The 243,409-nt window shown below is 55.2% G+C and overlaps 3 protein-coding genes and 3 long non-coding RNA genes across 20 annotated transcripts; 3 read left to right on the top strand and 3 right to left on the bottom strand.

Annotated features, from left to right (window-relative positions):
• The first annotated feature begins 54,213 nt into the window (after window positions 1–54,213).
• Window positions 54,214–74,477, top strand: ZBTB21 (zinc finger and BTB domain containing 21). Of its 6 annotated transcripts, none has more exons than XM_025914017.2 (3): window positions 54,266–54,421; window positions 66,899–68,499; window positions 69,100–74,477. In XM_025914017.2, the coding sequence occupies exons 2-3, from the start codon at window positions 66,912–66,914 to the stop codon at window positions 70,092–70,094; spliced, it is 2,583 nt and encodes an 860-aa protein (XP_025769802.1). In that variant the 5' UTR covers window positions 54,266–54,421; window positions 66,899–66,911; the 3' UTR covers window positions 70,095–74,477. The 6 variants fall into 6 exon arrangements, with proteins under 6 accessions (XP_086532157.1, XP_025769802.1, XP_086532153.1 ...); XM_086676028.1 differs by adding an exon at window positions 60,408–60,475 and having other exon boundaries at window positions 54,364–54,421; window positions 66,899–74,477; XM_086676031.1 differs by having other exon boundaries at window positions 54,214–54,425; window positions 66,904–74,477.
• Window positions 74,478–92,599: 18,122 nt separating this feature from the next.
• Window positions 92,600–94,326, bottom strand: LOC147577641 (uncharacterized). Its single transcript, XR_015255884.1, has 2 exons — window positions 93,480–94,326; window positions 92,600–93,406 (listed from the first exon to the last, which is right to left on the bottom strand). It is a non-coding gene; the product is annotated as an uncharacterized LOC147577641 (long non-coding RNA).
• Window positions 94,327–100,852: 6,526 nt separating this feature from the next.
• On the top strand, window positions 100,853–150,264 carry C2CD2 (C2 calcium dependent domain containing 2). The gene is made up of 14 exons (XM_086676025.1): window positions 100,853–101,480; window positions 110,836–110,934; window positions 122,489–122,608; window positions 126,521–126,625; window positions 128,431–128,553; window positions 130,225–130,348; window positions 132,033–132,138; window positions 134,143–134,207; window positions 135,959–136,083; window positions 136,576–136,750; window positions 137,675–137,788; window positions 139,995–140,122; window positions 141,710–142,013; window positions 149,438–150,264. The coding sequence occupies exons 1-14, from the start codon at window positions 101,208–101,210 to the stop codon at window positions 149,698–149,700; spliced, it is 2,124 nt and encodes a 707-aa protein (XP_086532151.1). The 5' UTR covers window positions 100,853–101,207; the 3' UTR covers window positions 149,701–150,264.
• Window positions 146,834–159,235, bottom strand: LOC147577640 (uncharacterized). 6 transcript variants are annotated; one of them, XR_015240474.1, is made up of 3 exons: window positions 158,436–159,029; window positions 154,156–157,740; window positions 146,834–153,991 (listed from the first exon to the last, which is right to left on the bottom strand). It is a non-coding gene; the product is annotated as an uncharacterized LOC147577640 (long non-coding RNA). The 6 variants fall into 6 exon arrangements; XR_015240475.1 differs by having other exon boundaries at window positions 146,834–148,872; XR_015240473.1 differs by having other exon boundaries at window positions 146,834–154,293; window positions 155,590–157,740.
• PRDM15 (PR/SET domain 15) lies at window positions 159,198–227,112 on the top strand. Of its 5 annotated transcripts, XM_086676017.1 has the most exons (25): window positions 159,751–160,338; window positions 179,745–180,024; window positions 180,914–180,959; window positions 181,503–181,596; window positions 183,541–183,694; window positions 186,167–186,419; window positions 192,745–192,846; window positions 194,106–194,330; window positions 195,862–195,991; window positions 197,294–197,475; window positions 197,626–197,720; window positions 198,180–198,267; window positions 201,190–201,357; window positions 203,871–203,965; window positions 204,786–204,917; window positions 206,187–206,321; window positions 206,911–207,074; window positions 207,914–207,993; window positions 208,371–208,490; window positions 212,587–212,718; window positions 214,163–214,246; window positions 214,573–214,748; window positions 221,268–221,348; window positions 222,929–223,138; window positions 224,552–227,112. In XM_086676017.1, the coding sequence occupies exons 2-25, from the start codon at window positions 180,019–180,021 to the stop codon at window positions 225,029–225,031; spliced, it is 3,432 nt and encodes a 1,143-aa protein (XP_086532143.1). In that variant the 5' UTR covers window positions 159,751–160,338; window positions 179,745–180,018; the 3' UTR covers window positions 225,032–227,112. The 5 variants fall into 5 exon arrangements, with proteins under 5 accessions (XP_086532147.1, XP_086532143.1, XP_086532145.1 ...); XM_086676021.1 differs by lacking the exons at window positions 159,751–160,338; window positions 179,745–180,024 and adding an exon at window positions 159,198–159,261; XM_086676019.1 differs by lacking the exon at window positions 179,745–180,024.
• On the bottom strand, window positions 163,864–170,579 carry LOC147577639 (uncharacterized). The gene is made up of 3 exons (XR_015240481.1): window positions 170,036–170,579; window positions 165,282–165,937; window positions 163,864–164,822 (listed from the first exon to the last, which is right to left on the bottom strand). It is a non-coding gene; the product is annotated as an uncharacterized LOC147577639 (long non-coding RNA).
• Window positions 227,113–243,409: the final 16,297 nt, after the last annotated feature.

Below are 243,409 nucleotides of genomic sequence, written 5' to 3'. Positions count from 1 at the left end.
CAGAACTACTACTCTATGGAGTGGATCCCTTGCTCCCATTGCACAGATACGGAAACTGAGGGTCAGAGAGGCCACACAGCCAGTGACCGGAAGATTCGATCCTGAAGCCCGAGTTCTTCGCACATCACTCCCTGTCTGGCCAGGGTTCCAACCGGGAGAACGCCCAGCCGGAGGCCCCAAGAGAGCCGAGCGAGGTCAAGACATCTCTCCGGCTGAGCACTTCGTGCTGATTTGGAATTGTCCACGGAACCTTGTCACAACGTGCTTTCCCTTTGTATCAAAACTCACGTGATCCTAAGAAACTCTCAAAAGTGACCATCTGTTTCGAGCTGGGTCCTCCCTCACCCTCCTTTTCTTACAAGCACAAAAAGAAAACCATGGGCGTCCTTTTCACTTCATCCACAGTAAGGTATTTCCTTCCAGCTACTATTTATGCATGTTTTTCTGCATGACGGCCGCAGGGTTTTTCCACGTTCTTCTTTTCCATGTAAACGCTCTGAGGAGAAAATAACCACGCACCGTAACGTGGCGGGGAGAGGGGAGTCTCTCCAGGACGTCACGCCCACGACTTCAAGAAGGGTCTGGTCACGTGTCCACCCGGCAAAGAGCCCCCGCCCCCAGGCCCCTTGTCCCCAGGCGGGTCCCCTGCGAGGAAACCCCAGCATCTTGCCCAACACGGTGCCCAAGAACTAGGGATCTCAGGGGGGTTGCTGGTGCACTGTGACACTCGTTCACACACACACACACACACACGCACGCACGCATCCATGTGTGTGGACAGGCACGTTCACACTCACGTGCGCTCACGCGCGTGCACACCCGTGCACACTCGCTCGCACTCGCGTGTGCGCGTACGGTGCAGGTGCTTGCACGCTCACCCTGTTGCCTGTGCGCACGCACACACTCCCAGGTGCTTGCACACTCACACTCTAACGTGAGCGGGTGCAGACGTGCCCCCTGCTTGCACGCTCTCACGCTTGTGTGTGCATGCGCACGTGCCGACACACACGCCTGCTCACTCATACACGGGCACACACACCCACGGGATGCCGATGTGCTTCCTGTCCCTGGAACGTGTCTCCAAGGACGTGAGCGGCGCCCGAGCTGGGCCCCCGCCTGCCCTCTCCAGCTGCAGGAAGAGGGTGAACGGACCTCACCGGCACCTTCTCATCTCAGCCTCTGAGGTCCCTCCTCCTGTGAACGACAGACCCCACCATAAAATCACCACTGTCGTTACCCTGCGGGCCAAAACGTATGTGCCCCCAGCGCTGTCCTAGGACGCGGCAATCTCGTCCCAAGGGATGGTGTGAGCGGCCCCGGGGAGAGGGGCTCGCCACAGTGGTCTAGGGCAGGGGTGACACGAGGGGTGACATTGCTTACAGCCCCCTTTCCGGAATCCTGCTCAACACGCAGCCTTGACAACGACCATCTATCTGGTGGAACGTGCCTCCCTGCCTCACCCGGCCTCGGGCTGGGGGGACGATAGTGCGGGGGGACACGCAGGTGGCAGGCGTCCTGCGGGCGTGGGGGCTCGCCGTGGGACCTCCCCCCGGGGTCCCGGCTGCAGGGTCAGGTCCCTGTGGGAACTGGGGGCTCTGGGCAGGGGCGGCGTGGGGTCTGCTCTGTTCCCTGCCAATTGGCGGGGACCACGCTGGGGGTGGGGGGAGGCGCCTTCGGCTCTAAGGGGAGCTGGGCGGGGCTACCTCCAGGGTCAAGGGCTGGAGAGGAGCCCAGTGAGGCTGTAAGAAGGTCAGGTTCAGAGGTTCGGATCCAACACAGGCTGTGTTACCCAGAATGGTGTTTCCTGGGGGCGTGGTGTCCCCAGGAGGGGCCTTTTGAAAACGCAGGTACCTTCTCGGCCGGGGGGACTCAGGTGAGAGCTTGAGGACCCCAACGACATCCTTGCAAACACCCGAGGACCCTCCGGTGGGGGCGGCTCGGCCAGAAAATCGCTCCGGACAGGGCAGGGAAGCTGGCCTCCCCGGGACCCAGCCCTCCGGAGAACCAACAACAAAATGACACCACCCACCGCGTGACAGCCCCCAAAGCCTTCTGAAGAGTTCTCAGGGCCTCCCTCGTTTTCGCTGTGGCCGTGTTCTTCCTCGTCCCACGGGCATCTACACGCAAACACACACGCATTTTTTATCCTTGCCTTACGTTTTCCTTTTGTGTTTAGCATTGCAGATCTTGTAGATGCTGCTGCTCAGAACCCCAGTCCTGTCGATCAGGATGCACACTTTCTGTCCAAGCCTGAATGAAGCCATGCTCTCCTTACGGCGGGAAGATCCCCATGGCCCAGGGAGTAAGGCTGCCCCACAGAGCTCCGGTGCCACGGAGGCACACAGGGGAGGTAGGTGAGGACGCTGCTTCTGCAGAGGGCATCCCAGCAGAGCGACCCCCTCCGCGAGAAGTGCCAGCCTTCACTGCCCTTGTGACGACCCTCCAGAGTGCTCTTGGGGGTTTGGGGTCAGTGCTGGGAGAGTGGGATCCGGAAACTGTGGCTTTGGCCACAATCGACCTCGCTGCGGGGCCCAGCTTGATTGTGAGGCTGTGGCTGGTCACTGCCCTGGGCCGTGCTCTAAAGATGTTCCATGAGGAAGGGTCTGAAGGAAGGAAGACAGGTGCAGAATAAGAACGAGCCGCCCAGAAACTCGGGGATGCCGGATAGAGGGCGGGCGGCCCAGGGAGCAGGTGTCCTGTGGCCTGTGGTCCGCACTGCGGCCCACCAGCCTGCTTCCGGAAAGATTTCGGCTTTAATTACGGCTCTGAGAGGCCTTGTGCGCAGGCACCTCCTACTTGGGGCGAAGCCACCCCTGGGGGCGGAGGGGAGGATTCTCAGAAGCAGAGGGGCCCCACCAGGGGGCGGGTCAAGTCTGTGGCTTTCACCCTTTAGCCTTCACAGCCCTAAGGACAGTGTCACCCAGGTGCCCGGCCTGCCTGGGACCGAGGCATCTCTCGGGATGTGGGACTTTCGCTACGAACACCGCGGAGTCCCCGTGAAAACCAGAATGAGTGTGTCGACTATTGGGAAGCTCTTTAAGAAATTCCAGCCCCCACCTCCCAACCCAGGAAAGGGGCCCAGCATCTCTGGGGGGGGAGGGGAGAGGACCCCTTTCTTTAAGGCACCTGGGGGAATTTCAAGGGGCAGCAAGGTTGACAGCCGGTGACCCAGTCCAGACCCTGGACGGTTTGCCAATAAGGAAATAAAAGTGGGGTGTTTCCCGGTGTGGTTGACTGCCCAGCTCGCATTTCTTCCCTGCCGACCACAGCAGGAAAAATCCCTCCCTTTGATCTCCTGGGTCTGTAACGACTTCGCCCCACCGGAAAGGCGCCTTTACCCTCCTCTGGCAGGAATGTGTTATCTCAGCCACATCTGGGCGGCTCCCCACGGGGTCACGGGCACTGGGCCTGCCCCACAAGGCTTCTCTGCAAACCTCACCACTTTCACTTACAAAATCTCTCCCGTCCTCTCATTCATGTACCATCTGCTGTGAGTGGTTTCAGAGTTTTGTCCCGAGGCCTTCATCCCGCCTGGAGGGTCCTGGGTTCAGCACGGCTTGGGAGCAGGGCCTGGGGGGAAAGTGCCAGAAGGGCCAGCATCGGGGCATTCAGGCCCCAACCTGGCCCCAGCACCCCCCCCGCCCCCCGCCTCTCTGCCAGCTGTGTGTGACAGCATTTCTTTCTGTGCACGATCGGTCCCGATAAAACTTTCGTGTACGTTGAGGCCTGGATGTCTGTGCCCCTCAAATGCCATCGGTCTTGCTGGTTCTGTGAGAAGTGGCCAGAGATGCGCTCAGAGCCTCTGGGCTGGAGGAGAAAGTGCCCGAGGTCAACGCCAAAGCCAGCCTCAGAGGCACCATGAGCGCACTCTGCCAGCCTCTGTGGGTCCATCTCACTCCCCTGTCCCTGTGAGCAGCTGGGGGCCTGGTTCCCCAGCAGCCCCAGGGGACACCGGAAGCTGCTGGGGACACGTGTGGGGCCGGGGCGAGGTCACTGTTTCTTACGTGGGCAGACGCATGCCTTCTCTCTCGGACACGTCCAGCCCTGCCGGCTTCAGCTTCTGACACTGCTCAGCCAGAGGCCGGAAACAGGAAGTGAGAATGGGGGAGGGGGTGCTGTCGATACAGAGAGTTCGCGGATGAGAACAATCAAAGCTACAAGAAAGGAGAGGACACGAGACGCAAATCGGCAGCACGAAACACTGGATGTCCTGGGTGGTGGGTCTTTTCACCGACAACCTGTTTGCAGAGTCAGCTCCTCACCTGTTCACGCATTCACGCCCCAGCCGTCCCCACGCCCTTCTGGGACACCCCGGGAGCTCAGGACCCAGACCCAGAAAGCCTTCTGGTCTGTTGTGTCCCCCAGGAAGCAACGGTCAAGCCTACCCGGGTACCTGTGAAATGGGGCCTTTGCAGATGCAACTGAGCTAAGAGGAGGTTATGCTGGCTTAGGGTGGACCTAAGTCCAACTGGACTGTGTCCTTGTAGAGGGAAAGGCCGTGTGACACAGAGGCGGGGATGGCCGTGAGAAGAGCCTAGCCCCACAGAAGCGATCGCGGCCCTGCGACGCCTGGGTTCGGGGCTTCCGGCCTCCAGACTGGGAAAGAACACATTTGCCCTGGTTTGTGGTGCTTTCCTGGCGGGAGTGATCCTGCAGAAAGTGTGATGCCCAAGGCGGACATTGAACAGGTTCCCAAGCAGTCATTTGCCACGGTGGGTATGTCGCCACGGATGAACGCCGAGACCTGCGGGGAGTGGACACGGCCCGTGAAGGCTGTGGGCCAGGACCTCGGTTCCTGTTAGGAACCTGTCGGGGGGGACGGTCCCTGGGCTCAGAGGGCACGGGGCGAGACCCCGCCCCAACCCGGAGTCCCCGTCCTTCCAGCCGTCACCTGGGGTAGCGTGGCATCGGAGGCCCGCGCCTCTCCTGGAGTAGGCATCACCCCTGCACCTGTGCACAAGGTGCTGACCCCTCAGGGGCATGAGACAGGGCCTCCGTGTCCCTCGGGGCCGGGTCAGAAGAGGTAGTCTTTAATTTCAGGAGGTATTTGGGTCAGATAACGAGGCCTGTTAAGCCCTGGAATGCCTTATCTGGAGCGCTGTCGTGAAAAAAAGGCCGGCTCTGGGTGAACCCGCCAGAGGAGGTGGGGCTCCCGCCACCCCCACCCCTGCGCCCCACCAGGGCCACAATCCCGCACACCTCCAGCCTCTGCATCTGAGGGCATGGCTCAGCAGCGGGCGGCTTCAGTCCCGGGCAGTGGGGTACAACACGGCAAGGGGGGCCCAGCTCCCGATCCAGCTCCGACCCTAACCCTGCACTCACGTGCTGGCAGCTTTGGGAGGCCCTTGGGCTGCGTCCTCGTCTGCAAACGGACAGCAGGCCACCCCTCATCGCTGCGTCACCGAGGCCGGCGTCCCCCCTCCCTCCTTAAGAAGGCTAAGTACGCGAGTGACCGTGAGGTGACCTTGGACACGGAAAGGGCTGTGCAATGTCAGCTGCAGTCACTGTCTGGGGGGGGGGGGGAGGCCCGAGGGCCAAACGGACTCCTTCCCCCAGGTCACCTGGGGACAGACCGGCAGGCAGCAAGGGCCTAGCCATGCTGGACCCAGAGGGGAGCTGGCCGGTCCCCACGAGGGGTATGGGCAGGGAACGCTCAGCCCGGGCGGGGCCAGGGGGTCGGGCAGCAGCTGGTCAGGGTGGAGGCAACCCGTGACGGTGCGGCCGCCAGGACAGGGTGAGTCGTGAGCACCCGGACGACACAGACAGGGAACCAGGGCCGGGGCTCGGGTGGCTGGCCTCAGGGAGGTCCACCAGGAGTGGCAGGGCTGGCCCTGGGCCCAGACACTGCTGCCCCTAGAAGGGAAACGGCCAGGGCTGTCGTGGGGTGGGGGAGCCCTGAGCAGATCGTCACAACCTGAACACTAACAGGCATAGAGCCGAGCGCCAGGCCCGGGTCCGGGGTCCAAGCCGGCCTGAGGTGGGAGGCCAAGGTCAGGATTCACAACAGGGCCGGGCCTGGGGGGCTAACGCTTGTGAGGACAGCGGGGCCATCGGGTCAGGGGTGGGCCAACGAGGAGACAAATAAAATACTGGTCCAACTGGCCCCAGCTCAAATACTGAGTTTGTCTGCACTTTCCTGCCCCCATCCCGGCCCCATCCCTCCTCCCCCTGGGTTGTTGGCCCCTTTATACTTTATTTGGGGGGGGGGGTTCTTTTTTTTTTAACTTTTTAATAAATATTTACTTTTGAGAAAGAGAGACAGAGTGTGAGTGGGGAGGGGCAGAGCGAGAGGGAGACACGGAGTCCGAAGCAGGCTCCAGGCTCTGAGCTGTCGGCATAGAGCCCGACGCGGGGCTCGAACCCCTGAAACCGCGAGATCACGACCTGAGCCGAAGTCGGATGCTTAACCGATGGAGCCACCCAGGCGCCCCACGTGAGTATTCTTTATATCTACCCTGATAGATGGTGGGGACCACCATGGGCGAGATCATGGCCAGGACTGCCTCTTCCTGGTACTCAGACCCTTGTCTAGCATACAGTAGGTACTCAATAAATGCTTGTCAGCTGAATGGCCTTGGGTCAGCCGTCAGGCACATTAGGGGGGTCACCAAAAGGGAGGTGGCCTTCCCTACCCTATGTTCCAAGAGCAACTTATGCTAGATACACAGACAGCCTATGCTTCCCAGGACAAACACAACCGCTCTGGCATGCGGGCCATCAGGAAAATGCTTTGCTCTGGTGGTTAGGGCTCAGGCCCCTTCGCCCTCGCCTCATCCTGGGAGATCACAGAGTGGAAAGTTCCTCTCTCGGCAGTTATCTGCACCTGCTTCCTGGCGAGGGAATCCAAGAGTAAGGGGAAGTCACTCCCAGGTGAGAGAGACTGATGCTCAGAGGTGCACCGGTCTTAGAAATCTACTGAAATCTAATATTGTTAGGTATCTCAGGTTCTTCCAGGGGCGGCCGCTCCCTCCACACTACCTTGCCCGTCTTTCTACCACTGTACAATCACTGACCAAGGACAGACGGAGTGCCGCACCCCAGGACAGGGTGAAGTCTGCACCCCAGACTTCATCGTCCTGGCTGCTCTGGTTTTCCAAGCGAGCGGACAGGCCATCCTGGGGAGAACCTGACTCAGGGCCGGCCCCGCAAGGCGGTTCTTTCTGGCAGGCAAGAATATCCGCTGGAAAGCCTCAGGCGGACATTTAGACCAACAGCAACAACATCATAACAGTGTGGAACCTTCCACTGGAGACTCAGGCCCGAGGCAGGGGGATGCCTTCCAACGGGCAGGAAAGTAAGGTGGCCACAGTCACCCTGAAGGTTTGGTGACGGGTTCTTAAAACCGGGTACTTCCTTCCTGATGACCAAGCCCTCTTCTATTTTCCGAAGGCTACGGGGTTTTTGGAAGCGGGGTTAGGAGGAACGGTCTCTCGGCAAACCTCAAACATGCACGAAGCAAGTCCACTGGCGCTCCGTGACTTTGCTGAGGCTTTTCGGGGGGAAGGGAGGGCCTGGGGTTGCAAGCCCAGCATTGGCAGAGCAAATAACTGAGTGTTTACCAAGCAGCGTTCCGTGGTTTGGGGCTTGTATAAATAAAAGATAGACCGATGAGAAAGTCCAAACGGAAAGACCGGCTTGGAATGCCTCCCTTGCGGGGGGGTGGGTGCGGGCCGTGGCCGACATTTTTCCATCCCAGAAGGAAAAAGATAGCACTGTGTTTCCAGCATCTCTGAGGCATGAGTCGCGGAGAAACGCTACACGCAGCGTGGGCCTCGTCTAAGTGTCTCGGCAGAGGGTTTGCACAGGTCGGGGCTGCCCTGACAAGGAAGGGATAACCCAGGATAGCAGATGCAGAGGGTTGACTAGTATCCCCCTGCCCCCGCCAAATTCAGGTCCACTCAGAAGCTCAGAACGTGACTTGCTGGAAAGAGGGTCTTTGCAGATGTGATTAAGGTTAAGGCTCCAGAATGAGACCCTCGTGGATCAGGACGAGCCCTGAGTCCAATGCCACACCCCCCCCCAACACACAGAGATTGAACAGATGTGTCTACGAGCCAAAGACCCCCAGTGCCAGCCCCCGACACCAGCAGCGGGAAGGGGCAGGGGCAGGACGGACACACACACACACACACACACACACACACACACACACACCCCAGGACCTCAGAGAGAGACAGCCCTGCCCCATCCTGGATTTCAGACTTCTGGCCTCCGGAACCACGAGACCATACATTTCTGTTGTTTCAGGCCGACAGATTTTATGGTGATTTCCTGCAGCAGCCACAGGACGCTGCGACAAATGGAAAGGAAAGGGTCGCGCGGGGCTCAGGCAGGATCCTTGCCCGGGTCTGCTTACTCTGGGGTCTGGAGACGTCTTCGCGTAGACACTTGGTTAAGTGCGCGCCCGCGGGCAAACCACAACGCTGGGAGTCCCTCTCCTGCCGAGATCTGTTGGTTCCGGAAAGATCGTGCCTCCGGGCGTGAGAAACAACCAGTGCAGATCATTTCAGTGATTTGCCCCCAAGGTTTCCGAACTGAGAAGAAGGATGGACGCTGACAATGGAGCAGAGGCTGGGGCAAGGCGGCGCCTGTCCCTCTGGCCTCGCGCTGCACGCCTCGGTCAGAGAATGGCGGTGTGGCCTGGGGGGTAGGGCCATCCCAGGCGAGGCCCCGCCGTGCCACAGCGACACCACCACACGGGGCCTGCCGGTCCACCCGGCAACCCAGGGATTTGGCCACAGCCTCCCGCCCTTCCTTCCAGAGCTGAGACCCAGAGATGCACAATAATTTGAAATCCTCCTTCTCTCAGTGTTTATAGAGTAGCAATAAAATGGCCTTTGGATCCTTCGATTGATCCTCTTGGAAATGCCGTCTCTTGCACGGATGGAGGGGAAGAAGGAAGGGAAGGAGGGAGGAAGGGCCTCAGTCGGCCCAGCTCTGGCCTGGAGCCTGCAGACCTGTCACAGCCTCGCATGGAGCTTGGCGGAGAAGGTTGGCGGGCGGAACCGGAAGGAGACCTCCCACCACCTGCCCCTCCCCGCCCTCCCCCCTCGGGGAACCCTAGAGACAAGGGAGAGGCGAGGAGGGGCAAGGCCTTTGCAGGGCTGCATCTGGCCTCTCGACCCTGGGTTCCCCACACACAGAAAGTCCCGAGTGACGGGGGCGCACCTGGGGGGCTCAGTCGGTTAAGCATTGACTTCAGCTCAGGTCATGATCCCGTGGTTCATGAGTTCGAGCCCCCCATGGAGCTCTCTGTTGTCAGCCCTGAGCCTGCTTTGGATCCTCTGTCCTCTTCTCTCTGCCTCTCTCTCTCTCTCAAAAATAAATAAACATTAAAAAAGAAAGGAGGAAGGAAGGAAGGAAGGAAGGAAGGAAGGAAGGAAGGAAGGAAGGAAGGAAGGAAGGAAGGAAGGAAGTCCGAGTGATGGGACTTCCTGTCCGGTGGTATTCTGGGTGGTTTCACCTGTGCCTGTGGGCCATCCAGGGTGGTGCCGGGATGCCCAGGCAGGGCTGTGAGGCAGGAACTAGGGTTTCACTTGACCTTTCTTGGGGGTCCTCTCCCCTGATCCCGAACTCCCCAGTGTGCTCCTGCCTGCCTGGACGCACAACCCCCACTGCCCCTCACCACTCGCTCCCCACCCCCACCCCCGACGCCAGCAGCCCTGGCCACCTTCTGCTGCCTGCCACACGGTCCCCCCTCCACCCTGGATGCCCACTGCACTCTGGCTGGCACCAGCTAGAGTTCGGATCCTCCCTGTGGACCCACCACTCATTAGCTGACAGCGATACAAACGGGTAAAAGCCGGTGGGATGTGGACGTGCTCGGGAGGGGTGGGCAGGGCAGGCCTGGAGCCCGCGTTTGGGAAGGGCTCCCCCAGGGAGGACGGAAGCAGGCGTGGTGGCCGATGGCAGGAGTCTGAAAGTCTGTCACGGGGAAGAAGCACAGATTTATGTGAGAGAAAGTCGAAAATTAGAACTAGGGATGCCGGCTAGAGGTTTTCCCCACGTCCTACCATGCTGGCCTCTGAGGAGGTGACCTCTGGGATGGCGACCTCCGAGGCGGCCTCTGAAACAGCCTGGCTCCGGTCCCCTCACCAGCCGGGTCACCTCAGCTGACTTCTTCCACACGGTGAGCTTCGCCTTCTTGTCCTTCTTGTCTTGCGGGAATGTTTGTTTTCATTACCACTCTCAAAGCACACTTAGGAAGGTGGGACCACCTGTAAGGCGAAAAATCGAGTGGGTGGGTGACCCAAGCCAGGCTTACTTAATTCGCTAGTGTCTCCTAGTTACCTACAAGGCACCTGGGGCATTTTACTGGGAGGTAAAAAGTGTAATAAGCATTTTAAAAGGGTTTTTTTTTCAATTTTTTTAATGTTTATTTATTTTTGAGAGAGAGAGAGAGAGACAGAGCGCGAGCGGGGGAGGGGCAGAGAGAGAGGGAGACACAGAATCCAAAGCGGGCTCCAGGCTCTGAGCCATCAGCACAGAGCCCGATGCGGGGCTCGAACTCACAGACCATGAGATGATGACCTGAGCCGAAGTCGGATGTTCAACCGACGGAGTCACCCAGGCGCCCCTAAAAAAATTTTTTTTTTTTCCTCAGATAAAAGGCAGGCTAAAAACACGTCTCCATCTTGCTTGTGATCCTGAGCCGGAGGACCACGACACGGGAGCTCTTAGCCTGAGGTCAAGCAGGAGGCTCTGGTCTAAATCCCGCCCTGGCTCAGGGCCCAGAGTGTAGCCGGGCCATCGTTGGCTCACGGGCCCTATCTGCCCCACACTGGTCTGCAGAGATGAAGCCCCACAAAGGGCTCTGAGGTTGGGGTGACCGGAATCACTCTGGACAAAGAATTTCTATTCAGTTGTGGGTAGACAGGCTGACCCAGTCGAAACCTGACTTTAATTTAGCTGGGAGGCTTTCCTTCCTTCACAGCTAGGGCAAATTTTATAATTAAACTCACAGTCAAAGAGCATGGCCAGAACTCTGCCTTTTACCACACGAGCAGAGTCTGAAACCAGATTCAGGAGCAGAGAACCGGGCGCTATGGAATACCAGATTCCGGGCAGGCTGGGGTCAGGGGTGGCAGTGCTTGGTCACTGCAGACCTGGAAACAGCCCCTCGCAGCCCTGCTCCCAGCCAGCCATGTGCCGTTGGCCCAGGTCAGGTGGTTTGGGGTTTGGTTTGCTGACTGATGGAAAGGAGCCGGGGACTCCACGTCTGTAGATGTTCATGCCAGCGGCTGGTTCTAGTTTTATGCTTTACCGAAGACAGTTAAAAGAATGCCCCCTCTATATCATTGTGGTCATGACAAGTGAATGCCACGTTCCTGGAAAGGATCCTGGACTGGAAAACACGGTAACCATAAAGGGCATTCTTTTATAAACTACAAGAAAGTTCTGCTCACTTGTAGGACTGTATTTTTACATTTATTTTTACTGTATTTTATTTTTACAGTGGCTACAGCTTCCCCCAAAAAGCGTCCTTCTGTTCCCCAAAGGAAGTAATCTCTGGACGAGTAATTACTTCCGAGCTTTTCAAACCTTCCAGATCTTTTCAATGGGGGAGACACATGCAAAGAGCCTCCCGTATTTGTCCCGAGAAGGATACTCCCGAGGGCAGTGACCAGGGACCAAATATCCAGCTGCACTGATGCACGGGGGGAAGGGCCACAGAGAACCTGGCCCCTTCATGTCCTCTTGGTCATGTGACTACCCACCACCATTTTTATTTGAGCAAGTTCATCGATGGTTGAAGTGGTCACTCAACTGTGTCAGGGAGTCATGCTAAATATTAACCACATTTAGCTTTAAAAAGGGGCGTTAAATTTGAATATGGACAGAGGATTAGAGAGTAGGTTGCAGTAAAGTCTCCCAATTTTCATGAATGTACGATGGTGATGTAAGGGAATGAAAACAGATACTACACAGACATATTACACACATATGTGAAGATGTATACAGAGACAGAGACATACATATACATATACACACATATACAGTGATATACAGAGACATACGTACATATACATACATATAGAGAGATATAGAGACATATATAACATAAACATATAGAGATACACAGAGATAGATATATATATATACATATACATACATAGAGAGAGACAGAGACATATATACATATGCATACATATAGAGAGATATGCAGAGACATATATAACATATACATAGAGATACACAGAGATAGAGACACATATATACATATAGAGAGAGATATACAGATATATATATATATATATATATATATATACAGACACATACATATAGAGAGATATACAGAGACAGAAACATAAATATACACATACACACAAAGAGATATACAGAGACAGAGATATACACATACACACATATATGGAGATATACAGAGACAGAGACATATATGCACATATATATACATATATAGAGATATATAGATAAAGAGACACGTATATACATATACATACAGAGAGATATACAGAGACATATATATACATATACAAATGTATATACAGAGACAGAAACATATATACATATACATACATATATAGAGATATACAGAGACATATATATACATATGCATATAGAGAGAAATACAGAGACAGAGACATATGTATACATATACACACATAGAGATATACAGAGACGGAGACAGATATATACATATACATACGTATATAGAGATATACAGAGACATACACACATATGTATGTGTGTGTGTATATATATATACACACACACACACACAGAGATATACAGAGATATACAGAGACGGAGACAGATATATACATATGTATATATATAGAGACAAAGTGTCTTGGTCCATTCAGGCTGACGTAACAGAGTACCACAGACTGGCTTACAAACAATAGAAATGTAGGGGTGCCTGGGTGGCTCAGTCCGTTGAGCGTCCAACTCTGGATTTTGGCTCAGATCACGATCTCATGGTCATGGGCTCGGGCCCCACTTCGGGCTCTGAACTGACAGCCCGGAGCCTGCTTGGGATTCTCTCTCTTCCTCTCCAAATAAATAAACATTAAAAAAAAAAAAACAATAGAAATGTATCTCCCACTGTTTTGGAGGCTGGGAGACCAGATTAAGGTAACCGCAGGTCGGCAGGTCGGCCTGGTGAGAACCTGCTTCCTGGTCCACAGGCAGCAGGGACACCCTCTTACTGTGTCCCCACAGGGGGCGACAGGGCTCTGTGAGATCCCTTTCATTAGGGCACTAATCCCACTCGGGGGGGCTCCACCCTTCTGACCTACTCACCTCCCAACAGCCCCACCTCCAGACGCCATCACACGGGACATCAGGTTTCAACATAGGAGTCTGGGGAGGACAGAAACATTCAGCCCATAGCACAGAGGTCATATTATGCACGTGGAAAGATAAACACATATATTATTCTCTCTTTTTCCCTCTCCCTCTCTCTCTCTCTCTCTCTCTATATATATATATATGGATATATGCATAGAGATTATACTGTATATGTATAATATAGAGAGAAATATATAGAGACAGATTATATAACATCTAAGAAAAGGCATACTGGATATGCATAGATATACTGTATATAGTATATAGATTACACTATATATATATGAACAGACGTGTAAAGAGCCAAAGGTTATTCCACATCTCTAAGATACATACAAAGATGAAACATGTATGAAAAAATATACGTAGAGATTATGTATAGAGAGATTCTGCCAGAGAGAAAAGATGTCAAGCAAATAGGACAAAGTTCTAACAACTGTTGACTCACTCAAAGGGTGCAGGAATTTCTCTGTGCTATTCTCTGCACTTTTCCTGAAGGCTGGAATTAGACCCCACAATACAAGCTTTCTCCGTCCTCACGATGGTGCTCCAGTTTATGAAGGCCCCAGGGGAGGCTGCAGGTGCCCCGGGCCATCCCAGCAGCAGCTCCGACCACGTATCTGGACTCGCACACCCAGGAGGGGCCAGCCGCCTGGTTCGAAGCCCAGTACCGTCCAACCCCCCAAAGCTGGGGTACGTTGCCTGGGCTCCACAGCCGATAGCCCCCAGCGTCTGCACCAAGCCCCCTACCACGATTGCTCACCCAGAGACCCAGACACTGAGCCCAATCGCCACACGCCTTCTCTCCACCAGGCGTCCTACGATCACCCTGCTTGGGAGCAGAACTCCGGCATGAGGAGAACCAGTCACGAAGTCCCCCTCTAATGACGGGCACCCGCTCGCCGCCCAGCTGGTCCGAGCTTCACACGCTGATCGGGTCTGCTCGTGTCATATTCCTGCTCCGGCTGCCCTGCATCTGTTCAAGACGTTCTTGGCTAAGAATCTGCCATGTGCCGCCAGCCCCTGGGTACAGTGGTGACAGATTGGGACCCCCGGGGGCCCCCAAGGAAGCAAGGTCTTCTCGGCCTGGTCCTCCCCACGCAGCTCCCCTTCCTGGGTGGAACCTGCTGTTCTCCACCTTCTATGCACAGAGCTCCTCACTCTGTCTTCTGAGTCTCAGCTTCCCCTCTGTGGCTTCCTGCCTCCGGATGTCACAGTCCCCTATCCTGCCTTCCTAGCTGACGGGTCAGTCGATCTTTCCTTCCCTCCTTCCAAATAGGACCCTGCCCTCCATCCGGGGTTCTACTGAGATAGGGAAACTGAGGACTCCATAACAATCTTTTGTCTCCTTTTCCTCCTTCTATCCTTCTGGGACCTGCAGCCCCATTTCACACATGCCTCAGAAGGCAAATCATGTACATCCTCCTCGTGAGGGATGAGGAGTTAATGACTCCTTTAGAGTCTTCTAACACAAGAGACATGTAAGGAAGGGCGGGCGAGGAGGACCGGACGAAGCCATCATATGCCCATTCCAGACCACGGGCGTTAGACATCTCTATGCCAAGACCCCTGGCCCCGAGGAATAGGTGACTTATGAAGGACACCTGGACTCCTGTCCCTGTTCTAACCAGTCCCTGGATGCCTAAGAGGACACACACCAGGCCACATCCTCAGTAAAAACCCCAGACCCCAAACAAAGCGGAGACTCTCTCTCCTCTTCCTTTCTGGAGTCTCCCAGACCATCTGTTTCTAGCTGCTCGCGCGCGCTCTCTCTCCCTCTCTCTCTCTGTATCTTCAATAACCTCTGCTCTCATTCCCTCCCAGGTCGCATTTGATTTCTGTCCTACACATAGCGAAGGACCCTCTTGGCTGGTCGTACGGGGTCCCCTCTGGGTCCTCAGACCTGGCCTGCCTACGTCGCCACGATCATCTGGGCCAGGACGGTTATGTCTATATGCTGACCTGTCAGAGCACAGAGAAGTGTCTCCCAGCACCCAATGTGGGTATAGCACTGTGTCACCGAGGAAACGGTATCAGGAGCCAGTTCTAGAAGTCTCCTGGAGTCCAAGGGGTTTAGGGCCTGGCGGCTCAGAGTGAGGTCCCCGGACCAGCAATTGTGGTATCGCAGGGAGCTCGTCGGTCGCTCGGACTTCTGGAACTGTTGGGGTTTTTCCAAGGCGTCTCCAGGTGTCTCCTGTGCACAGAGTGTTTGAGAAGCGAGGGGCTTACGGCACGCTTGCTCTGGGGACGCGAGGCCATGGAAGTGCTAACCAAGGACGTCAGCCTGGGAGCAAGGAGACGGTCAATTGCAAGTCTGAATGCCGAGATTCCTCCGCAAAACCCCTCCGCCTCCCTTCGGACATCGGGCATCCGAGAAGTAGCTGACAGGTGTGTTGGACGCCCTCAAGCAAGTTGTCAGAGCAGCCGATGCCCCCCAATGTCACCGAGGAGGAAAGAAAACAAGTGAGGTCGTTTTCCTGAACCCCCAGCCTAGAGCGGCCGCTATCTGGCCACAGCGTTCACGGCTCCATTTCCCTGGACCTCACCCAGCACCCTGTGCGCTGAAAACATCAGCGTGAGATCAGTGAGTGTGCTCATGCAGCCGGGTGACAGATCTGAATGAAGCGGTCCCCACGTGGGCTATAAATCTGCCCCTGGGAGCAGCCAGCCGGTGACCTCACGGCTGGCTTTCGTCGTCGGGGCTTTGGAGCCAGGCAGCGAGGCGTCTCTGTCTCCAAGACAGGGCACGCTGGTCAGGAAAGAGAGGACGATGCTGATGAATTCAGAGTCTTCAAATAGATTCCAGTCGACCACCATAAATTCCCCAAAGTCTGGTATTACATCTCGACAATTGCTTTCCCTACCTTCTAAATTCTAAGATGTGCAATGGGTGTCTTCCCTCCGGGTAAAGAAATAGCGAGGATTCCTCGCCCAAGGAACAAAGCATCCGGCTGTGTGGTCACACCGCATCCAACACAGTGAGGTCACGCAGTCCCCGACAGACGCCGAAACCAGTGGTTCCCCAACTGTTTGGACTAGAGATGTCGAAATGCAGTTTTGGTTTCCTGGAATTCTCCCTCCCCCAGCACGGCCCCCGGTAAACCAAATATTTTTTTTTTCCGCCGAGACAGGTTTTGAATAAATGCTGCATTCAAGATTCCACCACGCTTCGAATAAACGCGGGATGGTCAGCCGCCAATCCCCAAATCGTGCCTTATTGTTTGAAAAACAAATGTTCATGACGATGATTTCCACCCCCCACCCCCACCCCCGGCCTTTGCCCAGAATCTGCCGAAATGGCCGGTGGCTTTTCCTTTGCACTTGGTGACACAGAGAGAGAGGAAGAGTCACAGTTGCAGGGAACTGACCCCGTCCGCCTACAAGTCGGCTTGCGCTGTCCTGTCTCCATGTCACGAGCTGAACTGACAACCTCCCCGCCCCCCCTCACCCCCATCACGCCTCCGTCTTCTGACTGTGTCCCCTTGGACGTGTTCCGGAGGACAGACAGGGCCATCCTCGCCCGGGTCAGATACCGTCGGGAATGTGGCGCCACTGGGCATAAAGGCTGCATTCAAAACAGATCATTATTTTACCTGTGCCCTGCTCTCTGCCACGAGTCCCCACTACCGAGAAGAGCGGGCTGCATGTGGATTCCATTTTCAACTCCAGCGAAGCTGGCTTTGCGTTCCCAGCCCTGCCACCTCTCCAGGGCCGTGCTCCTGCCAGGCCCCGGGGCTCACGCTGCTTCCCGACGGACGCCAGCACCCGTCAGCGGGCCTCGGGGACCACGGGGGGGGGGGGGATTTCACTGTTCTGAAGCAGACGTGCAGGAAGGAGGAATTTCCCAAGGAGGACACCGGGGTTGGAGAGGGCAGGGTGGTCAAAGCACGGATACTTAGGCCGCATGGTCTCAAAAGTCTTAAGGTGGGAAATTCCACGACGTCGCCCTGTGTCTGCAGACGCATCATTTAGGGTCCTCTCCTTCTCGAGAAGCTACGGGAACTTCAGTGGTGGGTGTGTGTCTGGCTGGCCTGGAAGCCTGAGGATTTAAGACTGAAGTTCTGCTTCCTAGGGCGTTTCCTTTACTCCGTCCATAGCCCCTCCTGCGGCCCCTGCCCGGCCAGCCCCTGAGGGTCCCCCTGCACCCACACCCACCCCAAAACAGGCAGGACCAAGACCTCAGAGGGCCCAGTGAAACCTGGAAACGGCCCGAGGTAGACAGGAGAAGGTCCCGTGGCTCAGACCCCAGCCCCCCGGCGTCCCCGGTGGTCCCCCGCCGATGAGACAGAGATGGGAACAGAGCGGAACAGAGGAAGAGGGGTGGGGCTGAGCCGGGAAGGTGGCTCAGGCAGACGAGGGCAGAGAGAGGCTGGCCCTGTGTGTATTTGCATAAATCCCAGGCCTTGTAACCAAGAAGAGGCCCTCAAAGTTCCAGAGGGGGAAATAGTCCCATTTTTTGCCATGGTTTATCAACTCGTGAGGTCAATTTCTTTGTCCCTCCCACCAAGCGGGGCCCCAGGCTGAAGATATAAACAGGTACTATCTTGGTCTGTTCGAGCTGCTCTAACAAAACACTGCAGACCAGAGAGCGATAAACAACAGACACGCATTTCTCACGGTTCTGGAGGCCAGGAGTCCAAGATCAAGGCGCCGGCAGATTCGGTGTCTGGGGAGAGCCCGCTTCCTGGCTCATAGTGGCCACTTCTCGAGGGGTCCTCAGGTGGCAGAGGGCCCAAGGGTGCTCTGGGGGCTCTGGTCTTGTGACCTTATCATCTCCCAGAGGCCCCCGCCCCCCACACCACCACATCAGGCATTAAGATTTCAACATACGAATGGGAGTGGGGGTTGGACACACCAACATTGCGACCATAGCAGGTGCACAGAATCTGTGTGATGGCAGAATCTGGGAGATCCAGCTTCCTTATGAACACCTCCAATGCTGGGGAACGCCAGCTCCCAAAGAAACCTATTCCGGGGGTCGAAGCCACAGCACAGGTGTACCCAGGGGGGCAGCCAAGGCTGGAAGAAGATGCCCAGAAGACCCCTGAGGTGAGGGGGGCTGCCTGGGAAGGCAAATGGAATGGGGCGCACAAGGCGGGCTGCAAGTCCCCTGCTGGGGGTTTGTGTGAGCCTCTGATGAAATGGCGGAGGGACCCCAAGGCTGCACGTCGGCCACCTGATGCTGGGTTCTCGGGGACCAGCCGAGGACTGGGGGGGGGGGGTTGGGGCCCCAGCCCAGCTCCCACGCCTACTGTTCCCTGCACGCACAGTGAGAGGGAGAAGAGCCACTGTCGCCAAAGTGGGCTCCGAACCAGGACTTGAGGCAGAGCCCAGCCTCCTCGTCTACCTTCACGTCCACAGACCTCAGCTGCATCGTGGGCAAACCGAGGACAAAGATACCCAGCCAGTCATTCCCGGCATCACATGAACCACGGATGTTAGGAGGCCTTACAAAACGTGAGTGCTTCTCGTTATTACTTTCGTTCTCAATGTTGTCGGAAATACTAATAACGTTGTCACGAGATACCCTGGTGGCAGCCAAGCCGGTTGCCAGGAAATCAGAGCACCTCTGAGGCCGATCCCTCAATGGCTCGTGTCCTGCAGAGACCACACAGCACACAGTCTCCAGCACAAGCTGGTTTCTACCCTGTTCTTCAGACTCGGGGGACCACACAGGTTAAGAGCACCTGAGCGGAGGCACTTGGGTGGCTCAGTCTGGTTAAGCATCCGACTCTTGATTTCGGCTCAGGTCGTGACCTCATGGCTCGTGGTTCGAGCCCCACATCAGGCTCTGCGACGGCAGCACACTGTCTTAAAATACACAAATAATTTTATTGTTTATTAATAAATAATATTCATCGGGGGGTGGGGCCATCAGCCCTTAACAAAAGGACAAACGGATGATCTGGGATTCTCTGTCGCCTTGTACGACCTGCTGTCCCCTGCCTCTCCCGCCGCCCTCCCGCCCACCTGGGACCCCACAAGGGGTGAGCTGCTGTCCCGTCGCCAGGGAAGGTGAGCAGCGGGGCCGCCAGCAGGCGCCCACGTGCTGCCTACCAGACCAGCCACCATCAGTCAATGGCCACTTCAGGCAAAATGCAATCAACGATGTTCTGTCCAGCTACCTGCGGTGGATTCTGCGTCGGGTGGCAATTACATCACGAGCTGAAGCGTCAACAGGAAGGCTAAGACTAGAGCTCTGCCCGCCCTTGGCTCTGAGCGGGGCTGCGGCAAAAGCACCCACCTTCTTACTTCACCCCCGCTGCGGATTAGAAATGTTTTGGGCCCAACACGTGTGGATTGCCAGCCTCGGGCTCCAGGGTAGAGGGCCTTTGGAGGCACCTGCTTTCCTCACAGCAGCTGCTCCCTACGTGTTGGAACCCGCTTCAGATCTCACCCTGCGGGAGAGACCAGCGGGGGCGTAACAGAGAGAAGGGTTGTGTTCACGCCCCAGACGAGAGCTGCCTCTGGGTGCAGGCTCAGCCGAGCCGACGGCCTCTCCATGCGGTGACCGAACGTGTGGGAAGGTCACCCCACCTCAAACAGATCCGGGCTGGGTTGACCCCCTCCTCCCCCCAAGCTCCATCAGCGCCGGATGGGCATACGGAGCTTTGCACCAACTTCAGAGGGCAAATTCATTCAGGAACAAGTTTCTAAGTGTCCGCAAAACCTAACTCCAGACGCGTTGTTATCATCCAACGACCACGGTGAATAAATTGGACTCTTTATAGCGGAATGAAATGCATCGCACAGCATTACTGCCGGGATAACATTTCCCATTTTTTTTAAATTTTTTTTCAACGTTTTTTATTTATTTTTGGGACAGAGAGAGACAGAGCATGAACGGGGGAGGGGCAGAGAGAGAGGGAAACACGGAATCGGAAACAGGCTCCAGGCTCCGAGCCATCGGCCCAGAGCCTGACGCAGGGCTCGAACTCACGGACCGCGAGATCGTGACCTGGCTGAAGTCGGACGCTTAACCGACTGCGCCACCCAGGCGCCCCTAACATTTCCCATTTTAAAAAATCACATGCCCTCATTAATTTTTCAGTGAAATGGACATAACACACCCTTATCAATTTCCCCAGTGGACATAACTGACCCTCGTGTGCAAGGGGAACTTTCACGAATGCCGAGGTTGGCTTTCCTCACAACAGACCCTCAGGCAAGGATCTGCATGCAAACAGGTGATTTGGGTCATGGTCCCTGGAAGCACGGGAGAGGAGGGAAGACAGGGACTTTTATGGCAGGTCCGTCCTCCCGGGCCCCACTGAGAGACCAAAGAGGACACACCGCAGGGTTGTCCCAAGCAGGCAAGAGGGGCCTGAGGCATTTCTCCACCGACCACGGTCCCCACTGGTTGGGGGTCACTCCAACTCACCGTCCTCAGCCCATCCCGTGGGCGGGACAGGCTCACACCTGAGACCAGAGAACGTCCTTGTCAGCACACAGACATAAGCAGGACCCTGCTGGTATGTTCATGAGTTCCCCCATCCCCCACGCCACCACCAGCAGGCAGGCACCTCGGGGGGAGGGGCCCCAGGATGTGGCTGGGCACCCACAGCCGCCAAGGGAGGAGCATGCGTGCTTCTGTCCCCTGCATTTGTGTGTGGGTTTAAAGAACTTTGCTGCTGCCTGACGACCCCACCAGGGTTCTCCAGAAAGGCTCGCCGTCCCCCTGCCGCACCCCACAAACCCTCGTCCCACCTCTGGGGCCACGTGCACGGACAGGTGTGCACCATCCAAGGAGGAACCGCATTTCTCTGCCCCCTACAACTCGCCTCCCCCCTGTGCCCTCTGCTCTCCTTCGAGGACCCCACAATCCACGGGTGGCTCATGCCCCAAAAAAAAAAGGGGTCACCATGACCCTCCCCAGGCCCTCATCCCGCACTTTCCATCAGCCTCCAGTCCTGGGAATGTGGCCTCCCGAGTCTTCTTCTGATGGGCCTCTGTTCCCGCTGCCACGCTGGCCCGCACAATACCGTGCCTCCGCTCTGGACACGAGCCACCACCGCCAGCGCGTCCACGCGGCACGTGGCGGGCCTGATGCCTGGGAGCTCTGTAAGCATTTCCCAAGTGAATAAACGAAGGCGTGAGTGAACACCACTCCTTCAGACACACTTGGGATCCACCGTCACGCACACACAGCCTTTTGCCGCCACTCGCCTCGCAACCCTCAGCCTAAACGTCACTTGCTCCCAGACGCTTCCTCTGGCTCTGACAGCACTGGGCGTCTCACTGAAACAGCCTGACTCTTTCATCAGACCCCCGGTCACGGCAGAATCAGAGATCTGTGTAATTGCGCATCTGGTGGTCATCTGTCTTCTCCATGACACCGCCAACTCCCTGAAGGCCAAGATACCCAGACTCCCCAGCTCCTGGTACCGAGCGGTAGGCAACATAGTATCTGGGGAAAGGTACAAGAACACGTTGGATTTGAGGAGTTCGGTCTGCCACCCCCCACCTCCCCAGAGCTGGGGGGACCTCGTCCAGCTCTCGTGGGACCCGGGTGCTCCCGGGAGCTGAGAACTCAGAGCCACCGGCAGGGGTGAGACACGCTCTTAGACATGTGGGCTCCGAGCGAGAAGGGACAGGAGCCTGTGGGGCTGGCTGGAGGGGCTTCCAGGCAGCTGGACAGGGAGTTCGGCTCTTGCCCTGTCACCCACAGACCAGGGAGGGTGGCTCTGCCCAGACATCAGTTTAGGACCGATGACAGAGCGGAGCCTTGGCTGAGGAGACAGCAGGCCTCCTTATGCAGCTGATAAGCAAACTCCAAACATACTGAGGCATATGGAGGAAGGGACCCAGAGCCACAGGTCACGGCAGAGCCCGAAAGCAACAGAGGAGGAAATCCAGAGGGCCAGGTGGGCCGCCGGGGGGCCGGACCCACGACACCCTGGGAAGGCGTGCGGGAAACCCAGCAGGGTCTCAGGACAGGGCTTGGGGGTCGCGGTTGGGACGGGTCACTGCACGTGTGAGAATCCCATCAGAGGAAGCAGTGAGGCCACCCCCAGCTCGGGCTTCACGAGGTCAGGTCAAGGTCACCGGGCCCAAGCTCCAAACTGGGCAGGGTTTGGCAAGGCTGGCCCCTCGGTGAGCACTGGGGACTCCTGGATAAGCTGGAACACAGGGGCCGAGAACGAGCCGGGGAAAACAGACCGGGGCAGGCGCCTACTGGGGAGGCCGGCGTCCATAGGAACCGGTAACTTAGGATTTGCTACGGCTCTCCTTCAGTTCAGCCTTGCCCGCGTCCTGCTTGGCCAGTAGTAAAACAAGGCATCCGTTTCCTGTTGCTTCTACAACACTTACCACAAACTTCGTGGATTAAAACAGCACCCACCGAGTACCACAAAGCTCTGGAGGTCAGAAGTCTAAAATCAGAGCGTGGGTGGGGCCGCATTCCTTCCAGAAGCTCTCGGGGGCAACCTGTTTCTTTGTCTTCTCCGGCAGTTAGAGGCACCTGGCGTCCTTGGCTCGCGGCCCCTTCATCTTCAAGGCCCGAAGCACAGCACGTCTTCTCCTTCCCTCACCCTCCTCCCTCCCTCTTTCCTTGCAAGGACCCCCGTGATCGCATTTAGGGCCCATCTGGATAATCCAGGACAGTCTTCTCCTCTGGAGACCCTCAACTTAATCACATAACGCAAAGTCCTTCTTGCCATGTAAGGGAACATATTCCCCGGCTCCAGGGAATAGGATGTGGGCCTCTTTGGGGAGAGCGGAACAGAGAAAGCAGGGAGAGTGTCCCTCAGCTCCAATACTGGGGACCTGAGAGCGGGCTTGGCAGGAAAATCCAAGGGGCCTCCGTCATCACAGCCAGAGCACAGCCCCGAGGACAGGGAAGCCTGATACCAAAGTCATGGAAGGGGACAGCAGGCGGGGAGCTGTATAGAACTGACAGATGGCTCGTGGTTTAGCCAAGACATAGCCTCTGTTTTCCAACCTGGAAAACATTCTGGAAGGGTGTCTCAACCCACTGGGCCATCATCTCTCCAGACATCATGGTGACGGGAGTAATATCCCGTGTGAGGAAGGGGCTAGAATCCTCCCAGCATTTAGAGCCATGACACCCGTTTGCATGCTCTGAGGTCCAGAATATGTGGCTCCAAACGTAAAGAATGAGATTCAGGGGCGCCTGGGTGGCGCAGTCGGTTAAGCGTCCGACTTCAGCCAGGTCACGATCTCGTGCTCTGTGAGTTCGAGCCCCGCATCGGGCTCTGGGCTGATGGCTCAGAGCCTGGAGCCTGTTTCCAATTCTGTGTCTCCCTCTCTCTCTGCCCCTCCCCCGTTCATGCTCTGTCTCTCTCTGTCCCAAAAATAAATAAATGTTGAAAAAAAAATAAAAAATAAAAAAGAATGAGATTCATGCCAAGAGTTGACGTGATCGGCCAAGCTGCACGTCAGTTCGGGATAAACCCGTTGGCATGTGGATCCGCGCTCCTGAGTAGCCTCGATGCTGAGATGTTGTGCCTGTCTACACTCCTGTTGCTGGTTTGTTCAGTTGCAAGGACCTGGCCGTAGCTCCATGCAGACCTTTGACCTGCCCCTCCCCCTCCTCCCCCGCCATCATCCGGGGCCTCTTTTTCCACCCAGTTCTGCCAGAAAGAGCTGTCGCCAAAGGGCATCACAACGGACTGTCCCAGGACCGCAGGGCAGCATGAGAATCTAACCAGTAGGGCTGACATGTTCTGAAATACAACAGCGGCACGAAGAGGGGGCCGAGCCGGCAGGTCCAGGAAGCAAGAGGGCTTCCAAGTCAGCCTTGGGCAATCCACCCGAGCCATTCCCATGCCTGGGATCTCATTTGAAGTGTAAAGTTCAATCCTTTCCAGCACATCCGCAGAGTTGTGCAACCCTCACCACGGCCGTTTCCAGAACATTTTCGTCACGCCCAGAGACAGCCCTTCCGCCATCCACTCCCCTGTCTCCCTGTCTCCCCCATGACCCCCCCCCTCCGCCCCCCAGCCCTGGGCCACCACTAATCTACTTTCTGTCCCTGTGGGTTTGCCCATTCTGGACGTTTCGTCTAGCCGGGATCTCACAGTATGGGGGGCCTTTTGCGTCCGGCTTCTTTTACTTAACAGAATGTTTTCAAGGCTCATCTGCGTCGCTGCAGGTATCGCTGTTCATTCCTTTTCCAGCTGAATGATATTCCACAGTACGAGAGACCACACTGTGTCTCCCGCTCACGCGTTGAGGGGCGCGTACCCGTCTCTACCTTTTGGCTGTTGACAAGAGCGCCACAGCCCCTCCTTCCGGAGTTCTGCTTTCTCACAAAGGGATGGGGTCCCTTCCACATGGACGCAGTGCTCAGGCGGTGCCATCGGTGACCCCTTCTCTGTCTCCCTAGGCAGGAGCTGCAGGGAGCACCCCAGCTCCGCATGGAGCACCCCAAGGCTCGCAGCTCTTGGAAACTGTGGCCAGCATTGCCCTGCTTAGTGTATGATCGGAGGACACACGGGGCCCTGTTCCCGCCACCGACAGCCTGGGCATCAGTCCAGATCGCCTGTAGACCCACCCAGTCTTCTCAGGAGACCTGACCGTGACCCCCGGTGTCACTGGCCCTGAGGGCCCGCAGGACAGAGTATTAAAGTCTGCAAACTCGAGAACTGGTTTTGTAACCCCCCCCCCCCCCCCCGATCAAAACATCATGATTTATGCTCCCGGGTGCAGTGCCCACACCCAAACACTATCATTATAAGATTCTTGGAGCAAATCTTTCCCTCCCTTGGAGCAGAGTAATGTAAAATTCTCACTTGTGCTTTCTTTTCCTGGGCCAAATCCACTGAAATCAATTACTTCCTCTGCTCCCTTGCTGGGAGATCGGTGTTCGTCTTGCCGAAAACTGCCTTACCCAGCCCACTGGGAATGAGCGCTGGCAGGTGAAAGGGGAGAAACAGCTCGCGGTGTGCAAAGTACAGACTGCAACACGCACACACGCACGCACAGACACGCACACACGTCCACGGGCGTGCACGCACACACACACACGCACGTGTGTGGCACGGACTTGTCCGTCTGGCCCCCCAGAGACCCTTGGGCAGTGGGTCCTGAGGACCATCGATGAAGTGACCCACCAGGTCATAGCCACTAGGGTATTTTAGCCCCACGGATGGAACCACACAGGGAGAAAAACCAAAGTCACGTGGGCCGGAGATTCGCAAGTGGGGAGTGCGGAACAGTCTGGAAGGAAATCAGTGGAAAAGTAGGGTAGTTAAAACGGGCTGGCCGCTGCAGCAGGACAGGGGCGCAGACTGGGGAAAGACCTTGCAAGGAAATCTCAGTGCCGGGGAATGTGAAATGTCAGCGGGGGTGGTAAAGCAGACACCAGAGACAACCGCCAAGGCGCCTTGGGCGTGCGCTGGGAGGTGGCCACACCCGCCGGAAGGAGCACGGCCACAGGGAGGGAGACCCGAGAGAGGCAAGGGGCACTCCTGCAAGAAACCAGTGCTGCCAGGAGCCAGGGGGTCCATGCAAAGACTGGAACATAAGAGGGGGAGGGGGCCTTGGGACCCCACCGTCCGAGGGCACCTGCTATTCACCCAGAAGCCAGAGCAGGCCTCACGACGGAAGTGGTCTGCACGTCCACGTGCACCGGCTGCTGTCCTGTAAGCCTGGGGCACAGGAGAGGACCGGGCTCAGACAAGGACTTGCCTGTGGGAGGGACCCTGTCCCCCGGGGCGCAGGTGGGGACCCTGGCTCAGACAGGGACTTACCTAGGCTTACTCATGACTGCAGACCCCGGATGGGCCTGGGGCTCCTGGCTGCAGACCCCAGCCCACAGGCTGGGCAGCTGGAAGGGGCGGGCCGGGAACCGCAAGGGGGACCGCTCCCCAATACCCACCTGCCCCAGCCGTGCTCTGTGCCGCTGTCCAGCAGAGGCCCCGGCCCTGGGGTCGCCAGGAGCCGCAGCCCACGGGGAAGACTAGTCTCGGGCGAGGCCAGGGCATCAGGTTTTGGGAAAGCTCCTGGGCGATTCTAATCACTGCCAGGGCGAGGCCCAGAACTGCGGCCCCGAGGCCTCCACTCCCACTGGCTTGGGCAGGGCCGCTTCTGGAGGTGTTCGGCAGGCTCCTGGCCGGCTGTGCACTCGTTTTTTTAAAAGTGTGAACTCCACAAATCAGTGACATCTGGTCATTCTGTAGGGCTCTGTGTTTTAAAATGAGCTCCCAAACTGAAGGCCGGGTGGTTAGCCTGAAGCAGGGCAGGTGAGGACGAGGAAGCAAGGATGATGAGGCCAGAGGCCCACGCCAGCGGCCCTCCAGGGGAGAGGAAGGCAGGTTCAGGGCGAGCCACTCCCACGAAGGCACGGCACCTACCTGTCAGGTTATGCCGGTCCCGGGAACGCCCAAGAGCAGAGAGCTTCTCCCCTGCATCCATGCTGGGCAAGCTGTGAGGTCTAATTTGTTCCGGGCAGGATGGGATGGCTGGACATAGAGGCAGCCCCCAGTGCTCACCCGCCACCAAGACAGGGGTCCCCGGTGGAGAACCTGAGGCCGGGGGCTACCTCTCTGGACCTCACCTCTCAAATCCCCACCCCTGGGGCATGGCCCGACCAGAGCATCCCCTGGAAAACTCTGGATCAACTTGGCCTCTAGGTCCCTGAAGCCCTGGAAGAGTGTTAACCCCCAGAGACTGGGAAGGAGAGCCTCTCTGAGGATGAAAAGCCCAGCTGTGCCTGGTCCGGCTGCACTTTGAAAGAAGCCATCCAATTTGCCCACAAACAGCGTAAGTGAGTCAACAACACTTCAGTGAGTGCCCACGGGGCTCACGGCTCTGGCCCTGCCCTTCTTTGAAGCCAAGGGGCCCCTCCCACTTGGAACGGGGCCAGATTTTCCTTTTTTTTCCTTTTTTTAAAAAATTGTTTAACACATATTTGTTTTTTTTTTTTTAATTTTTTTTTCAACGTTTATTTATTTTTGGGACAGAGAGAGACAGCATGAACGGGGGAGGGGCAGAGAGAGAGGGAGACACAGAATCTGAAACAGGCTCCAGGCTCTGAGCCATCAGCCCAGAGCCTGACGCGGGGCTCAAACTCACGGACCGCGAGATCGTGACCTGGCTGAAGTCGGACGCTTAACCGACTGCGCCACCCTGTTTTTGAGAGACAGAGAGACAGAGCACAAGTGGGGAGGGGCAGAGAGAGAAGGAGACAGAATCCGAAGCAGGCTTCAGGCTTCGAGCTCTCAGCAGAGCCCAATGCGGGGCTCGAACTCACAAACCGTGAGATCGTGACCTGAGCCGAAGTTGGACACTCAACCAACTGAGCCACTCAGGCACCCCTCTTTTTTTTTTTTTCCTTAATGTTGATGCATTTATTTTTGGGGGGGGGAGGGGGAGGGACAGGGAGAGAATCCCAAGTAGACTTCTCACCAGCAGCCCAGAGCCCAATGCAGGGCTCGAACTCACAAACCGTGAGATCATGACCTGAGCAGAAATCAAGAGCCCCCACCAGCCTCCCCCAGATTTTCCATTGTTATACGCAGTGAGCCTCTGCGACGCCACGGGGAATAGTACAGCCAACCCTCTGGATGCCTTTGGGCTCTCCTTGGCCCCGCACCCCATCCGGGGCTTGCACGTGCTGGGGGTGGGGTGGGTGGGGAGTCAGCGCCTGGACCACCCGCAGGGGTGGTGTGAGCCCTGCTCGCCTCTCCTCCTTCTCCCCACTCGCTTCTCCAAACCGCCAAACTCCAACTGACTTCCAAAGTTACTCATTTTATAGAGAAATATGTGGAAATGCCGACAAGGATTAAAGTGGAGAGAAGGCCAAGAAACCAGAACGCGAGGAAAGGAAAAGCTACCTCTCGTTCCTGGCCACAGCTCTCTCACTGCTTCGCGGGACGCAGGGCTGCCTGGGTGTCAAAGGCTCCTCTGTGGGGCAACTGAGGCTGCTCACCAGGGCTTCCCTTTCCCTCAGGGACCGTGAAAAAGTCATGTCGTGAATGTGGGAAAGGAGGGGTGCCCCACCAATCTGAGCTCACCGAACCCGTATAATTCAACGGTTCTGTGATCCCACAGGGCTAGCAGAAAAGGTGTTTGTAGTCACCAAGTGTATACTCATGTACTTTTTTTAGCCTCTGTATTAAGAAGTCTTCATCCGATCTTGAACCGCAGAAAAGGTTAGGATTAGGTACCACCGAATATAGTAAAGATCTGACAACAGAGAAGTTGGATTCTCGCCCATGGAAGAAGTCTGAAAGCCAGCATTCCAGGGCACATGCGGCAACCTCATGAGGTCATCAGAACACCATGCTTCTTTTTTTCCGTTCTGCTTCTCTCCTCCAAGTCCCCTCTTGAAACAAGATGGCTGCCGGAGCTCCAGCCATGACACCCCCATTCCAGGCAAGGGAAAGAAAGAAGCGGGGGGATGGAGAGCAGTTCCCCCTCCCTTTGAAGGAGACTTCCCAGAACTCCTGAAACATATTTCCACGGATATCTCTTGGGAGAACATCACAAGAGAGTCAAGAGTCTGGAAGGGGCAGTCCTTTAACTGGTACCTTGCCACTCCGAGTACCATCAGACTCCCGTTACTGAGAAGGAAGGGGAGGGTGGGTGTCGGGTGGGTTCCAGCAGTCTCACACGGGCACTTAGTCCCCTGTCGAAAAGCAAGTCTTTATAGGCGGCCGTCGTGGCATTTCTCTTCCTCTACTTCCATGGCTAACCTAGGGAGGGAGTCAGTCATAGTTGGTGATGATGGCACTGTCCCCAAGGTAGATGGGGGGGGGTGGTAAATGCCAGAGCAGGTGGGGAGAAGCATCGCAGGGTGTGACTTTCTTTTTCGCTTTTCACTTTCTGCATCCACGGCCCCATCCGTTGACTGGTCAGTGGTGACCAGGCGTGTACCAGCACTCCGTGCAGGTAGCCCTGACCTTGAAGCTTCCAGCATCCGTAGGACCTTTCATTGATGCCAAATGCTTGGGGCCAGGTGGCACCAGGACCAGTGTCTGCAAAGACATCAGAGTGGAGGAGGGAGAAGCCAAGTGCTGGACGGGGTTGGCCCACGCCCCGAGACCTGGCCTCGTGACCTCTCCCTCTGAATCACCTTCCCACGAGAAGGTCCCTGCTTCAAACCTGTCACCAACGGCCTCACCGCAGGGCAGAGAGGGCTTTGCCCAGAAGACCGGAGGCAGGCAGCACTCTCCCCAGCCTTTCCTATCCTTGGGGCAGAGAGTCCTGGAGGCAAAGGCCTAACTTCTGACTCTGACGCTGTCCAGACCCGCATGCACTGGGCTCCCCGTCTGAAACCTGAGCAAACGTAGAAGGGCTCAAGCTCTCTCCATCTCCAAAGGCCTCTGACTTGTTCTTGAGAACCCAGAGGACCTGATTGGCTAACCAGCCTTGCGGGGTACAACCGTGCCCTTGGAACCCAGGAGGCCCACAGCTGGCGCGTCCCACTGGGGCCCTGTCCCCGCCGCGCCCACAGCAAAGGCCCAGACGTGCCGCTCACAGCACGTCGGTCTTCCTCAGCCATGTGCAGACAGTTATTCAGCAAAACGTGAGCTACAGGGAGAGTATTATTGAGAGAGGACTCTTTTCTTGCCTCTTCTTAAAATGTTTATAAATTCGTACGCTTTAAAAAAAACCATAAACACTATCTCACTTTGGAAGAGGCTAAGAAACACGCGTGTCCTGCAATTTCTGGCTGATTAAAGAACAGCTTGACCCGATACATGGAAATCTTAAGGCGCTTACAGGGCCTGGAAAGAGGCACAGAAACCAATCTGAGCACAGAATAAAAATACCTCCCGGGTTTCGGTGGCAATGAGTAACACCACTGGCTCGTCTGAGCTCAGACAATTATTATATGAAAAAGGATTTAAGTCTGCACAGTTAAAATGGTAAAAAGATGTTTAACAATGAATAAGGAGACAAAAATAACCCAAGGAGTCATGCCCCACACACCCTTGCGCACAGGACGTCCGTCACGTCTGGAAACAGAGGTTGAGAACAGAGAGTGTCGCCAAGGACACCCTCAGCCGCGAGACGTATGAGCGACACCACCTGTGTGCCCAGAGTTTATGGTCACCCCGCAGGCCCAGTAAGTGAAGGGGGGTGTGGAGGCGGAGGCATGGAAGAAGTCCAAGTTCTACAGACTACGGGCATTTTCTCAAAACGTTTCAACTCTCGGGGCGCCTGGGTGGCGCAGTCGGTTGAGCGTCCGACTTCAGCCAGGTCACGATCTCGCGGTCCGTGAGTTCGAGCCCCGCGTCGGGCTCTGGGCTGATGGCTCGGAGCCTGGAGCCTGTTTCCGATTCTGTGTCTCCCTCTCTCTCTGCCCCTCCCCTGTTCATGCTCTGTCTCTCTCTGTCCCAAAAATAAATAAATGTTGAAAAAAAAAAAAAAAGTTTCAACTCTCAACTCAAACCACCACGCGGTACTGGGGGAGGGGGGCGCCCACGTCTCTCGGGCCCCCTGGCTTAGTCTTCCGGGAAGACCCCTTTCTGTCCTTAACCCAGCAGGACTAGAATTCTCTTCAGATGGCCCCGGTGCTCAGACCTCTGCTCCTTCAACCCTACCTCGGAGGCTCTTGAAGAACAAAGGCTTCTCTCCTCCAGGCTAAAAGCCACATGCCATGGCCGTGGGCCAAAGGAAAGATTCCCTGCTGGCCACCAGCCGTGCCACCCGCTGTTAATGAGCAAGAGAGGGGAAGCCTGGGGGCGGGGGGGGGGGGGGGGGATGCCCCTCTGATCTCTGCTGCGTGTCGGCAAGAAGGAGCTGCCAACATTTCTGCTGGTGTGGTTGTAACAATAGCAACTCACATTCACTCAGCCTCTCCGTGGGCCAAGCGCAGCGCGAAGTGCTTTTTCATGTGTTGTCAAAATATTAAAAATAATCACCCAACGGTTAGGCTCTTTCCCCTATGTAAACCGCAAAACCCTTGACGCTCACATCACATACCGTCTGGATACGATCCTGCCTTCTCTGTTCCCCAAACACGCGCACACGCACGCACACAGTCTTGCTGTCCTAATTTCTTTCCTTAAATTCTTGAGCCGATTTTAATGAGGATGCCACCCCCCATCAGTCCCCGAAAACAAATCTCAAGGTCACCAGTGACAACCCCATTCCTCCATGCAGTGCTCAGTTCTTAGCTGGCCTCTTTCTTTCTTTCTTTCTTTCTTTCTTTCTTTCTTTCTTTCTTTCAGGATTTTATTTATTTGTTTGTTTTCATGGTTTTATTAATTTTTGAGAGAGAGAGGGACAGGGTGCAAGCGGGGGAGAGGCAGAGGAAGAGGGAGACAGAAGAGGAAGCAGCTCCAGGCTCTGAGCTGTCAGCACAGAGCCAGACGCGGGGCTGGAACCCACGAACTTCGAGATCATGACCCGAGCCAAAGTTGGAGGCTTAACCGACGGAGCCACACCCAACGTGGGGCTTGAACTTACAGCCCTGAGATCAAGAGTCACATGCTCTACTGACTGAACCAGACGCCCCAGTTGGCCTCTTGCTTGACTCTGCGGCACTGGACGTTGTGGATCACTCCCACCTTCTAGAACAATTTGTTACTGACCGCATCTGGCCCATAGGATGACTTACTAGGGATTAGGAAAACCCAACACTCTGGGCAGAGGCAGTTCCGTGAGCATCTAGCCCACGAGCAGAACGAGGCAGCCCCCTTCACCTGGAGCCTTTATGCAGTATGCAGACTGCACAACAGTACAGGGCAGTTCCGCAGGGCTACAGGCTGAAGAGCCATCCGACTGTGAGAAGTCAGAGGCACAGAACAGGGAACCGGAACAGACCCCGGAAGAGGCAGTTGGGAATGGAACGAGGTTCCTAGAGGAAAGAAGCAGAAAGGAGGAGAGACGCATGTCCTCCAATGGGGTAGGAGCCTTCCACTGATCCCCCACCAAGAATCCGAGCCAGGGCTTATGTGAGGGCATATTCTGATTTTTAGGAAATACGCACTGAGGTATTTTGGAGCAAGGCTCATGACGTATGCAATGTACTCTCGAATAATTCAGATCCATATGTGGACCCATGCAGAGCAGTGTAGCAGAAGTTCTAGCAGACAGGGCAGGGGGTCTGGGGTCTCGGGCACATGGGAAACCCCGTACTCTTCCTGTAACTTCCAGCTTCCCTGCGAGGTTCAAGTGACTTCCATCTAAAACACTATTTTAGAAGAGAAACTAAGGGCAAAACCATGGAGACGGTAAAAAGATCAATGGTTGCTAGGGTTTGGGGAGACCAGCGAGATGAACAGGCAGAGCACAGAGGAGTTTTCGGGCCGTGAAGCTGGTCTGTACCATTTTTTTTTTTTTTTTAACTTTTTTTTTTTTTTTTTTCAATGTTTATTTATTTTTGGGACAGAGAGAGACAGAGCATGAACGGGGGAGGGGCAGAGAGAGAGGGAGACACAGAATCGGAAACAGGCTCCAGGCTCTGAGCCATCAGCCCAGAGCCCGACGCGGGGCTCGAACTCACGAAGCGCGAGATCGTGACCTGGCTGAAGTCGGACGCTTAACCGACTGCGCCACCCAGGCGCCCCTGTACCATTTTTTTAAATGTTTATTTATTTTTGAGAGAGAGAGAGAGAGAGAGAGAGAGAGGCAGAGCACGAGCAGGGGAGGGGCAGAGAGAGCGGGAGCACAGAGTCCGACGTGGGGCTCGAACTCGGGAACTTCGAGATCATGACCTGAGCTGAAGTTGGCCGCTTAACCACCCCCCGCCCAGCACCCCTGATCTGTACCATTTATAATGGCGGATGCGCGATGTCACGCCCTCATCCAGACCCACAGAACGAGCAACACCGAGCGAGCCCCGCTGTCAGCCGTGGGCTCTGGGTGCCGAGGGTGCGTCAGTGGGGGCTCAAGTACCATAGCAGGTGCACCTCTCTGGTGGGGAGGGGTGACCCCGATGGGCCTTTCTTCCCACATGTGGCTGGGGCTGGGCAGTGTCGAGGAGCGTGGGCAAAGACTCAAACCCACGGGGAGACTCAGCAGGCAAAGCACCCTCCCCACCCCACCCCCACACACAATCACAGCCACCTTGCTCCCCCCCCCCCACCGCGGGGGGCTCCGTGGTGGGGCCCGTGGGGGACCTCAAGATGGAGGTAGCATCCCAAGTAACGTTTTGTTTCAAGGGGTATGAATATCGCAGCATCGGTCAAAGTTTTGACTCTTCGCTTCAGAACTACTCTCCCGAACCAGCGACTGATCTCACCATTCACATTTCTGCTCAGAGAAATATTCCGGAGAAAACAAGTCTCCGTAAGCAAGCCTCGCCAAAAATACCGTTTCCTAATATCTTTGTGGATAGAAAAAGAAAGAGTCCTGTACTAAAGGTTCAGCAGAGAGTCTTAAGAATGATCCTTGCGTGAAGGAAGACGGAGAGGCATGAAGAGATTTGTCACCTCTTAGTTTTAAAGAAAGCCTGTAGGGGCGCCTGGGTGGCTCAGTCGGTTAAGCGTCCGACTTGGGCTCAGGTCGTGATCTCGTGGTTCGTGAGTTCGAGCCCCGCGTCGGCTCTGCGCTGACGGCTCGGAGCCTGGAGCCTGCTTTGGATTCTGTGTCTCCCTCTCTCTCTGCCCAGCCCCTGCTTGTGCTCTTTCTCTCTCTCTCAAGAATAAATAAAAGACTAAAAAAAAAAAAATTAAAGAGAGCCTGTGGGTTATGCCCCAAGCCTAAAACCCAGAACTAAAATGATCCAGAAAGGATCGCTCTGAAATTCTGCCCTCCTCTCAGCTTTCCGGGGGGAGCACAGCGAGGTTTCAAAGATTCAGGTCTGCGAACTTAAGCTTTCAACCCCTTTTGAAGAAGAGCTTGTTTTTTGCATTGTTTCTTTTTCTCTTGAAGACGTATTTATTTAGAGGGGCACCTGGGTGGCTCGGTCCGTGAAGCGTTTGACTCTTGATTTTGACTCAGGTCATGATCTCACGGTTCATGAGTTCAAGCCCCGCGCCAGGTTCTGCTCTGACAGTGCAGAGCCTGCTTGGGATCCTCTCTCTCTCCCTGCCCCTCCCCCAGTGGTGCACGCTCTCTCTCTCTCTCTCTCTCTTAAAAATAAACATTTAAAAATTTTAAATAATGAAAAATGTTTAAAAATAAAAAAGATGGATTTATTGAGATAAAATGAACATATGATGAATTCGTTCTCATCTCACGATAAAAGCATGTCTGTTTATAACCAAATTATCATGTTGTACACCTTCAACTAATAGAGGGTGACGCGTCAATTACGCCTCAAAAAAACGGCACCCTTTTCAGGTGTGCAGCCCCCCCCTTGTCGGCAATGTGGGAGCCACATTACCATGACCACCATCGAGACCCGGGGCACACCATCTCCTCAAAATCTCCTCCGTGCCCCTTTGCTGTCAGTCACCTCCGCCCACCCTCAGCACCCGATTTGTGTCCCTGTCGTTTTGCCCTTTCCAGAATGTCGTAAGGGCAGCATCGCACAGTGGGTAGCATTAGGCCCTTGGCTTCTTCCGCTTAGCATAATGCTTTCGAGCTCAGACACCGTTCGTTTGCCGAACGGTGTTCCAGTGCGTGGACGTGACCCTCCTTCATCCAAGTGCCAGCTGACCATGTGGGTCGTCTCCGGTTTGGGTGATAAGGCTGCTAGAGGTTTTCTTCCGTCTCGGGTAAAGAGCCGGGAGGGGTGCTGCTGGGGCTCAGAGGAAAGCCTCCGTGTGACTGCACGAGAAACGGCCGCCTGTTTGCCACGTGGCTGCACCGCTTCCCGCCAGCTGTGGATGAGCCTTCCAGGCGCTCCACACCCTTGCCGGCCTTTGATATCGTTGGTACTTCTCACGTTAGCCGTTCTAACAGGAATGTGGCAGTATCTCGTTATCGTTTTAATGTCCGTTTTCCCTAATGACTAACGATGTCGAGCATCTTTTCATGTGTTTATTTGGGGTCCGTGTCTCTCGTTTGGTGAAGCGTCGGCTCAGCACACTTTCAGAAATGGAGGTTCTGCATTTTCTTGCCCCAGCTGCTAATGTGAGGTGCGAGGGGGCACGCGGGAGGCATCTCAACGTGCTGGTCTCCATCATCTTCTTCCACGGGACCGCTAATGACGCCCTGGAGGGCCCTGAGGTCCTGTAGGACACACGCGGCACCCTGAGAAGCTTCCTCACGTGAGAGATCCTGGTACTCAGAGCACGTTGGTCACATGGGAGGTACGTGCTGTCTTCTGATCCACACCGTAGGGAAGGTTCCATATAGGGCCTCTCCAATTCTATATTTGCAAGCTGTCCTGAGTGGGAGACAAAGCATGGTGGCTGTGCAGCTGACACATGCAGTGCCCCCCAGAATCTGAAGCCTGCCTGATGCTGGACCCTTGGGGGTGGCTGGATTTTGTCTGTCTTAACCAAGTTCTCGCACCCACGAGGGCAACTGGGGCCGTGCGGCCAGGTCACCCTTCGGCACTGGATGGGAAGAGAAGAGCTGGACCCAGAACAGATCGCAGCGGGGCTCTGGGACCATACGTAGGCTCCTGGCATGAGAGCGACATGCCTCGCGGCTCCTGAGCCGCCATCTGCATTGGCTACGGCCGCTACCCTACGCCGAGGTGCTTGTCTTTTCTCTGTGCACCGTCTGTGTGGCCTCCTAGCGGCAGCCTGTCGTCACCCCGGGCTCCCCCTGCCCCCCATGCAGCTGGTGCCCACGCCCGATGCTCTGAGCTAGTGCTTTGCAGCCAGATCAACCCTGCCACCCTTCGGCCAGGGGACGGGGGGCAATGTCTGGTCATGTCTTTGGTTCGGCATCTGAGAAACACACGGACAGCCCCCCACATGCAGGAAGGATCCAGTCCCCAGGGTCAACAGCACGGACACTTTCTGCTTCAGATCCACGGGCATTCTGCTCAATGACGGACGTGTCTCATGCTTGGGTGTCACTAACACCGTGGCATTCTGGGTCACTGCAGGGCTCAGGAACTACAGGGTTATCATTAGTTCCATTCTATTTTTATCCTCACCGGGAAAAAAGGAAAACGACAAAGACAAATGAAGAAGGCATGAATAATGGATGTGCCCAATGATTTGACATAAATGGGACTGCAGACTTAAGCGTGCCTCTGACAGATTTACAACTGTCACATCAAAGGCTAGCAAGCCCCTGCACAGTGGCCGGCTCTCCAGGCGTCGAGTCTGAGAAACCCACACATTAGCTCGCATGGTGAGGTCTTATTTTTTCTCATTTTCACACCGTTTTAATTTGGAGGCTTAGAAAAACGGATTTGTTTAAATAAAAGTAAATCGGAAACTGGATTGGCCATATGCGATAGTTAATTTTCCATGTGATGCATCATCACATATAAATTTTGTATGTGGTCATCACCTTGGCTGGGCTATGGCACCCGCTTCGGGTCAAACGTTATTCTAGATGTTTCTATGAAGGCATGTTTGAGATGACATTAACAATGAATCAGGGGACGCTGAGTGGGGCGGATTGCTCTCCGTGACGTGGGTGGGCCTCGTTCAATCAGTTGAAGGCCTCAGAGACACAGACTGACTTCTCCCAAAGAAGAGGGAATTCTGCCAAAAGACGAAATGGAGGCTCGAACTGCAACTCTTTCCTGGGTCCCCAGCCTGTCGGCCCACCCTGAACTTTCTGGACTTGCCGGCCCCCATTATTGCATACGATAATTCCTTAAAACAATTATCTCTCTCTCTCTCCCTTGTAAATGCATATGAATATTCATAGATGTGTATGTGTGTGCACGGGCACACACACGCATCCTGTTGATTCTGCTTCCCTGGAGAACCCTAAAATGGCACTCATCTGAGATTTTTGAATGGCTGATGAAACTCAGGTTAATTAACGGCTGATTCTTCAACTCTGCATTATTCACATGACTTTGGTTACTTTTCCTTCGCGAAGACTCTAGATTTCATCGATACCTGCGTCACCCGCGGGCATGGGTAGCTTGTGTAACCAGCACTGGTGAGTGTGTCCAGAGAACGATGGTGAGAATGGCTGTGCTGTCCTCCCAGACCAGGGCTCGATAACCATGGGGTCTGGTCCGCTGCTTCCACGAAGTAAACAGAAGCTCAGATCGTGTGCAGCCCCCTCCTGGGTACAGGGACAAGGGGGTGGAAAGCCACCCTGATGTGGAGCAAAAGATGGGAGGTTTTGAGGAGGAAAAAGCTCAGGACAAGTTCATGCCAGAGCTGAGCTGGACCAGCACCAGGTGAAAAGCGTGGCGAGCGCGGGGCAAAGAGCACCCCATCGTGTGATGTGACCGGCAGTCCTAGGAGGTGCTGCTGGGGTGAGGCCCAGCTCCTTACCCCCTACGTGGTCCTGCGCGGGTCCCAGGATGCAAAAGAACGTCACAAGTATCTGTTGAAGGAACAGACGGGTGAGTGAATCCCTGTAGGTCAAATAAAGGGAGTCCCTCCACACACACGCACGGCTGTAACCTTTCACTCTCCCGAGCGACTCATGGGACCTCACGAGGCGGCCGGCCCTCAGCACCCATTCTAACACGTGCTTCCGTGGCTACTCTGTGCTCCTTTCTGAAACACAGGTTTTAAAAACCTGTCATCCCAAGTGTCTGAAATGAAAATGGCTCCCCGCAATGTTTAGAAGTTTTCGTAAGAGACCTTGTCACGGCTTGGATTGCGTTCCCCCAAAACGTACATCGAAGTCCGAAGCCAGATGCCTGGGGGACGGGACCTTATCTGGAAACAGGGTCTTTGCAGACGTGATCGAGCTAAGACGGGGTCATGCTGGAGTAGGATGTGCCCATAGTCCAGTGACTGGTGTCCCTATGACAAGAGGACACAGACACAGGGGAGGGGAGGCCAGGAGACGCCAAGGGCAGAGACTGGAGCGGGACGGCCATGAGCCAAGGGTTGCTGGCCCCGGGGGGGGGTGGGAGAGGCAGGAAGGCCCCTCCCCTCAAGGCTTCAGAGGAAGCACAGCCCCACCGACAGCTGGGTTGTGGGCTTTCTCGCCTGGACACTGTGAGGAAGTAAACTGCTGCTGGCTAAGCCGCCTGCTCTGAGGTCCTACAGATGTGAGTACAGGTGTCATAATGACAAGAACAAGTCTGTGCCCCAGGAGCAAGCACTGGGGCTGAACACAACGGAAACTTCCATCCTGAAACGTGACCCCTTCCATCACTGGTACGCCTAGAGTGCTTCCATCATGCTGGCACCTGTCCACCGTCTGATATGTCAGACTCATTAACTCGGCCCTTCAACAACCCAGGGGGAGAGCAAGGCACAGAGAGGCTAAGTGAGTCACTCCTGGCCACACACACAGCTCATCCCTGGTGGGGTCGAGATAGAACTCAATTTGGACCAGAACCTTCTTCTTAAGCACTGAGTGATACAGCCTGCATCAATGTCCTGGCACCACTGTAAAAAGTGACCACAAATCAGGTGGCTTAAAACCACAGAGATGTCCCGTCTCACAGTCCTGGAGGCCAGAAGTCCAAAATCGAGGTGGCCGCAGGACCGTGCTCCCTCTGAGGACTCGAGGAGAATCTTCTGGGTCTTTCTCAGCTTCTGCTGGCTGCTGGCAATCCTTGGCTTTCCTTGGCTTGGGGCCACCTCACTCCAGTCTCACCCCTGTTGCTACAAGGCCTTCTGTCCCCTGTGTCTCTGTTCTCCCCCTTACAGGGACACCGGTCCCTGGATTTAGGGCCCGCCCTACTCCAGCATGGCCTCATCTTGATTACATCTGCAAAGATCCCATTTCCAAATCGGGTCTCATTCCCAAGTTCAGAGGGTTAGGAAGTCGACACATTTGGGGACACAATTCAACCCACTAAGGGCTCAACTGTCCCTGGGAATGCTGCGTCCTAGGGAGTGCTACGGGCCAGTGAGCAGGAAGCAGAGCAGTCTCCCCAGGGCTCCCCGAGGGCCAGGCTGGGGTCCGCTCACCGGGGCACCTGACAAAGCCACCCGCAAGCACGGGCAATGGAAGCAGAGATGGCCGGTGACCCGGGACCTCGGGGAAACGAGCCTCACGCCTCTGTGCTTGCTCCGGGCGCAGCTTCTCCGTGCCCGCATCTGAGCCTCTGCTTCCAGAAGCATCCTCTAGGCAGCACTGGTCTCTGCAGGAGGCGTTATTCCTGGTGAGTCTGCCGCCCGGCACAGTGTGAGGACTAGGGAGAGACGGCAGCTCACTCCCCCGACGGCCGGTCAGTGAGAGCACCGAGCACGGGTCAGTCACCACGCGGGACCACGAACCATCAGTCCCGAGCTCACGGTACCACTCCCGGCCATTCCCTCCTCCCGGCCCAGCCTCTCGCGCCTCCCAGCCCCGACAGCTCCCCACTCTGTCCAGTCCCACCCGCTCTCGGCTGCCCTGCACCCGTGGCCGAACGCCCCGTCCCCTCCACATCTCTGACCACGCAGCCACCACAGCTCGCGATGGCCTCCCGGGCGGAATTCGGACCCATGCCGCCCCCGCCCGTCTTCCCCCCACCCCCACGTCCCACCCCTCCTCCTTGTTCTTCGTGCCCCGCCTGCCCGCTCAGCCAGCATGAAGCCCCACTGTGTGCAGGCGCGAGGCTAATCCCTGGGGCTGCGAGCAGGACGAAGCGTGCGACGGGTGAGAAGGCACCTGCCATTGCACCCGACTCTAGGGGCTGTGCTGGGAATGCACGGGAATCCCAAAGGAACAGCAAGGAAAAACTCCCTAGCTCTGTCCGCAGAGGTCAAGGAGGGCTCCCCAGAGGCCCCAGAGGCGGTGACGCCCTGGCTGTATTGAGGGATGAGGAGGGCGCTCCCGGAAGAAGGAGGTGAGGACAGGGGACACGAGCTACCTGGCTGCAGGTCAGCTCTACCTGGAGGCTACACGGCCTGTAGGCCCTGAGGCCGCACCAGCCCAGCCCTGCACGTCCTACTAAGGTCGGAGTGATGTCACCAACACCCACTGCCACAATTCCACACGCCCCGCCTACGTTCCACCCCCAGGCTGCTTGTTCCGGATGGTTCCCGGGTGCTTCCCCACCTCTGCTTCCCACCCACCCCCCACCCAGACGGCTCTTCTGCGCTCCTGCAAGGTAGACCGCGATCTGAGGCCAGCGGGGCCGTGCCCGGTGGCAGCGCTGGACCTCACGTGCCAGCCAGTCCCAGCTTGGGGATGGGGAGGCAGGGGCACAGGGACAGGTTGCCCGGCAACACCGGGCCCTCCCCCTGCCAGGCACAGTGTCCCCCCAGCACAGGTCACCCCCAGCACAGAGTCCCCCCAGCACAGTGTCCGCCCCAGCCCAGGTCCCCCCCCCAGCACAGTGTCCCTCCCAGCACAGGTCACCCCCAGCACAGGTCACCCCCAGCACAGTGTCCCCCCAGCACAGTGTCCGCCCCAGCCCAGGTCCCCCCCCCCCAGCACAGTGTCCCTCCCAGCACAGGTCACCCCCAGCACAGGTCACCCCCAGCACAGTGTCCCCCCCAGCACAGGTCCCCCCCCAGCACAGGTCCCCCACCAGCACAGTGTCCCCCCAGCACAGGTCCCCCCCAGCACAGGTCCCCCGCCGGCACAGTGTACCCCCAGCACAGTGTCCCCCCCAGCACAGGTCCCCCCCCAGCACAGGTCCCCCGCCAGCACAGGTCCCCCGCCAGCACAGTGTCCCCCCAGCACAGTGTCCCCCCCAGCACAGGTCCCCCCCCAGCACAGGTCCCCCGCCAGCACAGTGTCCCCCCAGCACAGGTCACCCCCAGCACAGTGTCTCCCCAGCACAGTGTCCCCCCAGCACAGGTCCCCCGCCAGCACAGTGTCTCCCCAGCACAGTGTCCCCCCCAGCACAGGTCCCCCCCAGCACAGGTCCCCCGCCAGCACAGGTCACCCCCAGCACAGTGTCTCCCCAGCACAGTGTCCCCCCAGCACAGGTCACCCCCATCACAGTGTCTCCCCAGCACAGTGTCCCCCCAGCACAGGTCCCCCCCAGCACAGGTCCCCCCCAGCACAGTGTCCCCCCAGCACAGGTCCCCCCAGCACAGTGTCTCCCCAGCACAGTGTCCCCCCAGCACAGTCCCCCCCCAGCACAGGTCCCCCGCCAGCACAGTGTCCCCCCCAGCACAGGTCCCCCCAGCACACGGCCCACCAGCACAGCTCCCCCCCCTACAATGTTCCCCTACACTTGGCACATGTACAATAAATGTTCGTTGAACTACTGAATAAAATTGTTGCCCAAGCAGGAGGTGACAAACGTCACTTTTGCTCATAACCCAGCAGCTAGAACAAGTCACATGGTCTTAGCTAATCAAAGGGCATTGGGGGTGGGGCAGGCAAGACCTATAGTTCTTCTGAGTGCCTGGGGGTGCGGGGGCCCAGGGCACGCAGCCCCAAGAAGGGCCACTTTGACCTGAAGACTATTTTGAGTTGAAAGCAATCGAAGCCCGGCAGATTCGGGAACGTTCCTCACCTCGCCCACAACTGCCTACATTCGCGCTGGAAGGCAGAGCCCGAGCAGGAAACGAGCTCTCCCAGACGCTCCTCTGCACCTAAGGGACTGGTCTGCACAGCGGGGCGGACGCTGTCTCCAAACACCTCCTCTCCCCTTCCTGCTAGCGTCCTCCCCCTTCGGGACCCCCAGAGCCCACCCCCTCCCGGGCTCAGGACGTCCTACTGGCTTCCTGTTGCCTGACCGTCTCTGGAATGTCCACGTCTTTGTGGATTCCCCGTAGGCACCAAACTCCATTTGATTTCCTCCTGCTCATGTGTCTCGTATCAGTTTGACTCTCAGCCCAGCCACAAGGACCTTGAAGGGCAGAGAAAGATCTTCCTCCCACAACAGGTGGAAGGGAAGGAGGCTCAGAAGGAAGCCCAGAGTCTGCTGGGTTGAAAGATTGAAAGGAGAACCCCATTCAATCCACAAATATTAGCAGAGCCCCGACCTGAGGCCAGGTCCCCACCTGCCTGGTGTTTGGGAATTGAGAAATGAGGTGAGTGAGTGACAGAGATGTGCGAGTCCACACCCCCAGGGTGGAAATGGGGGTGGAAACCAACACTCCCACACAACCCTTAGGAGATGCCTGTCCCGGGCCCCAGGGGTTGTTCCACTGAAATGACCAGAAAGGCTGAAAAGGGGCTTGGTTGCTTCCATTCTGACCTCAAACTTTCTGGTTGGATTCTTCTCTCTAGTGGGTCTCTGGGCTCAGGCAGAAGACCCTGAGGGCGAAGTGTCCCTTGGTGGGAGCCCCAACTACCCCCTCAGGCAACAAGCACCGGGAGCTGGGGAGACCCAGCATGATTGACCCCAAGACAGTGACAGACCTGACCCACCTGCACGGACTTACTACCTTTGCCTCACTTTTCCTGACCCAAACCTGGAGTATTTCCCACACTTTGGGGACGGTCTTTGAAACCCTCGTCCACCGTCTTCCACATGCTGGCCCCCCTGAAATAACTTCCTTTCTTCGTTCACTGTCTCTGGGTTTTGTCAGCAACAAGTGACCCAGGCTGGTCTGCTTAGGACCCCTGCTCCCCGGCTACAAAGCAACACTCAACCTGGCCTTTGAAAAATGGGCTCCAGGGGCGCCTGGGTGGCTCAGTCTGTTAAGCATCCAACTCTTGGTTTCAGCTAGGGTCAGGATCTCACGGTTCATGAGTTCGAGCCCCACATCTGGCTCTGTGCTGACAGTGCAGAGCCTGCTTAGGATTCTCTCTCTCCCTCTCTCTCTCCAAATAAAAAACAAAGAAACAACAACAAAAAAGCATTTGGGTCATTAGTGTATTGCAAAACTCTTGAAAGCTAATCTAGAATTCACTTTGTTTTCAAATCTGTGTTTCCCCCATGGTCGATTTTATAATTCCTACAACTCGGTAAGGTTTTCACTACCAAAAATAAGGTGGAGGTGTTTGGTGAGCCAGTGACAGGGTTCACTGGGTGATGCCTTAGAGGAGTGTTTCCTGCGGGCACCGCTGACCCACAAAACCTGCTGCTGGGCCTTCCCCGGGATGCCACCGGCAGCCGGGCGGCTGGCCTCTTGTCACGGCTGGCCCCGCGCCCTCACCGCCAACCTCCTGTTCCGTCGATCCTGCAACCGGCTCCCTAACACAGCTTTGCTCAGAACACGTTTTTCAACTTTCCATCTTGCCCAAATTTAGTAGCTCTTTAATTAGCAACCTTTGCCAACATTCTATTTTTAAACTATTATAAATGTGCGCAGAATTGCTTCGCATCTTTCTGTTTGCACAGTGTTCACGGTCCCTGGCTTTCATACCGCCATAATTAGTTTCAAATGGGAACATAGGAGAGTTTTGAGCAAGTTATTTCTATCAGTGTATCATCACGTGGGTCACATCACAGGAGGGACTCTGTCTTAACTTTATAACCTTTTCTTTCCATCTGCGGGATTATTTTTTCGGCTCAGACTCAGTCTCGTCCCAGACAGCATCTTCCCAGACTGATGGCGTGTCATCCCGTGCATCTCGGTAAGTCCCCGAGGCTGGCCGCTCCAGGACCACTCCTGGCTGCACTTACTCCAGACCCAATTATGTTTCTCTGGAACGGCTTTCAATTTGCCACGCAGTTATTTGAGCAAGGAGTGGAAATAGCTATAACCTCTAAGTCTTGTTGAATCTCTATCATATGCCATGTGGCGCTAAGCACTTGAACTTTATCTCACTTGCTATTCACACTTGACCTGCAGGAGCTCAGGAGGTGGAAATTCCCGAGGCGACCGTGAGTGGGGAGGAGGAAGCGGCAGGTTTCGGAGGTGATGTGACTTGGCCGAGGTCACCCAGTCACTAAGTTGAAAAGCTGGCACTGGTCCCCGCCCCCCTGCTCTCAGCTTCGAATCGTCTGCCTCCCGGCGCCCACCTTTATAAAAATGAATCAAAAATCAAATTGAAAATAAACACCACGTGTGTATTTTGTGGCTGTGGCTCAGCTACACCAGTCGTGGCCAGCAGAACCACCACGGCTCAAGTTTGCCCTCACACTCCCTGTCCCTCGTGGAACTTTCTCTGTGTATCTTTCCTAACTTCAGAATTAAACCATGGTTTCTCAGTCATTGAGGGAAGCTTCTTCCTCTACTGTATGATTAATATCAACCCTCAGACTTGAAGGCGTTTTGGTTTCAATTAACATTCTCCAGCAAAAGCTCAGCTTTGCTCTGTGGCTTTCTGTTCTTCCATTTGATGACGGGTCACGGGCACAAGTTTTACTGTCTCTTTACGTTGTTGTACATCTTTGGGCCTGTTTAAAACATTATCTGAGCAATGCTATCCTGAAGGCTAGTTTATACTGAAGCAATAGGTTTTTCCTAAAACATTGTTGTCTTGGGGGCCACTTAGGTTTTTTGTCTGGTGCCTGAGCCTAAGGTAGGCTGCTCACCTACTGACCAGTAAAAGACAGGGGAAGCAGTGAGGGTACCTGTAGAGAGCAAGATGGAGTCAGTCACGTCAAGCAGGGGCCTGGGTCAAGCAATGACGCAAGCAGTTCGGGGTACGGTAGCAAGACCAGCACCGGCTGGAGACACCCCGGAACTGATAACCGGCAGGAGCAGGGGAGGCCTGCAGGGGCCCAAGGCTGATGACACCCCTTTAAAAAGGGAGGGTTTTTGCAGCAAACTGTCAGACTCCTCGGACGTGACCCCTCTGTGTCTGACCACCTCAGAAAGGCAGCTGCGGCCAAAGACTCTGCCCGGTTCATCTCCAACAGGAACAGAGACCCTCCGCTGCTTGGACATAATAAACAGTGAGCTCCGAGCGCCGACCCAGACCTGACGGAGGCCTTATCTCAACTGCTCGCCCACAGGCTGATTTCGCATTGGGTTCGTTAACTTCCTACACCCTCTCACCCTCTGTTATCTTGTTTGTTGTGTGGCTTGTCTTCTGTTCTGCTCTGTCGGTCGTGTAAGAAGCCAAGTTTAACCACATGGTGAAATGCCACTGAGTTTGAAATCTTGAAGCTGCTTTATAATTACGATTGACTTTTCTTTATGACTGACTGGAGCCAGCCTCGGGACAGACACACCTTTTTTTTTTTTTTTAATGTTTATTTATTTATTTATTTACTTACTTACTTAGAGGGTGTGCATGAGTGTGAGAAGGGCAGAGAGAGAAAGAGGGGGAGAGAGAATCCCAAGCAGGCTCTACGTCGGCAGCGCAGAGCCTGACATGGGGCTCGATCCCACGAACCGAGAGATCACGACCTGAGCTGAAATCAAAAGTCAGACATTCAACTGACTGAGCCACCCAGGAGCCCCACCTGCTTCCCTTTAATACAGAATTCTGATGAGCTAACTTCAATCCCAGGAGAAAGAGCACACCAGTGAGTTTCAGAATAACTATTACCTTGCTGACAATACAGTGGCACTATAATATCACCCTGATAGCCTTGCCATCGTGATGAAACCAATCACTCCAGCCTACTGGTCACAAGGGGAGAGAACTACATCTGAAAAGGAAATCAGATTTCCGAGGGACAGCCAAACAATTTTTCACCTTTGCCTCCCTATCACATACTCCAAACGTCTTATTTTCTAAATTTAGTTGATTTTCGTAAGTCAAAACTCTTGGGAATAGTCTCAAGCAATGTTCGAAAAGCATAGGCTTATTATAGCCAATGATATGTCACATGGGTTAAATATGCAGTCTTGGCCACACTTCAGATGACATCATGATGGTTCTTGGTCACTGATCATCACCACCCATCCATTTTCAAAGTGTTAGAACACTGACAATAATTTGCCTACCTTAGAAAGAAAGAAAGCTTACAAAGAACAGGACATCTATGTTTAGAAGTAGTAATTTCACAGATATCAGGGAACCAGGCGGTGTCCCAAATCAACTGAGTCACATTTAAGAGGGGAGGGGGGACTGCTTTCTAATGGAGCTGACAGATTAAAACGCTTGACCCAGTTTTTACCAGAGTGCTTCGTAAGTAAACCTCTAGTTCTGTAACGTTTTACCAAGTCTAGTTCTAATCTCGATATTTTAACATAAATTTGGGGGGAAATATTTATTAAGATGTTGACAGGTGTCAAGTTTCTAGCACAGAACACGCCAAGCATCCAAATGAATCTCGGAGATGATTTAGTACAGTAAGTACTTTTCCAATCAAGTTTAAATGCACGTTCATATTTCTTTTCCAGTAGAGTGACTCATGTTCTGAACCAGGGTCAACAAGACTGACTTTTACCCAAAGAGAAGGGATGAATCTCTAAAGTCTCCAAGATTTAAAAAACAAAAGACAAAAAAAAGGTCAATCATATCTCTACTCTTTTTTTTTTTTTTTTTTTTTTTTAACATTTGTATATGTTTTTAGAGAGAGAGAGAGCACCAGCAGGGGAGGGGCAGAGAAGGAGACACAGAATCCGGAGCAGGCTCCAGGCTCCGAGCGGTCAGCACAGAGCCCGACGCGGGCTCGAACCTACGAACCATGAGGTCATGACCTGGGCTGAAGTCAGACACGCAACTAACTGAGCCACCCAGGCGCCCCTCATCTCTACTCTTTTAAGAATAGCTTCAGGGTCAGATAGATGGAGTCCACGTTTTAGCCGCCTATTCACGACATGCACAGAACCTCGTGAAGCTTGATGTCACGTTGGACAAATGTGCCCGGCTGTCTTGAAATGTCGTGGTGGGAAACGATGCCAGTGTGCTTACAGACACACAGAATAAGCTGCTGTGTGGGAAGGGCGGCCCAGCCTATAACACCCTTTGGTGAGCTCATTGTTTGCTCTCCCAAGGCGGCGTCTCCACCTACAAATCCAGAATGACGGTCAGCTCCCTCTTGCCTGTCCCGGAATCAGCACAGTCAATGTCAGGGGTAAAGCTGGGTCCTCTTGCTGTGTGGCTCTTGTAGGGCAAGGCGGTTATTGCTTGATTCCAGGTTCATCTTCGTGGCTCTTAGGAGGCCTCCTAAGAGCCGTGGGCCCACGGAGGTGGGCTGCCTCCACCATCAGGCCCATCCGACAGCTGGGTCCCCAGGAGAGGCGGAACCGCCTTCCCTCACCGTCCTGAGCACACACGAGTCTCCAGTCTCGTAGCATTCACCACTTGGTTCCCATCTCTTTCCCCAGAGAGGATGACGGTTCCTTGAGGGCAGGGGCCATCGAGTGTTCATCTTTGCAGTCCTAATGCCTGGGCCATGGCAGGCACAGACATCAGAATGCTGGAGGCAGGGTGGGAGAAAAGGAGGCCGTCCAAGATTCAGATCTGATCCACACCCCACATACCTCACTGTTTATGCAATAAGTAGCTCACCGAACACAGGCCACGGGGTATGAATCCCTCCGCCTCCTGCTGCCCGCCAGATTATTCCCCATCTGCACACCCCTTTCTCCCCTCCCAAATCATCTAACAGAAGCTCTGTGCTCCTGATTCACCCCTTCCCATTAGGAGAAAAAGAAGATAAAGGGCCGAACAGCTAAGGAGTTCTACCCTAAACATGTGGAACATTTTCAGAGCTGTCGGACGTGATTCCAAACCCCCTCCTGCACCTCCTGGCCCTATGAGCCTCACTTTCCTGGTGTGGACGGCTTTATCATCCCTGGAGAGCAGGGTTGGCTGTGCAGGTCAGATCACGGCGGAGGGCAGACACTTGTTCAACAAAAGCTGTCATTCTTCACCCCAGTGTGACGCTTTGGGGATGTAGATCCATTTTTATTCACCCCAAGAATCCCATGGTGCAGATTTTAAGGGACCTGTATTCCTCACCACCTTTCATGACGGCCACTTACAGAAAGGCACAAAAGGAATCCCTTCTGGGGGTGCCTGCGTGGTTCAGTCAAGCGTCCGACTCCTGATTTCGGCTCGGGTCACGATCTCATGGTTTGTGAGTTTGAGCCCCACTTCGGGCTCTGTGCTGATGGTGCACAGAGCCTGCTTGGGACACTGCTTCTCCCTTTCACTCTGCCCCTCTCTCGCTCGTGCGCGCGCGCTCTCTCTCTCTCAAAACAAATAAAGAAACTTAAAAAAAGAAAAAGACAGAAACCCCACGCAAATCCGTTTCCTTATTGTATGCAGTCCATAATCCAATATCCAGAATTACTACTGCTGTTAGGCGCACGCGCACTCACGCATCCTTCCCCAATCCCGCCTAAGGCAAAGGGCTGCTTGAAACTGTGTGGATGCAATCCACTTCCTAGCCGGAACAGTTGTCTGCGCACCTGGAGGACCCTGAGGTGTCTCAGGTCTTCAAGGACCGGTGTGGTGAGGAGAGAGGCGAGGAGGCAAGCGGACCCTTCTGAGAAAAGACGAGCACACGGCAGACTGATGCTTCGGGTCGGGGAGGAATCTCGGCTCAGCGTCCCTGCCCCCTTCGTGATAATGTTTAAAGACTAGGCTCCTCCACTGTGAGCACCCGATGGGAGTGATACTTAACCTGGCCCAATTTCCACCCCGTCAACAAGACGGCTATGGCTCGCTCCAGTTCTGGGCCTACTTGAGGCTTGGACGTAGCGTTCGCTGGGCAGGGGCCGTCATAAAGCGTGGTGTATGCAGCATCCTGATTACTTTACCACTTCCCAGCCACGTTCCCTTTGGTTCTTCTTTCTCGGTCATGGGCTTTTCAAAGAACTTCCCCTGTTGCCAGCAGGTATCCGGGACCCCTCCCCTGTAGCAGATTGAACGGCAGCCTCCAGAGATACCAGTTCAGGTCCTCATCCCTGAAGCCTGCAATTCGAGCTTCTCTGGAAAAGGGGTCTCTGCAGACGTGATTAAGTTAAAGACCCCGAGACACGGAGAGAATTCTTGATTACCCCAATGGGCCCTAGATGCCATTGCAAGTGTCCCTGTAAGAGGGAATCAAGACGGGTGACACACACGGAAGGCAACGTGACCATAGAGGGTGAAGGGACGTGGCCCCAGTCGAGGAGCACCAGTCGCCACCAGAAGCTGGAAGAGGTGAGGCAAGGGTTCTCCCCTAGACCCTCCAGAGAGAGCATATGATTTCAGCCCAGCCATACAGATTTGGGACTTCTGGCCTCCAGAACCGTGAAACAGTAAATGTCTGCTGCTTTAGGCCACCAAGATTGTGGTAATTTGTTACAGCAACAATAGGAAATGAATACGTCACCCTCTACCCCAACCTAATTTTTCTTTTAAGTGTATTTATTTATTTATTTATTTATTTAAGTAATCTCCACACCCAACGTGGGGCTTGAACCCATGACCCTGAGACCAAGACTCCTATGCTCTTCCAACCGAGCCAGCCAGGCGCCCCTCCAACCTAATTTTTTAAACTACAGTTTGGGCAGATTTGGACCTCTAGATGCATGCTCAAAATGCAACAGATGGTTAAGAGAATTGCGGCTGATTGAAACTTCCCACTTCCAAATGTGTAGAGGCTAATGCTTTTAAAAAACATTTTTTTAATGTTTACTTATTTTTGAGAGAGAGAGACAGAGCATGAGCGGGGGAGGGGCAGAGAGAGAAGGAGACACAGAATCCGAAGCAGGCTCCAGGCTCCAAGCGGTCAGCACAGAGCCCGATGCGGAGCTGGAACCCACAAACCGTGACATCGTGACCTGAGCCGAAGTCGGATGCTTCACCGACCGAGCCACCCAGGCGCCCCCATCGTAACACAGTTTCTAAGGGAAACCTGGCCGTGGGAAGCAGACGGCCCAGGACACAGGCCCCAAACTTTGAGAATACGCGGGTTAACAGACACGGTTTTGGCATCAGAGGAGCCCATGGCCTGCCAGCAGGCCACAAACAGAATAGATAGATGTTCCAGTGGCGTGGCTGAAGCACAGAGGCAGGAGGGTGGCTCTTGAAGGACAGACAGGGATCTGCCAGCAGCTGGAGAAAGAAAAGGGAATCCCTGCCAGTACGTGAGCCAGCTGTGTGTGGCTGAGCAGTTGGCCAAGTGGAGGAACATACAGAAGCCACCCGTGTGCCACGTGGTAAGCCATGCCCACACCGAGGCTGCACCCATCCGATCTGCGTTTAGAGACATAAATGTGACTCACCTGGACTGGCCTGGGGAGGGAGGGCGCAAACCTGAAGACGTTGGTGCAGCGCCTACAACAATCGGCCAGGAGCACAGCAAGAGGGCAGGTGAGGACAGACCAAAGGGGCGCCCGTGAGATAGACTGGCAGGACTCTGTCATGGCTGGTAGCTGTGGCCTCTCCGGACGGTGATGTCTGATAGGAGCCTGGTCATATACATATATATTAGTTACCTATATATTTTAGTTACAGATATATTTAAGTTATATATATATTTGTTATATATTTTTAGTTATATGCATGTTTTAGTTATATATATTTTAGTTATATATATTAATCATACGCATATTTTAGTTATATTAGTTATACATATATTTTAGTTATATATATATTTTTAGTTATATATAGCTGTATATATTTTAGTTGATATATATTTTGGTTTATATTTTAGTTTAGACATGTATTTTAGTTATATATATTTTAGTTATATAGTCATACGTGTATTTTAGTTGTATATATTAGTTACACATATATTTTAGTTATATATTTTTAGTGATATATATTTTAGTTGATATATATTTTAGTTGACATATATGTTTTAGTTATACGTATATATCCATATTTTAGTTGTGTGTGTGTAAACACACACACACACACACACACACACACACACACACACACGTTGGGCTCCGACTATAGGCCAGCGCTAGGCTCTGGACAGGCAGAGGTGAGGAGGCCCACTGGGGGCTAAGAGGGTCCCAGCAGGCAGAGCCACTAGAATATACACAGGTGGCATGTAACAACCACCAGAGGTGCTGTGGGAGCACCGGAGGGAGCCGCAGACCCAGAGGGAGGCTGAGGAGGTGAGGGCGGAGGTGGTGGAATCCCGGGCGGGGGAGGAAGTGGGAAGTAATCTGAGCCAACGGGATGAAAAGCTCAAGGTTAGAGGTGCCCGGGGGTGGTGTGGAAAGGGGGAGATGACACACACACACAAGATGCCCAGAGGCGAGAGACGGAGCCTGATTTGTTTAGAGGTGGGGGTGGGGGGGTGGGGAGGGGGAGATGGGATTATAGGAGGGCCAGGTCGTCGCTCCGGTGGGTCACGTTATGGAGTTTGAAAGTTAGCCTCCGAGGAGTTGAGGGCCGTCAAAAATTTAAGGGAGTGGCGCAATACCTTTTGTTGTTTAAAAACGTCGCTTGGATTGCAAATCGAGGGTGGATTGAAAGGGAGAAATCTGGAAGCTGGGAGAGCCATCTAGAAGTGATTGGGGGTGGGAGGCCATTATGTGATCAGACAAATGTTCAGGAGGTGGACGGATCAGATCTGGTGATAGGCTGCACCCTGGACCTGAGGAAAGAGAGGACACGGTGCCCCACTTCCCGGCTCAGGCACCTGGGTTAATTGTCCCAGGGACAGACGTGAGGAGTCGACAGAGGGTGAGCGTTAACCACGGGGTCAGGTTCAGGGCCACAAACCTAGGAGGTCAACTGACAGACTGAGGTTTCTGCTGGACGTGTCCGTCAAGCCCGGGGTCAGTGAAGCAGTGAGGGCAAGAGCCTGACCACACGGCTTAGGGTGCAGGCACCAAAACATGTCCTCCCGAGGCAGCTAGAGTGGAAGGTAATCTGAGGGAGGTCGCTTTCGGTATTTGGAATAGAACAGTAACCAAAGAACTTGGCTTCTAGCTCTGGCTCTTGCTACCTAGCACGGTGTTGGTTTTCTCACCGCCAAACGGGGTAGCTACGTGTGCTCGCTCACACTAATCCCAGGGGACCCTAAAACTCAAGACCCTTTGAAAGCCCTACAATCGCTGTTGTATTCTGCCTTCTTTTAAGTCCAAAACCACTCTTTGCTACCCATTCAGTTCAAAATACAGACACTTCTTAAAGGTTTGAAATAGCTGTAGGAGAAAATTTTCAGGTGCAACATTCTTTGAGACAGGGCATCCTCTTAAAACTAGTGAAAACTAAGATAACTGGCAATAAAGCTGTTACAATGGAACAAATTTTTAATTTTTATCACGCTAAGGCAAGATTATTTGTTACACATGCTCCTCAAACATTTCATAAGTGATTTCAGCCAGGGTCATGTGCATCAACTCAAGCTTAAAAAATGAAATTAGGGGTGCCTGGCTGGCTTAGTCAGTTGAGCGTGTAACTTGCTCTCCGGGTTGTAAATTCTAGTTGGGTGTAGAGATTACTTAAAAATAAAATCTTAAAAAAACTAAAGATTGAAAATAAAAAATTACAGGGGTGCCTGAGTGGCTCTGTCATTAAGCATCTGACTTCGGCTCAGGTCATGATCTCACTGTTTGTGGGTTCAAGCCCCAAGTCTGGCTCTGGGCTGACAGCATGGAGCCTGGAGCCTGCTTTGGATTCTGTGTCTCCCTCTCTCTCTGCCCCTCCGCTGCTCACACTCTTGTCTCTCTCTCTCAAAAATAAATATTAAAAATTTTTTAATAAAAAAATGAAAAATTACATTAAAAGATTAATAGACATTTTAAAAGTATAGGGGCGCCTGGGTGGCGCAGTCGGTTAAGCGTCCGACTTCAGCCAGGTCACGATCTCGTGGTCCGTGAGTTCGAGCCCCGCGTCGGGCTCTGGGCTGATGGCTCGGAGCCTGGAGCCTGTTTCCGATTCTGTGTCTCCCTCTCTCTCTGCCCCTCCCCCGTTCATGCTTTGTCTCTCTCTGTCCCAAAAATAAATAAAAAACTTTGAAAAAAAAAAATTAAAAAAAAATAAATAAAAATAAAAGTATTAACCATGATTTTTTTTTTTTTTATTTAAAAATATTATTTTAGGGGCGCCTGGATGGCTCAGTCGGTTGAGTGTCCGACTTCAGCTCAGGTCATGATCTCATGGTTCTGGGTTCCAGGCCGGCATCAGGCTCTGTGCTGACAGCTCGGAGCCTGGAGCCTGCTGCAGATTTTGTCTCCAGCTCTCTCTGCCCCTCCCACTTGTGCTGTCTGTCTCTAAAATAAACATTTAAAAAAATTAAAAAAAAAAACAAAAATATTATTTTAATGTTTATGTTTGAGTGAGAGAGTGAGAGAGAGAGAGATAGGGTGCTAGCAGGGGAGGGGCAGGGAGAGAGACACAGAATCCCAAGCAGGATCTAGACTGAGCTATCAGCACAGAACCTACCCCAGGGCTCAAACTCATGAACCATGAGATCATGACCTGAGCCGAAAGTCGGAGGCGTAATAAGCCACCCAGGTGCCCTGGTATTAACCACGACTTAAATTCCAGAATTTAAGTCTGCCCTAACATTACCGCTTTAGAAGGCAACCGTCCCCCACCTTGCAATCTCCTCCCCTCTGGCTTTGGGGAATACACCAGACTGATCTTGAGCTTGTCTAACAGAACATTTCTTTAGAGCTAGTGTTTAGAGTTGGGCAATTGTCGTAACAAATTTCTGGTCCAGACTGCGAGTGAAGTGAGCTTCCCAATTACAACATTCGTGCAAGAAAATGAACTGACATGGGCACTGACGTGGGAGGAACAGAGTTAGGTGCAGAGCGATCACTTAATACCGACTGGGGCTGCAGGCGGTCTGTGGCCACGCAATGACAAGCAGAAGCCACGTGAAGCTGGCGACCAGGGCAGCATCCTCCTCCGCTAGCGCAGGACCGACCGGGAGCCCCGTCCCCCGCTCACTCCCGGGCGGTCCCTGCAGCGCAGCCCGGGCGGCGGCTGGGGCACAGGTGGGCGATCAAGGTCAGCTCTGCAAACCCCGCACCCCGCGCACCTCCGCGCAGGCCGCCGAGCGCGGGCGCGGCGGAAGCCCCGACGGAGACGCCGCGCGCCGAGCGTCCCCAGCCTGAGGACCTGCCCCCGAGGGTCGTGCGGCGGCGCCGCGGCGCCGCGCGGGCCGAAAGAGGCGAACGACCGCGGCGAGTCGCCTCCCGCTCCCTCCGCAGCCTCAGAGCGGCCCGCAGTGGAACGGCGCCCCGAGCCGAGGAAGCCGCGGGGCCGGCGCGAAGCAGGCGCTCGAAGGGCGCGGGCGGACGCGGAACGCCAGACGGAAGGCGCGCGCGGGGCGCGGAAGGACGCGGACGCCCGCGGCGCTCCCGTCAGGCCCGCCCTCGCCCGCCCCCGGCGCGGCGCACCTCCCTCGCCCCGCCCCCCGGGGCCAGCCGCCCAATCACAGCGCCGCGCACGTGACGAGCGCTGCCTGCGATGACCTCATCCCTGGTGTGGGATGACGTCAAATTCAAGATGGATGGAATCACAGCGGCAGCGGCGGCTGCGGCGCGCGCGAGCCGAGTGTGAGCGGAAAGGGGCCCGGCGTCTGCCTCGGGGCTGGAGACCGGTGAGTAACTGTCACGCCCCTCGCCCTAGAAGAACTGCGGGGCCCCGCGGGAGGCCATAGCCTCCTCGCAAAACGCGGCCTTTCCTGACGTAACTCTGAGGTGATTTCTCTCCTCTTTTTTCTCTCCACCAGCGGGTTGCGGGTTCCGAGCGCTTCTGCGCGTGCGCCGGGTCCGGGCTCTCACCGAGCATGCCCCAGGCTCCCACGTAGCCGAGTGTGCCTTCACACTGCGCATGCTCCTTGCCCGCACTTGGCCTCGCCCTCGCCACTGCGCACGCTCCGTCCCCGGCTGGTCTTCCCTCGCCCGGCCAGGTGCCCCCTGGGCCGGACGTGCCCGGCCCTGGCCCGCGCACCTGCGCGGAGCGGTTGGGACGCCTTCCGGGCTGAGGGCACGTGCTCGCAGTCCCGTGCAGGCGTGGGGACGGGCGGGGGGCGCGAGTGTGCGCGGGAGCTGGGGGCAGTGGGACCCCGCACCTGCCGTGGCCAGCGCCCTGTGGCCCCTGGGTCCCTCCCGGCGACCGCAGGCGAAACCAGCCAGTAGCCCGGGTGGACTTTGCTGGCCCCGCCCCAGCCCGCCTCCTTGGCCGGCCCTCTGCCGGACGCGTGGACCCCGGAGCGCCCTCGTTTCCCTCCAGAGCCCCTGGAGGACCTGTTTCTGCTCCGTTGCGGGTGGTTTCCCACTCGAGACAGGCCCCGGCCGAAATCTGCGGCCGGAGGCGGTGGGGAGGAGGGGGGTGGGCTGGGACCAGCGGTTCTGGAGAGCCCGGCCCAGAGACCTCCGCTGGCGGGAATCCCCGTGATCTTTTCGTGTGTTCTCGCCCGGACCGCTTAGGTCGACCAAGTTCAGTAGCGCCCTGTAGACGCCTGGAGCGTGGGGGAGCCCCTCGGTACGAGCCCTTCACAGGGCTGCGTGGTTCTGGAGAATGCCACTTGAGCGGCACGTTTGGAGGTGGGGTGTTTTCAGAGACTGGTTCTCCTTCGGGATTGCCAGACGGGGGTCGATGAGGGCAGAGGTTAATCAGACCCCCCGCGTAGTACAGCCTCCTGGGGTCTTGTAGTGCAGGAGCTCCCCTGTGGCATCTGAGGGCCTCACTGTATTACAACATAGTCCAGCGATTGCCATGATGATGACCCCGAGTCATCAGTAAGGGGCCTGCATTGTGGTCTGTGCATCTCGTTTAAAAAGACAAAGCGGGTTGATCCGTTTTGGATTTTCCATTGGCAGCTCTTCTCCCCTCTGATGCTTGGAGTAAATAACCTCTTCCACCTCTAACGTCTAATTGTCATTACTGTTTAATTTAAGTATTCCTAGATGTGAAAGAACAGAAAGAAAGTGGACATGGGAGCACTGGTCTGCGTGAAAGTAACGTCATGTTTCATTCATTTCATTCAACGCTCTTGAAGGTGGCATGCACTTTGTTGTGTGCGGTGAACAGTGGAAAGGATAGAACCCCAGTCCTTCAGGAACCTTAACAGTGTTTATGGCAGGGGATGTGTAACCAGGGAGTCTCTGGGTGAGCGGGGGATGACTGAAGGGACGATTTCTCGTGGTCCCCAAAGCTGATTCTAGAGCTGTTTACCGGCGAGGTTTGCCAGGTCCCGGTGATGGGCTGCAGAGGAGAGAGGTTTCCGGTTTGGGAGACCTGGTGGTTGTCAGCATACCTAACCAAATAAGGAACGTGTGAGGACAAGCAGATGTGGGGTAGGGGCGAGGGGGGGCGGCGTGAGGACTGCCCCGGGCACGTGGGTTGTGCTGTGATGGAAGTAAGTGTTCAGTGAGCCCCGTGGGCCCAAGGGCAGGTCTGAGCAGAGATGCGGGTTTGGCCGTCCTCGTCCAGGGGGCCTTCAAGCCTCGAGAGCTCATGCGAGAAGCAGGGCTGCCAACGTGCTAAGCTCTAGCAGATGCTGGAGCAGTGACAGTGAGCGGGTGCGGGACTTGAACCTGGAGTGTACGGATGGATTTCTCTCTTTACCCGGGAGATGCTTGCCAGGCCTGTGCTGAGCATTAGGGATACACAGATCATTCCAAATAGTTGTGTTAACCACAGATGTGGATGGAGTATTGTGGCAGTTCAGTTAGGACTGGGCCACGGGCTACGGGCACAGCAACCGGAGCTTTGTAGAGACTGTGACATTTGAGCTAGATCTTTCTGGGCAGGCTGGCCAAGGGAACTTGGAAAGGTGTGTCAGGTGGTGAAAATTGGGTGCACAGGTTTGTAGGGTGGGTGGTAAGGAGTGTCCAGAGGGGGGTGGAAAGAAAAAGTACGGCCAGAACATGAACAAACTTGTATGCCAGTCTGGAGTTTGGATTTTATCTAGGAAGCAACGGGAAAATCTATATAGCATTCTAAAAGGCTGTGATGGGACGGGCTTTACTTTAGGAAAACAAATACAAGGCACAGTTTCCACTCCCGCCTGTAGTTGGATTGTCAGAGTACAGAAAAATCAACAAATATTATTGTGCAAGGAGTTATGTTGGCCATTGTGAAGGGTATCAGGATCTATTAAATAGGTTTTTAGTCCTTCCATAAGCTTACCGTTCTGTTGGGGAGACAAACCAAGTAAACGTTATGTAAATGGTGCGACTGTAATACAGGAGTTGAAAGGTATCTGCTCATAAACCGAAGTGGTCAAGGAACGTATATTCCTTAGCTAAGGCTGCCAAACAAAGTACCACAGACTGGGGGGCTTAGTAGCAATTTATTTCCTCACAGTTCTGGAGCCTAGAAGTCCAAGATCGAGGTTTGGGCAGCGTTGGTTTCTCCTGAGGCCTTTCTCCTTGGTGTGTAGAGGGCCGTGTTCTCTCTGCCTTCACGTGCTCCTGTCCTCCTCTCCCCTTGGAGGGATACCAGTCAGATTGGATTAGGGTCCACCTTAACGTCCTTACTAAAACTTGATGAGCCCTTTAAAGACTCTGTCTCCGGGGGCACCTGGGTGGCTCAGTCGTCTGAGCATCTGAGTCTTGATTTCTGCTCAGGTCATGATCGCACAATTTCCTGAGTTCAAGCCCCGCATGGGTCTCTGTGCTGGCAGCTCAGAACCTGCTTGGGATTCCCCTCCCCTCTTCTCCCTCCCTCTCCCCCCTCCCTTCCTCTCCCCCCTCCCTCCCCCACCTTCCCTGCTTGTGCTGTCTCTCTCAGAATAATAATAAAAAAAAAAGACTGTATCTCCAGATCTGCTTGCATTTGGAGGTTCTGAGGGTTAGGACTTGAGTGTGTAATGGGGCGCAGAGAGGGGGACACAGTCCAGCCCATGACAAAGGCTTAATGGAGTGATTGGACTTGAGCTGAGCTTTGAAAGATGATTAATGTTCAGCTGAGTCGCATGCGGGGGAAGGTTCCACGGGGTGCCTTGGACATTTCAGATCTGGTAGTGGAGGAAGCAGGACACTCGGGTTCTGTCTCAGAGACACAGCATCTGAAGCAGGAAGTTGTCACACGGGAATAATGAAGGGAAAGAAAATGTAAAAAGTGGTTTGAAACCAGATTTACAGAGCTATAGAGTCTGTGTTTTTAAATTTCTGTGTTTTCACAGATAACCATTGTTTTTGTCATTACGTATTTTCACCCAACTTGTAGGTCTCAGCTAAAATGTCACACGAGGCACTTCTTAGACCCCCTCTCCAAACCCCGTTTCTCCACCCAGGTATGGCCCCCTGTTTACTAACATTATAGCGTAATCTGAAGTTACCTTTTTCATTTGTTTCCTTGCTCATTATCTGATTTACCCCACTAGAATTCGGAGGCCTCATCTGTTTCGTGCGCCCATATTTCGGGCATGTCTAAACACGCCTTGCACATACTAAGAGCTCAGTAAATAAATCAGTAGTAGCATTAGCTACGTGTATGCCTGATGGATGCTTGAAGCTTCGTTTTAGGAAGCTCCGTGCAGCAGCAGGGTTGTAAAGGATGGACTTGGAGAGTGCGGCAGGAAGAGTGAGTAACACTTGGAAATGTATCAGTTCGGGTCCTTTAAGAATAAGAACAGAAACTGACAGGCTAGCTTGAGTAGAACAAGGAATTTATTGTAAAGATGCAGCATTGCTCCAGAGGTTTAAGAAAAAGCTAAAGAATTGGGCCAGGAAGTACGGAAACGAAGGTAACTGGCTGGAATGGGCATAGTGGGCACTGGCACACTGCATTTTTAGGTCACTGCTGCGCTAAATCCTCTCCACTCATTTGCTGCCTTTATTGGTTTTCGCAGGCCCGTATTCCAGACAGAAAGTTTCTGATCTGCTTGGCTTTGGTTGCGTGCCTACCCGTGAGCTGGGACAGAGCAGCACAGCACACTCACTCACTGGGGCGAGGCGGTGGGGGGGGGGGGGGGGGTGGTCTTCAAAGCCAAACCCAGGGCCGGGCCTCTTCCAGCAGGAGGCCCAAGCAGAAGCAGACAGGCTGCTCGCCGACCGAGGTGCCCCGCACGGGCCAGAGCTGTGCTGTGGAAGGGAGCACATCCTCAGCCAGAGCCAGCCCCTCCCCGGGAGACTGAAAACAGGGTGACGGGGGCCCCAAGGGAGCGGCACTCCTGCCCGGGAAGGGTCGGATTAAGTAAGGCTGGCTCTGCAATCTGAGGCGCTTTGGAGGATTTCTGACACCTGTCTTGTCACTGAGGGAGTGATAACAGCCAACTGAGAGCACTTCTGGTCTCCTTCGAGTAATAAAATCTCGTGGGAGTCAGGCCTAAATCCAGCAGCGAAGGTTTGGGGCTGCGTGGTACGTGTGTGCTCATGTTCCAGAGTCAAGCGTAGACGCTTTGCTCTTCTGACTGTTTGCTTTGTGTTATGTGCATTTCTTCTCTTCTCTGCTGTAATGGTTGGGACTGTGGAAGCGGTCCCCAACGCTCCAAGGGACTGTGCGCCCAGAGTTCGGTTCAGGCGTGGATGTAAACAGACCTTTTCCTATAGAACTGGTACCGAGGCTCTTATGGGCTAGTCCAGCAGGGAATTTGATTTGTAATGTATCTTAGCTCTGACACCAGCCTGAGTTTTAGTCTCCAAAACGTGAACATCAGTCGGCTATCTTGGTCCCTTCCCCTCTCCCTTCCTGGGCCCCTCATTCACCTCCTGGTGCCCATTATGCCAGGGCTTTGTTGTGCTTTGCTGTCTTCTGTCCACGTCACAAGAATGCGGTCTTCCAAAATCATCTGCCTTCCCTCCATCCCCTTAACAATCTTAATTCCTTCCGCTAACATTGGTATAAAGAGGAAATTATTTGCATTGAATCAATTTCTATTAAGATACGAATCCCCGCCTCTCGTGGCATTTAGTACCTAGGGAATCTGAGGTATTGGTATGAAATAATTTTCTGCAGTTCAGTTGCAGAGTGCTTTGTAGCCATGCTGGGGAGTTGGAACTTGGATTCCCCGCCCCATAAGGGGTTTAAAGCCCTGACGCAATCAGATGTGTGTTTCTGAAAAGTATCTGTAGTAAAAACCGGAAGAACGGAACCTTTGCCGTTCCGATAGTCGAGCGTGAGTCCCAGGTCTTCTCTGATGTCCCCACTGTGCGCCCACCCACCCTCCCACCTCCCGGCCAAATTAAGTGCTTCCTGAAATCGGTGTTCTTGTAGCACTGTTTGCATCCCTCACCCTGTTTAATTTTGTATGTCTCTGTCCTCCCGTGGGAACGTGAGCTATTGGACAGCAGGCCAGCGACTCTTTATAACACTCGGGACCACATACATTCAGGAAGGGAAGAGAGGAAGGAAGTAAAATGCCTGCTTGCCGTGTAGAAGCACTACATACAGTGGGAGCTTGCGAACACAGTGTGTCTTCTGTTGATCAGAAAACTCCCACGTGGTAAGCAGGGTTAGCCCCACTTCACCGGTTAAGGAAGCTACTACTCAGGAAGGTCAAGTGACCTTTACCAGGTTATATGCCTGATCAGTGGCAGAGCCAGGACTGGAGACCAACTGATTTGAACGTCCTTTCCAGGAGCTGGGACTTCCATGAATTGTTAAGCATAAAGATTCTCATTTTGAAATTGCAGGAAACCGCATGAAATAGGAACAGTTCAGGCAGAGTTTGGGAAGATTTTTCTGTGCGAGGATCCAAGTGGTAAGCGAGCCAGCCCTATTTCAGAATCTGGTTTTCCTTGGGGGATTTCCACCCAGCTCTTTCCGTCCATCATAAACGGCTCTTTTCGTCCACATTTCACCCACTTTCCTTTCAAGAGCGCCAGGTTTTCACTATGACTAAAGTGATAGCAGGAACTCTTCACCGATGAGTCAGGTGGAGATAAGCCATGGGAAGGGCGTGGGGGTGGACGCGGTGGCAGTGTGCATTTACACGTAAGAGCTTTCAGATTTGTGATGCGCTGTCTTCAGTGAGTCCGAGGTCCTGGTCATTCATAATTAAAACGTACGTGAGAGGTTGGAGTCTGATGAGCCCGCAGATTTGTGGAGGAGGCAGTCCGTTCAGCAGCAAAGCTGGCCTTACGAGGGCTGAAGAGCCGAAAAAGCAAAGGGGTTTGGACATTCAGTCCGCACACCCACCAGCCACAAAGGGTCTGGCTGGGTTATCTCGGGAAATTCAGCAGCTGTGATTTCCACACCCCTTTTGCCTGCATTCCTAACGGAGCATTTTATATTTTCAGTCACATTGTTAAACAGGGTGTAAATGAATACACCTACTGTCCTGAAAACACAAAAATCCAAATTGTTAATTGTTTGCAGCTAGACCGGGAAAGGGCCCATCGATCTTGAGTTTCAGTAATTACAAAGGTAAAAGCAAGGTCTTCAGCCGGCAGGTGAGGGGCCCGCGCTGCACACATCTCAAGGCTTTGTCCCGGGCCGCTGGACAGGACAGAAGGGATCCAGCTCCTCTTAGGATCTTGACTGGTCTTCGTTTAGCCCTCGGGGCCCTCGTGCCTCCTTCCCCTCTGCAGCCCCATCACCCGCTTTCCCTGCGGGTAGCCTGTGCTCCAGCCACGCGCTCTGTCTGTCTGCTGTCCTTGAAATGCCCTTCACGCATCCTGCCTGACTCCTCCCAGGTTTCTGACTCCTGCTGGTTCTGTAGAATGCCTTCCCTGCCCTCCCTCTCGGCTGCACCTACACCTCGTCCGGACCGCCGCCCCCGTCCTGCGTGGTGCTCAGCACGCTGATGCGTGGTGACGGACTGACCTGTCCTGGTCCCACACAAGTCTTTCAAACGGGACCACGCTTCTCAGGCCTCCGTCCTCCGCGTCTAGCCGGGCCCAGTACATCCTGGACACGCACCGGGCTAGGAGAAGCGGGTAATGTGATGACGGAGTCCAGGCTCTGGGACCCAACTCCCAGCTGGCCCTGCTTCTCACTGAGTCACCTTAGGTACAGTGCGTGACTTCTCAGTGCCTCCGTGTCCTCGTTTGTATAGGACGGGGGTTTGCACAGTGCCCAGCTCAGATGTTAGCGTGGGAATTCAGGGAGGAAACTAGCGACAGGAGCGCCGTAGGGGTTAAAGAGCGTGGCCCCTGGAGCCAGGTCACCTGGTGTGAGTCCTGCTCGGCTGTTTATTGTGCGCGTGACCTGGGCCAAGTTACTGCCCCTCTGGGCCTGTTTCCTAGTCTCTAAAATAACCGAGTACCCACCTCCCAGGGTTGCTGTAGGTACGCAGTTAAGGCGTAAACATGTGGATGCCATGTGGACGCCATGTGTGGCAGAGCAGGCACACGAATCCGAGCCACTCGCGAGTGTCCATTAGCGCTCAGGGCAGTGGGACGGGAGATGCCGCAGCTGCGTCCCGCACTGCGTGCCAGGGCTGCGCGTGCCCGGCCACTTTCCGAGCCGGTGGTCTCGTGGGGGGCTCTAAATGCGGCTGTAGCCAAATGAATGGTTTAAGCAGTTTACGGGGACAGCGGCTCTTTCTCTTAAGGCCTCACTCTGAGTGACTTATTCTTTTCCTAATTCCCGAACGTTTTCGCTCAAAGAGTATAGGAGCCTGTGGTTCAAGGGATTAGAAGTAGGGACTTGGAACAAAAACAGCGATCACGATCATTTGAGAAAAGCAAAAGAAGGACACTTGTTTGAACAGCGTCGTTTGTGGCACGCAGTGGTGGGGGACGGACGGTGTGGGGTCGCAGTTGCCGCACGGCCAGGAACATGGAAGTCTCCCGCGGTTTCGTCCTCACCCAGCCCTTCAGCCTGTGCCTGTGGTTTCATCCCTGGGTGTCTAAGTTTGGATTCCCCCACGAGCAGACCCTGAGATGGGAATGCAGAGTGGATGTTTGCTTGGGAAGTGATCCCAGGAAGCACAGGGGGTCGTAGGGAACGAGGAGCGAGAAGGGGCGCCCGTAGAAGGCACACCCGGCAACAGGTGTGTGCTCACGTTTGGAAAATCGGACTGAATTCCTGAAAAAACCCGAGCCAATTTTTCTATCAAACTTCATCGCCGGTAAGGACACCCTTCCAGCTGTTCTGGTGGGATTCGTGGAGCTTTCTTTAATTCCTCGCCTTCTTACCCTCTACAGTCAATCCATCAGACGTCCTAGTAACTAACTGCCTTGGCTCCCCTGCTACCACCCTGCTCCCCCACCGTCCTGTCTCCCCTGGGTCACTGCTGCAGGCTGCCAGCTGGTCCAGGCTGCCGTCACCTGTCCCCTGCCTCCTTGCTGCGGGCTCCCAGCTGGCCTCCCAGCTTCTGCCTTTCCTGTCTTCCGTGCTCTCTTCTCGACAATGTAGCCGGAGGGATCCTTTTGAAACGTAACTCAAGTCATTGTCATTTTTCTGCCCAGAATCTTGGAGCGACTCTCTGTTTCGCTTCTGGCACAAAGCTCAGTTTGCCTGCGGTTCGCCCAGCCCTGCAGTCGGCGGCTCCCTGCTCCAGCCCTGCTGCCTCTTGCGCCCTGTGCCGCTCGCGCTGCCCTTCCCTCGGTGACTGCCGTGGCTCCTTGCCTTCTTCAGACCTTCTCAAGTGACATTTTGTCGAGTGAGTGAATGACTGATTTGTGGAGCTCTGGCACAGTTTGCAGTGTGCTGTAGGTGCTCCGTAAATGGCAGCACCGTTTTCTCCTTTAATCCGCACCACTGCATGGTGTGGTAGCCGCTGTTATCCTTATCTTGCAGTGGGGGAAACTGAGCCCAGAGACTGACCAGCCCGGAGCCCCGTCTTGGCCCGGACTCGCGGGAAGGAGCACATCGCACATGCTTACGTCTCTGGATGTGAGCACGTGAGACAAACACAGGTGTCAGGAGATCGCAGCCTTACTGTGTTTGAGCCATGCGGACATTTTCTACTCTGTCCCCGTCGTTTTATCTGTTTTTAATTGCTGGTTTCAAACCACTAAATTTATTTTAAGAAACGCTTTTGAAAAGTACTTGTCCGTGCTTTTAATGCTGCGTCTGTTGCTTTTCTGAGCTAGGTTTCTCAAAAACTATTAGCGCTAAAGACCGTGTTCGTGGCATAGCTGAGTTGGTAAGTGTGGCATTACAAGTTTCTTTCTTTTTCTGCTGACCTTTGTGAAAGATGACAAGGGTCTGTGTAAATAAATGCATGATGTTAAGACATGACAGTAGGATTAGGGAAGAAATTAAAATGGCTAACAGAAAAGAGGAAGGGAGATGTCTCTATCGAGCAGTCACAGATAGAGGAATTAAAATTTGCCGTTGATACAGAACGTTGGAAGGCAGCAATGAACGGAAACTCCGTACACTCTGGCCAAAGCGTGTGTTTGGGGACAAGCTGCTTACCAGGCACCATCTCTGGAAGCAGGCACGTCTCTGAGTCCCTCATATTGAGCCAGCACCATAAGGGAGTCAGAACAGTGGTAAAGCAGTTGTATGCTGTGTTCACGGAGTCCAGGTTGGGGGCCCAGCAAACTCTTTGTGGGCTCTTCTGAGGAGCCCCCATGCTGGTTGACCAGCAGAGGCTGATCCTTTGAAACCAGAGGAGAACTTGCAGTGTGCTGTGTGCCAGGTTTGGTACATTTACAACCTGCCCCCTGCAGAATGATGAAACGGTCACAAACAATCCGAGTTACTCTGAATCCATTCAAAAATAAATGCATTAACTATTTTTTTTAAATTTTTTTTAATGTTCATTTATTTTTGAGAGAGAGGGAGACAGAGCACGAGTGAGGGAGGTCCAGAGAGAGAGGGAGACACAGAATCCGAAGCAGGCTCCAGGCTCCGAGCTGTCAGCACAGAGCCCGACACGGGGCTCGAACCCACAGACGGAGAGATCATGACCTGAGTCGAAGTTGGACGCTTAACCTACTGAGCCACCCAGGTGCCCCAAATCATACTATTTTATGTATTTATTTATCTTTATGAATATAATTTATTGTCAGATTGGCTTCCATACAACACCCAGTGCTCATCCCCGCAAGTGCCCTCCTCAATGTCCATCACCCATTTCCCCCTCTCCCAGCCCCCATCAACCCTCAGTTTGTTCTCTGTATTTAAGAGTCTCATAGTTTCCCTCCCTCCCTCTCTGTTTGTAACTATTTTTTTTCCCCTTCCCTTCCGCCATGCTCTTCTGTTAAGTTTCTCAAGATCCACATGTGAGTGAAAACATACGGTATCTGTCCTTCTCCGACTGACTTATTTCACTCAGCATAATTCCTTCCAGTTCCGTCCACATTGTTGCAAACGGCAGGATTTCATTCTTCCTCGTTGCCAAGTAGTATTCCATTGTATGTATAAACCACATCTTCTTTATCCATTCGGCAGACGATGGACATTTGGGCTCTTTCCATAATTTGGCTATTGTTGAAAGTGCTGCAGTAAACATTGGGGTACATGTGCCCCTGGGCATCAGCACTCCTGTATGTATCCCTTGGGTCAATTCCTAGCAGTGCAACTGCTGGGTCATAGGGTAGTTCTATTTTTAATTTTTTGGGGAACCTCCACACTGTTTCCAGAGCAGCTGCACCAGTTTGCATTCCCACCAGCTGTGCAGGAGGGTTCCCGTTTCTCCACATCCTCGCCAGCATCTGTAAATCATAACTGTTTTGCAGAGGACACTGCAGTCAAACCACAGAGGTGTTACAGTGACAGAAGCCCAAGTGAAGGGTCAGCTTTGATTGTGTTGTCTGCGTATGAAATGGTTTTCCCTTCATCGAGAGCATGGGTGGTGCAAATATGGGCCCTTTTCTTTGACACTGAATTAAATGGTTACCGTGTATGAGATGCTAGCTCATGTAACTTTCGCAACAGCCCTAAAGAAGGGCACAGTCCCCCATGTTCCACGTGAAGGACCTGGTGCTCAGAGGGGCTAGCCGACCGCCAGGAAGGAGGTGGCCTCTCACCCCGTGTCTCTGCCCGAACATGCGCCCAGCCGCTAGGCCTTTTCTCGTCTCACCTTTAGGTTGTTAGAGAGTTGCAGAGAGATCTGAATCCAGACCTTTTAACTTATAATTAGTAATAATGAAGTTTAGATCAGGCCAGAGTTTCCTCTGTGCTGCTGTCGAAAATGTGATTTGATAAGAAAATTGTATTCGGGAGACGGTAGGGTGTTTAACAAGACAGAACCCAAGCTCTTCTGTTGTTTAACATTTCTAACCATTGTTAAGCACTGATACGGTAGTGATCAGTAAGTGACTTTTTTACCTCTTTACAGATTCTTGCCTTTTAAAATTTTTTTAGAGTGCGTGAGCGTGCATATGCGTGAGGGAGGGGCGGGTGGAGAAAGAGGGGGAATCTTAACGCAGGCTCCACACTCGGCAAGGAGCCAGACGTGGGGCCCGATCCCATGACCCTGGGATCGTGACCTGAGCTGAAATCAAGAGTCAGATGCTTAACCGGCTGAGCCCCCCAGACGCCCCAGATTCTTGCCCATTTTTAAAAAAATTTTTTTAATGTTTGTTTATTTTTGAGAGAGAGACAGAATGCAAGTGGGTTAGGCGCGGAGAGAGAGGGAGACACGGGGGGGTGGGGGGAGAGGTGCAGAGAGAGGGAGCCGTCAGCACAGAGCCTGACGCGGGACTCAAACCCACAAACCGTGAGATCATGACCTGAGCCGAAGTGAGACTCTCAACCGACTGAGCCCCCCAGGCGCCCCGATTCTTGCCCATTTTTAACGGTCTGGTAAGGCCACCCCTTTGCGACCCAGTTGTAACAGTTTATGTCGTGTATAAGTATGCCCAAAAGCAAGACTGACTTTGTTTCCCGAATTACGGGCTCGGGAGTCCTGATAACTTCATACTTACTCTCTGAGGTAAAAGGGATAGAACGAAGCATCGGATGAAGAACCCTAGGTAACAAACTTTTAATTTCAAGTGGTGCCTTTCTGCGTAGCTGCCGAGTTCCAGCAGCCTTCCGACGGTGGTACGGTCTTCGGTCCTAAAACTGCTCCGCTTCAGCGATCGCTGGTCTCCGGGAGCCACGAGGCCGGTTCGCTTCTGTTTCCCGTGGCATTTAAGGGAGAGCTTTGGTCTGCCTGCGTTCTGCTCAGTGTCGGCCCCTAGGAAAAGACAGCTAGCGTTCCCTGCCCTCGAGGAGCTTTCCGTCTCAGGGCGAGCTTTTCGGCACGTTTTTCATGATGATTCTGCGCTTTGTCTTTCAGATAAGCCCACGCGATGGAGGGGTTGCTGCATTACATCAACCCGGCCCACGCCATCTCCCTCCTCAGTGCGCTCAACGAGGAGCGCCTCAAAGGGCAGCTGTGTGACGTGCTGCTGATCGTCGGGGACCAGAAGTTTCGAGCTCATAAAAATGTCTTGGCTGCCAGCAGCGAATATTTTCAGAGTCTGTTCACGAATAAGGAGAACGAGGCCCAGACCGTATTTCAGCTTGATTTTTGTGAACCCGATGCTTTTGATAATGTTTTGAACTACATTTATTCTTCGTCCTTATTTGTCGAGAAAAGCAGTCTCGCCGCCGTCCAAGAGCTGGGCTACAGCCTCGGGATTTCCTTTCTGACGAACATCGTCTCGAAAACACCTCAGGCACCCTTTCCAACGTGTCCCAACAGGAAGAAGATATTCATAGAAGAGGACGAAAGCAGTTCTCAGAAGAGAAGTGTCATCGTGTGTCAAAGCCGAAACGAAGCACAAGGCAAAACTGTCGGTCAGAATCAGCCCGACCTGAGCCACACCTCGCGGCCCTCCCCCGGCCTCACGGTCAAGACCGGCACCGGGAAGCCCCACGTCCCAAAGCCAGCGGAAGCGCCTCACGCGTCGCCAGTAGCCGAAAAGACTTGGCCCAGAGATGGCCCTGTGGGCTGCGCGAAGTCCCTCGAGCGTCCCGGCTCTGTGGACGACCCTCACAGAAGCAGCTTAGCGAAGAGCAACGCGGTGCCGCCTGGCAAGCCGCTGCAGGACAGAGAGGGGACGGACGAGAAACCGTGTCTGAGCGGCCAGCTGCCCAAAGGAAAAGCCATAGAGCTGGCCTTGAAGAGACCACGGCCGCCCGTCCTGTCTCTTCGAAGCGCGTCGGAGACCCCCTACGTGTTGAAGGAAACCGGCAAAGGAGGCGGCCCGGGCGAAGACAGGAACCTGCTGTACTATTCGAAGCTGGGGTTGGTGGTCCCGTCCGGCGGCCCTGGTTCCGGAAAGCAAGGCATCGACAGAAGCGGCCCTCTGGTGAAGAGTCTGCTCAGGCGCTCGCTGTCCATGGACAGCCAGGTTCCCGTCTACTCGCCCGCCATAGACCTGAAGTCTTCCCAGGGGCCCTCGGCAGCGTCCGGGGAGGTGCCCGCCAACGTGTTCTGTGCTCTGTCTCAAAAGCCGTCCGTGAAAGAGTGCGACGACGCGTCAGCCCTCGACGAGCGGACTCCGGCGCCCCAGCCGCACCGCCTCAGGTCCTTCAGCGCCTCTCAGTCCACGGACAGGGAGGGCGAGCCTGCCGTGGCCGAGGTGCGCGTCAAGACGGAGCCCCGCAGCCCGCTGTCGGACCCCTCCGACATCATCCGCGTCACCGTGGGAGACCCGGCGGCCGCGTCGTCCGTCACGAGAGACCTCTCCCTGAAGACCGAAGACGACCAAAGAGACGTGAGCAGACTCCCGGCCAAAAGGAGGTTCCAGGCGGACCGAAGACTGCCGTTTAAGAAGGTAAAGGAGGGCGAGCACGGGTCTCCGGTGTCCGAACAGAACTTGGAGGAGGGCGCGAGCCCTCCTCTCCCCGATGCCGACTTTCCAGACTCTGACTTGAATAAAGAGGAATTTGGTGAGTTGGAGGGAACGAGACCAAACAAAAAGTTTAAATGCAAACATTGCCTTAAGATCTTTAGATCCACAGCAGGCCTTCACCGGCACATTAACATGTACCACAACCCAGAGAAGCCCTATGCTTGCGACATCTGCCACAAGCGCTTTCACACGAACTTCAAAGTGTGGACGCACTGCCAGACCCAGCACGGCGTGGTGAGGAACCCGTCGCCGGCCTCTAGCTCGCACGCCGTGCTGGACGAGAAGTTCCAGAGAAAGCTCATTGACATAGTGAGAGAGCGAGAGATTAAGAAGGCCCTGATCTTTAAGCTGAGGCGCGGCAAGCCCGCTTTTCAGGCGCAGACTAGCTCCCAGGCCCAAGCCATCAAGAGGAACTTGCGGTCCCGAGCCAAAGGAGCGTACGTTTGCACCTACTGCGGAAAGGCCTATCGCTTTCTCTCGCAGTTCAAGCAGCACGTAAAGATGCACCCGGGAGAAAAGCCCGTTGGCGTCACTAGAGCTGCTAAGCCCAGGGAGCATGTTTCTCTGGAGAGCCCGGTAGAGAACAAGGAGGTTTACCAGTGCCGCCTCTGTAATGCTAAGCTCTCTTCTCTTCTAGAGCAAGGAAGCCACGAGCGGCTGTGCCGAAACGCAACCGTTTGCCCCTACTGCAGCCTTAGGTTTTTCTCGCCCGAGCTCAAGCGGGAGCACGAGGGCAAGTGCGAGTACAAGAAGCTGACGTGCCTCGAGTGCATGCGTACCTTCAAGTCCTCCTTCAGCATCTGGCGGCACCAGGTCGAGGTCCACAACCAGAACACGATGGCGCCGGCCGAGCACTTCTCCCTGCCCGGCCTGGACCACAACGGCGACGCGACCGCCGCCTCCAGGCCCCAGGCCCAGGCCGAGCCTCCGAAAGCCAACCACGCGGTGGCCGCCAAGGACGACGCCGCGTTCAGCGACTGTTCCGAGCAGGTGAACTTCGACTCCGAGGATTCTTCCTGCCTCCCCGAGGACCTCAGCCTTTCGAAGCAGCTGAAAATCCACGTCAAGGAGGAGCCCGCCGAGGAGGCCGAGGAGGAGGCGCCCGAGGCCCGCGCGGCCGCCAAGGACGCGGGCCCCAGCAAGGACAGCAGCCTGTGGCCGTGCGAGAAGTGCGGCAAGACGTTCACGGCGCACAAGCAGCTGGAGCGGCACCAGGAGCTGCTGTGCTCCGTGAAGCCCTTCATCTGCCACGTTTGCAACAAAGCCTTCCGCACCAACTTCCGCCTCTGGAGCCACTTCCAGTCCCACATGTCCCAGGCCGCCGAGGAGCCGGCGCACAAGGACCCGGAAGCCTGCCCCGTCCCCACAAACTCGCCGTCCCCGCCCCCGCTGCCCCCGCCCCCGCCGCTGCCCAAGATCCAGCCCCTGGAGCCCGACAGCCCGACGGGCGTGGCCGAGAACCCCGCGCCGGCCGCCGAGAAACTCTTTGTGCCCCAGGAATCCGACACGCTGTTCTACCACGCCCCGCCCCTCTCGGCAATCACATTTAAAAGACAGTTCATGTGTAAACTGTGCCACAGGACATTCAAGACTGCCTTCAGTCTTTGGAGTCACGAACAAAGCCACAACTGAAGGGCCGGCCCCTTCGGCCCCTTACGGAAGGGGAGGCGGTCCCCAGGTTTCAACCCAAACTGTGAGCCGCGCATGAGAAACAAAATATTTTTTGAAGAGAAGGAATAATAAAGGTTGGAAATTGTTACGCTTGAATAGAAGCTCGAGGGAAATCGATATTAATTAGCAAAGTCCTTACTCAGAAAAACTAAACTACGTCGTGCTCTGGACCTTACGGTCACACGACGACTGGACTTCATCGATGTTGAAATTTTGATCGATCCCGGTTGTTTGCATGGTTCCTCATTCCACGGTGTCAGTATACTCTTTTACTGGAGGTTGTTTTGGTTTTTTACTGATTTGCAGCCCGTGAAATACTACTTAAGTATTTCTTTCGATTATAGCGGACACCTAAGTTCTGCTTAAGCCTCAGCCATGTCCTGGAGTCCGCAGAGTATCAGGAGGAAGGGGAGAGTAGTCTGCAGTGTTGACTTAGATCTTAGGATACTTTAGCAATAAAACAATGATAAGCCTCAACTGTAATAAGTTATCCTGACACTTGATAACAATAAATATTTGGTATTTTGTGGTCACGTAGACATTCTTTTGTATGAAAGTTGTGAGGAATTTAAATCAGCAATAGTAATACTTAGATTTTTATAAAGTAACAAAACTTGCTCTTGGGTCACTTAATATAATTAAGGACGGGAGACTTGGGAAATGAAAACAGGATTTCTAGAAGGCCTCTAAGTTTGCAGAAACTAAGGTGGCGCTAGGCGTTGTGGTCAGAGCTGGCGCTCCGGGCTGCGTGTGCACATCCCGGCTTTCCGTTCTGACCACGCGGGGCACACGAAGCATCTGGCGTCCTCTGACTTACCGCTGCCACAGAGGGAAAATCCGAGCGCGTTTGGGACAGGAAACAAAGGTGGCACGAGGCGCTCACTGATGTTGAGTTTAACCTCGTTGGTGTAACAGATCGGGTCGGGACTCACATTCACGCTTGTGGATCCCAGGCCCCGGGGTCCGTGCGGCGCAGCGGCCCTGAGCCCGGAGTTGGCATCGACTTCCGGAGCTGGGGAGCCGGGGAAACCCCACACCGCGGTCTCCATGCGCCCTCGACGGCGGTATTTGCAGCGTTCGGTTTCCTGCCTCTCTCCTGAGGATTTCTGTTAGAATTTGTTGAGTTTATTGTGGTCAAACGTCCTCAGTGCAATCATTCTGCTCTGAGTCACTGCTTTTAGTGTCTCAGGGATCTGTGTGAAAGCGCGATCAAGGGTCCAAAATGAGTTTCCGCTACCTAATAAGGCCCACAGGGTTTGGGCTGCCTTTTTTTTTTTTTTCTTCTTTTTCCTATTTTGTATGAGTTGCAATTAAAAGGCTTTTGGGAGGGGCCGCCCGAGTTCAGTGGGTGTTTCTAAGGGGAAAACTGTCTCACTCGCAGGTACTTAGGTACGTACAAGTGGAAATACTATTGAAACTACAAAAGAGATCCTTGTCAGGTAGTGCTATGGATGAAGTCTCCCAAGTTTATTCATTTTTTTTTGCAAGCTGTTCTTTCAAATAAAAAAGAGACTGTGGCTGAGAAACAATCTGCTGAGTGTTTCCCCGCATCCCGCTGCCACAGAGAAGGTTTCTGGCCTCGGTCTCGTCACCCACGTTCCGGACCAGCGGGAGGGAAGACACGCCTAACTTTTTATCCATACACAAGCATTTTTATACAACAGTAGTGGACTTTGTAGATGAGAGAAATTGTGGACGAAATTTTGCCTTTCTGTTTCCTTTTCCATTTGAAAACTGTCCCAAGTCCCAAAGTATTTTTGAGTGGTCGCTTCCTATTTTTGTTCTTAGTTAAATTTGATGGAGAAAGGCAAATAAAATGAAGTCACAGCTACCGACGATTGCCATCTTTATATTTTCTGGAAGAAACCTATGCATTTGAAAGATAAAACTAAAGCCTAGGATTTTACGCGAAACATCAGGACGGGTTGTTGTTCACTGAGTGAGTCCCCCTTGTAATGTGCCGTTTCTTATTCGGAGCACCTTGGTAGCTGTCACTTCTTCAGAGGACAGTTTCCCTCAGAGTAGTCCCTGCTTCTGGCTGTTAAGAGTACGTGTGACAGTTCCACGGCACACATCATCTTGGCATTGTAAATTCAGTATCCCAGGACTTGAACCTCTATGCTACATTTTTGAAGATTTTTTGATAATGTTAATCAGTAAAAAATATTTTTGATCTAAATACACGCTCAGCGTATCTGTTAGACTTTGAAAATTGCCAGTGTTTTGTCTTGTTCGTTCCCATTTTTGTCTAGGCAAGGAGCGTAAGATTTCAAATAAAATTTTGAACCAAAAAACATTTCTAATGCAGTTCTGGTTTTTCTATTACTTTTTATACTGTACCTTCAAAGCGTCAGGCAGAAAGAGTTTATTTTGGTGGTCAGAAAGTAAGCTACGCTTCCTCTCACGTGACTGTTTTCAATGTTAGGAAGCAGAGTAATGACAGACACGTGAATCGCTTCATTTAAGAATGTCGATCTCAGACAGCAGGCAGATACTTGGTGTGAGACCAGTGGGTCTTTCCTTGTTACATCTCCAGCTCATAAAAGTTGTTGAAAATGTTTTTTCTGATTAGAATTAATTTTTGAAAATGTAGAAAGCTCATTATTCCTTGTAAGTATTCAGGATGCCTTTTTTTATGCAGTTGTGGAAAGAATGTAAGATGTTTTAATATATTCTTTGTTAATCTGAGAACTTGCTGTGTTGAACCATTTTCTTCATGTGGGAGAGGGCGGGAGGGGCCGCCTGAAACACCTCTTTATCAAAGCAAGCAGTGGAGGTTACAAATGGTGTGTGTTTTTTGTAGTTAATATTTCAACCTAATAGAATATTCACCTTTAAAACCAGTCATGGCTAGTGTGCGTTCGTTATTTTTATCAAAATACACAACTAAGGGTTCAACCGTGAGGTCATTTTGCATTTGTGGGGACATGTGTGTGGTTCTTGGTTTTCTGTTTTGGAGTGGATCGTTCACAGCCTTTTTAAAAATAGACTCCAAGGGCGCCTGGGTGGCTCAGTCAGGTGAGCATCTGACTTCAGCTGAGGTCACGATCTCACGGTTACTTACGTGGGTTCGAGCCCCGCATGGGGCTCTGTGCTGACATCTCAGAGCCCGGAGCCTGCTTCAGATTGTGTCGCCCTCTCTCTCTGCCCCTCCCCCGCTCACACTCTGTCTCTCAAAAATGAGTAAATGTTTAAAAACAAACAAATAATATACTCCAGCTCTTACTAACCAGTGGCGATTGTATCTACACACAGCAGCCATTGGTGTTGATGAGGGTAGAAGCTGGGGGACCAGAAGAAGATGCCCTTTCCTGGAGGCAGGGGGTATCTTCCTCTACGGGCCAGCGGTCCTTGCGGGTGAGGGACAGACAAGAACTCACTGGTCTAAAGTTGGCCTTCGTTCCCTCTGTGCGTGCGTGTGTGTGTGTGTGTGTGTGTGCGTGCGCGTGCGTACATGACCAGAATCCAGAACCTTAGGAAGTAAAGGTATTTGAATTTTCTTACTACAAAAATAGAGTTCATGTAGAACAGGTTTCTTTATAAATTGCACTAATTCATATTGGAACCCTACAAGTCCGTTTTGTCAATTTCTGAATTCTCATTGATGTTTTTTTGTAATAAGTGTGAAAAGCATTATTATTTAAATAATGCTAATACAGTAAGTTCTTTAACACTGGCTTTATTATTTTTTTTTTTTTAAGTTTAAAACATAGGGTTTTCTTTTGTGGCTTTAGCACTTTAAGAAGTTTTATGTCTCCATAATTTGTCACGGGCTTGCTAGGTGCTTCTCTGCGTGTGCTCTAGCGAGCACTTCTTCCGCGCGCCTGGGGGACCCTGAGCAGCCGTGCTTACCTGCTGGAGGAGGAAACATGGGTGAATGTCAGGTTTCTTAAATTCCTTTCAGAGACCATCATTTGGGAACCAAAGTATTTGACTGTAAATCTTGAAAATAATTGAGTACTCCCTCATCATTTATTAGTGCTGTTCTCAAATTGTCCACAAAGTTTCTCCTCGGTTAATGTTAATTTTCAAAAGGTGATAATTTCTTATTGACATTAATCCAGTACTTCAACATTTTCCATTGAATAAATGCTTATTATTAAGCAAATGTGGTTATAAACAAATTGCGTGTATTTTGTTGTCAGATGCCTTAGCAGACTAAATCATTGTTCAATTTTATTTAGGAATGAGCTTTTTGGAACTCAAAATTCATGGTAAAATAGGATTTCTATCTAATGTTAATCCATTGCTTTTTCTGTATCCAATTCCATCGTCTGTTTCCTTTGCTTAAATCTTGACTAAGAATGATTGGAGTCAATAAATTTGTACTGTATTTTGTTTGGAGTCGTGGTCTCTCTGGTATATTTTGGGCGTTGACGACCTTGATCAGCAGCATATCCGTTTCTGAAAGTAAAGACGAAGCCGTTCTGTGTGAGTAGCAGGAGGGGCCGCCAAGGGCTGTGAGAGCTCTGGTTTCCCCAGCGCGTCCAGGCTGCTTGTGGAACGGGGTTGGCAGTGAAGCTGCAGTTCCTGGGGCGCCCCAAATACGGCACCGTTAAGCCACATAAGCAGCAGTTTTTGCCTATCTACCTTTTCGTCTGCTGTTCATGTTAGTTTTTGAAATGCCGACGGGGTAAAATGCACGGACAGCACGTTTACTCCAGGTTGACGTGTCAGCAGTAATTTTCAGGGCTTCCAGGTTGTGGCATCGTCTGCCATCCTCAACGAGGCCCTTCCGTGATGCCAAGATAGATTGCCTTCTTATGTCACTAGCTTTCCCCATCAGGGGGTATGAGTCGTGGTCGCCAGGCTGACTGCGGGAAGGGAAGGAGCCTGTCCGCAGTGGTAGCCAGGCTCGCACCCGGCTTGCCCCCGAGCCCTCTTCCTCCCCGGAGCCCCTAGCCCCGTCTTGGGGGCCCCTGGCCAACAGTTTCGTGGTCACGCTGCACCTAGAGGAACAGTATATAACCTCTTTGTCCCGATCTGCTTTAGCTGTGCTGCTCAGTTGGCCACCAGATACTCTTTTGTTTAAAGTGTTTACTGTGCCCTTTTCTTCGCAGTGATGACCGGCCTTTCTGGTCTAGGACTGTTGCAGCCCTGTGGCGTCCTCCTCGGTCTTAGCACACACTCAGTACGGTAAATGCCTGTGGTGACAAAACCACGTCTCCAACATGTCATGCTTTCCCCCGACGAGAGGCCCAGCCTTGGCTCTGGTAAGAACATGGGCTCTGTGAGCTCTGACGGGTGAGTGACCAGAAAGGCTCCTCCAAGGCGTATGTCTGGAGAGGGAGTCTCCCCATGCTGTCACAGGGGCACTTTAAAAAAGTGCCTGGGGGCGCTTGGGTGGCTCAGTCGGTTAACATCTGACTTCTGCTCAGGTCGTGATCTCACAGCTTATGAGTTCAAGCCCCACATGGGGCTCTGTGCCGACAGCTCGGAGCCTGGAGCCTGCCTGGGATTCTATGCCTCCCTCTCTCTCTGCCCCTCCCCTGCTCGCACTCTGTCTGGCTATCTCTCTCTTAAAAATAAGTAATAAAACATTAAAAAAATTAAAATAATTACAGTCTGGTGCAGTCCTGCTGCAGCATGAGTTTGGGGGCCCTGTGATCAACCCTCGACCCCGTCCTCCGAGGTAGGTCCCTCGGTCGGTCCTCTGACACCACATTGGCACACCTGCATCTTGCCCGGCAGAATGTCTTAGATCCCACTTACTGGTGGTGGCATTTCCAGGGCACGCTTCCTGACCCCTCTCCACCTGCTCCTCACCCCTGCCCAAAGAAGGCGCCTAAGTGTTCCCATCAAACCCTGAAGAGCCAAACACTCTCATCACCCCGCCACTTTTCTGTTTTCCCCGTACGTTCCAGGGCAGGGCTGTTTCTCGTCTTCGCGTTTCTAGGGCTGGCCAAGGGGAGGGCACGTTAAGTGTTTGATAAGTCCAGCAAAGAAATCTTGTCAGAGGCTAGACACGGCCAGTCCGTTTATTCTCAGGCAGTATTAGAACAGCTCGTTGAGTCTCTGTGCACATGTCCCCCAGGTTCTGATTCAGCCGCCCAGAGACCCAGAGCGCATTTAATTTTTACGCAGTTCTCAGTAAGCCCGAGGAAGAGCGGAGGTGTTCGGAGGGCTGGCCTCAGATCGATGAGTCCCTTGCCCTTTGTAAATGCCGCGCACCCTTGTGCTGCTCTCATTGTTTTGGGTGTCTGGCGGGCTGTATGAGTGTCCCTGGCCCTGCCCCAGTGCCCATTAGGCCACCCTAGTGTGGTGGTGGGTTGTCCAGTCTACTCTGTCAACCTAAGAAGAGTGATAGCTAATTACTAGCTACTACCAGCATATAGTAGTAACTACACTGAGTTCTTTTTTTATTTGTTTTTAAGTGTGTTTATTTATGTATTTTGAGGGGGGGTTGGGAAGAAAAGAGAATCCCAGACTCTGTACTGTCAGAGCAGAGCCTGACGCAGGGCTTGGACTCACAAACCGTGAGCTCACGACCTGAGCCAAAGTCAGACACTTAACCGACCGAACCACTCAGGCGCCCCTCCGCTGAGTTCCTGGTGCGTGCACACGTGTGTGTGGAGGTACATGTAAAACAGTACCAAGCTCGCTTTCCTCCTCCATTGGGTTTGACTTTCCCTTCCCCAAGCTCACGTAGCCCAGGCCTCTCATCACCTTCAGTCTGGAACGTGTCTCGGTGTTTCTTTGACTTTCATGGCCTTGGCCATTTTTAACGATTATGGACCAGCCATCTTGGAGAGCACCCCTTAAATGGAGTTTGGCATCCCCTCCTGATCAGACCCCAGTTACATTTTTTTTTTTTTTTTTTTTTTTGTACCAGAACATCGCAGAGGCCGTGTTCTTTCCTTTTCAAACCGTGCGTGGCGGGCAGTGCCTGTCTGCCCTGACACTGGTGGTGTTCATTGTACATTTCTCCTCCGTGCTTTCCCCCTTTGATAACTATTTTGTGGGGAGATATTTTCAGGCTATGTAGAATCCCATTTTTCGTCTCAATTTTACCCACTAATTTTAGCATCCGTTGGCTTTTTTTGCCTGAATTACTTTTCTTAATTTTGTTTTATGTTTGTTTATTTTGGACAGAGAGAGAGACAGAGCATGAGTGGGGGAGGAGCAGAGAGAGAGGGGGAGACACAGAATCTGAAACAGGCTCCGGGCTCTGAGCTTTCAGCACAGAGCCCGATGCGGGGCTCAAACTCACAGACCACGAGATCATGACCTGAGCCGAGGTCAGACGCTCAACCGACTGAGCCGCCCAGGCGCCCCCTGAATTACTTATCTATAGTTGTTGCCAAATGGAGATTTTCTCATACCTTCATGCCTTCTTCATTTATCTGTGGGCTCTCTACTGCAAGAAAAAATGGCTGTTATGCCCACTAATATGCTCATTGCTTTTGTGTTGTGGACTCAGGGATTCCTAGTCTGTTCAATGGGTTATAGTCAGTCGCCATCATTCTCTAAGTTTCAATGTTCAAAGCCGGTGGGAGCTTCAGACTGGCTCCCCTGACCTGTGACATGTCCCCCTCGTTCTTTGAGTACTTTCTTGCTTCTCACTCAACAAGGTGTTCCAGACTCACCCTGTCCTTTCCCTTCCAGAGCCCCCAAATCAGGCATTTCTCTAAAGATTCTGGTTCCTTTTAGTAAAGACTCTTGTTTGGAGACCAGGATCTGGGCATTAAGTGTGCTCATTGATGCAAGGTGTGGATGTGCCGGGTCCTTCAGTAGGCAGGCTTAAAGGGAACACACACACACACACACACACACACACACACACACACACACACTGACATCTGGATTTATCTCTGAATCTTCTAGACCTATCTGGATATGTGCAAATCACCAATAGCTTCAATTCTAATCCAACACCAGATGGTTCATTCCATGACTCCCTCTTTGTACGTTTATACCTTCCTTCTCTGATGGTGAAAAACCAAGCTCCCATGGCCTCGGTCTCCCTGTGTGTAGCCAACCTCCAGCCCCTGGGACCTGCCTTCCACATGCAGGCTGACTACCAACCTCACAGGATTTACCTAATGGCTTTTTAACAAAGGGAGAAAGGAAAGAAGACAGGGAGGGAGAGAGGAAGGACTGTAATTGTCTATTTGTCTCTCTTCTCCTTTCAGTTCTACCCATTTGTGTTTCTGTAGTTGAATACCTGATATTAACTGCATACTGTACAGGAGTGATTAGCTGATCCATTATTATTTATAAATGAACTTCTTTATCTACCATGAAACCTACTTTGTTTGTATTAATATAACTACTCCAGCTCTCTCTTGACAAGTTTTAGCGTGGTATATTTTTTCCATTGTTTCACCTATTTGTGTTATTATAGTTAGTATGTTTCTTGCAGGCAGCATGAATTTGGGCACTGATTTTTTAATCCAATCTGACATTCTCTTTTTTTTTTTTTAAGTTTATTTATTTTGAGAGAGACAGAGACAGCGCAAGTGGGGAAGGAGCAAAGAGAGAGGGAGAGAGAGAGAATCCCAAGCAGGCTCTGAGCTGTCAGTGCAGAGCCCAATATGGGGCTTGAACTCACAAACCATGAGATCATGACCTGAGCTGAAACCAAGAGTTGGATACTTAACTGACTGAGCCACCCAGGCGCCCTTGACATTCTCTGCCTTTTAATCAGAGTATTTAGATCATTTCCATTTCCATTTAACATCTTATTATCCATTTTCTGTCTATCCATTATGTGTTCCCTGTTTTCTCTTTCTCTTTCTTATTTTCAATTAACTGGGTTTTTTTTTTTTTTTTTTTTTTGATGACTCCATTTCTCTCTTTGGTTGGCTTATTAGCTATAACTTTGTTTTATTATTTTAGTGGTTATGTTACAGTTTATAGTATACATCTTTGCCTTTTCATGGTCTATGCTCAAGGAATATCCTGCCACCTTACATATGACATAAGAACGGATGGCATGTGCTTCCTTTTCTCCCTTCCTGGTGTTTGTGCTATGATTGTCAGATGTTCACTTCTGTGTATGGCATAAGACCCACAATGCATTTTTATTGTTTTCACTTTAAGTAATCAACTAAATTTTCAAGAAATTCAGTTAATAAGAAAGAAAGTATTTATATTTACCCATGTAAATTTCCATTTCTGGTGTTCTTCATTTCACCTGCAGATCCAAATTTCCATATGGTATCATTGTCCTCTGCCTGAAGGACATTAACATCAGTATTTCCTGTAGTGTAGGTCTACTGCTGCTGAATTTTTTCTGCTTATGTATGCTATAGTCTTTATGTTGCCAATCCTGAGAGATAGTTTTGCTAGGTATGGAATTCTAGATGGATAATTCTTTTAGTACTTTAAAGATGTTGCTTCACTGTTTCAACTTGAATTGTTTCCAACAATAAATCTTCAGTCCTTATCTTTTTCCCCTTATACAGAAGGTATCATTTTTACTCTGGCTGTTGTAGAATTTTTCTCCTTGGGGCTCCTGGATGGTTCAGTTGATTAAGCATCTGACTCTTGATTTCAGCTCAGGTCATGATCTCATGGTTTGTGCATTTGAGCCCCACTTGGGATTCTCTCTCTGCCTGCGCCGCTCAACTCACATGCTCTGTTGCTCTCTCTCAAAATAAATAAACTTTAAAGAAATCTTTTCTCCTTATTACCAATTTTATACAATCTGATTATGATGTACTATGGTGTAATTTTTATGGGGTGTGTGTGTACCCATATACACCTGGGTTCATTTAATTTCTTAGATGTTTGAATTCATAGCTTTTATCAGATTTGGAATTTTTTCAACCGTTATTTTTTCAATTGTATTTCTTTCTTTCCTACCCTCTCTTTCCTCTCCTTTCAGGTTTCCAATCACACATTTATTAGGCCACTTGAAATCATCTCATAAATCACTGTTGCTCTACTGAATTTTTCTCCCCCTTCCCCCCCCCCCCCCCCCCCGCTGTGTTTCATTTTGGGTATTTTCTATTGCTATACTTCTAATTCACTAATTTTTTTCCTGCAAAGTCTAATCTGCAGTTGACCAGCTGATGTAGTTTTCATCTCTAGAAGTTTGATTTGGGTCTTATTTATATCTTCTGTGTCTATACTTACTGGGTTCCATCTTTCCTCTAACTTCTTGAACATATGGAATACAGTTATAACAACTTTTTAAAATGTCCTTATATACTAACTCTATCATCTGTTCTATTTCTGGGTTGGCTTCAATTTATTTCTTTTCCTCCTGATTCTGGGTAACATTTTCTTGCTTCTTGGCATATCTGGTAATTTTTTGTTGGATAGCAGACATTGTGAATTTTAACTTGTTGAGTGCTGGGTATTTTTGTATTCCTATAAATGTTCTAGCACTTTGTTTAGGGGATATAATTAGCTTACTTAGAAACAGTTCTATCCTTTTAGATTTTGCTTTTAAACTGTGTTAAGTGGGATTGGAGCAGCATTTGATATAGGGCTAACTTTGCTCCACTACCGAGGGAAGCACACTCCTTCTACCCAACGTCCCATAAATTATTTTAAGCACTGTGTGAGCTCTAGGGATGGTTCCCTGCAATCCTTTCAGGGGATCCTCTCCCCAGCCTCAGGAAGTTCCTTCACACGCATGTATTGATTGGTACCCGACTAAGGAGTCAAGAGGCCTCTCTCCGTGCAGCTCTCTCCTCCCTGGTACCCTACTCTTGAAGCCCTGGCCACTGTCTTTCCTGGACTCCCAGCTCCAGCTCAGTGTGGGGACTGCTGGTTTACCTCATTTCTTTCTCATCTCTCAGTGGTCACTGTTCTTTGTCGTCTGATGTGCAACGTTTTCGAAACCGTTCTTTCACATATTGTGTCTGGAATTTAGTTGTTTCATGGAGGATGGTAAATCCAGCCGCTGTTCCTCCATTTTGGTCAGAAGTAGAACTGAAGCTTATTAGTTTAAAATCAATAGGTTTGCTAATGTGTCCTAAAGCATCTAGCCCTGGATGTCCATGCCTGTACTCTAAAATCTTGCCTGTGGGAAATTTTTCCAAAGTCCAAGCATGAAGGAACTCAATAGAGATTTTCTCAAACTTGACCCCCAAAAAATCACATACAGATCTCACTAAATGAAAATTAAATTTATCCTCTCCTCAACTCACCCTTAGTCAGGTCCCCAGAAGCCTATGTTCACCTCAGTACCATGAGATAACGACATTGGAAAGTCAGGATGAAATCTTAATTTGTACCACTAGAAATAGAAATTTTGTGTGTAGGAAAGGAGAGGTTTGGTCCTAATGATCTCAGTGATGAAAAGGAGATTTTCACAGGCATTAAAGTTGGATCTCCAAGTTGAGATCATAGAGTTTATTAAGAACCAGTTTCTGTTCACAAATTCAAAGACCAAAGATAGATTATGGAATAGTATGTAATGTTTGTTGTTATTTTTGTCTGATTTCTCAGTAAAGGAAAAGGAAAAAGTACAAAATACCCTACTGGCCCTTTCACTGAAAATAAAATAATTTATACCAAGTGTTGTTGGCTCTCTAAGAAGGGCTGCGCTCCACTTCTAGCCCCTGTCTGCCCACATAATTCTAGAAACATCCAGGGAACTTTTCCCAATTTGTCAGACTGAGTGGTTGGAAATGACTGTGGCCTGCTGCTAAGGAAAGGCTTTACACAATGCAGGGGGTGAAGCTCATTCCACGGAAACTGATTTTGATTGGTCCAAAGAGTTATGGTTGAAAGCTACCAGAGCTCAGGAAGAGTCTTATAATTCATACAACTTGGAAACTTTTTCCTTTTTGTGGTCCCTAAAAAACATTGTTGTGGTTCCCTGAAAGTACCATAAGCCCTAAACACTGTGCCTAATGGACAAGTCGGCCCTCATTAAAGGAACAAGGGAGGCCACACTGTGCCAGGCAGCCAGAAGCAGGTCCCCAGGTAGACCAATGGAAGCTTGGGTTTCCAAAGTTTCTGTGGGAACATTATTCAGTGCATGGCAACCTCCCAACATTTATGTTTATTTTTAACCTGATAACCAAAATTAGGAATTCTTATTGGGATTAAAATATATATGTGTATATATATATATATATATATATATATATTTATAAAGGGGCATTATAAAGGGGATATATATATATATATATATATATATATATATATATATATATATATAAGGGGCATGTGGGTGGCTCAGTCAGTTGAGTGTCTGACTCTTGGTTTTGGCTCATGTCATGATCTCATGGTTCCTGTGCTGGCAGCACAGAGCCTGCTTTGGATTCTCTCTCCCTTTCTCCCTCTCTCTGTCTTTCTCCCACTCATGCGCTCACTCTCTCTCTCTCAAATGAATATTTAAAAAAATTATTTTAAAAATAAGGTACTTTCATTTCTGATACATGATGAATTAGGTGCTCTAAGGAGTTTCCCACTTGGGAGGCACTGGATTCTCAAGAAGGCTCGCTTTCTAACGAATTGCCAGACCCACAAGAAGTAAGGGTGTTTTCCAAGTCCCCTTCCCAGCCCACCCCTGAGAAGCCCACAAAACTCGAAAGCTGGTCAGGAGTCAGGTTGCCCGAGGGTGGACGTCCTGGCATCATTGTCCAGGAACAGTAGGCTCTGGGACAGTGAGGAGTGGGGAGAGCCTGACCCTGTGGGGCAGGGGGCTGAGGGAGTGTGCAGAAACGTGTTCTTGATTTCGGCTGAGGCCACGATCTCACCGTTGGTGGGTTTGAGCCCCACATCAGGCTCTCTGCTGATAGTGCAGAGCCTGCCTGGGATTCTCTGTCTCCCTCTCTCTCTGCCCCTCCCCTGCTTGCTCTCTCTCTCTCTCTCTCTCTCTCTCAAAATAAATAAATTAATGTAATTAAGTTTAAAAGACTCAAAAAAAAAAAAAATCAACAAGGTTTGCAAGGTTGGCCCTTGGCCGGTGTCTGGGTACGTGGATTTGGGGCGAGTTCTCACTCTTCCCTAATGTGGCTCCCTGCGCCTAAACTGTTTGTACAGCTGATGGGGTTTGTGCTGAACACCTGGTCTCTGGGAGTCTGGAATTTCGCTGCCTGCTAGGCAGCAGGTGCTTACGTGACCAGCCCCCAATAGAAACACGGGCAACAAGTCTCCAGTGAGCTGCCCTGGCAAACAGTAACTCACGTGTGTTGTCACCAATTGTTGCCGAAGGAACTTAGCACACCCCGGCGCGACTCCGCTGGGCGGGCTCCTGGAAGCCTGATCCTGGCTTCCTCCAGGTTTCAGTTCATGCACCTTTTCTCCGGACCGATTTTGCTTTGTGTCCTTACACTGCAATGAATCATACCCATGAGGATGACTGTGTCCCAAGTCCTGTGAGTCCCAGCAAATCACCAAGCCTGAGGTGTGGCCTGGGGGACCCCAACACATGATTTCAAGTCCCTGCCACCTCTGGCTCACAACTGAATCAGGCTCAGACGGTCAAGCGTCTGACTCTTGGTTTCGGCTCAGGTCATGAACTCGCAGTTTGTGAGTTCGAGCCCCGCGTCAGGCTCTGGGCTGATGGCTCAGAGCCTGGAGCCTGCGTCCGATTCTGTGTCTCCCTCTCTCTCTGCCCCTCCCCCGCTCGTGCTCTGTCTCTCTCTGTGTCTCTCAAAAATAAATGAAAATGTTTAAAAAATAAAATAAATAAATAAATACTGAATAAATTTAAAAAGCACACCTGAGTCAGACAACAGTCCTCTCTGTATGAAATCACCCCAAGTGGAGGCATGCATGAGTCTAACAGCTCCAGCCCCGAGGTCACAGTGGACACGTAAGGACACAGAGCCGATGCGCGAGGGTGGCAGAAACAACCAGAGTCAGAGCACCGAGAGCAGCAGGCGTTAACAGCTGCCAGGCACACGGCGCGTATTTATGAAACATGGAAAGAAAAAAAGTGAAAGGGTACGATGAGAAATAACTCAATGTTATCAGCAGTGAACAGGCAGACTTGAGAAAAGAAACAACTGGAAACTTCTAGAAGAGAAACAGAAATGATTTGAAATAAAACAACCCAATGAACGGACTGAGTGTTGTGTCCTCCCCCAATTCTTATGTCGAGATCTAATCCCTAATGTGATGTGTTTGGAGGTGGAGACTGTGGAAGGTGAGTAGTAGGTCGCGAGGGCAGAGCCCTCGTGAAGGGGATCAGGGACCTCGAGCAAGAGACCCCAGAGAGCGTTCCCGCCACGTGAGGTCTGTGAACCGGGAAGCGGATCCCACCAGATGCTACTTCTGCCGACGAGGGACCCGGTTTGCCTTCCCACCTAAGACACCAGACAAAATATATGAGCCCACAGTCCTCAAGACGCCAGACCCCAGGCAGCGAAGTGACAATTCTCAAAGAACTTAATGTTATGAAAGCACTAAATGTTTCATACTGTTTACTTTTAATATTTGATAACAATATTTTCTTTTAAGTAGGCTTCACGCCTACGGCAGAGCCCAACGCGGGGCTTGAACTCACAACCTCGAGATGGAGAGTCAGTTGACACTTAACCAACTGAGCCACCCGGGCACCCCTGATAACAATGATATTTCATGTTAATGAGAGAATTGCCACGTGTCGTGCTTTCCCTTGATCCAGTGACAATTTAGGTAATTTCAATGTTGTTAAAATATTTGACGTTCAATGTTATTTAATACTGAAATAATATTTAATATTAATCTCATAATTTATTTTATACTAATTTATTAAATCATTTGGGATCACCACTTGGTCAAAAGAAATTGCTAGACACAGCAGTTATCTGAATTGAAAATAAGATAAGCAAAGCGGTAGATCTTGAACGTACTAATGATGATTACAACAAAGTCTGTTTACAGTGTTAGTAAAAACTTAAATTTAAAATAATGTTATAGGGGCTCCTGGGTGGCTCAGTCGGTTGAGCATCCGGCTTCGGCTCAGGTCATGATCTCGCGGTCCGTGAGTTCAAGCCCCGCGTCCAGCTCTGTGCTGACAGCTCAGAGCCTGGAGCCTGTTTCGGCTTCTGTGTCTTCCTCTCTGTCTGCCCCTCCCCTGCTTTCTTTCTCTCTCTCTCTCTCTCTCTCTCTCTCTCTCTCTCTCTCAAAACTAAACATTAAAAAATAAATAAATGTTGATATTTTGTTCATCAAGAATTTTTTTGCATTTAGATTTTTAAAATAATCGCGTTAAAATTGTATTCGTGTTCACCACTGAGTATCTGGAGCCCGGGCAAGTGACCCCTTCTCGCACTCCTGTCCTTAGCCCTGGGGCCCAACCTCCATCCTGAGCCATCCACCTGCCTGGAGCAGGAAGGCAGGGCAGAAGTCACGTGGCAGTCTTTCCACCTGCCGTATTTGAAGACTCGTGGGTGTTAAGGCCATGCCGTTGTTCACCGGAGCGCTTTGCTGAAAGAAAATAAGGTTGGACGTTAAAGTTTATCAGAGCTCCTGATGTCCTGGGAGAGCACAGAAGCTTCTAGAAATGACCACGTGTCATCCTTAAGCAGCCGGACACGGAGATTACAAGAAAGGACAGCTGACAGCAGTGACCCCGTGGGCCCCGAAGGTGCTGCCCATGGGAACGGGGAAGGCTCTGTCGTCGCAAAGGGGCCCGCTGCTCTCTGACAGGTGTGGCAGCGGCATCTGGGGACGACGAGGGACCAGTGGCTCTGAGACCCGGCTCTGTGTTAAAATCACAGGGACTGTGGAGAAACACATAGTCCCAAAGGGGAAGCAACGGGACCCCCGTGAGCAGCAGGACGGAGACAGGGGTGTGCTCACGCAGAGGGCGTCGGCAGCCACGAGGACACGGCAACCCCCTGTGCACACGGGCCGTACGGCCCGCTTACGTAAAGAAGCCAGCCAAAGCTACGCTGTTAGAAGCCATTATCTGAGGGGCACCTGGGCGGCTCGGTCAGTTAAGCGTCCGCCTCTTGACTTCAGCTCAGGTCACGATCTCACGGTTCATGGGATCGAGCCCCACACATCGGGCTCTGCGCTGACAGCGTGGACCCTGCTTGGAATTCTGTCTCTCCCTCTCTGTCTGTCTCTCAAAATAAATACATAAACATTAAAAAAGAAGAAGGAGACGAAATCCTTATCTGGCTATCTTTGGAGGGGGTGAGGGGTAGTGACCCAGGGAGTCTGTGGGTCACCTTTAGATTCTTGATCGGGGTTCCATGGGTGTGGTCCACTGGTGGAAACACACTGATCTGAACACGTGATTCATGCACTTTACATCATACCTCAGTGGATGTTCAAACAGTAAACACAACACCTACAAGCCAGAGGCCCCACCGCAGAATTTCTGGGGGTGAGCCCCGATTCCAGTCAATTCTACGGTGCCACCAAGGTCGCAAACAGCTGATTGAGAGCAGCGCTTCGCACACTTTAATGTGAGTGCAAATCACGTGGGCACCGTGTGAAACTGCAGCCCCGCTTTCCGAGGTCTGGGCGGGGCCCAGGATTCTGCGATCTTGTTCTTGTTAGAACAGCCTCCCTGCCAGGCGAGGCTGGGGTCCGACCCGGGGCCGCGCCCCAAGCATCAGCCAGATCAGCCTCCAGGAGAGCCTGGGCACCTGCGAGTTTAGCCAGCACCCCCTGATTCTCAGGCAGACTTGAAAAACACGGGTTAAGTCCCCAGTCACCTCTTCGGATGATGAGAAGTTCTGTAGAATTCGCTGCTTTTCTGCAAATGAGAGAGCTGGCTTAAGGGGTTTCGGAAGCTACTTAAAAATATATAATATTGCAAAGAGAGGAGGAGAGGTCAGCCAAAGGCAGGAGCACAGTCAGAGCTGGTGGCGGGGGCTCAGGGCCGGCGAGCTCCGTGGGCGCGGCCACCCCTGCCCCGGAGAAGCAGAGGGTGATGACGGGGTGAGGACCCCAGAGACCCACTCTCCTCTCCAGGAAGGCTCAGCAGAGCCCCAGGCCCTCCAGGCAGCTGGGGACGGAAGAGCCTTCTGGGGCCCCAGATGGAACGGCTCAGGGGAGCAGCCCTCCCCTCGGCCCTGGGGGCCCCATCTCTATCTGGCTTTGCTTCTCCTCCCCTCATGGAACAAAGTGGAAACACTGGGACTGGTTGGGGAGTGTTGGAGCAGCAGGGCAGGACCGCCTTCAGATTCATCCGGGTCAGCGCTTTGGGCACAAAGACCTTGTGGCTGTGACCACAGGATCACTGTCCCCGGGCTGAGTGAGCGGACACAGGCGTGCAGTGGGCAAGCGGCTGTCCGTCCCAGGCCCGTTTCTGTGAGCCCCGGCCTCCCGGGAAGGGCGTGTGGTTCTCTGGCGGGCAAATCGGAGCAACAGACAGCACGATTAGGAAGAACCCGCCTGCAGGAGACAACCTCCTCCCCCCTCAGCCCTGCCTGTGTTCTGGTGCCTGGATCTACCCGATCTGGGGGTCAGCATTAACACGCCATCCCGGCCGACGGGCCTCCGGCCCAGTCCTCCACTCCGCTCCCAGGGGCCCGTGGTGACACCCTGGCTTGCTCATTACTCCACCCCCAGCGGATTCAGCAACCCTGTGAGCAAGAGGGTGCTATTTTCCAGGGTCCCCCTCCCTCCGAGATCCTAAAGTAATCCGGGAATGCGGACATTGATCCCTGACCACATTTTACACGGGATCATTAAGCAGGTGGTTTGCGAAAAACTGAGCAAGCAGCAAAGACTCAAAGCCAGCCAGTTCCCTAAAACCCGTGAACGGCCCGTGAACATCTCTGGTTCTAGACCCGTGGCTGAGGACACCAGGGAGCAGGAATTTGCCTTCGTCTTCTCACCGAGCGCATCTTCACGTTCTGGCGTCTCAAGACTTGCCTGTGTTCCAGAAGGTTGTGCCAGTCCCTATGGAGGTGACAGAGGACCCAGGGCAGAGATCCTTGGTGCCACTGGGGCACAGGGCGGCCGGCCTCTCCCTGGCCACAGCTGAGTGCCAGAGCAGGGCTGTGGGAAGATGTAGGTCACAAGGACAGGAGGTGCCGCCCAGAGCAGGGACTATATACACAGAGCACAGAGCTCCAAGCCCCACAGGCATTTGCTGAGCCAGCCTCGACAACCAAGACCCAGGAGGCCCTGGGCCGTTCCTGACTGACCCCCCTGCACCCTCTCTCCCATGCCTCACCCAGGGCTTGACACCCATTTCTTGAACCAAGGCCTGGAAGTCATACTAACACTGATCAAATCTGCAGATAAAATAAAAGGCGGAAGGATATCAAAGAGATGACGAGCGAGGCCAGAATTAAAAAGGAAGAAACACTTCGTGGGGAGCAGGACAGAGAAAGGACTCTGTGAAACTACTCCGTGCGTTGGGTAGGAAGTTAGAACAGGCCGAAATTCTAGAACTTGTTTGCCGGCGGCCGTGTGTGAGGAGGCGCATTTCGGCCCGTGCTGGGGTGGACCACGCTGGGGTGACGGCTTGGATGGAAGCAGAGAGAACAGGAATGCAGTAGGCCGGAAAATGACCAGATGCCGCTGGGAAAAGAGAAAAGAGAGCCAACACTGGCTTTTTCCCTCCTAAAAAGCTGGAAATATGAACCTATGAAATGAAACCTTAAAATTAAAAATAGTTGCAGGCGTCTTGTTTTGGAGGTGGCTGTCACAGCTCGGCCCTCGTAGCCCCGGCCAATGCCCCATGCACCCCCTTCCTCTCCCCGGACGACAAGAGAGTCGTCAGCACAGTGTGACCCCTGAGACTCTAGGACACCGAGTGCCAAGTGAGAAGGGCCCCGGGCCCCCCCTTTACCAGCAAACATCTGCGCTGATCTGATTTTATTTTTCACGATAATGCAAACGCTTTGGTCTATAGGCAAACCTCTTGATGTAGTCCCCTCTTACAAGGATGTTACCAAAGTAAATGAAATATCGACCAGCATCATGGAAAACCCAAGGACCGATCCGAAACCAGTGGGGAACAGACCTGTGAGATGGGGCAGCTTGATTTCATTCTGAGCCCAGAGGCAGCAGGAAGCAGCCCGTGGACGCCTGACCCGGTCGTGTAATAGGTTCACCTGGGAGCTGACCCAGCGGAGAGTGCGTGTATGTGTGTGTTTGTTATGTGTGTCTGTATGTGTCTGTGTTGGTATGTATATGCGTATATGTGTGTACGTGTATGTGTGAATGTATGTGTATGTTTGTATGTGTGTGTATATGTATGTGTGTGTATGAACGCGTGTGTGTGTGTTTATATGAATGCATGTGTGGGGGGGTATTACACACATACCAGAAGGCTCCTTGTCAAATACCAAAGTCTTCTGTGGTTTTCAAAAAACCAGGAATGTTCTTCAAGTGAATCATCTTTATATTGGGTCTTATTAAGAGCAGAAGCTGTACCATTAATGTGAACTCAGGGGACCTCTTCCCGGTGTTTGTTAAATTTATTTTTTTTTTAGTGTTTATTTTTGACAGAGAGAGAGAGACAGACAGAGCATGAGCAGGGGAGGGGCAGAGAGAGAGGGAGACACAGAATCCGAAGCAGGCTCCAGGCTCCGAGCTGTCAGCATAGAGCCGGATGCGGGGCTTGAACTCATAAACCGCGAGATCATGACCTGAGCTGAAGTCGGACACCCAACCGACTGAGCCACCCAGGCGCCCCTCCCAGTGTTTGTTGAATCAATCAGTCGATTCCCTTTTAAAAACTGTGGTAAAATGCACATAACATAAATGTGACCATTTTAACCATTTTTAATGTTTTTCCTTATTTATTTAGACAGTGTGAGTGGGGGAGGGGCAGAGAAGGAGAGAGAGACTCCCAAGCAGGCTCCACGCTGTCAGCGCAGAGCCCAACACAGGGCTCGAACTCATGACCTGAGAGATCACGGCCTGAGCCAAAATCAGGAGTCACCACGTAACTGACGGAGCCACCCAGGCGCCCCTTAACCCTTGAGTACCCTCCAAGTGTTGCGCGACCATCACCACCATCTAGTTCCAGGACATTGTCTTCACCCCCTTCTCCCCTCAGCCGCCGGCAACCAGGAATCCGCTTTTGGCCTCCAGGGACTTGCCCGTTCTGGACGTTTCCTGTCGGCGGAATCTTGCAGTCTGGTGGCTGTGCCCAGAGCTCCAGGATGTAGGAGAGGACGCCTTCCCGGCTCATCTGGCACCTCCTGTCCTCCCTGGCTCCCCCTTCCCCGTCTTGTGGTGACAGAGTCATCAGGTACCGTGGGCAGTCCAGCAAGAGCAGCAGCCTCGGGCACGGGGACAATTCCTCTAATGGCCTTCTGGACGTCCCCTGTTTGGACTCTCATTTGTCACCTGCGGTGTTGGCAGGCTGGCTCTCCCCACCTCTCCCTAGGCTTGTGCGTAAGTCACAAACCCGCCGCCGGCAGGAAGCATCTATCTATGTCGCTGACTCCACACTGTCTGGGAAGGGGGAGGAGCTTTGGTGAGGAGAGGGCATCTGGGTCACTCACCTCCACCGGTTTCTGGACCTCCCAGAGGACACCCTCATGGAGATGGGGAGAGAGACAGAGAGGAGACACGTCCTGTGTCTGCTTTGTCCCCAGCCTGCGATGCCCCAGGGGCCGGGAGCGCCCCCCCCCCCTCCTCCATGCGCTGCTGGCTGGTGGGCGGTGGGGGGAGGCGGAGGGCTCAGGGTCACGGCCCACACAGAGCAGGACAGCCCCCCCCCCCCCGCCCCTCCCGCACTAAACGCATCTCTGGCACCAACTGAACTTCACGTCGACCGTCTTTTTCCCGTTCCTTCAGTTTTGTGTTAACTTCCTAGATCAAATGTATTTTAAGACAAAATAGTTGTTTTTGAAAGACCATTTTCTCCCCGAGCCACGTGGCTAAGCGCATTTGAACCAACAGCCGGGCACACACAGCCCCGGCATCTGGAGCCTGCCCGCTGGAGGCCTGGGTGAGGCCTGGCCTGGACATGTCTTTTTTTTTCTTTTAAAACGTTTCTTTATTTTCGAGAGACAGAGTGCGAGCGGGGTAGAGGCAGAGAGAGCGAGAGAAAGATACAGAACCCTAAGCAGGCTCCGGGCTCCCAGCTGTCAGCACAGAGCCCGACGCGGGGGCTCGAACCCACAAACCGTGAGATCCATGACCTGAGCTGAAGTCGGACACTTAACTAACTGGGCCACCAGGCGTCCCCAGATATGTCTTATTTTCCACTGCAGAGTGATGAGGGAGCTTAAGGCACGCTGACAGGCCGAACCCCCCACCCCAACCCCCTCCCTCCACCGTGGGACATGTGTGACATTCCTCAGGCACTCCTGGCTGCCTGAGAACAAAGGAAAGGGAGAAACAAATGGTTAACTGATAGAGATCACAGTCCTACCCGGCCTGAGTCTATTTACAAGTATCTTAGTAAATCACCAGAAAAAGGCGATCTTATCAATAGCTAATCTCCAGAAACCTATAGACTCCGTTTCCTGGAGCCCCAGCATCACCCCTCCATGGTGACGTGGGAAACAAAGGCAGAAGGAAATGGCAGATCAAATTAAATTTCCTTCTAACCTGCAGCCCATTGACAACTACTTGAGGCCCAGAGTACAAGGTCTCTCCAGGAACTCTCTACTGTCTTACTGCTAATGCTTTGCTAGAGGGCAAACAACCCTAGTTTGACAATAGCTAGGCCTCCAGGATCCTGGAAGTCTTCTTTAGCATAGGAAAATCTCACTGGAAACTTCCTCTGGCCTTTACCTCCCCCAACCCCATGGTATAAAACCAGTCTCCGCGCCTGCTCCCGGGGCAGCTCTTCCTGCCTTGGGTCCTGTCCCAGGGCTTCAAAGGACGACCTTTTTGCGCCAAAGACAACTTCAAGAATTCTTTCTCGGCCGTTGGCTCCGGACCCCACGAACCCCACTGTCACCCCAAAAAGACCTCATCACAGAGGAGCCATGATGTTTTTTAATGAATATGCACGGTTTTATTACTGCAGCAAGTAATGCCAACCGGCCCTCTACAACTGCTTGGACTAAATGCCAGATGATTTCCAAAGGCCCCTCTGATGGGACTGAGGCCTTAGAGAATCGTCAAGAAGAAGGACACTGAGCTGCAGAGTGGCCTTTTTTCTTCTTTACAAAGGCTGCTCCCAGCTCAGGAGGGATTGTGAGCAGTATGCACCACACACGTGTTAGCCCTAGCGGTGTCCGTAATAACCAGGGGGCTCTCGGGGAGTTCCAGAACTTTCTGGACTTCGGGCCCCTACCAGGGGCAGTCCTGTCCAATTGGACCGTGTCATGGCACGTTGCGGGCTAAATCCAAAAATTGCACGTTTTTAATTCCCTTTAATTCTCTTTATTTTTACTTATTGATTTGTCTGAACTCAGTTGTATTGGCTAAGACTGTTAAAAAAATTCAAGCGAGGGGCGCCTGGGTGGGTCAGTCGGTTAAGCATCCGACTTCAGCTCAGGTCACCATCTCGCGGTCCGTGAGTTCGAGCCCCGCGTCGGGCTCTGGGCTGATGGCTCAGAGCCCGGAGCCTGCTTCCGATTCTGTGTCTCCCTCTCTCTCTGCCCCTCCCCCGTTCATGCTCTGTCTCTCTCTGTCCCAAAAATAAATAAACGTTAAAAAAAATTTTTTTTAATAAAAAAAAAAATTCAAGTGAGTAATTTGAAGATCTGACGGGCTTTATTAAGCCACTCATGAATGGGGCAGCGCCCCATCCAGCGAGCACAGGGGGCTCGCGTTCCAACAAAATGGAAGGTTTTTGTAGGAAGGAGGGTGGGACAAGGAAGTTATTAGCAAAAGAAAGGAAGGGTTGTTTCAGGCCGGGCCACCTTCCCTGGGTGGGTGGGGGTTGATCCCGCAGATCCCCTCCTCCTCCTGGGGTGGGGGCAATGGGGAAGGTCCAGGGGACCGGTCACCCCATCTGAGCCCACCAGAAAACTCCTGACTCCCAGGTTGAGACTACATTTCTGCGGGAGGCCGGACCCACAGTTAGGTTACGTGTAAATTCCTGGCTCGGGGACCCGGCCAAAGTGACACCACTCGGGGGCTGTGGTTTTTGACAAGACCCTAGGTGGCTTCATCTACCGGCTTCCCCTGGAGATTGGGCAGCCTGGCATCCGTGTCCCACGAAGCAGTGTGGCCAAGGGGCCTCTGGGGTAACAGTGAATGCTGTCGCCCTGCAGGGGGACTTCTGCGGGAGCCCTGGGTGTCCCCAGCCTGCTACCGCCTTCATACAAATATTGGCCTGGACTTTCTGAGGTCGTGCAGCCGGCGTCGGCGAGGACCAGCTTCCTTGACACCCCCCTTTACCCCTGGAACATTCCCTTCTCTAGTGCCTTTCAAAGGGGTCTGTTCAATGGGGGGGTCTCCTTTCCACCCGCTTGGTGTTTCACCTGCTGGCCCCGGCTTCGAACGTCCCGCTCCTCGGTGACAAAGACCAGCCAGCCTGCACCGCTCTGTCCTGCCTGGGAACAATGGGACGTGAGCCCCTGGAAACCATCCCGCGCTAACTCCGGTTCCCTCGGGGAGGCCTTGGACCTGCTGCTGTTCTCCAGCGAAGATCGAAGATCGAGTGCGCGTTAGCAAGGCTGCTGGCGTGACCCCCGCGGCATGTGGGGGCGGGGTTCGTCCCCCATCTTCACGGACACAGAAGCATGCAGTTCAGACGACACCCGTGTGGATAATCAGGAACGTGTCCAGGAAGGATCCTTGGGTGCTTGAACACACAGAAAGGGGAGGGCTAAAGGGGGACCTTTGGCTGTCACCGCCCCCCACCCCGGGACCCGGCAGCCACCTTCTTTCTGTCACCTGGGGAAGAGCCCCGAGGACTCAGGCTGGGCTGCTTCCCTCCACGGAGTTCCTGGCTTCATGTCTGTGGCCCCCTCAACCTAGGGAAGGTCGGATTGGACCGGACGGGGAGGCAGAGCCGGAAGGGACTCTGGGGCCCGCAGGTGGCATCCCCCTGCCCCGGTGGCTCCTCCCCCTCCCAGCTCAGCGACAAGGATGGGGTCCCCGAGACGGAGCTGGTACCCCCCACCCCGGGAAACCAGGCGCCGAGAGAATGGGTGTGGTGACCCCAGGGGTGCACGGGTACAATTACACCTCGCACTGGGTGGGGGTGACGATGACTCCATCAGAATCACTGAAAAATGAGACACGGCGACAAATCCGGGTGAAGACTTGCTCTCTGACTCTGCAGGCTCGTGCCCACGTGCTGCGCGGCGTAGGATCATGGCAGGGAACGTGCGGATTCCAGGTCTGTCTCCGCCACCCTCGGGTCACCTTGTCCCCGGTGGGTTGCTTATTACAGGAATTACTGTAAAGTGCACGCAGATGGAAGGCATTCACGCTTGCCCCCTGTAATCGCTGGATTGGTTGTGCCCACACTGAAGGATTTTCCAGACCAGCAAAATTGCTCGCTTTGTCCTATCGGGTTATTTGGGCCAGTAGTCGTTTGTGATGAGCACGTGAATGACTTTGTAGGTGAACAGGTGCTCCTGGGATGTTTGAAAGGCCCTTAGGAGGCACTTGGGTGGCTCAGTCGGTTAAGCATCTGACTTTGGCTCAGGTCATGATCTCACTGGTCATGGGTTCGAGCCCCACGTCGGGCTCTGTGCTGACAGCTCGGAGCCTGGAGCCTGCTTCTGATTCTGTGTCTCCCCCTCTGTCTCTCTCTGCCCCTTACCTGCTTGTGCATACACACACTCTCTCTCTCTCTCAAAAATTACTAAACATTTAAAAGTACTTTTTAAAAAGAAAAAAAGTGCTTTGATGGTGGTGTCCTTTAACTCTCAAAGAGGTGAAATACCCCTCCAGATATTTTTTTTTAATTTTTTTAACATTTATTTATTTTTGAGAGACAGAGAGAGAGAGAGACAGAGCACAAGTGGGGGAGGGGCAGAGAGAGACGGAGGCACAGAATACGAAGCAGGCTCCGGGCTCCGAGCTGTCAGCACAGAGCCCGACGCGGGGCTCGAACCCACGAACCGTGAGGTCATGACCCGAGCCAAAGTCGGACGCTTAACCGACTGAGCCACCCCACCTCTCCAGATATTTAGTTGACTCTATCCTTATGCCCCCACCATTTAATTAATTAAATGTAATTAACTAAGACATTAATTACATTTGCAGGAGGAGACTTCCGGAGTCCCACATCGGGTGGCTGAGCCCTTCCTCCGGCCTGTGGGGCCCGGCTGACCGGCTCTGAGCATGCCCTTCTCTAGCTGAGCCATCCCCTGGATGAAGCCTGTGTCGTTCCCGAGTCAGCACTGGGAATGGCAACACCAGGGGGATTGCAGGGGTGGATGGGGCAGGTTCTGAGAAGCTAGGAGCAGCACGCATTCGTTGGTGTGGCCCAGGGGGCTGACCCCAGCAGGAGGCCCCCATGGCCGCCACCCTCTGTTGGGGCCTCTGATGCAGACCAGGCCACAGCAAAGTCCCAACAAGGGGCGGGCGGGGGGGGGGGCGGGGGGGGGTGGTCTCTGTCCCCAGTGCCTTCCTCTCTCTCTTCAGCCTGTCCTCTCGCCAGGCTCCCACTGCCACCTGAGGAGCCCCTAGGAACCCGACGTCTATACGGCAGATGTATCTGACTCTCCAACGGGGTGAGTGAGGAAAAACACACAGTTTAGGTGACTGCCTCCTCAGAAGGACCTTTTCAGCGTACCAGAGAGGTTTTAAAAATGCAAGGTTGAACCTCTCGTGCCTAAGTTAGGTCCCGGCCTCGCGTGCACGCGCAACTGCCCTGTCACCTTGCCGTTGGGCAATCGTGCAGGAGGCTTAACTGGGCCACCTGGCAGGGATGCGGCCTGCCATCTGGGTCACATTCCTGCATCCACCCGGCGTGGGCGCAGAATTGCAGGGACCGCATTCATCAGGGTGGCCCAGGGCAGGCTCTTGGCAGGCCGGCTGGCCCACAGTAGGCGGCCAAGCCCTGCCTCTGGCCCCGAGCCCTCCCCACCCCGCCTCCCTGCAGGGCGGCATGACTCAGGCTCTTCGAGGGGTCCATCGCCAGGCTGGGATTTGAGGGCACATCCTGTTGACAGCTCACCCTCAGGGTGGGAGGTGGGGGGCCCGGAAGGCCCTGCTGGTGGGGGGATGGCCCCTCGGACCCTCCTTGGTGGGCATCTGCGGGACGGTGATCTGGTTACCCAGCCACTCCAGCAGGCTCTGCGACAGGAATCTGTCTTCCCCAGGAAGGGCCCGGGCCAGAGCAGAAGCTCCCTGTGAGTCCCTCGAATGAACCCTCGATGCACTTCCTTCCCCTCTGGTTTTGAAAGAGTCCGTGCCCCCTGGACTTCAGAGCACAAAAGGCAATTCATCTTCTTTGGACGGATCTGCGCCCAAGCACTCGAGAAACGGGACCCCTTCCTTTCCAGCCTCTAACGTTTTCCTCTTTTCGTAGCATGCTGAGGGAAAGAGCACAGGCTCTGGGGCGGATACTCCCTAGGGTCAGACTCTGGCTCTGCCCCTTTCTCACTGCGTGGCCTTGGGTAAGTGACTCAGCCTCTCTGAACTCAGCTTCCTCACTCTGAAAACGGGATGATGCTATCCTCTGCGCGTTGCCCTGAAAACGGAGTGAGCCCGTCCAGCCGAGCGCCAGCTACGGCGTCTGTCCACCAGCCGCCCGGCCACACGCAGGGCATCGAAGGGACCCCCACCACGGGGTCGTGCAGCGAGGCCGGGGCCGATTCTGTAGCAGTCACTCCCGCCGGGGGGCGGCTCCCAGCCCTTCCGTGCTGTGCTGCGGGAGTTAGTGCACCTGCCAGGACCGTTGCCCTTCCCCCAGAGAAGGGGTCACGCGCCAGGATGAAGCTCGTCAGCCAGTCCTATGAATGGGGAGGAAGGAGAAGTCAAGGTCAAACAGAGAGGGAAGCCTTGTCTGGCACAGAGCCTGACTCTGGCCGTGGGCCACCTTCAATGTCTATATATTTATTTTGAGAGAGAGAGAGAGAGAGAGAGAGAGAGAGAGAGAGAGAGAGAGAGGATCCCAAGCAGGCTCCATGCTGTCAGCACAGAGCCCGACGCAGGGCTCGGACTCGTGAACGGTGAGATCATGACCTGAGTCAAAATCAAGAGACCCTTAACCTACTGAGGCACCTGGTGGTGGGCCACCTTTGACAGGGTTCCCAGGTGCCCCGTAGCCACCGCGGCAAGACTGGAAGCCAGCCTGAGACACCCCGAGCCTCCGGATTGTGGAAATGACCGGGGCCCTGTGAACGTAGCCAAGGAGACGGTCAGATGTCCCCTCAGACCCCACTGCCCGGGCCCCTGGAGCCAAATCTCGAAGGCATTTTGCCGAGAGGGAATTCTGGGAATGTCTTCCGTGCAGCGCCCCTGGAGGAAACTGCACGTTTGTAATCCGGGGTCGTCTGTCCAAGTTTAAACTCGGTTCGGGGTCGTCCACAGCCCCAGCTGCAGCCGTCCGAGCACACGCGATGATTCAAGAGGTGATCACAACCGTGCAAACTGAAGAAGGAACTTCTCTACCAAGTTACAGACAAACTACAACTCACAGGACCTCCTCCATTCCCCTTCTGCAAACTTAGCATAATTACTTGGGATTGAGTATACTTGGGAATAAGTCTATACATCCTGATTTTTTGGGTTAAGCACTTTCAAACATCCATAAGGACAGGTGGCTCAATGGCAACGAACAACTTGAAATGTTAACATGTGTAACTTTGTTTATAGATAGGAAACACATATGACACTTATTAATTTTTTAAAATGTAACATCATCGCGGAACCTCCTGGTTTGGCAGGAAAAGACGTCAAAATACTTCCCTCCTGGGATGCACAGAGTCCCCCCAAATGAGGGACTGGATGGGGATCACCCAGCAGGCCATGTGTGTCTACATTTTGGAAATGTTCTTTACGTGAAACAAAAAAAAGGGACCAATGGAGCCTTTTCTGCCACAGCCTGTGGTCTGTCTCACAAGCAGCAGAACGTTCTGCAGTAGACTTGGAAAACCCAGCTTTTACTGTCGCCTCCCTGCCACTGTGGGACCACCTGGTCCGAGGGTCACAGTGATGCCTTCTAGAGAGTTCCAGGTAGGCTGCTGTCTCTGGTGGGTCCTGTAGGTTCACGTGAAGACGGTCTCCCTGGGGCGGCAGTATGAGAGCCTGGCTCGGGAAGGGTGGCCGGGACCCACGGGCCCCAGCCCCGCCCTGAGGCCCCCCGCCCCCACCCCAGCCGCTCACAGAAGCTCCATTCAAAGCAGCCTGGCTCTCTTTCAGGCGGGGTTAACACCAGCTCCGGGAACTTGCTGGAGCCCACCACATCTTGGAAGGTTTGGTGGCGAGGAGAGACCTTTCTGGGCAGAGAGCAGCGTCCCGGCTCCTTGGGCTAAAGGGATTCGGGGTGGCGGAGACGGGACTGTGCCGAGAGCGGGGGGCATCGCCAGCCGGGGTGCTGATGGCCAGGTCCTCCAGGCAGGGGATGAAGGGGCCCGGGCGCAGGGGGACAGTGGCTGGGAGCAGAGGCGGAAGGAGGCTGGCATGCTCCCAGGCTTCCGAGATGTTTCTGTTCCTGTCGCATGGTTTGGCCACCTGCATTTTCCCGGTCGCCCGTCCCACGTCCCACCCCTCATTCCCCCTCAATTCTCTTCTACACAGAAGTCAGTCAGCCTCTACCTGTTTACATTCCCTTTGTAAAAACTTACAGCCGGGTGACAAATTCCAAACCGAGGGCTGGTTGTTAGCTTACAGTTTGTTTCCAGCCTCTAAGTGAGCCAGTGGGCGAGTACGCCTGGGAGACACGGCGGTGGAGGAAAGAGACTGGTTCCACCGGTCACACCGGGACTGGCCGTCTGGTAACCGGGGACAAGGCCACAGCCAGCCAGAACAGGGAGACGCGGAGCCCCAGGTATCTGGTTATCCCTGATATGCTGGTAAGGGGGCAGCAGTACCCGAATTATTCAATTGCACGGATCTGGCTACAGGTCAGAACATAATTCGGTGTCTCCTCCAAATAAGGAGAGATTTCTTAAAGAAGGAGCGTTCTCCCCCCCCCCCCCCCCCCCCCCCCCCCCCGCCCCATTCCCCCCAGGGGAATGTTTAATGGCCAGGTAGCTTGCGGAAAGCTCCCAGGATCATTCTGCTTCCTCTTTCTAATATCAGACCTGCCAAGTAAGGGCTCGCTCCCCGCCCCCTGCCCCCAGCTCACCTGGGCACTCCCTGCCAGCTTCCTGTTCTGTTTCCCACAAGGGCTCCTGGACCAGCTGCCTCCCAATCCCTTCCTCCTTCTCAAAGAAAGGCCCCTGGGGTGTAAACTCCTTCATCCTTCTGCTACTCACTGCCCACAACTTCAAACTCACCCTCGTCTCTCCTGGCCTGGAGCCTCTAAGCAAGCAATAATCTCCTGTAAGGGCCTGTTCCCTCCCGGCCACGCACTAGGCCTCGTTCAAACCCTTCTCTTGGATGCTTGGGGTCACCTTCTAGCTGGCCTGTCTGCCCCCTCCGGCTTCCTTCCGACCGGACCGCCCTCCACCTTCTGCTGGCAGTGACATTTGTAAAATTCCATTTTTTTTCCCGCTCTGTGCTTCATTAAGACAGCCTGCCGCTTCTTTTCCATGGCGCAATCCACTACCCATAACTGGGGGGCTCCGGTTCCAGCTTCCGCCCACCTCCCGACTGCCTCCAACTCTCACACCCCTTTGCCCTCTCTGCCTCAGGGCCTTTGCATGCACACACGCGTGCGCACGCACACACACACTTGTTCATATGCCCTTGTGCTGACCCCCCTGCCTCCAGCCAGGCACCTCACGCCTGTCTTTAACACTTGGCGTCCAGCACAGATTTAGCACATCATCCGTGGTTCTCTTTGCTCTACTGTTCCCAGGGCTCTTGCATAGTAAATATCAAAAATGCCACTCTCCTGTGGACCAGATCTAGGCCCCAATCCCAGATCTGCCAAACTAGCCTGTCTCCTTAGCGAACTCCCCTCTGAGCCAGCTTCTAAGGCTTTACTTCCCCAGTGCAGGGGCAGAACCCCAGAGCCAGAATCCCCAGTGATGTCAGCAACCAGGCTGACCCTGGCTAGGTGAGCGACGGCTAAGCCCTTGGGTCTGGCCAGCCCAGTTCAAGGTCAAATCCGCCTCTAACAGCTGCAGAAAATACCTGCGATTCACTACTTTGTGATTTAGGCCTTTCCTTCGGCCTTGGAGAATCTGGGGCTAGTGTTTTGCGGCATTTCCTACGAATGGGGGCCAAGTCTCCCAGGTGAGGGGCGCAGGGGGCATGCGCGCGCACGCACACGCACACACACACACACACACACACACACACGACACACACGCGCACAACGCGCAACGACACACCCACGCGAAGTTGGGGCATTTTTTTCTGAGACCTTCTGGGGCAGGAGCACGCAGCCCGTGAGGCCAGGCTCCAGGCCCTCCAGACTTCAGGGATTAGTCGTGGATTTCCGGGGACTTTCCGAGTCCGTTAAAGCCAGACAGTGTCTTGCCGCTGGGCAGATGGTGATCCTAGAAACCACCCTTCCACGCGCACAGGCGCGCACACACACAGGCGCACGGAAGCCAAGCCGGCCGGCCCCGCGGCGGCCCTGGGGTCCACCCAGCTGGAAAGCCCCGCGCACCGAGCTGTCGCGGCGCCACGCCGGGGCCACGTCCGCGCGGGGGGAGGCAGGCCCCCACCCCCCCCCCACCCCCCCCCCCGTCCCCGCCACGGCCCGCGACGGTCGCCGGAGGGCCGAGCGGCGCGCGCACGTGGTTGGGCGGGGCCCGACCGGGGCGCCGGGCCGCGGGGCCTTTAAGGGGCCGAGGGTGGGGCGGGACGCGGGGGGTTGGGGGGGACGCGGTCGGGACGGCCCGGGCGCAGGGGCGGTCCCGGCCCCGCAGGCCCCGCCCCGGCCCGAGCCTCCTCCGGCCACTGCTGGGCCGCGGGCGGGACGCCCGGGGCGGCGCGCGGAGGAGGAAGCTCGCCGGCCGCGGCCCGGGACCTGCCCAGACGCGCCGGTCGGGAACGCCGGGCGCCGCGTCCCCATTTCCCAGGTGTGCGGGGCCGGGGCGCAGTCCCGGGCCGCGGCCGCACATCGCCTCCTGCTCGCCCCGCGCGGCCGCCCGGCCTCCGGGCCCGCGCCGCCAGCCGCGCACCCCCGGCCCCGCCGCGCCCCCCTCCACGCCCCCCGCGGGCCCCGCCGGCCGCGCGCTCATGTCCTAGGCTCGCCGCCCGCGGGCCCTGCACCCCGGCCGGGGGGCTGCCCTGGGAAGTTGGGGCCAGGCGCGCCGGGTATGCGCCATCACCATGTCCCGCCTGGGCTGGTGGCTCGGTGAGGTCCAGTGGCTGCTCTTGGTGTCGCTCTTCGTCGTGGCCCTGGGCACGGTGGGCCTGTACCTGGCGCAGTGGGCGCTGGCCAGGGCGCGACCCCGGCCCCCGCGGCGGGCTGCCGAGCCTGGCGAGGGCCGGCGCCCCGAGTCGGACGCGCTGCTCGCCTGGATCCTGACGCTGAACAGCTGGAGGAACCAGTGGCAGGCCGCCTGGGTGACCGCCCTGAATGATGAGGCCGAACGGAAAGGGGTGAGTTGTCTGCGAGGGCGGCTCGTGGCCGCGGGGCTGGTGGCCGGGTGCGGGCGGTCGCGGCAGCGCTCTATCCTGGAGCCTCGCCACAGCCCCGGCCTGATGCAAGTGAGCCTCCCCCGCGGCAGAGCGCTCTGGAAAGTTAGGAGACAGACCGGAGAGCGAAGGACCCGTGATGGGGGACCAAGACAAAGCGGCTGGATCTTGCCCCCCACACATCACGTGTGCCAGACCCCGGGCGCCCCGGGAGGGACTTGTGGGAGGCGCCCACTGCCCTCCTGGCTCCCCTGCCCCTTCTGGAGTCCCAGGTGGATTCCGGTACCAGCGGGACACTTACTGCTTTTGCACCTGATGGATGAGTAACCGTGACCCCAATATGATCCCTTGTATAGAAATGCATTTTTGCCCAAGAATGTATTTCCCAAAGGCCTGCGTTCCTTGACCCATGGAGGTGGTGGCCGTTTGCTGAGTGCCAGCCACTTGCGGGACATTGTTCGGGGGGCTTTCGGTACCTCGATCTGCTCTTTGGGTCCTCACGACACCTGGCACAGAGGCGTTGTCAACATTGTACAGGTGGGAAAACTGAGGCCTAGACAGGCTCGGCGACCCGCCCAAGGTCACACGGCCTCTGGGATTGGGAGCCAGCTGCCTCTGCCCTCAAAGCTCAGGGACTTATCACGTAACTGCTCCTGCGTTCTCCTGTGGTGTGTTTCTTCCGTGGCTGATGATGTGGTGACTTACTTTTACACTTGAGACATCTTGATGACAAGCCCCTGGCGTCCACTCTTTCTAGGCGTTCCACAGAGGGATCGAGGCCTGGTGTGTTTGGGGAGGTACCCCCCAGTCTTTGCTCATCACCCTTGGCTGTCACCCTCCTTCACCTGCCTGTGCAGCTCAGGGGAGAAGCCTGTGGCCATTCGCTTCAAGGAGAGTGAACGCTTCGTGTCTGGATGCCTCACCCTCCAGAATAGTCCCTAGGGGCCCCTCTGGCTGGTCTTTCCCCCTGGCCTTGACGTGCCCAGCCAGAGATTTAAAAAACGAAGAGTCTTTGAGTGTAAATGAATATAAATTCATCAACTCAAAAGACCGTGTTCCGAGCTATTGAAAAAATAAACTGTACCTTTTAGATGAAAAAAAAAAACAAAACAGCTCAAGGTCAGCTGACTGCCGTCTGTCTTGATGCCTAGAATCTGTGCCCCAGCTGCCCAGAGCTGGACATCTCCTACTCAGGGCACCCCCTCATCTCTCCCCCTCTCTCGCTCTCTCAAGTTATCTCCACACCCAGGCTTGAACTCACAACCCTCAGATTGAGAGTCACGAGCTTTCCTGATTGAGCCAGCCAGAGACTCTGGAACCACCCCACCTCTTGTGGGGGACTTAAAGCCATGTGACCTCACGCATGTGCGCAAACACGGATTCGTTTCCCCAAGAGGCCGCTGTCTTTGACCCCCGCGGGTGACCTGGCGTCGTGGGCCTGGGTTCCGTGGCCGCGCATACTTTGGGCTGGTGGTGTGAACAGGTGGGAGCCCCTTCCCAGGTCTCTGTCAAATTCGAGCAAGCCTGGGCCGCGTGATCTGTGGCGCCCCTCACGTCTAACCGTGGGACTCCTGACAGCTTCCGGCGCAGAGGCATGACCCTTGCGTCCTGCAGATGTGGGATGGCCCTGCTTCAGTTGTGTCTCTTCGTGTCCTGACGTTTCTTGATTGGCCTAAAAAAAATAGGGTTGCCTTAGATGGGATGCTTCCAGATTACCCACGTGCCTGGAGCGTTGAGGAAGAGAGGAGGAACGCTCTGGTCTGGAACTGGTCTTTGGTCGGCCAGGTAAAGCCGAGAACACCGAAGAAATAGCTGAAGGTGTTGCCCAGGTCACCCGCATTTTTTGTGTGGGAGCGGGCCGCGCTCTGTGTTCGGGGACAGAGATTTGGCCTGTGTGTTCTCTGTTCTGTGCGTGCTGCTGGCCACACCTGCAGGGTCTTAGACATCAGTGTTTCCCCGGTGTCTGCCCGGAAGTGGCAGTAATGCACCGGGGTCAAGCTGAAAACGGGCAGATCTGCTCTGATGGCTTTGCGAGGACGCAGGTTCGTCGCCATCGCGGTGTCAGGTGCGGATTGGCTGTGGGTGCCTGGTGTTTCTCCGCTCGCCCTGATGCCTGGAAGTGTTGCTTGATTTGATCTCAGATGGCACGTTTTGCAGACAGGATCTGGGTAAGTGAGTCGTCGTACCCTGCCCTGTCCAGGCCCACCGCTGTCCCCACGCTGACTGGTGGCCTAGGTAGAGCAGGTGCTGGTGTGGCATGAGCGGTTGTCCCGACCCTGGTGGCCGGCCAGCCCCGCGGGAGTTTCCCTTGTCGTCCTCCTCCGGCTCTGTTCCTGCTAATCCCCGATTAGGGTTGACACCCGGAGCCTGCTCTCCGCCCCAGAGCAGCAGCTTAGCGGCGCCCTCCTGCCCCTGCCCTGGCCTGGGACGCCCCTTCTCAGCCCGTCACTGGGGGGGTTGAGGACACACTGGCTGGCATCTTCCGTGCAGGTGGAATTGTCTGTCACCGGAGACAGTGGCCCTTCCCCACCTAAGCTCTCTGCTCCAGCTTTGAATTTTAACTCTGGCGGGAACCCTAAACTCCGTAGCAGAGCCCCTTCCGTGTGCTGGAGAGGCCGGGCTCACCTAGCCCCCGGGCGGGTGTCCCTGTGCTGTGCCCGTGGCTGGAGTCACGCTCGCCGTGCACGGCAGGTTTCCCTTTGAGACCCACACGTTCCCACGTTTGAGGCACAGCCGGAAAGGGTGAAAGGGCGCGGTTGTTTGACCTAGCGTCCTAACAATGGGCATCTCTGGCGTCTGAGGACGGATCAGTGACTTGCGGCCTCTCCTTTGACCCCGGATGACCAGTGACTGTGGCAGTGCAGGCCGCTCGTGTCAGACGGGCCCCTGGGATTCCGGCTCTCGCTCCAGAGGCGTTTGTAAATTAGGCGGGATGGTGACTCGGGGAGCCACAAGAGGAAAGCCTCGCCGCTGGGCCAGCTGGTGGGGTGGTGCCGGGGGTTTGGGGAGCACAGACGGGTTGCCCCTCCCCCGCCCCACAGTTCAGACCCGGTAGGTTGGCCAAACGCAGGCAGCATATACTGTGGTTGTCCCCAGCTCCCCAGGTAGCTTCTCGCCAGTGAGGGGCCTGCAGAGACACCCCTGTCCCTCAGCCGGCCACCAGGCAATCAGGGTCCCCCCCACCCAGCCACACGTCCCCCCTGGTGCTGCAAACACGGGATTCCCATCCAGCTGGTGGCGGTTGAGTCGCGGAGAACAGAAAGCCGCCAGAGCTGGCTCAGTCGCCGGCCTGGGAACTAATACCCCAGCATCCCAAGGCAACAGCTGGCGCTCTCCCTCCAGCCCCCCTGCACTTACCTGAATGTTTACAAAGCGGTTTGTGGTGAGCGTCAGCGGCCCCGCTGGTGCTGTGTGTCCCCAGCGCCCAGCCAGGAGGCCCTGGAAGCCAGGGTGCTGGTGGACGGGCAGCCGGGGCAGGGTGTCCCTCTCAGGGCAGACGCTGCCGGGCCACACGGGGGGAGGGTGGGGGGTCGGAGGTGGGCCCAGAGCGAGGGCTTCGTTCCGTGGCCGGTGCTTCTGGACTTGGATGGAAGGGGGCTGCCCAGCTTGGCTGAGGCCCTGAGTTAGGAGGGTCACCAAAGCTATTTGTCTCTTGAGTCATTTGCCTGGGGATTTTTTCGGAGGAATGTTCTCAATGCAGAGGACCAGCACTGCAGGACAATTTGTGGTCTTTGTAAAAAAAAAAAAAAAAAAAAAAAAAAAAAAAAAAAAAAAAAGACGCCGTGTGAACTTGAACCGTGTTATTAATAGCTCTCTCTGACTTGTGTATGAGCCTTGACATTTGAAAAAGTAAACAAAGCGACAAGACTTCACAGTTTTTCGCCGCGAGCTTTGAGCGGCGCTCACAAAAAATCCAAACTTCGTGACCGGCGCGTGCGGCCACAATATAGGAGGTCAGTCGGTAAGAACGTGAAGGTGACTTTGGGTCAGGGCCGTGGATCTGTCCCACCCTGAACCGATTGTCTTTCTGTTGCTCAAACATTCAGGGTTCTGTCCTTGTGGGGCCTTCCCACGGGCCATTCCTTTTGTCCGGAACACTTCATTAACCTTCCAGGTCGCAGCGCAGAGGCCCCCGGGCCTCCCGTTCTGTGAGGATGCTGCCCCAGCCCCAGCCCAGCCACCTGCCCTGCTCCCTGCCCCTCGTGGTCACTTGTGCCCTGGTCCGCTCCCAGGATGGTGAGCCCGGCCAGACCCCTGACCGTCCGGGCACGGCCGCCTCTGCACCCAGCACAAGGCTGGCCTGGAGCAGGTGACAGTCGGGGGGTGAATGTCAGGCCCTGGTAGGAACCTGTCCCTGGAGGAGGAGGAACCGGGGGGGGGGGGGCACGTGCATCACCCCATCTGGACACAGGCCTTCCCTCCCTGGGAGCCGGCCAAGCCTGGGCAAAACAAGCTGTTTCATGTGCTTTGTTTTTCACTTCTAAAGAATCAACAGTAAACGAGGCTCACTGATGACTTTGCAAATTGTCAATCCGCAACCCGGGAGGAGGCTCCAGTTCCGGCTGGGCTTTGCGCTCACCCGTTCTCCTAAAGAGACAGGAATTCGGGGGAAGGAAGAGTGGGTGTCGTGCGTACGTCAACTTGAACGCGGCCAAAGCTAACTTCCATTCCCACCGGCCCAGCCGTGGGTTGCTGAGGAGGGAGGGGACTTCTCGAACGGCTTGGAACAGCAGTGTGTGCCCTATTGAGGCCAGAAGGCAGCTCTGGGGCTGTGTGACCTTGGGCAAGCCTGACCTCTCTGTGCTTCCTCGGTAGAAGAGGACAGTTTGGGGTCCAACCTGGAAAACAGTCCACCACGGGTGAGATGGGCCCCGTGTAGGGCAGGTAGGAAGAAGGGTCAATTTAAAGGTGGGCAGTTTCCTTGCAAAGCCTTTAAAAAGAAAACAAAACAACTTTTTACTGCTTTTAAATTTTTTTTTTTTCAACGTTTATTTATTTTTGGGACAGAGAGAGACAGAGCATGAACGGGGGAGGGGCAGAGAGAGAGGGAGACACAGAATCGGAAACAGGCTCCAGGCTCCGAGCCATCAGCCCAGAGCCCGACGCGGGGCTCGAACTCACGGACCGCGAGATCGTGACCTGGCTGAAGTCGGACGCTTAACCGACTGCGCCACCCAGGCGCCCCAACTGCTTTTAGATAGAGTTACAAAAATAACAGAGTTCCATACATTTCCTCGCCCAGCCTTACATAACCAGAACATAGCATCGGAACCAAGAAATTAACATCGGCACAATGTTACCAGAATTCCTAGTGCCCTGATACAAGCAGTGTGACAGAGAAGGAATTGACACCCGCACAAAGCCTTCAGCTGAAGACCTTCCTCGAATTTCACCCAGTCTGCCAGTACCCTTTCATCGTTCCGGGGTCCCACGCAGGTCCCACGGCGGGCACTGAACCGCGGTCTCGCCTAGTCTCCCCGAGTCTATAATCGTTCCCCAGGCTTTCATTGTCTTGCACCTTGAGGACTCTGAAGAGGATGGATTGTCGTGTTGCCCCATGCCCCTCGGTTTGGTGTTTTTACAGGATTGGGCTGTGAAACCACAGGAGTCATGTGCCCCTATTAGTGTCCTGTATCGTGGGCTTTGTGATGTCAGAGACTTACTGCTGGGACGTTGGCCTCGGTCCCGTGGTTCGGATGGTTTCTGTCGGGTTTTCTGCTTTATACCTTGTCTCCTGTCCTGTCCTCGCCTTTGTGGTGAACAGATACTTCGGGGAGCTACTTTGAGACGATGTAAATCTGGCACTTGTCAAACTTCAGCTCACTGATTTAGGCATCCAGGGTGTACCTGGTCTGCAACATTTGCTTCCGTACAGTTTGTGGCTGATGGTTCTCCGTTTCCTTCTCTCCCGCGTTTGTTCGTTGCAATTCTACTGCGAGAAAGAGCTACCCGTCTCCTTGTCCGTATCCACTCGATGATCGGCACTTGTGCGGCTTGTGGCTATTTCTTGGTAGCCTCTTGTGTTCTTCCATCCCGATACCAAACGTGTATTGATTTAGCACTTCCTTTCTTCGTGACTCCACAAGACGTTTGTTCTAGACTCCTCTCCAGCCTTTTATTTTCCCCTCTTCCAGCCCTGGGTTCAGCCACTTCTGCCAGCAGTGCTGATGCCTTTCCTTGGGGAGGTGTTTAGAAACCAAGATCTGGGCATCGTGTGTGCTCATTACTGCTGGGGTCTCATTCCTTCCAGACCCTTTCCGTGCACAGAGCTCGGAAATAAGTGTGTGTTTGCACATGTCGGCCATTCTGGACCTTTCTGTCCGCCTCTGAGAGAGCATGACTTCACACTGATGGCTCGGATTGCAGCCCAACAGCGCAGAGGTCAGCCTCCTTCTTTCCTTAATTGTACCTTCCGTCTCCAAGACTGAGGCATCTGGCCCTTCCTGTCTGTAACATATTTACTTACTGGGTCAGTTCTAGGACTCGCACAAAGTCGTTTCAGCATTGCTAAGGTTAGCACCCACGAGAAACACACCTACTGACGAGGTTATGCCTGCTGCAGTCAGGCTGCTGTCATCCAAAGTTTCTTAGGTGAGAGGTGTGTCTTCCCACCCCTTTGGGGGTGGGGGTTATGGCGTTCATTTGTAATGGGGTAGGTTTGTTTGTTGGTGTTTGTGTTCCATCTGGGATTTCTCCCACATCCTGACTTTTTTTAGAGTTCATTTATTTTTTTTTTTAATTTTTTTTAATGTTTATTTATTTTTGAGAGAGAGAGACAGAGGGTGAGCAAGGGAGGGGCAGAGAGAGAGGGAGACACAGAATCCAAAGCAGGCTCCAGGCTCCGAGCTGTCAGCACAGAGCCCGACGCGGGGCTCGAACTCATGAGCTGTGAGATGGTGACCTGAGCCGAAATCAGCTGCCCAACCGACTGAGCCACCCAGACGCCCCAAGAGTTCATTTATTTAAGAGAGAGAGAGAGAGAGAGCAGGGGAGGGGTGGGGCGGGAGAGAGAGAAAATCCCAAGCAGGCTTCCCACCATCAGCACAGAGCCCGACTCGGAGCTGTGAGATCGTGATCTGAGCCAAAAGCAAGAGTCAGATGCTTAACCAACTAAACCACCCAGACACCCCCCGCTCCTGATTTTTAAAATTCATTTTTTTACCCAGTGATTTGGAATGCCACGTTCGACGTATACAAAGTGTGTCCGTGCATTTGGGTGTATACGAAGTGTGTCCGTGCATTTGGGTGTATTCTGGACGGGCTGTTCTAGTCCCCTGGACCGTCTGCGTGTTCATGCACCTGCACCACACAGTTTGAATTGCGGAGGTTCTGTAACATGTGTTCACGCTGGGTGGTCCTCCTCCTGGTTTTCCTTCCTCAGCGTGCTCCTGCCGATGCCTGTGTGTTGCTTCTCCGTGCGGGCGTGAAGTCTTGCCCTGTAGACTCTGCAACGGACAGGGTATGAGCGATTCCGCGTGCTCGCTGGGCTTCCGGAACCCGAGCCTCAGGCAGCGTGGGAGGGAAAAGGAATCCCCGGGTCCTTATTTGAACACAAATACCGTACTTCCTTTGCGAGACCGCCGCTTGACATTGAATCTCCCAGTGGAACCTTCTCAGGGTTTCAGTCCCAAAGGTGCCAGAAGTGGGAGAGGACAACCTGAATCCACTGATCTGGGGGCAGCAGGTGATGATGTTGAATCTCTATCAATCAGCTCCCTGAGCCAGCGGTTCTGTGCGCTCAGCGAGCTCGCGGCGGGCACCTGCCGCTGGCCAGCAGGGCACACAGACACGGGACACAACCTCCGGCCGTGGGGAGTGTCTGCAGAGGGGCCCGGGCCGTGACTGCATCTCTCTTGAGAAGTAGACTGGATTCTCCCCTGATGACTTTTAGGGGGGAGGTAGATGTCACTAAAAGCAGGGCGAGGTTAGAAGCATGTTAACGAGAACGTTCTGTGTCTTTCAGTGTCACTCTTGGTCCTCGGGAATTGTTAAGAAACAGCCCCGGGAGAACTCCATCACTTGCTTGATGGCACTGTGCTTGCCAGGAGAGCTTTGGTGCATTTTGGCTCAGGTCATGATCTCATGGTTCGTGGGTTTGAGCCCCACACTCTGACAGCATGGAACCTGCTTGGGTTTCTCTCTCTCTCTCTCTCTCTCTCTCTCTCTCTCTCTCTCTCTCTGTCTCTCATTCCCTCTGTCTGTCCCCCCACTCAAAATAAATAAATAAACTTAAAAACATAAGAAATCGAAAAGGCCAAGACTTGGTTGACTATCCCTGCCCTGATTTATTATTTTATAAAACATCAATGTTACCGCCTTGTGGACATATTGATTTAATTGCCTACGTCTCATTTGGAGATTAAAAAAAAATTTTTTTTTAAGTTTATTTATTTTGAGAGAGAGCGTGAGCTTGGGCTGGGAAGGGGGGGCGGGTAGAGAGACGGGCAGAGAAAGAATTCTAAGCAGGCTCCGTGTTATCAGCACAGAGCCGGATGTGGGGCTGGAACTCCCGAACTGTGAGATCATGACCGGAGCTGAAATCAGGAGTCGGACGCTTAGCCCACCGAGCTACCCAGGCACCCCTCATTTGGAGATTTTTAATTGCAAAAACCAAAATGGACCTAGGCTGATAAGCCGCCGAAGGGTTTACTCACGGGGTGCGGTAAGGTGCACAGAGCTGAGGGCAGAGTTGAACCAGGAGACCTTGGGGGGCAGGAGCCCGGCGGCTCCAAAGCTCTGGGCAGCAGGGGCTCAGGAACCCGCTCCTTGGGCACAGCAGCCAGGCTGGTTCATTCTGAGCCAAGGGATCTCAAGTTCCAGCGAGAGGCGGCCGGGCCCTGGGAGAGGGGAAGGGGCCGCACCTGAAGTCACAACACGGGCAACCGCGTGGACGGGGAGAGGCGGTCTTCTACGACCAGAGAGAAGGCTGGCCTTTGCCAGGAGAAGAAGACGGAGCCCTTGAACTTGCGGTGCTTGGCCAGATACGGTGCTGGACCTGCGGGGTCACCCCAAGCACGCTGCCCCGGGAGCCGGGCTTCTCTCCTGCCCGTGTAAACACGGGTGTTCAGGGTTCCCTTTGCCGTTGTTAGGGCCACCTCCCTGGGTTGTTTGCCATCCCGCTCTGGGAACCAAAGCCCGGCCCGGGCACACCGCGTCGTGAGCAGGTTCTCGGGGGCGTGTGCTCTCCGTGACCCCTGCTGCTGTTTAGAAGCACACATTTGAGTGACAGGAGTCAGATGACGTTCCCAGCTTTGCAGAGCTTTCTCGCCAGTGTGCCGGTTTTAAGGAGGGCCTCACCGTGCTTCTCCCTCTGTTCCAGGGCCCGCTGCTCCTGTCCTTCGAGGAGGACCCGCTGTGGCAGCCCCTGGGGCTAGAGGTGCACCGGGTCTCCAGCGTGGCCAGGTCAGCCCAGGAGAAGGTGAGCTGGGGCGTGGGCGCCTGCCGTGGACCCTTACCTGCCGAGGGAGCAAATGTAAAGCCTAGGTGGTGGGGGTCGGGGGGAGGTTATTGGGTCTTAGGATTATTGAAAATGTGGGCACCTTAAAAACCTAAAAAAAAAAAAAAATTCTGGTCTATCCTGTGATGAACGGATTCGTAAGCTATGGTCGATCAGCACAACGGGATGTGCTTTGGCCTTAAAAAAGGAGTCGGACGCATGCCGCATGCCTGGGTCTTGAACACACGGTGTCGAGTGAAGAAGCCGCTTCTCGTGTGATGGTGCTTATGTCGCGTGTCCCGGATGGATCCATCCAGGGAGACGGGACATGGACTCAGGGTCGCCGGGCACGGGGTGGGGGGCAACGGATTCTGCCTGCCCACGGGTGCAGCGTGTCTTTATGGGGTGACGGGCAAGTTAAACGACCTGTGAATTACATCTCAACAAAATGCATGTATTTATGCGTGTGCATATATACAGGTGGCATAGATTTGAGCCATTTCGATGCTACGGAGAGTTCGTCTTCCAGCCTGTGATCATTCACAGGTTAAAATTACTTATTAGACGGGTCGAATGCTGTGAATGGTGAAAACAGAAATTTTGTTTTTTATTTTTTATTTAAAAAAAAATTTTTTTAACGTTTATTTATTTTTGAGACAGAGAGAGACAGAACATGAACAGGGGAGGGTCAGAGAGAGAGGGAGACACAGAATCAAAGCAGGCTCCAGGCTCTGAGCTGTCAGCACAGAGCCCGACGCGGGGCTTGAACTCACGGACCGTGAGATCATGACCTGAGCCGAGGTCGGCCACTTAACCGACTGAGCCACCCAGGCGCCCCAGAAATTTTGTTTTTTAATGGCAAGTATCTGCAAAAAGTCCTCAGACGCCTTCTCTTACATGGAAGGGTTACCCCCCCGTGTCTGTCTACCTTTCCCTGCCAAGTTGCACACGCGCCATTTAGCAGACAGTGGGGGGCAGCTGCGTGAGCCCAGATGGCTGGTGAAGGAGAGCATCGCCGGACCCCGAGCCCTGCCCCTTGGATTCTGCTCCCCGTCCCCGCTGTAGAGTATTGTTTGCCGCTCGGGTTCCTTTTCTGTTGGTTTGTTGGTTGGTTTGTTTAGAGACAGAGAGAGCAAGCGGGGGAGGGGGAGAGAGAGAAAATCCCAAGCAGGCTGTCAGCGCAGAGCCCGACGCGGGGCTCGAACCCACAAACTGTGAGACCGTGACCTGAGCCGAAGTCGGACGCTCAACCGCCTGAGCCCCCCCGCCAGGCGCGCCTGGTTGCTTCTCTTTACAGCTCAGGCTTCTGGCTGGACCACAGCCTCCGTGTTCTTCTTCTGTCGGTGGATAAGCGAGTTGTGTTCTGTCTTCCACAAGCACAGCAAACCCGCGTGGCGCTTGGCAGGGTTACTGTCCCGAGTCCTCAGGCGCCAGCAGGGGGACGGCTCACGAGCAGGTGAGCTGCAGGGTTGTAGGCGTGCCCGCTGCACCTTGACCAAGGGTTCCAGGATTGGCCACCAGAGCGCCGTTCCCCGCCTGCTGCGTCCTGGCGGCCCAGGAGGGCTCTCCGCCCCCCTCCCCCTTGCCGGTGCTGGAGTCTCGTGCGATGTTCTCCCTGTAACGACGGTGGGGAAGTCTCTGGAAGATATTGGGGTTACAGGAGGAGGCTGGTGGTAACGATGCCGGGGTGCTGAGACCAGCATGGCCTGTGAGGGCTGAAGAGGTGCCTGGTGCTTTTATGACACTGGGGGGGTGAGGGCAGTTCACTCCGGGAGCCGCCTCCCTGTCATTGGCCGATAGGGACCGAAGCCCTTCGTGGTGGCAGTTTCTGCTAGGTGCTTTCTGACACTGTCCCAGTCGGGGAGGAAGAGTTCAGGGCTGGCCCGGAGGTGCAGAGGAGGGAACCGACAGGTGGACCTGGCGCTCGAGCATTTTCGAAGGTCTTCACGTTTAGTGCTAGAAAAGCAACCTCAGGAAGCGGATGGTGAAGCCATGTTTATTTTAATACAGCGACAGAAATGGCGCACGCTCATGAAAACGTTGGGAACAGTGTATGGGGCGCCTGGGTGGCTCCGTCGGCTAAGCGTCCGACTTCAGCTCGGGTCACGATCTCGCGGTCCGTGAGTTCGAGCCCCGCGTGGGGCTCTGTGCTGCCGGCTCGGGGCCTGGAGCCTGTTCCGGATTCTGTGTCTCCCCCTCTCTCTGCCCTTCCCCTGCTTGCCCTCCGTCTCTCTCTTTTTAAAAAAAAAAAAAGGTTGAAAAAATATAGACACCTGTCCTCTTGTCCCCTGCACGTAGCCCTCTTCCTCTGCTCCCCCCGGGAAGGGGCCGCTGCCCCCCGCCCCCAGTGAACTCCCTGAAGGGTCTTACGCACTGCAGACAGTTGGCAGAGCACATACAGGATCTTGTTTCGTCTTACGAGTTTCTTCAGAGCTTTTGACTTGCACGTGTTCGTGGCCAGATGAGGAAATGGAAGTCTGTCATTGCCTTGTCAAGGCTACGGGTGGTGCTGTCCTCGGGCCAGCTGGCCGGCCAGTCGGGTGTCAGGCCCCCAGACCCCCCCAGACCAGTGGGGGGGGGCGCCCTGTTGGCATCTGCCTGGCCCCTGGGAGGTTGGGTGTAGGAAACCCCCCAGTTCGAGGGTCCTGCGCTCCGCCTTCCCCATTCATGGACGGACGGACGGACGGGCGGACGAGCCTTCTGGCTGACCACGGTGCGTTTGAAGTCACGAAGGCGGGTTCATCAGAGTCTCTGTTGTGCTGTGACCTTGGAGGGAGGTCTCTTGACACCTGTGTGCCAGGGGAGGTGGGAACACGCCAGAGCCTGTCTCCTCGCCTTCTGGGACCTCGAACCTTGTGTTCTTGGACCGCTGCATCGGGCAGGACGCTCACAGCAATGGGGTCCTCCTCCTCTTAGGATCTGCCTGCCCCCCAACATGTTCACACGTACCGAAGCCTCTGTCAGCTTCGCTACGTATCTTCTGTGCCCCGCGTGGTTCTTGAGAAGGAAGAAGCTGTGACGGCACTTGGGACCCACCAACAAAGGTTAGAAAGAAATACAGACGTGTGGTTTCGCGGGTGTCACCCTCCCCTTCCTGAGCTCGCCCTGTGTGATCGGCCTGTATCTTTCCCATCTCCCCGACCCAGCCCTGATGAGGGACATGTGGGATGGCCCCTGAGTTAATGACAAGGACACGTCCAGGCTGGACCAAGCGGGTCGAGCGTGTAGTCACATCTCTGGTCGTCTAGATGCGAATGGGGACTCTGATCTCCTTTTGTGAGCACCTTCCCGACTCGTGTTTGGCCCTGAGTGTCTGCGGGCCACCAAGGAACCAAGGAGCACCCGCTCTCAGGGTGCCCGGTGCTGGACTTTTTCCTGCAACCCCTGGAGACCCCCGGGCGCCAAACTAATCGCCTTGGCAGATGTCTTGCTCATCAGCAAATGCCCCACTGCCATGTCCTACGCTGAAAGTGAGGTCTCGCTCAGCTTAGGGAGGTGTGAGTCGTCTTGCACAGCCCGTGATGGGTGCCGAACGCTCACCCTGGACGGCCTTGGCTCAGCAGGTGCGCCGCATGCCTGCAGCGCCCGGACGCCAGGGGTGTGGGCTTTTTCCAACCCGCAACAACCAACTGGGTGTTCGGTAGCTCGGTTCCATTCTGAGCCGAATTCCACACAGGGCCCCAGGGGAAGGGCGCAGCCCCACACGACTACCCCCCTTTAGATGCCAGTCTCCAGTCTGGGCCATAAAGTCGGGGATTCCCACTCCTCCTCGGGTTTGATCATTTGCTGCCACAACTCACGGCATTCGGGAAACCAGCTTACTTCCTAGTATTCACATCACGGGGAAAGAACAGCCAGAGGGGACAGATGCACAGGGCAAGGGCTGGGGCAAGGGGCCCCTCTCTGGGCACACCACCCTCCTAGCACCCTGTCGTGTGGGCGGACCCAGAGCTCTCCAAATCCCACCGTTTGGAGTTTTTCTGCAGGTTTCATTACTCAGGCGGGATTGAGTAAATCACTAGCAAATCACGATTGAACTCCCTGGAGGCCAGGAGTGGGGCCGAAGGTTCCAACCCCCTGATCGTGGCTGGCATTGCTGGTAACCAGCCCCCGTCCCGCAGCGACGCATGGACCTCCCGCCATCAGTCATCTCCATGGCACACACAAAACACCGTCATCGTTTGGGAGACTGCAGTGGTTTTGGGAGCCGGGAGCCGGGGACAAAGACCAGACGTTTATCCCAAGCACCAAGCCCTGCGGGGGTTTTGAGTGGTGGAGTTTCCTGCAGGAATTCTGTCCTTGCAGGGAGCCTGTGCTCGCCTGGCGGGACATCTTTCTGTCACATCCCTGTCGCTGTGGCTCCCTGTGTGCGGTCTCGGGTGGCCCCGGCGGGAGGCAGGACCCAGGCGTTCCCCGTGGGGCCCTCTGCACCAAAGGCATCACCTTTGAACTTTTCTCCCGGGACTCTCTCTGCCTTCTCTTCCAGTCCCAACACGCACTGAATATATTTATTTCTCCCAGACTGTAATTACCCTCTTACACAAGAGCGACGAGTTTCTACCTACGTTCTCTTTCTGCACACATCCTGGGAGAGTTTTGCTGCAGAACGTTTGACCCAGAAAAGGAGAGCCTTTGTTTCTCCAGCGCACGTGGCCCGAGAGCGAGTTCTTCCCCCGCGAGACGTCCCAATAGCCCTTTCACGGCGTGTCCGTGGATTTAGAAATGCCGCGCCGGGTTCCATGGAGGTAAGAGGTCTGCGAGGGCCATGTGGCCACTCCTCCAGTATGAGTCAGGCTTTGAGAGTCGTGCCGTGACAAGTACCCAGTGACGGAGCCATGCATTTCCTGTCGGGAGCGTGGCGTATCTCTTTGGACACAACCGCTCGGAAGGCTTGCGGGTGAGAACAAGGGTCACGCTTGGTGCTGGAAGCCGTCTTCGGAGGCTGTGAGCCACGTGGGCTTTCTTGGTGTGAGGCCAGGTGTCCTGTGGAAAGCCTTACTTATCCCGGTCTGCAGCGCCATCCGTAAATAAATAGAGGCTTCTTATGGTATATAAATAAATAGAAGCTTCTAATGGTATAATGATCATCTGTAGGTTACAGTTTAGAATCGACGTAATAACCCACCCAGCGTGGAGGAAAGCCCAGCTCAGAAGCCCGGGAGACACCAGCTGGATCTGGGCTCGTTTGGGTGCTTCCTTCTCGTTCTGAGCCGTAGGCAGGTAGGGTCGGCGAAGGACGCGTCCTTCCCCGGCAGGGTTGTGGGACGAGCGAGGGCCAGCCTGTGCCCTGGCCCCCGATGCTATCGGGGCCACGGGCCTGGCCTCTCCGCGTTCACCATACTTCTCTGCCGGAACAAGAATCACGCCCGTTGTCCAGAGGAGGAAACCGAGGCACAGAGAGGCTCAATCACTTGGCCAACTTGACTCTGAGCTACGAAGTGGTAGAGGCTAGAGTTGAAGCCCAGTCGGCCTCCAGAAGCAGGCTGAAGCACGGCGCGCCATCGTCCCTGCTGGGACTGCACGTTCTTGCTGTTCTTTCCCGCCTGCTCCTGCCCCCACCCGGCCGCGAAAGAGACGGTGGCGAAGGGGGGGGGCGAGAGGGAAGGGCAAGAACTCACCTCTGCTTCTGGAAAACAGAACAGACAGAACTGAGACAACTGCGCGGACTCTCCCCCAGAATCTTGTTCCGCGTCGCATGTCGGGGAACCCACAGCCGGCCCGGGGTGTGTGTCGTGCACTGTGCGTGCCCGTGCTTTCTACCTGAGGCTGTCACCGGCGTGTGTACTGAGACCTACTCTGAGAGCATCCGGGGTCCCCTGTGCTCTTCCCAGACCTCAGCGGGCCCCTCGGTTTGCAAGGGTGGCACGGTCCGGGTTGTCCGTGGTTCTCTCCCTGGCTGCAAGAAGCCTGGTTGATTATTTATTATTATTATTATTATTATTATTATTATTATTATTATTATTATTTTGCTTCGTGTGACTTGAAGTTCCAGGTTCCCCATTAGCCTCGTATGCACGCAACAACGCTGGCAGGTTGTGAAATTGTTTTGAACCGACGTCTTTCCAAAGGCAGGCATGGAGATTCCTCAGCGGAGGCCCCACCCTCTGAGACCCAGTGTGGACGCCACCCTGGAAACGGGGAGCCGTGCCTCCTGGGAGCTGCACCTGTGTGGGTTCACGCGTACCAAGTTCCGGGCTGACCCAGCCCAGGGGTTCCGGGTAAAGGACCCACAGACCAGCTGCAGCTTTGTTGGTGTGTTGGAGTTCTGGGAAGCAGCATTCGGGGTAGGTGTGACAGCAGGGCTGCTCTAGACAGGGAGCATGGCAGCCTGCTGAGAAAAGACCCGATTCCTTCTGGCCTTCATTTTATTTGTTTGTCTGTTTAGAAGATTTATTTATTCTGAGAGAGAGAGAGAGAGCCCGTGCACGAGTGGGGGAGAGGCGGAGAGAGAGAGAGAGGGAGAGAGAATCCCAAGCAGGCTCCACACTGTCGGCGCAGGGCCTGATGCGGGGCCCGATCTCACGAACCGGTGAGATCATGACCTGAGCCGAAACCGAGAGTCGGACGCTTAGCCTCCTGAGCTCCCCAGGTGCCCGCCTCCTGCCTTCGTTCTAAAGGGAGTGTCCTGTACGTGTCACGTAATACACAGGGGTGATGAAAGAGAATGGCACGTTCCCGGACAGAGTTTTAAGCTAAGGAATGCCCACGGTAACCGCGTTACGTAGTAACAGTACTTCCTGGGGGTGTATCCTTCCTGCAAAGCCTTGTTGTTCATCGGAAAGCGTCCCAACGAGAGGAGGGGTAGGGTGTCGGAGCCCGTGTGGCCCGGGGCACGCCCATCAGTACGATCAAGTAGGACATGGGCCCAGCAAACCACGGCTTGGGTTGCCATCTTGTTTCCAGCGTCTTTTGTCTTTCCCGCGGGTGAACAGGATTAACTTGGTAGATATTCTGATGATATTGACCTCTGATGGGTTTTGCTTGGTTTTGTTTTGTTTTTTAAAGTGGATTTCTGTATTTTGAGGTGGGGGGAAGGGCAGCGAAGGGGGGAGACAGAGTCCCAAGCAGGCTCCGCGTCGTCAGCACAGGGCCCGACCCGGGGCTCCATCTCATGAACCGCGAGATCACGACCTGAGCCAAAAGCACGAGTCGGACGTTGAACCAGCTGAGCCATCCAGGCGCCCCTCATGGACTTTACTTTTTAAATTGAGTCTCTACCCCAGGGTCGAAATAATTGTTCGCGTCAGCCTGGTGCCGTCGTAAAGAATATTTACAGAGGGGAGTCTGGAGAGCAGCGTTGGGAGCTCCGAGTGATTGGTGAAGGGGCTTTACCTGCATTTCATTTTGCAGCTCTTTCCTCAGGCTGTTGTAAAGCGTGATCACAGCGAGAAAGATCCAGTGACATCAGCCCTTGTGTTGCGTTTTCACGGCTGTGTTCCCGGTTCTTGTGGGGACAGAAGTGATTACGTTATTTCCAGTTCTCTGGAGTGTTCTAAGAGAAGAAGGAGCTGAGGCAGCTATACAGGAAGCTTAATTGGAAAGGAACGTGGAAAGAGTGCCCTGAGATGTGACGCTATTTCAGGCCTTTCTCTGGCAAGCGTTAGCAAAACTCAGGGGTGCCTAGGCCTGGGATCCTTTGGCCCCGAGTCTAAACAAAGGAATACGGTTTCAAGATGAGAACCTATTTGCAGAGGCATGCGACTGTTGGAGCTTGTGGTCTTGAAGCTGGAGAGAGAGAGCACGGGAAAGTGAATGAAGCCCCCCCCGCCCCCCCCCCCAGTCTGTTCTGTCCAAACAGATTACAGTGATGTGAGCTCGCCCTCACGTTCCCATGATGCATCCCTCCCAGGCTTCTCCCTCGATCTATGGGAGTGGACCAGGCCTTTACCTTTGGGACCCTCACTACGTGAAGTCCACCCCCCATAAACGCTCTCTTCTGCAGAAGAGGGGGGTTTATCTGGGGGACACGCTGCAGCTTTCCGTTGGTGCGATTTTGAAACGGTTTATGTAATCGAGGAGTTGTCTGCTGCCCTTGAAAAAATGTCTCAGGCATAAAGCAGGTGGGCTGGCGGCTGGCTGCGTCCAAGGGAGCCCCTCCCCGTGCTCCCAGATCAGGGCTTCGTGGAGTCCTGGTCTGGGGCTGGAGGCTCATGTCTGTTCTCGGAGAAGTGCTTGGTCCCATCGCAGATACTAGATACTGTTTCTCCCTAACTTAAAATATTTTTTTAATGTTTATTTAAAAAAATTTTTTTAATGTTTATTTATTTTTGACAGAGAGAGAGAGAGAGCGCGCACGTGCGCGCTCGTGTGAGTGGGGGAGGGGCAGAGAGAGAGGGAGACACAGGATCCAAAGTGGGCTCCAGGCTCCGAGCCATCAGCACAGAGCCCGACGCAGGGCTCGAACCCACTCACGGTGAGATCGTGACCTGAGCCAAAGTCGGACGCTTAGCTGACTGAGCCACCCAGGCGCCCCCAGTTTCTACTCAACTTTGTAAGTCCACCATCAATATCAGATTACCTCAGCAAGCAGCCCAAGCACCGAGGACTGTAAAACTTCCGAAGGGATCCTCGTAAACGTGGGTGTGCTTGGGGGTGGGGAGACTGCGGGTTAAGATCAGGGTCTCTACCTGTTCGTCCTTATTTAGGCGGATGTCAACCTTGGACGTTCTGGCCCCTTGGGAAGCTGACCGGGTGGAAGGGTCTCTGGAACCTCGGGTCAGGTGACCCTGCCTTCTGCTGCTCCGGAAGGGGTCCCCTGTGCGGTGGTGAAGGCTCGCCACCGTTTGCCGGGGTTGAGAGAATTTAATCTCCATTGTGGATAACACCTTAATGCACTCAAAGAAGATTACTTATTGTGAAAGCCTTTCCATTTTGTTCTTGTCCATTTGACAAATGGGGCATTATTATTCCCAGGGTGGCAGGGGCGGAGGCTGGCCCGGACGAGGGTTTGGCCCTGCTCATTGTCCCTTCAGCTGGGCTCCCAGCAGCCCCAGCTCCAGTCGGGTTCTGTTGGGCCATGCTGAAGTGTTGAGGCAGGTTCAGACTGTTGCTTTCGTTAGCTTTTCCACTCGAATGCGGCAGGGACACCTGTCTGTGTGACAGGTTTTATTTAGGGGGTCGGAACCCATAGGCCTGGCAAGACTGCGCTTGGTCTGGGTCAAAGACATTTGGGACCTACAGATACCCCATGTTTATAATATCGCACTTACTTTCTTGATGTGACTTGAATAGTAATTGGGACCGTTGGAGCCTTGTATTTGAGAAGTTTTAAAGTCTTTTTAAATTTAAATCTGCTTGTTGATTTATTCTTTTTTTTTTTAATTTTTGAGAGAGAGAGAGAGAGAGAGAGAGAGAGACAGAATGCGAGCAGGGGAGGGGCAGAGAGAGGGGGAGACACAGAATCCGAAGCAGGCTCCTGGCTCTGAGTTGTCAGCACAGAGCTCGATGCGGGGCTCAAACCCACAGACCACGAGATCATGACCTGAGCCGAAGTCGGACGCTCCACCAACTGAGTCATCCAGGTAGCCCTAAATTTTTTTTTTATTTTAGGTAATCTCTACATCCAGTGTGGGGCTTGAACTCACAACCCTGGGATCAAGAATCACATCCTCCACCAACTGAGCCACTCAGGCGCCCGAAGCCATGGGGTTTTATTGGTAAAATTCCAGTGAGCTTAGTGGAGACGGTTCCAAATACATAACAGGAGTCAAGCTCTCACCCTGCAGTGTTTTGCTCGAAGCCGCATAGAGGCCCGGGCTGTTGTGACAAAGGACAGTGAATGTTCTCCGTGTCATGTCATCTGTGCACGTAACTCCTCTGGCACGAAGCTACGTTCCTCCAGAAAGGATTGTTTACAGAGCATTTATTTTTGAAATGAATAGACGACATTTCTTGCACAAACATTTTTTTGTTCCAACCTTTTGTGAACTCGGGAGAGGCAAAAACAGGCTGGGGATACGTAGACTCCTCCGTGTAGACCGGGCTTCCGAGAGCGACCCACCGGAGTGGGTGCCATGGGTTGCCTGCAGTATTGAGAAAAGGCGAGGTTTTGTCATTCTGTGCCATCGAGGCCTTCCACGGTGGATGCTGGAAATGGACCCTGTCCTGGGGGGTGGGGGGGTGGGGTTAGCGTCCAGGTCGGGTCTTTGTGGGAGGAGCAGATGAGCCGGGGTGGAGAGGCCCTGGCCAAGGGCAGGCGGGCAATGGGTTGGGGAGGGAGGAGCTAGCTGGGGTTGGGAAAGAGGAAGGGGGCAGATGTCCCAGCCTGAACTTTGTGAAACAGCGGCCTGAGAGAGTAACTGTTTTGATAATCTTTCCGCTTGGTATTTTATTTTAGATTCTGATAAATCCACCAGAGAATTAAAGAATTTTCTTCTCCTTCCCAAGTGACAGCCTGCGGTGTTCCCTTGGGAATGTGGGGGGTAACCTCCTGCCTTACGCCCGGCCTCCTGATGGGTCCCAGTCATCCCCAGGGGCTTGCTCGGCAGTCTTCCAGGATGGGGGTGACCCTCCATTCTAGAAGATCCTCTCCCGTGGCGGGAATCTGTGGCAGAAACTTGATATTTCTCTGTTCGGTAACAGCTCTCTCTGAAATGCTTTGTGATTTTTATCGGGGATACGGTCTGGCTTATTCCTGGTGTGATTACTTGTCTTTGTTGTGTAGGTCCTTCAGCGAACTCACTCTATGATTCTATTTTTGTTGAGGCCATATAATTTCCTAAGCATTTAATATTTTATATGTCCTTTGAATTATCCCCGCGTCTTTGAAAACCATAATAGGTTGAAAATTATTCAGATGGAAACAGCTTCTTGTGTCCTGGGTATATTTTTAAATGTTGTGCTTGTAACATCTATCACTTGTGTTGTTTTGAGGCTCATTTTTATTTATTTATTTATTTATTTATTTATTTATTTTTTAAATTTTTTTTTCAACGTTTTTTTTTTTTTATTTATTTATTTTTATTTATTTTTGGGACAGAGAGAGACAAAGCATGAACGGGGGAGGGGCAGAGAGAGAGGGAGACACAGAATCGGAAACAGGCTCCAGGCTCCGAGCCATCAGCCCAGAGCCCGACGCGGGGCTCGAACTCACAGACCGCGAGATCGTGACCTGGCTGAAGTCGGACGCTTAACCGACTGCACCACCCAGGCGCCCCTGAGGCTCATTTTTAGTGAGCGGAGACGGCTAATGGCTTTTACTCCATAGGCACATGGAAATGTCTGGGGAATTTTAAATCGGCTGGTGGGGAGAAATGGAACAGTGTCAAGGGAAAACTTCTTGTGGGGAAAGAATATAACAACTGCTGGGCGAAACAGAGTGTTAGCTCTGGAGAAACGCATCAGGAAGAAAAGACTTGCAACACTGTTCCCAGTTTTCAAACTAAGTAATAGAAAATATGTGAATCTGGGTATTTATCCAAGTCTGGAACTCTAAATTCTCGTCCTTGCTAACTTTTAACGTCCTGAGTATTGTAGTCGATGAACTAAAAGAGGCACACGGAACGAATTCTCCTGTCATACCTTGTCCCTCCACCAGGTGGTGTCCTGTCACGTGGTGGGCGAGGCCATGCAGTTCCTGGTCAGTGCGGGGCCCGCATCCCCAGGAGACACAGGGCGCCAGCTGTACGGTGTCAGGCTGTCCCCGGTTCATTTACAGGTAAGCGTGGGTAGATCGAGTGAGTCGTGGGGAGACAGTGCTCGTAAACCTGTGGGGTAAGCGTGGCGTGACCATGGGGCTGTGATTCCCTGATTTTATTAATCATTCATTTCATAGTTTCCAGACCTTCTGTACTATACTGTACCTGCAGGAAATAAAGCGTGCGTGTTGTGTATATGCGCACACACGCACACACGTATGACACGCGCACACGTGTGCACATGCACGCACATACATGCACACACATGCACAAACATGTGCGCACGCACACGTATGACATGCATACGTGTATGCACAAAGACACGTGCACATGCACGCACACACATCTACACACAGATATGTGCACACGTAGCACACACGTATATATGTGCACACACATGTACGATGTGCACACACATGTGCACGCACACAGTCATGCCCACACGTATGCACATACACACATGCACGCACATATGTGCACACATGCATGCACAAAGATGTGTGCAAATGCACACACACGCACATACGTGCACACACATCTACACAGACATGTGCACACACATCCATACGTGCACATACATGTACGGCATGCTCACACGTACGTATGTGCACACACATGTACACACAGACATGCGCACATGTATGCACACACGTGCACAATACATGTGTGCAAAGATACACACATACACATGTACATGTGCACGCACACATCTACACACAGACATGTGCACACGTACACACACACACACACACACACACACACACACACACGATGAATTCAGAGGTTGCCCATTCACCGAAATTGGGAGATGTGATATTTCTCAAGGCATGTCCACAAATCCGGGATGTCGTTGGCAGGTAGGACAAGGCAAGTGGCATCTGAGGTGGGGGACAGCTGTGCTGCTTCAGGACCCAGTGCCGGACTCTTTCGGAAAGAGTCGGCTTTATTTATTTGTTTATTAATGTTTATGTTTGCGAGAGACAGAGAGCAGGGGAGGGGCAGAGAGAGAGACGGGGACACAGAATCTGAAGCAGGCACCAGGCTCTGAGCTGTCAGGACAGAGCCCGATGCTGGGCTCGAACCCACAAACCGCGAGATCGTGACGTGAGCCGAAGTCGGACGCTCCACCGACTGAGCCACCCAGGCACCCCATGGAAAAATCAACTTTAAATTTTTTTTTTTTTTTCAACGTTTATTTTTTATTTTTGGGACAGAGAGAGACAGAGCATGAACGGGGGAGGGGCAGAGAGAGAGGGAGACACAGAATCGGAAACAGGCTCCAGGCTCTGAGCCATCAGCCCAGAGCCCGACGCGGGGCTCGAACTCACGGACCGCGAGATCGTGACCTGGCTGAAGTCGGACGCCAACCGACTGCGCCACCCAGGCGCCCCAAGGAAAAATCAACTTTAAAATGGCTCAGTTGGTTAAGTGTCCTGACCCTTGATTTCGGCTCTGGTCACGATCTTGTGCTTTGTGAGCTAGGACCCCATGTAGGGCTCTGCGCTGACCGCACGGAGCCTGCTTGGGATCTTCTTTCCCCTTCTGTCTCTCTGCCCCTCCCATGTGCGCTCTCTGTCTTTCAAAAATAAATAAACTTAAAAAAGAAAGAAAGATCTTTAAAAGAACTCTTAGTATGTTTTACAAGTTAAAAGATGAGTGTTCCTGTAGTTTTTCTGATTATAGGCTTATTATTATGATAATTACAGACTCGCACAGGCCTCCCTCGTTTTATTGCGCTTTGTAGATACTACGTTTACCAACCGAAGGTTTGCGGTGGCCTCTGCGTGTTTCTCCGTCACAGTTGGGTGATTCTGTAACACGTCCTACTTTGTCCTTAATCTGTTTCTCACGGAGATCTGTGATCAGTGATTACAGCTCACTGAGAGCTCATATGATGGTTACCAATTTTTAGCAAGACAGTATGTTTTGATTAAGTCAACGCACATACGCCGTCACCTGTTAGACGTGACGCTATCACATGCTCTGAGAGTGTCGTGTCGGCGTAACTTTTATGCACCGGGGGGGAAGCCAGGCAAATTCATTTGACTTGCTTTCTCGTGACACCTGCTCTGTCGTGGTCTGGACCGAGCCTGCAGTGTCTGTGAGGTGTGCTGGTATATATTTTGCATAATGTTAACGACGATACGTATAGAAGTTACGTAGAGACACGTATAGTAATTATAAGAGGCTTATTGGTCAAGCTCCGGGTGCCCAAAGCGTCAGTAACTGTGTGTCTCTCCCGCGAAGTGGGGTTCCACGGGTGCCCCATTCGGCCAGCATGTGAGCACTGTCAATTTCTGGGTCTGTTCTAGGGGTCCTTGCTGATGCAACCCTGGGTGTCCTTTCCTCTGTCCTCTGTCCTTGGCTGCCTAAGTGGGGAACGAGCCCAAGTCATCCAGCGCCCCCAGCCACAAGGGAGGACACTGCTGCACATGCTTTTCCTACACAGACGTGGTTTTGCATACCCAGGGCAAACCAGATTTTCTGGCTACCTAAATGGCCTTTTTCTGAGATCCAGCCCCCGCTCGCCCCCAGCCCCAGCCGCCAACACTTCCTTTCTGAGAGGTGAGGGGGGGTGAGCGTCACAACATGCACTCGTCAGAGGCTAATGCCCTCTCGCTCGCCCCCGAGATTTTGGACAGTGTAACTGGAAAATACCTCCAACGTCTGGGATGCGCTTACCCGACGTTCACCGCTTGTTCCGGAACAGACGGAGTCCTGCCAGACCCATCCACCTCCGGCGAGGAAATGGCGTTTTCCGAGATGGTTCACGTGCCATTTCGTGCAGCTCAGACACAAGGAGCACAGTTGTATCTATGATCTCTTAACGCACTTTGAATCCACTCTGTGGATTCCCCCTCAGAGCACAGGGGGCTGCTGGAGGCGGCTGGGTTATTGACGACCAAGGCGGGAGACACTCCGGGCGCTCTGTTGTGGCCGTTACAAGTGCATCAGGGGGCCTGCATTGGCCTCGCGGCCCCGAAGCAAGTCCCCGCAGGCTTAGCTTAACATGCCACTGACGTCCCACGTCCCCGTTCCGGAGGCCCGTCGGTCTGGAAGCTCTGGGGGGACCCGTTTCCTTGCTCACTGGGCTGTCGGCGTGATTCGGGTCCTTAGGGCCGGAGGGCCGAGAGCCTGTGTCCTTGCCGGAGGTCAGCTGGAGGCTGTTGGCAGCTTGGACGGGCCCCCTCATTCCCAAGCTCTTGGCTTCCTCCCTCCGTCGTGAAGGCCCCTCGCCGGCCTGCTCTCCTGCCTTCCTCTCCCGTCTCTAAGGGCTCACCTGATTCCCCGGGGCTCGCTGGGGTAGCCCTTACCCTAGTCTCTCCTGCGAAGCCCCCTTTTGCCATATCAGGCCACGTAGTCACAGGTCACGAGAATCTTCGCGAGGACATCTCTGGGGGGGGGGGCATTATTCTGCCGCCACAGATGGGGCGGGTTCGACGGATGGCTGCCAGGGCTCAGAGTCCGGTTAGAGGGTGGGTGTTGGCCCAGGCAAGAGAGGAGGTGCACAGCCCGCGGGGAGTGCACGGGAGTGGGGTTGGGCTCAGCTCTGGCTTCCTTCTTTCCTCCCTCTCCTTCGTGCCTTGGTGACACTGCCCAGGAGAAATGCAGGGCCCAGGGAATTATTCATGTGATAGACTACAGAGTTGAGGGACATCTGGCCTTCAGCCGCCAGCACTGAGGGCCCTGAGTGGCAGGTTGAGGCCGAGGAAGGCGCTGGCGGGGATGGGGCCGGGCTGCAGGGAGGTCCGGGGGGGGGGGCTAGAGTTTTCCTTGCCGTTTTGAGAAGGCAAGGGGAGGCCAGGCGGGTGTCTAAGAACGTAAATGAACTCGCGCACACGCGTGCACACACACACAGACCTATGCGCGCACGGATGCGCTTGGGGTTTTGGTGGGAAGGGCAGCTCCCCAACAACCGTGTTTCTTCGTAGCTGGAGCTCCACATGAAGGACAAGAGAGACGACATCCAGATCAAGTGGTCCTTCGTCAGCACTCCAGAAACGGCCGTTACCGTCCAGCCCAAAGCACCGGTGGAGGTCAGTCCGTGAGTTTTTACGATCCCCCCCCCCCACCCCGTCGGTGTGTGTGAACGTGCTCGCAGGTCGCGAGCGCCCGATCTGGGGAGCAGAGGCTCGGACCAGCGCCTCCCTGGGCAGGCTTCTCCCCTCGTCCCAGAGAACGGGGCGGCCACGGCAGGGCGTTGGATGAATCTGACGCCGGCCCGACCCAGCTGCTCATCTGGGCATGAACTCTGGCATCTGAGCACCCCATTTCCCCCTCTGTGAAGCGACGAGAAATTGGGGGCGGGGTTAAAAAAAGACTCAAGTACGTGAGCAGAACGAGGTCCGTCCATCCGTACGATGGAGTATTTTTTCAGCCGCAAACAAGGAATGAGGTTCTGACACCTGCTGCCACATGGAGGAACCTCGAAAAGGTCAAGCAGAGCGAGGCAAGCCGACACGAAAACACGCGTTTACGATCCCATTTCTAGGAGCTGTCGCAGCGGGCAAACCGTAGACGCAGAAGGCAGAGCAGTGGCCGGCAGGGGCAGTTGGTTGGGGGGGGAGTGGCCGCGGGGAGCGAGAGATCAGGGTACGGGTGACAGAGTGAGGGTGGTTGCACAGCACCGAGCGTCCCAATGCTCAGAGCAGAGCGTCCCAAAGCTACCAGAATGTCTGCTTTAAAATGGTGAATTTTATGTCTTGCGGATTTCACCTCACTTGAAGAAGATCGGTGTATCGAGGACGTGTTGAAGGGAAGGGACGACATGTTAAGTACAGACCACGGAGCCTTAACGCCGGGGTTTGGCTCTCGGCTCTGCCGCTCACGCGCCGGGTGACCCTACGCGTGGTAATTCACTTCTCTGTGCGTTAGTGTCCTCGTCGCTCGAGTGGGAACAATGATAGTCAAGGTGGTCGCGAAGATTAAATGAGCTAGTACCTAGAAGCGCCTAGGATCGAGCCTGACTTATCCTAAGAGTGACGCGGGTATTTGCTGTTTTGATACTTATTAGAGTCTCTAGCAGAGAGTAGATGTTCACTAATGGGCACGTTGGGACTAAGTTGGCCAGAGCAGGACCTGGCCGGCCGTCTGCAGACCGATCCCTGAGATCCCTCCAACCCTGCAAGTCAGAGGTTTTCCATGGGTCTGTGGTCCTGGGGGAGGTCTTTCCTGCAAACGTCCTGTCCCCTGAGCAGGTGAGGGTAGCTGGAGCCCCGCAGCGAGGGCATTTACCCCAGAGGTGACAAGGGACACCAGAGGGCTGGTGTGGCACTCCCTCCGTGTGACTGCCCCACAGTTTACGTATCTATTTAGCGGCTGACGGATACTTAGGGAGTTTCCAGTTTGGGGCTTTATGAACAGTGGTGCTGTGTGCATTCTGGAACGCAGGAACACGTTTCTGTTGGGTGGGAATTATTACAGCTCTATGGAGCTGACCCCTGGTAACACAAATCATCCAGTTTTGTTCCTCTACAAGCTTGTCTTTCTCCTCGGGCCTTTTCACTTACTTGAATACTTTTTAACTTCAAAAAAAAAAAAAAAAGTCACGCGAGACAGAAAAAACACATCTGTCGGAAAGGGTTTACGCAGAAATAGCAGCATGTTTCTGTATCCCGCGTGTCTTTACTTTTGCCGTTTTTAGAAATAAGGGGCCTGATGATCTGTGAGATCGGAGGACCCCGTCTCCCAGACGTCACCTGTCCTAATCTGACCTCCCGGGAGCCCAGGCCGCACCCAGCGGGCTTTGCCTCAGGGATGCGGTGAGGAGAGCAGTCACCTGCCCGTCCGGCTGCACGGCGACGGTTATGAAATGATTGGGTGGCTTGTCTTCTTCCGGCAGGAGCGGGCGGCTGAGATGAAAGCAGTGTCTGAAACCCTCAAGGATATCTTGAAGCACCTGGTTGGTTCTGCCTCGCCGTCGGTGGTTCTGAGGACCAAGCCTGTGGATGTGAGGGAAGTTCAGGTAAGTCCTCCACGGAGGGCGGAGCTTCCCGACCCTTTGGGACCAGGGTCCCCCTCCTGGAGAATCTGCACGCACTCCCCTTGTCCCTCCACCCTTCATGGGAGAGCCAGAGTGAACGGCTGCTTGCTGGTGATCTTGACCGTGTCAGGGACGAGCTTCGAGTTCAGGGCACAGGGTTCCAAAGCCCCGTGGGATGGAAGCAACAGGTGTCTGGGCCTCTCCGCACGGTCCAGCCCTAATTGGCCTTGACCCTCTGCTTTTCTGTGTTGGCTGTCCCCTCAGAGCCTGTGGTCTCGGATCTCATCCTTCCAGGACTATGGGACCTGGGAAACCCAATCAGCAATGAGAACATGCCCTTGAAGCAAGGAGGCTTTATCTGATACCCTCCGTAACTGCATGAGCCAGTTGTGTATTTATATAAATGTACATTTGTTCACATGCACAAAAACTTATTGTAAGGAATGGGCTCACGTGATCACAGAGGCCGACAGTCCCAGGATCTGCAGGGTGAGTCAGCGAGCCGGAGACCCAGGAGAACCCCGGGGGCACTTCCCGTCTGAAGGCCAGCAGACATGAAGAACTAATGTTTCCATTCAAGTCTAAAGGCAGGAAAAAAACTGATATCCTGGCTTAAAGCAGTCAGGCTGGAGGAATCTCCTCTTTTCCAGGGAAGGTCGGCCTTTGTTGTGTTCAGGCCTTCAACTGATTGGATGAGGCCCACCCACATTAGGGAGAGCAACCTTCTTTACTTGGTCTTTTTTTTTTTTTTTTTTTTTTAATTTTTTTTTTTTCAACGTTTATTTATTTTTGGGACAGAGAGAGACAGAGCATGAACGGGGGAGGGGCAGAGAGAGAGGGAGACACAGAATCGGAAACAGGCTCCAGGCTCTGAGCCATCAGCCCAGAGCCCGACGCGGGGCTCGAACTCACGGACCGCGAGATCGTGACCTGGCTGAAGTCGGACGCTTAACCGACTGCGCCACCCAGGCGCCCCTTTACTTGGTCTTTTGATTGAAATGTTAACCTCGTGCAAAAATACCCTCATAGCAACACCCAGGACAATGAGCAAATACTTGCGTGTCCCGTGGCCCCGTCAAGTTGACACGTAAAATTAACCGTCATGCATATATAATTGAAATATTTTACCTCCGTCCCAGCCCTGTGATTGCTCTGGCCCCAGTGCTCATGGACTGGGATCCTAAGGACTTTTGTGACTGCTTCTTACAGGTCACAATCAGCAGGGTCCTGGTTCACAAACTTTTTTAAAAGTTTATGTATTTATTTTTGAGAGAGGGAGAGAGCACGAGTGAGGGAGGGACAGAAAGGAGAGACGGAATCCCAAGCAGGCTCCGTGCCATCAGCCCAGAGCCTGACGTGGGGCCCGACCTCAGGAACCGTGAGTCGGATGCTTAACAGGCTGAGCCACCCAGGCGCCCCCGCACCTGCTTTATTTGGGCATAAAAGGCTCCCTTGCAAGGGAAGAGGTTTTGGTTGATTGGGACCCTCCCTTCCCACGAGAAGGGAAAAATCGTCGCAGAGCAGACCCCAGGGTCAGGCGCCCCGTGCAGACGGTCCTGAAGACGCCCCCCGCCCCCAGTGACAGGTGTCGAGGTGTTGGGCGGCCGCCCCTTCTTCCCCGCAGGTCACTGTCCTGTGTGCTTCTGTTCACAGAACCTGCAGCACACTGCACCCAGCCCTCAGGAATCCTGCCCTCCCAAACCTCCAAGGGCCCACGAACTCAAGCTGTCGGTGAATAACATCCGGGCCTCGCTGCTGCACGATCCCGGTGCTTCAGGCAGGTGGCGCGGGGAGCCCCGCTGGTTCCAGAAGGGACCGTCCCTCAGGGTGATTTGTGGTTTCGCTGTGGCACCCTCCAGTTGGGTCTGCGGCGTGACCCCCGCCTTTGAGCAGAAAGAGCCCCTGAGAAGCATAACGGCAAAGAGGGGCAGTTAAAAAACGGTCCTGGCTTTCATACGTGAAGGCTGAGGGCAGAAAGGAATGCGGTCGTGTGTAACCTTGTCCTTCTCTTGAGTCTGGAAGGCACATCCTTTTTTTTTTCTTTGAACTATTGAACGCGTAAACCCATGTTAAGCATCCCTGACTGATAGGCAATAGGCACCTTCTCCTTTTCTAGAAGCCGAGGTGCCACGGGGGCAGTTTAGGGAGCGTCAGAAGGGCTTTGGCCCATCGGGGACGCTTCGCTGCACGGCGGGGCTGTTATCGGAGTGAAAAGTATTGCAGACCATTCTCTCTTTTTTTTTTTTCTTTAAGTTTACTTATTTCGAGAGAGAGAGTGCAAGCAGGGAAGGGGCAGAGAGCGGGGACGAGAGAGAGAATCCCAAGCAGGCTCCACACTGTCAGCACAGAGCCCGACGTGGGGCTCGAGCTCACAAACCGTGAGATCGTGACCTGAGCTGAGATCAGGAGTCAAGATGCTTAACTGACTGAGCCGCCCAGACGCCCCAAACAGATTATTCTTTTTAGCTGTTCCCGAACGTTTGCTGAGCCCCCACAGGCACAGCAGCCTGGGACAGGACACATCTTTCCACTGTGATCCGATTTTGCTGAGACCAGGAATGAATTCCTCTTTATTGTCCGAGCACACTAAGGGTTGTTTATCTGCAGGGACTTCCTTCCGGTCCCCAAAGCACAGACTGTCCGCATTTAACAAATGAGAGTCTGTGCCAAGCTCATCCTAGGTGATCGTTCGGGTAAAAGCACTTGGATGTTGCCGTCTGGGGCTGCAGTGTTCAGCCGCCGAGGGGCATCTCTCTCTGGACTCAGTCGGCCAGGGCTGGGGTCCCCGTTCCTCGCCTCTGCCAGCAGGTGCACATCTGGGTCCGTGTCTCCCCTCCACGGTGATTGTGAAGATTCGTAAGATAATGTGATAGAACACCTGGCACCGTGGGGTATGTGGTAAAGCGTCCGTGCGTTCCGGTGATGACTGACTACGCCGTGTGTCCACACCTTCATGCCGTGGGACGACAACTGTTCACCAGTGAAATGTCCCGTTACGGGGATCAGTGATCCCCAGACAGGAGTCTGACTGAGCCGAGTCAGGTGTAAAAACGCACCCCTTGTAAGTAGGGACATGGCTTCCCTGTGGGGTACCCCCCCCACTTGGGGGTCGTTCCAGAGGACTTGTCTTCTGCAAGCAGTTAGTCTTGTCCAAAAGTGGGGGCCACATCTTCTGTAGTGATGTCGCCCCTGGGGAGTGTCCCCCCTCCCCTCCCGCCCAGGGCAGGGAGCAGGGGCACTTGGGGTCTGTCCAAGGTCAATAGATACCAAGTTGGGGATAGAAAATCTTAAACCTCCAATGAGGTGCTTCGAGAGTTTGCTAATGGCAAAGGAAACAAAGAACCGTCCCCCCAGAAGTGGGTGAGCCAAGAGCTCAGGCATTTAATTCCGCCTGTTATATGCAAAACGTGTATACGTGTAATGCGGTTAAAAAATAAAAATGCCCCTTTGTTCGATTACAGGCTACGTGAACCCACAGTGTGTAGTTCGGCTGAATGATCCCGTTCAGAAGTTCAGCGCCCTCGCGAAAAACGCTACGGACCTCACCTGGGAAGAAGAATTCACCTTGTGCGTACAGCCTGGCTATCTTGGGCTTGGGTTTGTACAGCCACACCTGTCCAAGACTGCCCAACCCGGCAGTCGGTTTACAGCACCGTTCACGCCAAAAACTAAAACTAAAAAATAAATTTCGCTTAAATGTGTAGCCAACATCCGAGGTAGGAATCGTTACCTGGAGGGGATACGGTTACATGTCTAGACTGCTTGCGAAAATCAGTTAAAACTATTAGAAATAACAAGATACAGGATAGAAAGAATATGAGGAAACCGGTATAAATAATATTCCAGTCAAGTGGCTAACTCTGCAGAAGTCAATTGCTTTCTGATGCTTGCACGATGAACCATTAGGAAAAAGTACTGACCGCAGACGTCCCACGTATAATATAAAGAGCTTTTATAAATCATTAATGAAAATAGGAGCGCTCCCTTGGAAAACGGGGGAAAAATGAGCTGGAAATATGAAAGCAAGAACGATAGATAGCTAGAAACTTTTGAAAAGATGTTCACTCCCACAAGTAGTTCAATACAAGTGTGTAGACAAAAGAGAGAATTTTTTCACCTTACAGGGTGGTAGAGAGTAGGGGAGTGAGAACAGCCAGTGGAAGTGTGGATTGGAATAGCCATTCTGGAAGTCCTCCAGGCGTATTATAAAAAAGAGAGAGGGAGATGGGGCGCCTGGGTGGCTCAGCCGGTTGAGCGTCCGACTTCAGCTCAGGTCATGATCTTGCGATCTGTGAGTTCGAGCCCCGCATCGGGCTCTGTGCTGACGGCTCAGAGCCTGGAGCCTGCTTCGGATTCTGTGTCTCTCTCTCTCTCTGCCCCTCCCCTGCTCATGCTCTGTCTCTCTCTGTTAAAAATAAATTAAAAAGGGGCGCCTGGGTGGCGCAGTCGGTTAAGCGTCCGACTTCAGCCAGGTCACGATCTCGCGGTCCGTGAGTTCGAGCCCCGCGTCAGGCTCTGGGCTGATGGCTCGGAGCCTGGAGCCTGTTTCCGATTCTGTGTCTCCCTCTCTCTCTGCCCCTCCCCCGTTCATGCTCTGTCTCTCTCTGTCCCAAAAATAAATAAACATTGAAAAAAAAAATTAAAAAAAAATAAATTAAAAAAAAAAGAGAGAGGGAGAGAAAATCTCTTAAATGCACATACCTTTTGGCTGGGATCTACAGTTTCCCTAAGGAAATAATCGCACAGTGTTTACAAAGATGTATGGATAAGGATGTTTCTCTTCGCTTGTTTATAATTACGGAACGTTGACCACAACCAACAATTATTAAGGGTTGGTTATTAAGGAACGGACAAAATAAAAGGCCACATAGTGAAATGACGTTGTTCTGTAGCGTCTGACATGGAAAGATGTCCCGTATCTTAATTGAAAAAAAAAAAGAGAGAGAGAGGTCTATCATGTTCTATAATTTTGTTTTTAGATAATTACATAGCTACACTTTTTAAAAACATGTTTATTTGGGGAGGGAGGGAGAGCTCGCACGTGCGAGGGGCGAGGGGCGGAGGGAGAGGATCCCACGTGGGCTCCGCACTGTCAGCACAGAGCCCGACTCGGGGCTCGATCCCACGAACCGTGAGATCATGACTTGAGCCGAAAGCAAGAGTTGGATGCTCAACCAACTCAGCCACCGGGTGCCCGTATAGCTACACTTTTTGATACAGCAACGACTCACTACATGTCACTCTTGAAATTTCAACTAGTGAAACTTAAACAAAGTTAAGTTCAGGCCCTCCGTTTGCCCTGGCCTTACCTTGAGCTCTCGGTGGCCATCTGTGGCCAGCGGCCCCCGTATCAGAGAGCGGCTGTGTACAACGTTTCTGTCATCAGCCAGGAAGTCACGGAGAATTCTGGGAGACCAGCAACCAAATATGAACGGCAACCGTTTGGGGATAGTCAGGTTGCAGATAATCTTTATACTGATGGTGATTTGTATCTCTTTGTACAGTCAGAAAAAAAACACCGTTTCAAAAAGTTAATGGAGCTTGTTTAAAAATTCTTTGTCTTTCCTGCAGCGAGTTGAATGCCAAGTCGAAGGAGCTGTACTTGGAGATTTCAGAGGAAGAACAATCATCAGGAGGTGGGTGTCGAGCAGGTAGATGGGGGCCCTGCTCTCCGGGGGGGTTGGTCCAGCCGCCTTGACGGGGACCCGGAGAAGCTGGGAGGCGTGGGCGGGAGACCCCACAGAGCATGCTGGAGTTCTGAAGGCGATGTTGGCTCGAAAGTCCATTTCAGTTTTTGACAAGGTCAGACATTTTTTTTTAAATGTTTATTTTTTTGAGAGAGAGAGAGAGAGACAGAGCATGAGCAGGGGAGGGGCAGAGAGAGAGGGAGACACAGAATCCGAAGCAGGCTCCAGGCTCCGAGCTGTCAGCCCAGAGCCCGACGCGGGGCTCGAACCCACGAACCGTGAGATCATGACCTGAGCCGAAGTCGGACGCTTAACCGACTGAGCCACCTGGGGCCCCCAAGGTCATACATTTTGGAAGAGAATATACTCAGCTGGGTTTTACCTTTCTTTCTCTCTCTCTTTTTTAAAACAAATATCTAAAACTTTTTATTCAGTAATTCTTGGTTTAGAGATGCACTTCTCAATCTTCTTAGCCTTAATTGACCCGTTTTGTTTTGTTTCAACTTGTGGTAAAACGCTTGTGACATGCAAATGACCATCTTAACCATTTCTGAGGGTAACATTCAGTGCTATTAAGTACATGCCCACTGAGTGCAACCCTCACCGCTGTCTGTCTCCAGAACTTCTCCATCTTCCCAAGCCGAGGCTCTGTCCCCCTGAGACAACTCCCTGTCCCCTCCTCCCCCCAGCCCCTGGCGCCCTCCCCCGCCATTCTACTCTCTGTCTCTGTGGATTTCAACCTGCTCTTCCTTGTAAAATAAGCCACGGCTGCTTGTACTGGGCACATGCTTTAGAGATGAGAAAGCGACAATTAAAGGTAGAAATCATGACAGTGAGCTCGGACCGGTGTGAGTGCACATGTGCTTGAGTCAGGAGTATCAATATTTATCAGGTTTCTAAAGATGCCCTTAGACTTACCAAACTCGGAGAGGGGGACCCTCTCCTGGCTTCTCCTGCCACAAACCCGGGCCGTTTGGATGTCTCCTAAAATTACCAAGACCCAGGAAAAAGCAATTTAAGCTTCTATGTATGAGCAAGAATTCGGAGCCCATTTCCCGGATTCTGCTGTCTTGGGGGGAGGCAGTGAGGCGCTCCCGACGTGCCAAGGGCAGGCGTGTGGTTTGACCCCAGACTGGCCGGGTGTTCGCCTGCGGAGAAGCCCCTCCGAATCCACCCCTGACGCACGGCTCGTTTGCTCCGCTGGCGGTTCAGTCCTGTCCAGCCTCGCGGGGTCTACGAAATTCCGTGTGAAAAACACAAAACAGAACGAAGAACAACCATATAACCTTTACTCACACCCACACGCTTTTGACATGTTGCCCCATGCCTCTGTTACCTGTGCTCGCGCTGGGTGGCGGCTCTCGGTTTTGCACACGCTGTTTCTGCACGCGCACACACACGCACGCGCGGGCCCTTCACACCCCCTCTCCTTGGCGTGTCCTTCCTGAGAATGAGGATGTTCTCCTGACGGCCGCTGCCCAGCTCTCGGCTTCCTGGATCTGCATCGGTGGGTCTGCATCCCAGCCTTGCAGGTCGGGCTTCCTGGCCCTCAGGGCTGTCACTCTCGACTCCCGCACAGGCTTTTCCTCCTGCGGTGGTCTGGAGTGGCGCCTCGGGGACTCGTCCTGGGTGTGGTGGCTTCCGTGGCACCCCGTGGAGGCACGCCTACAGTGTTCCTTACTTGTGTCCTGTTTCCCCAGCTCTGTCGGCGGTGACGACCATTCCCTTAGATTTATTCAAGAAGCAGCCTGCGGGGCCACAGAGCTTTACGCTGACCAGCGGCCCCTCCTTCGGCAGCTCGGTGCTGGGTTCGGTCACCGCAGAGGTACGACGACATTGCCCGCTGTCGCCGCGCTCCGGCTTGAGCCGCTCGAGACCCACTTGAAATAAGGAACGTCTTCACTTGTCAGGCTCCCTCTTGCCTGAAGCAGGACGCTCTCCTGAGAGCCCGTTGCGCGCTGTGCGTTTCCAGACTCGGATGGGCCACGTCCCGCCCACGGTCGCGTCGAGTCGCCTGCCACGTGGGGAGCGGTCCACGATGCCGTGTCACGTGGGCCGGCCCCGGAAAGGGCCACTTGGTTGCATTGGGTTCTCCAGCCTCTGTTGCGTCGTTGCATGGCGAGTGGGTGGGTTTGAGCGCGGGTCTTACCGCCTTCTGTCCATTGTGGGGAACCCCGGGTCAATCGTCAGACGGTTCCGAGACTAGGTGACGTTCATCGAAGAAGGCAGAGGTTATGGCAGAGGAAGGCGGCCCCCCGCCCCCGTCCAGGCGCCGGGCCGGGTGCCGTATGGAGCGCGTAACCAGCTTTCTCTGCAGTTCTCTTACGTAGAGCCCGGCGAAGCGAAATCCTGGCAGACCGCTCCGCCCGCTCCTGCTGCGAAGGTGGAAAAAGACCGCATGGTGATGCCCTGTGGGACCGTGGTCACTACTGTCACTGCCGTGAAAACCAAGCCGCGTGTCGACACGGGGAGGGCGTCCCCGCTGAGCTCGGGTGAGAATGAAGAGTAAGCCCCCGGCCTGGAGTCACGCTGCCCCACGGGTGCCGTGGCCCCTGGCCAGCAGGGTGCCTCAGGGAGCGAGGTTAAGACACTCTCGTGGCACAGAAGGAGCGGGAACCGGCAGGGCTTCTGCTTAGCTTTTTTGTCTTTAAGTTTATCCATTTATTTTTTGAGAGAGAGAGCGAGCGTGCATGCATGTGAGCGGGCGAGAGGGGGAGAGAGTCCCAAGCAGGCTCTGTGCTGACAGCTCGGAGCCTGGAGCCCGCTTCGGATTCCGTGTCTCCCCCTCTCTCTGCCCCTCCCCTGCTCGCACTCTGTCTCTCCCTCTCTTTGTCTCAAAAATAGAATAAATAAACATTACAAATAAAAAAAAAGTAGGCTCCATGCTGTCAGCACAGAGCCCGACACGGGGCTTGAACTCACGAACCGTGAGATCACGACCTGGGCCGAAACCGAGAGTCGGATGCTTAACCGACTGAGCCACCCAGGCGCCCCGAAAATCATTTTTTCGCAGGCTTGATGTGCCATCATTTTAGATCCAGCTGGATCCTGCACCGGTCCCCTCAGCCTCCGCCGTAGGGACAACTTCTGTATACTTGGGTCACTAACTTTTATTCGGGCTGTACGTCTGTTCACACAGATGTGTTATCTTCCCAGAATAGGTTGCCTGGCCCCATTCGTGAATACAAAACAGAATGGGAAATTCTGGCTTAATTTCTGAAATTGTACTGAAACCTGGGTTCTCCCTCCCCCCCCCCCCCCCAAAAGAATGAGATTGTGCAACGATCTGAAGGTTTGCCCTGGCCGTTTCCAACCGCCCGGACGGCGTTGGCGCGAGAGATGTGATTTCACTTTCCGGAAACTGTAGGTTCAGACGGCTTTGGGGCCCTCTTATGACCAGAATGTTCCTCTGGCAGAGTCTCCCCTGAAGACACCTGTCAAGGTGAAGGTCGTTGAGAAGGACATCTCTGTCCAAGCCGTCTCCTGTCACGGCGCCCCTGTCAGTAAGACGTTCTCTTCTTCGGACACAGGTAACGGGCGTGCTCACCGCCTTTTCCTTCCTCCTGGCCTCTTCCCTCACGCCTTCCGCATCTGCCCCGAGGTCAGCATTTCCTTTTCAGAGTTTGGGAGGAGCTTTTTCCAGTGAAAGGAGAAAAACTAGGAGAAAGCGGAAAGGGAAGCCAGCCAGAGACCAGGAGTGGCATTTAGTTTTAGCAGGTGCTTTAACAAAATAAACGTAAAAACCCAGTTTATAAAACTTTCCAGCATTATGTGTCTGTTGCCCCGTGGGCCAGTGCTGTGAACGTCACAAAATAAGCAGGGCTCAGGGGCGAAAGCCTAAAGGCGGCTTTGTTTCTGTCTCCCGCCGTCCCCGAAAAGCTGTTTGTTTGGAGTGGTTTCCCCCAGACCCCTGCCCGCAAATTTCCCATTTTTATGGTCACTTTCAGGTAATCGGCGTCTTTGGAGAGGTGGGTTTCACCGTCTCCCTAGATCAAAGCGCGATCTAACTCTGGGGATGAGGCTTTCTCCCTTGGCTCGGGTGTGACCTGCCATCAGAGAAGGGGCAGGTGGGCACCTGTCCCCATTCCCTGAGTCCTGTGTCTGATCTTGCCGAGGTCAAGGAGGGGACAGGGAGGAGGGGACAGGGGCAGGGAGCTCTTCGTTTTCCCTCAGCCCCGTCCCTGTTTCCGTGGTTCTCTGCAAACCGCTGGGTTCCCCCAATGCAGCTTCCTAGACGCACGCAGTGTCCCTGCCGTGCTGGCCGCTCCTGACGACCCCTTCCCTGCCCCTGGCAGTGTGCTCCAGCGACCGCGGGGACACCTTCACCTGCACGGGGATCCCTTTTTTTTTTTTAATTTTTTTTTTTTCAACGTTTATTTATTTTTGGGACAGAGAGAGACAGAGCATGAACGGGGGAGGGGCAGAGAGAGAGGGAGACACAGAATCGGAAACAGGCTCCAGGCTCCGAGCCATCAGCCCAGAGCCTGACGCGGGGCTCGAACTCACGGACCGCGAGATCGTGACCTGGCTGAAGTCGGAGGCTTAACCGACTGCGCCACCCAGGCGCCCCGGGGATCCCTTTTTAAAGGAGCCCGGGCTGACGTTTCCATGGTGGGCTCCCCATCTGGTGCATGGGCCGTGGGGCCGGCCCCGAGGTCAGCTCCCCGCTGGCACTTTGATGGGACTTCGGAGGACAGCTCAGAACCTCCGGGCTTGGCGTGGGGTGTTGGGCGGGACAGTGAAGCTCTCTCCTGGGGTGGGGTGGGGGGGATCCTCGCCCCACCCCTTCTTGTCACCCTCTCCCTTCTCACTGTGGGTCCGTGGCCAGGCCGCTCTTGGCCTCATTGGCCCTTTGCTTCTTCCTCTGGAATTGTCCTCGGGCCACAGCCGAAACTGAGGTGGCAGGTGTTCCTGTGAACACGTTCCTGCCCCTTTAACGGCCCCGTTGTTTGACTCTGGCGTCACGGGAGCTACTTCAGTCAGGTTACGCGTTCCGGCTTTGAGCCCGAGACCTGCTGAGCCTCTCGGTTCTGCCGCCTCCCTGGCTCCCTGACGGTCCCCCGTGTCTCCAGTGGGGATAAAAAAGGCACCTGGCTCTTGGGGTTTGCGGGATGGCTGTACGAAACAATGTGCAGGGAGCCCTTTGTACCGCACCTGCTAGGTGCTAAGCATCCCACAGACAACGGCCGGTGGTGGGGTTGGTAGGAGCCACGGGACGGAGCTGCCTTGGCCAACTGGCTCACGTGAGTGCTAGGTGCTGAGTCCCTCGGGAGGAAAAGGGGGCAGCCTCGTTGCCTTCCGGAGTTCAGATCTTCCTCAAGGTTAGAGGTGTTTTGGTTTGTCAGCCTACCTGCTTGTTTCTCGTCAACCCTGCGGAGGTATGACTGGCGTGTAAGAAAACGCGGGGATCTGAGTAAGCGTGCGTCAGTGAGTACGTGGAACCTTCCAGGAGCAGCCGTGGACCGAGGGTGGTCTGTGAGCCAAATCTGGCCCTGGTTCTGCTCATAAATTGCCTCAGAGCCCAGCCTGGCAGGGCTCTGGCTGCTCTCACCCTACAGAGGCAGCGGTGAGTGGCCGGGACCCGGTGACCCGCCGGCCCACAAACCTTAAACCATTTAGGCTCCGGCCCCTTCCAGAAGGTATCTGCCGACCTCTGCCTGCGGACCATTTCCGTCAGGCCTGGCAGTCTCCAGGGGGCGTGTGTGCACATGCTCAGTGCTGCCTTCCCTCCCGCAGAGCTCCTGGTTCTGAATGGCTCGGACCCCGTGGCAGAAGTCGCCATCCGCCAGCTCAGCGAGTCTTCGAAGCTGAGGGTCAAGTCTCCGCGGAAGAAAAGCACCATCATCATATCAGGGATCTCCAAGGTGCGGCCATGCGCTGGCGGGGGGCGGGGGGGCGGATTGCGTCTGTCGGCGGGCTGGCTTCCTCCTTGGGGAAGGTAGCCTGAGCTCTTGACGACGTCCGGAAAGTTCCGTGCAAATGGCAGGTTCTCTTCCTGACCCAGTGAGCGGGTCGTTCACGGCATCGTGTGGATGCAGCTTGTCCCGTTGATGAGGCAGCTCGAAGGTCTCTGGCCGGGGGGGGGGGGGGGGGGGGCCCTTTGGGACCGAGCCTCCGCCCTCTTGCTGGTCGATGACGGGGAGCATCCACTTCCCACGTCGCACGCCTCCAAACCATTGAAGTTTTTTCGCAGCGAGTGTTTGTGCCTTTTGCAACCAGAGAGACGTGCAGATTGTCTAAAACATACGCCGGTCTCCACTCCCTCCCTTCTCCTGCCCTGCTGGGTGTCAGAGGGGCCGGCCCCTCGGGACAGGGAGCCACGCTTCAGCCCCGTACTCGTGTTTGACATCTCAGATGGGCCAGGAAAACGTGTGCCACGGAGGGGCGTTTGGGAGACCAGGCAGTCATGGGGGACAAGGAAGACGACGTTCTGAACGCGGAGGGGGGTGCTCGGAGGCCGTGAGCGTGGCGGGTCTAGAAGTCGTGCTGCAGTGGGTCGTGGCAGGTGCCAGAGGTGCGTCACCAGCGTTGCCATTGTACTCGGGGCCTCGGTGGCTGGTGCTCAGGTACCAGCTGCCACGCCTGCCGGGCAGCCTTGACACGGCCCCCCGAGGCCCCAGGCCCCAGGTGGGGGCCTCTCTGGGCTTCCTGAGTGCACTTCCGGCCTCAGCCAGCAGGGGGCGACGGCGTCCCCAGAAGGGCCAAGGCCCAAAGGCTGCGTTCTCCTGAGTCTGGGCCGGATGTGAGGGACCCATGGGGCCTCCTGACCATGTCTTCTATGCTTTCTGTGGCTCTTTAGGAGCCCAAGGGTCTGCACGTTTAACATATCCAACCCCCTGCAGTTACGATTTTTTACGGACGCTCAGGTTGTCCCGTCTTGAGCCAGTGGGCACGCCGCAAGCCGGTGGAGTGTGGGCATTCGACAGCGGCCCGCCCCAGGCCCCTCGCAACCACCTTCCCGCCCTGCAGCCACCCAGCCCCGCGGCTGAGAGGAGCACCCCGGATTCTCAGGCTACGACATGTATGCTGAGCAATTTCTGCCGGCAGAAAACAAAATCCTGTAGGATAAGTGTGAAAAGACAGAATCTGTGGCCCACGTCCCGTGACCCCCCCCCTCCAGCAGGCTGTCCGCCTCCTAGAAGGAAGTGCTCTCCCTCCCGCAGGCGGAGAAGGGTGTCTGCTTCCTCGATGCCCCTCCACGTGTGAAGGGCCCCTGGCACCAGGGGCCCCGACCCTCTGCTGTGAGCGGAGACCCATAGTCACCGCACTTCAGTCCCTTGGAAACCCAGTTGCCGCCCCCTTGGAAGACAAGCCGCGGGCGACTTCTGACTCTTTGGAATCACCCCCAGCATGTTTGGACAGAGGTTTCCGGGCTTTTCTGTGCCGGCCCTCCTTCCGTGTGTCCTTGCCGTCGTCCCTCATGCTGGCTTTTTTCTCTTGTCCCGGGACAGACCTCGCTATCTCAGGACAATGCCGCTGCCCTCATGCTGGACTACGCGGCCTCCGTGGACGGCATCCCCCAGGAGGACCCCCCGTCCCTTCCGGGGGCGGCCGCTGTCTCTGCCCCGCAGGAGGAAGAGGCCCCGGCCCCGCCGGCCCCGGAGCCCCAGGAGCGCGAGCTAGGCTCCTGGGACTTGGACCAGGAGTCACAGGCCCCGGCGTGGGACAGCCAGGCCCCGCTGGACCCCGATGGGGACGAGCTGTCGGAGAGCTCCCTGAGTGTCTCAGAGCCGGATGCTACCAAGAAGCATAAAGGTACCTGTGCCCACCCCTCCCCGCCCCACCCGACGGCTGATCTCTCCTGCCAGTTTCTGAGCTGACTTTCGGTTCCCATCACCTGCTTCCCTTCCCTTGCGCAAACCCACCCCCTCCTCAGCACCCCACCCCAGCGAGCACCCCCGTGCAGGAGGTTGGGGCCCGACTAGAGCCTCTGGGCAGGGGCCACATTGAGAAACCTTCCATCTCTCCGCATTGGGGGGTTGGGGGGAACAGCTTGTGGTCATGCCTAGAGGCCCCCTTCCTCTCTCTCTGCCCCCCACCCCCACCCAGTAGAACTATCTAGAGCATTTAGAGGGGGTCATATCCCACAGTGGGGCCAAAGAGACTCCACACGTAGCCGCCAGAGACCCGGCTTCCCTCGGCTGTGCAGATGCGCACCTGTTCATTGTGTCTCAATCTCTTCCCTTCGCTAAAACCAGGGCAGACCCCACCACTCGGACCTGCTAGGGCCCAGGGCGAGAGGAATACCCCAGAAACTGGGGTCAGTTTTAAGTTGACGACCATCAACTTAACGTGTGTGTAGGGCCGAGGAATCACATCATTAGAATAATCCGTTGTTTTCCATTAGCCCTAAATCGGGGCTTTAACTTGTACATTTCTTCAGTGTGCTCAGTTGTACTTAGCGCTTCGGCACGATGGTGACGTAAAGGTTCCTTCTGAGCGAACGCAGTCTGGGGGCTTGAGGTCCGTTCTCCACGGGAGGCGTCACGCCTCCTGCGCTCAGCTTCTCCTCGGCACACGAGGGTGGGCCCACCTCCCAGGCAGTGGTAAGGGGCCCCCGGTGCAGAGACAGGATGGGAGCAGGTGCCCGATCCGAGCTGGGAGTCGTGGGTGCACCTCAGCACCAAGTCCTGCCCCGCTGAGAACGCAGACGTCCCAGTCACTCCTGAGGTCGGGGACCCCGGTGAGCTGCTCCGTGGCTGTCTCCCACTGCCCCCGCCCCCCCACCCCGTTCTTGCTGCCGGGACCGGTGGTTCTCAGACCCGGCGGTTGTGCCCCCCACTCAGGGGACACCGGCAAGCGTCCCGAGACAGCTGGGAGTGGGGTGCTGCAGGCAGCGGGCGGGGTGCAGCTCGGAGCCCCGTGGGGTGCGGGATGGGCCGCCTCGTGGCGGTGCGTGGCCCTGTGTCCGTGCTGTCGGGGCTGAGAACCCGGCTGGAGGCCTCTGCGTTCATCCCTACCCACTCCCTCCCGTCTGCTTCTCGTACGTCCCCACGAGGCCCCTGCTTGCCGAAGCAGGGTGGGCACACGTGGGGAGCGGCTGGAAGCCAGGAGAAGGAAAGAGGGAAGGAGGACAGGATTTCTAAGCCGCGGGATGAAGATCGGACCCCGGGCCACTAAGTGCCCCCTGCGCTGAGCCTGGGTGACCTGTGCGTTGCCCTCTGGCGGCTCCCTCGCTCCTGTTCAGAAGGCGCAGCCCAGGTTGCGGGCTGTCGGTCTGCCAGGCGCGTACACACCCCTCTGGCCTGCCCTTGGGGCCAGCACGGCCCGAGGGAGCCCCCCTGGACCGGAGGAAGGCCGCGAGCGCTGGGTGGGGTAGCAAAGGGGGTGCAGGGTGGGGCGCCCCTTCCTCTCCCTTCTGTCTCCCGGTGGCCAGCAGTCTGCTGCCTGTTCTCACGGAGCCCCAACCTCCCAGCCTGCCCTCCTGCCCTCCCGCGTCAACCCCGGCAGCCGCGCCTCGCCGACCCCAAGTCCATTCAGAGACCACCCTACCCTCACCCGTCGCGTCCCCCTTCCTCTGCTTTTCCCTCCAGAAGGTTCTTTCCCATGGGGTCCCTTCCATGGCCGCCCTTCTCCTTGCCCGCCACTGGCCAGGTTGATGGCACCCCTCAAGAAGGGCACTCTTGGGGACCTAAGTGCCAGCGACTTGGGCACAGCATCTCCGTGAGACGTTGGACAGTTATGTGTTAACGGAGGCCAAATAGCTTTTGTGTTGCACCGGTTTTCAACACTGGGGATCCAGGGAGTGGCTCTGTGGGGTTTCCTCTCGTTTCTACATTAAATAACTGAAGGTTAGTTTCTGGCCCAAGAACCACCTGTGTGGGTTTGCACAGATCTCCAAGACCTGCCAGCATATTTAGAGTTCTGGAACCCCGCGGGTTGGAAATGTCCATCTTGTGAGGTCGCAGCCAGTTTATCCCCACGCGTGGGCTTGTTTCTAGCTTAACGGTGTCGACGTGGCCGTGCTGCACGATGTGAATTTACTTAACGTGGCCGCGTGTTTAGAGACGGTCAAGACGGCAAAGGTTACGCCGTGTGTATTCCCCCATGAGTAGGAACCAAAGTATCGATGGAGACTTTGACAAGTAAATATTAAAAAGTAAAAAAAGAAAAAAAAAAAAGCAATCCGAGCCCCCAGACTCTTGCCAGACGTCCTTCCCGGTCACTTCACGCGCACGTGGGGCACGGCGCTTTGGAACTCACTGTCTGTCATTCTTGTTTTGCTCCTGCGCACTTTTCTTTTGACCTCTGACCTCTTCCTTCTCGTCACCTCGCGCTCATTCCCTCTAACTTAAGAGGATCGCTATGCCAACCAGAATTGATTGCCTACACAGTAAGTGACTTTTGTCTCATATACGTATTTTTAAATTAGGTGCGGTTTCGCCACGAGAGTAGCATTATTTTGTAACAGCAGGAAGCTGACCCCCTCCCCCTTCCCTTCCCTTCCCTTCCTTTTTATTTTCCTGTCCCTCTCCAGTGTGTGTCCGCAGTTGCCTCCGTAGACGTGGCCTGGTTGGGTTGGTACGGCACTTTACGCGGGTGGGGCGCGGGCGCTGTGCGCCTAGACGGGGGGCGCGCAGCCTCGCTCGCTGTGATTTGCATACGCCCCTTCCCTTAGCGGAGCTCTGGTTCTAACAAGCAGTCGCTTATAAACCGACTATGTGGGGTTTAGCTCGAACTCAGAAGCTGTTCTTTGGGCAGCAAACCACAACGTGTACGGTGGCTTTTGGTCATCGCTGTCCTACGTAGGAGAGTTTGAGACGGGTTCTTCGCGGAGCTGTTTGTGCCTGTCAGGGTCTGTGCAGACAGACAAGCATAGATTTGCAAACATTTGCTCTAGCAAAGCTATAATTTAGAACAATCATTTTCAAATTTCTTCCTATGTACTTTTCAGTGTTTTTGTGATTTTGTTTTTTTTTTTTTTTAACCTTGTTAGAACCAGGGAAAGATTTTTCTCCCCTCTGCCCCCCCTTTAAGGGTTCGGCTATTCGTTTCACATTGCACATCTTCTCTCCAGATTTTGTCCTTAAGGGATCTTTAAAGCGTGGGTGAGGTCTGAGTCTTGCCTCCTGACTGCTGGTGTGGCTGAGCTAATCTGGAAAAAAGGGGCTTATGAAATCCAGACTTCTCCAGTTCCTCTGGCCTGGGCACTGTGAGCTTCCCCATCAGCAAAGGGGACAGGTTCTGGGGGCCCAGAGGCAAGCATCACACACCAAACTTTTAGTTACTGTCTTAGCCAGAGTTCTCTAGAGGAACGGCACCAATCAGTTCTCCATTTCAAGGAACTGGCTCACGCGATTATGGGCTCTGACAGTCTGAAATCTGTGGGCGGGGCCGGCGGGCAGGGGACCGTCCCTTCTCCCAGAGCCCTTCGGGGTTGGCTCCTAAGGCATTCAGTTGAGTGGAGGAGGCCCGTCCACATCATCCGGGGTAATGTGCTTTAGTCCGGGATAGCTGAATGCAGGTGTTACCCCCACATCTGCCGAGTGCATTCACCTAACAGATGAGGGTCTGACTGAGTCCCTGGGCACGCTGGCCACCTTGACACAGAAGACACAGCCGCACGGCCATGGTGAGGTGAAGGAGCTCCAGACGGCGTGACTTCTCAGCTGACGGGAGAGTCCGGTGCCCCTCGCGCCACCGCGGAGCGCGGGAGTCAGTGCCACACGCGTGGCCTTGTTCCTCCGTCATTATTTACCCCAAGGGTAACTGTGATGTGTGCCCGAGGCTCAACAGGCTTTGACGTTTTTATTTGGAAATGCAGAGGAGATGATCTCCGCTCGCTCTGGCTACTCCTCACGTTTGAGGAGTTAAACCGCGGATCTGGAGACGGCCGTGTGTCCGTAAAACGCCCTGCCCGACACACGCTACCAGCACGCCTCTCGGGATCTATGTGGTTCCGGAAAGCCTGCCCACGCCCGCGTTGGAGCGCAAGGCTGTGCTCTGTGACGCCTCTGGGAGCTGAGACTTAATCTCACTCTCTGGAGGCCCCCCTGGTGACCGCCACGGATGCGCCCTCTACCAAACACCTGCTGGCCACTGCTGGGCGGTGTGACCCCCCCCCCTCCCCCCGGCCAGCTCAGACACCGTCCTTAGGAGCACAGAGGAGCCGGGTGTGAGAACACAGGCTTTCTGCACTGGGGCCCATTCAGTGGGGCAGAGCACGTCACCGCTGGGGAGGAGATCTCTCTCAGAGGTCTCTGGGAGACAGAAGCGGGGCTCCAGCCTATAGATCTGCAAACCTCAGTCCCTCCTTTCACATGACCCTTCCATCCAAGCAGGAGGTATTGTCCCCATAAAGCCGTGACAAGTCCTATCAAGTTAGAGAAGACAGGTTTGGTGAGACCCCCAAGTGACTTTACCAGGGGACCCAGGACATCATCGGTTCTGGTATTGATTTGGAACAGTCCTATTTAACAAAACAGCAGCCCTGTTCTGAGAGCTTGCCTGGGGCCCGGAAGGACAGAAAACACCCCACGACGGGCCCCATCTGTGGGACGCACGGGAGCAGACCTTCGCTTGTGGGACAGACCATGGCTGGCAGGACCGTTCAAAGTGACTACGGCACACAGATCTTTCTGCTTTTCCAGTTTTATTCACAGGTTGGGGGTCCTTGATATGCCATCGTGATACGGCAAGAATTCGAATTTTAGTTATTTCAAGTGCGATTTCATTGAAACGGCTTAAAGGGGTTGCTTGACAACGTGCCGATTCCCTTTTGAGGGAATCTGAACACCTCCCTCTTGCCTCTCCCCGCGCTCAGGTTTCCCTCGGAATCTGGTGCAAACCCACGCTTCTCGAGAACCAGACGCTGTGCCCTGCAGGGCGGGCTGGCCTCTTGCGATCCACACAGCCTTGTGCTCAGCAACGGACAGTCCCCCCAGCTCTGGAGGCCAGAAGCCCCAGGTCGAGGCGTGGGCAGGGCTGGTGGCTCCTGTGGGCCAGGATGCTCTCGCCAGGCCTCTGGGGTTTGGCAGTGTCTCTGGCCTTCCTTGGCTTATCGAAGCGTCACCCCATCCCTGCCTCCACCTGGCACGCTCCCCGTGGGTGTGCCTGTCCGCATCTCTTCTTTCTGTAGGGGCACGGCCACGCTGGTCTAGTACCTGCCTTGACGCCCTGTGGATTAATCACCTCTGTAAGGACCCCGTCTGTAAGATAAGGCCACATTCTGAGGTGCTGGGGATTAGGACCCCAACGCAGGAATTTTGGAGGGACGCGACCCCACCCATGACGGCACCCCTGCTCACACCTCAGACCCTGGCTCCAGACCCCAGACCAAATTCCAGTGTGGGGACACCTAGGACGGGCTTCGGAGACGGGGCCCTCCAGGACAGCACCTGTTACTGCTGGCCCCCAGCTGACCCGGGGATGGGGCCAGCCTGCCCCCCTCGGGCTTCCATTCCCCTGGGGAGACCGGGGGCTGTGGGGTCAGAGCACTCTAAGTTAACAGAACGGATCCCGCCTTCCCCTCCTCCGTTCCAGGTGAGAGCCCACATTAATATGCCCTTCATGGGCCCCACGCTTAACCTAAAGCAGGTCCCCATGTCAGAAACACTTCCTCGGCCCCTGCGACCCTCCGGCTGGAGCCTGTCACCATGCCGGGGTAATTAATCAGCAGGCACCAGTGTAATGCCCCCCGCTGGCCAAAGTCCAGTCCGGTTGGTGGCCGCGGTTGGTGCAATAACACGCCCTAACTGGTGACTTCTCGCGATACGCTGCATGCTTAGGGGGACTTGAACAGCTCTGGGAACGGACCTTCGTGGTCCCCAGATGCGGCACCTCAGGCTTGCGGCAGGAGTGAAGCCACTCACACGTCTGTACTTCCCTTCCCGCGGTCCGGGAGACCCCCGCACGCAGCCTCTCCGCCTTAGACAGTTGTAGAAACGTCCCCATGATTCTTCCCAATAGGCCGTTTGACTATATCCAAAGAGAAAATGGAAAAAAAACCAAAAGATCTTTCCGGCAGCTCCGATCAGATGACATTCAGCCTACACCTCGGGGCTCTCGAGCCTTGTTCTGCGGCTGAGCCTGGACAGAGCCAAGGGCAAGTTCTCCCTTGGCCCCAGACCCAATTAAGAGCCCTTAAAGTCACGGGCGTGCTGCTTTGTCCACAGACCGGGCGGGGCCAGACTCCGCCGCCGTCCACATGCATTTGACGTGGGAGAGCCAGCAGGCGCCCCTCGTCCCCTCTGGACAGACGCCGGCGGCTTTGGTCTATGTCACGGCCACCGAAGCATCCGCGGGCTCGGTCAGGAAAATAGTTGGCTGCCAAAGAGCCACAAGGCTCCTCCTCCAGAAGCCCTCCACGCCTACACGTGTGCACACGCGAGGAGCGCCACAGGCTGGCCCGAAAGGCTCCCGGACCCTGCTGGGGGGGGGGGGGGCCCGGGCAGCAGCATGCTGGAGGGGGTTCGTGTAGCGGGTTCCGGGCCCCGTTGCTACGCGAGCTCGCCCTGGGTCTTTGAAGAGTCATCGCCGTTGCCGTTTTTGTGTTCCGTGTTCCGCTAGCTGACATCCTGCAGGCAGGTCGAGGCGCACCAAGTTGAGGGCTTGTGAGTCGGAAACAAGCCCGAAACAGACATTTCAAGACAGCCCGAGGCACGTAGGGTGGGGTCTGCAGTGAAACAACATCTCACTCCCTGAAAGAAGGGATCTTAACTCTCCTAAGACAGCGGATACCCTTGTTCTCAGAGACCGTTTTTGTGTTTTAATAGCGGGACCCTCTTTTCGGGGGCACATGGCACTTCTTCACCATTTACACCCTTCCTAATGCAGGAGAGTGAGTGGCCAGGGGACCCGAGGTAGGGACAGCTCAAAGCTGCAGGGGAGGGGCAGACAGGGAGAGGGAGAGAGGATCCCAAGCCGGCTCCGTGCTGTCAGCACAGAGCCCAGTGCGGGCTCAAACTCACAATCTGTGAGATCATGACCTGAGCCGGAATCCAGAGTCAGACGCTTTACCGACTGAGCCGCTGGGGCTCCCTTCCAAGTTTTTTCACCCTGAAAACTCTGATGTGTGGTCCGGGCCAGATTCCAGCCGTTTCCCTCCCGTGTGGATAGTGACAGCACACTGCTCATTAGAGTAGTTCGAACCTCCTTGCTTGTCTTTTCCACTTGGATTAGTGGCCCCGGCGTTTCCTCCTCAGCCCACCTGACCGCCCCCCTCTGCTTTCCTCTTCCAGGAGGGATTTTAAGGAAGGGCGCAAAGCTGTTCTTCCGCCGGCGACATCAACAGAAGGACCCTGGCATGAGCCAGTCGCACAACGACCTCGTGTTCCTGCAGCAGCCGGAGGGGGCCCGGAGGAAGGGGGCGACGCTCACCAGGATCCTCAACAAGAAGCTCCTCTCCAGGCACAGGAGCAAGAGCGCCATGAACGGGGCCCCGGCGGACCCCGCGGCCGGCGGCCTCCCCCACCAGGACGCGGGAAGACGCGTGCCCCCCTAAGCACCCCCGGGACGCAGCAAGGGAGCTGCAAGCTGTCAGCCGGCCGCCCCGCCCGGCCGGGTCGTACTGCCATCCTGTAAAGGGGGACGAAGATCTGCTCTCCAGCCAGGAGGCTTTCCCCAGAGAAAACCCCCCAAGTCAGATGCCACAGGGCTGCGCTCAGGTCAAAGAGCTGAAGTCAAACGTTAGGAGACTTGCATAACGGACTGGAGAACCTCCAATAATGGACGGTGACGGGGCCGGTGAGGGGGACTCCCCCTCACCCACTCTGTGCTCCGACGCGTGTTATCTTGGGTCCGTGCCCGGACCGCGTCGCAAAGAGGAGGTGCCCCTCTGTGCTGTCACTGTGACTGGAACGGATGGGTCACCTGTCCTGACTGGCTGCTCAGAGTAACACAGTGCGGCTGGCCCCGGGTGCGGAGAGGTGGGACGGAGGCGGGATTGGGGGTCAGTAGAGACATCGTGGTGGTGATGGAGACACTGTGACAAAGGTAGGAGCATAGTTGCCTTTGATATTAGCCATATAACTTGAAAAGTTTGCAAACACTAGATCTCTCCTGTGCACCCTTATGTTTCCTTCGCAAATGGGAGGCCTGTGAGTTCCCACGTGGTCTTTCCAGTCTCCTCTGTGGTTTCAGAAGCGCTCAGGATTCCCATGGGGCCGTCAACTCCTGGCTTTTTTTCCCACTGCCCTGCTGGGGTACTTGCCACACGGGAGTGCAGGGAGGGGCCTCTGGAATGAAGTCGGGGCAGTAAGTGACCGCTAACGGAACACGGTGACCACCCACACCGGGTTTTTTTTTTTTTTTTTTTTCTTTAGTCCAAGGTTCCTTTGCCAAGTGTTGCCAATAGCTGAAACAAAGTACTTCTGGGACAAAAGAGAAAAATCATTCTAGGTCTCAGGTGAGAGGCTTAGGGATGGAAGTTAAGTTGAATAGTAACAAATGGGCCAAACTTGCCTCGCATGCTTCCGGGAGCTCTCCAGAATTCTGTGAACAGTGCTTGACGCGTGTTGGAGGGGACGCACGCCTGCTTTGATTTCCAGTGGGAAGAAAAGATCAGCGTGGCCCACGGTGTCCGTATCCCCATGTGCCCTTCAGACCACGTTCCTCGCCCGTGCGTCTCTCCACAGGCCTGCACGCTGGCCGGTGCCTCCTGAATGCACGCTTCGCGGGGACGAGCTTGTTAGGGCCGTGGTCATCTGTGTGGAAGGCTTTGATGGTTCAGTAAGATTCACTTTGTTCCAATAAGATTTAAAAGGCCATTTATGAAGCCTTGACTTCTGTCACAGATAGGAAATTGGGGGGACTCCTTCCTACAAACATTTTTGTTTCTCCTGACACTGGTGTTTCAGGGGTAAGAGAGCTACTGACACACAGAAACCTCTTCGAATACCAAAATTATAGAACTTTCCCCCCCCCTTTTTCTCGAGGGAGAGAGATTAGAAGACTACGTTAAGAATTTTACTTAAAAATACGTATTTAAAAATTTTTTTTCCGTGTCCCAGGAATTAATCAAGTGACTGTTAAAATGGCTTTCTTCACCATATGCTGTTTTTAAAGACGATGTTCCGGTCCTCGGTTTTCTGTTTGATTTTGCAGTTCAGATCAACTCTATGCCACGCGATGGTCTCTGAGCTTTACACGGGAGCTTTCTCGCTCAAAACAAGAAAATGTCCCATTCCTGACTGACCCCACGAGGATTTTGTTCACCGTTTTAACTTTAAGGGCTCTGCGTTTTCCACTTCCTGGTGACTTGAAGCCCCTCCCGGGTCGCGGGCAAGTGACAGGCGGGCTGCGTCTGTCCCGTGTGTGAAGCGGGACCGTCACACAAAAGGGGGAGCGTGGCGTCCAGGAGATCCGTGTGTCCGTGTGTCCGTCCGGCACACAAGAGCCCCGTATAATTGATCAAGGCCCAGAAGCCCCTCCTCAAGACACACGTCTTCTCCAGCCGAGGGCTCTTCCTGAAGTCACAGAGGACAGGGACTTAGCAGGGAGTTCAACAGAAAATAAGGGGCGGGGGCGTGCGTGAGGGTCGGGCGGTGGGAACACAGGTCCTGTGGATGCTGTGAACGCTTCTTCCGTGGCTGCTTACCCAGGCCTGCGCTTTCCCGCGTAGGGATTCATGCGAACACGAACACTGAACTCAAACACCGATTAAGGTCACACACCGAGGACTACACATACGAGTTTGTAAAGCCTTCCTCCCTTCCCTTGTGCGTTAGCGGCTGGAGGACTTTTTTGTTGGCCTCCGGGCTGTTTTGCAGACTGGCGTGTCCAAAGCGGTTTCTTCTGGACGCTAAGGTCTGAGTGGGGCACCTGTGCATCAGGAACGGGGTGCTCACGTTGGTTCTGGCACGCCGGTGGCACTGCCCGGTCCGGGGCTGTGCCCGTGACCTTTGCAGAGGCACGCAGGGAAGCCTCGCGCGCGTGTGATTAGCGCAGCGAGAACAGAAGCAGCGATCGCATTGTCCCGGCTGAAAACCGGCTGTGAAGAAGGAGGTTTGGACAGAGCACTTTACGTAAACCGACCCTCCAGTTTAAGTTGGAGACCAACCCTTGATTCCTGCTGGTGGCTACCTGGCCAGTCGCTGCCCGTCTAGATTTCTGATGGGTTTTGCCGGAGAGGCCTGGCACATTCTCTTCTGGAGCAGAAAGGGCCAGATTAACTTCTGTCGCTGCCACCAGCTGGGGGGGGGGGGGGTGGTTCCGCATAATAGTCTCGCATGTCACAGTCTCGAAGCCTCGTGGCACAAGCCGGCAATCGCTGCAAGTCAGGACGTTTCTGCCGGGTGGGAAACGGGTCTCGCGCTGGTGTAGACCCGGATGCCAGGCCCCCGTCTCCACTGTCCCAAACCTGCTCAGGCCTGATTACCAAAGCATGTGGCACGGGCACACTCACACTGCCACTTCCTGCAGAGCACTCAGGTTCCCTCCGGGTCCCTTTCTTCAGCACTCCCGTTGGATGCGTGAGGAGGCATCCGGAATGCGCCCTCCTGCCCAGTCCACCCCGCTCCCAGCTGGTCGGGAACATACCGTTTGTGATTTGGGCTTGTGGTGTTTCACCCCAGTGTCCCATCAAAGCTAGAGTTTTCTTTTAAAACAAGAAAACGCATGGTTTTCCAGGCATGTGGCCGGGTCTGGCTTGATGATTGAGCGTGGTGATGGTTCTGCCCCCGACGGCGATCGTATTCCGCAGTAGCACTTTAAAAACACGTCACTGGGGCGCCTGGGTGGCTCAGTTGGTTAAGCGGCCGACTTCGGCTCAGGTCATGATCTCGCGGTCCGTGAGTTCGAGCCCTGCGTCAGGCTCTGTGCTGACAGCTCAGAGCCTGGACCTGCTTCAGATTCTGTGTCTCCCTCTCTCTGACCCTCCCCTGTTCATGCTCTGTCTCTCTCTGTCTCAAAAATAAACGTTAAAAAAAAATAAATAATAATAAAAAAAATAAAAACACGTCACTGTCCTGCACCAAACCGCGGAAGGTGTGGCTGGAACATGAACGGTCTTTGAGAGAAATAAACGTGCACATGGAACACTAACACCGAGTTGTGTTTGCTGCGCCCCGGGTCACGTTCCGTCGGGTGCTCGGCCGTCTGTGCGCACGCCCGTCGCGGTTGGCTGCGTGAAAGAAGACGTGGGCCCTTCGCTCGTCGCTGCCGCCCCTTGCTTTGCTCTTGGCCAGTTGTGGGTGCCACCCGTCAGGGTCGGCTCGGCCTGGGTCCTCCAGGGGCGGAAGCTGGCATGTAGGACGCCCCACAGCCTTCTGGGCGCAGTCTTGCATACATCCCTCGGCTCCTGTGGTCCTCGCTGCCCCAGCGGAGGCCCATCCGGGAGAGTGTGGGGCAGGCTCCTGCGTGGGGCTCAGAGTACGGATGGTGTCACACTGGCTTGGGGCCCGTGGTGGTTACCGGGTGGGGCGGGGGCCGGAGCCGGGCACAGACAGATGGACGGATCCCACACGAACCCTGCAGGCATCTGGGCTGCTTCCCCGCTGTGCCCGGGTGCTGCGGCATTTGGGAAACTGGTGCACAGACCCCGACCTTTTCTCAGGGTGGCCCTCCTGGGTACGGAGTGGGGGCCCAGATGATTGATACCTCTGCCGTCGAGGGGGACAGTTTACCTGTGCAGAGCCCCAGCCGTCCCGGGGCTCGGATTCGGATTCTCAGCCCTGCTCGTGGCGAGGTGGTGGCCACGTGTCTTGTTGGGGATGGAGGCGTCCGGGGGTCTGAGACCACGGCCCTTTCTGTGCTGACGCTGGACCAGATGTGCTTGCTGGAAGGCCAGCCTTGCCCTGATTTACCAGGTCACCTTGAGGCACACGCTGTATTCTTACCAATCCCGTCCACACTGCCCACATTAATCCACGTCAACCACCTGCAGGCTGTGAATGTGCACCCCTCGTCCCCAGCACGCACCCCTCCTTGCTCTAATGACCTAACCGAACACAAACCCCACCTGCTCCGCGAAGCAGCTTCGGCCACCAAGGATGACGCAGAGCACGGGGCACCTCTTCCAAGTCCCTGTCACTTGACCCCAGATCACGGCCTCCTACGCTGGCTCCTGGGCGTATCCCCAGGGCTCAGGACAGCGCACCTAGGGAGCAAGGACCAGGGTCAGCAGCCAGCCCCATAGAAGCACATCTGGCAGGTTTGCTTACGCCCATCCTGTCCCCCTCATCCGGGCGCAGGGTCAGGGGACAGAGCCCGCCAAGGAGGGCACGGCTATGACAAAACCATGCCGTTGTGACCTTGGTCGCCTACCAGTACTGAGTGCCCGACATACACATCAGCAAATGGTTCATAAAAAAAGAAAAGGCAAGCTGCTCACCACAGAGGCCCGGATACCAGGATGGGTGGCCTCGCACGGTGCACGCGCTGAAGAGAACGCTGCCAGACCAGACCCCCTCCCCACGGCGCCCCAGAGGCACCAACTTCCACGCGCACAGCGCAGCCCACCCCGGCTCCGCACCACCCCTCCACGCCGCGAACCGTCCCGTCGTGTCCTGCGTGTGCCAAAAATTCAACCACTGATATCAGCGTTTATCAAGTTGGATGCTGGGGTGCCTTGGGCTGCGTGGTATTTTACGCGGACGCGGGACAGAGACTCGGAATCACAATGGTGGTAAGTGTACTGACTGAGTACTTACTATGTGCCAGAGCTGGTTACTGAGTCTTAACACTCTTTGAGACAACCCTGTGAGTTATGACCTACCTCAGCTTTACAGATTAGGAAACCGAGGCACAGACAGGTTAAGTAACTTGCCCAAGATTCCACAGTGGATAAGTGGCAGAATACAGAACGTGAGCCCAGGCTGTCCGGCTGGAGAGTCCCTGCTACCTCGTGTCAAAAGCAGAGACCAAGGACTTAGGGCCTGATGTCGGCTTTTTCTAAACTTTCAGCTCCCTGCGATGGGCGAGAGAACTATCAAGTGACATCCAATGCTTTGCACACAGTGAGAATTAAGTCACTTGCTGATTAGATTGCTGTCTTTCTCTGGAGAGCAACACTTAGCCGGACTGAAAAGCTAGAGGTAGTGTAGAGAAGTGACTTAGGATATTTATTTTTATGAAGTCTAGTATGAAGGGAGTCAACTAACAAAAACCAGGGCTGATGAGCCATGTTAGTTAGTCGACATGGGAGGCAGCCAGTGTCTGGGCTGAGACCATCGGCCCAGGGCAGGGGTGGAGGTGGCGGGGGGGGGGGGGGGGGGAGTGACGACAGGGCATGGTGATTATGCCCTAGGAAAATCCACTCAGGGTAACGGAAACTCTATTGCTTACTTATTTTTAATTCCCCCGACTTATTTTGCAAAATTTCACACCTACAGAATAACCCACATAGCCTTCAACTAGATTCACCGACTTTGCTAAACTTGCTTTACCTACCTACCTATCATCTAGCGATCAACTGATCGAGTGCTGGAGACCTCGTGTTCCGCCCTGACTTCTTCAGAGTGCATTTTCCAAGAAGGACGGCGTCCCCACATCACACACCCAGTAGCTGTCGTGCTTGGGAAACAGGACGCTGATGCAATACCACTATCCAGAGTCAGAGGCCACAAGCTGCCCAAGGAACATCTTCTACACGTGGTTTCTTTCTTTTTTTTTTTTTTTTTTAAGGCAAGGCTTCCGCATTGTTTTGTTCTTAAGAGTAAAATTTGAGGGGTGCCTGGGTGGCTCAGTTGGTTAAGTGTCTGACTCTTGATTTTGGCTCAGGTTGTGATCTCATGGTTTTGGGAGTTCGAGCCACATGTCAGGCTCTGAGCTGGTGGCACGGAGCCTGCTTGGGATCTTCTCCCTCCCCCTTTCCCTGCTCACTCACTCTCTCTCTCTCAAAATAAATAGACGTTTTAAAAAATAATAAAATTTGACACTTTCAGAAACAATGTTTTTTTTTTTTTTTAAGTTTTTTTAAAAAAACACTTTAAAATTCTGGATATAGGGGCACCTGGGTGGCTCAGTCAGTTAAGCATCGGACTTCAGCCCAGGACAGGATCTCGCGGTTCCTGGGTTCGAGCTCCGCGTCGGGCTCTTGTGCTGACAGCTCAGAGCCTGGAGCCTGCTTCGGATTCTGAGTTCTGCTCCCCTTTCTCTGCCCCTCCCCCCCAAATAAATAAACACTAAAAAAAACCTTGGATATAAATCTGCCTTAAAAGGCAGCTTAATCCTTCCAACTTTCACGGAAGGAATATACTGAACCCCTTGGGAATTCTTTTGAAGATGCGATGACCATTGCAAATATCGATTCCACTCCTGTGCTGCACAAACCGACACGAGAAATGGCTTTACACGGGGTCAGGTCTTCTGGTTATACAGGTTTCCGCTCTGCTGTCCTACCCGTGTTTGATGTGCAGAGGCCTCGGCGGCCAGCCACCTGGGCGTTCGAGAACTGTGAGGTCACTAGAGGGGCGGGGGGAGGGGAGGGGTGTGCGTTAGCTGCAGGCTGCAGGGGTCAGTCTACGGCTCTCGGGGACTGAACAGAGACCCGAATGCTGAAGAGATAGACGGTGGCGGAAAGTCCCCAGAGAGCATTCCAGGGCAGAGGGAATACGTACAAAAGACCCTGAAGATGTGACTGAGGAACAGAGGGCTGGAGGGAGGTTGGGATTCCACAGCTGGGGCGGGTGTGAGCAGGGGAAGGGTGTGGAGGTGATGATCAAGAAAGGTGTGGCAGGCTGAGGTTCAGCCCCACAGTACAAGCCATCAGGAAGCCACTGCAGATTGTCAGGGAGGGGTGGAGACAGAAGCTCGGGGCACCCGGGCCACACTCAGCCTGCTCCCAGGGCAGCCGCTCAGCCTTCTACCCTCCTGCCACGCCGTTTCGATGGGCCCTCACTTATCACCAAGCTTGCACACATACCCCTTCATACAAGTGAGTCTAGCTGAGAACACATTTCTGCTCGTGGGACTGCCGTGCCGTAGGCTCTATGCATTTAGGATTTCCGTATTAACCAAGGGCCCCCATGGGGGTTATACCAAATTATTCTCCCACCAGGAAAGGATGAGACAGCTCATTTTATACACTCTCTTCAAAATAATGCTATTAAGCTTTAAAAAAAAGCCAAATCTGCTAATGTAACAGGTGAAAACGATTGTGCTGCCACTTTGCTTTTTCTCCTGTAGCAGTAGAGTTGAAGAGCTTTGCTTAAGCTTAAGAGCCACTATGCTTGCTTGCTTGCTTTTTTTTTAACTTTTTTAATGTTTGTTTGTTTTTGAGAGAGACACATACACCTACACAGAATCTGAAGCAGGCTCCAGGCTCCGAATTTTCAGCACAGCGCCCGACGCGGGGCTGGAACCCACGACCGAGAAGTCACGACATGAGCTGACATTGGAGGCTTAACCACTGAGCCGCCCAGGCGCCCTGAGCCGTTGTATTTCCTCTACTGGGAACTGTCCGTTTTTCTATTGGGTTCTTTACCTTTTTCCTGTTGATTCCTAGGAGCTTCCCGTGTAGGAGGCAAATGAGTCCTGTCTGATGTCAATTTCAAATCCTTTTTCCATCTGCTTATCCCTTCTTGCACTTTATCAGTGGAACTTTCTGCCAGGCAGAAATGAAGAAGACAGTTTTACGGCTCTGCTCCGGAGACTAAAAGACTCCTCTAGTCCCTTCTAACATTCTGTGGCCACACGTTTTGGGGTTTTGTTTTGAGAGAGAGAGCAAGCGAGCCGGCGAGTGGGGGAGAGGGACAAAAGGAGAGCGAGAGAGAATCTTAAGCAGATTCCAAGCCCAGCACAGAGCTCAAAGTGTGGCTGGATCTCACCACCCTGGGGGGCATGACCTGAGCCAAAATCAAGAGTCGGAGGCTTAACCCACTGATCTACACAGGTGCCTGCCAGCCCGCATGCACTTTTGATGGAGGTCAGTCAGCAGGCCACCGAGCCCCCAGGGTGGGGAGAGTCAGGGAGCGGTCTGGCCTCGGTTGCCCTGGCCAGGGTGGTGGTATTCCCAAACCTTCCAGCATCACACGGATCAAGGTGTGTATTTCAAGAGCCCACCCTGCCGGGTCCAGACCTCCCTCCTGGTACTTCCCCAGCTCGTTGGGGCACTATAAGCGCTCCGGGGCGGGTTCCCTGAGTGGACCAGGAGGACTGGGGCACACTATTGGCTCTTTTCAGAACTACCACCTGGCAGCAAATCTCAGACAGGTTTTAAAGAAAAATTCGACCCTTTCTTCCAAGTCTCCCCTCCCTCCAAAGAAATTATGGCTCCAGCAGCCACCAGAAGAGACTTACAGGGGCCCCCGGAGCTGTGGGCTGTGGGTTTGTGCAGCACAGGGGTGGAATCGATATTTGCAATGGTCATGCGTCGCTGCCAGGGTCACACCAGCCACGCCTCCGGGGAAGGGGCAGCAGAGCCAGTCCCGCTTCTCCCAGGCCGGTCCGGATCCACGCCGCCCCTGCCCTCCGCCTCGCCATCCACACCGCCCGCTCCCGGCGCCACGCCACCCACTCTCCCACTCCGGGTTTAAGCCGCCTGCCCCCTACCGCTCTCCGTCCACGCCGCCCTTTTCCTCTATCACCACTGGCGCCTCGCCACTCTCCTGTCCACACCGCCCGCTTTCCCACTACCCGATCCACATCGCCCGCTCCGGGAGCCACACCACCCACTTTCCCAAGCCCGGTCTACACTGCCTGCTCCCTGCCGCTCTCCGTCCACGCCGCCCTTGCCCCCCGCATCACCATCCACGCCTCTCTGCTCTCCAATCCACATCATCCGCTCTCCCACTCCCGGTCCACACAGCTTACGACCTGCTGCCCAGCCCCCGCCGTCCGCTCCCGGGTCCACAACCCCCGGTTCGCGCGGCCCGCTTTCCCACTCCCCGTCCACACCGCCCGCGACCTGCTCGCTGCCCCGGGTCCGCGCCGCCCGCGCCCCGCCGCTGCCCGCGCACGCCGCCCGCTCTCCGTCGGCCCCCAGTCCGCGCCGCCGGCGCCCGCGCGAACTACAACTCCCACAATGCCCCGCCACCGCCCCCCGGCTTCCGGTGCTGCGCAGTTTCCGGAGCGGATCGCAACCCGGAGTCCGGATCCGAGCCCGCTCTGCACATTCCACAGGCAGGTAAAGCCCGGGGCCCCGCGCCCGCCGCCGCCCCCGCGCGCCGCCCCGGCCCGGCCCGGCCCGCGCCCGGCGCCCCGCGCCCCGCGCCCGGCCCGCCGCCCCGGCCCCGCCCGCCCGCCGCCCGCCCCGGTCCAGCCGCCATGCCGCTTGTTCTTTGTTACATTCGCCGGCTGCGGGCTCCGTGGGCGATCGGAGTCAAAACCCGGCTGGATTTCCCGGAGCCGCTCCGGGATCGCCCTGCACGCCGCCCGCCCGCCCGCCCCGCCGCCCCGCGGCCCGCGCGCTCCGGGCCCGCAGCCCGCCGCCCACGGCCCGGCCGGCGCGGGGTGCGGGGCGCAGGGCCGCGCTCGCCCGTGGGTGCGGCGCGGGGGCTCCTCCGCCCCCGGCCCCGGCCCGCGGTCCCCGCCCCCGGGCGCCCTCGCCGCCGACGGCCCGGCGTGATGTCACCGCCCCCACCCCCCCCCCCCCACCCCGGACCCCCAGTCCTGGCGCCCGGCCCCCCGGGGGGCGCTCGGGAAGGGTCCCGGACCCCCGCCCCGGAGGTTAGGAGCGCAGATCCCGGAGTCCGGGCGATGGGGTTCCCTAGGCCCCCCCGAGGGCACCCCGCTCCCCCCTCTCCCCGTTTCCGTAAGCCCTTGGGTGGCCGAGGGAAGGGAGTGAAGTCCGTGGACAGGTGACGCGGGGTGGGTGGCCGAGCCCGGGAGGGGCTCGCCAGCCGCACAGGTGAGGCCCTGCCCGGCTCGGCCCAGCGCGGACAGGTGGAGTCGCTGGCCATGTGGCCTCTCGAGCGAGGGACAGGTGTGCGCGGCGAGGGTCAGGTTAGAGAAGACAGGAGTAAACTCGCTGTGGAAAATCCAACGGCCTGATAGGGTAACGGGCTTACCTTTATTAAGCTCTTCACTTAGGGGATGGGGTTTCTCCCCCCAAATGCTGAGAAATTGCCCCCACCGTCCCCAAAGGTATGTTAAAATGGTAGGAGTGTGACATCAGTGACACATGGACCCGTCTACGTGATTAAAGCCACCAACACAACACCACGTTTGCTTAAGCCACTTCCCTAAAATCCGGATTCACCAGGTAAATTTGGAGAACTCAGCTTGGTTCCCGAAGGTAGTTTTGAGGATGAAAAGTAAGGGAGCCCCTGGTTTTGTGATGAACCCTGACAGGGAACAGCAAGAAGTCTCCCAGAGAGTGTGGAGAGGTAGGCAGTGTTGTGAGGAGGGAGGCGCCCCTCCCCGACACAGCACACCAGATATTTTGTTTCAGACCTGCACGTTTTCCATATTTTCACGGCTCCACACGGCTTCCGATTTCCTTGACATCACTGCCTTACGGTGAAAGGCTCAGAAATAGAGCTGCAAAGTTTGGATTTTGAAAGGGAAAAACAGCGAAGTCCTTCCTTTGTACAGAGTTTTTTTCCCCTGTTGATTTCTTTGATTCCTACATTGGCAAAAAAGTTGCCAACAAAGAATATAATGTTATATTCTCTTTTGGAAGCAGAAAGGACCTTTATTGTTATGTTTTTAACCAGAAGACCAATCAATCAATCAGTCAACCCCAATTGCAAGGCTGATCCCTTTTCTGGGAGTAATTATAGTTGAGAAAGAACTCAGTTTGCTTCAGATACCCTTCTAAACACCATTCTTTTGCTATCGTTCTCTGGGGAGAGAGCCAGGACAGGAACGCGCCTCCCGTTTTGCAGACGTTTAAGGGAGATTGAAGGAATGTTTCTGATACACGTGGTCTCAGAGGTTAAGTTTGTTAAGCAGTGACTCAGGTGCACTTGTGTGCGTTTCACGTTTGTGCGGTGTGGGTGATCCGTGAGCTCCCCTGAAACAGCTCATGATGTGTCCTCAGCTCCCCGGCTGTTCGTTCGACACAGATTTATTCAGCCAGGGCCTGTTGTGTTGGACAAGCCAGAAGGCCCTGCCTCTTGTGCCCCACGCTGTGGAGGGCGGAGGAAGGTGTTGACAACGAATAGTAACACTCAGTGAGGTGGGCAGCGGTTGGGGTTGGAGGGTGTAGGGGAGAGGAAGCAGGGGGAGGCTGTGGTGGGGGGGGCACGCTCAGGCAGTCTGGGCAGGGGGCATTGGGGCTGAGACCAGTGCCGTGAGGTGCTCGTGGAGGTCAGGGGTGAGCGTGTCGGGGGCAGATGAGTGGCACACTTAAAGGGCCGGGTGTGGAGCCAGCTGCGCGTGCCCAGGGGGGAGAGGCGGTGTGGCGGGGCGGGGGGGGGGGGGGGGGGGGGAGAAAGCCCGGGCTGTCCGCCGCTCCGTTTATCCCGAGTGCCAGACGGATGCCACAGAGGGCTTCGGCAGGGGTGGGACAAGATCTGCGTCTGTGGCGGCCACGTGGGGAATCCGGGCCTGACAGGGTTCCATTACAAACAGGGTGGAGGCGGGAGGGAAACGAGGAAGTAGGACAAAGTATATTTCTAGAGCCAGGAGGCCCCGCTGCAGGTTTGGTTGGGAAATGCGTGGCAGGTGACAGGAGGTGCCGATTACCGAGGTGCAGGTGACCGGTGTGTGGGGGCCCCGGGAGGAGGAGGAGACAGCGGCATCTTCCAACTGCCCCTCTCCGTCTGGGGTGGGGCCCCGGGAGGAGGAGGAGACAGCGGCATCTTCCAACTGCCCCTCTCCGTCTGGGGTGGGAGAGACCCTGGCTGGGGGCCGGGGGAGGGTCCGGGTCCTCACCTTCCTGACGCACCGGCATCCTGGAGAGCGGTCCTACCCTTTGCAGCCCGGGAGAGATCCCTACAGATGGGGGGGGGGGGGTGTCGGGGGAGTGGCCTCGCTGCGGGTCAGAGACCTCAGGCTTGCGGCACGTGGAAGGCGTCCTTACGCGGACGGAGCCTGTGGCACTCACGGTGGCAGGATGGTGGCCGTGGGAGGCGCTGCTCTAACAGAGCTCTCCCTTCCCGGCCACACGCCTGTGGAACGGGGCTCCCGCACTCACACTTAGAGAACTGGAGTGGGAGCGGATCTGCACACTTGTCCGTGGCGGGCCAGCCCACTGGGGAGAAGGCCTGTGCGCCTCATCAGACGTGGCTTCCTTGCCAGATGACTGTTCGTCAGAACACGTGCTGTCATTTTGTCGGCATCGGTGGGGTTCCAATTCGCGCGGCCCCGGCCCGACCCGGAAGACGCGATCACAGCCTGCGGGCCTAGAAGAGCAGGCCTGGTTGGACCTGCGTGCCTGAGTTCACGTGCACACCTGCAGGTGGCCCCGTGGAGTCCTGCCGAGCGCGAGTCCGTAACCGTGGCTGTCCCGTCCTGCTCGCAGCGCGGGGAGCGGTGGTCACAGACGCAAAAGGGCCGTGGACTATGACAGGGAGAGCTGGTTCGCGGGCGTGGAACACGGATGGCCGTGGAGATCACGCTGTCGCGCTTCGATTCCAGCAGACGTGCTTAGAGGAGTGACCTAACGGTTTTATTTTAAGAAGCCAATATTTATAAAATGCTGGAAATCCTGTCCTTGCAGCTGTTAAAACTAGGGACGAGCGGTGTGAGCTTAAGTGCCGGGTCGTCAGCAAAGCGGTCGGTGGGGTCGGGGCCGAGGAACGGACCAGGGACACGGGCCCGGGAGGCGACGTGGGGGCAGGGGCTGGGTCCAGAGGGAGAGGGGACCAGGGGGCAGCCCGGGTCACCCTACGGAGGCGGCTTTGGACAGGGGACGGGAAGGGAAAGGGACTTGGGAAGGCGCCCCGAGAGACGCGAAGTAGGTTCCAGAGGGAGGGTGTGACGGCTGCCGCCTGGTGCCTCGTTGACGGAGGGCTGGGCTCAGCAAGCTGGAAGGCGAGGACAGGGCTAGTGGGAGGGCTTTGGTGGAGCCCTGGGAGCGAATCCTCCCGTTCAAGAGGGAACGGTAGTCGAGGAAGCCAACAGAGTCCTTCCCGGGAGCTTTGCAGTAGAAAGCGAAGTGGGGCCTTAGAGGTCACGGGGGACCATTTGCGTTTGAGGGTGAGCTGAGATTGAGGCTGGCGGGAATGTGGCAGGGCTGTAAACTGCCGCAGAGAGAGGTGTGCAGCGAGGAAGGTGGGGGTGGCCTGGGGCCTCCCAGGGAAAGGTGGGTGCGGTGTGCCTCTGTGGGGCCGGACAGAGTCGGGGAGGAGGGGCCGTTAGGGGGAGGCCTGAAAGATCGGGTGGGAGTTTGACAGACGGAGGGAAGAGTTTCCAGGACGGGAAACGAGAAGGGGTCGCCGAGGCCGGCAGCTGGCCGTGGAGCAGCCCTGCAGAAGCACAGTGGGGGCGGCTGGGGCCCCTCACCCTGATAAAGCCCACAGGAACCCCGCTGTGGACCCTCCCCTGCGCCTTCCTGGGCCTGCAGGGTCAGATTTCCGTGAACTTGCGTAAGGCTGAGACTTGGGTCTCTCTGGGATGATGCCGATCTCTGCCTCATTTGTGCCACGTCTTCCGGGCTCCGTCTGGCTTGTTCTCGACCCGCAGCATGACCCGTGTCCCCAGTTACGGCCGCGAGCACGGATGTCGTGCAGGTTCAGGGCACCGGCATTGATGCCCTTGATGTCGCTGGAGGCAAACCCTCTGTGAGTCGGCCGTCCTTATATCATGATTCGTGCGGGGATAACGCTCGGGGTGATGTGGCAGGACTGTCCCTTCCCGCTCGTCTGTGGGGAGGGGAGACCGTGCCTGCAGGACAGAGTCTGTCTTAGAGGAGGAGTGGTCCGGGTGTTGCGTAACCGAAGGCCTTTGGCTTTTGGTGGCTTAAAAATACACGTGCTCGTTAGTTATAGCAAGTTTGCCTTCGATCGTGGCCAAAACCAGGTGCAAAACGTTGGCACGACGTCAGGGCAGAGGTTGACACAACCCTCGTTCTGACCAGGCCGCGGCAGTCCTGTCCGTGGATTCTGTTATCTCAATGTCCACACGTCCCCCGGGGCCCCCTTTCCCCGGCACGCCGGGCTTCCCGGGACTTGGTTCTGTGCTGCTTTGCTCTCCACGGAGCTCCCCTCCTTCCCCTGAGAATGCACGAGGTTCTTTTCATCACCAGCGCTCCCAAGGGGCCCAGTTCGAGAGTGTCCCACGGGGCCCACGATTAAGAAGCAGGCCTCACCCTCCCATGTCTCCGTGTGAGGGCTGTCCGTCGGAGCTCTGATCTGCGCAAGAAAGTCGATATTACCTCAGTTCCCATTTTTAGGGGGGCAGAGTGCAGACGTCTGTCTTCCCTCTTTGCTCAGAAATCCTCTTAAAAACCACACGTGAGCATCGGAAGTGTCGATGTTGGCTTTGATGAAACTCAGGGGCTCAGGAAGAGAAAACAGAAGAAGTTATAAAAGAAGTGACAGAAGGAAATCCGGAGGCTGGAGGGCCCGAGCGCGAGGGCGCCAGGGCCCCCGCGAAGGTCGGTGGCGTAAGACGGAAATTCTGAAAGCTTCTGGGGGCAGCGAGTCACGTGCAGAGGTGGCCCAGCCAAGAAGGTGTCAGCCGTCCCAGCCGTGACGTTGGACGCTGAGGGACGGTGGAGTCCTACCTTCCCTGCGTGGAGTGAACACGGCCGGGTCCCGGCAAACCGTCGTCTGTTGTCTGAGACGCAAGTCGAGACATCTGCAAAGAGGGCACATCTCCACAAAAGACGTCCCTCCCGTGCACCCCAAGGAAACCCCAGGACAGTGTGGCCCCCCCGTGGAAGGAGTGACCTAGCGACGGGACACAGGGACGGGAAGGGGGAAGGGGCTGCCTTCTGGCTTCCACACACAGTGTGTGTGTGTGTGTGTGTGTGTGTGTGTGTGTGTGTAGCTGTTCCCTCTCGTGGGGGAAAAGTTACTTTAGATGAGGGAAGGAGAGAAAAGTTACTTTAGATGAGGGAAGGAGAGAGGGGCAGGCGGGACAGATCCTTCCACTCCGCCCCGGGAGGTGGCTGGAGCCAGGCCAGGTGGGTTCTCACGCTGTGGGTCTGTGCCACGCCGCTCGCGTGCCCTCCTGCCCCCACGGCCCGTGGCCCACGTCTGGAAACATGTACCTGTCGGGGAGCTGCTCCCCTCCTGAAGTTGGGAGCCCACTGACCTGGTCACCCGTGGCCGCAGCAGAGGCCCGTGTTCTGTGTCCGTCCCTTTTCAAGATGTGCAGACAGGGGCGCTGGACTCCCCGCGTCTGCTCTCGCGAACCACTGTCAGCCTGCAGGTGCCGGAGGGGGAGCCAGCGGGGCAGATCGAGTGGCTCCTGGAAGTCAGTCTGTGAGCGATGAGATGTTTCCCGGATGGCGATGAGCCCCGGGCCCGGCCGGGTGGTGGTCTGTCACACTCATCCTGGGTCCCCATGGTGTGCTCACGAGGCAGGGCGGGAGGGCGAGAGGGCGTGGGCATTAACAGCGACAGCCTGGGGCTGTAGACCCGATGCTGGGGCAGAGGGAGCACAGGCAGGGAGGAGGGAGAGGGGGGAGGCACCGGAGGAGGCAGAGAGGAGGTGAGGCAGTGCGGCTGGTGGGAGTGCGGGGGAGGGAGACTCAGGGAAGGTGCAGAAATGAAAGCTCCTAGGGCCTGGGGAGATCACCGAGTTGGGCTGGAGCAAAGGGTCACGGACGGTGGGGAAGGAGATGGGAGAGAACCGGAGGTTATAACCAGTTTCCAGAATTGTCCGTGCCAAGTTCCGGAGCGTGAACTAAGCAGTGAGGCGTGATTGCTGCATCCTCCTGCTTCTCTCTGGCACTTGAAGGCTTGCTTCTGGAACATATATATACCGAGCAAAAGCATAGTTGGGGCTGGGGCGGGGGGATGGGGAAAGACTGTGCTGTGGAAAGTGCCAGAAAGCCACATTTTATGGGATCCTAATGATGAGCTAGAATTTTCGGATCGTACCTGTGCAGGCCAGAAGGGGACTCCTTGTGCAAATGAGGAGACCAAGGCCCAAAGAGGGGAGATAACGAACACGAGGTGTCTAACATCCAGTGCAGGGCAGAGCCAGACTCACAGCCTGGTCCCTGGTGCCTGTGCCCCACGGCAGGACCAGGCCCTTCCCTCGTACTGACGCACCCGGTCTGTGCTCTGTGAGGTTCTCTAGCGTGCGAAACAGTGTGTGTAGAAGTGTTCTTGCCCAAATAAGTTCAGAGGCTGCGGGGTAAACACATTCCAGCAGATTCTTATTGCAGGACTTCTCAGGGCCTTTAATGTGCCGTTGTGTTTCAGGACTCCAGAATGGGACTCTGCAATGTCTCACAGATTTATTAGCCACGAAGTTCCTCTCTACCCACCTACTACTCCCCTGCCCACCCCCCCCCCAGACCATCTTTCAGGACCGTTCCGCAGCATGTGTTTGTCTAGCAATTACTTGTCTGCTTTTTCCTGTTCGTGACTTTTCCCTTCTTGCTTTTAATATTTTCACGGGTCATGTGCCCAGTGGGAAAATGTCCTTCTTGCTTAAAATCCCCTGGGCCTCTCGACCAGGGCTGAGCACTTGACACGGCTGGTCCAAGTGCAGGTCGGATACATACGTGTAAGTCACACACGGACTTTCTAAGACTTAGTGTGAAAAAAATTCATTCATCATTCTTGTATTAATTACATATTGAAACGGTAATGTTTTGGGTGTAGGTTCTGTGAACTACAACGTTACCACAATTACACGTGTGAATCCCAGCAAGATTGCGTGTAGATGAAGGCAGGGTTGTTGTAGAATGTATAGAGAAAGTAAAGGAAATGAGAACGGCTTAAATAATTTTCAAGAACAGTTGCGTGAGAGGAAACGCCCTCCCCTGTTGTAAGACTTGCTCCAGACTGTGGTAACGACCGCGGTCCACCGAGTGCGGTGGTGGCCGAGGGACGGACGCAGAGGGCGGTGGGGACAGCAGAGAGAACCTGGACGCAGACCCACGCACGTATAGGGCCGCCGGTTTGGGGCACAGGTGCGGAGCAGCTCCGTGGTGCTGACTCAGATGCTCGTCTGAAGGCAGAATGAACCTTGACCCCACATCTGATGCAAAAACTAACTCAAGTTGCATAATGCACTTTAACGTGTAAGGCTGTAAGACTTTCCTAAGAACCTAGGAGGACATCTGGGGGCCGGGGGCTTGGCGCACGGGTGTCCAACATGACCCCAAAGCATAATCCGTAGAAGGCAGAGTTAGTAAGTGGCTCTTGGCCCACTTGAAAACCTTCATTCTGCAGACGCCCCGTTGGGAGGGTGAAAAGCAGTCTGTCGGGAGGGAGAACAGGCCGCGAGCCGTGCATCTGACGGGATCCGGACGTCCGGGAAGCTTCAGAACACAACAATAGAAACAAACCAACCAGCCAAGCCAGAGGGTCCGAGAAAATGGGCGGAGGATGTGAGGGGACGCCTTACTGAGGCTTTACAGACGGCACCCTGGTCCGTGAGGAGGCGTCACTCTCGTTAGCCAGCGGGGACGTGCAGATTGAAACCGTGGTGAGATGCCAGCTTGCGGCGCTGAGAGCGGCTAAAATGAACGTGGTGACGGCCCCACGCGTGGGTGAGGGTGCGGAGAAACGGGGCCCCCGTGGCAGCTTCTTAGCAGACAACGCATCCACTCCGTAGGCGACCCAGTCTGGCTCATTGCTCTCCGGGGCATTCATCCTGGAGAAGCCACGGCTCGTGTCCACAGAAAACCTGCGCACCATTCTTCAAAGCGGCCTGATTTGTAACAGCCCCGAGTGGGGGGAACCCGGAGAGTGGGCGATTGAGCCAGCTGTGTCGCACACCCACGGAGAATCACGCAGCAGTGAAAAAGGGATGCCCTTGATCCGCGTGACAGCCCGAATGGACCTCGAGGGCACTTCGCTGAGTGAAGACAAAGGCCAGTCGCCAACGGTCGCGTCACGTAGGACTCCCATCTGTACTAAGCTCTTCAGATGACAACATTACAGACGTGGAGAACGGATTTGCGCCTGGCAGGGGTGAGGGATGCCGGGGCAGAGGGGGTGTGACTGTGGGGGGCGGGGTACGCGCCTGCGAAGTCTTCTAACGGAACGGGCCTCCCATGTCTTGATCGTGAGGGTGGTGGCACGGATGTGCCCCTGTGATGAATCGAGCTTCTCGCGCACGCAAAACCCTTCCTGGGGTTGATAATGTGCTGTGGTCACGTGAGAGTTGTGATGTCATCCACGGTGACGTAAGATACGGCCGTTGGGGAAAGCGGAGTCAAGGGTAATCGGGGTCCCGCTGTGTTCTTTTTGAAATTTCTTGTGTTTCTAGAATTGAATTTCAAAACGTAACACAAACAGCTCCCAGGGTACTGTGTGCGGCTCACTCTTTACCCCCGGGGGGCGCTGCCCTGGACACTGAAATGACTCTGGCAAGTTGTCCCGGCCCGTAAGGGGCTCCCAGGACGCCGTCCCCTGGCTCCCGTACCCGTCTCCCTGTCGCCTGAATGGTCCCAGGAGTCACAGGGAGGGCCCAGCCAAGCCAGCAAACCAGAGGGCATCTCCATTGCACACTTACGTCAACAACCTCCCTGAAAACACCTCTCTTCCTTTGAGTTATTTTTAGCCGCGTGCGTTTGAAGATTGTGATGTTTTCATCTTGCGACGCTTCACCGCCGGTTGCTTTTTCTACATCAGTGCTTCTGCAGGGCACAGTAAAAGATCATCTTTTTCTGCCTCGTGTCCGCGGGGATGGCGACTCTGACTAGCAGAGCGGGTGCTGGGAGGGTGTAGAGCAGTCGGCAGCCTCGGGCACCGTTCCGCTCTGGGAGCCTCCGGCTGGCGGCCCCTCGGGGCATCGAGCAGACTTCCCCTGCCATCCAGCAGCTCCGCTTCCGGGTCTGCGCCCAAAAGAGTGGAAAGCAGAGCCTCAAGGAGATGCTGGCGTGCCCACATTCACGGCAGCGTCTACCGCGGTGGCCGAGGGGTGGGACCACACCACGTGTGCACGGACGGATGAATGGGCGAGCAAAATGCAGCCTGTGCGTGCAGGGAAGGGCGTTCAGCCCCAAAGGGACACCTGATACCTGCTGGGTTGGGGGGGAGCCTTGACCTCATGCCGAGTGACGTGAGCCAGACACAAAAGGACAAATACTGTGCGAGCCCCCCTGTATGAGGGACCCAGAAGAGTGAAACGCGTATCACCAGGAGTCTTTTCATTTTTATTTATTTATTTTTTTTTAATTTTTTTTTTCAACGTTTATTTATTTTTGGGACAGAGAGAGACAGAGCATGAACGGGGGAGGGGCAGAGAGAGAGGGAGACACAGAATCGGAAACAGGCTCCAGGCTCTGAGCCGTCAGCCCAGAGCCTGACGCGGGGCTCGAACTCCCGGACCGCGAGATCGTGACCCGGCTGAAGTCGGACGCTCAACCGACTGCACCACCCAGGCGCCCCATAAGGAGTCTTTTTAAAGAGAGCCTGCTCCCTTTTCTTCCCACCTGCGGGACCCTCCACACGGACCTGTTTCCCGGAGGAACCCTGAATCGTGTGGTCTGTGCCAGCTCGGGACCCGAGCTGAGGGTGGCGGGGGGACGTCTTCTCCACATCCCAGAGTCCTGGGTGATGCGCGTTGGCAGCTGTGGAACCGGTCCCCTTCCCACCGGGGGCCGCAGCCCGGCTGGGGCGCGGTGGCCGAGCCGCGACCGTCGTCAGAGAAACGTGGCTGGCTAGGTGCTGTCTTGCCGCTGTGCGTGGGCCCCGTACACATTTGTGGCCTTGGGATGGGCCCTGGCGGGTGTCCTGAATGACAGTAGTTCACGATCGCGGCACTTTGGTTCCGCGGAGGAAAACTTTAGTAATTAAAAGGGAAAGGGATGTGCGGAATTAAACAGCTGTAGCGAACACAAGAGGGGAGAAGTACAGAGAAGAGCAGAGAAGGGTTCATACCTCAGATCAGGTGCTCACAACATCCAGCCTCCCGGCTGGGGAAGCCCCGCAGTGCCAGTGCACTGGGGTCCCCACTGAGGGTCCCGGGCGGAGCGCCCTCCCCTCAGCTGAGGCTCCCAACCACGTGTTCCCTCCAGGGCCATAGATGCTGCCTGTGCCTGATCTGTGCTTAGTCCTTAAGTTCGCTTAAGTGCAGTCCTGAGCGAGCTGGGTTTTTTTGTTTCTCTTATCTTATCTCACAGTTTTAGGAGCCTGGGCGCCTGCAGATTTCTCTTCCTTCCCGGCTGCATTCCAGGGGCCCAGCCTGGTCCGGCTCAAGGAGGTGAGGCAATCCCTCTTGGCGTCAGGAACAGACGGGCCAGTTCTGATCCCGAGGCCAGATTCGGAGCACAGGCCAACTGGGCCCCCCACGATTGTGTGTGTGCGGCTCTGGGCAGAAGAGCACAAGTCACCCAAACAAGTTCTGTACAGAATGGTGGGTAGACCCGCCTGGAAACCACGGGGCAAGCTGGTGCACGCCGTTCAGACCTTCCCCCGTTGGTAGTGAGAAGCCAGCGTGTAGGGTTTCCCCGGGGGGCCGAGCAGTGTCTCCGGAAGTGAAGGGTGAGGATGTGTATGTTTGGCCAAATCTGGATCCTGCACACCGGCCCTTCCAGGCTTCCTTCCGGCAGGCTCCGGGGTGCCCCTCTCCTGTATATTTTGTGGAGGGGGAGAGGGTTCATACCTGTTCCACTAGCCCCAGATAGAGCAGGCCTTTACATCGTGGGTGCCCTGGAGTACCTGGGCGAGAGAGGGACATCGCCTTGTTTGAGCTGATGAAATGTCCTCACAGGCACTAGCCACTTGCCTGAGAAGCTGCCGTGTCCTGTGACAACATTATCAGTTTGCAAGATTTCTACACCATCACAGATTATCTGTTTAAACTGTCTTTCAAGAAGCTGGAAACCCTCCATTAAAAAAAAAAAAATTTTTTTTTAAATGTTTATTTATTTTTGAGAGAGAGATAGGGAGAGAGAGATCAGGGGAGGAGCAGAGAGAGAGGGAGACACAGAATTAGAAGCAGGCTCCAGGCTCCCAGCTGTCAGCACAGAGCCCGACGCAGGACTCGAACCCACGAACTGTAAGATCGTGACCCGAGCCGAAGTCGGACGCTCAGCCGACTGAGCCCCCCCAGGCGCCCCTTGGAAGCTGGAAACCCTTCAATCGGCTCAGAGTCTGAGGGAGGGAGGGAGGGCGGGAGCCCTGTGAGAGCAGAGACAGGCCAGCCCTGGGGGCCTCCCCCAGAGGAGGACCTCTCTGGGCCTGGGCCGCGCGGGGGCAAGACGGAGCGGGCGGGCCCGGAGTCCTGGCCGAGGGGGGCGTCGGAGCAAGTGCTCTGTCAATACTGAGCAAGTGAGGTGAGCACTTAGAGTCACTTTTGATTGGAAGGTGGGGAATCTCTTCCACCTCTCATTGGTGCTCTCCCCAGACTTCCGAGCTTCCTGGCACAAGTCTCACAAACGAAGCATTTGACCCTTTCCAAACAACTCTTAACTACCGAGAGGCACCGAGGAACCCGGCCAGAAGCTCTCGAGGCTCTACCGGTCTCGAGGCGAATGGTGTACATGGTACATAAGAAAAGGGAGCGGGTAAATCAGGTTTACAAACGATACCCAGACATCGTCCCTGATTTGTGACAGCTTCACGTGATGGTTTCGTCGGAAGGGCCAACTTCATTTCGGGATTTCGGGAGAGTGGTTGACGGGGAGGAAGGTGTCTGGAAGGGGAGCCCGGGCTCCATCTTGGAAGGGCAGGGCCTGTGCTGGGCGGGTGGCTCAGAGGACGCAAACGAAGAGGCAGGCCACGCCCCAGGAGGGGACCTGGGTCCACAGCTGGGGGCGGGGGGCGCGGGGACGCCCCGGAGAAATGGCCGATTCTGGTAGTAGTCGTCATCCCACCCGTGCCGGGCCTGTGCGGGGCTGAGGGAGGCTGGTGGCTCTTGCCAGCAGATAAATAACCCAGGTGATCTCAGTGGTCAAAAGTGTGGTGAAGGAAAATTGCAGGGTGCTTTTCAGAAAGTATCACAAGGCCCGAACCTGGACAGGTGGACCAGGAAAACCCTCCCCGAAGACGTGCCCGTTAAGCTAAGCTGTCCCCAGGCACAGGGAACAGCATGCGGGAGGCCTGGAGGCAGCAAGCAGCTTGGTGTTTCTGGGAACTAAATGGAGGCCACTGTGGCCCGAGAGGGTCAACGAGGGCGAGGTGGGCAGAGGAGGCTGCTGGGCTTGGGTTTTGTCCTGGGGGCGGTGGGAAGCCATCGGCTTTCAGGCTGGCAAGTTACATGACCGGGTTCAAGTTGTAGAGTCCCCCTCTGCAGTGTGGACAATGGTTTTGCTGGCCAGGAAGGAGCAGGAAGGGCCTTCCGGAGGCCCTCGTACCCTCCACGAGGGAGCAGGTAGGACATGGCCAAGGGAGGGGGTGGAGGCTGCAGGTAGGGTCCCTGAACCATTGGCCCTGGGGCAGGGGGGCCGCGGGGGTGGGGGATGGTGAGACCAGATGTCCGACAACCAAGTTCTGAGATTCGGGAGGTACAGGAGGGCCACGTTGGGCACGGAAGCCAGGAATGGTGCCAGGCTCGTTTCCGGCACGTTCGGCTGCTTGTGGCCTCCATGTGAAGATGTGGGGGGGCAGCTGGAAATCCGTGCGGGTCTCCCAGGAGTTACCCACACGCACGTGGTATTCACGTGGGCCTCGGAAGTGGGTGCGGCTGCCTGGGGAGGGGTCTTGCCAGAGGGGAGGTGAGAAGGGGTGGGGGCTGGGCCCCTGGAGAGCCAAGACGTGGATGCTCTGGAGGAAGAATCCCCAGGGCAGAGCAGCTCAGGGAGGGCAAGAGAGGACTGTGTTTGGCCGGGTCCCAGGCAGCCAGTCAAGTGAGGGGAGGGACAGAGGGGAAGAGAGAGACTCTTAAGCAGACTCCGGGCTCAGCGCGGAGCCCGACTCGGGGCTCGATCCCACGACCTTGGGATCATGACCTGAGCTAAAATCAAGAGCTGGATGCTCAGCCAACTGAGCCACCCAGGCGCCCCTCCCTTCCTATCGTTTTTTAATTGAACTTTTGTGATAATTGTAGGTTCCCATGCAGTCGTGAGAAAGTCTGCCCTTTATCCAGATCCGCAGTGGTGACCCCTTGTGGAACTCAGTGCGGGGTCACATCCAGGGCGGTGCCGGTCTCACCGCATGGGTACCGGCCTTCCATCCCCACAGGGTCCCCCTGCCGTCCCCTTCCAGCCCCCTCCCCCACCGCTGTCCCTCCACCCACCAGCCACCACTCTGGTCCCCATCTGTGTATTTCGTCATCTCAGGGAGGTTAAATAAACGAGGTCACGCAGCATGTGACCTTTTGGGATTGGCGTGTCCCCCCCAGCGCCATTCTGGAGAGCCCTCCAGCACCTGTTGTGCGTGTCCGTACTTGAGTCCTTTTCGGCGCAGACGGGTGTAGGGTGTGGGTGGACCACAGATCGGTCCCCTGCTGAGGGCCACGGGGCTCACTTCCAGTCTGCGCTGTGAACGGTCGTGTGCAGGGTTTGTGGTGGGGCGGGGGGGTGGGGACTCTTCATTTCTCTGGGACAAGAGCCCACGGGCTGGGTCACGGGCGGAAGGCTTTCCCCGCCCCCACCCGCCCCCGCCAGCCGCACAGGGCGCCCAGGCTTCCCTCATCCTGCAGCATTTCCGCCCCTCTTGGTGACGTGTTGACCCGCGTGTCCCTGGCACGGGGTTGGGCATCTCTTCCTGTGCTCGTTTGTGGTTTATACATGTTCTTCGGTCAAGTGTCTTTTCCTGTCTTTTGCCCATTTACTGATTGGATGGCTCGCATCTTACCGTTGGGTTTTGAGAGTACTTTGCGCGTCCCGGGTAGGGACGTGGGGTTTGTGACGCTGCCACTCAGTCTTCAGCTGGTCTCGTTACCCTCTTTGCACTGTCTTTTCTAGAGCAGAACTTCAAATTTTGATACAGTCCAATTAGTTCTCTTTTTATAGACTACTCTTTTGGTGACAAGTCTAAAAACTGCCTACCCTAGATCTCAACGATTTCCTCCCATGTTTTTCTAAAACATTTACAACTCTACATGTTCAGTCTGGGACCCATTATGACTTAATCCTTGTATAAGGTGTGACAGTGAAGTTCATTGCCTCCCCCACCGCCACACGCACTTGCTGGGAAGGCTGTCCTTCCTTCGTGAATTGCTTTTACGGTTTGTCAAAAACCAGTTGGACACATTTGTGCGGGTGTGTTTCTCGATTGCCGTTGACTTGTGGGTCTGTCCCTTCCCCAGCACCAGCATTCTCTTTACTGTAGCTTAGGATTCAGCTTGAGACGGGGGTATGCCGGGTCCTAGCTTGAGTCTTCTTCCTCAAGGCTGCCTTCTTTTTTCTTTTTAGATTTTTTTTTAATTTTTTATTTTTTTAAGTTTACATCCACATTGTCCAGCATATAGTGCAACAGTGATTTCAGGAGTAGATTCCTTTTTCTTTTTAAAAAATTTTTTTTAACGGTTACTTATTTTTGAGACAGAGACAGAGCATGGACCGGGGAGGGTCAGAGAGAGAGGGAGACACAGAATCCGAAACAGGTTCCAGGCTCCAAGCCGTCAGCCCAGAGCCTGACGCGGGACTCGAACTCACGGACCGCGAGATCATGACCTGAGCCCAAGTCAGACACTCAACCGACTGAGCCACCCAGGCGCCCCGTGGAGTAGATTCCTTAATGCCCCTCCCCCATCTAGCCCATCCCCCCTCTCACACCCCCTCCAGTAACCCTCTGTTTGTTCTCCATATTTAAGAGTCTCTTCTGTTTTGTCCCCCTCCCTGTTTTTATATTGTTTTTGCTTCCCTTCCCTTATGTTCATCTGTTTTGTCTCTTAAAGTCCTCATATTGAGTGAAGTCCAATGATATTTGTCTTTTTTTTGACTAATTTCATTTACCATAATACCCTCCAGTTCCATCCACATAGTTGCAAATGGCAAGATTTCCTTCTTTTTGATTGCTGAGTAATACGCCATTGTGTATGTATATACCACATCTTCTTTATCCATTTATCCATCGGTGGACATTTGGGCTCTTTCCATACTTCGGCTGTTGTCAATCGTGCTGCTATAAACATGGGGGTGCGTGTGTCCCTTCGAAACAGCACACCTGTATCCTGGGGATAAATGCCTAGTAGTGCCATTGCTGGGTCGTAGGGTGGTTCTATTTTTAGTTTTTTGAGGCACCGCCGTACCGTTTCCCAGAGTGGCCGCACCAGCTTGCGTTCCCACCAACAATGCAAAAGAGATCCTCTTTCTCTGCATTCAAGGCTGCTTTTAACAGCCGGCATCACTGGGGCCCGCCTGTGAACTCCAGTTACCACAGAGAACATTGGTCCGAGATCACCTACCCCCCCCCGGCCCCCCCCCCCTTACATGCAGGTAATCCTGGTCTGAGCCCAACTGACGTTCGTGATAAATTTGGTTTCCTGCTGCTATTACTGTGGTCTCCCGGTGACCGCGGCCGTGGTCCGTCGGTTCATGCAGTAGGGGTCGTGTATGTGCTAGAGAGATTTGAGGCGCTCAGACTTGAGGTGCGTCAGAATAACCTGGAGGTTCGTGTGCACGGCGTGCGAGGACCCGTCCCCGACGGTCTGCTTCAGCAGGTCTGGGGATGGGCCCCGAGGATTTGCGTTTCTCAGAAATTCCCAGCTGCTGCCAGTGCTGCGGTTTGCCGGTCCAGGGGACCACACTTGGAGAATCAGTGACGTGAGGTCCGTTTTCCCAGGATTGGTGGTTACAGTGGCCAGCTCTCACACTTAGGGTCTTTGGTCATTTTCCCTGAAACGCTATCTACAGATCCTCGGTCTGGGGTTTCTCACGTGCCGTGGACGTCCGGAGATTGGGCTTGGCTGGGACAAGGTACAAAGGAGCGTTCCGAGCGCTAAGGGGGTTTTGGGAAGAGAGCGCAGGCTGCAAGGGGCCCCCTTGCTTCAGGCCTGACTTGCTGTCCAGGGTGGCCGTGACCTATTCTCTTGGCTTTAAGGAACCATTTTAGAGGCTGTGTTTCAGGGATCAGATGCTACTCATCAAGGATGTTCTTTCCAGGGCCTCGAACATTTGGGTGTAGGAAGACCCAGTGTAATAAAAAGCTAAAACCTCCCGCTGTTTCCTGCCCACTCTCATTTTCTCCCTGCGGCCGTTGCTAAAACCGAGTCGGCTGGGTTTCTCTCCCAGCAGGTGTGCTCGGAGGGGCCGCTTCTTTGGGGACACTCTGGACAGGAGACAGTCTGCTTCGCCTCCCTTGAGGGGAGCAGAACAGAGGGAGGCGCCGCCAGGGGACAGGCAGCCCCCTGGGGCTCGGTGGACCTAGCCCGAGGGAGGCACCCTGGCCTGGGCGCCCCGATTCTGACACGTTCTGTGGGGACCCCGTGTTCTGCCTGCCGCGATCCTGCAGCTTCGAGCAGCTTCTTCAGAGCCTACCCTTGCCTTTGCGGGACCTTCTCGGGTTGTGACAGAGCCTGCAGGCAGACGGGCTGTGAGGCTCCTAGGGGCGCTCCAGGAACTCGTTAAGGCAGATTTCCACGCGTTTCTTCTGCCTCTTCGTCCCTCTTCCCCTTCTGCTCGGTGACCAGCTGCCGCCCCCGTTCCAGATCGGCCCCCGACCACACCCACGGTACCCGTCAGCCAGGAAGCCCTGAGTTACACTTGCCAGGGCCATGGGAGACACCTTTTTTTCCCTTAAATGGGTGCTCCCAGGAGGAGAAAATACAGATTTGGAATAAATGCCCTGGGTATTGATCCTTGGCCCTTTAAAGGCAAGTTGGAAATCCCATGTCCCTGCCTTGTTTCCTCGTCGCTGACTCACTCTTCCACAGTGAAGTTTGAAATTCTCTCTCAGCTCCAGTAAACGTGTGTTTGGTGAATGTGAGTTCCCATGTGGATGTTGCATTTTCATTCTTCATGCGCTGGGGATAGAAATGGGGCAGAGGCCACGTGAAATGGGCATTCGGGAGGCACGCTTTCCCAAGAGGGAACCTCGCAGCACAGAGGGGCCCTCACAAGAGGTGGGGGCGCAGGAAGGGTGTGCTGGGTTGGCTTAATGGGGGTTGGAGGAAGCGGGAGAGGAGAGGAATTTGTGTGTGTGGTGCGTGCCGGGGGTATCGTACTTTTTGCTCCCCCAAAACTGCACGAGGTGTGCCTTTCTTTTAGAACACATTTATTTTAGGGGCATCTGGCTGGCTCAGTCATTTGAGCCTCCGACTCCTGATGTCGGCTCAGGTCATGATCGCACGGTTCGTGGGTCCAAGCCCCACGTCAGGCTCTCTGCTGATGGCGCAGAGCCTGCTTGGGATCCTCTCTCTCCCTCTTTCCCTGCCCGCCCCCCTCTAAATAAATAAATAAACATTTTTTTAATGTGAAATTTATTTAAAAAAAATAAATATGCAATTTATTGTCAAATTGGTTTCCATACAACACCCAGTGCACATCCCAACAGGTGCCCTCCTCCATGCCCAGCACCCACCCTCCCCTCCCTCCCACCCCCCAACAACCCTCAGTTTATTCTCAGTTTTTAAGAGTCTCTTATGGTTTGCCTCCCTCCCTTTTTCCCCCTTCCCCTCCCCCATAAACAGTTTTTTTTTTTTTTAATTTTTTTTTCAACGTTTTTTATTTATTTTTGGACAGAGAGAGACAGAGCATGAACGGGGGAGGGTCAGAGAGAGAGGGAGACACAGAATCGGAAACAGGCTCCAGGCTCTGAGCCATCAGCCCAGAGCCTGACGCGGGGCTCGAACTCACGGACCGCGAGATCGTGACCTGGCTGAAGTCGGACGCTTAACCGACTGTGCCACCCAGGCGCCCCCCCCATAAACAGTTTTTAAAACAGAGATGTTTTCCTTGAACTCTGATTGAAACATTGAAAAAAAAAATTTATTTTCATTCCAGTATAGTTAACATACAGTGTTGTATTAGTTTCAGCTGTAGAGTATAGTGATTCCACAGTTCTATCCGTTACTCAGTGCTAGGCATCTAAGCGTACCCTCAATCCCCATCCCGTTTGTCACCACCCCCCCCCGCCCCCCCGCTGACCATCAGTTTGTCCTCTGTCATTAGGAATCTGTGCTTTGGTTTGTCTTTTTTTCTTTGTTCGTTTTGTTTCTTAAATTCCATGTACGAGTGAAATCAAACGGCATTTGTTTTTCTCTGACTTGTTTCACTTAGCGTTATATATGCTCTCTAGGTCCACCCATGTCATCGCAAATGGCAAGATTTCATTCTTTTTATGGCTAATATTCCATTGCATATGTGTATATCTATGTATGTATGTACGTACATGCACATAAATATATATACACGTATATATAAACACCACATCAGCCGATGGACATTTGGGTTTCTTCTGTGCCTTGATTATTATAAATAATCCCGCACTTAACATAGGGATGCGTATTCCTTCAAGTTAGCATTTTCATACTCTTTGGATAAATACCCAGTAGTGGAATTACTGGATCATATGGTAATTCTATTTTTAATTTTTTGAGGCACTTCCAGACTGTTCTGGAGACCAGTGTGCATTCCCGCCAGCAGTGCACGAGGGTTCCCTTTTCTCCACATCCTCCCCGACACTTGTTGTTTCCTGCGTTTTTTACTTTAGCCCTTCTGACAGGTGTGAGGCGACAGCCCACTGTGGTTTTGATTTGCATGTCCCTGATGAGTGATTTCGAGCATCTTTTTATGGGTCTGTTGGCCATCTGGACGTCTTCTTTGGAGACATCTGTTTGTATATTCTGTGCATTTTTTAACTGGATTATTTGGTTTTTTGAGTGTTGAGTTATGTCAGTTCTTTATATATTTTGGCCACTAACCTGTTACTGGATATCTTCTCCCGTTCTGTAGGTCGCCTTTTAGTTTTGGTGCCTGTTTCCCTTGCTGTTGTAGAAGCTTTTTATTTTGATGTAGTCCCAGGGGTTTCCTTTTGCTTTTGTTTCCCTTGCCTCGGGAGACACATCTGGAAAAGTGTTGCTGTGGCCAGTGTCAGAGACATTACGGCCTGTGCTCTTTTCTAGATGTTTATGGCTTCAGGTCTCACGTTTAGGCCTTTCATCCATTTTGAGTTCATTTTTGTGTGTGGTGTGGGAAGGTCATCCAGTTTCATTCTTTTGCATGTTGCTGTCCAGATTGCCCAGCACCCTTTGTTGAAGAGACTGTCTCTTTCCCATTGGATATTCTCTCCTGCTTTGTTGAAGATTAGTTGAGCCTATAATTGTGGGTTTATTTGTGGGCCTTCTCTTCCGGTCCGTTGATCTGTGCATGTCTCCTTTGGTGCCATCGCCATACGGTTCTGATCACCACAGCTCCGTAGTATGTCTTGGAATCTGGGATTATGGTACCTGCAGCTTACTTTTCCTTTTTCAAGGTTGCTCTGGCTGTTTGGTGGGGGGGTTTGTGGTTCCCGACACAGTTTACGATTGTTTGCTCTAGCTCGGTGAAAAATGCTGGGGTATTTTGATAGGATTGCATTGAATGTGCAGTTCACACGTTCCCGACTGCTTCGGGCTGTGTAGACGTTTCGACAGTGCTTGTTCCTGGGGCTCGTGAGGAAGGTCTTCCCATTTGTGACCTCTCCAATTTCTCTCATCCATGGTTTGTGGTTTCCAGAGTGCAGGTCTTTCAATGTGGGGAACACTTTTATTTCCATTTTATAGGTCAGAGGATCTGGGCCCTAGAATTAACGTGTCCAGATCATCCCTCAAATAAGTGGGGGGCCTCGCCTCCGCTGCCTGACCTCACACGCCCAAGAGAAGACAGAAGAAGTGACTGGTCTGCTGGAGGTCTGGAATGTTCTCGTCCTCTGTGCTGTGTGGTGCTCGTGGGTGTGCCTGGCTGTCAGGCACCCGTTAGCGGCTGAAGGAAGACAGAGGTTGTGCCAGACTTGACTGCCCTTGAGGAATTCACAGTCCAGTGAAGGAGGAAGGAGAAATGGAGGTGACAGTGTGAAACCAGCTCTTAAAAATGGTGATTCTTGTACTTTACAAATGGAAACCAGTGGCTGGTATAAAAAAGATGGAAAGTCCGAGTCCAGAAAGACTTCCTAATCCAGAGGCCATCACAATCAATCGCTTTTATTAAAAAACATTATGTTATGGGGCGCCTGGGTGGCGCAGTCGGTTAAGCGGCCGACTTCAGCCAGGTCACGATCTCGCGAGGTCTCGCGTGATCTCGCGTGAGTTCGAGCCCCGCGTCGGCCTCTGGGCTGATGGCTCGGAGCCTGGAGCCTGTTTCCGATTCTGTGTCTCCCTCTCTCTCTGCCCCTTCCCCGTTCCTGCTCTGTCTCTCTCTGTCCCAAAAATAAATAAATGTTGAGAAAACTATAGACCAATATCCTCTATGAAGATAGACAGAAAAATCATCAACAACATATTAAGAAACCCAATCCAGGGGCGCCTGGGTGGCGCAGTCGGTTGAGCGTCCGACTTCAGCCAGGGCACGATCTCGCGAGGTCTCGCGTGATCTCGCGTGAGTTCGAGCCCCGCGTCGGGCTCTGTGCTGATGGCTCGGAGCCTGGAGCCTGTTTCCGATTCTGTGTCTCCCTCTCTCTCTGCCCCTCCCCCGTTCATGCTCTGTCTCTCTCTGTCCCAAAAATAAATAAAAACGTTGAAAAAAAAAAAAATTTAAAAAACATTATGTTAGGGGAGGAAACCTCTCCAAGCCCCCAGCCTCATTTCAGTAGAGGGGATCTCGCTGCTTGGTGCCTTTAAAGCCCAACGTAACATCCACGCACAAGTTCGAGGAACCTTTGACCGGGTTGGTCTTCAAAACTTGTTTTTGGCAAAAAAGCTCATCGTTAACAACCTGGCCTTTGTTTCCCCGACAGGTGTCAGAAATGGCCGAAGACGGGAGTGAGGAGATCATGTTCATCTGTAAGTAGTCCGTGGCCTGTCCGTGGGTGCAGTGGGCCGTCTGGACAAAGCCACGTCCACGTTTCGTTTCCACAGTACAGAAAAGCTGCCGCTGTTTGAGTGGACATGACTTTGCTCGCTTTACGGAACACAGTTGATTGCGTGGGAAACACCCCCGCAGGGGTGTGTGGTTTTAAAAGGATCATCTTTCTCAGAACTTTGGGCCAAGGGCACTTTGCGGGGGGCGGCACTTGATTCAGAAAAGGAAGCCAGGGATTCGTGACACGTGAGGTTTCTAGTAACCAGGTTACGTTGGTGAATTTTCACTTATTCTCACTCCTTGGTAGATCTTGTTCTTTGTCACCAGAGAGGTGACCGCACACTTTGAAATGTGCCACAGAGCAAGGCCTTTTCCTTGGGGGCCACATCCTGAGTTTGCACCGTGTTCACATTGGGGGGGGGACGAAGCGCTGTAAGTCGCCCCCCTCGGGCAGGGGGCCTGCGATGTCCCCCAGGTGTCCCCTGTCGGCTCCCTGTCCCCCTGACACTCAGTGTCTGTTGCAGGGTGTGAGGACTGTAGCCAGTACCACGACTCCGAATGTCCTGAGCTGGGCCCCGTGGTCATGGTCAAAGACTCCTTTGTGTTAAGCAGGGCAAGGTGAGTGCTACCTCGGGCTGTTTTTACAGCGCTTCCTGTCAGGGTTGTCTGAACGCCGTCTCTGCATCTGCAGAAAGGAGAGCTCTTGGAGGGTTCCCGGACCCAAGTCCTGCGTGGGGGTCCCCGCACAGGACCAGGCAGTTCTCGGGCACCAGCGGGGGTTCAGCTCTGACACCTGCTGGGAGGAGACAGCAGGGGGCCCCACAGGCTCAGGGCTCAGCCCCACAGGGCCGCCCCGCCCCCCCTCTCCAGACGCCAGCCGCGAGCCCCAGGCTGTCCTCTGTCCTTGTGACAACCACGCTGCAGACTGGAGGCTCCAGCGGCCTCCTCCTCGGAGGCTTCTACATCGTTAGCGTGGCGCACAGAACTCTGGGAAACCCTTACCGTTTCCGGGTTATTAAAGGATGTGATAAGTGGGGTGAGTGAACAGCCAGATGAAGAGATGTGCAGGGTGAGGCCCCCGGAGAGGGCCTGGAGCTTCCCCGCCCCCCCAGCCCCGGCACCACTCACCGCGCCCCTCCACCTGTTCACCCACCCAGGCGTGTTTCGAAGGCTTCCGAGTGAATGTCTTGTTCTAGTTCCGTGCTCCCAGGGGCCAAGCTGGCCGAGACACAGCGTGGTGGCCGAGGAAGAGCCCACGGGCCGAGGCTGCAGGTTTCCCCGCGGCCCGAATCTCGGTCTGCCGTCTGCCGATGCCCGCCGTGGGCAGGGTGGGCTGCGGTGGGGCCCGGGCGGTGAGGGCAGGTAACGAGGCGAAGCCATCAGCGCTTCTGGAAGAACGCTGGCAGGTGGAGGGAGGAGGCCCAGTGGCTCTGCTGTTCCACGTTTCCGCGTGGGGGCCGTGTCGCCCGGGGGGGCCGGAGCAAGGGCTCTGAGGGACCGCCCGTTCACAGCCCGGGTCTGCAGCTGGTTGAACTGGGACAAGGCCTTCTCTTTTCCGTACCGCGGTGGCCTCATCTGCAGAGTGGACAGAGTAACGGTACCCGCTGCAGACGTGTGGTCGGGATTGTAGGTACAGTGCCTGGCACACGGAGGTGCCATTATTATCTCGCTGCTGTTTCTACAAGCTTCCCAACTGGTTTTCCTGGCATCTTTATTTACTTTTTCTCACTGTGACTTAGCTTCTCAAAACAGAGGACTGGTTTTGCCTGAAGTGGGGACCCTGCCGGCTCTCCCCGAAAACTTGCACTGGTGGCCTGTTGCCCGTAAAACTCTGGCAGCAACTACCGGTCCCACAGTGGGTGCCCTCTGTGGGGGCCTCCTGCCCTGCAGCCCGGCCTTCTGTGTGGTCCTGCGAGGGGGCTGCTCTCCAAGCGCCCTGGTGTCTGACCCGCTCCTGGATGTGAGTCGGGCTTACCCAGGCCTTGGCTTGTGCTGGGGTCCCAGCCCACAGGCCTTCCTCTTCCCGCACCTCATTCTTGACACTCTCAGTTTAGGCGAAAACATCCTCAGTGCCACTGGCCCGTTCAACCTAATGGAAACGTTTTTCTGGTCCTTGGGATGCCGTGGCACTTTTCCTTTTCTCGTGGTGTCTCAGCATGGAGCTCCCCCGCCCTGCCGCCGGGCTGTGGGGGGTGGGGGCAGTGAGAGCTGGTGCCCTTCGTCTCCGTTGGCCCATCACAGCCCAGCTGGTGTCGTAGTCGTAGTGGCTTGTCTCTCAGGTGGGGATTTCAAACACCTCCCTTAGTGAATGCGCCCCCCTACCCCCCGTGTGTGCTCTGGGTGGGTCTTGCCAGGGCTCTGGGGTTGCTCTCCAATGGCTTAGGCTTTTAAAGAGTCGGGCGGCCTTCCCCGCCTCTGTCCATGGTAGGCTTTTTATCAGCCTCGAGGACGGTATTCCAGCGAGAGCAAGCTTTGGGCCCTCTTGACCGCCTGTCCCCGGTGCGAGTGGCTGTCCTCAGCCGGCAGCGCTCCGGGACTGAGGGCCTCCTGTTCCATTTCCAGATCATCCCTTCCCTCCAACCTGGAGATCCGGCGACTAGAGGACGGGGCTGAGGGAGTGTTTGCCGTAACTCAGCTCGTCAAGCGAACGCAGTTTGGTCCATTTGAGTCGAGGAGAGTTGCCAAGTGGGAGAAGGAATCTGCTTTTCCGCTGAAGGTAAGGCCGGGGCTGGCGGGGGCTGGGAGCGGGCAGCACCTGCCGGCCGCGTCGGGGGATCCGCGAGTTCAGGGATCGAGAAGTGTCTTCAGACAGCTTTAAAGATCGTTGTCCCGCTTACTTCCAAGACACCGTTTTCTCTTTTCACGTTAGTTTGTTTCATTTTCTTAAAATTTTTTTTTTTTTCAACGTTTATTTATTTTTGGGACAGAGAGAGACAGAGCATGAACGGGGGAGGGGCAGAGAGAGAGGGAGACACAGAATCGGAAACAGGCTCCAGGCTCTGAGCCATCAGCCCAGAGCCCGACGCGGGGCTCGAACTCACCGACCGCAAGATCGTGACCTGGCTGAAGTCGGATGCTTAACCGACTGCGCCACCCAGGTGCCCCAGTTTGTTTCATTTTCAAAGGTTTGTTTTCGAAGGGGAGAAGGGGCGGGGAGAGAGGGAGGGAGAAGGCCCAGCAGGCTCCACGCCACCGTCAGCACAGAGCCCAACGCGGGGCTCAAACCCATGAACCGTGAGATAGATCGTCACCTGAGCTGAAGGCGGACGCTTAACCAACTGAGCCACCCAGGCGCCCCTATTTTAGTTTGTTTTTACATCCTAAAAGCATCAGAGTTAAGCTAGCCTTTTGTAATTTCCAACCTTGCCAAACGTCGAAGAGAGCGTCATTTGAAATGTGTGCGAGAGTAGAGCCCAAACACTGCCCTTCCTTCCCTCACGACCTGGGCTGCCTCGCGGCCGTCGGGAGATCCCTGGCAGGGCCTGGGCAGCCCAGGCACTTCCACACCTGCACACCTCGAGTGGCACTTTGCACAGCGCTTTCGAAGGGAGGGGGTTCTGTTCAGGCAGCGATAAGACACTGGAGCACAGTTTGGCAGCTCTAAAAAGCCCATCAGACTGAGAAAAGGCAGCTTTTATGTGAAATTGGGAAAAAACAGCCTGGCTGCAAGTCGCAGGGAGGACTTCGACCTCTTGAAGGAAGACAGGTGGAAGGTCACGAGGCCACGGGACCCTTGTTCTGTCCCCGCCCCTAGCATGTGCCTCCAGAAGCGTCTGTGGCACCAACAGTGAGGACCAGGGTGCCGGTCCTTCGCGATTGCCCGCAGCGGCAGACTCCTGCTGGAGGCCCGTCACTGGGACGTGGGTCTCAGGACACACAGGAGACGGATGGCCTCAGGTTCTAGGCAGTTCTTGGAAAAGTTGAGCTGACTGGGCAGATTGCACCAGAATGGAGAGCACGGAAAGCTGTTTGATTTGTTTGCAAACAAAAGGAAAGAAAGCAAGGTGGTTACGTGAGAAACCTGAGGACAGGCCCCGGAGAGCACTGACTGTGTCCTTCTCCGGACCCGGGGCTCGTGGACGCACACAGTCGCTGTGGGCATGTGGTCGGGCTGAGGCCCCTTTGGAAAAGTCCTCTGTGCTTGCTTTGGCTTCTTTCAGTGACTGGGTTGTCGAGGTCTGTCGGACATCTAGTTGTTTCCACTGCCGCATCAGCATCGAGAACGGGTGCGGCCGGGGGTGTGGGGCGGGTGGAGGCTCCCCGAGAGTGTACCCCACACCAGCCAGGGGTTCCAGGCACCTGGTGGCCCCCTCTGCTTCTGAGGGCTCCGTCCTCGGAGGGGGCCTTCACCCCGTTAGCAGTGGGGAGCGCCCACAGGAAAAGCCCAGGAGAGGGAGAGAGAGGTTCCTACAGCAAGGAGGCAGTGGTTGCGTCAGAAAAGATGCGAGCAAGACCCTTTTCTCCTCGTGTGGTTACTTGGAGCCTCGGAATGTTTGAGTCTCTCCCCCTGTTCCCATCCACCAGTATCTGTGCTGTTACAGGTGCGGGTGCAGCTCATAGGACTGACTGACGTTACCGGACACGCTTGTAACAGAGCCGGGGAGGAACTCAGGTGTCCTGGTGCCCACCCAGGACGTACGCATTCCCCTTTCCAACTGGGCCACACGCAGATTTCCGGTGTCTGGATGACCCCGGGACCAGGTGTAGAGCCTACGTGTCACCCAGAGCAGGTGGAGTGCTCAGGTGTCCCCGTGATGTCTGGGCCAGGAGTAGATCTCAGGTGCCCTGATGATATTCGGCCGAGGACGAGAGCTCCATCATCCCGATGCCACCTGGACCAGGAATACGACTCCTATGTCGTTATGGCCCCTTGGAAACCGATTAGAACTTGGGTGTCCAGCCGCTGCTCCTGGACCTTGAGTAGGCCCGGCGTGTCCCAGTTCCCATCTGGCCGTGCGTGGTTCTCAGGTCCCCGGTGACTCCCAGAAGCAGGTTCTGTGCGGAGCCCGATCTGGCCTCCGGTGCAGCACTGTCGGGATTGGCTGCCCAGCACACTCCCGCCACCCCACACACATGCACACACACACACACACACACACGCACACACATGCACCCGCACACGCTGACATGCACACGGGCGGATAACCAGTTCCTTTCCCGGCCCCTTGGCGGCCGTGCCCACCCTCAGGTGTTCCAGAAGGACGGGCACCCCGTGTGCTTCGACACGTCCAGCGAGGACGACTGTAACTGGATGATGCTGGTGCGGCCGGCGGCGGGGCCCGAGCACCAGAACCTGACCGCCTACCAGCACGGCGACGACGTCTACTTCACCACCTCCAGGGACATCCCCCCCGGCGCTGAGCTGCGCGTGTGGTACGCGGCCTTTTACGCCAAGAAGATGGACAAGCCCATGCTGAAGCAGGCCTGCTCCGGCGCCCACGGTACATGCCCCCCCCCCCCCCCCGCCCCGCGTCCGCCTCCCACCAGGCCTCGCTGTCGGGACCCGGGCCCCTGGCTGCCCACAGGCGCCTTGTGGTCGAGGGGGAGCCGTGCGGGCAGGGTGTGGGGAACAGAGGGGGCTGCTCTTGACCCCACCTGGTTGGGGCCCCTGTTCTGCTTGTCAGATGTCTGGGCCCGCCCCTCCAGCCACACACCGGCGGGTGGAACGTTCTCCCTGGGAGATCTGGGCGCTAGGGCACGAGGGGCGGAGATCATCCCCGCCGTCCTGCTAGCTGGGGCGACTGTCTCTGTTTGGGGCAGCGGAACGGAGCACAGAGAGGTTAGGGAACCTGCCTTGAGCCGCACTGTGGGAGGTGGAGTCAGGATTCAGACCCGGATCTGGCTCCGGGGCCGGTGCCGGCCTCCTCGCGGCAGCCTCCTCCTTGGGGTGTGTGCCCGTGTGTGAGTGCGCGCCCGCGTGTTCCAGGAAGGACCTGGCGAAGGTCGTGTGTGTGATTTGCCCAAATCCGGCATTCCCAAAGTGTGTACCCTGCTGACCCAGGGTACGGGGTGCCACTTCGTGAAGGGCGCCCGTGGAACGTCCGTCCGTCCCGCCCAGTAGCGAGTCCTCGCGGTGCAGCCTGAGACCACGCGAGGCCACCGCCAGTGCGGCACGTTTGGCCTGTGAGCTCAGGGGGTCATAGCCTCCCCTGAGCCTCCAAGGGCGGACGCACCTGTTGTTGCCACGGTTACTTGCTGGGGGGGAGAAACAAGCCTCTTTGCTTCTGACCCCCCACAGCACAGGATTCTGACAAAATGGTTTCCTGGTCACGAGCCCGTCGTGACACGAAGCAGCTGTGTAGAGTGAGAGTCTTCACATAAGTGAGGTTCTGGTCTGTGCCGTGTGGTTGAGGTTCCCCCCCTCCCCCCGGTGGAGCCCTTCTGGCCGTCCCTGTGAGGAGACGAGTCCGGGCGACTGCCCACACCAGGCACCGCAGACCGTCAGCAGCAGAAATGGGTCGCCTCTCAGCCCTGGAGCCTGAAGTCCAGGAGCAGGTGTTGGCAAGACTGGATCCTTCTAGAGGCTTCTCCCGGCTTCTGGTGCTGCTGGCGGCCCTTGGCGTTCCTCGGCTCGTCGATGCATCACCCTGGTCCCTGCCTGTGTCCTCACATGGACCTCTCTCCCCCGTGCCTCTGTGTTCTCTCTTATAGGGACACCGGTCGCTGGACTTAGGGTCTGCCCTGCTCCAGGGTGACCTCATCTGCCCTTAATTGCGCCTGCAGAGACCCTATCCAAAGCCTGCAGGAGCATGTGAATTTCGGAGGGCCACCCTTCCACCCACCACGGGCTGGGGGTGGTGGAGGGAGAGCCACTGAGGTTGTCCTCGGGGAAAGTCTGTGGGGGCCACTCGGCCAGATGGCCTGCACTCTGGCTCCGTTGGCAGTAAAAGGCTTGTCGCCTTCACAGAGATATTTACGGGGTGTTATGTCGATAGTGAAGGGGGCAGGGGGAACTTGGAGACACCCACAGCTTTTCACCCAGCTGCTCCTAAGCCGTCCGCTAGGATTTGCTGGAACCGGGTGCCTGGCCTGGCCCCAGGGAGGACTGAGGTGCCCGGCCGGGCTGGGCTTCGCTTCCGGGCACGGCGTGGCCGGGCCCATCGGTGCTGTGCAAGGTGGCCGGGGTCTTCCCGGGCTGGTTTTCTCGTGTTCAGGTTTCCTCACGGCCCTGTGCCCCTGGGCCAGCCAAGCCCGCACATCGGGGTTTGTTGTACCAGAGGCTGACCTTGTCAGTCCTGTCCTGCCTGATGTCTCACCCCTCACGAGTCTCCAGGTCAAAGTCCGAGCAAGGTGGCTGCCCTCCTGCCGGAGTTGCAGTGCCGTTTGCTTTTCCCCGCGGGAGAAGTCTCTCATCTGGAGCTGACATTGAGAAGGTGCAGTTGAATGAAATGAGCCCAACCAGACAGCTCCCTCCTCTTTTTGTCCCAGCCGCCCTCCCTGGGGAATCCTGAGTTGACTGTGGTCGTCCTCCGTGCGTTCCTTCTGAGAGCCCGGGACACGACTGTGATCATGTCAGCATCAGCTGGCGGGCACGGTCCCCCTAAAGGAGTATTTGATTCGGGCAAGCAGATGACCAACTCAGGCACTTGGAAATTCCAGAAATGCCTTTGATGGTTTTTCAGTCTTCGTTTTGGGAGGAATGACAAGCGGGTATTTCCTAGAAACGTCCTGAAAGTTCTTGAACGCTGTTAAGGGGTTGGTTAGTTGGGGTCCTTATTTCTTACACCTGTTGGACGACGACTTCGCTCAGGCAGCGCTGGGGGCTCCCCAGAGGACGCGTGACATCTGCTGTTGTGCGTGGTGCCTGTGGTCGGTCGGTGACAGGGCCACCACTCAGGCCTCCCACCAGCCTCTTCCCCAGGAACCCCTCCTGGCACAACGGAGCCTCTAGAACCCTGCTCCGGTGCTGCCCGCCTTGAGTGCCTGGGGCCCCGGGTGGTCTCAGGTGCGAGTTCTGGACGCCTCACCTGGTTGAAGCCATATGTTGGGACCCCACCACTGCCCGATTCTTAGACTCTAGTGTGGGTGCCGAGACCTGTGGAGAGGGGCCTGGAACGTACAGGAAGCTGGGCCTCTGCGTGATTCTGATTGGCCAGGTCCGACAGGTAGGGAGAGGGCTTAACCTCTCCTCCCACCACAGAGGCTTCTGGTCTGCACACCCTTGAGACCACTGCAGTGCAGGGGAGGGAAGGGGCCTTTTGTGGCCATCACTGTACCTTGGGGCCAGTGGCAGTGGGGCCACGCAAGGTGAATGGGCCTGAGGGACCATGGTATCTTCTAGAAGAATCGTGCTGGGGGCCAGGGCACGAGGAGCTGTCTGCCCAGAAGTTATTCAGAATCTTTCTCCGTGAGCATCAGAACTGCTAAGACTCACCGGTTCCATTCTATGTCTTTCAGATTTGCTTCAAAATGTATCTGTTGTAGAAATCAGCCAATTTTGTAGACGGCACAGCCGTGGTCCAAACACAGCAAAGTCGGAGGAGCAGACACACTCTTTTTAAAAAACAAACAAACCAACTTTTACTATTTTTTCTTCCTGGTGGTACATTTTCTTTTCTCATTTTTTCCTTTCTTTTCTTTTCAATGTTTATTTATTTTTGAGACAGAGAGAGACAGCGCATGAGCAGGGGAGGGGCAGAGAGAGAGGGAGACACAGAATCCGAAGCAGGCTCCAGGCTCTGAGCTGTCAGCACAGAGCCCGACACGGGGCTCGAACTCACGAACCGTGAGATCATGACATGAGCCGAAGTCGGACGCTTCACTGACTGAGCCACTCAGGCGGCCCCTTTTCTCATTTTTTCTTGAGCTCGCAGTACGGTTGATTTCTTTTCTGTGCACCAACTGGGCCTGGGGACCGTTGACGGAGGCCCGGGAAGCATGTGGGTGTAAATGGGTGGGTGCGAGGGGCTCACGTCGACTCTTGTCACCGGATGTTGTCAGCAGATTTTTCAAAACTGCTCTTGTAATGAACAAGGTCGAGTATAAACACACTTAATCACATTTGGGGAACTCTCAAGTCACCATTTTAATGACCCTGGCATTTTTGCTGGCATCTTATGGTACGTGAGAAAAATCAGCACGGCTCACGTATGGTTTACCTACGTTCAAACAGCAGTTTTCGGTGCGCAGCTCAGAGTTTCGACAGAGGCGTGCAGTTGTGTGAGCCGTGCCACCGTTGAGATAGAGAGCATCCTTATCACCCCTGCGGCTCTGCGCTGGGGCCCTGGCCACCAGCAGGATGACCCTGCCCCTGCCCCTGTCTGTGTCTTCTGCTCCTCAGAAAGGCCCTGCGTTCTCACACAGGCGAGGTCCTACTGTGCGTGGCGTTCTGTTGCTTGCTTTTGTTTCCCTGTGGGCTTGTAACTCCCCAGGCCTCCTTCTTCTTCTTTTTTTAAATGTTTGTTCATTTTGGGGAGGACACAAGTAGGGGAGGGGCAGGGGGGGGGCGGAGTTTCCAAAGCGGGCTCCGCGCCCACAGGCTTGTGGCAGTGAGTCCCCAACGCGGGCATTGACCTCATGAACCGCGAGTGAGATCAGGACCTGAGCTGAAGCTGGACGCTCAACAAACTGAGCCACCCAGGAGCCCCCTGTCTTCTCTTTTTAATGTTTATTTATTTTGAGAGAGAGGGAGAGAGCGGGAGAGGGGCAGAAAGAGGGAGAGAGAGGATCCGAAGCAGGCTCTGCGCTGACAGCAGTGAGCCTGTCACGGGCTCGAACTCACGAACCACAAGATCATGACCTGAGCCAAAGTCAGACGCCTAACTGACTGAGCCACCCAGACGCCCCTTGTCTTTTTTTAAAAATGTTTATTTATTTTGAGAGAGAGAGAGTGCAGGAGAGGGACCGAGAGAGAGAGTACAGGGGAGGGACCGAGAGAGAGACAGAGAAAGAAAGAGGGAGAGAATCCCACGCAAGCTCTATGCCCAGCACAGAGCTGGACGCAGGGCTTGAACCCATGAACCGAGAGAGCATGACCTGAGCCGAGATCGAGAGTGGGACACCTAACGGACCGAGGCCCCAGGCGCCCCCCGCCCAGCCCCTCTCAAGCGTTTTCTCTATCGCTCGTCTGTGGCATATTCGTGGTATTTGTGGCCGTGAGGTGTCACTGTTGCCTCGATGCTTCTTTTTTGTTGGATATTTAAGTGACGGGCAATCAAGAGCTGCCTTCTGATTGTTGGCTGAGTTTTGTTCTTAAAAATTGTGATCTTTTAGGGCGAGTTTTTGGAAATCGAGTTCTTCCCCAGACGAGGGGACGGCGGCCGTGACTCGTTCTCCTAGTTAGTCCTGTTGATTATCAGCCAGGCGTGTTCTCGTGTCAGGTTCATTTGAATCCCCATCACGGGGGTGGGGACCGTCCCACTGGGGACGGCGGCTCACTGGGACCAGAAGAAAGGGCCTCGACCCCGGGTGCCCTTCCAGCTGACCCCTCGGCGTCCCTTCCTGAAGCCACCACATACCCGCGTGTCCTTTGCCTCCGTAGAGCCACGTGTGTTTGGGAGGGTGAGCAAGGAGCGGGAATTCAGCTGTGGCGCCCGTTCGTTCGTGATCTCGTCCTGCCCGTCTTCACTCGGGGGACTCACAGGCAGGAGGGAGAACAGAGGGGGCTGGCTGGCCCATCCCCACCCTGCTGCCCCAGCATCCGCCCTGGGGAGCTCGGGCCGTTTCAGCGTAACATTTTCCCTCCTTGTTACTTTAGGAGGACACACAGAATACACACTAGCGGTTGTAGCAGTGGCCTGCTGCGGTCTTTCGCTTTCGTTCTTCTTTGGAAGCTTGTTGCACGTTTTTGCTACGGAGAGAGGCGTGCGTTGTCCTGGGGCCGAATGCACGTGCAATGGCAGCTCTGGGTGATTTTTTCCAAGAACCCAGGAGTTTGCTGCACGCGTGGCCCTTGGGGTGACGCGATAGGTCGTGCGGTGCAGTGGCCGAGTGGCGCTGGTGGCGAGGGCTCGTGGCCCCAGACCAGCCCTGGCGGCTGCCCGATGGCACCACGAACGGAGGCTCGCTTAGAGCATCCCCTTCTTTGAGGTCCCACGGGAGCGTCAGTAATGTTTTTAAAAGGAGGCCCCAGTTCCCCTCTTCACAGGCAGGGCCTCCCCTGTGCCGTGAACCGTCCCCAGATTTCTTTGGCGTGTGAGGAAGAGGGACCACGGGGGCTGCTCGGTGGCCACCTGCCCTGGGTAGTAGCCGTTGAAATTCTAGTGCAAAGTAAACAAAACTAAACACTCGAATCCACGGGGGCAGTAGCCACACGTGGCCGGCACCCCAGACACGCCGTGATTTTAGAGCCCTGGTGTCATCACAGAAAGTTGTGTTGGCCGACCTCCAGCGGGAGGTGCGGGCCGGGGCCACAGTGACGGCCTGTTTTGGGCTCTGCCGTCTCTCGTGGGAGCCAGAAAGAGGTTGAGGAGTTCCGTTTAATCTGCAGGGTGCGTTTTTCTTTTTTTCCCCCTCGGTCTTGTAAGGGATGCGTGTGGTCCCACCGGTCTGGCTTCTCGGAGGAGGTCCTGCGTCTGTGACCCGTGACGGATCCCTCGTCGGGCCGCTCCGGCCCCCCCCTCTGTGCTCGGTTTCCTCCCCCGTGAAATGGGCACCCCCGTGGGGACCGAAGGCGTCCACGCACGCAGGGCTCCGGGAATGGCAGCTGGAACGCCGAACGCGCCGAGCCATGGTGGAGGGGGGTGTGCGGACAGGCCCGTCCCCTGCGGCCCTGGGCCCTGGGGGCGCGAGCTGCTGTGGGTCACCCTTGCCCCTGCTCTCTCGAAGCTGCAGGCAGCCCCGGAGGCGGCGCCACGGTGGAGCGGGAGCCCAGCCAGTGGGCGTGCAAGGTGTGTTCTTCCACCTTCCTGGAGCTGCAGCTCCTGAACGGTAAGCCCGGCGCGCGCGCCCCGGGGTGGGGCGACCACTGTGCTGGCACGTCCACGCCGTCCCTGTGCACACGTGGCGACGCGCGGCCGGCCGGATGTGAGCGGCCGCGTGGACCCCAGCCGCGTGCCCAGAGCCACACGCGTCAGCCCCCCAGGCCCTCCTCGCGGGGCCTCCTCCGCACCTGCTGTGACACGTAGCCTCGACCTCCCCGCTGCGCGCCTGGGGTCACTTGGGGTCTCTGTGTCATCCAGGCTTTCCAAGTGTCCCCAGCCAGGTGGGCTCATGGCTGCCTAGTTCCGCCGTGTGGCCCAGGTGCCAGGCCCTTCCTGTAGCACGCGTCACGTTACTTGCCGTGTTTGCTTTTTAATTTTCTTTCCCTCCCACGACCCAGCTCCTTGGGGGCACTCCCCCGGCACAAGTGGCCCTAAATACGGCACAGGGAAGTGACGACCGCTTTGCGCCGAAGGCCTGTGCTGAGCCCGTTGAGATCACAGCGGGGGGAATCGCCCCTGGCCCAGCCGTGGGCCCAGGCACCCTTGGCCCCTGGGCCGTCCGCCCCCTTGTGCCTGGTGGGCCGCCCCTCCCCCTCCCGGCTGCTGCCCCACCGTCCGGCCGGCCTGAGCCGTGCTTACCTCCGTGGTTAGGCCCTGTCTGTTCTTGAGCTCCGCAGCCACCCCTGCCTGCCTGTTCCCTGTGGTTTCGTCGCTCTCTCTTCTTGGGAGGTCTCGGGGGGCTTTGCTCAGTTGAGAGGAGAGCAAAAGGGTTTTTAAAGATCGTTTAGTTTGTCACGCGCGGAATTAGTTCCCTTCAGAGGCCGCGTTTTTGAGTAACTGTATCACGAATTCACCATATAAGTTAAAGAACGTAAGTGAGCGTAAGGAGGAAAGGGAACAGCCCTGCCTGGAATGTCACCATCCAGAGGCAGCCACGTTACCATGTCGGTGCACCCTTGCACAGCACTTGCTTGCACGGGCGTGTGCTCGCATGCCTGTGTGTTTCATAAAGCCGTGTGCGTGGGCGCGTGCTGAACTGGCCCTCTTTTTACCACCTAATTTGCTTTTTAAGTAGTAGTCATGTTTGGCGCAGTGAAAATGCTTTTTTTTGCGAGAGCAGTGGAAATAGTTAATTTGCCTATAAGAGGACACACGGTCAGCAAACGAAGTTAAAACCAGACAGACAGAACGGGGGGCAGGGTGGAGGAAGTGGGCACACCGCCGGCTGCCTCAGCGTCTGCGTGCATGTGCTCCCCTCTCCCGCAGAGCATCTGCTGGGTCACCTGGAACAAGCCAAAAGCCTTCCCCCGGCCGGCCAGCACGAAGCCGCTCCCGAGAAGGAAGCAGACGTGCCCCGGGGGGAGCCTCCTGCAGTGCCCAAGAGTGTCAGTGCCACCAAAGAGCAGAAGAAAAAGCCTCGAAGAGGGAGAAAACCCAAAGCATCAAAACCTGAGCAACCACTAGACATTATAGAAGGCAAGGAGCCAGCAGGTGAGGGCTGGGCCTAGGAAGGGGCGCCGGCAGGCGGGGGTGGCCCCGGGAGGGGGCGCCGGCAGGCGGGGGTGGCCCCGGGAGGGGGCGCTGGCAGGCGAGGGTGGCCCCGGGAGGGGGCGCCGGCAGGCGGGGGTGGCCCCGGGAGGGGGGAGCCGGCAGGCGGGAAAACTTAGGATAGACAGGTCACACAGAGGGGAACCTGGCCTTTCCCTTTCCCTCTAAATCAGTTCTGTTAGAGCACAATTCCCGTATAAACACGGTTACCACTGCAAAGTGTGCAGGTTGTGAATGTTGACAAGGGGCCCGCCTGTGTCACGAGTGCCCCGTCAGGACAGAGAACCTTACCATCTCCCAGACTTTCTTCCTTGTCTGCGTGACTTAGCCTTGTCCGTCCTGGGATTTCACGTGAATCCCTCTTTCTGTGCCCAGCGTCTTACATGCGGCGTGTGGAGTGAGACCCACCCACTAGGGTTTCTGGCGTGGGTTCACTGTGTGAAAGCCCGGCCGTCCACTCCCGTGTCGCCTGGGCCTGAGGCCTGCTCCCGGTCTCTGTGGTGGTATCCCCGGTTGAGTTTGGAGGGACTCTGACCCACTCTCTGGGGTGCGCAGGGCCTGCGCCCCCTCGGTCCTCTCATGACCTCTGCCAGCATGGCCTGGTGCCAGCAGACCCCTGGGGGGGTCTCACACGTAAGGACGAGCTGTGACGCTGGGGCTGGGTCCCCTCAGCTCCCCGCTGAGAGCTTTCCTTTGCTGTCTGGTAGAGCCCTGGTTTTCTTTCCTGAGAGCCAGAATGAAAAGGAATTCAGAGAGCAGCCTTCACCCAGTACGGGCTCACCGTCTTCTGTAGCCAGCTCTCGGTCCGTGTTCTCTTCGGAACCGAGAGATGGGCAGGCGGCTTCGACTTCCCCTGCGCATTGTCTCTGTCTCTCCCTAAACAGGTAGGGAAGACGAGAGGGGAGCTGAGAGCTCTAAGTGGTCCTTTCCCTCATTATTAGTTGCATTAGGAAGACGTGTAGCAGGTAAAGTGGCAGAAGCCACTGTGTTACCTTCCCGTCGTTCATTGTCCGGAGGTTCGGGCCAGGACACCTGTTACCATAATCATTTGGCCTTTGGCCCTCGTAGAACACGATGATCCGCTTTTGAACATACTCAGGGTGGCCGGTCTGGTTTTAAAAGTCAATGTTTCCGAATCTCCGTTAGCACTAAGTAAGTTGAAAGATCCCGTGACGTATCACGATGTTTTGTTTGGGGACTGAGATCGCAGCCTAACTGCTCTGCTTTTAGAAAAGATCACAAATTATAACTTCAGTTTCGAGCTGAGAGTAACGTCTTGCTCTTTCGAAACCGGTAGCTACGTGGATCCCGCCACGTTGCTAGTCTTCTTTCCTTTCTTCCTCCCGCGTGCGTCTCGCAACGCGTGTCTACGACGTGGGCCTGGCTGCGGTCCGCTCGGGTGCGTTTTCCTGGTTTGGCCGGGTCCCGTCCCCTGCCCCGGCGATGACACGGCTGTCGCGCCCCCTTCACACAGAGCAAGTGGCGGAGATCGTCACCGAGGTCCCTCCGGATGAGCCAGCGACGGCGGCACCGGACGAGCGGATCATGGAGCTGGTTCTGGGGAAGCTGGCCACCACCACCGGTGACGCCGCTTCAGTGCCAAAGTGAGTCCTGCTGAGGTTCCCGGGGCGGCCGTGTGGATGGCAGGTGCCCCCGGGCGGGGAGGCGCCCCTCCTGGGGGAAAGAAGTGGGTGTCCTTGGGGAGCGGCAGGATCCTTCCAGAACTCAGGAGCGTGATGCCACGTCCGCTGTGAAGACAGTTAAAAGCGGTTGTGTGTGTGTGTGTGGTGAGCTGTACGTCACGGACGGTTGACCATCTGAACCTCTCCTGGGTGCACAGTTCGGTGCCATTAAGTGCACCCGCGCTCGGTGCAGCCTCCAGCCGCGTCCGTCTCTGGAACTTTCCATCCTCCCGGACTGAAACTCTGTCCTCATGGAACGCTAAGTCCCCATGTCCCTCTCCCCCCACCCCGGCACCCCGTCCCATCCCTGTCTCCATGAAGACGGACGTACCTTGTGTGAGGTCCCGGCCTGGGCGCTGGCATGCGATGCCGGCCCTTTTGTGACGGGCCCGTGGCGCTCCGCATGCCGTGCCCGAGGCTCATCCAGCAGGTGTCAGATTGTCCTTCCATCTCGAGGCTGGCATCGCATCCCATAGATAGATTCCTCCATCAGTGGGCACCTGGGCTCCTCCCACCGGTCGGCTGTTGGGAACAGTGCTGCTGTCACAGAAGTTTCTGTACATGTAACACCTTGTTTTTCCTCCCCTCCCCTCCCCTCCCCTTTCCTTTTTTTTCATGAACAAGGAAAATATTTTGTATTCTAGTTGTCATTCCTGGATAAATCTTTCCTCTGACGTGGAATAAGCTGATGCTGATTTCTTTTCGGGCTTTTTTGGAGTGCCTCTTAACGTTCTCACGATGTGCCTGGCCCCGTTTGATCCCGGAGCCCGTGTAGACCGGGGCCGGCGTGCTGTCGGAAACGGGGTCACCTGTTCGTTAACCTACCCTGTCTGACTGCCCAGAGGACTTCTGTGGCTTGCCGTCAGAAAGACGTTTAAAAGGGAGAAGAAATTTTTAAAAAACAGGGTCAGGGAAAGTACAAAACAGAGCAGAGGCCAAGCCAGGCGAGAGAAACGGGGATCTTCCCGGGGCATCATCTGAGAGCTTCCCGGTGGCCAGAGTGAAAATGCAGTCAGGAGCGTGGCCATGCTCATGGACGATCAAGCTGTGTCTCCCGTGCAGATTCCCCTGACGCCGGGGTGGTGCCCGAGTGCCTTCCCTCCTTCCTCGCGGCGAGCTAGGAAGGTTTGGAAGAGCCCTTCCCGAGATGGCGGTGACCTCGCGCTTCCTCCCCAACGACGCAGTGTGCCCCCTGTCTCACCAGGTGTCTGTCTGACCTGGCAGGTTCCCGCATCATCCGAGCACCGCCATCACCCTCAAGAGGAGTCTCATTCTGTCGAGCCGGCACGGCATCCGCAGGAAGCTCGTCAGGCAGCTGGGGGAGCACAGGCGGGTGTACCAGTGCAGCGTCTGCAGCAAGATCTTCCAGAACAGCAGCAACCTGAGCAGGCACGTGCGCTCGCACGGTGAGTCCCCGCGGGACGCCCGCCTCGGGGCGGGGACCGGGCTGCCCAGGCCGGGGGAGAGGTGGCCGCGGACCTGGTTGGGGGGGGGGAGGGGCGGGCGGGCGGTAATGCCCGGAGTCGTGAAGTAGCGTTTCGTCGGTTGGCTCCTAGGTGACAAGCTGTTTAAATGTGAGGAATGTGCCAAGTTGTTCAGCCGCAAAGAGAGTCTGAAGCAGCACGTCTCCTACAAGCACAGCAGGAACGAGGTGCGTGGGGCCCGGGCTCTCGTGCTGGTTGCGGAGGTGCAGCGGGCGATCGGCAGGACGGGCTGCTGGGAAGGGAGACGGGGTCCCCGGGGAGGGGGAGGAGGGGCAGCGGGAGGAGCGGGGAGGGGGCCCCTGGGCTGGCGTTCGCCCTGCGGTACCCGAACGGGGATTCTTCCAGGGCAATTGGACGGTGAGACTAAGAGCTTGCTCGTGTTCCTAAATCTTGTAGGAGAGTAGTGGGCAATGACACAGACCAGGACAGGAACGGGGACCAGGAGGGTGACGTACACCAGGGCGGTGACGTAGAGCAGGCTTACGACAGAGACAGGACGGCAAAGTAGACCAGGGCGGGGACGGAGACCTTACCCACCGGGACGTGGCGAGAGGCAGGTCGGGGGCGCGTCCTTAGGTGGAGCTGCCCCCTGCCCCTGCCCCTCAACAGTGCTCCCCTGTCGCCAGGTGGACAGTGAGTACAGGTACCGCTGCGGCACCTGCGAGAAGACGTTCCGCATCGAGAGCGCCCTCGAGTTCCACAACTGCAGGACAGGTGAGCGGGCGCCCCCTCGCGGCGCTTCTCACCGGCTGGACGGAAGCCGGGCGCTTGGGAACCAGCCGGTGCACTTGCGGCCCCTCCCTCCGTTCGCGGCCCCTCCCTCCGTTCGCGTCCCCTCGAAGCGGTCCTTAGCGGTCCTTACTGATTCTGAAGGAGCCGCGGGTGGAAAACGGCCTCTTGGCCTCCGGGCGAGGCTGTGCCTGCCCCCTCCCCCACCCCCACCCCCAGGCTGTCCTGAGAAAGGTGGGCGGTGGGCCGAGAGGCGCGGGGTGCTCCTGGACCGCGTGAGACATTCCTGGAGGCGTGCGGGGGGGGGGGGGGGGCGACAGCGTCAGGGGGGGGGCTCCGCCTCACTGGCTGGAAGGCCCTCCCTCCGCTGGCCACCCTCCGTTACCCGCCGAGCCTGCCGGCTTCCGGGACCGTGGTGCCGCCGTGCGTTGACCGGTTCTGCTCCGAGCCCGTTCTGTCCGCGGGTCCTGAAAGCGCAGGACTCACTCACTCGCTCGTGTGTGTCGCACGCTTGCCCGGGCCTTGAGCCGGGGGGGGGGGGCCTCTGCGGGCCTGGGCGCGCGTCTCAAGCCCTGGCTGAGCTCAGGCTCCCACCAGAAGGGAGTAGACAGAGCACGGGGTGGGTGACAGTGGGGGTGACAGACAGCGGGGCGTCCCAGCACAGCCGAGAAGGGGGGGTGACGGGCGAGTCCCAGCACAGCCGAGAAGGGGGGGTGACGGGCGAGTCCCAGCACAGCCGAGAAGGGGGCTGACGGGGCGTCCCAGCACAGCCGAGAAGGGGTGCCCAGCAGCAGGCGGCTCAGACACCTGCTACCTTGGCCTTTGGTTCCGAACCCTTTTCCTGTTGGCCCCTCCGTGCACCCCTTGTACCTGTGTGCTGGTTCTCACGTCCCGTCTCAGACCCTTTAAGCAGCTTTAGGTAAACCTCCACCACCTGTCCTGCGGGGCAGCTCCTGCTCCCAGGCATCTGCTGGGTCCCGTCCTATGCTGGAGCCTGGAGCCCTGGCTTGTTTGTCCACGGCGCCCCGTGTGGCCACCTGCTCCTGTGACGGGGCTTTTCCGAGGGCACGCGAGTCTCGTTTTTCCTGAGCTCCACCTGCTCCGCACCGTCCACAGCATGAACTGGTGGCCCCGGAAGCTTCCAGGCGCACGTGCATTCTGAGCTGTGCACCCCAGGAGTGCCCTCAAATCTGGGTCCCCCCCCCCCCCAGCTTTTTCGACGGATGCAGTGCCTGTCAGGAGCCTAAGCTGCGTTGGTGGCCAGAGTCAGGATGGCGCCCCATGTGGCCACCTGTGGCTCTGCAGGAGTGCGGAGCCATGTCCCCATGCCCTCCGGTGTCTGGTGGGGTAGTCTCAAGACGGGGACAAGTTGGCCTCTTTTTATCTGACAAATGAAACAAAGTAATAAAAGGAGTCAGAACAGCTATCGGTACATGTCAAATAAAGGGCCTGTTAAACCAGGCGTTTTTTTCTTTTCATTATATAGAACTAACCGCAGCAGTGAATTAAGGTGCATCTTCTCTCTCATCTCCAAAGTTAGAAGTTTCCGATGGAAACCAAAGAATAACAGGGCACCTGGGTGGCTCAGTCGGTTAAGCGTCCCACTTCGGCTCAGGTCATGATCTCGCGGTTCGTGGGTTCGAGCCCTGCGTCGGGGGCCTGGAGCCTGCTTCGGATTCTGTGTCTCCCTCTCTCTCTGCCCCTCCCCTGCTTGCTCGCTTGCTCTGTCTGTCTCAAAAATAAACATTAAAAACATTGTAAAAAAGAAAACAACAACTTGGAGACTAGCTCATTTGTGTCATAGGTCATTTGCATACCGTCTACTTTTCTCCATCATTCAAGTTAGGAAACTGTGTCTTCCATAGACCGTTAAACCAAGGAGTTCTACGAAGGGGGAGAAGCTTATGGACGTGTAGACTTAGAGAACAGTGTGGGTTCACATCCAAGCGCCCCACCCCGTGCAGCGCAGCTGTCCCAGAAACCCACCATCCCATGTCCCGGTGCATCAGGTCCCAAGTGGCAGGCATTTGCTCTTAGTTGCTGCATTTTGTTGAAACATAAATGCAGACTTGGTGGCAGAAAGTGGCCGTTGGGACCAGGCGCCCATCTGGACTCTTGCACTGGTGACCTGTGTGTGCCCCGGCAGGAAAAGCCACCTGCACTGTGGCAGCCTGGTCCCGGTCAGCTGAGCCGTCGAGAACAGTTAGGAGTGCAGGCACCGGGTGGCACTTGTGACAGAGAAAGCTGACCCCCGGGGACAGTGCTGCACCTTCTGCGGCTCCCAGGACTCGGGCCACCTGCCTGGGAGGGAGGCTCAGCTGTGCTGCTTAGTCCCAGCCCAGAAGTGGTGTGGGGGTGGGGTGGGGAGTGTGGGGGGGGGGTGCCTGCTAAAGAGGCATCTAGAACAAGACAGGCCTGCGAGCGGTGGCGGCAATCGGGCATTTGTGTGTGTGGGGGGGGGTGGGAAGGTGGCAGAGAAGGGCAGGTGACGGGTGGGCTGCAGAGGAGCAGGTGGGGGCTCAGCCTTGGGGCGGGAAGGATGCAGGTTGGGGGTTGGGGCTGCAGTCGGGGTGGGTGGAGGGTGAGGGCCAAGCCAGTGGTGGTTCAGCCCTCTCTACTGCAGAATCACACCCAGATGACCGGAGGCAGGTGGTTGGGGAGGGGAGGGGGCCTGTGGGTGTGGTGGCGGTGACAGAGAGGAGCTGGTGTCTGTCTTCCCCGGCGAGGAGCAGCTGGTTCAGCCCTGGGCTCCCGCAGCGCAGACGATGGCTTTTCGTGGCCGTGTGGCCCTCGTGCGCCTCTGCCTGTCACCGGGGCCTCCTTGCCATTCTCACGGCCGGGATGCCGATCCTGCAGTCGGTGTCATTTACCTAAAAGTTGCCGTGTGTCTGCTTGCTCTCTGGACAGATGACAAGACGTTCCAATGTGAGATGTGTTTCAGATTCTTCTCCACCAACAGTAACCTCTCCAAGCACAAGAAGAAGCACGGGGACAAGAAGTTTGCTTGTGAGGTCTGCAACAAAATGTTCTACCGCAAGGACGTCATGCTCGACCACCAGCGGAGGCACCTGGAAGGTGAGCCTGCCTGCCCTGGGTGTGAACTCCTGGGATGGGGTGGGGAGGGCGCCTCCCCTGCGTGGTTTGGCTCCGCCCACCGTCGAGTCCTCATCCCCGGGCACAGAGAGGTACCTCGGGGCCTTAACAGTGCTGTGTCTCCGTGGGAACTCTTGGAAACATCCTAAATGTTCTGCGGTGGGGAAAGAGTCTAAAAAAAAAAAAAAAGAACTGGGTTTTTTTGTTTTTAATTACTTATTTTTGAGAGAGAGAGACAGAGCATGAGCAGGGGAGGGGCACAGAGAGAGAGAGAGAGACACAGAATCGGAAGCAGGCTCCAGGCTCCCGAGCTGTCAGCACAGAGCCCGACACAGGGCTCGAACTCACGAACCATGAGATCATGACCTGAGCCAAAGTCGGATGCTTAACAGACTGAGCCACCCAGGTGCCCCAAAAAACTGATTCTTTATAGGATTGAATACTCTGCACCTAATAAAGCATTTACTGCTTTCACTATGACAGTGAGGAAAAAACAGCGTATGAAATTGTGTATGGGGTGTGCTTCCAGTCTTGTGCACGGAGCAAAATGTTCTGGGCAGATGCTGCTGGCTGGGGCCATAGTAGTTTCTCCCTCATTCCTCATCCTCCCTGCGGGCCCCAGATGGCCCAGGCCGTTTGTAGCAGGGGAGCCGGGGGACTGCTCCTATGTGGTGGGTTCACGGGAAGCCAGGTACAAGAGGAAGACGGATGGCAGGGGGGGTTGGTTCCAGGGTGGGACGGGGAGTGAGAGACGATGGAAGTGAGGAGTGGGGTGGCCCCACAGGGCAGGCTCGGAGCTGCGCAGACAGGATCCCTGAGTGGGAAGGCGCAGACAGCAGTCGCGGGGACGCACCTGGGCTGCGGGTGACGCCCAGACTTGGTGTCAGAGCCGGCTCAGGCAGACCCTCTTTAATTTTTTTTTTTTAATGTTTATTTGTTTTTGAGACAGAGAGAGAGCATGAACAGGGGAGGGTCAGAGAGAGGGGGAGACACAGAATCCAAGGCAGGCTCCAGGCTCTGAGCTGTCAACACAGAGCCCGACTCGGGACTCGAACTCACAAACTGTAAGATCATGACCTGAGCCGAAGTCCGACGCTCAACCGACTGAGCCACCCAGGCACCCCAGACAGACCCTCTTTAAATTGGCTTTCTAGTTGTGATAATCCTGGCTTTTCCTCTAGAAGCCCCTTGTCTCTTGCTGACCAGCCCTCAGTAAGTGACACTGACCAGAGCACCTTTATAGAAAAGTCTGAAAAGAATTGCGGATGAGGTACAGGCTTGCCAAAAAAGAAAGCGGAGTCTCATGGAACTGTTCCGCACAAAGATGTGCGTACTCCTGTCGTTATGCCTCTTCGAAATAAGACGAGGCACATTCTGTATAATTTTCGCACTCCACTTTTTGACCTGGCTGTTGTTCCTGTGGCTTCAGGAGATCTCTTTCCCTCTGGGACCCGTGGGTGGTGCCCTTGGGCCTCTCCAGCCAAACCCGGTGCCCACTTAGTGAGTGGATAGCCCTGGGCAAGCCACTGGGCCTCAGTTTCCTCACCTGTGCAGCAGGGATAGGCTTCCTGCCCGACCCTGTAGGCTGGTGGGTGGCTGAGGCAGACCCTCCCGGTAAAGCCCGTCACCGGCAACGCCGCCCTCAGTGTTCCCTGACAGACAGGTGCCCGGGCTTGATTCTACCGCATTTTACAACTGACGCACCAGTCAGATCATTTTCCGCAGGAACGAACTAACGCATTCACGGTTTTTCCTTTTCCGTTGGCTCATCGTCCACACCACTGCTTCAGATCTGATGCGTTTTATGCCACTGGGAGCCTTCTGGAGAATGACGTATTCATGTCCAGCTTGCTGGGTGTTCTTAAGTCCACCTCTGCACTCACACCATGGGATGCGGGAAGGTTCCAGAAGGGGTCAGCTGTGTAGAAAGAAACGATGAGAGCGAACTTCTGTCTTTCACTCAAAGATTACCTGTTTCGTGCAAACTTCTAAAAAGCTGTGGTGATCCCAGTTGTGAACAGTTACGTCTTAAAACCCCAAGGGGCTTACCGTCATTAGGCGTTCTCTCCCTGATCAACCGATTTAACTTGCAAGGATGAATATTGGTGTCTTTTTAAGAAACAATGTCACGCCTAAGGATGCGACCTCTGCCTTGAGCCTTTGAATGGAGGGAAAGCCCTTTCTTTGATGTCAGCACCGGCTCGCCCTTCCACACTTTAGAACTCCAAACCCACGCGGCCCTTGTGTTTCCCAACGCTTCAGATGCACGAACCGCGTCCCTGGTTCCCATGGGCACACGCAGCCGTTCCTTCCCTGGAGCCGGGAGGAGCCGTGGTTAGCGCGGCCGCGTCCTGTGCTGGGCGCCACTCACGCGCTCGCTGGTGCCGCTGACCCTGCCCCCACCGCCCAGGCGGCCACACTGGCCTAGTGGCAGGTGCCCGGCACGCACGCGCCGTGTGTACTCACTCTCCTGCTTGGGTGGGCGGGCATTGCAGGAGTGCGGCGGGTGAAGAGGGAGGACCTGGACGCCGGCGGCGAGAACCTGGTCCGCTACAAGAAGGAGCCCTCGGGATGCCCCGTGTGTGGCAAGGTGAGGCTCAGATATTTCTAACACTGGCTTCTTTGCTGCTTCCGACGACTTCTTGTTTTCACCCCGTCTGCCTTGACCCGCTGCCCCTGCCCCTCCCCAGGAGCCTATCTTCCCCTCCTGTTGAGTCAGCTTCCCACCCAGCACCCCGGGTGTGGTCACGGGGCGGCTGGCCCCGGGTCACCATGAAAATAGTAGCCTCCTGTTCCTTGTGAATCGCTTCCCTTCACTCACCTCTCGTGTTCTCCTCCTGGAGTGGGTGGGGTCAGACGGGCTCAGGACACCTGCGCTCTGGGTTTACGTGGCCCCCAGGACTGGCCGTCCAGACGGAGACTCTCAGGCCAGCGGGGCCCCGCAGGTGGCTTCTGCTGCTGGTTTGTCCCCTGAGCTACGTGACGGAGGCCGCGGGGCCCCCGCATCCCAGCCCGGCCCCAGCGGCCGAGGAGAGGGCAGTGCCTGTGTCTCCACCCCCATCACAGCTGGAAACAGCCGTGGACGTGGGCAGTGGACGTGACTTGTGCTGACACCCGGTGCACAGAGGACGGAATTCTTCTCTGATGCCAAGTTTCAGAAAATTGCGGCTCTTTCTGTGTTTACTGGCTTCTTCCCAGGCCCCATCCTAGTGATGTAGTTTAGTGAGCGAGTAAAGTTGAGCAGAATCACACTGGTAGTGGAGACCAGAGGACGGTTAGGTCTCCGGGGTAATGTGGGCTCGTACTTAGACGACCGTTCGCTCCTGTCCGCTCGTGGGAAGGGTACCGGGGACACGTAGCGCGTCCTCGTGCCTGGTGCGGCTGGTCAGGCCCCGCTCCTCCGCCCGCAGGTGTTCTCCTGCAGAAGCAACATGAACAAGCACCTGCTGACCCACGGCGACAAGAAGTACACCTGCGAGATCTGCGGCCGCAAGTTCTTCCGCGTGGACGTGCTCAGGGACCACATCCACGTCCACTTCAAGGTGCCAGCACCGCCCTCTCTCGGGTGGCTCACGTGGACGCGTGGCGGGCCCTCGTGGTCAGCTTGGCCCCACTGCCTCTCTTCAGCTGGGCGTCTGTGACCCTCTGCCGCATCCATCCGGAGCCCCGTCCGCAGGGCTCACAAGCAGTCCCTCCGTTCTAGGTGTTTCCCAGGGAGGGGGTGGGGGGGCAGCGAGGACGGGGCAGGGCTCACAGGCAGTCCCTCCGTTCTAGGTGTTTCCCAGGGAGGGGGTGGGGGGGGCAGCGAGGACGGGGTCGTCTTTAAGGGCAGAAGTGCCGACCCAAGAGGCAAATGAGGAAATGGTAGGTGGTGCTCAGGTCCGGTGAGGACGGTGAGCCCTCGCCGGGCTCTCGGAGCCGTCTGTCCACCTGCCTGCAGCACAGGACCTGTTTCCTGGCAGTCCCGGCCTCGGGCACGGGTTGGGGTTTCCCTGAGAAGGTGTGAGTCAAAGGCGGGGGGCGGGCATGAGTGTGAGGGGATCCCCAGGGCATGTGCTGGGCCACGTGGACTGAGCTGGGGTGGGAGGACGGACCCGAGAGTGTCCGGGAGCTTTAGTCGGAGGGGTGAGGGGCACTTAGGCTTCACTGGGACCTGGGATGCTAGTCTGCCGCCTCCTCAGCGTCCACTTCTCTCCTGCCACGAAAACATGGCTTCCTGAGGAGTCAGTCAGGCCCAGCGCAGGTGACGGGCCCGGCCCGGGTGCGCGCCTGTGGCTGCGTGGATCTGGTCAGGTGCTTCTCCTCCCACAGCTCCTTCAGACGGTGTTGCTGTGTGTGTGTTAATGGAAAAGCGGGAATTGAACTTGAGTAAGAAATAGAGCCTAGGCCCCCGTGAAAACCTCCTAGACGCGACAGCGAACTTTCCAAAGGAAGCCTGTCCACCCTTCCCAGAATCCTAAGTTTTGCTGAAAAACGAAAGCTGGCCAGTGCTGCGCACCCCTGGCGGCCTCTGGCAGGAAATGGGCCGCGCCCGGGAGCATGGAGCCCAGGTCTGCCGCGGCCGTGGGGGCGAGCAGCTAAGACGGGGAGCCGACCCCCACGCAGGCACCCCACGCCTGGCCGCCAGCTTGCTGCGCACTGAGCGGGGGTGTGCGCGGGCCCGAGGGAGCCACAGGGGACGCGGCAGGCAGCCCCGGGGGGGACCCACTGCCTTCTCCACGTGGGCTGGCCCGGCACTGCTGGGGGGCGAGGGACCCGTCAGCGCTTCTGTGCCCGTGCGGGAAGCCGGACCTCGCGACTGCGTTTTCCAGGACATTGCGCTGATGGACGACCACCAGAGGGAGGAGTTTATCGGCAAGATCGGCATCTCCTCGGAGGAGAACGATGACAATTCGGACGCCAGCGCGGACTCCGAGCCTCACAAGTACAGCTGCAAGCGGTGCCAGGTACTCGCCACGGGCCTTCGTGCCCAGGCTGGCGGGAAGGAGGCAATCCCGGCAGAGAGATGGTGGGGCCGCTCGCGGACGGTGGGTGTGGCTCTCCCTCTCCACACGGACCGCCGTTTCAGAGCCGTCTCGCGGCTGGTGTGCGTGCGGCCGCGCGGGGACCCGGGTTGGGGTGGGGAACCCATCTCTGGAGGCCGTGCAGCGGCTGGTGATCCGCTCGCGGCGTGCGCAGTGGTCCCCGCGTTAGGCTTCGCTGCTCCGCGGAGACGCAGTTCGCTCCCTACCTAGTATGGGTTCCCGTGCGGCTGTGCCTGCGTCAGGCACCCGGCCATGCGGCCGTCCGGGAGGTGGGGTGGGTGGGGAGCAGGAGAGGGTGCAGGGGCAGGCCGGTCTGCAGCGGGGAGCAGCTGGCGCCCGCCTCCCCCGCTCCCCCCGCTCTGCAGTTTCCTGGCGCCGGCCCCGCCCTTGGGAGCCCCCTCTCTCCAGCCTGGGCGGCGGGCCGTCACCGGGGCCTCGGCGCCCAGCGGTGCCATCATCAGCTGGAGGGCGGGAGGCCGTGCGCGGGCGTGAACGGTGCACCTGTCGGCAGCTCACCTTCGGCCGCGGGAAGGAGTACCTGAAGCACATCATGGAGGTGCACAAGGAGAAGGGCTACGGCTGCAGCATCTGCAACCGCCGCTTCGCCCTGAAGGCCACCTACCACGCCCACATGGTCATCCACCGGGAGAACCTGCCGGACCCCAACGTGCAGAAGTGAGGCCTCCTGGGGCTGGGCTTCCAGGGCCTGGCACGATGCCAGAGGGGGCGCGTTCCCTGCGGGCAGGCAGGTGCTCGGCGGGCGGGTCTGTCCCCCTGGGAGCCCTGTGGCCGGGTCTTGAGGGAAGCACGCTCACCTCCTTTATCCCGCACGTGGGGGGGTCCCGCCTCCCTCGCCCTCCTGGCCCCGCACCGCAGACTGATGGTGTCGTTCTCGGCCTGCCTACCGAACCGCCGGCAGCCCCGTTTCCCCACCGTGATTAGGTTCCCTGGATGCCCTAGCCGTGGTCAGTGCCGTGTGCGGGGGCGAGCCAGCGGCCGCCCTGTGTGGAGGCCGCCGTAGCCAGCTTGGGCTGCGGTAACGGGGCGGCTGGGCAGCCTGCGCGGTGGGAACGTGCGATGTCAGGCCTGGAGCCGGGAGATCGGAGTTCAGGGGTCGGCAGGGCTGCTTCCCCTGGAGGCCGGGGCTTCCGGCTCGGCTCCTATCCGCGGCCCTGGCCGTGTGCTCACGCGGTCCTCCCCCATGCACGTCCGTGTCCCAGTTCCTCCTTCCGGCGAGGACATCAGTCATACTGGAGTGGGGCCACCCTGGTGACCTGTTGTTTCACTCCTCTGTGAAGACCCTGTTTCCAAATGCTGTCACCTTTTGAAGGCCCGGAGTCAGGACTCCAGCCTGTGGACTTTGAGGGGCGCACGGTTCAGCCCGTATTGGAGGCTGCAGTGTTCGTGTCCGGCGGCCTCCACGTAGCCTCTTTTCTGCGACCCCTGCGTGAGGAAGGGGCTTGGGGCAAGCACTCTGCTGTTGCCCCCGCCCTGAGGCTGGCGTCTCCTCGCAGGTACATCCACCCGTGCGAGATCTGCGGGCGCATCTTCAACAGCATCGGGAACTTGGAGCGGCACAAGCTCATCCACACAGGTAGCGCGCTGCCGCGGGACTGGGACCGGGACGGACCCGGGGTGTCGTGGCGCCCCGCTTGGAGGGCCTGTCCCCACACTCCCTGCTCTGGCAGTCTCGCCGCCCCCCCCCCCCCCCCCCCCCCCCCGCCTCCGCGCGCTGTCTCTCTGGCCTCTCCTGTCCCTGCGTCCTCGCCACCGCTTCCGTCCCCAGCGCGGGCCCCTGCCCTGTGGCCCCGGAGGCTCCTGGGGCCCCTCTCGCAGCCGAGGAGCCGGAGCGGAGGTTCCGTGGGGGCCGTGAGCTGTGTCGCGCCGCGCTTCTCCGTCGCCGCCTTCGTGGCGGGGGACGCGGCTGCGCGGGTCCACCGGTGCTGAAGCGCTGGTGCGCTTGTCGTGCAGGGGTGAAGAGCCACGCCTGCGAGCAGTGCGGGAAGTCCTTCGCGCGGAAGGACATGCTGAAGGAGCACATGCGCGTGCACGACAACATCCGCGAGTACCTGTGCGCCGAGTGCGGGAAAGGTACGCGGGCGCCGGGCGGGGGGGCGCGGCGTCACCGGGCCGGGCGGGCGGGCGGGGGGGGGGGGGGGGGGCTGAGGGCTCCGGGACACAGGCAGCGCAGGGCGTCCGCGATGGACTCGAGGCACAAGTGAGCCACCTGAAAAGAGGGGCGAGCGAGCAGCCAGGGGCTGAGAAACCGAAGACCCGCCGTGCGCTCCTCGCGTGCGGCCAAGTGCGTGGCCCCTCCCTGCGGCTGAGCCGAACCTTCCACTTGGGACGGGTTGGCTGTGACCAGTGAGCCTGGGTCCCTGGCTTTCGGGTGAAATTACTGGAATAATAAACCTATTAGCAAAAGATCTCCCTTCTGTAAGTAAAATGGGGCGGGGGGGAGGTCATCCCAGGACATGGCAAATTTTTAACCCGTTTCTATTCCAAAACACAAGAGCCTCTGGGGCCGCGGTGAAGGCGCTGTCTGCAGCGGACAGCGTCACCTCGGCCCCGTTCAGACCCGGGCACATCAGGCTCTTGGCTTTGCCTTTAGCTCTTTTAAGCATTTTGTATTCTATAAAGGTTTTTTTTTTTTCCTTTATTGGGTTCTTATTTATTCATTATTTATTTTGTTTACTTGGTTTGAGAAAGCGAGCGAGCGAGCGAGCATGAGCAGGGGAGGGGCAGAGAAAGAGGGAGGGGAGAGCGCCCCAGCCGGACGCTGGCTGTCAGCACAGAGCCCGATGTAGGGGCTGGAACCCACAAACTGTGAAATCATGATCTGAGCCCAAATCAAAAGCCAGTCATGTAACTGACCCACCCGCGTGCCCCTCCTTTATTTGTGTTTTAAGTTAAACAGAAAAGTACGAAGAAAACACAGATGTCTCATAATTCCCCTCACCGGATAACCCGTTAAGCACACTTGAAATAAGATTACATGTCAAAGCTTAGAAAGAACGAACTTCAGAGAAAGCAAGACGTGATCATTCCCCCTTCTCCTGCCTGCGCCCTCCCCCCCATCTGTCTCCCTGGAGGTGACAAGTTCTTGTTTGTCCTCCAGAGTCACCTTGTGCAAGGGCAGCACGCAGCCTCCTTCATTGGAAAAGCAAGGCAGGCACCTAATTTTCCTTTTCTGACGGTAACACAAACTGGCACACGAGGTAAAGGTGTTGCTTCTGCCTCGGACCCATTACGCTCTTCAAGAGAACCTCTGTCTCTGTTTTGTAGGAACATTCTAGAAGTTTCTGTGCCCGTCTTAGTGATGCTGTCGCTCTCCCAGCCCTTCCCCCACTTACTGCCACCTGTCCCCTGGCTGGAGGGGACAGTGTGGAGCAGGAGAGAGACGGGGAGGGTCAGAGGTGTAGCTGCTAGAGTGGTTCCGTCCAGGGGGCAGGGAGAAGCCACGCCTGGGTCCCCTGGAGGGCCTGGCGGGGAGGGACAGGTGCCCAGGGAGAGCAGTGAGGTCAGAGCCACATCTTGCCATGTGTCATACATACTCATATTAGAAGTGTGTTTAACATTTAGTTTTGTGATTTCTTCTTAAATTCTAAGTACTTTCGCGAGGCCGCGGTGGGAGGTCAGAATGGCGGCGGGGGCAGGGGGGAGAGCTTTGTCGTGACTCTCCTTCTGTGCCTATGACACGCAGTTACTTTGTGACTTAGGATCTGTTCATTTTAGCTGCGGTGGGGGGGGGGGGGGCGCAAGCCAGGAGGGACTGGTTCTCTTCCGTTCATCTCGGTGGTGGCGCCCTCAAGGGTCAGAGCCAAGGTGCCGTTGTGCCTGTCACAGCCTGGGGAGCGGCCAGCACTGGCGAAGGGAAGGAGGCAGTAGACTTCGGGTGGCGGGGGGGTTGTGTAAATTGCTACACAGGGTGGGCCGTTGGACACTGTTAGCTGCTGCTAGAAAAGTTTCTTGTTAACGAATAGCACAAAGATCTGTTTGCAGCATAAAGACGAGCTTCTGCTGCAGCACTGTTGTGACAGCTTGAGACGCTGAGGGACTATTTACATTGGCCTCAGGGTTTTTGCACTCACTGTTCCCTCCACCGGGAATGCTGTTCCCCCATGCAGCTCCTGGCCCCTCCCCCACTTCCTCCAGATCACTTTTTCAGCCGCCTCCTCTGAGAGGATCCCCCCGACATCCCACGTGATGAGCCAGCACCCGGGCCCCTTCTGTTCCCTCTCCCCCTGTCCCCGCTTTATCCTGCTTTTCTTCATCCCTTCCCACGTGGCCCTCTCCCTGTGTGGCCGGGGCGTGGCTTGGCTTTCTGCTCAGTCTGGCACCTGCAGTGGAGCTGGTCCCGTGGCAGGTGCCGGCGTGGCAGGCATGTTAACGGGCTGTGAGTCGTGTTCACGGCTGACAGCAACGTGATGGTGGGTTTGCACTGGCCGCGCTGCGTGGGGCGGGTTCACATGGCGCTGACAGAAGTGACCGCACGGCAGAGGGTCTGTTCCGCGTGGCCAGAATGGGTTCAGCGGTGTCCCGGGGGCCGGGGTGACCTGGCAGGGCTGCTGGGCCGCGTCCTCGGGGCTAACCTCTTGTCGCCTGGAGCTTTTCACTATGAGCGCGTGTGATGGTTTCGACTGAGAAACTAAAACCCGCTTATGAAGGGAAAAACGCTCTTCCGAAGTCAGTGCTAGGCTCACACGTTTGCGCTTCCTGGAGCCTTAGAAGCCTTCTCTGGCGGACCGGCACTTGGGAGACTCCTGCTCCCTCTGCTGGCTCAGACAGGCCGGTTCTCGTGGCTTCTCACAGCTCAGCCGGGCCCGGGTTCGTGCAGGTCTGGCGTGGAGGCAGGCCCGTGTTTGTGCAGGCCCAGCCCGGCCAGGCTGGGTTCGTGCACGCGTAGGGTTTGTGGAGGCCTGGGTTCAGCCGGGCCTGGGGTCCAGTAGCAGCTGGAGCTGGCTGAGCCTCCCCTCCCCATTCGCCAGGACGGGGTTTCCCAGGTAACCCGGCGGGGACCGTGGCCAGACGCGGCCGTTGTTTCACTACCGTTACCGAGGGCAGTACCAGCGGTGGTTGGACTCTGCCCCACCCCGTAGTCCCTCCAGGTCCTGTTCTGTGTGGCGGTGACAGCCGTGGCCTGTCCAGGGCCCCTTGACCGGTTAGGTCTGCAGCCAGCAGGACTGGACGCATTGGCCTTGCGCTTGTGAGCCCCCACCAACCTGCTCTGCAGTGGTTTTTGCCCACAGCTTCTGTGGCCCCGGCCTTTCCGTTCAGACTGTCCACTGAACCAAGACCCCCACTTCTGATGCACACCCTGTGCTGGAAACCCCCCCCCACTGATTCACACCCTGTGCCAGGAACCGCCCCCCCCCACTGATTCACACCGTGTACTAGGACCCCCACCTGCTGCTGGTTCACACCCTGTTCCAGGACCCCCCCACCACTCACTCACACCCTCTACCAGGGTCGTCCCTTTTCGACGCCCAAGTTAGGTTGTACTTTCTCTCACCTCCTTTAGCCAAGATTGACTTCGTTACGCTTAATTAAAGGTAGACTGAAAGTCCGTGCGTGTACCACACAGTTCTAATGTCCAGAAAACTGAATTCTCATCTCGGTTAACATTAGCGTCCTCAAGACCAGCAGGAACTCTGTGGCGGGCTTGCACGGCTTTCCGCGGGTGACTCCGTTGTGTCACAGTGGTTGCTTTGAGCACCGACCCTCAGGTCTGGGCAGGCCCCTGATCACATGAGGTGTCCAGACGTGTCTGGATCTCTGAGGGCATAAGTGCCCATCTGCACTGGTGGAGGGGGTCCTTTGGGAGATTTACCCCCCAAGTCCCGACCTCTTCTCTTGTTGCACGCTCACCAAGACCTGTGCCTGCCCGAGGACCCAGATCCCAGGCAGCGTGGAAGGTCTAGGGTGTGGTGCAAATGCTGTCATGGAGAGTCCCATGTGCGGGGCATGGCAGGGGTGCGGGCACAGTGGTGGAGGGTCCCCAGCAGGGGCGCTACGGCAGGGAAGGGTCCTGGGTGCGGGCACAGTGGTGGAGGGTCCCCGGTGCGGGCGCTGTGGCAGCGCAGGGTCCTGGGGAACGCAGGGCAGGTGCAGGGCAGCTCTGGAGGCGGGAGAGGCGGGCTGGCTGAGTGTGAGTGTCCCCCCTGCCTCCCCCCTCCCCCGCCGGCAGGCATGAAGACCAAGCACGCGCTGCGCCACCACATGAAGCTGCACAAGGGCATCAAGGAGTACGAGTGCAAGGAGTGCCACCGCAAGTTCGCGCAGAAGGTCAACATGCTCAAGCACTACAAGCGGCACACGGGTGAGTCCGCGGAGCGCCTGCGCTCCGGTGGCCCGGTGGGCCGCGTCGTATCCCCCGATCTGCGGCTCCCGGCGAGCCCGGCTTCTCGGTTCTGCGAGTGCCGTCCTCGGAGCCGTGGGCAGGCGGCCTCAGGTGTCAGAGGCCGTCCCCTCCTCCAGGCGCCCGGCCGGCGCGTCCCCGTCCCCAACACACGGGAGCCCGGGTCCCTGCACGGCTCGCCACCGGGTCTCGGTGCCACCTGCCGATCCTTAGCGTTCTTGCCTCCCGCCGGCCGTTTCCCTGCCCGAGCGTGGGCCTGAGACGTGATCGGACAAGGGCCCGCTGGCCACGGTTTCGTCTGGGGCGGGAGGCCCCGGAGCACCTCCGTGTCTGTGCGTCCACAGAGGACAGGGCGCCCGTTAAAAGCGATGTTAATTTACGTAGAGGTCTGTGATACCACTGGGGAAGAAACAGCCTCTGTAGCAACAGACATGAGTTCCTTTCTTACAAAACGTTAGGTGTGGATAAACACTGTGTGAGAACCAGGGGGTGTGGGAGCTCAGAGGTCCCCCAGGGGACCAGGTGTGTCTGTGCATGAAACTTCCAGGGAAACCTCTCGGTGTGCCCGTGTCCTCCCTCACCTGGGTTTTGAGGCCCGCACTGTCCGGCCCCGCCCACCCACGCGCCCCCCTCGCTCACTGCCCCCCCACAGGGGTCCAGGCCACCACCTGGCCACTGGCCCTGCGTCCCTGGGCGATTACGGGGGCCCTCGTTTCCCCGGGGAGCCCATCGGAGACTCTCTGCGCCTTTTCTGGGGAGCTGTGTCACTGCCGGGGACTGGGCCCCACGCCTCCTCGGGTTCTGTCTCGCTCCGCAGGCACATTGGCCACCAGGACATAGTTGCCTCTGTGACTGCCTGCCCCTCAGCGACCTCGGGGCCCTGCACACGCAGGGACTCGGCACAGACTCCCAGGACCGAGCGACTGGGTCTCTAAAATCGCTTTCCTTGTTTCCGTTTCCGGGGAAAACGCCGTTTAGGAGACGTGCTGAGGGTCCACCTTCTTGTCCGCGTTGGGTGCCGCGGTCTGAGGGCTCTACCCGTGCTCGCCAGGCCGATCCCCGCAGACTGAGGTCCCGGGGCGGGGGGGGGGGGGGGGAACTTCTGCGGTGCGGTGTCCGGCCTCCCTCACTGGGAGCTGATGCCCAGCACGGCCCACCGCGTGGGCTCCGCCCGTTGGGGGTGGACGGCGGTCCCACGGGTCCCGGCCGGGCGGCGACGCCACCCCCCGCGGAGGGAGGCGCTCGCTGAGCTGCCCCGGCTTTTCCGTGGTTCAGCGTTTGCTCTGGGGTCTCCTGCAGTTTCCCTTCCCCCCGCGTCCTGGGCACCCACGGGGACCCTCGGGCGAGGAGTGGAGTTGAGCCCCCTCCCCCCCAGCCCCTGACATTAGCGCTCCCTCTTCCGCAGGGATCAAAGATTTCATGTGCGAGCTGTGCGGGAAGACCTTCAGCGAGAGGAACACGATGGAGACCCACAAGCTCATCCACACGGGTAAGCGGGGCGGCGGGCTGCACGCGGCGGGGGCCGGCGTGTGCAGACGATTCGGTGTGCTGCCTCCGCAGGCGGCCCCTGCCCCTTAAAAATCAGCCCTCCAGCACTCCCACGCACCCACTGTCGGACTCTCAGATGTGGGAGCAGCGTCGCGCCGCCGTGCGCCGGGACGGAGAGGCCGCTGGCCCGCCCGTCCCCTGCCTCACCCGGCAGGTGACCCCGGCAGCGCGTGCAGGGCGCGAGGCACCCCCCTCGCCCGCCCTGGGGGCCGTGGCACGACCCCACTCACGACCTTGGGCTTGTCTCCTCCCCGCGTGCGCGAGAAGTGGGCAAGCAGTGGACGTGTTCCGTGTGCGACAAGAAGTACGTCACCGAGTACATGCTGCAGAAGCACGTGCAGCTCACCCACGACAAGGTGGAGGCACAGAGCTGCCAGCTGTGCGGGACCAAGGTGTCCACCAGGGCGTCCATGAGCAGACACATGCGGCGCAAGCACCCAGAGGTGAGCCGGGGGCGGGCCCGCGCTTCCTTCTCCCCGCCCGCCCGTTCGTCCGGCAGGTGCGCGCTGCCCCTGCTCAGAGACACCCCCACCCCCACCCCTGCGCTTCCTTCTCCTCGGCCCCCCCCCCCCCCCGTCAGGTGCGTGCTGCCCCTGCTTGGAGACCTTCCCCCCCCCCCCCCCCCCCGCGCTTCCTTCTCCCCGCCCCCCTGTTCGGTGCGCCCTGCCCCTTCTCTGAGACCCCCCCCACTCCCACGCTTCCTTCTCCCCGCCCCCCGCCCCTCTGTCTGTTGTACACAGAACCTACTCGGAGACCCGTAGTGCTGACTTCGCCCTGCCCCCTGCCACTCTGTCTGGTGCTCAGAGACCACCCCCCCCCCCAGACCCCACTCCCGTGCTTCCTTCTCCCCGCCCCCTGTCTGGTGCATGTTGCCCCTGCTCAGAGACCCCCCACCCCGCTCCTCTATCTCCTCCGTTCTGCCCCTGCTCAGAGACCCCCCCCCCCACTCTGCCCGTCTGTCTGGTGCGCACTGCCCCTGCTCGGAGACCCCCCGGTGCTGACTCACAGACCCGTCTCCCTCTGTAGACCCACAGTTCTTAAGGCACGGCCTGGGTCTTACCTTCCCCTCTGACTTGCAGTGCCTGCACCTGGGAAGCAGTGAATGAATGAATAGCCTCAAACATATTTTTTGCTAACATTCTAGATTTTTAAAGTGTGTTTGTTTATTTATTTTGAGAGATAGCAAGCAGGGGAAGGGCAGAAAGAGAGGGAAAGAGAATCCCAAGCAGGCTCTGAGCTGTCAGCACAGAGCGCGGCGTGGGTCTCGATCCCACGACAACCGTGAGATCGTGACTTGAGCTGAAATCCAGAGTCGGATGTTCAACCGCCCGGGTGACCCAGGCGCCCCGTAAGGTTATAGATTATGTTCTTGTTGGAATTCCAGCAGGACAGGAGCACGAGGCTGATTCCCTTCCCCTGTTCCTCCCTCCAGAGCGGCTAATCCAGAGTACAGAACGGGGAGTCTCCACATGGCGTGGGGGCCAAGCAGGGTGCTGACTGGAGGGGGCAGTCGTAGAGAGGCAGGCACACCCTGGATGGCCTGGGCGCTTGTTCCAAAGGAAGATCTGGGGCATTTGCATAATTCATCTAGTTAAGTTTTTTTTTTCAGGTTTTTATTTAAATTCTAGTTAGCATACAGCATAATAGTGTTTTTAGGAGCAGAATTAATGATTCCTCTCTTACGTCCGACACCCAGTGCTCAGCACGACCAGTGCCCTCCTTAGTCCCATCCCCCACCCCCTTCCTTCCATCAACCCTCAGCTTGTTCTCTGTCATACTCTCTTAGAGGTGTTTCCCTCTCTGTTTTCCCCTCCTCTTCCCGTATGGTCATCTGTTTTGTTAAATTCCACATATGAGTGAAATCATACAGTCTGTGTCTTTCTCTGACGTCTTTCGCTTAGCATAATACATTCTGGCTCCATCCACGTCGTGGCAAATGGCAGGTTTTCATCCCTTTTGGTGGCTGAGTTACACGACGTTGTATATACGTACCGCATCTTTTTTATCCATTCATCAGTTGGTGGACGTTGCGTTTCTTTCCATAGTTTGGCTACTGTTGGCAGTGCTGCTGTAAACATTGGGGTGCACGTGCACCCTCAAATCTGTATTTTTGCACCCTTTGCGTAAATACCTATAGTGCAATTACTGGGCCGTAGGGAAGTTCTATTTTTAACTTTTTGAGGAACCTCCATGGTGTTTTCCACAGTGACTGCACCAGTTTGCTTTCCCACCAACACTGCACGACGGTTCCCCTTTCCACATCCTCCCAAAACCTGTTGTTTCCTGAGTTGTTAATTTTAGCCATTCTGGCAGGTGTGAGGTGGTATCTCATGGGGGTTTTTGATTTGTATTTCCCTGATGATTGGTGATGTCGAGCATCTTTTCATGTGTCTGTTGGCCGTCTGGACGTCTTTGGGAAAGCATCTTCTGTCCATTTCTTAACTGGGTCTTTTGTTTTTTGGGTGTTGAGTTTGAGAAGTTCTTCATAGGTTTTGGATACTAACCCTTTAACGGGTAACATTGTTAGCAAATATCCTCTCCCGTTCTGTTCTGTTGGTTGCCTTTTAGTTGCGTTGACGGTTTCCTTCTTTGTGCAAAAGCTTTTCGTCTTGATGAGGTCCCAGTAGTTCATTTTTGCTTTTGTTTCCCTTGCCTCCAGGGACGTGTCTAGTAAGAAGTTGCTCTGGCCGAGGGCAAAGAGGTTGCTGCCTGTGGTGTCCTCTAGGATCTTGATGGTTTCCTGTCTCACATTTAGGTCTTTCATCCATTTTGAGTTTATTTTTGTGTCTGGTGGAAGAAAGTGGTCCAGGTTCATTGTTCTGCATGTCGCTGTCCAGTTCTCCCAACACCTTTTGCTGAAGAGCCTGTCTTTTTTCCATTCGATATTCCTTTCTGCTTTGTCCAACATTAGTTGACCATATAGTTGTGGGTTCATTTCTGGGTTCTCTATTCTGTTGCATTGATCTACATGTCTGTTTTTGTGCCAGTACCATACTGTCTTGATGATTACAGCGTGAAGTCCAGAATGGTGATGCCCCCAGCCTTGGTTTTCTTTTTCAGGATTGCTTTGGCTGTTCCGGGTCTTTTGTGGTTCCATGCAAATTTTAGGACTGTTTGTTCTAGCCCTGTGAAAAAATTCTGGTGGTATTTTGATAGGGATTGCATTAAATGTAGAGATTGCTTTGGATAGTATTGACATTTTAACAACATTTGTTCTTCCTGTCCAGGAGCGTGGAACCTTTTTCCATTTTTTTTGTGTCTTCTTCAATCTCTTTCACAAGCTTTCTACAGTTTTCAGAGTAGAGATCTTTTATCTCTTTGGTTTGATTTATTCCTAGGTATCTTATTGTTTTGGGTACAACCGTAGATGGGATCAATTCCTTGATTTCTTTTTCTGCTGCTTTGTTATTGGTGTATTGAAATGCAACGGATTTCTGTGCATTGATTTTATGTCCTGCTGCTTTGCTGAATTTATGTGTTCTAGCAATTTTTTGGTAGAGTCTTTTGGGTTTTCTACATAGAGTATTATGTTGTGTGCAAGTAGTGAAAGTTTGATTTCTTCATTGCCGATTTGGACGCCTTTTATTTCTTTTTGTGGTCTGATTGCTGAGGCTAGGACTTCCAGTAGCACGTTAAATAGTTAATGGTGAGAGCAGACATCCTTGTCTCGTTCCTGATCGTAGGGGAAAGACTCTCAATTTTTCTCCATTAAGGGTATTGGCTGTGGGTCTTTTCTATATGGCCTTTATGATGTTGAGGTATATTTCATCTATCACTACTTTTTTGAAGGTTTTTATCAAGAAAGGATGCTGTATTTTGTCAACTGCTTTCTCTGCATCTATTGAGAGGATAATACAGTTCTTACAGACCATATGGTTTTATCAAACATGGCCTGTCATGTTGGCTGATTTGCAAATATCGAACCACTCCTACAGCCCAGGAATAAATCCCACTTGGTCATGGTGAATAATTCTTTTAATGTACTGTTGGATTCAATTTGCTAGCATCTTGTTGAGAATTAACTGAAAAACAAAACTAGAAAAGAAATGCAGGTAAACAGACATCAGATCACTTCGGGGGAAGACTTTCCAAGTGTAAAATCAGCGGGAAAAGTCGCAAGCAAAAACATCTTTAGATTTGACTGTCTGAACAGCATACCAGTTAGAACTTCCGTGGTCCAAAAGGGTAAGCAGAGGGCAGGCTGGAAATACGTGCAAGATGTTCCTGTCACTAGCAGGTGTAAGTCGCTGATATTAAAGCTGATAGCCATTCAACGAGAAGCCATAAGAACAAGCACAGGCGCGGAAAGGAAATCTACGAGGTTCAAACCCAGAAAGGAACGTTCCACCCCGCCAAATCCCGGAAATGCAAACGTTAGCTGAAGCTGCTGTCCGCCGTGTGTTGGCTTAGCAGGAGAATTTTAGATTAAAAATGACCTTGCTGGCTGGCATGCGTCCAGCACTCTGGCCAGTGGATGTCCTCCTGGGACACGGCAGGACGGTATTGTCCCAGTGCTCTGTAAATGATGGCTTGGACCTCTCGGTATCCAGCAGGAGAAATGTGGTTAAACTCGTGACAGTGTAGCAATGCGCTTGGCTCTGTGAACACGTTTCACAGAGAATTCTAGATACAGTTGTGAACAGCCGTCGTAAAGAAGGCGGCTGCAGCGGGTGCGTGATGTACGTGTATACGTGCTATGCGTCCCGCGTGTCCTACGTGCTATGTGTGTGTACGCGGTGCTCACCTGTGCAAAATAGGTTGATCAGGGCGCCTGGGTGGCTCAGTCGGTTAAGCGTCTGACTCTTGGTTTCAATCAGGTCATGATCTCACTGTTCGTGGGATCAAGCCCCGCGTCGGGCTCCACGCTGACGGCACGAGCCTGCTTGGGATTCTCTCTCCCTCTCTCTGCCCCTCCCCGACCGTGCTCTTTCTCACTCTCTTTCTCTCAAAATAAATTAAAAAAAATAAAATAAGTGGTCAGCACAGAAAGAAGAGAAGACAGTGTTGCACCGTGGTCTCCTGGTGTTGAAGTTGTGGGTAATTTCTTGTTTTCGTATTTTCTCCGTCTGTAAGAATTTCTTTTAACGAACAGGGATTACTTTTGCCATCATAAAAGCACCATCTGCCATAATGTGGGGACAGTAGGTGTTTCTTTCCCTTCTGGAGCCCTGCCTTGCCCCCCCACCCCCCGCAGCCGGTTCAGGACCCCCCCGCTGTGTGCCCGGAGCCATTCTGAGCTGAGCCTGTGTAGTTGGGACTCCCCCAGCTGAGCTCCTCTTAATTCCCTCTTCCGCGAGCCGCCAGCCAGGGTTTTCACCTTGCAGAGCAGCCGGGTTGCGGGAGCCCGAGTGTTAGTGTCCCCTCGGCCGACCCCTGTCGGCCACAGTGACGTCCAGGTCTCGGGGCCCGGGGTGGGCGCTGCGCCCTCTCCAGCGGCACCCGATGAGTCTGGAGCCTGTGCAAGTTCTCTGTTGTGGGAGCGTCTGTAGTTACGGGCGTTCACGAAGAGCGTGCAGGTCGGTTTTCACGGACCGGGTGGGTGACATGGGTCGCTGGGTGCAGAGAGAGGCCTTGGTTAACGGGGGTGCTCGGCGAGCGCTTCTGTCCAGCGAGTCCTTTTGCCGGGGCTAGAGATCGCTTCCTACTTAACTGATCGCTGTGCAAGGTCGCCTTCTTGGGCCTGCTTCTCAGAGGGGGGCAGTGGTCTGCGTAGCCTGCCTGAACACACCCGCCCTGGGAAAAACGAGCGTCCAAGGGCAGCGAGAGTGCCGTGGTGGCCCTTCTGTTCCCACCTCTTCTGTTCCCCGAGGCTTCGGCCTGGTCTCCATGGGCCATTCCTGTGTTTCGTTCTGTGTCGTTCAGACACACGCGTGAGCCGCTGCTGGTGAGCCCCGGGAAGCCAGCCGGGCAGGATGTGTCTCCCCCTCCTGGACTTGGCCGTCCAGGGTGGGAGACCGAGGGAAGAGCAGGAGGTGGACGAGAGGTAGAGCCGCCGCAGGAAGCACGGCACGCGGAGGAGGTGACCCCAGACGGCGGAGAACGTGGCGGGGTCCTGGGGACGCCTGGGCGAGCTCTGCTGTGGCTGTTCGTGCTGCCGCTGACACCAGGCTGTACGAGAGTGTGTGTGTCAGCAGGGAGGCGGCTGGTGACGGAGACGGAAGCCGCACCTACCGCGTCTAGTCCACGATTCTCCGCCTGCTTAGTTGGGCAAAAGCGTAAAGGCGCTTGCAAAGCTGTCCGGGTGAAGAACCCTCGCAGACAGACTTACGGTTTCCCCCCCGATCTCACGTAGGCTTTCCACGCGCGTTCCCTTTTCTTAGGGCTCACCTGTACCGTGCCTTCCTGGGGGCCCCTTCTCTCTGCACTCACGCTGCACTGTCCCACTTGGGATTTAATTCCCTGAATCAGCACAGCAGCACGTGAACTGGCTTGTGGGTGAGAATCAGGGGCAGGACACCCCTGAGCCATGGGAGGGCTGGTGGCCCCCAGGGGAGCGCGTGACAGCGTGAGGGTCCGCAGTGTGACTCATGGAGGGAAGGCGGGGGCGAGGGGTCACCTCACCACCGAATTGACGAGAGTAAGTTCCCGTACCTGTGTCCAGTTGAAAAGTAGCGTTTCAAGTAGAACCGTTTCATTTTTGGTGATTCTTCATGGGACAGGTTTGCTGTTTGTATCCGATCCTGCCCCGCTTATCGTATGAACTAACAGAGGAGTCACAGAAAATTCATCTATGGGAGGCATATAGTGTGAGGCAAAAAAAAAAAAGGCAGAAAAGAGACAGGTGCACCCCTCTCCCCCCCGCCCCCCGTGTGTAAGAGCATCACAGAAACTTGAAACGCGGGGAGACGGGGGTGAGGGAAGGAAGGGCCGGGGCCAGACGGCGCCGAGCCGGGCTGGGTCAGAATGACCGAATCGGCTGCCGGCGCAGCGTCCCCTGGCTCACCACCCGTGCTCGCTCGCAGGTCCTGGCCGTGAGGATCGATGATCTGGACCACCTCCCGGAGACCACCACCATCGATGCCTCCTCCATCGGCATTGTCCAGGTGCGCACCGAGCAGGCCCGCAGGGTGGGGCGGAGGGGCCCAGACGGGTGCTGCGAGGGGCCTTTGGGCAGGGCCCCCAGTCCCTTCCTTTCACCGGCATCTCTCGTTTTCTAGTAGGTTCTCTCTCCCAAGGCTTTTTGGAACGTCTCCTAGTTTCTGTAACGTTTCCAGAACTTCAGTCGTTTTCAATACTGAGGTATCTCATTTTAGAGAATAGATAGCAATCTTCAAGCTCCCTGGAGAAGCGGTAGGGGGTGTGGGTGTAGAGACAAAGTTAGGTTTATTTTAAGGAATTGGCTTATGTGATCGTGGAAGCTGGTAAGTCCTAAATCTGCAGGGCGGGTGGGCGGGCTGAGACCCAGGGAAGAGTTCACGCTGTAGCTGGAGTCTGACGGCTGCCTCGAGGCACAGGTCCCTCTTCCCCAGGGACCTCAGGTTTTCCTGTTAAGGCCTTCGACTGATTGGGTGAGGCCCACCCATACCATAGGGGGTCATCTGCTTTACTGGGAGTCCACTGATTTAATGTCAAGCTCCTCTAAAAAACACCTTCACAGCATCTTCGCTGGGCAACCAAACACCCAGGTGCCCTAGCCCAGCCTCAGTGACGCATAAAATTAACTATCACGGTTTCCATAAAAGCTTAGCATAATTAGATTGTGGTAACCAAAATAACTTTATTAGATGAACTTTTAGCCAACGTCTTCATAAAAATGGTTTTTTCTTGTAAAGGGAATATGCCATGCTCTTGATTCCTTTAAAATCACGTTCACATCCCTGTACTGGAAGCGGTGCTTTGAGCACAGTGCTCAGGTGCTGGGCCGTCGTGAGTGAGCAGAGGAAGGCCTGGGGTGCACCAGGGGCCCACGACCCACGTCCAGCCCCTGTGAGGGCAGCCCCACGATGGCCTGGCCCTGGCAGGCTTCCTCTGGGTCTGTCACTGGGTGGGATCCTGTCACCTGGGATGGCATCAGGGGCCCAGGAGACGTGGTCGGGGACTAGTCTGGAGGCCTTGCCAGCCACCACTGCTCAGTGGCCTCTGCGATGCTGAGCTCAATCGTGGCGTCAGCCAGGTTCAGGAGGCCGGCCACAGTGTGGCAGTGCGCCCTGGACGGGTGCAGAGAAGTGCGCAGGGCACCTCTCTGGGGTCGCCATTATGGCTGGCCACCATTGCTGTCCCCAGAGGAGGTGACCGTAAAGTTCTTGGGGTCAGAGCCATCCTGACGATCCAGGATCGTTTGTCTCGTGCATTCGCTTCAGCCTGGGGGTGGAAGCGTGGACACGAGAGGCATTGCAGCCTCGGGCCGAGCTCACCAGGCCGAAACGCTGGTCCGCGTGCCAGCGCGAGACGCGGCTCTTAGAAGTACGACTTCTGTGTGATTTTCTTCACTGAAAAGAAAGTGAACCCGGCAGGAACACGCCCCAGCCCCTGGAGGCGCAAAGGAGCAGACACACCGCGGTCACTGTTCCCTGCAGCAGCGTGGTGGCCTAGGGAGGTGGCCGGGACAGTGCTGGGAGCCCCGTGGCCACTCTGGGGACACGCCCCAGTGACCCTGACGTTGATGAGCCTTCTGTCGCCGCAGCCTGAGCTGAGTCTGGAGCAGGAGGAGCTGGCCGAGGGCAAGCACGCGAAAGCTGCCAGGAGGGCCCACAAGAGGAAGCAGAAGCCGGAGGCGGAGGCGGCCGGCGCCCCGGTGCCCGAGGAGGCCGCCTTCAGCGAGTACTCGGAGAAGGAGCCCGTGCTGTCCGGCGTGGGTGACGAGACCGACTCTGCGGTGCAGAGCATCCAGCAGGTGGCCCCCTTTCCGCCGCGCGCCGCACATGTTCCTGCGCACACGCCTGACTCGGGGGCGGCCCCTTGGTGGCCCGCGGCCCACGTAGCCTTAATCCCGGGAGCTCGTGCCAGCTGCGCGAGTCCCAGCTTAGAGCTAGACGTCACACCTGTCGTCGTGAACAGTGGTGTGACCGTAGAGTGTGCGAGGGACAGCCGGGCCCGCCTGGTTGGGGATCAGGTTGTTTCTGGGAGGTTAGAAGTGGCCTCCATGTGTTCCTTCGTCACGGAAGTGGGCCCCCCCCGCCCCGGGAGGGATGCAGGGACCCCCCAACCCCGGGAGGGATGTAGGGACCCCCAGCCCCGGGGGAGGGATGCAGGGACCCCCCAGCCCCGGGAGGGATGTAGGGACCCCCAGCCCCGGGGGAGGGATGCAGGGACCCCCCAGCCCCGGGAGGGATGCAGGGACCCCCAGGCCCGGGGGAGGGATGCAGGGACCCCCCAGCCCCGGGAGGGATGCAGGGGCCCACCCGGCCCCGGGAGGGATGCAGGGACCCCCCAGCCCCAGGGGAGGGATGCAGGGACCCCCAGCCCCGGGGGAGGGATGCAGGGACCCCCCAGCTCCGGGAGGGATGCAGGGACCCCCCAGCCCCGGGAGGGATGCAGGGACCCCCCAGCCCCAGGGGAGGGATGCAGGGACCCCCAGTGCCAGGGGAGGGATGCAGGGACCCCCCAGCCCCGGGAGGGATGCAGGGAGCCCCAGCCCCGGGAGGGATGCAGGGACCCCCCCAGCCCCAGGGGAGGGATGCAGGGACCCCCAGTGCCAGGGGAGGGATGCAGGGACCCCTCAGCCCCGGGAGGGATGCTCGGGGCCGGCCTGTGTGCCGCTGTCCGTGGGCGTCTCCAGTTTGCTCAACATCAGCACTTTGGTTCTCCCAAATCTGGCTCCCAAATGTGTCATCACCGCGTGCTGGTCCTCAGTCTTGGATACTCATCGCAGTCGCACACGTTTCTTGAGTGTCTTTGGCAGCTCATTCCTGTCCTTTCTCTCGAACGGGTGCGCTCCTGGGCCGCACATCTGTGCGGTGCTTCGGGGTTGGCATTTCCGTTAAGCAGCAGCCAGGCGCGGGGCTGGAGGGAATGGGAGAGGCGGGGCGCACGTCTGTCTTTCTCGTTACCTCTTCGCCCCCATCTTCTCCAGCCTGGGACGTCGTTTGTGTCTGTGTCTTACTGCCCTTTGTCACTAGAATTCTTTTTCTGGGACGAGACTAACTCGGTTTAATCTTCCACCCCCCGGTGTTTCCTCTTCGTCTGGGCCGGATGTGGGGTCACCCCACGTGCTGAGATGGCTCCCGTCTAAAGCGCAACATAAAGTTCGGCGGTTGTCCATTTTGCAGACGCTCCTGACGCTTTGTGTCGTGCGTGACTCTTGCAGGTGGTAGTGACGCTGGGGGACCCAAACGTGACCACTCCGTCGAGCTCCGTCGGCTTGACCAACATCACCGTGACCCCCATCACCACTGCAGCCGGGACTCAGTTTACCAACCTCCAGCCCGTGGCTGTCGGGCACCTGACCACCCCGGAGCGCCAGCTACAGCTGGACAACTCGATCCTGACCGTGACCTTTGACACCGTGAGCGGCTCTGCCATGTTGCACAACCGCCAGAACGACATCCAGATCCACCCGCAGCCGGAAGCTTCGAACCCGCAGTCCGTGGCGCACTTCATCAACCTGACTACCCTGGTCAACTCCATCACGCCCCTGGGGAACCAGCTCAGCGACCAGCACCCGCTCACGTGGCGGGCGGTGCCCCAGACGGACGTCCTGCCCGCGCCCCAGCCGCCCGCGCCCCAGCCGCCCGCGCCCCAGCCCCAGGTGCCGGCCGAGCCCCAGCAGCACATGTACAGCTACTGAGTCAAAGCGCCAAGAACTCACGAGGAGCCCTGCCCACAGGTGCTCTTGCTTATTTTTGAGATTTGTCTGCTGGATACCAAACCGAGAGAAAAACATCGTCCTTGAGGTGTAAGTAAGGTTGACTCAGCTTTGCGGAATTGTCTCCAGACACCCCCCCCCCCCCCCCCCCCCCCGGCTAGCACTGCCATCTGATAGCGTGCCTGGGGGTGACTCCTGGCAGGTGGCAGCATGTGTGAGCGGCTCAGCCTGTGCCCGGCAAGGCCGCGTGTCACCCGCCTCCCCTAACAGAACTGGTTGGTGGACACGGGGTCCGGGCAAGCGAGGCGAGCAGGGGCCGAGAGGTGAGTGATACGTTACGAGGAGCAGAGTGGCCCGCTGGTGTCCTTTCGGGCCTCACTCGCTGCGTCAGCACAGAGAACGGGTTCCCACGAGGCCACCGGCTGCAAGGAAACGCCATTTTCGCCTCCCTTCCGGCTGTTTCTGGCGAATGAGCAGATAGAAGTTAAAGTAACGTTTGTTTTCCTCTTGGAGATCTGAGTTGAGTCCAACTCGATGCACCAATTTTGGGCCGAAGACCCGTGAGGAGGTGTTCCTTGGCTGCGGACGACCCCCCTCTGGCCTTATGATGGGTGAGGGGTCCCCGGAGGTCACTGACTCGGGCCCGAAAGGCCTCTTTGTAACATAACGCGTGGATTCACTTTTAGTCTCAGCTTTCGTTTTTTTAACTTTATCTCAAGCACATATTACGTATCCGGGACGCCGTCATGGCCACGTCGTTCTTGATTTTGACACGCTAAAGTCGTTTGCACTGTAGGAGTGTCGGTCCACGTCCAGTTCTGCGCCGGTGCCTGAACACAGGGGACACCCCACTGTGTGGGACAAGTCGGCCCCGTGCCGTCCCCTCTGGTGGCTCCCGCAGAGCCGTGTCGGGATCCGCCGCCATCCAAATATATTTATTACGGCTGAGGCTCAGCCAGAGCCACCGAAGAGCAGGGAGGAAAGTCACGTTTTCTTTCTGTGGCAACTTCAGTCCAAAGGTTGATCTGCTTCAGGACCAACTTCCGATAAAAATATTGCAGGAGGTTTGGCTCTTTACAATGGAAAAGTGTAGGTTTTTCTGAAGCACACAGATACGGCCATTTGCTGCTGGGCGGTCGTGAAAGCAGAGGCGGTCCGTTCGTCAGTAGGAGCGTTAATGGCCTTCGTGCTCGCACGTGCCGAGTAAGCGCCATCCCCGCGTCCCCGGCGCACACGCTGTCACACGCCGCGTCCCCGGTGTGTCAGAGGTGGTGGGCCAGGCTCACGCGAGCCCGCTGCTCAGCCGGGGAACCAGAGGCGCAGCAGGTTTTAGCCTCCTGAGACTTTTTAATGCTGTGCAAAATGAAATGATACGTCTGCCTTGCTGCGGCCTTGATCGCTCTTTGTCACGCATCCCGTGTTATTTGGGAGACCACCTTGAAGAAAGAGTGACACGTCAGTAGTGGACCCGTGAGGCGGGAGGCGTCTAGGGCCGCCAGGGAGGCCAAGGGCCACTCCTTCTGCAAAATGCAGCGTCCTCAGCATTTCCCTTGATTCCGAGTCGTGAGATCTTGAGGACGGGGCTCGAATTCGTATCGTGCAATACCTGTCTTCAGAACTAAGGACCTCCCGTCACCCACGCGGCACGTAAGAGCGTCCCCAGAGTCCGCACCGTGGACACAGCTCGGTCACACTCCCGTCTCCTGCCTGCAGTTGAATTAATAGTGGGAGATTATTTGACTCTTTAATTTATGATAATTATTTTTATGTTATTTATGTATATAATTAACTGCTTTATACACAATAATCCATCAAACGAACTTGGGCTAGGAGTGATATATTTTCTCAAATCCTGTCCTCATCCTCCAAATGTAAGCGGTCCGGGTCCCATGGTGTCATCAAGAATACCGAGGTTCCTAATGTATTTAAAAAAAAAAGAAAAAAAAAATCACTGACAGTTTTTTTTTTTTTTTGACCAAGTGAAAATACAAACAGGATGAAACCTCTTTTAGCCTTTATCTCCTGTTCCGCTTCCCTATGAAATAAAGGCCTTTTAAATCACAGTTTTATTTTTTTAAAAGACGTTGTTTTTGTGCCTCGAGTAAGGACGCATCGGATGCTCCTCAAGATCCCAGTGTAGGCCGCGTGGCCCTGGTGCCCGCTTGTTCATTTACACACACAGATGTGGGACGATCCCCTGTGTGATAATCAGCTAGAACTCCAGATAAAAATGCGCCACTCCTGAGTTTCCTGTAGACACGCTTGGTCTTACTCACTTTTAGTCTTACCAGGGTCACTACCTGAGGCCAGATAGGTTCGTGTTGTCTTAAAACAGTTGCTGTGAATTTGCGTTTGCAAGAGCTGGGGAGCAGAAAAACAAAACAAAAACCACTCAACCAAAAGAGTCCCCGACCATAGATTGTTCTGCGTGTGCATCGCTGTTTACTGACGGGAAGTATTTCATGTTTTAACTGACGCCAGGTGCGCAGCTGTGTTCACGGGAGGACATTAGATCAGGCCGTTGTGGCCACCCAGCTCTGTGAGTCCGTGCTGTGTGTCCTAGATTAAGCAGTCGCGAGAACTTACCTTGGACCCGTGGATTTGTAAGGGTGTGGGGTCCTGTGCCACGTTCACGGTGTGACTCTCGCAGAGCTGGATCCCAGGCCGCCGCCGCTCCCCGTGAATTGCGTGCTCTGTGGCGAGGAAGAGTCTGGGCCCCCGGAACGGCACTTCCGTGGACGTGCCCCCTGCGCCAGGTGCCACCTCACTCGGTCCGACAGGAAACCGCCTCGGAGAATCCCGGGTGCGGGAGGGAGGGTCACAGACCTTACGCGGCCTTTCCAGCCACGGCATCATCCGAATGCGCGAAGCTCGAGGCTTCTCGGCGCCAGGTGGCCTCCGCGACTTCCCGTTGGATTTTGAAAGGCACGAAGACTGTTTTGAGGAGTCGAGTAATTGTCGTGTCCCATCGGTTTGTATAATAACAAATAAAAGGTGCGGTGACCTGTGTTTTTCAATCGCTGGCCCTCCTCTCCGACCACCCGTTCCGGGCGGCCCCCCACCCACGGCGTCTTTGGAGAATAGTCGTAGTTCTTGCCGTCGACTGCGTCTTGATTCCTGTCCAGCCCAAAACCCACTTGATGTCTAGGCCATTTGACACATTGTCGGAGACACTGAGGTGTATCAGAAGCTTTCACGGGGATCTGAAAAACAGCGAAGAAGGTGTGTGTCGTATCTTTGGCAAAGCTTAGATCGGGAGAAAATGGATGTGAAAAAGAGAAGTAGCCAGAGAGGGGAAAACTTAAGGCTTTTCTTTGGACAGGTGGCCCGGAACATCCCTTATGTTCCCATCTGTTAGGATCGTCATTTTAAAGTTATAAAACACCTTAAGTCCCATCCAGTCCTTAGGGATTGAACTACGAGAGCCTGTCTTAGATACTTTTGTCCAACTTTAGGTAGTTTCCGGTAGCAGCTAATTCTGCCAGTGAATAGAGTTGGTTCACTTGACCTTCCTGTAGGGGCCGGACCTACACGGTTCTCTTCCACACAAAGGCAGCCTTTCAGCACACTTCAGTGGAGGCGGGTTCGTTGCTGTGCAGACACATCTGGCTCATCACTGCTCCTGTGCTGCTTTGTGACGTAGGGACACTGAGAAGCGATTTGCTCTGCTAACGGCCACATGATGTGCTGGAAACCAACAGCATCGATCTGTGAATAGTCCCTCCACGTGCCCTGAAAACAAATTCCCACAGAAAGGGGGGACTCGGCACCGACACCAAAGGGATCCTGGTTCTGGAATGACAGGGATGAATGCTTGTACGTGCGGTGGTGCCGTGGGCAGAATAATCCAGAAGTGGCCCTAGGCGGCTCGGACGAAGAGCCGGGACCAGCCCTGCTCCCCACGGTCCCCAGGTGCGGGCAGGTGACGTTTGCAGACAACCCCCGCCAGAGCACGGAGGTCCACATCCTGCTGCCTTCGAACCAAACAGCCTGCTCTTTCCCCATTGACGGGGTTTCTCCTTCCGTGAGGAGGGAGCCCCACGGGGGAAGGGGTCCCATCGGTGGGACATAGACCCAGCGTGTGTCTTTACAGGGAGCCCAGCCCAGCACGCTGGCCGGGGAAGAGCGAGGAGGAGCCTGCCGAATACTGCCTGTTGCACGATGGGGTGCTCCCCTCCCGAGGGCTGGTACCTCCCCACTTGCGTGACAGTCCAGAGCTTGGCCGGAAACCCCCAGCTCCCCTCCTCTCCTGAGTGTGAGCCACAAAATGGAGCCACAGCATAGTGGGGGAAGGGGGGGAGCTGTCTAGATCAGTGAGGCTGACTGCTTATCCCACACGATGCTGGCAGGGGTGGGAGGTGGGGGGGGGGTGGTTGCTGGCTGCATCCTTTGCTGAAACAAAGCGCCCCAGCTTATCCACCTGGATGTCCCAGCTTGTCCAACCCGTGGGGTTTGTGACCCCCCCAGCCCCAAAGCTGGCCCTCTCCCACCGTGCCCACTCACAGCTGACAGCCCTGTCCATCGAATCAGCCAGAGCCAACCTGGACGTGTCCCTGCGTCCCACGTTTACATCTGAGCGGTTAGGGACCTGTCAGGATTCGCCATATCTGAGACTGTTCCCCACTCCAGCTCTCCAGCTGACAACCCCCTGGGGGCCGCCCAGCCCCTCCACCCCACCCCCGTTCCCAGGAGTCCATTCTCCACGCCACCTCAACGGCCCTTGTAAGGGTGCTTTTCCATTGTGCCACCCGTGCACCAAGTCCAGAGCCCTCCAGCGGTTCTAAGTGCTATCTGGACACAACCTGATCCTTTTTTTTTTTTTTTAAATTATTTTTAATGTTTATTTCTGAGAAAGAGCGCAAGTGGGAGAGGGGCAGAGACACAGAATCCAAAGCAGGCCCTGGGTTCTGAGCTATCCGCACAGAGCACAGAGCCTGATGTGGGGTTTGAACCCACGAACCGCAAGATCATGACCTGAGCCAAAGTCGGACACTTAACTGAGCCACCCAGGCACCCCTAATTTTTTTTAATGTTTATTTATTTTTGAGAGAGAAAGAGACAGCATGAGCAGGGGAGAGGCAGAGAGAGAGGGAGACACAATCCGAAGCAGGCTCCGGCCTCCGAGCTGTCAGCACAGAGCCCGTTGTGGGGCTCGAACCTATGAACTGTGAGATCATGACTTGAGCCCGAGTCAGACGCCTAACTGACTGAGACACCCTGGCGCCCCCAACCAGATCCTTTCTGTGGCTCGAGGCCTGCAGGGGCCTGTCCTGCCTCGGTCCAGCCTCTCCCCTCCGGGGGTTCTCTGCACCTGGTTCATGCCTGCGTGTGCTTCAGATCATGGCTCATATGTCACTTCCTTAAAGAAGCCTTCCCGAATCCTCCAGAAGCTAGCATTCCCCACGCTGGTAGCAAGCTGCAAGCTTTCGGCACAGCACTCATCAGTCGGTAATGACATCGGATATTCACTAGGGAGCTTCTTTGTCGCTATTCGGTGAGCTCCAGAAGGAGGGGCTGTGCTGTTTTCTTCACCATTCTGTCCATTTCCCCTGAGTGCACCCAGCACAGTGAAGCCTGGTGCACAATCAAGATTAATCACAGCCGTGGAGTCACAGTCGTCCCTGGCCAGTGTCGTCTAACGTGTGGTTTGTGTGGTCTCTTTGCTGTGGACCGAGCACTTCTGTATGCTCTCTTCAAGTACGATGTTCTCATAGATGATGAGACTCTGTCTCATGTAACACTTAGGAAACCCCATTTGGTCAGAATGGGCTGTTTTCTGCTGTAGTAACAAACCTAAAGTCTTAGCGGCTAAAACAGTGAATCTCCTTGCTGCTAAAGCTGTGTGGGTCCTGCAGGCTCCTTCCTCTGGCACCAGAGGACACCCCGCCCCCCCCCCAATCCTCTGTGTCGCTGGTTGTCATGGCAAAGGGAAAGAAGAACCCTGGAGAGTGTCACACCTGCCGTTCTCTGATCTGACACTCCTGCTTCTGGCCAAGGGGGGCTAGGGATGGGTTTACCCTCCAATATGGAAATAAGAAAGCCAACGAAGCACATGACACAAGGGTACTGAAGCCTTGGCACCAGAGTGAAGGACAGTGGTCCCGAGGGACTAAAACCCAGCAAGGTGAGTCTTGCTGTTGCCCTGTGTGTAGCCTGGAGCCCAGGCAGAGGACAGCTGTCTCTGAATTGATGAGGTGGACCTGTGGGTCCAGGAGCTGTACAGAGAGAAACCTCCAGAGACCAGCAGAGCCTCCCTTGTGCATCTTTAGCTGAGCACTGACAGCACAGCATCTACCACCGCGTAGAACGAGAAACCTCATTATTTGGGGAACGTGGCGTGGAGTTCTCAGAAACATTGTGTGTCAATGTCATGGGAAGTCAGCCCTAAGCTCAGCCCCGGTCCCATCTAACAAAGCTTAAAAATAAAACATGAAAGGATCAACTGTTTCCAAGATCCTTGACTGACTCCCAGAACAAAGCTGAAGCCTGTTTTATAGGAACACAAAAATATCCAGCCACCAGCAGTGTAACATTCATGAGGGCAGCTGATCAAAAGTTACCAGGCCTTGAAGAATCAGGAAAACATGACCCACAATGAGAAGCAAAGTTAACTAATAAAACCCAGCTCAGAAATGATAGAATTACTAGACAGGGGCATTAAAAGAGTGAATTTAACTGTTTTCCATATGTTCAAAAAGCCAGAGGGAGAACTGATCGTGTTAGAGGCACAGAAGATGTGAGGTTTTGGGTGTTTTTTTTTTTTTCATCTTTAAAATTTATTTTAAAGCAGGAGCAGGGGGAGAGGGGTTGAGGGAGAGAGAGAATCCAAGCTGGATTGGGATCGCACATGGGGCTGGATCCCACAATGTTGGGATCCTGACCTGAGCCGAAATCCAGAGTCAGATGCTCAACCGACTGAGCCACCCAGGCACCCCATGGAAGGTGTGTTTTTTAAAACATATCTAATTGAACTCCTACAGGTGAAGCTTCAGTGATGACATGAAAAATACATTGGATAGTATTAACAGAAGGTCAGATTCAGCAGAAGAAAGCATCAGTGAATTTACAGCAAGAAAATCTATCTAAAATGAAATATGCAGAAAAGGCACCTGAGGGGAGAAACTGAACAAAGCATCAGTGAGCTGTGGGACAACTTCAAGCAGCCTTATGTATGTGGTATTCAAGTCCTTGAAGAGTCCTCAGAGGGGGAAGAGGAGAGACTGAAAAGATATCTGAAGAAATCATGATCCTAATTCTTCCAGCTTGGAGGAAAACGATACACCTACATATTCAAGAAGTTCAATGAATCCCAAACACAAGACTATGAAGAAAACCACATCAAGGCATATGATAACCAGATTGCTTAAAAACAGTGGCAAGGAAAAGGAGCTAAGAGCATCCAGAGGAAAAAGACACATGGTATACAGGGGAACAAAGACAATGTTGACAGACAACTCATCCACATGGTGCCAGCCAGAAGCCTGGAAGACGCATCCTTGAAGCATTGAAGGAAACAGTCAACATAAATTCTATACCCAGCAAAAATATCTTCCTAAAAAAAGGTGGCTGAAGAAAGACTTTTTCAAACACAGAGAGGCTGAAAGAATTAGGCACCACGGCACGACAGCAATCCTAAAGGAAGCCCTTCAGGCAGCAGGAAGACACCAGTGGACAAGAAATCTTCATTATGTTAAATGACCACTTAACGGAAATGCAAACGGAAAAGAAATTTATGTGACACAATCAAGTAAGTCTGATGCCTAAAGTCGCAGTACATTTTTTAAATAATTTTTTGGGTTTTATTTTATATTTGACAGAGAAAGAGAGAGACAGAGCATGAGCAGGGAGGGGCAGAGAGATGGAGACAGAATCCAAAGCAGGCTCCAGGCCTCGAGCTGTCAGCACAGAGCCTGATGCGGGACTTGAACTCATGAACCGCGAGATCACGAGCCGAGCTGAAATTGGACACTTAACCAACGAGCCACCGAGGCACCTCAAGTTGCAGTACATTTCTGAAAACCCTGAGGTACATATCAGTGTTCAAATATACCAACTGGAGAAACATTACCGTACCCTATTTGGTTTCAAAACATTATATTCTCTGGACTGCCTCCCACACCCCAATCACTGCTCTATAGCTTTCTAGTATCCTCCCTGGAACGGGCTATTGGAGACTCTTGATGGGGAAAATGAAAGAATAATAGAAGTTTCCAATAAATACCACAGTGAAAAAAAAATACCCATACCTCATGTTCTTAGTCTCTTGGTGTCTTTCTGTTGTCTCTTTGGAAGGCTAGGCGCTGATTTTTCTACTCCTTTACAAACAGAGAGGTGAAATGTGTGTCACTAGATTTTTAGGGTTTATGTACATCTTGTAAATGTGCATCAGTAAAAATATGAAATGAATTATATTTAAACATCCAGCATATCGGTTTAGGACAAGAAAAGTAACAGCCTATTGTACTGACTCCTGTTTGGGCAAGGACTCTTTTTTTTTTTTTTTAAATTTTTTTTCAACGTTTATTTATTTTTGAGACAGAGAGAGACAGGGCATGAACGGGGGAGGGGCAGAGAGAGAGGGAGACACAGAATCTGAAGCAGGCTCCAGGCTCTGAGCCATCAGCCCAGAGCCTGACGCGGGGCTCGAACTCACGGACCGCGAGATCGTGACCTGAGTTGAAGTGGGACACTTAACCGACTGAGCCACCCAGGTGCCCCTGAGCAGGGACTCTATTAACATTATTAGCTCAGTTAATTCCCCCCTCCCCCTCCCATGACGTTCTGAGATGGCGGTCATCTCATGAGATGATGTGGGGTTTCTCAACCAAAATATACCTCCTTGCCAGTAAAACATCATTAGAACGTTTTCTTAATGTGTCTGTAATGTCTGATTTGTGGCACTGGGTTTCTTCCCTCGTATTTAGAACGATGTCAGTACTTTCGGAGACCTTGTATTTTGAGAAGCGGCTAGCCCCCTACTTGCGCCAGATAATTCCTTTTAAAAGAACAATGTTTTTGTAGACAGCCCCCACTAGGCTGACATTCTTCGGCTCCTGATTAAGAGTATCCCACCGGGATTGATCAGAACTTTCCCGAAATAAACCAGCATCTGCATAGGACACCTAATAATACAGACACTTTTTTTTTTTTTTTTAACTAGACACCAATTTTTTCCCCCTCTTTTAATTTAAAAGGCTACAACAAAAAAATTAAATGACTTTCCTGGCTTCTGTTGGTCATACATGGCTCCCATAAGCAAGCTGGCTCACTGTGGCTATAATTAACCTCCCACGTCACCCCTGCCTCCGAGTGAAGTCAAAGCCTAAATATTTCAACTGATTCCTCACCAGCCACAGCCAGACTTCTGACTCTCTAGGGCTTGCCCCCACCTCTAGTTTACAAAGTAAATTGCTGTGAGAACTTCTATTGGGTGGACAGCTCCAGTGACTCAGGGCTGAGCTGGGCGTCTTTTTCTTCACCTTGGGACCAGCTCAGGTTTTACAGCCCTTAGCTGCAATCTGGCACCATTTGAAACCGAGAACAGAAATGTGGCTAAACTACCCGGGACGTGATTTATTTTATTAATGAAGCAAGGGGAAGATTTCACAATGTCGCACCATCGTGTGAGTGCTCCCGTCCCAAAGCATCCTCACGCCGGGTACTTCGAGGTGTTTCTTCTTGTTCTGTCCGTGCTAAAGGTCAAGGGGAGCTGAATTATAGCCCGTGGCTCCTAACCTCCCACTTTGTAAACCCACCAACTGACTCCTTAACCAGCCCTCGTCCTGATGCATTTTCTCCAAATGTGTTCTCTGCTCTGACTCTCCTCCGAACCTTCAGGGTTTCCAAATGTTGACTGTAGACTCTAAATGGTTATTCTGCTTATTCTAATTAAGGGTCTTGCTCTAATTAAGGGCTGGGCGTGTTGTGGAAAGTCCGGTGACTTAGAGACTCTGAATCGTTTCACTTACGTTAAACGTGACAAGTGCACAGAGAGTCTCTAGAATTTATTGACTGTTGTCCTGTCTTTGGCAGTAAAGCTCACGGGTCATCCCCAAGGTGATGTTTTTAAAATCCTCACTTTTCCCGGGAGTGACAAAATAAGAATGAGTCTGCACCAGCTCCCTGCGATCTGACAAAGGGAGACTGGACGTGCGTGAACCACTGTGGGGGCATGAGTTTGATGCAGGACATCCCCTGAAACATCCGTACAAAGAACATCGCTCAGATCAGTCCTTGCCCGCACCTTAATACCAGATGTAATGGCAAAGCTGAGGGGAAACTACCCGTTGCTCATCATAGGTTCTATTTTTTAACATACACGAAGAATAAGCTCGTTTTTATGCAGCCTGAACGCCGTCTCTCGCTCTTGCAAAGAAACGGTTCCTCACTGTGTATTTCTGCGGTTTTATTTTCTATGCCGGCACGTTACTCCAAACAACTTTGCGTTTCTTTGGCGATCAGTTTTCCAGGGATATTTAAACGTTTGGCCAATGCAGCGTCCAAAGCATCGTGGTTACATCGAATCTGAGTGTGTTTCACAAACTTCAGGTAGCAAGCTTGTAAAGATATTCAAGTTCTTTACTGTCCCATCGGGACGGATGGGAAATGAAGCTCTCCGGCTTCTGTAGCTTATGTCGCGCTCTATTGCACGGACGCTTTAGACTTGTCTTCCCTTTGACCTTGGCGTATGACGTACACGGAAGGCTCCACTACACAAAGGCTGTAAATGTTGCTTAAGCACATAATCTTTCTTTCACTTTTTAGAACGCCTTACAAAGAGTAATGGTACATTAATCACAGCCAGGATATCATCACCCAGTTGAAGGAGCCCTTTTTATTATCCACAACACATGCCCGCAGGGTGGGGAACACACCCTCAGGAAAACGTTCTGGCTTGTCCTTCTTGTCCAGGAATGTTCTCCAAAATGGTTAAGTTTTTGATCTCGAGAAACAATAGTTTCCAGAACACCGTAAGTCAATTGCTTTTTTTTTTTTCTAGTTGACCAATGAAATACCCCTGCAAAATATATATATATATATTTTTCCCCGTGGTCCGGATTTAATTAGGACGTTCAAAGTATGCGGTTTTGAAGGTTTCTGAACCACAGTGCTATGCTTTAAATTGGTACTTCCTTTTGAATCTGAAGGCAGGGGGTGACTGTGTATACAGGACGCACAGCTGTTCTGGGCACATTGGCAGTCGTTCCTAATTAATCGTGGCCGTGCAGTGGGGCCTTGGGTAACTTCTTCCAGAGCTGAGCTGGCAAGACCATGACATCAGCATCACGAGTCATTGTTCTACAGGGAAGTGTCAGACTACAGGGCGAGCACCAGTGTCGGAAGGGCTGGGGAGGGGGGCTGTTGCCCTCGCCCTCACGGGCCACATTCATGCTCACAGCCCGGCTCCCCCCGCCCCCACCCCCCCTACCCCCGCAGCTGCCACTGGGGAAACACTTCCTGAGGATTTGGTAGGAGTTCTTTTTCACGTTAATTATATTTCGATTTGAAGTCTTCTTAAGAAAGGCCTAGAAAGTGCATGACTTACTGGTAAGATGGGGGTTGACAGAACAGAACTCAGAAATTGGAGGTCTTAGAAAGGCTTAGAATGTTTCAAAGAGAATGGCATATTTTATTATAGTTATCGTCTGCATTCATTTAAAGCAACCAGTCTTTTTTGCTTCGTTTTTATTTTGTCCAGCAGTCAAATGCGTCTCGTTTTGGATACCCATCCAACGAATAGCTTCGTCCTCGCTTAGAGGTTCCTTGATATCTTCATGTTACCGCTAAACTGTTCCTGGACGTAAGGTTAAAGAGAGCCGTTTACCAAAAATCTAAAGTGCCTTCAAAGGTATTTTTCTTTACACCTGACAACTTGGGGTGACACGGGCTTTTTTTTTTCGGCTTGACAACTTTGGGGTAGCCTCAAACCGTGTAAGGAACCAGGGCGACCCTGGGCTGTCCAGGTAGAGCAGCTAAGGAAGAATTTAGCTTCCTTCCTCTTAGAACCTCCCTAATTTTACACTGACGTGGGGGAGCTGGAGACCCCTGCCTCGTTCGCTTAGGTCCTGAGCATCTCTGATGAATTAGAACGGGCCAGAAGGTCCTTGATGGCTCCACCTGCGAATGGGAAGCGTGCACGTCAGCACGTTTTAAGACCAGGCAGTGGATGGCTGGGCTCACGTGACCCATGATAAAATCTGCTGTTGGTCTCGTGATGCTTTCCAAATTCGAGGCCCTGTTCACAGAAGCTTTTCTCATGGGACATGTCAGTGGAAATAAAATATTTTTTTTCATACATTCTCTCAAAGCACACATACATGTTCACAAATTCAATTCAAGTTCCAAGATATTTGGTTAGCATTTCTTTTCAAATTTTATTTTATTTCATTTCATCTCATCTCATCTCATCTCATCTCATCTCATCTCATCTCATTTCATTTTAAGTAATCTTTAGGCCCAATGTGGGGCTTGAACTCATGACCCCGACAGAGATCAAGCGTCCCATGCTGTATGGACTGAGCCAGCCAGGTGTCCCTCAGTTAGCATTTTAGAATAGATTTAAAAAATTTTTGCTTTAAATGTTTATTTATTTTTGGGGCGCCTGGGTGGCGCAGTCGGTTGAGCGTCCGACTTCAGCCAGGTCACGATCTCGCGGTCCGTGAGTTCGAGCCCTGCGTCAGGCTCTGGGCTGATGGCTCGGAGCCTGGAGCCTGTTTCCGATTCTGTGTCTCCCTCTCTCTCTGCCCCTCCCCCGTTCATGCTCTGTCTCTCTCTGTCCCAAAAATAAATAAATGTTGAAAAAAAAATTTTTAATGTTTATTTATTTTTGAGAAAAAGATGGAGTGTGAGTGGGGGAGGGGCAGAGAGAGAGAGGGAGACAGAATCCGAAGCAGGCTCCAGGCTCTGAGCTGTCAGCACAGAGCCTGACGTGGGGCTTGAACTCACGAACCATGAGATCATGACCTGAGCCGAAGTCAGATGCTTAACCAACTGAGCCCCCCAGGCGCCCCTAGAATAGATTTTTAAATACACATTTAGTTTGTCTTTTGCAAATGAGTGTTAAGCATGACTAAATTGGAGTATAGGTAGAAATGTCTTCTGAAATATTTAGATTTGCTGATTTCTTATTGCAGTTTTTTCTGTTATTGTTTTAGAGAGAGAGAGAGAGAGTGTGTGCGTGAGTGGGGGAGAGGGGCAGAGGGAGAGAGAGAATCTTAAGCAGGCTCTATGCTCAGCATGGAGCCCGACGCGGGGCTCGATCTCAAGACCCTGGGACCATGACCTGAGCAGAAATCAAGAGTCAGACGCTCAACCTGGGTGACTGAGCCACCCAGGCGCCCCTTAATTGCAATTTTATATTCAAGCAAAATTTTTAATTGTAATTTTGTATTGTAATTTGTTTTTTTATGCTAGTCTAAATTTGTTGGCTTAGTTATTATTATTATTTTTTAGAGTTTATTTACTTATTTAACTAGTCACCACGCACAGCATGGGGCTAAAACGCATGACCCCGAGATCAAGAGTCGAACTGCCCACCAATTGAGCCAGCCAGGAGCCCCTGAAACGTTACTTAAATTATTTCTATCTGTGCTAGAAAATGGACCTCACTGACACTTCTGTCTCATGTAGATTTTGGGGGGAAAATATGAGTTATATCCTTCTAGAATCTTTTATTAAATTATACTTTAGTGGTGAGTTCAGGATCAATTTTAGAGCATCTTTACGTGAGTCTTGCAGCAAAGACTTGGCCGGTGAAGGAATTCCGAGGATCCGGGACCGAACGCAAGTAAGACAGGGTTCTTTGTACTTTTCCTAGAAGCACGGATGACTTTGTGGAGATTTTTAGACTTCCATACAGTAAGACCCGTCACTATCCGACGAGAGTAGATCCACTCTGGAGAGGTCCTGAATTTCCCTGTAACGGGGGGCTTTGTGGTGCTTTTCATCCTTGGCACGTGACCTGTGATTTGACGTTGAATAGTGTGGCGTTGAAAAACGTATGGTTGGGGCGCCCGGTGGCTCAGTCGGTTGAGTGTCCAACTCTTGATTTTGGCTCAGGTCATGACCTCACGGTTCGTGGGTTCCGGCCCCGTGTCGGGCTCCCCACTGATGGCACAGAGCCTGCGTGGGATTCTCTCTCCTCTATATGCCCCTCTCTTCTCTCCCTCTCTCTGTCTCTCTCAAAATAAATAAATAAACTTTAAAAAAAAAATGTATGGTTTACACAGTAGTTACTCTTTCTCTCTTTCAATTCCTACGTCTGCCCAGTGGCCGTTTGCAATTTCTTTGTGCCCGTCTGCTGTGTGGGTGTCCGTTCTCCCTTTGGCCATGACCCGCCCAGAGAGCCCCTCCAATTCTGCTTCCCTTACTCCCCCGCGGCAGGAACCCATGCCCGAGGGGCCACTGCACTCACCCCTGCGTGCTGCTGAAGAGACAGTCCTGGAAAGACAAGCCCCTTTGGACTATAGGTGAAAATATTTACGACGACTGCCTTCAAATATGTCAGAAGTAGCCTGCAAGTTGCTGCAGTCAACCGGAAACGGTATGTATCTACGTTTCTTCAAGACAGTGGCCGTTACTCTACAAACCTTCGACGCTGAAGTACACTCTTTAATAAGTAATACACATTTCACGGGGGTTGCTTGCAAATCCAGGAGTCGAACTCTGGAATTATAAGAACTGGGCTGTTTTCGTGGTTCTACGGATTTCTTTCTCCTCAGTCATCCGAGCACGTTGCCCACCGTGCCACGTGGTTTGTGTGGCTCCTCTCTGAGATGAATGGCCCTGCAGTTGTGGTTTCTGTGATCAAGGGCAGGTCAGAGGACAGGGTAACTGGAAAGCAGGAAACACCAGCGGCGAGGATGAAAAACGTCCACCCGGGACGTGTCACGTACTTAACTGTAGTAAGAATCTTCTTCCTGTCTTGCAGGAAGGTACATAGGTGGTGTTTTATGCAACAGAGTCCCAAGAATCTCCGAGGAGGGCCTGAGGACCGGGCTCGTGTCCTGGGCCTCTCCCTCGGGGCCGCGTCCTAGCTCCCGGGCCACCTCCCCGCCCAGCTCCCCAGGCGTCCGCCCTGGCGGTGTTTACCAGGGCTCCCTCTCCCATGCACGCCTCTGCCCTTTCCCACACTTGCACGGAAGTCGCAGGGAAATTCTGCTTCGTTGCAGGAAAAAAAAAATCTCTCCGCAGAAAGTGAAAGTTTTTAAAACATTGTTCTAAAAGTATGGAAAATGAGAGCCTTTTAAAAAGTCACGTGCATAGTTAAAATAGTTAGCTAATTCAGAGGTTAACTAAAATTAGTAGTTAACAATCATTTGCTGACATTGCTTGATAAGTCATAACAAAGTATCACACTAATGCAAGAGGCCAATAAGAAAGGAAACTGGGTGGCCGCAGGGAGAGACGGTGCATGGGAATTCTGTGCTTTCGGTGTGATTTTTCTAAAACATAAAACCCCAAATCTAAAACCGCTCTGAAAATAGTCTTATTAATTTTTTTAAAGGCAATTACTTTATATATATACGCACATGTGTATATGTATATGTGTTACACGTGCACACACATGTATGTATACGTATGTACATGTGGGCATGCATTTATGGTGTGTGTGTGTGTGTGTGTGTGTGTATAAACATGTGTGCGTATGACCACGTGTGTGCCAGCCTCAGTGGGAGATCGGGAAGGCTGTGCTCCCGTGACTGTTCGTGTCTTTAGGTGACACATACACCCATGTCCCCTGCAGTTGAGGGCCACGGCTACGTGTTTGCCCAGGGGGGATGAGAGCACATCATGGGGGGGCCTGAAGGTGGGTGCCCCAGGGCGGGTGGGAGGTGAGGGCGTGGGGGGGGAGGGGCGCCGCGCTGCCTTGTGTTCTCCACTTCCTCTTACCGACTCTCCCTTTGTGGACACAGTCTGCACACCGCGGGTCCCAGAGGGCTCGGTCCCTCCTGCCACCGTCAGCCGGGAAACGCCTAGTGCTCTGCCCTGATAACTCCTGCCCCCCATCTGCTCTCCCCGCCTTTCTGGAGCTCCTCTCCTGCCCCCCATCTGTTCTCCCCACCTCCCACCCCGGGAGCTCCTCTTAGTTGATGCTGGACTTCTGTGGATCTCTGCATTTCCTTCCATGTCCTATCTCCTTGCCTCTTGCATCTCTGGATTCTAATCTCTTGGCTTTAAACGTGTTTTTTAGTTTTCACTGTCGCGTATCAATTTCCGAAAGTTCTTTCTGGGGACTCGGCTGGGTGTCTGACTCTTGGTTTCAGCTCGGGTCATGATCTCACGGTTTGCAAGTTCGAGCTCCGTGTTGGGCCCTGTGCTGGCAGTGCGGAGCCTGCTTGGGATTCCCTCTCTCTCCCTCCCCCATGCTTCTGCACGCCTCGTGCGTGCTCTCTCTCTCTCTCTCTCTGCCCCTCCCCGGCTCACACACACACACACTCTCTCTCAAAATAAATAAATAAACTTAAAAATAATAAAAGTTCTTTCTGGTTTTCGAGTCCTCTGTCTTCCCACCGCTCTGTTCTAACCTCACAGGTGGGACAGCCCCTCCTCCGAGGTCACACGTCTGTTGTACTCGGAACCCCCGCCCCTCCAGCCTCCCCTCCGCGTTGTCTGCGTCTTCCATTTTCTACTTCCCTGATCATTTCCTTCCTCTCGCGCTGGAGGCGCTCCCCAAATCCCTGGCAGTCCTGAAGCTTCTTTGGGGACGGGTAAGCCAGCGGACCCATGAGTTCCGCAATCACTCCCCAGGCCGCCCCCAGATGCCGTGTAGAACATTCGGGGCTTAGGTGTGGTGGGCGGTGGGTGTGGGGATCCTCCCGCCTGTGTTCTGGGCTGGGGGTCTGTGCACCCAATGGGGAGAGTCTGGCTCAGGTGCGTGCATGCGCACACATGCACACACTCATATGCACACACACACGCGCACACACTCCTACACAACAGGCACACGCTCTCGTGCGCACACATGCACACACTTGCATACACACATGCATACAGGTGCACACACGTGCACGCATACACGTGTATACACATGCACTCATGCATATGCACGGGGTAAAGAAAAGTCCATCTGACCTTGGGAGGGAAGCCGTCTACAGATAAAGTTTTGTAAAAGTTAGTCATTTTTTCATGTATTCAAAAGCCGTTCCCTCGATCTCTTCCTGCTTCCCACTAGATAGGCTTTACATTTGAGCCACATTCTCGAAAAATCAGCGTTGCCTTTTCTCTCAACAAATTGAAAATGAGCATTTAAATAGCGCGCCATTTGTTAAAGCTTTAAAGCACGCAGGAAACCAGTCGTCCTAAAGCCGGGCTGGGTTTGGAAATAATTTGAAGATCACATAACTAAAGTCGTTTTCATCCGAGTCCCCTCCAGCTGTAGAACCCCGCACGCTTACGTGAGAGGGCAGGTGGGAACGTCTCGGGACCCGTCTCGGCCAGGCTGGGTGTGGTTTTACCACCCGCGCCGTCCAGACCTTTGGATCAGGAGTCAGAACGGGAATCGGTTCCGGAAAGCATGCCAACCATGGTTTCCGAGGAGCCCATTTTGCGTCGCGGCACGTGTAACTTGGGCCCGCTGTTGTTTACTGACCTGTAAGTGACAGATTACTGTAGAAAAGTGAATGTGTTCCTCTGACCTCTGAAATTAATAGTGAAAAATAAAATACCAAAGTCTCACCGTTGCTGACGGGTAGGAGTCCCTGAGCAGGTGGGGAGAAGGGGGAAGTGAACTCTGGATAATCTCGTTCCCCTTTTGTTCTTGGAAGGTTCACTGCCATAAACACGGCGCACCTCATTTTGGTAGACACGGGAGTTTCCCGTTTATCTGAAATTCGTTGGCAGGCGGTGCTGAGGAGGAGAGAACAGTGCTGTCCAGAGAAACAACCCCCCCGATGAAATCAGTGTTCATTAATTTTGCTTATTATTCTGTGCTGACATTTCCCTTGCAAATTCAGGCCTCCTGACCCCCAAACCTCTCACACCGAAGATCCCCATCCGCCGTGACACAGGCGATGACAGAATTTGGGCGTCGCGTTTGCTTCCTCCCTCAACACATGTACCAGTCCCGGTGTGATAACGCCCACAGGTCCAAGGTTGTTCTTTTGTCCTTATCACGTTTTTTTTTTTCTCCCCCCCTGGAAGAACTTTCTAATCTCCACCTTGTCAATCCACTGGGAGCAGTGGGTCAGGTCACCACATGGATATACCCGGGGTTCACCTTACATTACTTTTGATATACTTTGACACGTTTTTGACATATTTGATGTCGTTTTGCTTTTTATTTTTATTTATTTATTTTTTTTTAAATTTTTTTTCAACGTTTATTTATTTTTGGGACAGCGAGAGACAGAGCATGAACGG

The sequence above is a fragment of the Puma concolor genome, chromosome C2 (assembly GCF_028749965.1).
Source record: "Puma concolor isolate L17-30 chromosome C2, mPumCon1.1.hap2, whole genome shotgun sequence".
Classification (NCBI taxonomy): domain Eukaryota; kingdom Metazoa; phylum Chordata; class Mammalia; order Carnivora; family Felidae; genus Puma; species Puma concolor.
Note: the sequence above shows the minus strand (reverse complement) of the source record. Positions and strands in the feature narration are given on the sequence as shown.

Bases quoted from the DNA above. Each gene is read 5' to 3' on its own strand.
- ZBTB21 (XM_086676031.1), top strand. From the start codon at position 54,311: ATGACGTCAAATTCAAGATGGATGGAATCACAGCGGCAGCGGCGGCTG. The intron at 54,426-66,903 runs GTAACTGTCACG...CTTTCAGATAAG, and splicing joins TCGGGGCTGGAGACCGGTGA to CCCACGCGATGGAGGGGTTG.
- C2CD2 (XM_086676025.1), top strand. From the start codon at position 101,208: ATGTCCCGCCTGGGCTGGTGGCTCGGTGAGGTCCAGTGGCTGCTCTTG. The intron at 122,609-126,520 runs GTAAGCGTGGGT...GTTTCTTCGTAG, and splicing joins TGTCCCCGGTTCATTTACAG to CTGGAGCTCCACATGAAGGA. The intron at 136,751-137,674 runs GTGAGAATGAAG...TTCCTCTGGCAG, and splicing joins GGCGTCCCCGCTGAGCTCGG to AGTCTCCCCTGAAGACACCT.
- PRDM15 (XM_086676017.1), top strand. The intron at 207,075-207,913 runs GTGAGGCCTCCT...GTCTCCTCGCAG, and splicing joins CCGGACCCCAACGTGCAGAA to GTACATCCACCCGTGCGAGA. The intron at 208,491-212,586 runs GTACGCGGGCGC...CCCCGCCGGCAG, and splicing joins GTGCGCCGAGTGCGGGAAAG to GCATGAAGACCAAGCACGCG.